The sequence below is a fragment of the Pantherophis guttatus genome, chromosome 2 (genome assembly GCF_059756535.1).
Source record: "Pantherophis guttatus breed Tessera chromosome 2, ASM5975653v1, whole genome shotgun sequence".
Lineage (NCBI taxonomy): Eukaryota > Metazoa > Chordata > Lepidosauria > Squamata > Colubridae > Pantherophis > Pantherophis guttatus.
In genome coordinates this window covers 43,047,896-43,336,253 of record NC_142064.1, presented here as the reverse complement: position 1 = coordinate 43,336,253, position 288,358 = coordinate 43,047,896, and the positions used below count along the sequence as shown (strand labels likewise).

The following is a 288,358-nucleotide window of genomic DNA, read 5'->3' as shown; positions in this document are numbered from 1 at the left end:
CTTGAAAAATCATGGTGACAAGAATTATTACCAAGTCATTATACCAAGATGAAGGGCTTCTGGCAGAAGAGGTTTGACACTGTGATGGAGAAAATAAATGGAAGCTGCATACCTTTTCCTTCTTGTCTTTTGGACATGACCAGCTCATCTTGCCTAATACTATCAAACCCAAATTGACCCTCTCGGCTTCCAGACCAAGTACCGTGCAATCCTATCTAAATAAAAAAAATAGAAGCCTCACTCACCAGCTCACAGTACAGGCCAAAGGCAGCTCTAATAGGTGAATTAGAACATAAATAAGAAGGTAAGAAAACCCAACATTCCACCCACAAGCAGGAATGTTCTCCTGATTACCCTTTGTAATATCAGAGTTCTGTTTATCTTTCAGCAAGGCAATTCCCTCAAAACTGAATGGGTCAAACTTGGCAGAATAGAAGCGGCTCACAAAAGAAACAAGGAATTTGAAAATGGGTTAGATCCATCTGAGAATCATGGAGAAAAATATCCAAGAAAAAAAGTCTGCAGTACATCCATATGGATAGGTATAGTAGCTGGGTAGTGGCTTAAAATGTTATTTCTATCCTAAGCCCCAGTGGTTGGAAAGAATAAAAGCTAGCAGTTTTCAAGAAAAGGTAGTCTAAAATTATTGGATCAATAAAGCTAAAGCTCAGAATGAGCTAAGCTTGGTAAAGGATGTTAAAAAGTTATTCAAAGAAGAAGAAAATAATACCAGCTACTCAACAATGCTGGCAAAATTCTAAATGGATAACAAAAAATATTGGTCCATATTGATTCAGTGTTCTCCAACATGAAGGTAAATGTTCTAGATAAACCAGGAAATCTGGAAGAAAGGAACAAAGAGATGGGATTTAAACGTGAGCTTGATATATTATAATCAAGAAATCCTTATTTACTTAAAATATTTAGGCTTTCTAGGTTGAATGAATTATATTTAGAGCACTGAAGTAACTAGCTAATGGCCTTGCTAAACTTTTATACATTATATGTGAAAAATCTTAATAATTGATACTGTGCTAACAAACTGCCTAAAGGAGAGTCATTTTTTTTCCTTAACTTCTTATTTGACCCACCATAACTCAGCAATTTACATATCTCTATAAAAATTATAATAAAGTACATATGCTATCAATACAGAAAACAATCAAACATAAATCAACCAATCAGTAATTGATAATGTCAGTTACCACTTCTAAAGGCTTTCTAAAATAATTTAGTTTTTTAAAACTTACATAAAATCATCAGCATGGAAGGTAATCAAATAGAAATAGGCTATTCCAAATTAGAAGCATACCAACATTTAAAAAGTACCTAAAAACTTCCATCCTCCTTATCTCATGAAAGCATGAGACCACAAGCAGATTCTTCCAAAACATTTGAGTTGGAGAGTTAATTAAATGTGAACAGTTTTATTCTCAGTTGGACTAAGGTATTGAGTGGATTTCCATAACGTTCAGCTCCTCTCTAATATTTTAGTTAATTGGATGAAGAGATGGAAGCAATGTTTATCAAATTTACCAATAACACAAAATTAGATGGAATAGCTAATGCTTTAGAACAGGGGTCTCCAGCCTTGGCAACTTTAAGACTTGTGGACTTCAACTTCCAGGGAGTTGAAGTCTTATTGGAGACCCCTGCTTTAGAAAACAGAAATAAAATGCAAAATATTTTCAGTAAGTTAGAGAAATAGGCTGAAAAGTCCATTTAAAAGATAGAGATAAAATGTATTTGGTTATATAATAGTGCTTACAAGAAAGGATAGTAGATTTATTACAAAATGACTTTCTTGGTAGTGTAATATAAATAAAATAAATCCATTTCATGTAATACTGGGATTAATATTTCTTTTTTGTGTGCATTTGTCCGATCCTACTTCTTTGTTTGCACATCACATCATTAGACAGATTCAGGCAAAGTGGAACAGGCTTAAGAAGGACAGCAAGGTTCATTAGAGTTCTGGAAACTAAATCCTATGAAGAGAGATTGAAATATCTATATATATTTAACCTTGTAGGGAAAAACACTGAAGGTGTATATGGTAGTACAATTCAAAGATACAAAAGGTTGTCAAAAGACTATCAAAACTAGTTTTCTTTTGTTCCAAAATATACAGTACTGGAATACTGGGCATAAGTTAGAAGAAGGAAGAATCTAATTGAATTTTTTAAAATATATATATCTCGAGGCAAATAAATAGTAGATCCAAATGTCCAGATAAATGGTAGGTCCCTTTCATTATATGTGTTCAAGCAGAGACTAGCCAGCCATCTGCTGAAGATGCTTTGTTTTGGATGAGGAAGTAAATGGCCCCTTCCAACTCTGTGAATCTGACTTTTCAAAGTTTCTGTTAAAGAGGTTAGTTGTGAAGAGTCCTATTGAAGGAAGTTCATTACCACTTTTGTAAAGTCTGTGTAGAAGGCAAAGAGAGCAAAATTTTCTAGCACAGAAAGGATGCTAACCAACCTTTTAAAAATACTATTTGAGGGTTCCAAAAAACCATTTAAAGTAAAATCCTCCCTGTAGAATACAATAGCAATAGCACTTAGACTTATATACCGCTTTACCGCTTACAGCTCTCTCTAAGCATTTTACAGAATCAGCATATTGCCCCCAACAATTTGGGTCCTCATTTTACCCACCTTGGAAGGATGGAAGGCTGAGTCAACCTTGAGCCTGGTGAGATTTCAACTGCCAAATTGCAGTCAGCCGGCAGTCATCAGAAATAGCCTGCAGTACTGCTCTCTAACCACTGCGCCACCATGACTCATGCACCGTGGCTCATACAGAGATACTTATATTATTATGTACAATATACATGCTAAAGTTAGCCCAAAGTTCTAAATAAATGAAAGCATGAAAATTATTTCTGAATAACAATGTAATAGATATTGCTATACTGCATATATTGGTAATGTGGATTATTTTACAACCACCTACATTCTTGTTTCAAACTGGCTGTGACCAGCTTAATATCATTTACATTAGCATACATTAAATTAGGAATATCTTATAAGGTATTCTGTTTGTAGCTGCTTCAGTGTGATATTTCACACCCTCGTACCACTTGTCTCATCATGTAAATCCATATTTTGCAAACCTCTAAATTAAAAAAAAATGCAATGTAATTATGTATTAAAAAAGAGTATAAATCAATAAATATACAGGAAGGTCATCTTGATTCTGGGTCAACCTTAGAATGCCAATAAAGAAGAAGATATAATATATAATATAACAATTTGTTAAGCTGACAAAAATTCCCAGGTTCTGAATATTAGTATGTCAGAGAAAAGGAACTAGAGGATTTGAAAAAGAAACAAATTTGCACTCACAACCATTATTTTTCCCATTCTTGTTTTTTGTTCTTTTGTTTCTATTTCTGGTATATATTCCTATATTTGGGTTGTTCTGAATTTTGGATATTGTATTCAATAAAAAAAAAATTTTATAGCTTCATGGACAAGGTCAAGGTTATTATGTTTTTTTTATTCTGGGCCAAAAGCAAGGTCCTACTGATTGAAAACATATTAATAATGGTTTTGTCCATCTGAATTAGAATAGAATAGAATAACAGAGTTGGAAGGGACCTTGGAGGTCTTCTAGTCCAACCCCCTGCCCAGGCAGGAAACCCTACACCACTTCAGACAAAGGGTTATCCAACATCATCTTAAAAATTTCCAGTGTTGGGGCATTCACAACTTTTGCAGGCAAGTTGTTCCACTTATTAATTGTTCTAACTGTCAGGAAACTTCTCCTTAGTTCTAAATTGCTTCTCTCCTTGATTAGTTTCCACACATTGCTTCTTGTCCTACCCTCAGGTGCCCTGAAGAATAGTTTGACTCCTTCTTCTTTGTAGCAACGCCTGAGATATTGGAACACTGCTATCATGTCTCCCCTAGTCCTTCTCTTCATCAAACTAGACATACCCAGTTCCTGCAACCATTCTTCATATGTTTTAGCCTCCAGTCCCCTAATCATCTTTGTTGCTCTTCTCTGCGCTCTTTCTAGAGTCTCAACATCTTTTTTACATCGTGGCGACCAAAACTGAATGCAATATTCCAAGTGTGCCCTTACACTTAATCCAGTTCTGCTGAAAATAAACTGACGCAGAAATAGAATATTAAAGCTATACCAGAGGTGGGTTTCAGCAGATTCTGACCAGTTCTGGAGAACCGGTAGTATAAATTCTGACTGGCCCCACCCTCATCTATTCTCTGCCTCCCAAGTCCTAGCTGATTGGGAGGAAATGGGGATTTTGCAGTAACCTTCCCCTGGATTGGGGAGGGAATGGAGATTTTACAGTATCCTTCCCATGCCACACCCACCAAGCCACACCCACAGAACCGGTAGTAAAAAATTTTGAAACTCACTACTGAGCTATACCTTTTTTTAGCGGTACTAGTTGCTAGAGACTGTCTCAGAATAAACATGATCAATTTAATTATTCTAATTAATAATAATAATCTTCCATCAATTTGCTTAATGTTCTTAATAACTATTTAAACCTAGAGTTACACTTTTGAATTCAATTAATATTCTGTGAAAAAAATCTGCTTCATTATTTCTTGAATTTTCGACCTATTGGTTTAATGAATATGGTACATATATGTGTGAAAAAGAATTCATTTCTAACAAGCTCATCATCACCAATGGCATGTTTATAACTCTTTAGCTGTACTTTTTAAAATCTCAAGTGGCACAGACTTTTATTCAAGAAAAGGTGTTAGGAAATAGACTTCAGACTCGGTGTTTCTTTTTCTGTATCATGTCCTGTATATTATTCCAAAACTGTACTTATGTGGCTGCAACACTGATATTGATAGAAAATTGATTGTGATACTTGTAATTTTCAGTTCTTTTTCTAATATTTATTTGTTTTTCTTCCTCTCCCCCCTTAATTAGTACACATACCAAGCCAATATTTCATTTTTGTTTTTGACTATGTCTAGGATCTCTTTCCTGGAATCAAATGAGCTCCTTCAGCATATACATAAAATACAGGATACATACGTATATATGTGTAATATACAAGATATACTAAAAGTAACAAGATAAAAGAATATCAGGTCCACAGAACAAGGAAGGAATACTTAAAGGCCTATTATCTTTCTTACTCAGTTTTTCAGTGTATACAAATACTAGTTTTAGAGAGGGCTGTAAAGCACTGTGAAGTGGTATATGAGTCTTAAGTGTTATTGCTATTTATGATTGTACCTGTGCGGGAACTGAGAAATATTTTCTTTAGTTAATGTAACTATAAATACCATAATTGGTCAAAACTCTCATTGAACACAATGTGACTTTCCTTCTCATAAACACAACATAAGATAATGCTATTACTGGAATGCTAATTCCAATTACTCTTTTCAATTCTAATATTGAATTGAAATAATAGCAGCAGGAACATTATTTTATTACAGCCATTGACCAATCAAAATTCTAATATACCTTTAGGTCTGCTTCATATTTTTGGCAGTTAGAGTTTTAAAAGGTTTGTGTTGGATTGGTGTCAGTCAGAAACTATGCAAATGATACATTACTTCTGAATATGCATTGATTTAATTCAGTGTGAAAAAGCTACAAGGTCTCTAGTTATGGATATATTAACACTGAAGCTTTAATAAATTTCTGATTCATTAAAAATTGCACATAGAGTGTTTTAAACTTCTCAAAAATGTATTTGAAAGGATGAACATTGGTTTTTCCTTTGTGGAAGAAGTAAAAATTTAAAATGGACCTATGAATTTCTGAAATAATATTTTGACGTACATTAGTAAGTATACGGATAAATCTTTAAATGTTAGAGATGTTAATGTAATGTTGAATTATATTCCAAAGCCTTGGAATCTCTGTGTGAAAATCGTGGTTTACTGTGCATTGTGCGATTGGATAAGCTAAAAAAAAAACCAATACTGAGACATTGGAAATGCGATATTATTTTAGATATTAAGGGCTGGTGTTTGGAAAAGTATAATTTATCCATCTGGAAAAGGCAGTATATTTACTAATCAAAAAATTAAACAATATATTTTTCTTTGGCATAGATTTTGGTATTTTACAATAATATTATGTATCTAATTATATATTTACCTTTTTTTCCTTTTTGTTTTTTTTTTTTTGTTTTTTATCCTTTTTACTTTCATGGGTTGCTTTGCTTTTGATTGTGTGTGTCTATGTCTGTCTATGTGCATTTTGCTTATATTTTATATGCCTTAAAATGTTAATACCTATTTCATTAGGGAGGTGTTACTACAGTTCAGGGGTAAAATGCTACCGGTTTGGACCGGTTCTTCCAAACCAGTAGTAAAAAATGCTACCGGTTCAGGCGAACCGGTATTTCCAACAATCAGCTGGGCAACGATCAGCTGTGATACACAATTTATATTAGCTAGAATCATTGGATTTCCTGCTTTCTAGCTAATCTAAATCGCGTGGCACAGTGGATTCCCTCCCTCACTGTTCTACTTAACTTTGCAGACTCAGAAGGCTTCAAAATGTTCCTTTTTTAGCACTGCGTGGGCGCGCCTCAGGCACACATGCACACACACTCGGTAGCACATTCACAGAACCGGTAGCAGACTTCAGAGGATTTCACCGCTGCTAAAGTTCCTAAACTGTAACCAGACTCGAAAGAAATTAGTTTTATATATATCTTATACAAAAGACTTATATTTCTTATATTTTTGTTTGTTTGTTTGCTTGCTTGCTTGCTTAAATTTTCTACAGCTGCCAAACTTCAATGGTCTCTGGGCAGTGTACAAAAACAAAACAAAAATCAATAAAAAACAAAAAATAAAAAATAAAATGATACAGAAGGTTCAGACTAAAACAACATACAATATAACATTAACTCTGATTATTTTATATTGTCCTGGTAAATGGAAGCAAATATGTTTTCAAAACTTGTTGTAATATGGCAAATTACAGGAAAAATATGTAAAATTGTATTGGGATATGAAAAGCCTATTTTATATTGCTATCTGAAGTAATTTTTAGGATCCTGACTCTTTTGATATTAAAATAAAAGATATCTTACTTCTATAATATCGACTGTACAGTAACAAGTTGATATTTGATATTTGCTACTGTGAATACAAATATGTTTTATATCTATTATTATGGTATTTAGTGTAAAAATATATATCCTTTTAGCATATTAAAAACACTTTGTGGCAAATTTCTTGCAAATATCTTTTATACATCTGTGAAAAGAGATACATGAAATAATTATATGACAAAGTAAAAATACCATAGGTAACTAGCAGATTTGTTTATATACAAAACTTTATTCACCGTGATAATTGCACTCAAATGTATGTGATTATTTATAGGCTACACTTCTCTATCTTTTAGCTCTAAATTTCAGAATCTTAAGAGTATAATCCCTTGTAAATACTGATCCAATAGTAAATTCTATTGAATTAAATAAGAATTATTTGAAGATATAGTGGATAGGTACTTTAAAATATCTTGATTTCTAAAACAAAAAGAGCAACAATGCTAGACTGAATATATTATCACCATAATATTTCATAGTGATCATAATAGCTAAAAAGCATTTTGAAATTTGTAAACTTCATAAGCCATGGAATACAGATCTATTTTTCCAAGTAATATTTCCAAATCCTTTGTGTCTCTGACATGCTATTGGGGCTATGTGTGAATACCATTAGTACAAGATAGAATAGCCAGTACGGATTTTACAAACATAAGCTGATCTGAAAGCAAATGTCTGGTTTAAACTGCAATCTTATACTTACTTATTAGTGAGTAAGCCCTATTGAACACAGTGACACTGTTGAGGAAGCATGCATAATCTCCCTACTTTGACTTTAAAATATATTAATTAAATTAAATATCTTGAAATGTATCTTAAAGTATTTTTCTTTAAGGTCTCCGTTGAAGCATACACTTTTACATTGAAGTACTTCTCCTGATCATTTTCTTTCAAGAATAAATAATCCTGGAATGATCTGTAGTCAGGGAAAAGCATCCTCACCCAACAGTATTGGCAGCTGCCAGAGGCACAGCATGGATGCTACAATTTGGTCCCCTTTTAAAACAAGTTATTATTTCAAAACTGGAGCAGCATTTTCCCTAATGCCTCCTTCCAGCATATCAAACTATATTATTTAGGACATTGTATCAATTCAAAATGATGCTATTTCAACAGTTGGCACCAAGTAAGCATGCTATGACCCAAGTAAGTATGCTATTACACCAATTATGCCATCATCTAACAGTACTGAAAGGAGATTTTCCTAAAGCACATTCAAACCATCTTCAAGCTACCTAAATGTTTGCTAGAACTGCAAGAGCCAGACAATTGTATTCTTTTTCTGTTCTTGGCACAGAAGAAAAAGTACTACATGTAGTCCTCACTTAACAACCATCCATTCATTGACTGTTGAAAGTTATGATGGTGCTGAATGAATGCTAGTTATGGCCAATCTTCAAAGTTATGGCTGTGATCAAATTTCAGGCATTTGGCAACCTGCCATATTTATTATTGCAATGCGAGCTTCAATTCCCCTGCCTTTCCCCTCCCCCACAATACCTTTTTGGCTCCCTTGCACACTGCATTGCTGGCCAAATGACCGTTGGCATCTTCTTCCCCCCATTGCTGATGCAGCATACCTGGCTATGGCAGCAGCTGATCTTGTGCAAAGCTGTGTGAGACCTATGTAAAGGCCTCCATAATACCATGCAAGGCCTCCCCAAGGACCCACATGGCCATGGGGAGGCAGTACAAAGGCCTTACAAAGAGCCAGCAACTGCCTTGGCTAGGTACACCTTATTGGCAGCGGAAAAAAGCTTATAGCAGTGGAGAGCGGCCAAATAGAAACAGATGGGGGAAGAATTAAACCAAAGGCAAGCACAGCAGGACAGGAGAAGTGTGAGATCCACACTTAACAATAGCAGTCCTTGTCTAATGACCATAACTGGGACTTCCATAACGGTATCAATAAGCAGTGCAGTCATATGATATTTCGCCTTAACAAACATTTCACTTAGCAGTGGAAATTCTGGTCCCAGTTAGGGTAAATTAAGCAAGAACCACATATAAGTGGAGAAGCCTTAGTCACCAATTCATTGTCCTCATTAGTCATAATGTAACATATACCATAACATAATTCAGCTCTGATAGAATAGAAAAGTAATTTACTTTAAAATAATACAAGGTGGCAATTCTAGCCAGCTATTTTAGTGCAGCATCATTTCTGTTATGGCATACCACATGATCCAAATCAAGCAATGCTGCTGTTCAGGTCCAATAACAATCTGTTTTTATGTCTCATTAAAATCAAATTTAATTTTCAGATTTTTATGATATGTAGCTAGAATAAAAAGTAAATCACAACATATGGTATGTAATATTTAATGTTCATGTAGCATATAGTCAATGAGCAATCAAAAATAAGAACTATCATATCTCACTGTAAAGCATCTTAATCATTTTAACCAAAAAAAATCAAGTATTGTTATTCAGAAACATGAAGATAAATGGGAACTCTTTGATCCTTCTCTTAGTCATTAGCTTTTTTTTCCAGACTTGAAAGTGATAATTGGAAAACCAAATGTTCCAAATCTAACACATTATGATTATAGCATTTAACTAAGACATAGTGCATGTTTCTGTTGAAGATTTTAACTGGTTATACTTATACAGATATAAAAGAAATATGAATAAATATAAATTGTTTACGTTTTTCTCCCTCATTCCATTATTACATGCTGGAAATGGGATGATATAATGATTATTTTTCACAAAGGAATTACATTGATAGATACTATTAGTTTCAATTTCCTTGTGTTACTGTTGTGTTTTGTTTGATAGACTAGTATTGGTTTCCATTATTTCTCATTTGCACAGCACTATTTTTTTTTAAAAAAAAGATAACTAAGAAAAAAACATTAAGTAGTGTACATTGTGAATATGGAGAGAAATGTAAATTTGTCATATTAGAATATGCTAAATAACTTGTTATCCATTGGATGACCCGCCCAAAGATATTTCCTTGCCTAAATAGAGAAACAAAATGACCATCAGTGGATTGGTATTTTTTTTATTTTAAAATTAAAGGAGAAAATATCATTTTAGTAAAGAAGAAAGATTTGTAGCAAGACAAAAAAAAAAAAGAGCCTTGATAGTACAGTGGTTTAGTGCACCCTGTTATTAACACAGCTGCCTGCAATTTCTGCTGGTTCGAATCTCTCCAAGGCTCAAGGTTGACTCAGCCTTCCATCCTTTCTAAGGTAGGTGAAATGAGGACCCAGTTTGTGGGGGCAATAAGCTGACTTTGTATAAAATATACAAAAGAATGAAGGCTATTGCTTAACGCATTGTAAGCCGCCCTGAGTCTCCGGAGAAGGGCGGCATATAAATCAAATTAAATAGATAGATAGATAGATAGATAGATAGATAGATAGATAGATAGATAGATAGATAGATAGATAGATGCTTTTTGTTTAATAAAGTTTTGTTTTTGATGGCAACAGTTGCAGTTGATCCATGTAGCATTGACTATCAGTGCAATGAATATTTTCCCTCACGTCTTAATTTTCATATTAGTTGTATTTGAAACAACTTCTATTTGAAATTTATTTTTGAAATAGGAAATATTTTTAGTTACGTTTTAAATTGAAACAAAAAAGGTAGACTGCAATCTATGAAAAAAAACACCATGTTGTGAGATTAATTTATGTTATATGAAACTGCTGTAATTTTAGATAATAATTTCTCTGCCTTTTTGCACATAAAATGTATGCTACTTGTTCATTTGTTGAACTACAATTTCTACCCAGAATTTGCTCTTGACATGCTGAATTATAATAGACAGAGGTTTATTGATTAAGTTATATGGGAAATCCCTCTTTATATTACCTACAAATTATAAATAATATATTTCAAAAGGCTCTAAATTAGGAGAAGCAATATTTTTATGAGAAACACTCATGTAAATTTCTTAAAGTAAAGGTTATTAGCTTTATGATTACACTATTGGTGTTCTTGACCCATAGGAATGATCACTATTCATAAAATAATAGACTAGATAATTATTACTTACCTTTTCTAGTAATGTTGATTAGCCAGATCACCAAAGATCTTTCCAATAGAGGATCTATATTCTTAATATTCACTGTATTGATATAAATCATCTGATATACAATAAAGTTATCCTCTTCTATAACTAAAAGCAAAAGGCCAACCTAGCAGTTTGAAAGCATGTAAATGCGAGTAGATAAATAAGTATCACTTTGGTGGAAATATAACAATGCTTCATGATGTCATGCTGGCCACATGACTGTAGAAATGTCTTTGGAAAGCGCTGGCTCAATGAAACAGAGCCGAGCATCGCCCCTTACAGTCAGCAATGACCAGCAAAGTAAAATCTGCAGGGACTCCTTTACCTTTTATTTTGTTAGAATAATTAGTTTAATTTTATTTCTGAAAGTGTGACAGCTTTCAATAAAATAAAATAGAATTTACATATTATATATGTATATGTATATGTATATGTATATGTATATGTATATGTATGTACTGTATGCTTCCTAGCAACTCACATGTTATATTATCTGTAATTTTAGCTTTATTCATAAATATCTGACTTTATTATTTATTTATCTATAAAATTTCTAGACCACCTGACTTCAGAATGACTCGGAATTGAAAACAAATAGAAAACAATAACATATAAGAAAAGGACAGCAGTTGCTCATAGGGGCAAATAAAAAATATAACTTACACTTATATATTCCTCTTTTAAAGGATCCCAATGACACTCAGCCCAAGACTGAGGAAAGATCCAGGTTTTGAAGGCTTGTTTAAAGTGAATAGGGTGGAGAGGATGTTCTATAGGGCAGGTACAGTAACAGAGAAGACTTGCTTCCTGGATTTTGCTAGATGACATTGTTTAATTAAGTTTACTTTGTCAGATCATGCAAAAAGGGCAGATACTATTGGAGTCAGATAGTTTCTGAGATAAGTAAACTCTATACCATTTCTGGACCATTTAGGACAGGGGTGTCAAACTCATGGCCCATGGGCCTGATGCATCAGGTGTTGGCCACGCCCAGCCCCAGTTTACCAAAGGGGAGAAATGTTGCAATACGTCACGTGATGATCTGTCCTCACAGTTTGACACCCCTGATTTAGGGCTTTGGAATTAATAAGCAACAATTTTAATTCCACCCAGAAGCTTATTGGTAACCAATGTTGCTCATGGAATAATGATATCACATGGGCATAATAAGGCATCACATCACTATTTGTGCCATTACATTCTGGACCAGCTGCACCTTCTCAGTAGTTTTCAAAGCAGCCTCAGGTAGAGCACATTGCAGGAGTCCACCTTTAGTCTAGACTGCTGTTTTCCCCTTTTTTTTCTTCTCCGCTTGACCTGACTGGCCTTTCTGACCTGACTTTGGACAATGGTTAGAACTGCTCCTTTTTCATATCATTAACTGCTTGTTTATAGGCCTACATTTATAAAACAGTAAATAGCATTTTCCCACAGGAGGATTTTTTTAATTCTCTATCTAGCAGTCCAATTTATACTGATGGAGAATATATTTCCTTCCTTGGTAACAATTGTAATAGCTTTACTGACACTTGGCCGGTTTGTAATGTTTAGTCTCAAATATAAAATACATATTTAGATCAGTTAAAAGTTTATCACCTTTAACTATTGATAGTCAAAGTTACATTGCATTGAATTTTTCATAACTTTTATTCTAAATGTACTTTCTTCACAGTGTACAGTATGTAGGTTTGGTACAGAATGACTTTCTTAAATCTAAAACTGAACTGTAGTCACCTAGGTCAGATAGGTAGCACAGAAATTTAATAATAAATAGATAAATAAACTATAGTGCTATAGAGACAAAGTTCAGTCTTGATCAACATCCCCTGAAAGCTTTTCAAGGTAGGCCTAGTCAGGAATCAGAACTGAAGGATTATAAGAACCCTATTTTATTGTTGTAGGGCTAAAAATAATATAGATGGAATATAAAATTTAAAAAATCTGAGTCTTAAATACCTATCAAAGTGCCTTCTCTCCTTAATGCCAAACAGAATCAAAGCATAATTACCTTATTGACATTTTTTTGCATTCCATCTTTGACTTATTTCTTTATACCTCTACATCTCTATCCTCTATTCTAATTTCATTATGACTTTGAAAAGATAAACATTTTTGCTTCTGTTTTTAACTGAATAAGTTCAGTATGTATCTGAAACTAGGATTTATATAATAATTTATATTAACAGTAGTTTAAATTCAGGTGTTACACAAAATATTGATTAATTTACAACAAAAGTACATGCTGAATCACTGTATTTATAAGCCCTCAGAAGAATTTATTCGATAGTTTTACATAGTGTTTCCTACTACATTCATAGAAGTCCCATTGATTTCTTGACAAGATTTCAGAAGTGGTTTTGCCTTCCTTCCTTTCTATTGCTGAGACAAAGTGACCGGCCCAAGGTCACCCAGCTGGCTTTGTGTCTAAGACAAGACTAGAATTCAACTGTCTCCCAGTTTCTAGCCTAATATCTTGGCACTACACCAAACTATCTCTGCCTCTGTTTGTCTATCTATGTATGTGGTTAGTCAACTAATGACAGAAAACATATTTAATACTCCTGACTCCCATTTTCCCTACAATAATCACCTTATAAGGTGAATTGGGCTGAGAAGGAATGACTAGCCCAAAGTCACACAGCTGGCTTTCATTCTTAAGGAAAGCCTAGAACTCACAGCCTCCTGTTTTCTAGGCCAGCAATTTAACAGTTACTTCAAATTGGATCTTTAGTAGCATCATCTATGGCACTCTGGTAATCTTAAGAGAAAGTATAATAAAGGAACATGAAATTAAAAACATATTTTGCTATGTATGATGTTCACATCAAGAAAGAAAACAATAAAGGAAAATGAAAAAATAATGTGCTTTAAAACTTTACATAAGCCTCTGCAGAAAACTAGTGTTTCATCATATTCTAACAAGGAATATACTTTTAAAAACTATACATGAATGAACTGTTTACTTCTCACACACTTCTCAAATATACAGTCTATGCACTGATCCTTTGTAATTCCACAAAAGGCAATATATCCTGAGTATCCTTGTCATTCATACTGGCATTGTTAAAGAGAATTCTGTTCTCAAATTCAAATATTGGCATGGAGGAAAAGAAAAAAACCCTGTTTCCAACTGTACATAATGTTTACTGTGCCTCAGATCTGTCCTTGATCTGTAAATTGCTTATGACCTTAATATTTATCACTATATTTATCTTTCAAATGATCCCCTGTGACAGGCAACATTGTGTGATGTCAAACATTCTCATTTCTGATTTATTTTATTCAGTGGTTACAATTCTGATGCTGCCTTTGATGCTATCAATTTTTATTCTGAATGGCCCCCAAGGTATCAATAGTTAATACTAGGGCGGTGGCTTTATCTATATCTCTGATACACATTCCATAATTCCATTTTATTGGTGAACTTTCCAAGTAAGATAACATCTTGTCTATCTAATGTAAAAGGAACTTGAGGCACTAATTGCTGTGTAATTCAGTTCTAATTATAACTATATGGACATATGAAACCATAAAATGTTTTACCAAAAATTAGACATAATGTTTGAAGACTGAATAGCTTTAGAACCAGCTGCTGCAGCTAAGCATGTCAGCTTAAAAAAAATCATTGGGTTAATTGTATCTTTTAACATTTGCACAGAAGAGGAAAGTATGTTAGTTACTATTCTCAATTAAAGAATTAGTGTAATATTATCCAAAAAGGTGCTGAATTTTCCCTACTTTACGAGAAATAGATATCTGTTCAGAAGACTCACTATGCTTAAATCTGTACCATTGTTAATATTCTGGTTAACTATAACATTTAGATTCAGAAATAGATATAATCCTTATACAAACGTGATTCAACTAAGGCAGATTAGATTATAATATTCCTATCTCACTTGATAGCCTGCTGGTATTACAAGTATTTTAAGGATCCAAGCTATATCAGTAGTAAATACAAGTCTATGAGGTATTAAAATATAAATCCTTCTCCAGTTATAATCTAATTCTTTATAGTGGCAACTCTTGTCAATTTGCATTATACAATGCATGCATTCAATCTCATGTCGTAGATTACAGAAGGCATAACTGTACAGTATAATATAAGAAATAGCCGTAAGACTTTGCTGCTATGTAAAGTGCACACAGGCATTTAGTTGAACAAGTAAACTTGATATTTCAAGAAACTATCTCGGTAATAATTGTGGAATCTAGTTTATTCATTATTTTAAAATTAGGGAGAGAGTGATATAGACATGTTTTTATTAAATGTGCAGCTAATATTGAGCTAGGAAGCATTGTCAGTGCAGGGATGGATCAGAAAATTATACAGAATGAAACAGATGAGCTTGTGAACTGAAATAATAAAAGTAAAAGAAAATTCAATGTGTGTTAGGTCATCATACATTTGGAACTGAGGGCTAATCAGGCAGAAACTGAAGGGGGAAAAGTGATACCTAGATACTAGTTAGTCATCAGATGAATATAAGCTACCAATGTGATGCAAGTACAAAGAAGGAAAAGTCAATTCTATACACTGAGGAGGCAAAGTCAGTTTTTGGATTTATTAAGCAAGATATTTATAGTTGGAATTGGGGACATGTCAATAACTTTATAACAGTCACTGAAGAACTCATCTAGAAGGATGTCTAATGTTGGCTCCATATCAAAAGGATAAATTTAAAGTAGAGTAAACATAAGATCAAATATATTAATTGTTGAAATGAATTTATGAAGAGATGAATTGAAAGCTTTATTTTTTTAGTTGGAGGAGTCTGAGAGCGACAGTAATAGCACTCTATGGATATTATTAAAGGGAATAATATAAAAAAAGGTTGCATTTTTAAAATAGTAAATAAATAAATAATCCTAAACCATTAGATCTGAAATATGAGACAATGCCTGCCTAGTATGGGAATAACTATATGATATATGAAATGCTAAATAGATCTACAGTTGACATAACTAATACTTACCTATGCATACACTACTAGCATCTTAATTTTACGCCTTACTCACCTTTTCTCTGAAAAGGCTAACATTCCTTAAATTGCCACATACAATATATATTATTCTTTTCACCAAGCAACTCTGCCAGCACTGTTTTTCATGCTATTTTATCTACTTAACAGTAGTCGTAAAATTGGGTGCACATTGTCAGTTGCCACAAAATTGTAATGATGAGATCTTGAAAAAAATAATTAAGTTTCTAAATGTTGAGGGGGGGGGATCCCTTCATCAAATCTGCTTTGCAATTCATCAGGCAATCGTAGCTTTCATATAACTTCTGCAGTCATCAAATGAATACCATAATATTTTAAAGACGGGGCTTAAAAATAAAAGGTTTCAGGAAGGAAAAGGATAGGAACATTACAGGATACAACATAATCTACCTCTCTGCAAATTGCCAATATCTTTACCTCTGTAACACTCTCCAAATCTTCTTCAGCAATTTATCAGCTTCTTCACATCCAAGCTGTGGGTGCTTTCAAATTTGCAAATAGTCCTTCTACAAGCTCTGACATCAAGTAATAATTTGTTTTTCTCTTGATGATTATTACTCATCAAGTAATAATGTTTATCTTGCAACATTTTCTGCATCTATATCAAATATAATATTTATTGGTAACAAGTATCTTAAAATTGAAATGAATTTCATTGACTTGGCAGAGCCTGACGTTACTGAGAATTTGTATCTACAATTATCTGTAGATTCCTATTTATTGATAATGCTTACTATTTGCAAATAGCAAAACTGATATGTATCAGTCTAAAAATGTTTTTGTGTATTTGAATTTCTATAGAAAAGTGAGGTTTTCGTACATTTTGTAATCTGAAACAAGGGTTCAATGATTACTATTATTTGTTATACTTGTATGCTGCCTGCTTCCTAACAACTCTGGGTGGCTCACAACAATCAAACAAAAAAATTACAATAAAATCAGTAAAAGATAATTTATGAAAAGAGATCTTAGGCAAAGTAGATAAAGTTCTTTAGAAAGAATCTTTTCTGCAGAGTGTCTGCAATTATAGGGGCCTTATTCCTACTCCTCACAGTAAAAGATATTTTAGTACTAAAAGAAATACTGAGAATACTATTGGAGAAAGAAAGGGAGATTTTGTAGAACAAATTATCTTTTAAGTTTATTAAAGAATAATCTTTAAAATATATGGAATTTATATAATATTAAATATAAAAATCATATATAATTTTACCTTGATACAATAACTACTTGGCAATTTCATACAAGACTGTTTCTACAGCTACATAGGACAAACTCTATTCGTCAGTATCACTTTTCTTTATGTTAAACATAGTAGATCCATTTGTTATGTATTCCTTTTTGATAAAAAATTAATTTCTTTAATTTAAATGAAATCCATTTTGAATCAATTTAGAATAAAATCCAGTGATCCAGTGCTGCACATGGTCAGCGTGGGATTTTCCTCAGGAGAAACAGGAGTCATATTCTTTTTCCCATATCACTTCTTTGCTTAATAGTAAAACATTTCCCTTGAATTAGTTTAATTAATAAGAAGCCATTTTCTTTTCACTTAATTTTTTTCTACAGACTTTAACTATTTTTACCATTATATTTTGCTTGTAATACTGCTTTATAAATCAGTATCAGCTTTTGCATTAATAGCCAGTGTCGATAGCATTGCAGGTTGGTTTGGCATTCTCCTGTACATTCATTTAAAGTACCCCTCATTGCAGCACATTTCACAGAACATTTATATTGGTTTTACACCACTATCCCATGGACTGCTCAGTGTGCACTGAAATATTTTTATCCATTTGATAGCAATATTTCATATTGCCTTTTTTCTCTAAACAATTGCTTCTAGTAAAACTCATATTAATGTATGCTTTTTCTGAAGAATACATTTTAAGCCATTTCGGAATGCAATAATTTTTGTCAAAATAGTTAAAATAGCACAATGATAAATAAGGCTTCAGTAATGAAGGGCTTCTAAATTATGCCCAAAACTGTACAGTTCACGTCTAATGAGTTGGATGCTGAAACTTAAACAGGAAGGAATTCATACTACATGAATCTTCTTTTTTATAGGATAAAAAGAGAAAGAAAACACAGTAGAATATTGTACTCTATGTTCCACTTCCACCTTCTTTCCTCCGAGAAAGTTTTTTTGCATTCTCCATACAAAGTCTGGTATCATCAGACAAAAATAGCAAAGCAGGATTCTTGCATAAAATCACAAAGTTACTTTATGGATTTATGTTTTCTGGACAAATATCTAATTTAATACACTAGCATAGTATTCCATTTTTAATATTTATTATAACAATTTCTAATTTCATTGAAATGAAATTATGGAATCCTACTGCTGCTTAGAGTTAGACTTTTGCCTGCAGCATAGTTCATTTGAATTCTTATCACATATTTTTTAAAAAAATATAATGGTATATTATATAGCTATTGAGTTCCACGGAGTTGTGAAGACTTTCCAATGCTTTGAGCCAGAATTTGAACCCACTGTATGAAGAAGACAGTGATGGTTATTCCTAGCTTTGGCTGTGTATAGATGCTGTTTGGGTTATTATGTTGGATTAATTTTTATACTGAATACAATAATAATTTAGAATAAATTATTATTCCAAATATTATTTCCCAGAACAATAATGTATGAGTCAAGCAGTCTTATAAAAGTAATTGAATTAATAAACAGACAGATACCATGCGCTTTGTAATGTAGTCTTATGAATATATGAGTCCTTTATTTCGTGAGAGTTTTCTGTGTACATCTTTGAGCAAAATACCGTTCCAAAATAATGTAAAGGACTAGCACTTATATACTTGACGAGAGGACTAAAATTTTACAGCAATCCTAGTCAAGTAACAGAGCATTACAATTATAGAAACTAAAAAAACCACTGTAGTGATTTTTCCACAAGGGAAATTGTTCATCCATCAGTAAGATTGTTACAAGATAAGAGACAATGAGGAGAGAGTTAAAATTGCTTTAGCCTATTGAATCATTGGTTCCCTCTAGATTCAAAAGCCTGAATTGGTTTTGGAGAGATAGCGTAAGAAGTTCCTAGTAAAAACCTTAATGGGTTGATCATAGTTTCAGTCACACTAGCAAGCATAAGTAATGTATGATATTTTCTGAGGAAAGGCGGAGCTTATATATTAAGAGGAAGGAATGGGCCCACTATCAGTACAAAGATTTTTCCCATTATTTTCCTGTCATACATGCATTTGCAAAGGAAGATGGATGCAACGAATATAATATCCAAATACACCTGCAAGTAATTTCATGTAAATAAAAGCTTGCATTTACAAATGAATGTACAGAAAGATAAGAGAAAAATTAAGAGAGCTATAGCTCTCTTGTGGAGAAGGGTGGTGTGTATTATTGAAGGATAGAAAAAGTGTTGAAAATGTTTTCCATAACCAAGAACTCCCTTCAATGCTAACATATATAATGGAAGAGATCTCTGATTGGAAGCATTGATTGGCTATGTGTTCTGTTTAAATAATTAGAATGGAGCATAAAATGGGGTGGGGAGGACAGGATGCTGATAGGACAACCTGCTTTAAAAGGAGTCAAAGTGGTTACTTATCTTTATACTGACAGAATCTATTTACTGAAATCACAAGATATAATTGTGGCCGATGGACAAGTGACGTTATCTTTACACAAGCATTATCTATATTTTATTTGGGTGACAAATAATTGTCTGGGTTCTTAAATAAGATCTCCAAGGTTGCTACGTGACACTAGTTCTTTGTCTAAAAAAAAAGCCTGTCTGCAATTGTGCCTTTTATAAAAGATATCTGTGAAGGAATTATCCTCATTTGAAGTGACCTGCCTTAAGTGTTAAAAGGATGTAGCGGAAAAGCAGACCTTTGCTGGGGTTGGTCGGGAGTACCTGCATTATTGAAGGGTCTTTGTAGTGATGCCTCTAGAGAGGGTTTGCCTTTATAATTATATGCAAGTATCACACCAGTGGTGTGATCCAGGTAGGGACTCAAGATCTATTTTTATGTATCACATCTATTCCAGAGACTCCAAGCTCTTCTCTCCCCCGCCCCTCCCGCTAGCTCTCCTTCAGGGTAGGCCAGGGTGATCATGTCCTTTATTGTTGTAACTCCCAGATTGTGATACTCTCACAAAACTGTTGCTAGGCAACAAATGTGGTTACCAGGTCTCAGCGAATAGCTGAAGGGAAAGCAAAGTGTTGCACCATTGTAGAGTAACCATAGCAATGACCTACTATTACAGAGTGGAGAATTATCATTAACAATGTTAAAGTATCATACAGAAGCCTGGGATCCTGAGACTTCCCAGCAGCATCTCTGCATAATTGCGTTATCCAGGAAGGACTCTCAACTCTTGCAGGGCACCTAGTGACTGGAGTGTTTTGCAGGAGGGCTTATGATTAGATGCTGATCTACCAAATCTCACCATTTCACTCTGAAAGCCATTTCAGAGTAGGCTTCTTGCCCTACTATGTTAGTTTTATCTAGGAGAGAGCAACAGTGCAGGAGTATTATACATACAAGGGCAAGCAAAGAGGCACATTAGAAAGCCCCTTCCATTCAAGACATAGAAAAATAACAGCAACGCCACTGGGAAAGATTTGGATGTTTTTGTAGAGTAACAAGCAGCCAGCCAGTATATGTATCCTCACTAAAGAGGAAAATTTCTGTTCATAACCTGTGGTGCTGAATTTTTGTCTCCATTCTCTGCCTTGGCACAACCTAGGAGCGAGAGGACACAGCTTTGGAAACTGGCTTGAGATGAAGTCATGAATTTGAGGGGGGGGGGATTAACAAATCTTGCCATACTCTTTCCTGCCCTCTCTGCTCATAATTCACCCAATCGCCTAGGGAAGACTATGACGTCTGCCTTCCCCGCCGCCGCGAAGGCACTTGGCTGGCAAAGAGCGCGTGTCTTCTGCACGTGTGTACGCGGGCGGGTGCGCGCTCTGAGGCTTGGTGGTGCTGCTGGCGCCCGCGCGTAGCTCCCGCTTCCCAGCTTGACCCTTTCCCAGTTTGCTGCCGAGGGCGGGGGATGCTTCTTCTCCACCCCAAGCCCCGCCGGTCTCCCGGGTTTCCCCTCAGGTAGTGACGCGGTGCTCTTTTTTCTGTGTTGCAGGGACGGAGCGGCACGAGCTGACCTCCTGGAAGAGCTACCCGTCGATCTTTCGGTTCTTCCACGAGGCGATGGAGGCGAAAACCAGCTCGGGCAAAGCGGCTCCCACGCGACGGTCGCAGCGGATCCGCTACGAGGAGCTGTAAAAAGCGGGCGGAAGCGGCTCCCGCTCGTCTCTGTGCAGGCGGCGCGCTGCGTTCCCAGCCCCTCATTAGATTGTTTTCTTCCTAGAGCACAGGGTCGCCGCCTATACATCTAAGTAGTGTTTTGCATTATTTCTAGATGAGTGCAACTGTCAAAGCAATATGGGTTCACTGCTTATGCTTCCTGTGGGCTGCGGCTTGGATTTCGGGCTGCCCATCAGTGCGCAGATTAAGGCTGACAGCAGCGCTGCACGGCGCAGTCTGGCGCAGCTCTAATTGCCCCGGACGCAGCCCTGCCCTGAGTTGATGGCGGGCTGCTGCCGTCGTCGCCGCCGCCGCCGCCGCGGCTCTTTCCTGGTCCTAACGCCCGCCTTTTGCCGGGGCCGCTTTCTGGCTTCCCGCCCGCCTGCCCCTGTCTCTCTCTTTCTCTCACTCCCACCCCCAGCCGTCAGTCCTCGTTTTAGAGACACGTTTTAAACAAAGAATTTGTTTCTGTTTCGGAATGTAGGCCTGTACGTGCTAGACGTTTTAAAGTAATTTCCCGCAACGTTATTTGGAGATTTTTGTTTTTAAAAGGTCCCGCGTTTTTTTTATTTTTTTTTTTTTTAAATCCACATGAGGGGATAAACCGCAGTGTCCCTGTGCTAGTGATCTCCAGTGATGCTTTTCTCTGTGATTGGAGTATAAATGCTTAGACTCTCACGCAGCCACAACATATTTTTGTTTTCTTTTATGCTGAAGAAAGCGTCTGCGCTGAACTTGAAAATGCATTTAATCGATACCTATTTTATATATATATGGAAGATTTAAACGATTCCAAGTGGGACTGCTGTAAATCTCAATTGTGGGACCGAACTCAAACGCACCCAGTTTTAGTGCTTGAGGAATGCACTTTCCAACTGTTTTCTTGTTTTGGAATACTTTAGGGTTTTCAGGGAAAATTGCTGGATCCTTTTAAAAAAGTAGAACTAGCAGCAGTAGTATTTTAAGGTGTTTCTTCTGATGCTTGGTTGGCATCTTTATTTTTTATTCAAATAGATTATCTATTTTATGACAGATCAAATAGCTAATAACTTTTTTAAAATGCTGGATGGTACCAGAATTCCACAAATCTAGCCTTTTCTGAGTGCAAGGCAAAGGGAGAAGCAGCAACATTTTCAGTTTGGCAAAACAGGGTCAGCATTAGAAAGGAGCAGTCCTCTCTTGTTGCTGAAGGACATCACCCATCAGTGCCCTCTCACATGGTTGAACTCCTCACGTGGAGATTCATTTTTCCTTAGTCATTTGGCTATCACTGTGAAATATTGATGGACAAAAAAAAGTCATTTAATGACTACTTGTTCAATGACTTTGAACTTATGACAGCACTGAGCAAATGATACAACCAGTCCTCATACTTATGGCTGGAGCAGTATCCCCATAGTCACATGATCACCTCTGGGACTTTCCCTGCCAGCTTCCCACAAGCAAAGACATTGGGAAAAATGGCAGGAAGTCAGAAGTCACAATCACATGAGGTCCTCACTTAATGACCTGCACAGTCCTCACTTAAAAACTGGAGACTGCGAGACCTGCCATCACTAAGCAGCACAGCCACATGACATCATGTTTTATGACAGCATTGCTTAGTGATGGTAGCTCCAGTCCCAATTACTGTTGTTGGACTAGTTTTACTGATGCTACTATAACTAGCATTATTATCAAAACGGTCCTAATCACTTTTAATGACTTGGGCTTAAAAAGAAGTCCATGCAGGCATGAATCCACATTTTGTCAACAGATCTATGATGTGTCATAGCCTCATCTTTGGGCTATGATACTGCGTGCTCTAAATATCCATAGGTGTGGCCTATATCAAAATTATATGGGACATGGTGGCTCAATGCCTAAGACACTGAGCTTGTCAATCAAAAGATCGGCAGTTCAGTGGTTCGAATCCCTAGTGCCATGTAACGGGGTGAGTTCCCGTTACTTGTTCCACCTTCTGCCAACCTAGCAGTTCGAAAGCACGTAAAAAATGCAAGTAGAAAAATAGGGACCACCTTTAGTGGGAAGGTAACAGCGCTCTGTGCGCCTTTGGCATTTAGTCATACAGGCCACATGAGCATGGAGACGTCTTCAGACAGTGCTGGCTCTTCAGATTTGAAACGGAGATGAGCACCATCCCCTAGAGTCAGGAATGATTAGCACATATGTGCGAGGGGAACCTTTACTTTTACCTTATATCAAAATTGAGAAGCCAGACATTTTTGCTTCTTCGGGAAGTTTCTGCTAACAGCTGCCGCCTGATGCGAGAATTCAACACACTTAGCAGTTGATCTAAAACTGTCAGAAAGTGGACAGTGCCAAGCAACCAAATTGCTCTGGTTGTCTTGAATGAGCCGGGTGTGAGAACTGTGACTTTAGCCTCTTTGGAAGCACTAATTGTCATGGGCTGTAGGATGGGTGCCAAGCATATAGCAGTTGAACAGCACACAATGCAGTCATTTTATTCTCTCGTATGGCTTCACTTCTGATGACACTAAAACAGAATATTGATCGCCTTTCTTTCATTGTATTTATTTGACAGTCTTGAAATTGGAACCACTCTTCTTTCTACAAACACACATTTATAGTGAAGCTTTATGATTTCAGTAGACTCCGGGAAGAATCTGAAGGGCTTTTTTTTTTGCCCTTATGTACGCTTATGATTAAATGGCTGTCTTACTTATCTGAAAATGTATTCTCTGATATATGCCTCCCACTCAGGGCAAAAACTAGATCACTGGATTGTTCCCTTTGCTGGAAATCCACCAAAGTGATGCCCCAGGTAAAGGCCAGGACCAAGTGGCTCCCAAGGCTATCTACTTCTATTAACTAGGGTCTCCATGGGTGTAGATGCCTTTGTGCAGCTGTCTACATGCTGTTGCTTCCTCACCTGCATTTTTAAAAAGATTCCCTCACATATCAATGGATATCCTTTGAGTCCTGGAAGCCATAAAAATGTGGAACTGAGATTTTTCTTATTTTTTTATTTATTTATTTGCAGCAGAAGGTCGATTGTTCCTCAGTTGTACCAACATCCAATCCAGTGGGCTGCTTATGGTTGGTTTATTTAATTATTTAATTTAGCTTATCATTTCTTTGCCTGGTCATTTCAGTTTTTATCTCTTTGTCACATCAATGGTGGCTAGAAATCTTTTTTTTTTTCCTGCCCTCCCCATTTATGTAAATCCTGGTTAAATCCTGGATGTTTCTCCTCTTGTGTGCTGATTTGTTTGCTGTTTTGTATTCCTTATGAATTGTACTGTTAGGGTTTTTTTGACCATAATCATAGGAAAATAAAACACCATAACCTGCAGTCTCTCAGTCAGGAAGTCTTTTGAGGCTATCAAAGTGCCAAACCTGATCAAGCAATCTATCCCCACCTGTTTTTATTTTTTTAAAATATCAGTCATCAATTTCTACTCCACAGTGCAGACCCACAAGCCCTAAATAATGGGGCAAAATATCGTTGCCCAGTTAGCACTCTTGCTCTTTGTGGACCAAACTGTAAGCACAGGGAAATATTAAAGATTGTCTCTTTCTATTTACACTAGAAACAATAATAAAAATAAAGATGGTTTTCTCTTCTAATATTCCGAGTGTGTTTGACTTGTGTTGAGCCTTATTGAATAATCTGGGGAAATGCAATAATCAAGATTGATTGTTTACTATCTGGGACCAATTAGAAGGCAGGATAAAGGAAACAGACACTTTTTCTAAGGATCACTTGAGCCATTTGATCAGAAGCAATTGTAGAAATAATCCAATCATCTTTGTGTTGGCATAGTAGTACTATAATAAGGATATGCTTTATATTGCCATAATGTTGTATGAGCAAGCAATAATCAGAAAACCTCTCCTCTACCTGAAGGAAATCTGGATCGTCCAATCATATGTATATTATTATTTTGCACTGCACTGCAAGTTTTCAAATTCTGTATTAGCCATTCAGATCCACTGATATGAAATGCGCAACAAAGGGATGGATGGATGGATGGACATTTTTAATAACTAAGTCCTTGTTTAAAAAGACCATACCAGGCCTTATTCTTTTCAAAAGGGGTTGAAGGAATAGATTTACATTAACAAATTAAATAGTAACATTATACTGAATTAATGGATTTAACTAGAAGGCACACGGCTTTTATAAAGAAAAAAGAAAAAGAAAGCAATTGCTTTGTCTTGATGCTTATATCTCAAAGCTTGGTGAATTTAACAGGAATCCCAGAGCTCATTTTCATGTCCCCCTAACCATGGCACACACATGCCCTTATAACTGTTTTTATATCACATGCCTCATAATATTGCTTCAGTCTAATTCCCAGCCTACAGCTGAAGCTGTTGTTCTTCCAGTTTCAGAGCTCTGTTTCTCTATCTTCTCTCCACACAATTTGTGTCATGGACACAATTTAGCACTCCAAATGCTCCACTGAGTCATCACCCTGCATAATGCCTGGCCATTGCTTTTATGAGAAGCTTATCAGGTCTTCAAATTAATTCCTTATAGAAGCAGGAAGAGCCGCCTTTCGAAAGAACACTAGACCTGTGTTTAAAGCACAGTACTAGCACTGCACTTCGCAGCAGGCTGAGTTTAACCGGGAGAGACAGATTTTCCCAGTTTTAGATCTAGTTAGTAATCAGAAATAATAACACCATGAGATTTGCAGGCTTTCCATTTTTTATGACAAGGGATTTCGCTTGGGACAGCAGAATATAGTTGGTTCAAGGACTGATTGCACTTTAATCTGGACATCTGGCTTTGCCCCCAGAAAATACATAGAACAGCTTTATTCTGTAGTGGTAAAAATGAAAAAGTTCTATGGAACCAGAGTTGATTGAAAGGTGGGCGATATAAAAAAACTATGGCTTCCAGGACAATAGTTTTTAACCAAAGGGATATTATACCAAAGCTATGACATTTATGCCTAGACCCAACACCAGCTTTGCCTCTGGTCATCCAAGCTCTGATTTATACACTCTATTGTATATTGTATGTGGCCGTGTGGCAGAAATAAAAACACAAAATTCCCAATGTAGTCCTCTAACGTTTTGCCCAGTAAAATTTGATTTTCAAATAAGAATGGAAAGCAATAGGTGCTTTCATCATAGTGCTCAGCTGGCTTTGGGAAGGCAGATGATTGAGGAAGAATTGCAAGTGGGAGGTGCAACAGGTGGGAGTGATTCACTGCCAATATGATGCTTTCCCCCTTGGTGATTAGGATGAATCTCATAATCATGCAATTCTATACATGCGAGTCCCTTGAACTGCAAGGCAAGCAAACCAGTCAGTCCTGGAGGAGATCAACCCTGACTGCTCTTTAGAAGGGCAGATCCTGAAGATGGAACTCAAATACTTTGGCCATCTAATGAGAAGGAAGGATTCACTGGAGAAGAGCCTAATGCTGGGAACGATTGAGGGCAAAAGAAGAATGGGATGGCAGAGAATGAGGTGCCTGGATGGAGTCACTGAAGCGGGGGATGGTAGAGGATATGAAGACCTGGAAGAACGTTGTCCATGGGGTTGTGATTCGTGACTAACAACAACATACATGCTTACTCAGAAATGGCTCTGTTATAGTTTTCGTGTGATGTACTCCCAAATGTATATAAGCTTGCACTATACCTCCTTAAAGTTCATGTACCGCAGCCACAAATTCCTAGCAGTATTCTTACTTTCATCCAATTTCATTGCAAAAGAAGGGGAAAGGATGAAGGGACCCTGCTTTCAATTTGCAAAATATCTTCAAACAACATTGGAACTGGAGAGTAGCAACAGGGAAAAGTGGGCTTTATTAGGTGCCCCTCCCTTCTGCTTCTATCTAATCAAGCAGAGCTTCCAACATTTTCAGCAGGCAAAAGGGAGATTCTTTCATGAGGTCAGGAACTGGGAGGCTGCTTTCTGGTTGCAGATTCCTTCCTTGAGCTGCCACAGTGAATTTGAACCTGCCCATGACTCTGCTAAATTGGTCCAAAGCCTATAGATCTTTTGATCCACTCCTAGAAAAAGACTCAAAGAAAAGGCCACCAGTCCCTAGCCAAGCCCTAGAGTAAAAGAGAGAGAACGGCAGCTATTAGCTGTGATGAGAAAGAGGTGCCTCATTTTGGTTACTTCCCCTCAGCTTTTGCTGATACACACCAAGGAGGTTGTTCCAGGTCCAACCTTCATCACCAAGGGCAGTGCTAATTCCACACTCTTCCCCCCACAAACTGCAAAGCTTGAAAGGGGAACTCAATTGTACCCTACTCCAGTTCAATCCAGTTTGCTTTATTCCTCTCCATGAATTCAACTAATTAGGATTCTGTTTCTGACAGCAGAATCCTTTGGCAACATCCTTGGTATCTTCTGCTATTGTGTTCCTGGAAGTACCCTGGCAGCCCCATCCCTTCCAGCCTGCCATCAGTGCAGGAGGATGGGAGATGTGCAACTTTAGACCCTAGCAGTTTTCACAAACTCTGGAAAGTGATTCCGATGCTCCCTCCATCCTTTAGTTGTAATTGAGGACTATAAGATTCCCATCAAAGAGTTCCCGCTTTTATCTTCTTTGATTGCAAGATGTACAAAAGGCTTGAAGGGGGAGGGACAGGGGCATGGAAGAGAAAGAATTTTAAAGCACACTTGGAGGGAAAATGTTGGATTAATTATGTCACTTGGATCAGTAGTTTTAGTTTCACATTGCTGGCCTGTTTGGATCATGATATCTTCAAAAGTAGCTAAAAAATCTGGCACCTTCAGCTGAAAGAGTGCAAGAATCCCAAGGCTGCTGAAAACTCCTGTAGAAGGGGAGCAAATGGGGGGGTGGGAGAGGGTAGGAGTTTGAGTAAGCAGTTTTTGCCACTCTCTGGTACTTTTTAGTCGGGTGTAGAAATCAGTAATCAAGAACAGAAAGCATGTGCCCAATATCAATAGATCTTTCTGGGGCAAGAAGGGAGCTATTTTTAACTAGATCTTCCATTTGTCCTATATTTATTTTTTTTTACATCAGGTTCTTTATTGTCCAAACAGTAAGGAGATGGAAATGGAGACCTATCATCAATTTACCACCATTTTCTGCCAGTCAGTAGGTAAAATAAGAAGCAAATTTTACACTTATCCTAAACTTCAACCGACAAACATTTGAGAGAATGAAGTCAACCAAGTGGGCCCTAATTTATATTTTATTAAGTCCTCAGAACTGGTATCAGAATGTCTTGCTTTGTTTCTAACCGGCATAAACCATTTTTTTTAATCAGGTAACTATTCCGGGTAACCCTAAAACTTAACCCACTATTGTCTGTTCTCCCTTACTCCCTTATTTTTGTTAACAACTTGTGTGTGGGGCACAGAGAAGAGTAAAATGGCCTTGCTATTAATTAACTCAGTTATTTCTTAACTATTCCCATTTTTCAGGCAAACAGGAGAGATTCTGGCAGAAGCCACCTAGTCTCAATTTGCTCTGGTACAGAAAATTTTTGGTTCTGCAAAACTCCATTTTCTTTCTTTCTTTCTTTTTTGTTTATATTGTTCTCTATCATCATCTCATAAATATGTTGGAGTTGATTCCTAATCGACTACTTTAGGGTGTTTAAGCATTTTAATGTTTTATCGGAAGGACAGTATTCTCCTGCTGTTCTCTTTTTAGCAGTCAGGCTGTCATATAATTGAAAGCTATCATAAAACAACCGGGGTTACCCCATATACCTACAGTGAAGGTTATATCGCAACTGAAATGAAAGAAACTGTTAATATGGGATATCGCTCTATAGGTCCCTTACAGACAGATCACACGTTAATTGTTGATTTATTTGTCCAAAAGGAAGAGGGAGGGAGATTTCACCCAAACTTTCCAAACGCTGTCATTCCTCGTAATCCCTCGCATTTCCCACTTTTCTTTCCAGTTTCAGATTGCATGTATTTGTGAGCATTTCACCAGATCAGTGACAGCTCTTTATTTGCATAATTATATGCTCTGGTCTGAAGAGAAAACTAACCCCCAAATTTCATGGGTCACCAAACTACAACAACCAATGTTTTATCACGTATGCTAAGAAAAAGCGTGGAGGGGGGGGGGAGGCCAAGACGTATAAAGTTTCTTGGGGAGTTTTTACTCCTCAGAAAATTAAAGATGCGACGCCCTTGAATGGGTGGACATCTTTGCAAATTCTTTGTAACTGAATTCTGTTTTTTTTTTTTAAAGGAAAGTAGAGATTAGTAAAGTAGCTCGAAGAGAAAGGGGAGCGCAGACCCTCAAGCGTTATTTCAAAGGACATTTCCCAAATAAGCTCCGCTGTATTTCAACGGTTTTTTCCGATTCCACTGTTGTAAAACAGCGCCATCCTAGGAGCCCTATTGAGATCAGTAGGACTTGGCTCCCAGGCAGGTGGGGGGAAAGAAGGCCGTTCATTTAGTTCCGAGTAAGTCCCAGTAAACTCAAAGCCCTTGCTTCCAGGGAGACCGGGCCGCCCGGTGGCACCGCCGCCGAGTTTGTAGCAGCGGCGCGGAAGAAGCAAAACTTCGCTGAGACGAAGCGCTTAGTCGCTTTTCCCTGCTGGTCTCTTCTTCTGGATGCGCGCACAGACCTGAGCGCCTGTAATTTGGTCTTTCCTTCTCCGGGAGGTTTTGGTTTACGAAGTCAATTCGGCTTAGGACAAAACTGTCCTTTCTTCTTCAACTGCAGGTCTACAGTCTCAAAATACAAAGTGCCACTTGCTTCCCTTCCTGTCTCAGGATCTGGTTGTCCACCAAATGCCCGGGGATCCCTCCCTCTTCCAAGCCACCGAATGTGGGGTTGAAACATTCCGGAAGGTGATTTCTCCCCCCCCCCAGCCTGGTGACCGTGGCTTGATGTCAGGCTTCTCAAGGGTCTTCTTCAGACGGTCTTTTGCGGTTAGCCTTTCCCTCCCGCCTTCTGGGGTCGCTGCTGCTTGGACTCCAGCTGCCAGCAGGGTTGGGTTGAAATCTTCTGCGCCCCCTTTGCCCTTCTCTTCTGCGGGGGATCCTAAAGGAAGAGGCCGAACCATTTCCGGGGCTGGAGCAGCACAGGGCTTGCGAGAGGATGCCAGACATGGGAAGCCACCGCCACCGCCCGGAGCTCAAAAACGCCGAGCCCAGAAGGCTAAGAGCTTCCCGGCTGGGCCTTGGATATCAGCCTTACAATCTCAGGAAACCCAGCTGGTTCCTCCAAATTCTTTGTAAGTCAAGAGAAGGCAGGCGGTGCCTCTCACTCCTCTCCGAAGCCTTCAACCCGGTGAGGTCTGGAGGAGACACTGACTTTCTGGACCCAACCTGTAGCCCCTCAGTCATGCTTGGAGCAGCCTCGCTTTGAGGCAGGGAGTCATTTCTCCCAGGTACACACCGGTTTGGTTCTTTTCAGCCCACCCATTCCTGTCCTGAAAACTTCAGTTGAGGCTTTCAAATGAATGCTTGGGGCCACCGTGGCGTAATACCTCTGAATCATGAAAGGTAACTGAGCAGCTTGCCTAGATCTCCAAACTGCTGCAGAACTTTTTACGAACTCTCCAGCAAATTTTCTAGCGATCCCAAAAGAGATCGCTACTTTTTGCTCCAGTTCCGCTGCAACGTAGAGAACAAGAATATCAAATGATAAGGGCATGTCCCCACTTCTGGATATCTCCCTTTGCACAAATCCACTTTCGGATGATCCGTTTTGTTCCTTTGGGGGGGGGGAAGCATTTTTGTAATTAAGTTTCTCTGCTTTTAATTAGTTTCAGAAAGTACTGGCTGATTTTGGGCTCAAAAGCTAAAGAGGGTCAGGCCTCGCTAGTAGTTATGGGAAAACATCTGGGCTATATCTAAGTTTTAGGCAAGCCTAAGAAGAAAAGCACCCTTTAAAAGGCAGTGAGAATACTTCCACACTGCTGCTCACAACATTTCCATGGATGAGTCTACAAAATCAGCAAGAGCTGAGTTCAGTTTATTTGTACATTCCTTCAAGTTCATTACCTGAAAAAAATGTATGCACTTATTTTATTTTAATTAATCTAAAGAGAGGAAATTTGAGGGTTTAAAACCGGATAGTTAATAATAGAGAGAGTTCTATCCATAGTTCATATTTTCCTCCAGGGATCAACAGTTGCATGCTATCTCTCCCTCCCTCTTTAAGTATTTATTAGTTATAACATTTGGCATCCTTGCATCTTAACTTATCCTTTTCTCCAATTTCTTTTTTCTTAAATCTCAAGTTCCTAACAATGTACCATTCTTCAATGTTAGTTTTTTATAATAGCATTGTATCTATATGTCATATTCCTATGAGGTTAATTCAGTAAATGTAAAAAAAAACCCAACTAATTTAACCCTTCCCCTTTTGTCTCCAAAACAGAATGAATATTTATTATTTGGATATTTTTTGGAGTATTAACATTTGGAAATGTTTTTACAGCAAATAACCAAATAATAAATGTTCATTCTGTTTTGGAGACAAAAGGGGAAGGGTTAAATTAGTTGGGTTTTTTTCACATTTACTGAAACATCCAATCAACCTGTGAATGATTATCAGCTTTTATCATGGCTGGGGTGACGGTGTGTGCATGGGGAAGAAATACATGATATGTCCAAAAAAAAAAAAAAAAAAAAAAAAGAGTAGAGGAAATTCAGTGGGGCGAAGTGAGGAGAGGAAAAACTTATTTCTTCAGCTATCCCCTAGCACCATGGACAGCGCCTCGTCTGTTGCTTCCTGTTCTCCCACACCGCTTTCCTTCCCTCCAACTGCCCTCCAAGGAGTCCCTTCTGAAAGAAAATGTAGGAGATCACTTCCCAGGCTTCCTTTCTTACCACGCAAATACTTCTGCAGTGGAAGAGTAACACGTTAATTTAACTCCCCCCCACCCCCCACCCCCGCTCAATTGTTCATATTGTTCACACTGGTATGATTCAAATAATATTTTCCAGACCCGCTTTGCCTGGTTTTACCCTTCACTATTCGATCTGTTCACTGTCTTTCTCAAACACTTTCCCTGAAAAAAGAACCTAAGGCATCTCCCCCCCCCCAAAGCTCGGCCTTTACTGCCTGCCCCTCTCCTGGCCTCTGCGTCTCTCTTCTCTCTCTCTCAGGCTCTCATGGGTTGCACTGTGTCCTTGCCCTTCGCAAGTCTGTCCTCAGCCATAAGCTCTACTGGGGGAGCCAGGCTTCTCTTGAGGAGGTCATAACGTAGTTTCTCTCTTCTTTGATGCCCACCTACTCTGAGCACTCCAACTCCCAGACAGCTGGTTAATTACAGCCTCTGAAAGGCATCCCAGTGTTGCAACCCAAACGAAGAGCTGAAAAATTGACAGCAACTCACTTGACAGACTTCCCTTTATCTCCATACCCTTTCCCTCATCTCCCCTTCGCTAATGTCACCCACCCTCTGTTTCAGACCCCTAAGTTAACCTCCCTGCAAGTCTTCCTTCCCAGACCCACCCACCCACCCGCTGCGATCCTCAGATCCAGCAACATCCCCGCCCCTGATCCTCTGCCCAACCTTTCATTCCTTTCGGCTTAGGGGAAAGAGGGAAGGGCAAAGAACCTCTTCTTTTCTTTTGCTTTGATCACATCCTTGCCACTCCAGCAAACAACCTAGAGCCTGCAATAATAGTCAACCATACTATTTACGTGCTCACTGCTTTAAATCCAACAAGACGTTCATTGCTCATTAAAACCTTGCGCTCAGCCTTTCATTTTTTTTTTTTTTTTAGTGATGGGGTTCTTGCCATTTTGCCTCTCCGATCAAGTCAAATTTTAGAAATAGAGAACAGTTTGGGCAGTTGCAAGTTTCCGGATTTCTGTTGAATATCCCAGTTACCATATGAGCAACAAAGACACAAAGTTAGGAAGTCCTGAGGTAGGAAAAGAATTCCAAAGCAAGTCAGGAGTTTTCTTTTTAGAAATATAACCCTGAATTCTGCTACTTTGCTGTTTTGGGAATATGCTTTAAGAAATGGTTACTGAGTTCTCTGTATCATGCCCAGATTATTGTTGTTGTCATTAGGCTTTTACCGGGGAATAGAACTACTTTATAGAGGGTATTTGGTATTTTGCTTATGGAAATAATACTAATTGGGGGGAAAAAATCCAGGTAGTTTTCTTTCTTTTTTTAAGCAGCAGCTTTCTGGACACAATGGCAGGGGGGGGATCTAACTTCTTTTTCACTCATCATCTGCACACTTTTTAATGAATTAAATGGCTTGACTTATTTTTTCCCCCTTCATCTTTGGTGGGAGCAGACATAATACACTTTCTCTGTTACGTGAGGCAGCTTCCCAATGGAAGGTTTCCTCGTAACTTTTACACTTTCTCCTGTCCTTATAAAATGTTTGATAGAGCAGATTTGTTTAAAAAAAAATTCAACAAGCAGGTTGATACAGAAGAAAGAAGATACCTCCCTTTTTGCAAAACGAACTCCTGCTCTATGACACGATGGGCAATCTAAACCTGTTGCAATTTCCCCAAAGTTCTTAAAGACAGCGTCGATTTAGGAAACTTATTTTCAATGAATAGTCTAACTGATTTTCTTCTTACAATTGGGCCGTTCTGATAGACAATTGCTTGCTTGCTAGCTTGCTTTAAATAGAAAATGAATTGGCAGCATTATAAACCTTATACTCTGAAAATTAGGAAGCTGAAAATGTGTCTTAAAGAACTTCCAGCTTTCAAATGAAATATTTTGTTCATTCCTAGATCTGTCTTGGCTTTTTACATTTTTCCATAGCACTTCCCCATTACCTAAAAAAATAATTGCCTTTCTCCGTTTTACCCTACGACATAGCATGGTTGTTTTACTTTATGCCACTATTATCTAGGATGTGCCTCAGCATCTCCTAATTAACTAGTAAATCTCAAATTTGGTAATCTTAAAAATAACATTTAAGGGAAGGTGGGGGGGGGATGATGGACAAAGATGGTGGGGTATGTCGGACAAAATAGTTATGACTGTGTTCAACATCATGGCACTTTCTATTTTTTTTCTCCTCAATTACTATAACCAATTACGTTTTTTCTCCTGATAATTTTATTTTCCTCTTATTTGTGATATGTCTGTGTGTGGAGGGAGGGGGATCACCATTCGCTCCCTCTCTTACTCCCTGCAAACCTTCAAAGTCGCTTGAAGTTACTTTTTTTTTTGTCTTCAGGGCATTTGTCAATGTCAAAAATACCTGAGCTATTTAAAGAAACCAAGTGGTGTAGTGTACCTGACTATATACACATATTCACACTTCAGGGAGTTTTCTGAAAATCATTAGGCACCGATTAATATTTGAAAATGCCTATTGGACATTTCTGAAAAAAAAAAAACAACCAACCACAATAATAACCAAATCCAGATGTAATATTTTAGGATTAAGTTGCTAGTTAAGCATTATTTTCCTTCAAGGATAGCAGAATTTCTATCGAACATTTAAAAAGAGCAATTAATTCTAGAAAATATTCAGCAACCACCAGCACCTTCCACATCAATTTTTCAATAGAAACTCTGTAACATTTTTTTTTTTTGGTCATTTCTCTCTCGCTTCGTGTTGGAATGAATAGGATTCTCTGAAGAAGCCACGAAACTTACAGATTTTATAACATACACATAATTTACTTAGCATGGGCGAGACTTATTCCTCTTCTAAGAAAAAAGCACCTCTCCTTCCCTCTCAGTTTGGGCGAACCGTGGATGAGAAGGTAAACTCAGGAAGCAGATCACATTACAATCTGGATTCGTCTTATTTATTATTCTAATTTTGAGTAGTGCCGTTTGCAGGTCATTTGGGTATCTGACTTGCTAAAACGGAGCTCCTTAAAACGCCCTGCTCCTGATATGCAGAGCTTGAGCGATTATATTATATTGCTTAGTTTCGGTGGCGAACATCTAAGTGTTAATAGTGACACGTGCGACAATCCATTTATTCGTGGAATATTTTCCGCCTGCCCACGGAGAGCGGAAGAGAGTTGCCAGCTTCAGTCTCTGCTCCTCAACTAGCAGCTACCCAGGCTACTGAAGTCACTACCTGTGCACTTTGAACTGCTTAAGGCGGTGGGAGGGAGAGAATCCCAGGGAAAGGTCTGTCGGTGCTCCAGCCACAACTAGCGCAGCTAAAGGGGGGGGAAAAAACAGATGGAACTGGCAGAACGGAAAGGAATTTGCCGGTATGGGAGCCAGGAAACTGCAGCAAGAGCTACATGCTTTAACGTTTCAGCTTTCATTATCCATTTCATTTTTAACGTTGGGACACCTAAGCTTGATCCAGAGCGTATGTTTGCAATAGTAGCAACGTGTTCATCTTTGGTGGTTTGGAGCTGATCAGGTTGTAAAATGTCCGCGATCCCCCCCCACCCCCAAATTACAGCCTGAACACCTGAGATTGTACAAAGGTCCTCATTAAAAGGGGGAGAAAAAGAAATGGCAGCGCCATTTGTCAAATACTACCAATCATGCCAGACAGGGATCTTTTACCTTTGTAATATTAATCTTTTTAAAAAGCATACATTTCTGAAAAAGTGAACCTCTTTCCTTTGGGGGAGGTGGTGTATGTGAGGGGTGGGGAGGCTGTATTTCAGTTATTTTAAGAATGGTAAATAAACTTTTTCTATGTTTGTAAATCCAAAGGAAAACAACGTTTTAATAATTTTGCTGAAACTAATGCTTAGAAATAATTTACTGTGCATTATATATACATGTTGGTACTATAATTTGAGATTATTTTTTCTATGAATATTTCCATAATATGAATTGCTAATTACATAAGCAATATAAACAGGTTTTCTGCTTAACAACCCCCCCTCGTCTTAATAAATGAATTCATTTAGGATACAACATATAGCCCTTTAAGGATAAATTTAGCGTTGACACGGATCATGTGTTCTCTATTCCAAAGGCAGCATAAACCAAGAAATATATACATTTATATAAATATATAGTTGACTTGGGGGTATTTTCACTTTAAAATCCTCGTAATTATTTTTGACTGTTCACAAAAGGGAAAAAGACTAAAGTTAACACGACCATCACCTGTTTATATTGAGCTACACCTCTATGTCTCAATGTATATGATGCAACCCTGCAGCCAATAAATAATTTTACTTTTTTTTTTTTTTAGTGGGATCTTTTAAGAATAAAGCAGCCTTTAAAGGGGAAACAATTCATGACGAATTCCCAAGCGGAAAAATGCCAGAGCTCATATTTCGGTCAGAGGATGCTTTCTATTTTAATCTGGATTATTAATAGAGTTTGTCCATTGTTTTATGTTATTGCATAGCGTGCCTTCATTTATTTATTTTTATTGTGATAACGGAGATGAAAAATGTCCTTCTCAGAATGACGACTGGAAACTTTTCGGGGAACGTTATTGCAAGAGGCTCTCTTAGCGGTGAATCGGAACTAACGTCCTGAAAGTCACAGCGCCATCTAGCAAGCGAAACGGGAATCAAAGGCGAGGAATGTACGATGCCTCTCCAGCAAACCCAACGGGGGGCGGGGGGAGAGAGGGGGAAGAGAGAAAGAGGGGCGATGAAACTCCTACCTCAGTTTCACCTGTTCAGAACCCGCCCCCAGCCCCAAATAGCACCAGAGACTCGGCCTTTGCCTCCTGCTTTCCTGAAAGCAGCTCACCTCCTCAGCCGTGCCTAACTCACATCTGCTTCCCTTAGTGGCAACAACCAGTTCCCAGCATTTATTGACAGGGGGAAAAAAATCCACCTGGCTGGCTCTTAATTACCTTTCCTGCTCGTTATCTTCTCTCACCGAGGTTTTAAAAAGAGAAGAGAGTCACCTTGGTCCCGTTAGAGGATACGTACCAGAAATCCGTTTGCCTAGATAACATTGCATTTCTTTCTGTTGAGTAGCTAAACTAATTCGATGGATCTGAGGCAGGAGTTTAAACATTCTCGAAAATATGAATCTAGCCTTCCCTGACCCCTTACTTTTCAGATGAAACTTAATTTCAGGTAGATTGGGTTTTTTTTAAGGTCCCAGGGAAATATTCCTTCTTTCTTAAATTGACTGTCTTTCAAAAGGCAGCAAAAAAAACCTAAAACGATTCTTTACTTTCTTTGTTGTTCTATTGGGTACCGCTTTGGCCAAGGTAATGTTCGAATTTATTGGGCTACGGGACAGGACCCATCGTCCACACCCTGAGGGCCATGAAAGTTTCAACTTCGCTGGTCTGGAAGGTGCCGAGTTCGGAAAGCTTACATTAGAGCCTCCTGCCCTAGTAATGAACATTAGTAATCACGTTGGCCAGTATTATTAGTCCCCAAATACAGCGTTTTTATTAGGCCAAGAGAAGTTTGTAAACTGGAAGGTTTGGTGTGTGAGGAAGCAGAAGGAAAACAACACACACACCCGTACAGAGAGAGAGGAAGGAAGGAAAGAAGGAGCAAAGAGAAAATCCAATATTAACGGTGTTTGCAAGTCATGTTTCTATTAGCTCCATGCAATTAAACGAAGGCAGCAAATCCGTTTTCTCCAGAGAAATTATAGCGCTTCTCACAAACAAGGCCGACCTTGGACTTCCTGGCTGCCACCTGCCTGGCAATCGGGCCACCCCATGCCCGGCAGCCTTGCAGAGGAGGCCCAGGGCTGACCGGCCAACGGGCCTGGCTGGGCTCAGAGCGGCGTCTTCCGCGGCCCCTTCTTGGGCCGAGGTGATCTGGCAGCCGAACCGCGATTGCAAACGTCGGAGCTTCTTTTACGCAGCCAAGTTTTCGGGCCGGTCATCAGCCGCCCATATTTTAGCCCAATTCAGGGACTGAAACGCTCGCCTAAACCGCTGCCTGCCGAAGAGTTGAAAGAGCAGCTCCAAGTCATCTCTTTGCAGGCTGGGCAGCATCTCTAGTGAAATCTGGAAAGATCAGCCGGGGCTAACGGAGGATTCTTGGCCGAGGCATCGGTTTAAAATGTTGCTGAACTTCGGTGGAAAACTGGGCATCTCTGGGGGAGAAGGGGGGGGGGCAAGAGACGCTCTTTGGAGAGTCCTTTGATGTTGCCTCTCCTCCTCCTCCTCCTCCTCCTTCCTATTCCATTTTTTTTTCACCCAGGTAACCTGCTCCACCGTGGGGTTTCCAGCTGCTTAAATGAACATTGATTTATTGCGTTTAAAAGTAAATTTACACACACGCCAACGCCATTCTGTTTTGTTTCCCCCAGACCCGAAGATTTATTTTCTGCTTAGCGCCGGGCTGACAAAACAAGGTCTTTAACTTTATTACCCACCGATGAAGAAATCCGTCTTATTCCTCCTGACCCCCCCCCCTCTCCCCCCCTCCTTGCTTTGGAATTTCCTCGCTCTCGTTACCTGCTTTGCTGGGACTGGAAGGAGTTTGGGGTGGGGAGTGGACGGATAGGGAGAAGGCTAAGTGGGGAGGGGAGCATAGAAAAAAAACTGCAATGGGAGGAAAAGAAATTGAAATTATTGTTTGGAGAACAACTTCATCCGTCCTGGACTTTTTGAAACGGGGATCAGGGGGACAAAGAGAAAAGACAGCCAAAGAGAAGGGAAAGGAAAGGAGAAGGCTGGAGTAATTAATTTGTTTTATGAAGGGGAGGGTCTGTCTTCACTTGAGAGAACATCTGATGTCCTTTGCAAAGCCTCTCTGGAAACGGGTCGATGACTGAGAAGCAATCATAAAGCAACACAGTTTTTTTAAAAAAAGGGGGGGAAAAATCCGGTGTCCTCCCTACGACGCTGCCTTACCTCTGCGCAGTCACCCAGTCTAGGAGGTGGCTGATCTCAGGGGACTGCTGAAGCCGCCTTTACGGTACACTTCATCTACGTTTTTTGGTTGCCTTTGGTTCTCATTAAAAGGGCCTTTTCTTCTTTCTTTCTTTTTTTTTTCCCACTTGGTAGACTGTCACGGGGTCTTCATTTCACACTCCTGAAAACGCTCTTACATCTTATCGAAGAAGGCGCTGAATCGCTTTGGGTGGGTGGGGAGGTGGGGGAGGCGAAGCGGGGTGGGGGGTGCGGGGAGGGGGGGTGGGGTGGGAAGAGAGGGGAGGAAGAAACGGCCACCACCAGGCATTTTTGAACTAATACGTGACAAGGGAGGGGGGGACGGCGGGCGTGTGGGCGCCAGCGAGAGGTTTCCCCGGAGAGTCCTCGAGGAGGTGTGCGCTCTTTCGAGGGTCTTAGAGAAGCCTTGGAACGGGGCCACCCGAGGAGCGGGGTGCGGGTGTGAATGTGGCTTTTCTCCTTCCTTCCTCCCGCCCCCCCCCCCAATCCGGTTCTCATGGAGGAGCCTAGGAATCCCTGAGGGTGAAGACGCTCTCTTGGCTAGGCAGGAAGGGAAATACGACGGAGAGGGGGTGGGAGAGGGAGCTCACCACCCTCAACCTCCTTGTTCGGAGGGGACCCTGCCTGAAACGCTGCAGCTCTCAAGAAAGGCTCCCCCCCCACCGCTGGCCCCTCCAATGCGGCTCCACCGCTGCTCACCCAGCTTAGGCCTTGACACTTGTTGTCCAGACTGACCAAAACGAGGCTAAATTTAGCATCCCTCTGGAGGATCCTGCCTAGATCCTTTCCTCTGGCCTCTCCTCTAAAGGGAGATTACTTTCCAGGCGGGCCTGTCCGCGGATGCACTGACACACCGCCCCAAACGATCCCCAGGATCCTGTTTAAAATGGAGCAGGGGGAAAAAAAGCGGGGGGGAATTCTCTGAATAGCCCCCTATTCAAATTAGCAGAATTTCTTTCTGGCTGCCCTTTGACTGGGGCCTGTCACTCCAAGAGACGCCAGGGCCATTCCTTTCACCTCCTCCCTTCCCACGAGGGCCTTCAACCAACGGGGCTTCGAGGCTTTAGAGAGACCGCCAGAGATCAGAGCCAGAGCCGGACCTACGCGACCCTGGTCTCTAGGAGCCCCTCTCTGGCAGCAGGCAGACACGCCCCGAGATGAGCAAGGCTTCCTTCCCTCCACGGTCCTGCCCTCCCTGGAACTGCTGCAGCCTGAGTCCCGAGGCAACAGGGGAATTGGGCTCTCCAGGTTCACCCCCCGCCCCCCCCCCCAGGCGTGCCCTGCACAGGACTTGATGCTGAGTGGAGATCCAGGAAGGAGACTGTGAAACAGCAACTATACTTTGGGGGCAGATCAAATCAGGATCGGCTAGAAATCCGCTGTAACTTTTAGGGATGAATCCCGTGGGAACAAGCAACCCGATTCCAAAGGTTTGGGTTTAGAGCAGGTACCGCTTCTTTGCGACTAGCTTTGTTCCGGTTTTAACGGACTCTTCCCGCAACCAGCAGAGCTAGGAAGGGATGCTCAAAGGCCGAGCAGGCTAAACAATGGACGTAGTAGGCCCACAAGGGCAGCCTTTGGCCTTGTTTTGTGGTGTGTTTCCAAAGCCAGCAGCGCTCTGCATGCTCAATCCTTTACTCGCGAGGAAGTAACTTCCCAGTGTCCCCTGCGAGGCTCCCTCTCAAGGCCTTTGCGCTCAGGATTGACAAAGGAAACCCAGCTCTACTCTCTGATTGATGCCCCACGCAGCCCTGTCACGCGCGCAAACGCCCCCTCCCCAGGCCAGGCATTCCCACGTTTTCTCGGGGCGGAGTAGGGGGAAGAGCGAGCTGGGCCCAGTCCTGGTCCTCGCTTCCTTTACTTCCCCCGAGCTCTATCCAGAACGCTTTTTACAAAATCTTTGCCGAGCAAGATTCTCTCTGCTACGAAGTGACAGACCCTGCGCCACCCTCGCTCGCTCTTTGCCCGCCTTCGATTACAACCCTTGGAAGCCGAGTCCCACTCTCGATCGGCTTCGCTTTGACTGGAGGGTTGTTGCAGAGAGCTTGAGTAACGGGAGCTGGTTCGAGGCGCTGAACTTGGAGAGCGTCAGCCAGTTCAGCTGAAGAGTCCCCCGGAATCGGAGCTGGTGTTGGGCAGGTTGGGGAGGCTGACGGCCCTTGATATCCTGGGAGCAACAACAGCTTCCAATGGTCTTCTTGTACCCCGATGAGCGGTGGTGGGCAGCGCAAACCCGGCTCCCCACTCCAAACGGGGAGCAGACCCCTGTCGAGCCCTCGAGTCAAGCTCCGCGCCGGATGGCTCTTCCCGAAGAGAAACCGAACCGGTTGAAAAAAAGTGGCTGAATAAAATACCCGTTAAAATGCTATTAAGCCCAGCAGAAGAGCAAGACTCGCGCCTCGTTCCGCCTTAATATGCAATTAAATTAAAGCCAATTCCTCGTCAATAATATCGTCCAGAAGCCTCCCGCTAAGTTTCAGGGATCTCTGCAGTTAAGTAGCTTTCAACCACCGGTTCTAAATGGCTTAGGAGCTACCTTGAAATCCTGCCCTTCCGTTTATAGAAATAGGCTGCATGTGTGAGTGCCAGTTTACCGTGACATATTTCTTTTCCAACCGAGGAAAGCCTTCGCCACCATCGTGATAAAAATGCTCAGTGACATGTTTGAGTTTACGAAAGCAGTTAATTTCACTCGGCTCTCCCCGCCCCATATCTTATTTTGCGACCAACTTTGTTGTAAAAAGAGCCAACGGAATTCCTGTTCTTTGTGCAGGAAGGCTGGTTCTGGCTGGTTACGGCCTTGGCAGCATAGTTATAGGTAAGGTTCCTTGAGCCATAAAATAAACTCACCCTCTCTCTCTCTCTGTGTGTGTAAGAACAACAGGTTTCGCCATAAAAACGGAGCAGGGATTTTTTTGCAAGGAACTTGTAGTAAAGGAAGGATCCACCCGTACAGCGAAGGAGAAAACCGCCCACAGAAGGTTTTCAAGGGTGGCATGGGGTGGCAGAGGAGTTTGACCAAATTTGTTTTTATTAGCGATTATATGCCGGTCTATGACAGATAATAAGGATTTGATTAATGGATTATTTATTTGGAAAGGGAAAAAGAGACCATACAGGTGCCAAACTTTATTGGCCGACCTCTGGCCCACAATTCTGAGCATCCTCTCTTGGGGAATCCTTTCTTTTGCTTCAGAAAAGCAAAATAAAACAAAAAAAAAAAAACCCGCACTGGATCAGAAATGTTTTATTCCAGACTCAGAGCAACGTCTTCAGCAGATCTGAATGGATGCATTCACCACGCTTAACTTTCCCTCTGTGTGATCAAAGGTAAACGTTCCCACCGTTTTCTCTCCTTCCCCCTCCCTCCCTCGCTCTCTTCCCCCCTCCCTCTCTTTTCGCCCCATTAACTAATATGTTTGAGAAAGGTTCGTGTTTGCACTGAGTTACACGGGGACCAGAATACATGGGAGGGCTTAAAACACTAAGCAGAGCGTTCCCTGATATAACAATTAACTGTATGCAAGATTTATAGTTCTACAATGTTTGCCATCAGGAGAAACCAAACATAAAAACGGTAGAAGGGGAGAAACAGACATCCAGAGCCTGATCAAATAGAATGAATAAACATGCCCGATTCAGGCGCGCACCGGCGCTTCTGTGGCTCTTGGGTGGGAAGAAACGCCGACCGGCTCCTTCCTCGGGAGGCGCCTTTCTAACAAGGCTGCTTCCCTCCAACTCATCTTCATCCTCCCCCCTCCTTTTTTTTTTTTTTTTTAAATGCAAGGTCTTCCTGGCTGGCGTCACCAGGAGCCAACCTGAGGAGGCTTATAAGCGGTGTCCGCGTCGTGAAAAAGTACTTGCTTCTACCTTCCACCCTCATCCCTTCTTTCTTTCTTTCTTTCTTTCTTTCTTTCTTTCTTTCTTTCTTTCTTTCTTTCTTTCTTTCTTTCGTGCTTTTCATAATGAAAAATCAAATAGCTCAGCTCCAAGCCATCTGGTCTCCTGGAGCAAGGAGGCCCGACCCGACTTCCTCGAAGTGCCTCGGGGGCCTCGTCAGCTCCCCGCAGTTCGGGGGCCCAGAGATCGGGGGAAGGGGGGGGGCAAGGCAGGGCTCGGGGTCGTCCGGAGAAGCCGCGGGCAAAGCTCAGCTCGGCATCCCTTCGGCCCGAGAAAGTGCCGGGCGAAAAGGAGCGAAAGCCCCGCCTCTTCGTCGGGATAGGCTGGCCTACGGGTTGCATCACCGCGCCGGGGGAGGCCCGGGGTCTGGGGCTTGTTGGGGGGGGGGCAGAGGGGGGGGGAAAGCTTGTTTGTTTCAACAGTTAGGAAGTTTCGTTTGGAGCTGCCGCCGCGGGAACCCCAGCCCCCTAATCCTCACTACGCCTTTTGTGCTTCATTTTCCCCGGTCCTTTTAGTGGGGTGGGGGTGTTCACTGCCCTCTTGAAGACCTCCTTCCCTTCTCCGCCGTCTTCTCTCCGGGCTTCTGCGGGGAAGGCTCCGCGGCCAAGGAAAAGGCGCAGAAAATGACCCAGGCGGAGGCCGTGACCACTCGCCCCAGGGCCTCCTGCCCCGCAGGTCTCCTTGGGAGAAAAGCTGACCCGGGTCTACCTAACCCCGATATGGACCGTGGTGTCAATTCTCTTCCCTCTTTCCCGGCCCCTCTTCCCTCCCTTGCGAATGTGTGCGGGTATTATGGGTGGGGGTAGTCCGGTTGCAAGTCAGGACCCCCCACCCCGGCCTGAATAGCAGCCACTGGCTCCCCTCCCTCTCCCCAAGGAGCTCAGGTAAGCGCAGGCCTGGGAGCGGTCTGTCCCCAAATCACTCCTCCATCTCTCCCTGCCCCCACCTGGCTTCTCTCTCTTCATCAGTGGCCAGGAGGGTCTATTCAGGCTCTGAAGAGCCCAGGCGGTGGGGGAGGGGGGGGACGGGGTTCCTCTTTGGTCGGTCGGAGCGGCGGCGGGGCCAGAAAGGAGCCTTTGAGCGAGGCGCAGATTGAGACATATCAGGATCCGTATAAAAGGGTCATTTCAGGAAGGGGGGGGGCTGGACACAAAGTTTAGACTCGTGACTGGCATTCCGGAGAGGCTCGCATAGTTTAAAAGCAACAAAGCCAGCCCCAAAGAAAGGCTTAGGGAGGAGGGAAGGGGGAATTGGGGAGAAGCTAGTAAATTGACAAGCATCTGTCAACGGGGACTAATTTGCTCCCTTCCTGCAAGAAACTAACGTGTGTGTGTGTGTGTGTGTGTGTGTGTCCTCGCGCGCGCCTACTGTATTAGGATCTTTAACCTCTACCCTCTGGAGTGAACGCCTGGGTTTAATCCTAGTAGGTTTATAAATCGGGACCGAGAACCATCCAAGTAAGAAAGTTTCAATTCAAAGGTCTTTCTGGATTTCGGATTAGAGTCAAATCTTCTCTCTCCCCTCCCCCCACCGCCTTATCTCCCCTCTTCTTTGTAAAATCGTTTCAAAGGGAGGGGGCGAGACGAAGCGTTTTCCAACAGCAAAAGAAGAGAAGAGGAAAAAAAAAGCGGGGGGAAGAAAAGCCAAAGGGAAGGCAAGGGCGACCAAGAGCCAGCCTTCCCTCTCAGAGGTCTTTTGGTTTGTTTTTTCTTTCCTCCTCGAATGAAATCCCCTTAAAGCTCAGAGGAGGAAGGCAGCCCCCCCTGCGCGCGTCCTTCGGAGCTGTAAGCTCAGAAACGCAACAGAGAAAGCAAGTCAACTTTTTCCAGGGGATCTGAGAAGCCCACTCGGGGGAAAGGCCTGTAAAGGATGGAGAGAGGAGGAGGAAGAGGTTGGGGGGGGCGTCCGATGGGTAGGCCTGGCGGAGGAGTTGCGGAGGGATGGGGCAGCGGGGGCGTTCGCGGTGCAGAACCCGCGAAGAATCCCGATTCTCCTCTTAGACAGCCGGAGACAAAAGCAGAAGAGGCCTCGCGGTGGACTGGATATCTCTGTTAGTTGTCAGCTCAGGTCTGGGGCGGGCGAGGAATGCTAATCAGCCTCCGCCGAGCCGGGAGAAGCTGCAGATCACACAGTCACGTCATCCCTCCCCCTCGCAACCCCCTCCCCTCCCCTCCCCTCCCCGCGCCCAACCAGGCGGTCTCTCCTTCGTCTGTGATCCCAGCCAGGTTTCTCATGGGCACGCTCGGGTTTGCCTGCCCGCAGCCACCCTCCCAACTGCAGGTCCCTTTTCTTCCTGCCTTTCATCTAATCTACAAGTTCCTTACTCACCGACGGAAGACGCGCCCCAATACAAGAGGCCTGCCTTTCCTTCTCCCCGCTTCCGACTTAGAGACCGTTGATCTCCAGAAAGTTCCGATTGGAGTTTTTTTTTTTTTTAAATTTGATTTATATGCCGCCCTTCTCCGGAGACTCAGGGCGGCTTACAATGCGTTAAGCAATAGCCTTCATTCTTTTGTATATTTTATACAAAGTCAGATTATTACCCCCACAACTGGGTCCTCAATTTACCTACCTTAGAAAGGATGGAAGGCTGAGTCAACCTTGAGTTTCTTCCCTTCGCTCTCCGACTAAAGGACATTTATTTGGCTTCCAAGTTCCAGGGGCGCCCCAGCCTCATTTCATGCACCCCACCTTATATACACCGCCCGCTCATGCACGCCCTTCCACTAAGCCCAGAGAGGGAGGGAGGGAGGGAGGGAGGGAGAGAGAGAGAGAGAGAGAGAGAGAGATGGCTGACCTCCAGGTTTAGCCACTGCTTTAGTTCTCGGTCCAATATAAAGGTCACAGGAGGCAAACACCTCCCTAAACCTTTAGCAAGAGGGTTACTTCGCCCCCAGACTCTCTCTCCCTTGCGCCTCTCCTTTGAAGGCCACAGCCGCGGATTCGCGGGTGGAAGCAGGGCAGTGACCCAGGGAGGCCGCTGGCCTTGCAGACGGAGCCTTCCCTGCTTCCAGACCCGGTCAGCCTGGACTCCAGGGGGCTGTCCGTGGTTTCTCGAGAAGGAGATCCAGCTTCGGCCCTCTTCTCCCTGTCGGTGAATTTCGTTCTTCTCCTACCGATCGTATCTATAAACCGGTTTTGCTCTTTTCCGCCTTCATCAGGCAGGTGGGCGGCCTGAGGAAGAGCAGATCGACAGATCTTCACCTAACCTTCAACCCCTTGCCTTTGCCTTTGCCTTTCCCAGCCACGTGGAGGTAACGTCTGATCTCCTAGGCGCCTCGGTGGATCGCTGAGCTTAAGCCAGCTGCCTTTGAATTCAGCAGGGGTCAGGTTGGTGCTAGAGAGACCTTGGAGAAGGCCGCGTTTCTAGAGTTCAGAAGGACAGCCTCCCCCACCCCAACCCACCCCCGGCTGCACCAGGAGTAGCTACTCCGGCCTTCAAAGATCGCGAATTGTTTGACCTCCCTTTGAGATTAGGGAAGCCTCCTCCCGACCGCAGCGCCGTCCCTCACCTTTCCCCGAATTGCTCGGCTGTACCTGGTCGAAAAGGACCGAAGCAAATCCTTCCTTCCTTCCTTCCCTCCTACCTTCCGGCCATTCAACTCCTCTAATTGCTCTCGCTTTCTCAACGGCGGCGTTGGGCGGCCCAATTTTGGGGCGTAAATGACTGGCGAGGAGCTCCCACTGGGTTCAATTCCAAGAGAGGACCGGGAAGCCCTCAGCAGCCTCGCCCGGATTTACGTTTGAGTAAGCGGGCTTGGCACAAAGGCTCTTGGGCGGCCGATGCTGCTTTTCCCGGAGTCAGAGAAGAAGCCGGGCGGCCAGCGCAAAACTCGGAAGGTGCCCTGGCTGGGCGCCCCCTCGGCTCTTGCGGACCCCGCTTGATCTTCTGGTCTTCCCAGCTGGCCTCTTCTCTGCCCGGGAAGGCCCGGATCTGCAGGGGAGAATAACTGGGGAGGGGGAAACTGTTATTTGGGGGGAATACTTCATTCCACCGTGGGCAATCCTTTCCTTTTCTTCTTTTCTTCTTTCTTTCTTCTCCTCTTCCTTCCTTCCTTCTTCTTTTTTTTTTTTGCAAAGCCACATCCCACCTTTGAAAGTGGATCCGTTGACAAGTAAGGGTAATAAATGAGGGGCGCTTTCAGATAGATACCTCAGACGTGAAATTGCGCCCAGCTGGTTGTGTAAGCAAACAAATCGCCCCCATGTTCGAGGCTCTCGACTTGTGGCGGTGATGAATGGACGCCAGAGGTAAATGGCTCTTTAACTCATTTAGGAATAAAACTCTTTTGGCTTCCCAAGTCAAAGCGCGCGGGAACGGCCTGGATCCGGCGCAAGGTTTTTTGTTTTTTTGTTTTTAAACAAGAGTTTTATTGGCGTCTATTTGTGTTTTCCCCCCCTCCTTTCTTCTTTCTCCTGCCCCTCCCGTCCCCCTCCCAGCACCTCAGGGAGGTCTCGTCAAAACGCGGACTGGTTGGGAAGCCCCGGCAGGCCCGCGAAGCAGCCGCGCGCTCCCGGCAAGCTGGAAGACCTTGGCAAAGTCGTTAAGCTGACCGTTCGCCTTTTCCCTTGGAAACCCATTAGAAAAGATGAACCTGGTTTCTTTTTCCGCCTTGTTTTCCTAGCGGACGGTGTGTGTGTGTGTGTGTGTGTGTGTGTGTCTTCTTGGGGGTGGGGGTGGGGGGTGGGATGAGCTCAAATTGTTGACATGCAGGCTAATGACCCGGGTGGAGAGGGGAGATGCAGAATATATTTCATTCTTTTTAATCTCTTTGGGTTAAGGATGAAAATAAGATTTGAAGTCCATTGTCAGATAGAAGATGAAGGGGTTGGAGATATATATATATATTTCCTTCTCCTTTTTTGTGGAGAGTTAAGACTACCGTAAGAAGATCAAACATCCCATTCTGACCCTAAGACCGGACACAAAACAAACTTCAACCCAAATTCTGTTCCTGGACGAGAGTGGGTAAGGTAGGGCTCCCCCTCGCTGTCCAGGTTTGTTGTGTAAGCTACTCGGTTTATGGGTCAGTTCTTCTGGGATTCTTAAAACAGAAGGGGTGAACCTAACTCCCCAGGTACTGCAGCAAATTCGGATGAAGGGATACTTTTAAACTCTTATTTTTTAAAAAAATCCCAGAAGAGTTTAACTCTAAGTTTTTTCCAGTTAACTGCAGAGAAATGTAAAACTCTCATCCTCTGCAAACATTTTATCTGCCAAGAAAAATCATTTGACTTGAAGGTAAAATTCTATATTAAAAAAAAAATCATATGCTGACTAGAGTTACTTCATGATGATGGGACTTAAAAGGGAGCAGGCTAACTAAATTTAACAGCGTGAAGAAAAGTCTTTAGCTTGAACTTCTTATAGATGTTTTCTTTGGTATATTACTGCTACTTTTTACATGGAGGAGCCTGTCCAAAATACACTTGTTCATTGCCTCTTTTAAGCATGAGCCAATAGTCCCTTTTCTCTCTTCCTTTTATTCTTCAGTCTCTCTCCCCCCCTCCGCCCCCCCCAGTTTCTAGTCTCTTACAAAAATAATTCTGCTTTGTTTGGTTTATATATATATATAAAAGACCAAAGATAATTCTCATATAGCAATTATGGGAGCCCAGGCATGTTGCCTTAATTTAAAAAAAGCAGCAACAACTAAACCGGCTGTGGCTGAATTCCACTCATCATCCAAAGGCCTACAACCAAATTAAACCCAGTTGATGACCAAGTGTTTACCAATCTTGGTAGCATCCATTCCCCTATTTCCCCTTCCCCTCCCCCCCCAAAAAAATCAGTTTACCACTTCGTGGTTTCTTCTGATATCTTGGGTCAATATTCCCATTACCACAACTAACAAAGACCCCTGCTCCTGTTGACATGAGATGCTGGGATGTGTAGTCAATAAGATCCGTAGGGTACCAGGTTGAAAGAAGGGTGGTTCATTTACTTTAAGCACTTCCAGTGTTCAGCTGTCAACAAAATGCTGAGTCCCCCCCCCCCTTAGGAAGATGTAAGCCCTTTTCTCATGAAGGCGTGTAGGGACCTCTAAAGCTTGTTGTCTTGAATATGGCAACAAATGTACAAAAAAGAGCCTGTAGTGAGTGCGGGGCGTACAAAAAGTGCTATTTTAGAGACAGCTTTAAATTTCAGAGATTTGGGGAGAAAAATAGAGTTGTATGCTTAAAGCCATCATTTCACTTTGCAAAATGACACACAAGCACACACACACACACATAACATCCCTTATCAAAGTTCCTGAAATTCCCACGAGTCATTTCAGAACACCCCAAAGTTAAGTCTGTCTGGAAAAGGCTAGATTGAAATCAAAGAGCAGGAAGAGGCCAGGCCGTTTGGGAAGAAGAGACTCTGTCACTGCAGCAAAGATGGACTCAAGGTCATAGAACTGCAGCATAAGTGGCTCCCTGGCCTCGAATGCAAATCAAGGTTTATTTGGCAACCACACCCACTTCTACAGTGGGCAGGAGATACTTTGCGGATTTATTTATTTTGTTCATTGTTACTGCTAGTTTCAATACTGCCCACAGCATTTAGATAACCTTGGGAGATAGCTTTGGTTTCTAAAACCTTCCCCTTCCTTTTTTGGCATGGCTAAAGATATCATGCTGTATGACTAGAAGCAAAAGACTTTTTTTTTTTTTTGCTTTTTTTTTTTTACTAAGGCAGCTGGCTGAGATTCTGTGCACCTACTGGCCCAATGTTTCCAACAAGCATCCTTTGGTTTCTCCCTCCCTTCTTAAAACAAACTGGGAAGGCCACATTCCAAATATTACAGCTTTGGAAATGAAATAAAAAGAAAACCTCAGTCCTGTAAAACCAAGGCCTTTCCCCACACCTCATCTAGACTTTTTCCTTCCTTCCAGATTTAGAAGAGTTATTCGTATTATGGATCTTGAAAAATGAGTCAGGGTGGGAGGGGGGAAGAAAAAGAAAAATGATCTGAGAAATCATAGCCTGGTTTTATGAATTGGAATCTGTCTTATAATTCTGAGGATGCTTTGAGGTTTCTCAAGGACCTTCATGCCACCAAGGGCTAGATAATGGAAGGTCAATCAAAGACTAATACATAATAAATTAAAGTGTCTGATTCTAAAGGTAGGTTTCTCTGGTCCCACTCTGCAAAAATTAGAAGGACGTGGCCAGTTCAGTTTTAGGCAGCGCTGAAACAGATGAAAGCCAAGCTGCCCTCTGATTCCTGACAAGGGCTAGCCTTTCAGACTAGGGGCTGACAACAGTGATTATGCAGCTGTAAATGCTCTCCTCCTAGAAATTTGGGCTCATTCGCTGAATCTCCTAGGATCTCTTGTGTTTGGAATACTGAAGAAGGAAGGAAGGAAGGAAGGAAGGAAGGAAGGAAGGAAGGAAGGAAGGAAGGAAGGAAGGAAGGAAGGAAGGAAGGAAGTCAAGCGAGTCAGACTGGAAAAGCTTGTTAATGAAAAGAAAAAGGTGCAGGAATGCGGGCAGCCCATTAATTGAGGGAAAACCTGCCATCAATTTCTGTAACTGAAAATCCTGCCTTATCTCGAACCCTTCCTAGTTAGGAGGGCTAGGAAGAGAAGCTGAGCGAGAGGACGTGGGCGGGGGGGGGGAGGGAGAGTTGCACGAATGTTATTTTTAAAGATCCGGCTTTATTAATACGTTAAGAAAGAGCTCCCTTGGCAGCCTGGCTTCTTACAGCTCCATCTCAGATCCTATAAAACATTAATGCGCTGAAAGCTGTTACCGGGATTGGCAGAGACCAGCTCCAAGCCCTGGGAAAGTTGTTGCCTTCAAAAGGGGTTCCGCGCCCTGAGAATCTGTTGATGCACTTGAAAGAGGGGAGGGGGGAGAGAGGAAGAAGGTGTGTGTGTGTGGGGGGGGGAGAGATGGAGCTTTCACTCCTCGGTGTTCAAATGAAGGAGAAGCCTCAAGGAGACTCCTCAATGTTCCTCCCCGCCCCCATCCGTGGAAGGACACAGGTCTGTCCTTGGGTCTGAACGGAGCACCAGACATCTGTATCTCCAGCTCTCTTTTGCTCCCCTACACCCTCTGAAGACCAGATCACTTTCTCTGAAAGGACCTAGAAACCTGAAGCCACACTAACTGATATTGGGGTGTGAGGGAGCTTAAGACCCATTAAAAAAATTATTTAACCCCGACAAAGATAGTCCAAAGGCACTCTCCCTTCTCCCACCCCCACCATCACATAGAGCATCCCCATCGGTATTCCAGATCATGCACACAGAAGGCCACCAGCAGGCTGTTAAAGGGATTCTCCAACTTTTCCTGTTTCGTCAGCTTCAGTCACAAGCCTTGTAACATCAGACCAATTGGCGTGGGAACGCCTAGAGACAGAGGCACCTCGCTAGACACCAGGTTCAACCTGTTATCCCCCATTCCCGCCCCTTGAAACTCTTGGTGGAAGCTGCAAACCAAGGATTTGGTGTGGGGGAGGGAAAGCAGGACCCCCCCCCGAACTCCACAGACAACCAAGTGGGGAGGGGAGCTCCAAGGAGCACAGATTGGGGGAGGGCAGCGGGACTCCGGTGGTCCTTCAGGGTGTTCTTGCCTTTTGTTCTTTTTGCTAAATTCTTTTATTTTTGCTTAAATTCTCACTTCAATTTTTTTTAATTCTTGAAGAACAGCTTCGACAACATATATCGCACTCATTATAAGAAGCAAAGGGTTATATCAAAAATTATTAGTATAGAATCACAGGAAGCCTGGTTTGGAACCAGAAAAAAAAATACAAAACAGATATAGATACATACACACAGAACAATTCCTTGTTTTTTTTAATAATTATTTGGAAAAACGTTATTTCCCCCTCCCTAAATTTTTTTGTTTCTTGTGTTGGTTTTTCTTCTCTCCTTTATGCGCATAACCATGTTTTAAATTTTACAAAAAAAGTGAAAATAAAGACTAATATTTTACAAAATGAAGAACAATGTTCGTGGTCAGTGTGTCCCTGTGGATCCCCCCCCCATCCCGTTCCCCTTCCCCCTCGGTTCAGTTCGGCTTCAGTTTCGTTGCTTAAAACCGTGTTTGCTGTACAGTTGATCACCGTTTCGGTCCGTGACCAATCCAGGAAAATCCATCTAATCCTCTTCCTCCTCTTCCTCTTTCCTCTCTTTTTCGGAGGGGGGGGGCGGGCGGGCGGGCGGGCAGGCAGTACAATGAGAAAATCCCTTCGGTCTTTGCTATTGTTATTATTTTTTGTTTGTTTTGTTCCTTCGTTTTAAAAGTCTCCCACCTCGGGGTCGCCGTTGGTTCCACACAGGCGAGCTGCCCCCCCCCTTTTTGGCCACCGCCGCCGGGCCGGAGTTGCCAGCCTCCGCCAGTCTCTCCTTCAAGACGAGGTTTCCGGGCTCCCGGCCTTGGGGAAGTGGGGCGTCCGTGGGTCCCTTTCTTTTGCTCTTTCGCGCTCTCTCTCTCCTCGGGACCCCCACCCCCTCTGGCCGCCCAGCCGCGAGGCCCGTGGCGGGTCGCTAAGCGGGGGTGCCGGTGGGTGGGGGGCGGCCAAGGGCTGCTCTAGGAACACTGGATCGACATGTAAGGCCAGTTGAAGCTGCTGCCGGAGAGCAGCATGTCTCGGATGAGCGTCTCGATGGGGGTTTTACCTACCAAGCGGACGAAGAAGAGCTGCTCGATGACCGACGAGGAGACGGTGCGCAGGGAAGGCAGCCGGAGGAGCAGCTTGCCGAAGCGGCTGGGCTGGTTGGGGTACTGGCTGCGCACGTATTCCTCCAGGGCGCACTGCGATTTCTCCTGCAGGCTCTCGATGTGCGCCGCGTCCGACAGGCCACAGGCATCTGTCCGGCCATCCGGAGAAGCAGCGTGGGCGAAAGAGAGAGAGAGAGAGAGAGAGCAGGGCAAGAGGGTTAGCGAGGGCTGCCCATCCCGGCTAGCCGGCAGTTCGAGCCCCCATCCCACCCCATCCCACCCCATCCCATCCCACCCCATCCTCTCCCGACCGGAGACCCCCAGGGAGCCCTGACAGCCCTCCCCGGTGCCTTCTTCACCTGACTGCCGTCTCTTTAAAAAAAAAAAAAAAAAGAGGGGAAAAAAGGGAGGGAGGGAAGGAAAGGAGGAGTGGGGAACCGGAGCCACCCTTCCCGGCCCTGCAGCCACGCGGCTGCAGACGCCAGGAAGGGCCGAGGCCTCGCTTCCTTCGCTGAGAGTTGCATCCTATTGTTAGCCGGTGGACACGCGCACTTGCCCTCCCTTGCGTAGAGAGAGCGAAAGAGAGGGAGGGGAGGAGGGGAGGGAGGCCGCCAGGCCCCGCCAGCTGTGCGTGGAGGGGGGGGTGTCGGAGATGGGGGAGTGGGGAGGAAATCCTTCGTGGACAGTCACCCCAGGACGCTTCCGCGCCCCCCTCCACGCTCTCGGGAAAGGCTCCGGCCGGGGTGGGCTGAATGGGGGGGGATCAGGGGCTGCGCAGGCAGACGAGAGAACCGACCCAGGCTAGGCTAAGGATCCGAGCCCCGCTCGCACCAAAGGCGGCCGCCTCCATTTCCGGGAGAGGGAGAATGGGGGGGGGGGCGAAGCGGAGGAAGGCTGAGAGAGAAAGAGAGAGAAAGAGAGAGAGAGAGAAGGCGAGTTAGACTAGCGCTCGCTTTGTCTCCGGATCGAGAGACGGATCGAGAGCCGTTGAAATTTGGTGGCCTCTCTGGAAGCCGGATAATCAGCGCCGGGAAAATGGCTCAGCTCTCTGCCCTTCATCCCCCCCCCCCCGCTTCTCCTCACCCGCCTTGCGCTAAGAAGGCTCCTTCTCCCGCAGCTGCTCTCGCTCGCCTTCACAAAGCTGCGCCGCCTGCCTGGCCCGAGCTGGGAGGCTGCAGCTAGAGCCGGGAAAGGAGGCCTCCAGAGAGTGGGGAAAGTGCCTAGCTCCAGTTTCTCTTTCGGAGGGGAAGGATACGCGTTTCCCGGAGCCAGAAAACTGCATAAGAGAGACCCCCCCCCATATATATATATATACCTCAACCCCCTCCCTCCCTCCCTCCTTCCTCGTAGGGTTAAAAAAAGAGGGCCGAGGTAGCAAGCTATCCTTGCTAGTAGCTTTCCGACTGCTTCCCTATTATTATTATTACTGGTTAATCTTTAGTGAGATTCACAGCCTTTGAGGCTGGTTAATAGCTCAGCAGCTCGAGTCCTAACCAAGGACCTAGGAACTGTTAAGGTATCATCGGAGGATGTTATATTATTATTATTATTATTATTATTATTATTATTATTATTATTATTATTATTATTATTATTATTATTATTATTATTATTATTATTTATTCGGGTTTTAAAAACAGGAGAGAGAGAGAGAGAGAGAGAGAGAGAGAGAGAGAGAGAGAGAGAGAGAGAAAACAAGGGTCCAAGGAACAGAAGCGGGGGGGGGGGGGAGGGAAGAAGCCACCTGCGCATAAGCGGCGGGTGCTTCGGGCAGGGAAGCGGGGAGCCGCTGTCGTCTGCCTTGTTCAGATTCGCAACTTGTTTTCTTCTATCAATAATAAATATTTCAAAACATCATGATCACAAGGCAGCCGTCACCTAGCAGGGCGGTTTAGCGGAGATCAAAGTAGCTTTTGAGATGGATGTGCGTGCGTGAGAGTGGGCACGCGCGCGCGCGGCCGCGCGTGTGTGGGAATGGTGTGTGTGTGTGTATGTGCGCGTGTGTGTATGTATGTGTGTACGAATGTATTAATCTGGGGGAGGGTCCCCTAAACAGAGCTTAAAAATGTAACACCTTAGAAAAAGGCAAGGAAAAATTATTTGCACAATTCTTTCTGAGCTGTTGTTTTTAGCTGGGGTCGCGTATGTTAGTTTGGTGACAAGGGATCTCCCGTTTTCAGGCCGGGCCTTTCAAAAGATTGCCAGGTACCTTCATGCCCACGCTTCTGGCCTCAAGCGAAAATAGAAATAAACCAAGCCATAATTCAAACGCTTCTGAGGAAAAGACCTTCCTGACCCCAGCTACAGACTAAGGAGCGCTTAGATGTACAATTACGCACGCCCGACTGTTGTGCTAATCCATGCTTTTGCCTTAAATGCAGTGATCATTTGCAACATCTAAAATCAGGGGAGGAGGTGCGGGGAGAAAAAAGAGAGTGAGAATGTAGGTCTGAGAGAGAGAGAGAGAGAGAGAGAGAGGAAAGGAGGGAGGGAAGGAGGGAGATTGCAATGCACAGACGTCATGCAACAGAGACCTGCCCTTATTTGTGGTCCATTATAGTGAAGAGTCACTATCTTCTTTAGCTGTGACTAAGAGATCTTCCTCCCCTAAACCCTCTAGCTTCTACTCCCCCGTTTGCCACGTTGCCCTTTTCCACCAGGGTCTTCAGTTTCAGGCAACTTCTAAATAAGGCAGGATGAAAGGGTCTGGTTGCCTCAGCACATCTCTTTGGAGGCTCCCTGCCCTATTCTCTGGATTGGTGAAATATTTATTTCTGCTTCTGCTTTCTCCAGCTTGAGGCCACCACTGGGATTGTGAGAAAAGAGCATCGACAAAGCTCCCCTCCCCTTCTCCTTAATATATCCAACAGATGCTTAATAAAACATATCTTCTTCTGTTATTCCCCCTCCCTTCCTTCTTCTTCAAGCTGTACTCCTACCTAGTGCATGAGGGGTGGGCTTTGAATTTACTTGGCACTCCTCGCACTCAAGGTAATTCTCTCCTCCCCAGCAAACACGTCTGGATCGAGGGGATGTTTTTCGACCAGACAATCTGAAAATTAATTAAACAATCTGGGCTCTCTGATCGATCAGCTGATTGAGTTGAGATGAAATAGTAGACCAAAGAAGGAGAGTGATGATATTCGCCTCCTTCGCTTACTTCTTTGCTTACTTCTTTGCGAAGAGAGAAAAGAAAGGAGAGGAAGAGACTAGGAAGGCAGAAGGTGATGGACATAGAAACGGTGTTTCTCTCATTTTCTTAAGCGGTTATAATTTCCCCTGCAGTCATTATTTCTTTGTATTTTCCTTTCCAATCAATGGCAGAGAAACGATATAAGTAAATAAAAAATGACTACATACCACATGTCAACCAGCTTTTGTTATTAGGTGGTACATATTTTATCTAATGCACCTAGGAGCCTTAAGTGCTCCAAAAAAAAAAAAGAAAGAAAGAAAGAAAGAAAGAAAAGAAAAGAAAAGAAAGAAAAAAGAAAAAACACACCCCCGTTTGCAAAATAGGAAAATGAGAAATCAACATTTTGTTACTGCCTGGGAGATAGGTTTATACATCTGACCTGCTCTGATATTTCTGTGGGTAATATTACCAATATAATTCTAAGTTGTAGAGGGATGTGCACTCCCATGTGTTAATTAAAAATACATTTGCTAAGGAAATCAGCATATTGGTGTGAAAAGTAAACATGCTGGTTACTTTTAAGGTGCTGTTTAGCTTGAGGATAGTCTCCAAACTTTTTATGGCTGAACAAAAATATTCTGAAGTCCAAATGATGGTGATCAAATAAATAAATAAATAAAATATATAAGAAATACACAAATCTCCAAGCAGGCTTAAACACTGATCTCTCATCTAAAAAACCCAATGATTTTGAAGCAAGACTTATTTTACATTTAGGATCAGATTGCTGAGTTAAGCCTCTGGGACCAGGTGGCTAAAAATGTTTTTTCCATCCATCAAAGTTTGCTTAAAAAGTTGGATGGCTTGATGAAAGATTTGCCATCAATTACCTTCTGGCCAGCAATCAAAACAAGATTAGCCCAAGTGGAAATGAGTGTATATGAAAACTGAAAGGAGAGGGTGGTTGGAAGTGGGGGAATGTGGGGGTGGATGGGAAAGAACCATCAAAGGGGTCATGCTGGAAAATGCTATTCCAGTGTACCTATTGTTACTAAATGAATAATTATGAACAATTTAACATTGCTCTGAACTCCCCCGAAATATATAGCAATAATATCTGCTTTATTAAATCAGCCAGGTAAACCTGAGCCTTGAGGATAACGGAGGGGGGGGGAGGTGCCAGACCTTTTAATCTGGGGACCCTTTCAGTGAAGCCCTTTTAAGCAACCACCTTTCTTTACCTTTTTGGCTTAAAAGCTTCTGTTTTAAAACTCATCTGAATATTTCTGCCCTTTGTCCTGTCCCCCTTGTCTCCAAAGGAATAAATGGGTTAAGAAAAAGTATGTGAGGCTGCAGTTGAAATCACCCTGAAAAATGCCAGCAGGGTCCCTTTTTGTCAGTTGTGAAAAAACACAAGTTTCCGCCACAAAAAAACAAAAAACAAAACAAACAAACAACAACAACAAAACAAAAAAAACCCCACCAGGCCAAAGATAAATGGAGGCCCAAACCGTGTCTCTAAGGCTGCTTCGTAAATCTCCCCATTTGTTTTAAGATCTGCACTTGATCCTCTTGCAAAGGAAAGAGTCTTCACTCCCAGCCCTGCATTTGCAGCCAGAGGAACAAGGGGGGGCAGTCACAGTCCACCTCTCTGAGCACTGCGCATACCAATGAGTCCCCATCTAAATAAATTATCCACTGTTCAAATCGATATTAATACTACGTATGTTTGCTACATTACAGTTTTGCACAAATTTAAGAGTCGTTTGGCCACAATGTAAATACTACTTCTCAGGCACGTGAGGTTAGAAATATTGATAGATTCTTCCTCTCAATCAGAAATTTCAGCAAGTCCAGCCAATGAAATCTTTTGTGTATTGCAGATTTAAGGGGAAATGTATTAGTACTAAAGCAGGCAAAAATAATTAAAAAAAAAAAAGACAACAGCACAACTATTCCCATGAACTTTCAATCTCACACAATCCTACTTAGGAGTAAATTCTGTTGCATTCAGTGGCATTTATTTTTGAGCAGGTGATTGTCCTGTGTAGAGTGCAAATTTAACTCACAGACAGCCATACCTTTCCAGTAAGGCCCAAAGGCCATCTTGTATATCATATCCATAAATCTTTGATTTTGTTGATATATGGCTCAACCGGGTTTGCAATAATAAAAAGATGCCTGCATTTTTATAGATTTCAACCAGAGCACTTCAAACGTGAGGTTAATATCCTCTTTTGCAAAGTTAATTTGAGCCATCTATCATAAACAAAATTATGGACCAGCACATTATCCATCCCTGTTTCTAATTTAATTGGGTGGGGGTTGGGGGGGGGTTGCAACTAATCTGTTAGTATTGGTTATAGTGTGTTTTTATGTGTGTTTTTATGTATTTTTTTTTCTGTGAACCAGAGCTTGGAGATGAGAAAGTACAGAAACTAGAGAAAGAAGAAATGTTTGGAAATGGGGGAGAAAGAAAATAAAAAAATGGGACTGGAACCTTGAGAAAAAGACAAGAAAATATCTCCACAAATCTTGGGGCGAACACTTCTTTTTAAGCAGGAAAGGAGAGAGAGAGGGGGGAGGAGTTTGGGCCTTCAGGTCAATTTTTACCTGCTCCTCTGATCACAGCAATTGGAATTATGAATACTTCCGGTAAAGGGGAAGGGGGAACCACAGAGCAATACAGAGTAATATGGAAGATTTATTTGTATCTCAGCCTTCCTATTCAACAAGCTCTGGTGAAAAACCTTGCCTAAGGTTTTAAACCTCTCCCTCTTCCCTTTTCTCTCTTTCTCTCTTTTTCTCTTGCACATTTTAATTTACTCACTGCTTGGAAGCCAAACTCCAGCCAAGGCAGCCACAGGAGCATCCCTTAAGCCTTCCCTTTGCCAATTTCACGCAGAACCTAAGGAAGCTGCCCTGGCCCACCACCACCACCACCACCACCACCACCACCAATAAGCGAGGCCTGCTGGCTAGGCCCGAGCGATCTTTGGCTCTCAGCGAGTCGGCCCAAATCTCCGGGGAAAGGCCAGGGAGGGCCTGCTTCCCCTCCTCCAGCCCGCCCAGCCCAGCCCGGCCCCCTGACCTGAGGTGAAGAGGACGATGGCTTTGAGGCAGCTGTATTCGGCGGAGTCCACGTGCAGGGCCTTGAGCTTCTCCACCTGCTCCTGGAAGATGCGGATGTGGTCCATGAAGGCCACCACGCGGTCGGCAGACATGGGCGAGGCGTGGAGGCCGGCGGCGGCCAGGAGCGGGGCCACGTGCAGCGGCATGGAGCACTGGGCGGCGTTGAGGACGAAGAGCTCGCTCCAGGTGAGGCGCAGCAGGGCCACCTGGTCGGTGATCTGCAGGTCCGGGAAGAAGGGGATGTTGCGGGCCCACTCGACGGCGCTGAAGAGCAGCCGCGCCGCCAGCTCGCAGATGTTCTCGATGCCCATGATGTTGTTGGGCTGCATGCACTGGCTGCCGTAGCGCGACGTCGGGTAAGGCTCGGCTCGCAGCAGCAGCGAGATGTAGCCCGACAGGTAGCAGTGGCCGTTCAGCGGGTCGCCGTTGGTCAGCGCGTACTGGCCCGGGTTCGGCTGGCTCGGAGGCATCCTTCCTCGCTGAACCGCTGACGAAAAGAGGGAGAGAGAGAGAAAAGGAGAGGAAATGTGCATCCGGCAGCCTGGACAAACCCCAGCCCTCCAGGCAGCCCTCGCCCCGCGCTAAGGCGAAAGCAGCAGCAGCAGCAGCGGCGGCAGCCCAAGCAACGCGCGCGCCCGCGCACACACACACACACTCCCTCACTCCCAAGCGCGCTCCTTCTGGCGTACGCAAACACACACAAATCCGAAGGTATGCGTATGGGTGATAGGCAGACATACAGACACACACACACACACACCACACACACAATGTAAGCCCCCCCACTCTCCCGCAACCTTGCATTGTTGTGCAAATGGGGACGCCCAGATGCTCCTGCGAGGGAGGTTGCCTTGTCTCCCCCCTCCCCGCAAGAAGAAGATGAGGATGAGGATGATAAGAAGAAGAAGAAGATGAGGATGAGGATGGTGAAGAAGAAGGTGGTCCGGATAAAAGCACAAGCTTTTCAAAGCTGCCTCTGCCAACGCTTAAACAACAACAACAACAACAACAACCGTGTATCAGGTTCCCACCTGCAAAATGTTCCCGCTTCGTCTTTCCAGAGACCCAGTAAGACATTCTGAGTCTTCTTGAGCCCACTCGGTGCTCAAAGTTGCTGCGATTGCAAACTACCCTCCAGCCAAGCTTTCCCTTTATTTGCCAGTCCGGAATCGCACAATAAGGCTACCAAACTGGGAAGGGGGAGGGGGGAGGGGGGTGTCAGGGCTCTCCTTAGGCTTTGCTACTCTTGCCTAAACAATCAGGTCCCAGTCCCACCAAACACACACACACACACACACACACACATTTACTCACACAACCAGAGGCAAGCCTCTGCCCAATTTAAATGGAACGTCCTGTATTTAAAAGGATGGAGGGGTGGGGGGTGGGGAGTTTGTTACTGTTAAAAGAGATGGATTAAAATAAATTGTGAACTTACAGAAGCCAAACATGAGCGGCAAGGAGGGAAGGAGAACGCCAAGTCTTTAATTGTATGGTTCCAGAAAGCACCAACTTGCTACTGCTTTGGCCAGGGAAGACAAACATTTGCAACCGTGCAGCCTGCACAACACATACATACGTACACACACACACACGCCTGCACGTACTACTCGAATGCCATGGATGCAGCCACTGTCCCAAATGTAAGCGTGTTTGGATTTCTTTAAAGCTGAACAAAGTTTGTGTGTGTGTGTGTGTGTAAGTGCGTAAGTGTGTCGACCTACCACTAATCGAGGCCAAAAAATTCTAACTTGAGACTTATAAATATAAAGGTGACAAGGTGAAGAGAGAGCCTCTGGTGAATATTTTAACCCTCTCAATTAATACTTTCTGTTTCACACCATTGCATATTTTAATCATTTTCAATCAGGGTATTTCTGTCTTGCTGTCAGAACCTCACTTCGATTTCTGTTACTATAGTTTAGATTTCCAAAGCTGCAGCTGTGCATTTCAAACACAGTTCAAAAATAGTGGCGGATTTATCTCCTTCATATATTTTTGTACTGATTAATTTCTAGTTATGTTTCTTCAAGATGTCTTTCCTGACAAAAGCTGGCTGAAGCTACAAATGAAGTCATCAGTGGACAGTTTTTTTAAAAAAATAATCCTTTTTTGCTATGGCACAAGTGAGAAAGTATTTTAACATTTTTTTTTTCAAATTTTCACTGCAGAAAATGAATTATTTGATCTATTTGACACTTAGGACATTTTAAATCAGAGCTTGCATATATTGCAGTAAACCTGGGTAAAGGAAAAATAAAAAGTAGATGGAAACGTATTATAAAAGGATGGGGGAAGAATCTTTCTATTTGGGGTGGGGGAAGAACCTTGCTATTACAACACTGGAAGTATTTGTGTTTGTTTTCAAACATTGACCAGCACAATCCAGAAAGAAGCTATGCTTTATGGTAACAACAACAACAATAGCAACAACAGCAACAACAACAACAAACACAGCAATCATTGACTTGGGGTGGTTTGCAACTGGTAAGTAGTACTGTATTTAAGAGACAATGGGGAATGTCTTGTGGAAATGAAATGAAGAGCACACAGAAGGATGAGGTTGGTGAAATGACAAAAGTACAAAAAAGAAAAAAAGAAAACAGAACACATTCACAAACTTTCCTCCCAAAGCACGAGAGGAAAAAGGAATCTCGGCAAAGGCCAGATGTTGGAAAACGAGGAGTAGCTAGCAGGTGAGGAAGGCGGCAGAAAGAAGCAATACAAGCGGCACAATTCACACACACAGACAGACAGACGCACGCACAGCCTTGAAACACATTTCTTTGGGGGAGGCGAGGAAGTTTTGACTCGTCTGAAGTTAGGATTCCCATCCGCCGCCCTTCCCGATTTAACAGGAATTAGAAATAGCGAAACGAGGCAGGAGAAGCCAGGATGGAAAGGAAGGGCTGCTTATGTGTCCCTTTCCTCCTTCCTCAATTCCGAGTTATTGTTATTATTTAAAAAAAAAAAAAGGCAGGCGTGGGGAAGAGAAAGAGGCAGAGGCAGAGAGCGATAGGACTAGTCGACTCATACGCTCGGTAGCCTTGGGTGCTGATATTAATAATAATAATAATAATATTAATATTAATAATAGGAGTACTAATAATCTGCGGATGGAGCGGGGAGCTGCGATGTGGGGGCGAAGGGGACTGGGGGGGGCAGCAGGTCTCCCCCTCCCCTCTCCGGGACCCGCTCCTCCACACACCAATCTGGAGTAGAATAGGGAGGAAATCATATTCACCTTCCCTCCTCATGCCCACTTTGAGGCACTTCTTCAGGCGGCAGTATTGGCACTGGTTGCGGTGGTGCTGGTCGATGGGACAGTTCCGGTTGGCCCGGCAAGTGTACGTTAAGTTCCTGCGGACGCTCCGCTTGAAGAAACTTTTGCAGCCCTCGCAGGTGAACTGCCCGTAGTGCTTCCCGCTGGACTTGTCGCCGCAGACCACGCACTCGATGTGCTGCTGTTGCTGCTGGCTCTGGCCGGAGCTCTGCTGCTGCTGGCCCTTGTCGCCCGGCGTGGACGGAGCGCCCGGCTGGCTCGGCGTTTGCGGCGTGTGGGGGGCCGCCGAGGCCCCTTGCTGCGGATCCCGGCCCGGCTGAGCTGCTCCGGTGGGGCCGCCCCCGGCCACGTCCTCTTGCGCATCTCGCCAGCTGCTAACTACCATTGCCATATCTCGGGCCCGCGGAGGAAAAAAAAAAAACGGGGGGGGGGGGTCCGCCGGGGAAAAGGCCGGGAGAGGAGGGGGTCCGGGCTGGGTGGGGGAGGGGTGGGGTGGGGGAGAAAGCGGCTTCTCCGGCCGGAGTGCTTAGGGGGGGGGGAGGAGGAGAGCAGGAGCGAAGGCTCAGGACTCCTCTTGCTTGGCTGCTGCTGCTGCTGCTGCTACGGCCGCCGCTGCCTGCTCTCTCGGCTGGTTGCTTCCCGCTTCTCTCCCCTGCCCTGCCCCCCGCCTGCCCTCCTTCCTGCCTTCTTCCTCCTCTCCTCTCGTCTCCTGCCTCGCCTTCCCCGCTCCCGCGGTTTCCCTCTCCCCGCCTCGAATTCGGGGTGATTCCTCGGGAGAGGGGCGATGGGATTCCCGCGAGCTTTCAAGGCTTCTCGGCGGTCTCCCCCACCCCCCACCCCAAAGGCTCGGGGAGCGTTTCTGTGCCGCCCGGCCAGAGCCTTCCCTCCTCCTCCTCCTCCTCTTTCCTTCCCCCCAGAAAGGCGTCCTTCTTCAAGTTGCAAACCCGAGCGGGGCGAAGCGGGCTGTCGGGAAAGGCATTCAGGAGGGTCACCCTGGGGAGGAGAGGGAGAGGGAGGAGGAGGAGGAGGAGGAGGAAGAGGAAGGGAAGGAGGAAGAGGAGGCGATGGGCTCGCCCGACCCAGTCCGGGCCGGCCACAGCCCCGTACCGTCCGAGCGGGCGAGCAGCTGGCACCGCGGGCGGAGAGACGCAGGAAGCCGAGAGGGAGAAGACCGCCAGGAGGCTGCCTCCACCGCCGCCGCCGCCGCCGCCTCCGCCTCTGTCTCTGTCGCCGCCGCCGCTGCTAGGAAGGCTGCCGGTGCTGCTGCGGCCGCCTCCGCCGCCGCCGGGGCCCGCCGCTTGGATCGCGCTCGTCCCCGCCGCGAGCCTGGGAAGGGCGGGAGGCCGGCGAGGAAGCGGCCGAGGCGGAGCTGCCGCTCAGGGCTGGGCGCGGGTGTCCGGGGGCCAGGTCCAAGGCAGCGCCGCGGAGTCAGCCATTCAGCAGAGCCGCTTCGGGGAGCTCCGGGGACGCCGGAAAGCAGGCAGGCGCGGAGGCCGGCGCCGAGTTGAGGAGGCACTTTGGGGCTCTCTTGCCGCCGCCGCCGTTCTTTGCAGTCCCTCGGCTCCTGCTGCAGCCGCCGCCGCTTCTTTCTTCGCCCGGCTCTCTCCTTCGCCTTCTCCCTCTTCCTTCCTTCCTTCCTTCCTTCCTTTCTCTCTCCCTCCTTTTAATTTCGGGGAAAATCTACCAAGGCGAGGCCAGCAGCTTCGCTTTCGCCCGGCAGACGGAGGCTCCCCAGCCAAGTGCCAACGCCAAAAGCGAACATGGAGAGGAGCGAAGATTACACGCGCGCGGAGGGGAGGGCAAAAGCCAAAGCAGAGCGAGCGAGAAATCCAAAGTAGGTCGAATAAATAAACCCGCTTCTCCTGGCGCTTCCCTCGCCGCCTTTCTTCTTCCGTGCTGGTGGCAAATAATCACCGGAGATCGCCCGAGAAAACCGCTCCTCTCTCTCTCGCGCGCCCTCGCTCTTTTTTTCCTTCGTTCCTTGCCTCAATTCCTTCCTTCTTTCTTTCTTTCCTTTTTTTTCCTTTCTTTTTCTTTTTCTTCAGAAAAATAATCGGAGTGGGGGAAAAAAAAGAAGCAGGCAGGCACAAAAACCTTCAGCAGCCAAGGCTAAAGCCCTCCCCCAAATAGTAAAAAAAAAAAAAAAAAGTTAAAAACCGAACGATATGAAGATGTTAAAAAGGCGTCCCCTTTGCTCTTTGCTCTTTTCTTTTCTTTGTGGTCTTGTCTTTTTTCTTTTTTTCTCTCTCCTTTCCTTTTAAGTTTCCTCTCTCTCTAGTCTCGTGGAGAAGGAAGCGAAAGGCTCAAAGAAAAGAAGGGTGGAAAAAGAGAGAAGGAAGAAGCAGATAAAGAGGGGGGGGAGAGACATCAACTAATAGAATATGCAAGAAACGAGAGAGAGAGGTGGAGAGAGAGAGAGGTGGAGAGAGAGAGGCAGAGAGAGAGAGAGAGAGAGAGAGAGAGAGAACCAAAAAATGAATGCGTTTCAACGGGAAGACTAGCAGAGCAATGTTTCCGAAAGGGAGATCTGCGCGAATGTCTGTATATAGTGAACTTTGACACTACTATTGAAACTGACACGTTTCTATGGAGATCGCTGCCTTATATGGAGCTCATGTCAAGGAGCCAAGAGAGGGGCTGCTGGCAACTGATAATCAAAGGCGACTGACTGGTCAGAGCCCTGAATTGGGGGGAGAGAAAATGGGAGGCTAAGGTTAGCCAAGCCTCCTTCACTCCATTGGCTGCGTCTCCTCTCTCTCTTGTCTCTTTCCCTCTCGCTTTCTCGCTCCCCCCCCGCCTTTATTCTTTGCTACCTACTGCCTAAGATAGGGAGGGACGAGGGGGAGGGAGGAAGAGGGAGGGGGATTCTTCTGACAAGCACAATTTACACTGAGATCGCCCTGCTCGGCTATTTACTTTGAGACCTGATTAGTATGGGGCGTCTATGGTCACACACACAGACGCACACGCACGAGAAAAGAAAGGAAGAAAAAGGGGGGGGGGAGGGAGGGAAAGAGATGCAGTGGGGTAGGCAGAAAAGAGGAATTAAAAGGAAATTATTTTGGTTCATTCTAAAAAGTTTTTTTTTTTTAAATTAGTTTTCTCTCTGTCTCTTTGGTTTCCCTTCCTTTCCTCCCCAAGCACCCTGTTTAGGAATTACAGGGCTTGAATTGGATTCCATTGTTTAATGGCTGGAAGTAGATGGCTAAGGAGAATCCATGAGGGAAGTAAGTATTTAAAAATACATGTATGGTTCCATATGTTACAATCTGACACGTTTCTCCTTTTTCCCCCCTCTTCCACCACTCTGCCTTCTTCGCCTCGTTTTAAATGTGCCCCCCCTTCCCCCGTTTCGTTTTGTTCTGTTTCCTTGGCTGTTGCTGATGCCGAGATGAATTTCCTTAATCGGAAAGCAGCATCTCGTTTCATTTGGAGATCCCATCTCTCTCGCTTGTTTTATTTTTTTATTTTTACTGCTTAATTTATAATGGGTTGGTGTTTTACGTTACATTCTCCTTGCACCCATTTCCACCCCCCCCACTCCATTAATATTTTTCTGCTGTCTACCTGAGGACCAGTGTTGCAAAGGAAAGTTGAAGTGAGAGAGAGAGAGAGAGGGGGGGGGAGAGAGAGAGAGAGAGAGAGAGAGAGGAAAAATGTTTAGAGGAGTGTGTGCTGGGAACAGCTCTCTCTCTCTCTCTCTCTCTCTCTCTCTCTCTCTCTCTCTCTCTCTCTCTCTCTCTCTCTCTCTCTCTCTCTGTGTGTGTGTGTGTGTGTGTGTGTTGAGGCGGGTGGAGGACAGCTTCTCCTTCCCCATTGCTAATGGAATCGCTGAATCGTGCTGCCATCTAGCGGACAGGAAGAGAAAGAGAGGTCCAACTGCAGTCTATATCGCCCCCCCCCCTTTCTCCTGAGCTGAGGGGGAAAAGCCCCAGCGGCTTTATACAGGAGCAGGGTGGTTGTGAAGTATCTTATTTGTCCCTTTAAATTCCAGAGAGAAAGAAAGCCTGAAAGGCTAAATATTTATTTCATATAGATAGTGAATATATATATATATATATATAATTTTTATTAACTTCCAAGGCGTTACACTCTCAGTGTTTCCGATCGATACCTTTTCAGCATTTCCCCCCCATCTTCTCAACTTCTCTAAAACTTCTAAGGCCAGAAGGCAGCGATTCTTGAGATATTAAATACCGGTTTTTTTTGTTTGTTTGCCGAGAAGCAAAAAGTTGTATCGGGTGGGTTTCCCTTTCTAGTTTCGAAAGTTCAGGAGCTCAGATGCAAAGAGGCGCTTTCTGAAGCCGAAGAGACAGTTTGCAGTTTGCTGGTGGAATAATGAAGGGTGGCTTCCCCCACTCCACCAGTCCCCGTTGTCGTCCCCCCCCCCTCCCGCCGCAATCAGTTTTCCCTGCCAAGCCGTCCTTATTGTAGGTTGCATTGATAAAAAGGATGTTATTGAAAATGCAACAGTGGGGCTTTTTTTGTCTTCCCGCCTCTCTCCCTCTTTTTTCCAATAAAGTCTCGGTCCTGTATTCTGGTGGTCACTGAAAAGGTGAAACGAATAAGATTAAATCTCTCACACTCACACACGCACACACTCCCCCACCCTCGCCCACCCACCCACCCCCAGCTCTCTCTGTGTATCATCTAAGATTTGACTCCCCGGACTGCGGAGAGACGGAGGGGAAAAAAGAGGCAGAGCAAGAGAAAAGCGAAGAGGGAGGGAGAAAGGGACGAGAGCGGGAGAAAGAAGCAGCCGGAGGAAGCCTGCGAGAGGCACCAGCTCCTCGGCGAGGTTTCTTCGGAGTCCGGATCCCCTTCAGCTGGCCGGCACCAGCCCTGGCCCCGTCTAAAGGCAAGTAGATTTTGCTTTCTGCCTCCTGTATTTCTGACAAAAGTGAAGTCCTGGGAAGCAGCACCCAGCTGCTTTTGAGCTGAGGTCCTCTCCCTTTCCCTCCCCGCCCCGCTTCCTCCTTTGACAAGAGTTCAACTAAACCGGCAGCAACTTGGACGGGGGGCAACATTTTATAAAACCTCTCTCTCTCCTCTTCTCCGCCTTCCAACACACAGTTTCCGTGCCCGATCCGCTGCTCTTTCTCCCACCACTTTAGCTTCTGCCGGACGCTGAAAAAAGAAGCAGATCCGGCCTGGTTGGGATTTTCCAACCTCAAACAGGTTCGAAGCTCTCTCTCTCTCTCTCCCTCTCCCTCCCTCCCTCCCTCTCTCTCTCTCTCTCTCCCCCCCCCTCTCTCTCTGTGTGTGTGTGAGAGAGAGAGAGTCTCTCTCTTTCTCTCTCTCCCCCCTCTCTCTGTGTAGGTGGGGAGCATAGGACGGGGGCAGCTGTCTTGAGATAGGAAAATGGGAAAACTTGGGGGACAGGCGCTATGTGCAATAAATAACCTTCCTCGTTATCCCAATCTTAAAAGGCCAAATCTACGAATAGGTTTCCACGACATTAACCGAACTTTCTCCACAATCACCGAGCCCCTCCAAGTAGGAGCTAAGCGTGTATGTTTCGCCAGGTACGTGTGTGAGTTTTCTTAAGAAACACTCCCGGTGAGGAGCGGGCGCTTACTCACCTTCCGAGGGGAGTCCTTGGACCCTTTCGGCGGTGGCGGAGGTCTGCCTAGGCGGGGGCTGCGTTAAGCCCCTCGTCTTCTCGCCGGAGCTTTGCATCTGCCCGGCAGACAGAGAATGCCACGGGGGGCCTGCGGTGTCTGAGCTGAGCTTGCTCGCACTCTGATCTTTACCTGCTTGGCTTGTTACTTGATCACCTAATGAAAAGATCGATTGCAGATTGTTTATCTGAGGGAGGGAGACTGTCAACAGATTAGAGGGACAACGGGCGAGATCCACAGAATGAAAAAAGAGAGGCAGGGCAGCGAGGAAGGCCTCCCCCCCCCACTCCCGCCTCCAGCCTCCAGCCTTTATTACAAGGAAGGGACTACTACGGGGTTGCCTTGAAAAGAAGGACAAATAATCTCTCCATTATTGCTGGGGGTAAAAGCAACGTGGGGAGTTTGTCCTTGTCAGAAGGGTATCAGATAACACCCTGTGCAATATCTGCTTTAAAAAAAAAGAAAAAGAAAATATAGGGTGATTAGTGGCCACTTCAATAGGTTCTTCAAGAAACCTTACGTTCTGAGATTTGGTCCTAAGGAATATCAGTTCAAGTTGGGAAAAAGGAACCCTTCAACAGAAGAAATCCTTAAACGATCCACAGGCATTAATTTAGATAGCTCAGATCTAGAAATACTTTATAAATCCTTGTCTTCTTCTTTTCTCTTTTACAGAGCGATAATAATAATAATAATAATAATAATAATAATAATAATAATAATAATAATAATAATAATAATAATAATAATAATAATAATAATATAGTATCGTATTAAAGTTGCTGGAAAGCGTCTAGCTTTAGGCAAAAACACTGATCTGATCTGTTCTAAAAACCAGAGGAAAGGTCTAACTTGAAGTCCCAGGCTAGCTGTATTTACACTGAATTTGCTTTGGTTTCCGTGGTGTTTATTGGTATGGAGAGCCTCAGTTTTGCCAGAGATGGATAAATGGTTTAAACAGAAGGAGGTTGTATTTTGGGCACCCAGGGTGCCAGATGACATTTTCAGATGTGGAGTTTTTTTCTTTCTTTCTCTTCTTCTTCTTCTTCTTCTTCTTCTTCTTCTTCTTCTTCTTCTTCTTCTTCTTCTTCTTCTTCTTCTTCTTCTTCTTCTTCTTCTTCTTCTTCTTCTTCTTCTTCTTCTTCTTTTTTTTTTTAAGGGGAGAAGAGACATAGAAACTGAAATCAAAAGACATTTATGATATTTTCTGGACATAGGAGAGCAGGGCTGCCGATGCCATAAACCATATGGATGGTGTCCCCTGAAATTGTAATGTTTGGGAAATAAGGAGCCGAAGGCTAATTAAAGAAAAACCTGGGTTGCTTTCTTGATACTTTAGACGAGCCGTTTGCATATTTTGATGGGGTATTTTACGTGAAAGTAGAGATTCAGGCTGAGCGAACCCTTGCCACCTAAATCCTTTTCTATGGAAGCACTTAGATCAAGGGAAGGACCTGCGCCTCTTGAAGAGGTAGCCCCAAAGACCCCTTCCTGGGAACAGGGCCATGGAACTTAATTCTGAGTAGAAGAGCAAAGTTGATGGGTGTAGAAAAAAGAGAGCTTGCTCTCTCTTTAGGGCTGGTGTCTGAAGAGGAGAGATTTACACTCTGCCTGGACTACAGGGAAGGGCTGCTATACTTTAGGTATAAGTTGTCCAGTTATTTCTAAAAGGACAGGGAGGTAATTAGAAAACAAAGAAAAGAAACTAAAACTAAATTGGGGAATAAAAAAATATATCTATGTCCCGAAACCAGTTTCTTTTAAAGGCCCAATTTCCCTGAAAATTCATCTGCATTATTCTCGTCCTTTATCACAGATAGGACTGCTTGGCTTGTGCTGAGAATTCGCTTATCTTGTTAAATCATCCTTATAAGGAAAGCTATCGGGATCCTCGCTTTCCTGAGTGGAGAAAAATATGTTGCATTTTTTTTTTTTTTTTAGCAACGACGCTGAGCAGCTCACTCCCTATTCTGGTACAAGATCCAGCTGCATTTCGTTAGGACATGACATTTGGGAGCTGCTTTTTAAAGCACACATATGCCATTCCCGTTCTCCATAGATCAACTTAAAACAAACCCAGAAAGCAAGCCATACGGAAGGCGTGCTTGGAATTCTGTTCTCTTGCTTTCACAGACTTAGCAGCCGGCTGGGCCGTTTGAGACCCCCGCAAATCAGCTCTCAAAGACTTCGAGGGAGTCTCCCCCAAGGCCGGCTTCCTAGCTTTGGGCTGCACGGGGTCATCAGAGAGCAGATCGAGAGGCATTCTCCCTCCAGGGTTTGGTCCAGCACTTCCACTCTGCGGGCAAAAGATTAATGGTTGCCTAAACAATTCAGCTCCTCGTCCCCACCTCCTTTTAGGTCCGGCCAAGTGCAGAGCACCCAGCGATGGCCACGGTCCAGATGTTCGTTGCCCAGATCCATCAGTGCCTCTCAGAAGCCTGCGTTAGGCAGCGGAGCCTACCTAGCAAGGCTGTTCCCTCTACCAGCGAAAGTAGGCCTCGGTCACGGGTAAATCCTTTCCCCTCCCAGCCCTCCTCTGTTATCCATTTTTCAGTGAAACGGCATTCCGGCCCCGGTCCATTCGAAGATGATGCCGGCCTGCCTGTTTCTCTCCCATTACTCGCAGTCTGTATCAATCTAATTTTGCACATCGCAGATAGCTGAGGTCTGTGCGCGCCCTCCTGTCTGAGAACTGTTCTTCTCATTTGAGTCTTCCCTGGAAAAGTCTCCAGCGGGTTCTTGGCTCCTGTCTGTAAATAGCCAGGGGACACCTAGAATTTTCTTTTTCTTTTTTTAAAAAAAGAGGGGTATCTTCCCTTCTAGGGCGAACTTCTTCCTGAAATGCAACTGATCTGCCCGTTACTGTTTTTGCTTGAGGAGATCGGGTGTCTGATGACCGATTGGTTCTGCCTTAACAGCTGGATTTTGATTTTTTTTTTTTTAAAAAGAAGAAAATAAAGTCATCAATACAATCTTTTCCTGTTTTTTTTTTAAATGCTGAAATGAATAAAAAGGAACCTGCTTTCAGAAAGACTATGGTTATATTTAAGTGGGGGGTACCTGTTTGTATGCATGGTCTGTGTAAGGAAGGAGCGTCCTTGATCACATCCAATATCCATGTCAGATATATCTTTATTTAGTTCTTGGGTACCGGGTACTACAAAAGCCATTAGCAATTACTTTCAACCTACTTATTTGGAAGTAAGGAAGCTTGCCAAAATCAATAAGATTCTGTAAACATGGCGGAAAAAGATAGCAAGTTTAGAGAAAGTGCCTTTCCCCACCAAAGGAGAGGAAAAACCTGCCTGTTTATTCAAAGCCAATCCCGAGCTGGGGGAGAAGCCCGCCAGCCAGTGATACTGACAGGGTTTCACCATTTTGCTTTCCTTGAGACCATCTTCACCGGTATAGTTCAAGGTTGTTGGAAAAAGAAGCATGAAGTCTCAACTGCTGGCGGCCCCGTCCAGCAAGGAGCAGGATCCTTTCCACAAGTTTGTGGCCACCTGGCCCACCAACTCAGACCATTCCTGAGGTTTGCTGTGACCTTGGGGGGGGGGCAACAGGGAGCCAGGCACTGACTCAGAGAGAAGCAGCTGATAGGGGAAAACAAGGGGTGGCGGCCACACTGAGTTCAAAGGGGCACCAAGACCTTGTCTAGCGCAATCCCTGGGAATTCCCTGGGGCTTTTTCCCAGGAAAGGTTTTAGTGAGACCCTGCAGCCGTGCAAAATGATTTAGACTGAAGTCCACCCCTCACTCCACTCCACTCTACTCCCCCCTCCCCCTCCCTCCCTTTAAGGAAGAATGCCCCCCTCCCAATAAAGTTTGTGTAGGATAGCAGCCCCATGGACTTTCCATTAGTCAATGTTGGCCAATCCCTGAGAGAGAAATTTCTTTCTCAGCCCTCTGAAAAAGTTAAACCACTTTTAGGTGAACGAAAGGACGCGCAAGTTCACTTCCTTGTCCTCCGTATTAAACCAAGTCCCTCCCCCCCCTTGACTTCTCACCCTATAAAAATTTCGCAGCCTGATATTTACTGCAGTGTTGGTGCAAAGCTGTGGTGAGCTTTGAGTGTAAGGAGCAAAAAGGAAGGTGGGTGGGGGGGGGGAGAGTGGCCAGTTTGGAAAGCAAGATGGGAAAGAACTTCTTGTTCAGGAGACCACCTTAGGCCTGGTCGAAAGGCGGCTCCAGGCCTGTGACTGGAAAGGGAGGCCTTGGGGAACTGAAGCCAGGAACCAGGCCCTTTTGTGTCCCAGCCTGACTGTTGCCCCCAAACCATTTACCAAGAAAACTAAAGTGGCTGGTCCGTCTCTTAGACATTTTATCTGTTAAGTCGCTCAGGAGCCCGATTAAGGGACGCTTCCCTTTCGTAAGTCAAAGTGAAATTGAAGGGCAGGGAAAGGCGGGAGAAAAACCCACTTGGTGTGAAGTGAGAAACTTGGCGTTTTCTTTCTTTGCTGAAATGTGCAAGGTGGTGCAAGGTGGGGTTTGGAAAGGGAGGCGTCCTAGAAGCCCGGCTGGACTTTCTGGGTACGATTAGACTATACCCCCCCCCCCGTCAGCTCATCCTATGCTTGCTGGACGTAATAAATCCCGTTTTTTCCCCCTTAGACTGTCAGGGCCAAGATATGTTTATTACGGGGCGGGCTACCGAGAGGGAGGCTGAGGGAAAGAGTGGGGGGGGGGAGCGGGGGGGGGGAAGGGAGCACTGGCAGAAGTCAGTGAAACCAGCCACCCAAACAGACCATTAAGAATCGCACCGCACTGAAGGAGGCGAAGGGGAGCAGCGGTGGGTGTGTGACAGAAAGTATCCCAAAAGGCCTGGCGAATTGGGGGTGAGGAACAGAGGGCTCGGCTTTATTGTCCGCCCCTTGCAAAGAGGCTCCTAGAACTGAAAGGGCAAAAAAGAGGGAGGGGACTCCTTTGTCCCAGCCGATCCTCAGCTATTCTGGGGGCTCAGGTTGGTGTGAAAAGGACGAAGAGGTCACTTGAAGTCGCCTTTTATCTATTCCTCTTTTCTCCTTGGATCAGCAGCTTTGAATAGGCATCTCCTAATTGCTCTTCACAGAGGGAAAGGGACCAGGCCAGGCCAGGCAGGGAGAAACTGGGTTGCCCCAAGTGCTTCTAGGAGCCAAGAGGAAGCGTTGGGCTCCTGCAGAAGGTCCACCAGCCTTCCCCAGGTTCCTGGCCTGGCACTGCATTCGCCCTATGTTATTTATTATTTATTTATTTATTAGTCCAATTTATATGCCGCCCTTCTCCGTAGACTCAGGGCGGCTTACAATGCATTTTAGCAATAGCCTGCATACCTTTTTGTATATACCTGCTTATTAGGGCTTTGGGGGGGGGTAAGCGGTGTTGTTCTATACAAAGCTGGCTTATTGCCCCCACAATCTGGGTCCTCAATTTACCTACCTCGAAAGGATGGAAGGCTGAGTCAACCTTTGAGCCTGGTGAGATTCGAACTTGCACTAATTGCAGGCAGCTGGCAGCTAAGTGCTACCACTTAACAGCACTTTAGTCCACTGCACCACCTAGGCTCTGAATGTTGGCATTCAGAGATTGGATCTTAGTTAAATAAGGACCCTTGCAGCACCCTCTTTGGAAATAATCAAGGGAGAATCCTTACAGGGAGGCTTCTTGCCAGGCTCCCCATTCAGCCATTTGGAGGGGGAGGGAGGGGGGGCTGGACTGACGTCATGAGGCCTGGCCACTCGATGGGAGGAGCTGGTGGTGGCTGCAGAGCCTCTTGCTGACCTCTGCTCCCTTCCCCAAAGTGCTCAGACTAACCTAAAGTTGGGACAGGCCCTCCAGGACTTCCTTCAAGATTTCCTGGCTTGCTTGCTGCTTGGCCCTTGCCTACCTGTGTGAAACCAGTGTGTCTTTTATTGCTACAATGTTGAGATTGATAGGCGGAATCTTAACAAGGATTCCTGTGCCCCAGAAGGTGGCCCTTCCATCCTTACTAACGTAGCAGCCATAAGTTATAGGCTTTGGCTGCAAGAGGTAGTGCGGTCCCCCCTCTTTACTTAGCCATCAGGCAGATGGGTGGTCATACTGGAGGTATTTTCAAATAGTTCTCCTTGCAGAAGGCTTTGTTGATAAGGCCACCCATTTCTAACTCAACCCACGGTTCTGTCCTTCCTGACCTCCCCAGTTCAGCTGGACAGCAGTCGGGTTGAGTCAAGGCCCCGCCTCCATTCATCCATTTGGCGCATTCCTGCTGCAACGCCTCTGCATTTCCAAGAGCTGAGTGGCTGCCCTACCTTTCAACCCCAGCTTGGCTCTGGCCCAGGGTAGACAAAAGTCCCTTGGTTCATGCCACAGAAAGTGGCATTAAAGCCAGTGCAGGAGTCCAGTTAGTGCTCCTAAGCAGGCCTTGGTTATTCCTTCCAGCCTCTTTGCGTGCATTTGCATATGTGTGGACACACACACATACGTTTCCCTCAAAGAAGACCCTCTTCATATTTTGTATCTTCAGGAAAAATGGGTCAGATGCAGCTGCTACTTATTCTCTTTCTTTTTGATCCCATCTCCCATTACTAAAACAACTACCCTGTTTTCCCCCAAATAAGACATCCCCAGATAATAAGGCCAATCTGGCTTTTGAGCACATGGCAATAAGGCCAAGCACTTATTTCAGGGTTCAAAAAAAATAAATAAGACAAGGTCTTATTTTCGGGGAAACATGTTATGTTAACTGGTCCGAAATTCCTGGTTGAGGTTTTTTTTTTTTTTTTTCCCCTCAGCTCTCTTAATCACCTCATTTGTCACCAAGAAAATGACCTGCTACGTATTAACTAGAATACCTGATTTATTTTGATGTAGTGCTTTGGGCTAGAGCGAGGATCTTCTCAGTAATCCCCCAATTTGAAGTTAAACATTGAATAAGAGGGGGGGGGGTTCAAATTTTTTTTTGAAAGTTTGAGGGAAAGGTTAAATCTTGCCTATGTGACTAAACTGACCACATGGCTGAGGAAATGTAGCTTTTAACAAAAGCTGTAGCAAATGTGATGAATGTTTGGGAATTCCCAAGCCTTTCAGTTTTCTGAGGGAAATAAGCTCTGTCTCTTGAGTGTGTGAAGTGAATGGGAATCGCTACAGAGGGGGGCAGAAAGCAAGGAAAGAGACAAATCAAAATCCGGATTTTGCAAAAGTTTACACCTGATTCGATGAAAATGGAAATGAATAAATAAACCTCAAACTGGCTAGTTTGGGTGTAGTAGTTTAGCAAGACTAATTGCAGACAATGGAGCTGAAATGACTTTTCCAATTAGCTGCTGGTTGGAGTTTAGTTGGAGGAACTGTCAGCTTCACCGATGGGTAATTGCTTTATTGCTCACAAAACTATCATCTATTTAGAACATATGTGCTAATTACTATGGATGGGCGTTTGGGAGTGAGAGAGAGGGAAAAAGACAGTGTGGAGAGGGAGACCATAAATCTATTGGCACTCGGGGAAAAGTCCAGGGGGCTGCTGAGCAGTGAAACTCCCTTTCTCCGGAGGCATGAAGGCTCTTGGTGAGATGGTAGCCATCCTCTTTTTTTTTTTTTTTTCCCCAGGACCACACTGGGAATTGGTTCAAACAGATTGTCCCCACACTGGGAATCAAAGCAAACAGACCATCCAAGCAGTGTCACCCTAAGTGCTGCCTTTAAATCCTTTTAATTCTCTTGACGTGACAAAGCAGGCAGACTGATCTTCCAGTTTCAGCTTCATTGGGGTGTGCATGTGTGTGTCAACATTGAGGAGGACAGTTGTGCTGTAGGATAGAGGTCAATTTCAGCTGCAGGCACCCCGGCTTCCTGGAAGGAGTGGTGGGGACCAGACGTTCCTCCTCCTATTGCACCCCGTTGTCTTTTCCCCATCCTAAAATCTTCACTTAGAAATGAATTATTCTGGGAAATTAAATCTCTTTTCACCTGCTTAAACTTTGTTTATATCACAATATCACAAACTAAAACGGCTTCATTTGAAACGGTGTGTGGAGGGGGCAAGCTAAAGAAAGGGTCAACATTGACCCCCGTTTTGTAATCACTGTAAGTTTTTTTTTTTCAAAGGGTAAGGATGGGGACAAAAAAAAATACATGTCTTGGAAGTTGAAATGGGTGAGGAAGATGTCCAGGAAGCGGTAGACGTATGTAGTACTCCCAAGCATCACAATACTGTTTGGCAGATTTGGTTTGCTCAGGGAGTCCGCTGGAATAAAGGGTGCTGGATGCAGGGGAGGATCTGAGGTAGAAGAAATGATAAGAGAACTAAGATCGAGGTTTCCTTTATTTTCTTAATTGGCCAGCAGTGTTTGTTTAATTCATTTTTAAATAAGCTATTGGTTTACTCAGAAAGTGAAAAGAATGGGCACTCTCTTTTCAAGCACACTGATAATCCCCAGTTATTGTTTTTTTTTTAAAAAAAAATTCTGTGTATCTCTTCCATACTTTCTCTTACCTTTGGACAAGAAAAGGAAGGAAGATGTGGGAAAAAATAAATAAAATATACAAATAAAATAAAAAAGACGGGAACACAGAAAGATACATCTTTTCAAAAACTAAAATTTAAGACCATATTGGAAAGAAGTGAGCATGCATTAGAAGAATATACCTGTCTTTGGACCCCGGGTACATTAGGACTGATTTCCAGAGTCAAGTCAGTGCCAAAAGTGTGAGCTGATTTTGACCATTCCTTTTCCTTGTCAGTAAATGCTAGTTTGCAAAACAGCTTTCAAGAGAGAGAGAGAGAGAGAGAGAGAGAGAGAGAGAGAGAGAGAGAGAGAGAGGGAGAGAGAGAGAGAACAAAAGGGTTGCGGTGGGGAGGGAGAGATAAAATATCTGCCTAGGTTAGCATCTTGCCAGAACTTTTTATTTGGATTTATCTACCAGCTCTGGCTAGCATATTGCTCCTCACCCCAGCCCTTCACCTCTGAACTTTTCAAGTCTCGTAACTATTCCTGGTATACTAAATAATAGGATTCGCAAAGGATCTCTTCAGGGAGCGATCAAGATCCAGAGCTTTATTTTTGGCTGCCCTCTGGGCTCTTCGAGGCAAGATTGTGACACCTCTCTGAAATGGGACACCTCTCTTTTGAGCTCAGAGTGGCTGTTAACAGCAGCCCTGATTTCTCCGAGAGACTGAAACGACCCTGGAAGATATTTTCCAGAAGCCCACCCCCCTCCCGGTCGCAGTGCCAGGGCAATTGGGAGAAATGTCTTTTGGACAGAGAGTCTTCCCAGACAACAGGGGGTCACAGTGGCCCGGTGGGCGGTGTGTACAACGGGAGTGAGAAAATTTGATTCTGGTACTTGATGCGTTTGCCATCAACTGGGGGAAACTGGCTCCGGGGTGACCTTTATTTACAAAGCATCAAAGATGGAAAGGATAGACTTGGGGCGTGTGAGGCTTGCATTAGCCAACAACTAGGAATGGGACTGCTAACAGAGGAAAGCCATGAGAAACTTGGCGGAGGCTCTTAGAAATAATTCTTCCCCTGCAGCCAGGGTGGGATTGTCATCCTCTGAGCTCCACTGGAAGGAAAATAATAAAAATCAACCTTAAGGAGAGTAGTATTTATTTCTCCCTTTTCAAGTACCCCGATTCTTTTATTGTATTCACTTTTGCAGAAGTCCCTGGGAAACAGGGAAAGGCTTGTGGTGCCAAGTCCCTGCATCTGGAATTAGTTGATGATCTCGAACAGTGTTTCCCAAAAGTTGCCAAGGCTGAGAAACGCTGATCTAGAAGAATGAAATATTAATTTATAGACACCTAATTTGTTTGCAGTTGCAAAGCGGCCAGAAGCCCAAATTTCTGTGCAAATTACATATTATTTCCCTCTGCCTATATTTATAGTCCTCTCTGTTTAAATCAGTGGTACTCTCTTTCCTATAAAGCATATGACAGGTTTATTGGTTTACAACTGTGCATATTTCCAATGCTGATAGCATGTTTTGAACTGGCCGTGTATCTATTTTTCTGTTTCTCTGAGGGATCCTACTAGGTGTGCGGTTCTAAATATGCAAGAGCTTATTAAATAGTCAGACAGATATTCCTAAAAATCTCAAGTGCAAGATCTGCACATTTTTCTTTCAGTCAAATTAATTGCCCAGGCACACCCTTCCATGCAGGGGGATATGTAAAAGTACTTATCTCTAAATTTCATGCACAAAATAGGTGCGTATAAAATGATTGTCCATTCATGCGTATCTTGCTTATTTATTCAGCGGGTAAAACTGATGGAATAAAAGAAGGCAAAGGCCTTGGAATGTTATTCCCTAGATAAATTCTCTGCTTTTTTTTCCTGGTATCCCACAATTTAACATCTTCCCTTCCTTCCCCCGCTCCCCCCACTCTTGGTCAACGTTTCCCTTCTGTTCCAATCTATGTCTCCTTTCTTCCTTTCTCCGTCTGATGAATTAAAGTTGTTATTTAGACTCTTAAGCAACTCACCCATCCAGCCTTGTTAGTTAGAAAGAAAGACGGATCGACTCGGAGACGTTCCCTCCCGGTCCACCTGCCTGGCAGAGACAGATGCGGCAAGCCGTTTCTTGCCCTTCCGCCTCACCTGGGCGAAAGGGCGCTTCAAGCCGCGGAGTCCGACGGGTCCGACGGGAGAAGCCAAACCTTTCTAACCATTTGGTAGAGACGGTCCGCAAGCAGCGGGAGCAGGAGAGGTGGCGGCGGCGGAAAGGGAGGGAGGGCGGCTGCCGAAACAGAAAGTGGAACTTCATTGACTTTCGATTGTTTGTCTGTCTGTCTGCTTTGGCCCTGCTCCTCCTGATTTCTTTCTCCAACAATTCTCCAGGTTTGAGTCCTTCCTCAAAGGAAGTGGGGGGAGAGAATGAGAGAATGAGAGGGAGGGAGGGAGGGAGAGGGAGAGAGAGAGAGAGAGAGAGAGAGAGAGAGAGAGAGAGAGAGAGAGAGAGAGAGAGAGAGAGAGAGAGAGAGAGAGAGAGAGAGAGAGAGGAACTGATTCCCACTATTTTATCCAGAGCAGCAGATCGCAGATGTCCACCCTGAAGTTCTGGGCTTTTCAACTCTCTCCCGTAGCCAGATTTCCCCAACAACAACCACTTGTAACCACCAATGCCAGACAAACTTTCCTGATCCCAAGGGAAAGACCGGGGTGAGGGGTGGAGATGGCATTTTAGTCCAAGTATAGTTGGAATCTTACACACCTCTATGCTTGATTTAAAGCGTTATCTCACTTTTTAAAAATTTTTTGGCACAAAATAATACCAGCATAAAATTGGCTGTATGTATGAACTGTCTCACCATGCACTGTGTCGTCCCTTGTGACTGGATGCTGAATTGGATTAAATCTCCTTGGTGTTCATGGCAACGTGGCAGGGCAAAAAAAGCATCAGGCTTGGGCTGTGTATTCTAAATAAATTGGGATTTTTAATCTTGCCTTCAAACTTTCTTTAGACAAACTGCCACTGGTACAAAAATAACTTCGGTTGCTGATGGCATAGGAACTGCCAGCACCCAGTGATTTTAATTTAGAATAAAACTAAGCAGTGCTGGAGTTTTTTTAATTAGATGGGAGACCACAAGGGAATCCCAGGGCTGTTGTCTAGACTGGGAAATTGAAGAAAAATCTGGAGAAAGACAATGATAAACCACTTCCTTGTTTTTGCCTAGGTAATTAGGTGGATGCATCCAAATAGGCCCCAAGAACAATTGGATTCTAGAGCAGGGGTCTCCAACCTCGGCAACTTTACAACTTGTGGACTTCAACTCCCAGAATTCCTCAGCCAGTGCATGCGGTGGCTGAGGAATTCTGGGACTTGAAGTCCACAAGTCGTATAGTTGCCAGAGTTGGAGACCCCTGCCTGATCTAGAGGATTTTTACAGCTTGGGTTCCTCTAGGCCTGTGAGGGTGAACCTATGGCACGTGTGCCAGAGGTGGCACTCAGAGCCCTCTCTGCTGGCATGTGCGCCATTGCCACAGCTCAGCTCTCTGTGTTTCTTTTGTGAGCTTCTGTTTCTCTGACAAATGACGAAACAGAAGCCCATGAAAGAAAAAAATCTTACCTCTTGCCGTGCTGCCAGCTGGTCTTCGGGTCTCTGCTGCGCATGTGTGTGCGCATGTCCGTGGATGCACGAGTGCATGTTTGCTCGCTCGTGCACGTGTTTACTCATGCATACGCACCTTTCAGTTTGGGCATACGTGAGTGTGCCATTTGGGCACTTGGTGTCTAAAAGATTCACCATCACTGCTCTAGCCTCTCTATCCTCCCACTTATCTTTTGGTCACTTTGAAGTTAAAAATAACAGGCAATGTAGAATTCTAAGGGAAGACAGCTTCCGGACTTAAATGTAAAGTTATACATATTTATATATGAATACTCTAAAGTTAGTATTTAGGGCAGAAATACCAATGGAGGAGGGAGAAAATCCTTGCCATGATAATGCAGCTAGCTAGGTCTTGAATACTGTAGCAGGAGAACTGAAAACTGATTAACTGCTGGGCAAAACTGGTTTTACCTCACCAGGAGAAGAGATTGAAATCGAAAAGGACAAGGACGAGGAAACTGGCAAAGAATCCATATTAAAGTCAGTTTTATGTGGCTAATTATTTTCAGGATGCTGCAACGAGGAAAAATAAAGTATTAAATCCAAGACGAAGGCTCCCCACCAGCCTCACTTTGGAACTGTGCAAATATGGAGTTGCATAAGTATAACTTCTCTTCTTTCCTAAAAATAATACCCAAATTCTCTTTTCCTTTCCTGTGGGAAAGAAGCCTGGAGAGAAGATAATATCAGAAGTGCGAGCAAGAGGTATAAAAGGAAGTCTGAAATAATCCCAATAACCCTGAGAACAAATGCTGAGAAAGATAGGTGGTATTGGAAGTAAATTAATGACCTAAGGGCAATGCCTTGGGCCTTAGCCACTTGGTTGGCCTCACAACAGATTCCAAATCCATTTTAGTTCCACCTGTAACATATCCACTTATGTTGCCTCTAAGAATCAGAGGAGAGGAAGGCATGTTCTTACAAGAACCATGGACGGTAAGGTGGCTGTTACCCACCTGGAGCCTGGAGCTTTTATTCAGCTTCCAGAATTGATGACATAAGTCTGTGGTTTAAATCATAAGTTGAGGCTAGGTGAAACTAACTTTTGGAGTGAGCAACAGTCACACCCCAGAAGGCATTATGGAAAGGGGATCAAATGTGAACTCAGTTCAATGGGACTGCTCAAGTACAGGTAGTCCTCAACTTACGACAGTTCATTTAGTGACAACAGTTCAGTGACAATGGCACTGAAAAAAATGACTTATATGATCATTTTTTCACACACTTACGACTGTTATAGCATCCGCATGATCACATGATTTACATTCGTATGCTTGATAACTGACTTGCCTTTGTGACGGTTGCAGTGTCCCAGGGTCATGTGATCCCCTGTTGTGACCTTCTGACAAACGAAGTCCACGGGGAAGCCCATGGATTCACTTAAACAACCAGGTTACTCATTTAAGAACTGCCATGATTCGCTTAACGAATGAGGGGAAAAAGTCGTAAAATGGGGCAAACTCACTTACCAAATTTCTCTCTTAGCAACATACATTTGGGGCTCAACTGGGGTCGTAAGCAGTGGTGAAATGTAAAATTTGTTATTACCAGTTCTGTGGGCGTGGCTTGGTGTGTGTGGGGTAATATGACTGAGTGGGTGTGGCCAACTTTTTTAAAAAAAAACTTTTAAAAGCATTTTTTTCTACAACCTCTTCGGCTGAAGAGGTTGTAAAAAAAATGCTTTTAAAGCCTCTGACGATCAAAGTTGACTTGCCTGATTGGCAGAGGCTTTCTTTCTTTTTTTTTTTAAAGCCTCTGATGATCCCAGCTGAGCCACACGATCATCAGAGGCTTTTTTTTTTTTACTTTTAAAAGCATTTTTTCGGCCAAAGAGGTTGTAGAAAAAATGCTTTAAAAAAAAAAAAAGCCTCTGATGATTGTGCGTCTCAGCTGGGCAATGGTGGGGGGGCAGGGATTTTTGCTACCAGTTCTCCGAACCACCCGCCTCTATCGCTACCGGATCGGGCGATCCGGTCCCAACCGGGAGCATTTCATTTCCTCCTTGGTCGTAAGTTGAGGACTACCTGTATAAGATGGCAGCCTAGTTGCTGAAGTCCTTGAGTGTTTCTTGAGAAAAAGAGTGCATTTTTAACTGAACGCATTAGAGCTAACCTCTTATGAAAAACTAAACCAACCTGCACAAGGTATCCCAGAATTAGGGGAAAAGAGCTACTTTAATGCTCACATGAAATGATGGAAACCTCACGGGGGATATGCAGAAACTAGATGTGGCCTAGGCACATTCATATTTTAAATAAACTCAAGCAGGGAAAGAAAGTCTGGGAAAAAACCAACATGATATTAATTAATGGCTTCTCTCTCTTTTAAGCAAACCTACTTAGGAAGGGCAAGTTTTCATTTGAAGTAACCCTGGAAGTACTGAGAGGAGTTTTGAAACAAGTGGAGTTTTTTTTTTAAAGCTGCCAGTCTTTTTGGCAAAGGATTTCCAGGGTGCCTCTTTAGCAGTTGAACTTTTGGTAGCCTTTCCGAAGGCCAGCAGCCAAGAAGGGGGTCAGGAATGTCGTTTCACCCTGAACTTTCCCCTTGGGAATTTGACCAGCTTCATCACTTGAAAGTATAGGAAGTTGGGAGGAATCTTTGCTCTTGGGTAGAGAAACCAGTCATCTCCCCCACTTCCTCCATTCCATCTGTCTCTGACTTTCAGACTAAAAGCAGCTTGGACTGCTTTTACTTCTTTCTTCTCCTCCCCCCCCTACCCCCTTTCCCAGTTTATTTCACTGAGTAGATTAAGGAGCTGCTCTTTTATTTAAGTAAAATCCTTCTGATTAAGACAAAATTACTTTTGTAGCAACACCATGGGCTGTACAAGAGGGGTCATAGTTAGAATTCCTGCAGTCTAGGGATACTTAACTTTCTTTCAGGTTTGTGGAGGCTTCCCTATTTCTCCTCCATGTTCCCTACAGCCTGGGCTTAGGCCAAAGTGCACAGACCAGGGATCCTTCTTGGCTACAGGATGTGGATTGCATACAGATGTGGATCATCCCAGGAAACCAGTTTGACAGAAACCAGTTGGAACTATAAGACGGTTGACCTTGGTCTTGGTTCTGGGAACTATTCAGGAGGCTGCTCCAACCCTTTGCTTGGCTTGCTCAGCTTTTGAAGAGAGGCTATCTTGCTTTCATCTGAATCCCTCGGAGAGTCTGTTGGCAGATGGGATTTATTTTCAGCAAGCAAGAACAGCTTTGGGAAACTTTGGTTCTAGGGAAAGAAATCCCCCCCCCAATTCAGTTCAGACCTTTATTTATTGGTTCCATTTATATGCCGCCCTTTTCCGGAGGCTCAGGGCGGCTTACAATGCGTTAAGCAATAGCCTTCATACTTTTGTATATACCTGCTTAGTAGGGCTTTCGTCCCCCCCTCCCCAGCGGTGTTCTTTTTTATACAAAGTCAGCTTATTGCTCCCACAAACCGGGTCCTCATTTTACCTACCTCGAAAGGATGGAAGGCTGAGTCAACCTTGAGCCTGGTGAGATTGGAACTTGCAGTAATTGCAGGCAGCTGGTGTTACTTAACAGTGCTTTAGTCTGCTGCGCTACCAAGACCTTGATCCAAACACTCGCACATCTGGCACCTAGTTGTTAAGTTGCAGATTGCCAAATATAAGAGTGACAGGCAAAACTCATCCCCAAACCTTCTCTCTCTCCCCCCCCCCCATCTTCTTGCCCGAACCGAGATGAAGAACGGAGAGTAGGCTCCTCGGCAAAGGATTCGGCTTGCCGTCTCAAGTCACGTTAGCGGGCTGCGCTTCCTTTCTCGGCTGGTCGGGTGGGAGCTTGTAGAAGACGTTGCGGTACCAGGTGGAAAGCTGGCGAGCCTGGAGACCTTCAATGGAACCAACAGAGCAAATATTCCACATTGGGGGTGGGGTGGGGGCAGCAGATCCTTGGGTCCGGCAGCTGCGGAGGGAAAGATCAAGCCAGGACGAGCAAAAGCGCCTTTCGCTCCCCTCACCCCTTGCTGCTGGGGTATAAACCAAAGGCCTCTCTCTCCCAGCGGGGTCCCCCCCTCTTAGGTTAGCCCTGGGATGGGACGGAGTCCCGCTGGCTAAGCTCGGTGGCGGCGGAGACGCTGGAATCCGAAAGCTCAACTTTTGCAAGGCAGCGCCTCTTTTTTCCAGAGGTGATTTAGGTGGGCTGACTCTGAAGCCCTTTTCTCTGGGGGGTCGGCAGTTGTGTGGACCCGAGGGGTTGAGAGAGCAAGGGAGCTGCAAGGGTGGGTGCGCATTGTTGTGTGTGTGTGTGTATGTGTGTGTGTGTGTGTGTGTGTGAAGAGATCTTCCGCAGTTGCTTTAGAAGAGGGTAGTGCGAGCTATAGACAACCGGCTCAGATACTCTGGATGGGGCTTGTGCTGTGCAGCGAAGGGAGAAAACTCAGGCAAAGAAGTCGTCCTTCCCCAAAGAGTTTTTGAGCGGCCCCGATTAAATGCTTAACCCACCTTCCTCGACCAGCGAAGAAAGTCTCGGGTCCCTTTCAGTGGCTGCAACTCAGAAAGAGCAGCCTGTTTCCCCGAGTGGTTTTACTAGGCGCGGACGGGAAATGCTGATCCATTGGGAACAACGGACCCATTGCTTGTTATCAACGAGCCCCACGGTACGGATAAACGGGGTGCATCAGCTGCCTTTATTTCTGAGAATGGGATTGGAGAATTTGGGGTCTAGTTTCTCCTGCAAGAGGAACCACTGATCAAACCCAGTGGTGAAGTCCAAATTTTTTTTTTACTATCGGTTTTGTAGGCGTGGCTTGATGGGCGTGGCAGGGGAAGGATACTGCAAAATCTCCATTCTCACCCTACTCCAGGGGGAAGGATACTGTAAAATCCTCATTCCCTCTGCACTCCTGGGGGAAGGATATTGCAAACTCTCCATTCCCACCCCACTCTGGGGCCAGCCAGAGGTGGTATTTGCAGGTTCTCCGAACTGCTCAAAATTTCCGCTACCGGTTCTCTAGAACCTGTCAAAATCTGCTGGATTTCACCCCTGATCAAATCCCGAAGACACACCCTGAGGTTATTCCCTCCCGGAATAAGCAGTGCTATGTGAGAATGTGAGAAAGAGATTAAGCAACAACAAGCAAAGGAAGTTAGAGGCGTGAGATAGGAACAATAAAGGACGATATAATTAGATCCTGTGGACACCAACACAATGCATTTTATACCTTCCTATTTTGACAAATCATTTGCTTCCAACACATGCATACACTTCCATTTTTCCCCTTCTGTTCAATTGTGTCTGATTCTCAGAGAATGTCTGGACAAATCCCTGCAGTTTTTTTTAAGCAAGGTTTTTCTGAGTGGCTTGCCATTGCCTGCTTTGTTGGGCTGAGAGAGTGTGACTGGCTCAAGGTCACCCAACTGGCTTTGTGCTTAAGGCGGGACTAGAACTCACAGTCTCCTCCTTTTTAGCCTTTTTTTCCTAAACATTTCTCTTTCTCTTTTGGGGAGGGGGATCTCCTCAATTTATGGAAACAGACTTCTCAATTTTTCCATTCTATTCCACTTATTCACTTTTCCCTCAAGTATATTTGTTTGCAAATCATTCCCCATTCATTCTCTCCATAGCACTCACTTTAGAATTCAATCCACATTCCTTCAGGGCTCATTCATTTCTGTTCCTATTTCCCCTTGTTTTACCCCATTCACTCAAGGACCCCAGTCCCATTCCATTCAACTTATTTATGTAGTTTGACATAACATATCTCCCATATGACAAAGGGGGCAGAAGCTCACTCTTAGACACATCCAGTTTGCTTGTTTTGACAAACATTATTTGCAACAGACCATATAATATCCAGTATCATCCTTTTCATATGTGCATGTTTAAATTTGTCCAGCCATTTACCCATCTTCAGTTAACACTCTTATCAAGGGATACACATTCATCTACTTTTTTATTCGTCGTCCATCCGTCCATCCATCCGTCCATCCATCCAATCATCCATTCCCTTTTCCCTCTCAAAATAACTATCTTAATCTTAGTTAAATTTTAGATCCATATTCCTTATTGCACCATACAATTAGTGAAACCATTCAGGTTTTTGGCCAATAACATGGCATTCCCTGCATACAAAAGTATATGTATGCTCATGTTCCCAATACACCTCTAACATCACTACAAATATTCCTTGTAATCTTTTCTTCCATAAATAGATTAAACAACCAAGGAGACATCACACATTTTTGTCTACCTACTCAATGTTGAAGCATTTGCTAAACATGTAATTTGTTTTCATAGATGCTTCTGTCATATATCATTCTTATCACATTCAGCAATAGCCCATTCAGTTTATCATACATTTTTCTAAATCAACAAACAGCATATTTATTTCTCACTTTTATACATTTTTCAGTGACCTGTTGCAGAGCAAAAATCTCAGTGGAGCTCTTATCCAATGAAAAATGAACTGCAGAGGTTTGAGAAATAACAATCAGAATTTTGCCCAACCACGTTAGAGGTACACTCCATAATCTCCCATGTAGCTTTTGCAGTCAGTTTTACCACTTTTCTTTTTTGTACAGGGAAACAATAATATTCTACAAAACATTAGGCAAAGGTGTAGCCTTTGCACAAGCATTAAGCAAGTCTCATAGCCACTCTATAAGCAAGCCACATCCATATTTTATTAATCCATATTTCTTATATCATCTGCAACACTACTTTTTTTTTAAAAAAAACATTCCTATAGCACGCATTACTTATTTTTCATCATCTCACTCAATTAGTTACATTTACAGCATTTATTTCAATTTCACTTTTTGAGGTAGCTCTATAACTTTTCAGCAAATGTCTAATATTTTTCCTTACAGCATTTTCCCTTATTGATTTCTTCCCAAACCATTTCATCTCTGTGACTTTTAATTCCATTCATTCTGCAACAGATTCATTGTTTGGCCTTTTCCTCTGTTGCTTTTGATCTTAACAATTCCTTCCTTTCTTTTTTCTAAACACTAAATGATTTTTTTCTCTTCCTCTTTTGTCCAACACTCATTCCTGTATGTACATTTTTCTTTATCCATAGCCTCTTCCACTTCAACATTCTACTAAGTATCTTTTTTCATACTTCCATTAGCCTAACTCCATAAACTTCTGTGTTAATAAATGGCATATTCTATTTACTCCACATCTTCTTTCCTTACATTCATTACTTTCTATTCAGATCAGTCTAGCTTTCAATAGGTTTTCAAACAGGCTTCATATTTTCTCTTCCTGCAGTTGTTCTCCTTTCTGTCAAATTTCTTTTGCCTCTTTCCTTTTCTTCTATCTCCATTCTTCCCAAGATTCAGTCATGATGTTACCAACAGCCGCTCTGTATCACCTTCAGAATCTCTCAATCTCTTCTGTATGTCAATCAGTCTCTTAATTCATCACAAACACATAAATCAACCATGCTTTTATATATATATATATATATATATATATATATATATATATATATATATACACACACACACACACACACACACACACATACACATACACACACACACATACATATAAATTATATATAAATATATATAAATTATATATATATATATATATATATATATATATATATATATATATATATATATAATGATATATATATAATTATATATATATATATAATGATATAATATATATAATTTATTTTTATATGCCGCCCTTCTCCGGAGACTCAGGGCGGCTTACAATGCGTTAAGCAATAGCCTTCATACTTTTGTATATTTTATACAAAGTCAGCTTATTGCCTCCACAAACCGGGTCCTCATTTTACCCACCTTAGAAAGGATGGAAGGCTGAGTTGACCTTGAGCCTGGTGAGAATTGAACTCGCAGTAATTGCAGGCAGCTGGATGTTAAATGCTGCCTTAGTAGGAAGCATTAGCCTCCTATGCCACTCAGGCTCAAAGAATATATATTTATTCTTTTGCATATCCACATGTGAACATTTTCTGATTTTGATGTTGTCTACTGCTATAATGTCTTGTCTACCTAGGAACAGATGTGCATGCTTAAACCACCTATTTGAAACAGACCTTGATCTAAACAATATCCATTAATTAAAGTTCTCATTAATTCTTTGATTGCCAAATGGTCTAATTACTTTTATGACTGTCTCACCTGATTCTCAGCCATGTATTCATATCATCTAATAGAATACTTTTCTTCTTGGAATATATTCATTTAGAATGTTTGTACAATTTCTCCTAAACTCATCCCTGGTTCTTCCATTATCTGGATTCCTGGATTCCTACTTCCATTGTACCCATAGCAACCTAGATAACACCAAGGCATACTTTCTACCCAAGTAATAAAGATGCTCTCAAGTTTTACTCCTGATGACTGTATGTATGCAGGTTTTTTTTTAAAAAAGCAACATCACATAATTTGCCATCTTCCAGGGCATTTTTTAAACTTTCCAGTCTAGCCAACAGTCCTGGAATTCCCAGGTGTGCCCAACCCCCTATATAATAACTTAAGCAGGGTTGACCTTCCAGCCAAGAATGATTAATTACTACCACCTGCTGGGGGATCAAAAACTAGCTAACCACATTTTAGAACAAAATGTTGTTCGAGAGCAGCCGTCTGGTTAGTTTGTAGTTCAATATGTACCATACAGTTATTTTGAGTAAATCATGGTTAAATGTGAGTAACTTCATGGTGGAATCTCTACAGAGTTCCAAAGATCAGAACAAGCATTTGGATTCCTGCACAGTCACTATAACAGATACTCTTTGGAATACAAAGGAATGGGTTGAGCAAAGCTAAAACTTTTATCAGCACTTCAGACTTGGAAGAACATACGTACATACACAGAGACTTTGCTTCTTCTGAACCTGTGCAGAATGCATCTCATCATGAAGAGCATCAGTTTTTCTAATCTGGTGTCTTCTATGTTTGCATTATTAGATTGCACTCTGACTTAGAATGATTGGAATGATGTCCAAAACATCTAGAAGGGTGGAGCAAAATATAGTACCATAGTATGGGTTATGCCTTCAGCTTCCTGAATTAAGCAGGCCTCTTTTTCAATAACTATATTAATGTTCACCTCATTGGTGGCGCAGCAGACTAAAGTGCTATTAAGTAGCACCAGCTGCCTGCAATTACTGCAAGTTCAAATCTCACCAGGCTCAAGGTTGACTCAGCCTTCCATCCTTTCGAGGTAGGTAAAATAAGGACCCGGATTGTGGGGGCAATAAGCTGACTTTGTATAAAAAAGAACACCGCTTAGGGGGGGCCAAAAGCCCTGCTAAGCAGGTATATACAAAAGTATGAAGGCTATTGCTTAACGCATTGTAAGCCGCCCCGAGTCTCCGGAGAAGGGCAGCATATAAATCGAACCAATAAATAAATAAATAAATAAACCAGACTGTATTTAACAGCAAGGAACTAAATGTATTAGACTATCTAACATTATTCTTCTCCACCGTTCCCTTCTTCCCTTCTTATTCTGCTATCCCTCTTCCTTTTGAGATAGAATGGAGCTGAAGTACCAACCTGTTTTTTCCTTCTCTTCTTTTTATTTGTTTCTCTCTGGAATGTTCCCTCCCAAAATTTTATTGATTTTTTTATTAATTACATTTCTTAGTGTTTAATAAACATCGTGTTGCCTGGCTATTTAATTTGCTTAACAATTCTGATTATGTTCTTAATCTCCACCCCTTTTTTCCAACCACTGGTAAAATAGATTCCATGTTTGATAGTATTCTGTGTCTTCTTTCTGCTTAATTTTCAATGTCAATCTATCCATTTCTGCACAGTGTAGTATCTTCTTAATTATCTTTACATCTCACGGTGTTTCTTCATTTTTCCAATATTGTGCGAATATAATCCTCACTGTTACAGCAGTTGTAACCGCTGTTACAACATGTAATATTAAATAATACTTTTCTTATCTAATTTTTCTGATATTATACCCAATAAAAATAATTTAGGTTTAAAATCCACATGATTCCCTATCATCTTTTTTAGCCACCTGTATATCTTTGCCCAATTTTTTTTTTGTTTTAGTACAAGTCCACCACTTATAATATAATGTACTCATCTTTTGATTACATTTTCAACATTTGCTAGACATATTTTTAAACATTTTAGCTAACCTAGCAGGTGGTAAATGCCATCTATAAAACATTTTATATAGATTTCTTTATAAGAAGTTGCCATTGTTAATCTATAAGGAATGCTTATAGTTTTAACAACTATCTGAAGGTTAGGATTAGGTTAGGTTAGGTTAGGAATAGTTTTTCTGAAGACTGACTAGGGGAGATAGCATGGAAAGGCTCATATGTAACTATTTTGCATCTGGACAATTGTTAAAGAAACAGTGGCTCTGCTCTAACAATGGTTGGCAACTTACCTGGATTTCTAGAAGTATCGAAAATGTGGCCTCTTCTCCTGTCTTCTGATTCTTTCATTGGCTTAATACTCTGATTTCAACCTTTGTCTGCATTATATAACACTGGTGGATTGTAGGACTGAGACGGAAAGTATCTGAGTAAGGTTGGGAAAGGCAATCCTGGGAATTATTTGGAAATATTATTTATCAAAATTGAAGCGTTGTTCTAATCCATGTAAGACACTAAGAAATTCTATCCAGCTTCCAGGTAAGTATTTCAGTGTTGGGACATTTTTCCTGAATCTTCCTCAGGCAGAGATGAAGAAGAGGGTTGCTAGTTACCAATAGTAACCATCAGGATCAAAAAATACCATGAGTAATTGTTTAAAATAATGCTCAATGCACAATAGAGTGAATGAAAGTGCAACTTCACAGAGATTTATTTGGCAGCAGAGCTAACACTAGCCTACAGGCCAGTAACCAATGCCCTAGTCAGTACATGTAACTCCTACCACCACCCCTCAAGGGAACTGCAAATATTTATATTTCTTTTTAATTTTTTTAAAAATTAAATTTGTCATCTTACTTAGCTTGGTGCCCCAAGTCACTTTCTTGTTTAACTACATGGGCTGGTGAGTTTTGCCCGAGAGCAAGTCTTATTAACCTTAGTAACTCTCTCTTCTTTATAGGCTTGTGCTGCTCTTTATGTAGCACTTTAACAGCTGGATATTGCAGGGGGGAAACAGCCGTCAAAGTTTTGCATCAAAAGGTTATAAACCATATAACCTAGCAGGTCACCCTACGAGAGTGTCACAATGGCCCAATTCAACATTGTGCTAATCCACTATGTACGTTTGTTTAGGAGAACATGGGCAGAGAGCATGTTGTATGGGCCCAGCCAATTGAAGCTCAGTCAACCATCCATCATAAAAAGGAAGTATGGCTGAATGCTTACAGGACATTTTAATATGGAGTAGAAAGGAAGAAAATGAACCAACTCTGTGACCATTTGCTCATTGGGAAAAGAGTATTACGAGACTGCCCAGAAAGGAAATTATTTAAAGCAGGAAGGGGGTTTATTTTTATGTATTTATTGTGCTGTACTTGACAAAACCTTATTCAAATAGTCAGAGTTACAATCTAGAACAGGGTGATTTGAAAGCGTTTGGGCTGCTGTCATCCAAAATTCTCAGCCTATTCTTAGCAAGTCTTTTTCATCCTTCTAATTAACAAACTGGTGCTGTAATTTGATGGGAAGTAGCCTGAATTCACAGTATTAATTCAGCTACTTTTTAATCAATCTTAACTGCTTGAGCATAGCAACTAAAATGTAATCCTGGTTCAAAGATGCACTGGCTGGAAGGGTTTAGGACAAGATACGTCTTTTAGTACAAATTCCTACCATTGGTCAGGAAGTTGATTCTAGGGAACTGCCAGTGGAATTATCCTGCTTACTGAAAAAGGCACAATTGTCTTGCCCCAGAAATAATAAGCTAAAAAGAGGACCTGTTAGGCTGTATTCAAATGTCTTCCAAAAAGGGTCCTCAATAGCAGTACACAAGGGATGTGGTAAAGTTATTTTCAGAAAGAAAACCTAGCGGGGGCCTTTGAAAAAACAATGTCCTTCGGTTCTAAAGATCCATACCATCCTGAAATGTCTGAACATAGACAGGCCTCTTGACAATGTTCATGTGATACATGCACTCATACTTATATAATTGTTTATGCTATAACTCAGTCTTTTGAGCTGAAGCTGATAATTCCTCATCCAACCAAACCCAAATTGTCCAAGGTATAAATCAGGGGTGAAATCTACTTACCTTCCTTACCGATTTGGAAGACCTTCTGCACATGCGCAAAGCCTTCTGTATGCGCAGAAGGTAAAAATACATTACCAGAAAAACAGGAAGTAATGACATCCGGGCGGGTGGGTGGAGCTTTGCTCTGCCATCGCTACCGGATTGCCGAAGCACTGGCCAAGATCATTACCGGACTGGGCAATCTGGTCCAATTCGGGAGCATTTCACCCTTGGCATAAATCCTATACATATTTCCAATTAGTTTAGAACAGGGGTGTCAAACTCAAGGCCTGTGAGCTGGAGCCGGAGCCGGACAGCGGGGTGCTTAGATCTGGCCTGTGGGCCCCCCCTAGAAACAGCAAAGGACTGGCCCACGGTGCCTCTGCCAGTGAAAACAGAGCTCGGGAGGGCTGCATGCAGCCCTCCCAGGCTCTGTTTTCAGCCATGATGGCCTCCTGACACCCTCTGCCAGTGAAAACAGAGCTCAGGGGGGCCGCACACAGCCTCCCTGATTCCATTTTCACTGGCCGAGGGTGGCAGGAGGCTGTCGCAGCTGAAAACAGAGCTCGGGAGCCCGTTTTTGCTGCCAGAGCAATTGGGCCACCACAGACACCCCTGACACGAGTAAGATCAAGCTGGCCACGCCCACCCTGGCTACACCCACCCCTGCCCCTGAAGTCAAACACAACCCTGATGTGGCCTTCAATGAAATCGAGTTTGACACCCCTGGTTTGGAATGTCTTACGTTTGGAAAGACAAGTGTAAAGTGGAATACCCTAGTTTTGCCTAGATAGCTTAGGGAAGCAAACCTAAAACATTGGTTTATGGTAGCCAACCCTACGACAAAATTACACCTTCGAGCATTAAATTAGATTTCTGGCTAATAGATGTTCCTATTCTAAGTTGATGGTTTAATTATTCTTAAAATCTTATCCCATCACCCATTATTATGCCATTCCAGGTATATTTCAGAACAATATACCTAGAATGGCATAATTTAACCTGAAGTCAAATTATATCTGTGACATTGTTTAGTAGATTCTAGCTGTTTTACAAGTGGCCCAGAGAGAGGGTTTTTTTGGGGGGGGGATTTTACATTAGAATCATAACATTCCCCTTTGTTCTGAATTATTGGATGGCTTATTCCCTTCTCATTAAAATCAGAGTGCTGAAGAAGATATTGCAATAAGGGCAGTTGATGTGTATGCAGGTAATATAGGCAGGAATGACACTGTTAACAGAAAACATCTAATTAACAATGACTTCATTTGATTGGGAGGATGAAAAAACTTTCTTAAATCAATCCAGATTTACTGGCCTTGGCACAACCAATTTATAACTGGAGACTGAAGAGAGTCTGGTTTCCCTCCAGATGTCATCCATGGGGGATAAAGGGCTAGGTGAAGTCATTTTGTTAGACTGTGGAAACTCCAGGAGTTCCTTGATTTTGGGATTGAAGTCAGTGCTGCTTCTTCATTTTATTAGGAACAGGCCAAGACCATCAAGGCAGCTCCCCCCAGCTTCTTGAAACAATTAGCCCTTCCCAATTAGCATACTTCTTCTAACCTCAATAACTTCTCCAGGTCTTGGCATTAGGCAGCTCTTTCAAGAAAGGGAAAAATTTGAATACAGCAGGGACTTGGTGCAATGAGGCTATATCCAACCAAATCAATACCTGAGGGCAGGATAAAGAGTTAGAGTGAATTGTAGTTACAGCATCCCTGCTTTCTCTGTTCTGACAATAAAAGTTGGCAACATTTTGGTGGAACTAGAAGATTGGCAGTTCATATTTTTGCTGGGGTTGAGGGCTATAGCGAGTGAGGCAATACAAGTGAGTGAGGCCTGGATGGGGAGAAACAGGCTCCGACTCAACCCTTCCAAGACCGAGTGGCTGTGACTTCCGGCGTCCCGATATAGCCAGCTGGTGCCATTGCTGGTCATTGGGGGTGAATCATTGGCCCCCACGGAAAGGGCTCGCAACTTGGGCGTCCTCCTGGATACACGGCTGTCTTTAGAAGAGCATATGACGGCCGTGGCCGGGGGGGCTTTTTATCAGGTCCACCTGATATGCCAGTTACGTCCCTTTCTAGATCGGGACTCCCTACGCATGGTCACTCAGGCACTTGTCACTTCCTGCCTGGACTACTGCAATGCTCTCTACATGGGGCTCCCCTTAGGGTGCACCCGGAGGCTCCAGTTGGTCCAGAATGTGGCCGTGCGGGGGATTATGGGGCGCTCCCATGTGACACCTCTCCTGCACGAGCTGCACTGGCTTCCTGTGGTCTTCCGGGTGTGCTTCAAGGTGTTGGTGACCACCTTTAAAGCGCTCCATGGCTTAGGGCCAGGGTATCTACGAGACCGCCTTCTGCTGCCAATAGCCTCCCACCGGCCAGTTCCCTCGCCCAGAGAGGGCCTCCTCAGGGTGCCGTCGGCCAGACAATGTCAGCTGGCGACCCCCAGGGGGAAAGCCTTCTCTGTGGTGGCACCTGCCTCTGGAACGACCTACCTCCAGAGATATGCATGATACCAGACCTCCGGACTTTTCGTCGGGCCCTGAAAACACATCTATTTCATCTAGCCGGGCTGGCTTGATCCCATCCTTTCAGTTTTAATTTGTAATTGGTTTTAACTGGGTTGTTTTAAATTGATGGCCAAAATTATTTAATGTCTTTTAAACTGTTTTTAAATTTTATATGTTATGTTTTACCATGGCTGTTCACCACCCTGAGTCCTGCTGGAGAAGGGCGGTATACAAATTAAATAAATAAATAAATAAATAAAATAAAATTTACATTGCAGATAGGGCACATCAGTGGTGGATTTCTATCGGTTCGCCCCAGTTTGCGCGAACCAGTAGTGGTGGTAGCGGGAGGCTCTGCCCATCCACCCGGATGTCATCACAGATGCTCTGCACATGCCCAGAAGGTTCTGTGCATGCACAGAAGTGCCACATGTGAATGAAGCAATGCGTGCATGTGTATTCAAATTTTTCCCTCACCATAGAGGAACCCACTACTGGGGCACATTATTTCCTACTTTGCTCTTGTTTCTTTTTATTTTAGTGTTAGTTTTTTAAATGATAAACCTTATTTTGCGGGCTTCATTAAAGTTTTTATAAAATATTGAGTTTTATAAAATTCAATAGACCTCTATTGCTTATGAGAGCCAGGACAGGATTTTTAAGGAGAGACCCTACTGTGTAGGTTTATATATTTTGAAGCAAGCAAAATCTTCCATATCACCAGGAATGCTTTCCTCCTGAAAGATAATTAAGCATAGAATCTGTACTGATTTGTGTTCATCTCTGGCTACAGCCTTGTACATTCCTGACTAATAGCTGAATGGAGCAGCTTTCCTTAGCCTGGCATGCTCAGAAGGACTACGCAGCAACATATCCGGGAATAAAGAAGAAGGCTGAAGAACTGGAGCTGGCTTGTTTTGCTCATAATGGAATGCGTTAGCAACAACCCTAATAGCAACCATTCATAATTACGACAGTAATAAACAGTAGTAAGCAGTAGTAAAACATTTTTTCGGACCAATGTGCAAATTTACACCCAAATTTCTGTGCCTAACAACAATCTGTGTTAGAGTGAGAATAATTAGCATAGCTGCATGAGGGAACTTTATCTAAATGAGACATCAGGAACTAGCAATCTTCACAATCTCTCTCTCTCTCTCTCTCTCTCTCTCTCTCTCTCTTTCACACACACACACACACACACACACACACACAAATCTTGTCCTGTAATCAGTTCCCAATTTATGCCTTCTGTAACATAGAATGTCTGTCAATGGAGACTTGGTTACTTTTAATTTGCCTAATAATAGAGCTAGTCCTCAATTTATAAAGTTTTTTGCATATGTATCTTTGCACATGATATTAGAAATGGTTAAGGGCTACTTTTCAACATGCATCTCCTTGACCTGAGCGTACTTCAGATGTATAGACTTTAACGCCAGGATGCTCAGCAATGTCTGCTATTTGGTATATTCTAAAAATATGTTCACCTGGAGGTTGTCCATGCTGGAGATGGTTGTTGCAATGAACTTGGCCAAAAAACTAGAAACATATCATTTCAAGATTTCAATGCCAACATTGTACTTCTATCATACCCAAGACAAACTTTGACTTATTTTTACTTATAGATTGGAGTCCTATAATATTATACAGGGAAGTAACCATTTTATTATTTATTATTTTTTACAAAAAAAAAGAAACTTTCAGTGGACTAGAACTAATTAAAGTTACAAATTCAGAAAACCCTAAAAACAGTAATAAAGCAATAATAATACCACCCTCTCCTAGACACCAATAAAATTTAGATAGAGTTAAACGCCCAACTGTTTTTAAAGATCTTTTTTAAAAACCATAAGAGCAAGTTCTATAAACCTGTTGAAAACTTAAAAGATTTATTTCTGAACAGACATATATAAAATTATATCGTTAACATGCTAACTGCTCCAATATGCCACTCTAACATCTATGAAATCTTCTCTTAAACTGCAATTTATGTGGGCTTTCATCCAGTGAGAATCTTGCATCCATAGAAAACTTTCCAAAGAATCACTTTGGCTTCTCTTTCTAGGGAGATCGATCAAACTGTAGAGAACTTTATTTAGTCTGTGTTTGTTGCTGAACATTATGCTGGTTGAGGTTTTACTCTTTTTAAGTATTTATTTGATTGAAAATATTTATGTGAACATTTCTGCATAGTGCGAAATAATGATGTTGCATAGAGTTCACTGAACGGTAGAAAAGATGGAGGAGGTTGCTAAATAAATAAGAGCAAGACTAAGTTAGCAGCAATTTTATGCTACATTTAATCTTAAGCATTATCAGAATGTAACTATTGTCCTACTATGTTTTTCATGACAGATTAATAATTGAGCATTGTTGAGCTACCATAATTCTGATTCCTTCTTCATTTTGAGTTCCTATAAGGATGCCATCCTAAAGTATGTCTGTTATGAGGAAAGTCTCACCGAACTGAGTGGGACTAATATTTGAAAATATGTCTCAAATTATGCTGTCAACAATCTTTCTGTACAATTTTGGGATCTAGGAAGGTTTCTTCTACTAAATCAAACCATTGATCCATCTAGCCTACAATTGTCTGTCAATCTGATTAGTAGCAGATTGAACCTGAAACTTTTTTTCATATAAAGTATGTGCTCCGTGGGTAAATTAATGCTAATATACAATGGAATTATAATTCAGTTGTAAGTATACAATGTAGAATCATAGCTGGTTTTTTCAGTGGAGCTATGAGGCAGCCATGCAGCCAATTTTGAATTCCACAACTCAGCACTGCAACATGTGAAGCAATTAGTAAAGGAATGCCTTTGAACATATGCAGTGTTTTTTTTAAAAACTCACTAACAAAGATATATAAGAGCCACAGCATATCCCTGGTGTGAAAAAAAGTACTTTCAGAACAGATGTGTCACTTCTAGATAATTTTGAGCCCCATTGCATTTTCTCTCTCTCTCTCTTTTTTTAAAAAGGAATCTTTCCTTTGAAGCATTTTGGTCCATGAACTGAAGATGTGATAAGAGCCCCAACTGACAGAGGAAGTTCAGATAGAGGCATTACTTCTATGCCTTTTGACCCTTACATTTTTCCTCCTGTGTGGCCACAGAATGACCTTCCCTCATTTCCCAAGCTGGGACTGCTGCAAAGGAGGGGAGTCTCCTGAGGATTTTGACAGACTGGTTCAGATATTGAAGGGAGTGTTTTCATGCTTAGCATAGTGTGAAGTCCATTGCACACCCCTGCTCACACTGGAAAATGTGTTCTGTACTCTGTCCTCTCTAGGGAAATGGATATTCACACTAACTTTGCACCCAAACTGGTGAAACCTCCTAAGACAAAGTATCTGCTTAACCACAAGTGGATTTTCTTTTATTTCAGACTTTCAACTTCTGTAGAACTTATTGTGAAGCCCATTGCTTTAATTCAGGCCCCTGAAAGAGAGTGGCTTGTTTGCTTCACTTAAAACAACAACAACAACAACAACGGATGTGTGTGTGTGTGTGTGTGTGTGTGTAGGCTAACTGTAAACTCTGTGCATAAGAACAATTAAAAGTTTAATAGCATTATACAAAATATGTAAACTGAGCTAAAGTTTTAAAAGAAAAACATTCCTACACAAAGGACAATATGGAGGATGATCCTTTATTATAATAATATAAATTCTGGCTACAGTCACTTTTTTTATGGAGAAACCACCTAGGCATCAATCTGAAAACAATAGCAATGGGTAGGGGACTGGCTATTTTTCTGTGTGAGCAGTTAATTGTACTGGAGGCTATGGATTACCAGATAGCATCTTAATATGATTTAGCTAAAGTAGTGACTTCTAGAGGGAGTCTAACACTTGCTTTCATCACCATAACCATATTCTCTACATCTGGACATTCATCAGTGGTGGGTTTCAAATTTTTTTACTACCGGTTCTGTGGGCGTGGCTTGGTGGGCATGGCATGGCTTGGTGGGCGTGGCTTGGTGGGCGTGGCAGGGGAAGGATACTGCAAAATCCCCATTTCCTCCCCATCAGCTGGGACTCAGGAGGCAGAGAATAGATGGGGGTGGGACCAGTCAGAGGTGGTATTTACTGGTTCTCCAAACTACTCAAAATTTCCACTACCGGTTCTCCAGAACTGGTCAGAACCTGCTGAAACCCACCTCTGACATTCACCCTTCAAAATAGGAAGGGGGAGTTTGGTACCCCTGCATGTTTTGAACATCTTTTCCTGCTTGGCCAATTGTAAGAGACCATGCATGCTTCAACTGCAACATTTGTAAATTTAAAGGGCTTTGATTGTTATCTGCTCTGTCTCTCTTTTTTTGGAAATGATGATGATGGCTCATAGCAGTGAGACCAGCAATCTATTTCTTCAAACAGTTACAATATGATCAACTGAATGATGGAAGAAAAAAAAAAAGGTGTGTGTGCCTTGCAATTCTATTAGGCTATAAACAGCAAAGTTGAAAAGATTGTTAGTAAATCTATAAAGAGGAAAAGATCTCTGCCTCTTCAGTGGTGGAAAATTATTTACTCAGAGACAGCATGCATTCCTCAAGCTAATTTTAAATGTTTATGCAGTTCAGATCTTGTGGAAATGCTATCTGTTACCTCCTGGAGAGTGTTGCTTGGGAAAGAGAAAGAAGGAGGTGTCAGAAAGATTTAAAATCTTTAAAATATGGGGGTTCCCATCCATTTTTTTGGCTCTGGTCTCACTCCTCTAGCTTCCCACACAGATTGACTTTAAGGAATCAGATCATCAACCAAAAAAAGGAATGCCAACTATTGATCATCAATAGGGACAATAGAGAAATTGAGAGGTGGAGAAAAATGGCAATCTAAGAAGGATGTCAGAAAAAGAATCTAAGACATATCTTTTCAGTTCCTCTTTATCAAATAAAATCTTTATTATGGTCAGAGACCAGCATATACTATAGTTGGAAATAAGAATGTAGGTAAACTAGGATGAAAAATCCAAAACATATTAGGCATAAAAACTTCTGGGATTAACATGCACAACTTTTAAAACACCTAGTAGTTATTGTAGCAAAAGGATCCAATCTGCAGAAAAATGAGAAATAGGGTAATTCTTGCAGCCAATTAAGTGTTTGCTTTTTAAGTGGAATATTCAATTAGTCAGATGATCAGTCATATAATAGTGTATCCTAGACAGCATCGAGCTAAACAAGAAGGTAGGCACCTACACAGAAATTCTGGGGTGACAATAACAAGCTCCAAAAATAATTTCGTGTTGGAAACCTATTGTCTGGAATTAGAGGATACTGTGCCTCTTCTAATCAAAATGTTCAAGATCATCTTGACATGGGAATAAAATCATTGAAGCATTATATTCACTGTCACTCACATATATGATTTATATGTATGAAAGCCCAGTGCAGTCATATTTAAGGGAAAATACAGAGGGTCAAATCTCTCTAGAATGCTTGAAATTGATTCAAAACCACAACTGTGGAAGCTCAATTAGACTGTATAGCACAGATTAGGAAAAGTACCACCAAGTTCATGAACAGTCAAACTGCTTTTAGAGTTCAAAAATGTCATTGTGAAAAACAATAGACTATAAATGTTGGCAAAACGAATGCAAGCAATAATAAAAGCATTAGCCTTTTTACCAGCAGGTTACCAGCAATGGATCATTAGACAATACCACTTAAAGGAATACTAAAAGATAATACGAAGATTGCACAGAAGCTGAATGAATTCTTCCTATTTATTTTTACTATAAAAGAGAGGAAATTATCTGAAAAGCCATATAGATGAAGTGACTTTTCTAGGAAGAAAGTATGAAAGAGAAAGACAAGCAGAGATGATAATATATTAAATTCTAGGTCTAATACATGAATTAAAAATTATTACATTGCCTCAATGCAAAATTGCAAATATTCTAACAAAGTTACATAGGTTGCTCCTAAATGGAAACTCTGTACTTGAGATTTTTTTTTTTAAAAAAAAATCCTTTAAAATGTGTAGTTTAACAGGAGGAGATATAGGAAGTTATTGGGTAGTTAATTCACTATTTGTTCCAGATAAAATACCAAAAAGTATTGCAAAATATAAAAATATCAAGCTGTAATAAAATATGTCCTTGTTGAGGAGAACCAATCTTCCTTTTGTAGTCAAAAGTTCTGTCTAACAGTTTTATATTCTTCAAGAGTATCATCAAAAATATGGAGTGGGTGATTGTGTAGTTAGGCTATATAAAACATTCATAGGGTTCTTCACAAGTGAATCAAGAAGGTTTATATCATAATAAGCTTAACGAAATTTATGGCATGGCCATACTTTAAATAGGTTGTTATATTTCAAAAAGAATATTATCAAGCTGGAAAACTTCCAGAAAAAACAACTTAAATAAAGAATTCTTCAAAGGATTGTAACAATGGCCTTTTAAAATATTAGTATAAACATGGGAGAATACTGTAAAAGTATATTCATGATGCAGAGAAAGTAATTGGGTTTGTCCTTCACACATAATACTAGATTTCAAAGTCATTCAGTAATGCTGAATGGTAGATGATTTAATGTAAAAGGAAGCATTTTTTTTTAACATGACAGAGTTTTCTATTACAATACTCAGCAATGTCCACCAATGGGCTCTTTTTTAGAATAACAGAGTTGGAAGGGACCTTGGATGTCCAACCCCCTGCTCAAGCTTGAGAACCTATACCATTTTGGACAAGTGGCTGTCCAGTCTCTTCTTAAAAACCTCCAATGATGAAGCACCTACAACTTCTGAAGGCAAACTGTTCCACTGATTAATTGTTCTGTCAGGAAATTTCCCCTTATTTCTAGATAGGTTCTCTCCTTGATTAGCTTCTATCCACTACTTTTTGTCCTGCCTTCAGGTGCTTTGTAGAATAGGTTGACCCCTGTTTTTTTGACAGCCCCTCAAACATTGGAACACTGCTATCATGTCCCCAGTCCTTCACCCCAGTCACCCCAGTCCTTCTTTTCTCTAGACTAGCCATACCCAATTCCTATAATTGTTTTTCATGTTTTAGCCTCCAGTCCCCTAATCATCTTTATTGCTCTTCTCTGCACTCTTTCTAGAGTCCCAACATTTTTTTAAAAAAAATATTGTGGTGACCAAAATGGGACACAATATTCCAAGTGTGGTCTTACCAAGGTCTTCATCCTAGTTTTTCCTTCAAGTGCGGGGTCTGTCGTTTTTCAGATCAACCAAGTGTTGATCCATTAGCTGTGACCAGGAATTAACTGACCAACTGACGAACCAAATTTTTCAAGCATCAGTAGCAGAAAGAAGTGACTGGACCAAAGTCACCCAGTGGCCTTTCATGCCTAAGGCAAGATTAGAACTGATTTTATGGTTTTTAGCCTGGTGATTTAACTACTTGACCAAACAATCTTTAAAATGGGATCACTGTTATCATCCATCCTAAGTGATCCTCTGGACCAGTCATATCAATGGCTGTTTCCTACCTCCCAGTTGGCAATCTCTCTCTCCACTACAGTTGCTGAGAGCAACAGCAGGAAAGGTTTTTGTTCTTGAGTCTGGCTTGGAGGATTCATCACTAAGGATGCAAAACTAGCTAAGGTCATGGCTATCATGCATAGAATATTCTATCATGCACAGAATATCATTTCAGGATTTACTACCATTCCTTGTACAACAATTTAAACAATTATTTCATTACGACATACTTTTTCTGTAGCAGGGTTGCCCTATGAAAAATGATGGCTTCTGGATCCACACACTGGACCATGCAAAGAATAATTTTGTTCTTGAGGTTCCCTAAACCAGATTGATTACCTTGTACACCACTTTTCTACAATTCAGGACATGTGAGGTTTAATAATTTCTCAAGCCATAAAAAATTCCCTTTTGCATACAACCAAAAACCTGTTCTTGCAGTTATTGTGACTAGCAGTGGATCTAATCAACCCTCACACGATGTGGGGAAACTTTCAAACTAATTCATCAGGTGGGGAAGGAAGCTATATCCAGCAGTTTCCCCTACTTTAGCCTTTCCCTACACAGGGTTTCCCTTAAGCCTGAATCAGCATGACCAAAGCTTAAGCAAGCTATGGAATTACAGAGGTCGTAGTCTATCACACCTGGAGAAAATTGAGTTGGGAATGTTACCATATCATTTGAATGAGTTATTGCAATCTAAATACCCTACACAGGAGCACCAAATCTCAAATTTAGGTCATGAATGATTTATTTCATCTTAAATGACACCAGGCCATTGCTGTGGCAATATAAAGCCTGTCTTGTTATTGTTATAGCAACACGGCAATGATTGTACAATGCTATAAATCACTACTGAGGAAACAACTTAAGACTTTAGGCCTGGAAAAGCATTGAAGAAGTCTGTAGGGTTGTAGTTGACAATCCCGGATTTAATCACCTACTTGGCTGAAACCAAAGATAGTAAAAAGAACTCCATGTGTTCTTCAAACAAACCTAATTGAAAAAGCTCCTCTTCTAGTCTCCTGTTCCAAGAAAGATCCAGTTCTGTATGTCAGGAAATATAGCTGCGATTGTTTTGATAATCCTCGCTTGCAGCTCAAAGGAAACCTGTTGAGCATTTGTCAGTGGCTGGGAGAGATTGCTTTTCCTAACTTTGCAAGCATTCTTCCTGAGCTCTTCACAATCCCTTTTACACAAAGTGTGTAAAACAGCAAGGTACTGTGAGCTTAGGCACTTATCTTCTGAGGTAGGTTATTGGGCACAAGGTTTTGTTTTGTTTTTATAGCTGGAAGATAAGCCAGCTGCTACAAAGGACTGCTTTCAAAAATAAACTAAAAGCAGAGTTTGGTTTTAATTTCTTTCTTCTAAGGAGGATCCAATTGACTCAGAAATCATAAATTATCCTCCCAGAAGATTGCCTCTCCGAAAATGTTGTCACCCTTTATGCTATCATAAGATTCTTCTTGGGACTGGCTTGTCTTTGAACCTGTCCCCACTAGTGGTTTAATGCAATTCCCAAGCCTTTGCTGAATTGACAAAAAAGAACTGCCCCAATAACTGGACTGTCTGGACTGCAATCTCCATTTTGAATTCATAGTGCTTGGCTATGTACGGCTGGGTGGAATATCTTATTAGCCAGAAACCAAAAGGAAGAAGGCTAACTATACATTTCCATGGCTTAAAACGCATCCCACGTGACTATAGTTATGGATAATTCCACATTTTGTTGCCATAGTCAGACTCTGTCAGCACAGGCCAGAGAACACGTCTTCAGATATATGAAGGCTTGAAATTCAGAGTTAAAGGCCAACATATGGGTGAAAATGGAAGTTTGTAGAGTTGATGGTACCGATATAACCCGCAAATGAAGACAGGGCTTTTGGGGGTTAGAATTAGCCTGATGCCACTCCAAGGAATGTATGTGTGGGTGCCAGGTGCAAGGATATCTGCCATTAGTTTAAAGCAAATTAAACACACACACACACATACACACACACACACACACACACACACACACACACACACACACACACACACACAGAGTTCAGGAAGTTTTAATAAGAATGGGAGGAAGAAAATACTGGCACTCAGTAAATGTTATTCTGCATCCCGTTGATGGAGCCAGATGAGATAATGATTCTGGATGTGGAACATATCTTAACCTTCTCCAGCTTTTCACCTTTGATTTTTAAAAAATGTGCTAGGTTGTAACTGTATGCCTTCTTGTCTCCGAGTAAGCTTATGGGAATACTGTGCAATTAATTTCCAAAATTAAAAAACAAAACAAAACAAACAAAAACATAGCATTGACAGGAAGCTGAAATTCCATAACCATCCGTCTTGTTGTTAATTATACTGAGTGAAATTAGGATGGCAAATGCAAGGTTATTTCTCTTTTTCCTACATTCTTTAGCTATCCAACCCAAGTTACTAGATCTGGGCTGTAAAAACCCAGAATGGCAGTAAGTAAGTCACTTTTTTGTTTCATTTAAGTTATTCCAGATGCATGAAGGAGCAAAAATAAGACATAGATTTAATAGACAGAAAAAGTGAAAAGATCCCAATTCTGAGTATATCAGCTTAGAACAGGTAGGCAAGCTTTCTTAGAGATTTATTAGTAATTTTGATTACTAAGCTGCCCACTTGTACAGATGCCGTTTTGTACAGAGGTGCCCAATTTATAGCCCTTAAAACTCCAGGCCATAATAAACAAAAGACAACATACAGAGGCAAAGGAAATATTAGTCAGTGAGAGAGTGATTATTTTTAAAATAAAACAGGAAATTGCTTGAATTTGAGCCTTTCTTGCTATTGAGCCCCATCCCAAATTAGCCCATCTTAGGCTGCGCCTAAACTCCTTGATTTGTGATTACATCTCATTAAACTCGGAGGGAATTCTTGGTCTTGTCCCCAATTCATTGATACTGGTGTCTCCTACCAAATAGAGGAATCCTCACAACCCAGTGCCAGCTTCCAGCAGCAATGAATTTCAACCTCTGGAATGCGTGGGTATCTTGTATGAGAGATAACAATTCAACATATTTTGGGGACTTCTGAGATATCAACGAAAGAGGTCCAGCAAAGCAAATACCACTGAGAAGGTAAGGTCACCCAGTTCAATGGGTTTTACTCCCCAGGGAATGGGTCTAAGATTGCAGACTATATGTTTGTGGATGCAGAAGGGGGCAGGAGGAACAGTTATTCTAAAAAGATTAATGGAACGGAGGGCAGAAGGGTTGATCTTGTGTAGATGACATTGAAACCTCACTGATGCTTGGCCTCAGTTGGCAACGCCTCTGTCAGATTCTAAAAAGGGGAAAGTCCACAGGCTGGAATAAAGCAGAAAGGGATGAGCAGGGCTCTGAAAATATAGTCATTTCTTCATGGTTTCTCATCCAGGCCAGAAAGAAGAAAAGAAAGATGTTGATAGGATGAAACAGGCCATCAAGTGAAATCTATCCTTTTTAAATAAACGGATTCCTCTGTATTTTCCCAGGGTTGCTGTTAGTTGTTGTCTGCGATGTTCCCCTGGGCTTTTCTCTCTGCTCTCTGATTTGGTGTATAAAAGCAGTCCTGAATGATGGATTACAGTGTCATTGCAGCCTGCAAAGGATTAATTTGTTTCATTGATTTCTCTTTAGGCAGATTGCCAGAATCAGCCGCTTCCCACCTTTCTCCAGACTTCCAGCAGTAATAGACAGTAACAGCCTAAGACAAATAAGCCAGTATTTGTGTAAAAATAGAAAGGCAGAACTCCACTGTGCTTTAGGCAAGAACGATTCAGACTGAGGAAAGTAATAGGTCCGGGAATATTTTGAAGAGGGTCGTTAAATAAGTAAATAAACAATAAGAAAAATCAGCGAAAAGGAAACAAGAGGCCTGAATATTTCCTGTAGTGATTGAGAAGTATAAGAAAGACTCATTTCGGTGAGGATTTTCAAAGGCCTCCTTCCCTATCTTGAGCTGACAACTGAAATGAGAGTTCACAGGGAGCACCCGAGCATGTGCAGAATGCCTTTCTTTTTCCCCGCAGGAGAGCTAGAAACAGAGGTATTTGGCGAAGTCGCCTTCAGGGAAGGAAAAAAAGCTCTATCAACCCTGCCACGGTAATGAATGGGGCCAGCCCTGCGGTTCACCCAGGAGTTGGGCAAGGCCAGTCCCAACTAAAGCTCTCTCCCCTGGTTGATCTTGGCTTTAGAAAAACGATCAAAAGGCGCTCTGCAGAACTCCAGGGGGAAAAAAAAAAAAGGGAAAGAGGGAACTCGCTCTTTTTGTACTACGCGCCGGCCTAGAGCTAATCTATTGTCGATCTGTCTCCCCGTCGGTCCGCGACGGTATTGATAGGCTGCGTCAGGCTTCGGCTTTCCTTCCTGCGCGCGTCGCAGCCAGCGAGCCCGTCGGATCGATTTGTCTGGGAGCGTTAAGAGGAACCCGCGCCGGGGCGGGCCGAGAGCGTCTGGAGAGCTTATGTGGCGAATGTGCCCCGCGGGAGAGTCGTAAACGTTATGTAAGGAGATCGCTAAACTGATCATCGGCCTCAACTAGCCCATTCGCTCCACAGGCATCGGCAAAACGCTTTCCAGAAGCCGTGTGTTCCTAAGTTTTTGAACTGCGTCAATTTAACGGCTTCCGCATACTGTATGGCATTAGTAGGTTGTCAGCCTGTTTTTAAGAAGTTGAAAAGTTAGCTGCCTAGCTCTTAATTGACATATCAGTGAACTTTACTGCCTATATTTTGAAGGCAGTTAGCAGACAAGGAAAGTACATTTTGTGATTTGGAAAAAAAAAATCTCCAAGTTGATGGAATCAAGAATGTGTATTGGAGGGAACTAATCAAATAAATATTTTCTGAATAAAATATCAGGAAAACTCATGACCTCTTCAGATTGTAATTAATTGAGGGCTGTACCTACTGTGATTCACAGGTTGAATACTCCTGGTCTGTAATCTACTTCAGTGACCTAAGCATTTTTTAAAAAACCACACTGTTCCTTTGGCATAAATTGTGAATCAGTGTTGTCCTAATATATTTCAGACACAATTCCTGTAATGATGGCCCAAGTCAGTAAGACCATTTGGATCCATGGCTTGGATTTCATCCAAACAAGAAACCAGTTACAGCATCTCCACTCTGCCACATTTCAACCCTCAGACTTTTATAAGCAGCGTGGAGGCATCCCTGAATTTTATCAGTTCTGATGGCTTGAGATGCTGAAAGTTGTTCCTACCCCTAGCAGCTGCCACTTCACCCAAAGCAGGAAGAAAAGAAAATACTATATCCTAATAAACTGACTATTTTGCAGTCTCTCTGGGTGTTGAACAGGAAGGATAAACTTGTAAAACTTTTTCTCAATTTCATTCCTTTGCATTTTTCCTGAAATCAGGAAATAGAGGAAGGTTGAACCAAGAATTCCCAACAAGCAATGGGATTAAAAACAGCAATAGCACTCCCACACTGTGATAAATATGATTTGTAGTGGTTTCAACTGTGCTGCAGTTGAGCTGAAAACAAATGACCTAAGAAGTTCTGTAATGTTGTGGGTATCACAACACTATCACTATGGGAAAAAAGGTAACTAATCCAGGGAAAGGGACAAAATTGTCCCTTCCAAGCTTTCCTGTCTTCTCCAGCAGGGAGAGGAATGGCTGGTTGAAGGCCCAACAGGTGGAGACAACTATGATTGTGTTTATCTGTTTACACACATAAAAATGTGCACAGCATTGATTGCATTGTTGCTGCTGACATCTTGACTTTTTGAAGCACACCCTGAGGATAAATTTGGCAGAAGAGGAAAGATGTGATGGCGTCTTGATTTCAGGCAGGAAGGAATACTCATGGTGAACGTTTAAAGGGATGATGCTCATTTCAGAGTAGAGCAGTCATATCTAGCCTTATGGCTGTAATAAATTGATTTGATTTGATTTGAATAGAGCAGTGTTTTTCAACCATGGCATCTTCAAGATATGTGAACTATAACCCATGCTGGCTAGGGAGTCCTGGGAGTTGAAGTCCATATATTTTCAATAGATCGCTATTGTTAGAACAATACTGATGCAGGATCTTCTTTAGAACTTTGTATCAGGTTGCATATTGAGCAAGGAATGAGGCAGTGAGAATAATCTAAAAAGTCTGCAATTGTAATAATGAATGATAGTATTTTTGATTCTGGATGTTTGATTCAGAATTGTATATTTTAAACAATTATATTCTCATTATAAATCATTTTGATTCTGTACAATTGAAAGGGGTTTAAGAAAAAGGTTCCACATTTGGTGTTGCCAGAAAAAAAACTTAGAAAATAATTCAGTATTACCTGGAAGAATGCATGTTTTTAACATAAATATTTGAAGGCAAGACTTTTTGATAGGTATTTAGTAGACAAGGTTCAGTGTAATAGACAAGAATATTGATGAAATAAACCCATTTCTAAAATTGCTCAGTGCTCTTTATAGTTAACCTAATTCCTCATGTTTATCTTCCCCATCATGGTAAATCCAAGCCATGGATCCAAATTAAATATTTAATATATCTTCTGCACTCCATTTTTCTGCTACCTACAATAAATCAGTAAGATGAAGGTAATTGCAGTAGATTCCAAACTGGAAAATCTAATTGGTAGAGAAGAAAATTAGCAAATATTAATATGATATACAACCCTCATGAAATAAAATTTACTATACTTTTAAAATAGTCAGTTTAAAGAGTTGCTTATAAAAACACTTCCACCTATGTTAGGAAAAAGCTACCTGTTAGGTTACAATCTGCTTTCTATTAATTAGGAAACTTCTTCCCTATTTCATACAAAATGTACGTAACTTTAATATTTATCCCAAAGTCCAATAGAACACGAGACTGTACATATCACAATACCAGCTGTGATTTTATGATCAGCTTGTCTTTGGAAGAAATTGACCTTCTCTTTCCACATGTCTGTGCAGAGTCTGTACATTGTTTTTACTCGTATGGTGTCTTGAGATTGTATAGATTCCTTTATATTATACCAACAATAAGGCATCGGCTTTATTGTATGAGAAATTTACCTTTCATCTGGTAAGACTTTCTTAAGGATTCCCTCCTGAAAACACTGCCTTTGAAGTTACATATGTGAAACTCTCCAGTATTACAACAATGCAAAAATATTTTAAAAAACCCTCCTTTCTGTGACATAAAAGATATGCTCAATGTTCAAAACAAAAATCATATTATTTTGAGTCTGGTTAAATGAGTTAAAGCCAAGAGCAGCCCCACTGAGAATTTTTTAAAAGAAAGACAATTCTATTTATATTCATTTAAGTAAATGAATAAAAGCATTGCTTTACTTTTTTATGTGAACATAAAGAACCGTTTGAAAGGCCTGTTGATCTCTTGACCGCTAATAAAGACAGATCCATGATGTGCAGTGAAAATAGTGGCTTTATTGAACCAAACCAAGCAGTCTAACCCCAGGCATGGATGAGCTTGTTCAACAGACACAGACCAATGACCAGCATGTACTTGAATCAGACACGACTGTGGGAAATATATTGTGTTCAAAGCCAACCAGGGAGACTGATGATCAGGCTACTTCAATAGTTCTGCTGAGTATGATAAGCCCACAGGGGGTATCTTTGATAGGTTGTAGCTTTTCCTTGTGGACTTTGCTGTACTCTGGTATTATCCTTAACAGGTATTTGGAACTGTTTCCTCAGCCAATTCAATTGAAAAGAAAGGAACAATATATAAGCACAGATGTTCATTACTATCAGCTTGAAGAAGAAAAGTTCTTAGGAGCTTATGTCCTTGGCAAGACACAGCTTCTGATCTAGATTTATAAGAACCATGGATAAACTCTGACATCAATATTTTAAAATATTGTGTATCACTCATACTTTCCAAATACATGGAGAGTCCAAGTCTAGTACTCCAATTTTCAGCTCTGGAATCCTTTTGCAGGAATACTCTAGAACTCATTAAAAAAAGTAGGGATTGCCCATGAGAAGATTCACTATGGTTCTATGTCATTCCATATCATTTAAATGAGACTCACTGTTCCCAGTACAGAGAAAATGGCTTTTCAGAATGGGAATGGGGATTTCACCTTTAGCATTCTTCTTGGTTTCAAAAACTGAGCACTTGAGCCATGATAAGAATAGATTTAAGAATGTTGCTGCTATCTATAATTGGGAGAAACAGTGTATTCTGGAATTGTAAACTATCATAGCAGGCATTGAGTAACTCTCAACACACAATAGCATGATTTGCATGCAACACAAAGCCATAGAGTTTGTTTGTTTTGGTTTACAATTATGCACAAAACAGAGCAGTATTTATTTATTTATTTATTTATTTATTTATTTATTTATTTATTTATTTATTTATTTATTTATTTATTATTTGTATTTCTATGCCGCCCAACTCTCTGAGGACTCTGGGCAGCTTACAACAAAGACAATATGAACAATATACAATAAGAGACGTTAAAAAAAAACATGTTTTGACCCATTTTGTCGAAACAGTATGGCTTGTTTCGACAAAATAAGGCTTAAATCTTCCCCTATTATTTTGGGTGTGTGTGTATGTATAAATGCAGCTGAAATATAATTAAGAGTTTATGCTGATATAATTTGAGAACTATTATTAACAATTAGTAAGGGAGGAAGGGAACTATTGACCAACATAGAGCAATTTGTATGTGGAAAGTTACTTTGATGTGACAATGGTGAAACTCCTCCCATTTGTCCCAAACTCAACCATTGGCCAGAATCATTGTTAATTTGGTACTAAATATTCTCTGCATACCTTTACAGCTTCTTTTTGAATTGGCAGCTGGGGACCAACTAACATTTTCCGATAGGTTGCATTTGAGCCTTTAATCTCTTGATTTTAATCCTTATAAAAAGAAGGAACAGAATTTGGAAGTTTTTATTTAATGGGCTTAACTCATTCCAGTTACAGTATATTGTATGTCAATAGTCATGAAACCTAAATGTATATTTCAGCAGATATTTTCTCATTATAAACCAACCTGTAAAGACAAATAGCATTTGTAACATATACGTTTTATATGTAACATATATAATTTTTACTGCTTTCTGTTGCACAGAAACAGGAAAAAATACGGTTATGCTACTCATTTTGATAGGGCTGTGTCAATTTAATATAAGATGTTGGTATCACAAGTTATTTCCTCCCAATTTATCTGGATTTCAATTTACCTGCAATAATCTATAAGCCAAAACCACAAGAATGCTCTGATTAAAATGTATCTTGAAAATCTAATGCCTGATGGGTTTTTATTTTTAAGGGGATGGCGTAATATTTACCATTAACCCAGAACTTTAATGGATTTGATTTAGATAAATGAATGTTCATGTGGCCGATATGCAAACACTTTTGAATTATGCCTAGAGAGGATCTATGGTTTTGTGGCTGACTTTTAACCTCTGCCATTGCAATGCTTTTATGGTAATGGTAGAAAAATCCATTTTCCTGTTATGTAGGTTGCTCTAATACTACAAAGACTGAATTGTTGTAGTATGCCAAAGTGCATGATGGGCACATAATTCAGTCAATTTGTTTAGGTTCTGTTTGGAAAAAAATCCATCTTTAGTCTCTCTCTCTCTCTCTCTCTCTCTCTCTCTCTCTCTCTCTTTATATATATATATATATATATATATATATATATATATATATATATATATATATGTATATATATATATATATATATATATATATATGTATATATATATATATATACTGAATATATATTCAGATGTAAATTTCATTGCATATATTGGCTTTACTCTGATAGAAGAAGGTATAGAGTAGCAGCCATCTCAAACAATACATTTCTACTCATCCAAACCGAACATATGCCATGTACTGGGAGAGGGAGAGGAGGATGAGGAAATGTTTAGTTTTATTATAGGCATCTGTTTTATGAAAAATGCATTTGAGAGTGCTAAAAAGTTACTCTAGCAACACTTTGTTCTCCATGCTCCCTGTTGTTCAAGTGGTAGGATCTTGAAAATGTATATTTATATATTTGACCAAAATGAGAATTTGCTATATCCAATTGTATCTCTAACACTAACTTTAACTGCATTAAACATCTTAGCAGCTTTTAGTTTTACTGGATTTGAGGGTGCTGAGAAAATAGATACCATGAACAAAAATGGCTCTGAAGAGTCTAGGGCTGTCAGGAATCTTAATGTGTTGTAGAGACTTAAACATGTTAGTTTCAATTTGTTCCAGATTGATAGGAAAGTATCCCATCCTATTGCTGTTTGGTAACCTTTGTATGAGTTCATACATAGCATTTCTTAGAAGTCTTTTCATGTCTTTTTCCTTTTTTTTTCTTTAGTAAGATGGGGAACAGGCTGAGAGGCCTGGGATCCAGCTGGCAACTGAAATTTATATAAGCTTCCTCTATTGTGTCATACCTAAAGTTAAAGGAGAGAGCCTTCAAATATTATACTTCTAAGGACATTTATATAAAAGCCTAGTTCCACCGTTTTCTGCAGAATTTGCTTCAAGTGCTTAGGATCAGAGCTTCAATCATAGTGAACACTTTACGCTAAACTGTTTTTCTTGGAAGTACATCTCATTGATTTTGATGGGGTAGACTTGTAAGCAAATGGAATCAGGAAGGTACTTAAATAAATTTTTCATTTTATTCCTGTTTGGTAAAACACTTGAATGTGTCAATCAGACCTCAATGGGATGCAAGAGCATTTAGGAAACAAGCACCCAATAATACAGCCATTTAAATTCATAATACATCAAAACTCTCACTGTAATATACATACATTCCTTGCCAATGTGTGATGGCAGAGGGCTGCAGATCATTCTGGCTTTGTGTTTTGCCTGTCTTTCACACTCACTGTGTTTCAATTGTAAAACATCAAGATTATGATCAGGATGTATTGTAAAAATTTTTTAAATTTTTTTAAATTTTTATATGCTGCCCTTCTCCGGAGATTCAGGGCAGCTTACAATGCATTTATTATGGTTTATTTTTATTTATAACCAACAAATATCAGAATATTTGATAACCATTTATGTAACTAAAGCTAAATATCAGTTTCAGAGTAATAGACATCTATATTCAATAAATATTCCCTCAAAAACCAAATTAGTTTTTGTTACTTTCCTGTCATTTCCTTTTATTGAAAATACAGTATATTTTTCACTATCTGTTCATAATGTAGCTACTGTACTGATTTTTTAGCACAAAAGTCTCACTGGGAAAATGCATATTTCTAATAAAAATAAATTGAGTCACAAAAGTGCTTTTAAAGATGAAACTGTAAATTATTATTTTAAAAGTAATCGCAATTTTTTTGAAAAAAAAAAAGCAAAAATCTTGACAAGAATTGCAATCCATAAATGTCTATGAACAGAGAAAACAAAAGCCCAAAACATTTAATTAAAATAGAATGTAATTTATTTATATTCTAAGTATATATTTTAGAGAAAAACAATCATGTTCTGTTTTGAAATGTGATGCATTGTTTGTATAATGTTAATACTATATTTCACATATCATTGCTGGAGTTAACACTATTTCGGATCAATTTTTATGGAACCTGTACTTAATTTTAATAGAAAGTCTGGTTCACACATAGAGATAGCTGATAGCTGATAAGGCAATTGTAGAATTTATAATGCTTCTGTGTAAAAAGATCAGTGCTGCAATTATAAAATATATTATACTGACTATGTCAGCCATGTTATTTTAAAGGCTTTAAAAAAATAAAAGGAAAAATAAGATTTTGTAGATATGCTTGCAGAGAGCACACTGTAAACGATATTCACTCTGTATTTGATTATATTTAAATCAATTGCTTTTAGTCCAAACACGGGGAACCTAAATAATTTCAAAACTGTTAAACTAATAATTTCAAAAGAGGAATATTTTAAGATGCTACATAATGCTCGAGAAAATTGTAGGTAACAAATAATACTTAAATAATACTTTACTAAGATTTTCCTGTCAACTGTCAGAATAATAACTAACAAAATTTCTTACTCTTGTATGAAAAGAAACCAAATGAAACCAAAATGTTCTTGAAAATATATGAGGGGACAACATGTGGCAATGGAGTTAAGCTTTCTCTCTGTCTTTCTCCTAGTTGGAATATTGTTTTTACAGAAATTTGCATTTGGAGGATACATGCTGTATAGCATATTATAATAGAATTGTTGATTTTTAACTAAGAGAATAGGTTGATGATCTGTAAAGCTAAAGAGGCATGGGAAGGGATGCTGCTGTTAAACAGATGGCATGCTATACAAATTACCACATTTCTATACTTAAAACTTGAGAAAATGTACTGCAGCAATATGATATATGCTAAGATTTATTTCCTACAAAATACTTGCAGAGAAAAAAATGGAGCCGAGTTGAAGATAGTCTGCTTCTCTATCAGTTTTATATCATTAAAAGATTGCAGTTTTCATAAAGGAAAAATCTACCTTTGTGTCTTATCTTGAATGATCATTTTCTTTGAATATATGTTAAATATCCAGGTAGATTTATGCAAACAAACTTTTTGGTGCTTAGTTGGTTCTGCTGAAGTAGAGACAACTACCAGAAATAGCAGTAGAAGTCTCATAACGAAATAAAAATATTAGAAAATCCAAGGATTTTAGTATGGCCCATTATTCATTCAGTTCCTGGCAGCCTTTATGATTACAAATCACTTGATTGACTAACTAGACATTCTCAAAGTGAATTATGAATCAGGTTCATTTTTTCTGGTTGATAGTTGATACATGTTGTAACTCTTTCTCATGATATATCAAGTTCTTGTAACAGTAATAAGAGATATAATCAACTCTTTATTTCAGGACAAATAAATTGCCTTTTCAAAAAAAAAATGAAATGTGGTTGTTAACATTTTAACAGGGCAGCAATGTAATTCTTGCTTGCTATTCCATGGTGGAAGCTAATGCAACAAAATAGCTTTAAGTATTTTATCTGAATCATCTGAAATTATTTGGTGAATGTTATATTTTCAGTCCATATGTAGCACTGTCACAGAGATTTATGGAAATATTCAATATAGATAAAGAGAATAGGTGACTCTTTTCTGTTAAAAGATTAAAACAATCTTAAAAAAAAACCTGTGCTTTTTATAGGGAGGCATGTAGAAAGTCTTTGTATAACATATCTGAATGATAATGTCAATGTTGGGATAATGGCCCATGTTAAAATAACAATTTTAAATTAATTGCCCTACTAATCAGTCAATCTGTTATATATTTATCCTATAGATGGAATATATAGTTACAAAGAAAAATATGGAAATAGAGGTATTAATGCATATATACTTTGAATATAATTTTAAAAACTTACTATGTAATTTTTTATTTAACAATATTATCATTGTACTTTCACAAAGTCAGAGCTGATTCTGAGTGTTGCAGCATACGTTATTTCATAGCAGTCCTTTCGAAGTAAGGTTTATCAAACATGCTTGGCTGCTATTTAGCCAATATAAAGTTTCTTGGAGCAGAGAATGTATCTGCCTGACCCATTTTGTGAAAATATTCCAAGAAGTTTCAGTAAATTTCAGTGTAGTACGCTCATGTATTCAAGTCAATGTACCTTATATTAATATCTATCCATCATAATTTATGATTATTTAGAATGATTGAAGGTTACAATGTCAAGTAATATTGTATTTGCTCTCCAAGTACTGGGTTCTTAAAAAATGCAAGCAATTCTGCTGCTACAAGGCAACTAAAGGAAGGTAAACACAATTGTCAGAAATGAAATTGCAGAATTGTTTTTGCATTCTTGATAAATGAGGTGATCTCACAATTTTTGTACATCTGACCCTAAAATCTAAAATAGTGCAATATGCTTTGATCTGGACTAGTGACAATTGTTTGTAAGACACTCAAAAACGACAGGTGGGTCCTGCCGCAAAATAGTATAATGTAATGTAAATGTACTTCTGGGTTCTAACCAAGTGGTCAAGTTTTGTTCTCTACCAAGACATATTAGTTGTCTTATGCTGATTTCCTAGTTCTTCCTCAATAGTCATTCATTATTTTGTGGACACAGTATGATTTTTCCTTGATGTATTGTTTTGTTCCCCCTCCCATCTTTAATCTTTCCCCCTTAAATATTGTTTCTTTTAAGTAATTAAAAATTAACTGTTTTAGTTTTCTCCTGAGCTGACAGAAAACCATTTTATATAGATGGAGGGTAGCAGTTTTGTTACACCGTAGAAGGACTGGAAACACAGTATTCCTATAGAAATTTTTTTACTTCTCATATGGTGCATAGAAATATTTCATTTTCCTCTGATAAACTTGCAAGCACAATCTGTACAATTTCCTACAAGTACTTACTCCTTACTGTAAATTCTATATCAGCTCTATATCTTTACCTCTGACTACTATGGACACGAGAGCCAAACAAGTTACAATTGTGATCAAAACTGGAGCTCACTGGATTTGGGCAGCCAACATGTTTAAACCATAAACCATAAATAATGATAAATATCTTTTATAGGATCATGAGCCACGGTGATGCAGTGGTTAGAGTGCAGTACTGCAGCTACTTCTGCTGCCTGCCGCCTGTCTGCAATTTGGCAGTTCAAATCTCACCACGTTCAAGGTTGACTCAGCCTTCCATCCTTCTGAGGTGGGTAAAATGAGGACCCAAATTGTTGGGCCAATATGCTGACTCTGTAATTGTTCTGTCCCCATCTCACACACGCACACAAACAGACAGCCGGGGGTTAAATAAACTGGCAGACAACCAATTCTTCCAATAAGAAGCTTGGCAGCAACCCAGTAGCTGCTTGCCAAGAACTTTACTCATAAACCAAAATACACACAGTCAAGAATTGTCCAGTTCATAAAATAAATCCAAGACCGATAATGTTGTTTCCAAAGATGCAATGTGACTCGATAGTAGTTAGTTTTGTCCGTCACAGAGTCTGAATGGCCACCTCACCCCCTTTTATACCCTGTGGGTGTGGTCCAGTGACTCAGCTTAATCTCTGGCACGCCTTTTCTTCTGTTGCGCACGCTTATCTCTGCGACACTGCTGAGGATCCAGCCAAGACTCATTTCCCTCATCACTGTCCACCTGTGGCTGCATGGACGTGCTTGGTCCTGGCCCTATCTCTTGACCTTCGGCGGACACCGAAGGCATTGCCAGAGAGGAGGGTCCTGGAGAGGGAGGCCTTGCCAACTCCTCTCCTTCACTCTCGGAGACCTCTCCTGCCGATGACACAGGCTCAGGTAATGGAGCCACAACAGTAATCTGCTTAGAGAGGGCTGTAAAGCACTGTAAATTGGTATATAAGTTTAAGTGCTATTGCTGTTATGTAGGAAAAAAATATTCCAGATCAGATTCTTGAATTGAAATTTCAAATTATTATGTCAAGATAAAACTGTAGACTTATCTTTAGTATTCTAGGCTAGAATAACATTATTTAAAGAAAATAGAGAATACAGTAGGCAAGATCTGAAGTGAAAGAATAATGTCTTATTGGATCCAGATGTTCACTGTTCTTCTAGGCATCCATTCCTAATCATGAGGTCACCAAATGGCAAAACATGCATTGTGATATTATGACATAGGCTTTCTCCTTTTTTACTGATATTACAATTTTGCACATAAATATGCAAAAAGTGGACTGTGCATCACAATTTTGTAATGCATGTTTCATTACTTGTCCTGCCTTGACCGCCACCAAAGATACCTATGCAAGTTCTCCAGACCTTCTAAACCAAAACATAACACTTCTTGAAAATTTTCCCGAGAACTTAGAACAAGTGGCTTGTTCTATCTTTTTCTAAGAATGGAAACTAGTTTAGTACAATAATATTTGTGTTAATAAAACTGCACATAGTGAGCTTTTATGTTGTGTTTTATCTTGAAGAGAACTATTTTAATTATTAAATTGGGGTTATTTTGCTTCACCTATTTCATTTTTAAAAGACTCAGATATCAGAGCTTCAAAGTATTTTCTCCAGGCAGAAGAGAAGCAAAATGGCTGACTCAGACCACATATTTATAACACAATATTATATTAGCTTGCAGAAGTAGGCACACTGATTTCCATAGGACTTTCTCGTAGGTGAATAGAGTTTTAGTCTCAGACTGTGCTCTATACAGATCTGAGTGTAAGTCACATTAGAATCAATTGGCCTTCCTTCTGAGCAAACATATATAGGATTGTGTATTATAGCTACTTCTTAGCCTGCTGAACATGATGGCCTTTGTGCAGCTAGCTATCAGATTGTTGTCTAATTCCTGTCTCTCATAAGTTTTTAAAAATTATATTTCTAATTACTGCCATTGTAAAATTTTGATACTGGTAATGCTAATAACGCTGTAATGTATATGCCTGTTTTGGCAGCAGTTACGAAGTAAGTATTTCATGGAAGGATCTCCTTGTCATACTGTTAATCCTAATATAAAAAGGTAGATCTGCCATACAATTTTCTTTGTAAGTATTGATGTTGCATTTTTCAAAGATTTTATTATTATTTTTTACATTACTTGTCTTCAGGGGTGAAATGCAAAATTTGTTACTAACAGTTCTGTGGGCGTGGCTTGGTGGGGGTGTAATGTGACTGGGTGGGCGTGACCAACTTTTTTTTTTTAACTTTTCAAAGCATTTTTTCTACAACCTCTTCGGCCAAAGAGGTTGCAAAAAAATGCTTTGAAAAGCCTCTGTCGATCAGGCAACACAGCTGGGATTGTCAGAGGCTTTTCAAAGCATTTTTTCAGCGGAAGAGGTTGTAGAAAAAATGCTTTTAAAAGTAAAAAAAAAGCGTCTGATGATTGTGTGGCTCAGCTGGGCATGGTGGGGGGGGCACACAGGGATTTTTGCTACTGGTTCTCCGAACCACCCGCCGCCATCGCTACTGGATCGGGCAATCAGGTCCAAACCTCTTATATGTGGAGTGCCTCAGGGGTCGGTCCTCTCGCCCCTCCTGTTCAACATTTATGTGAAGCCGCTGGGCGAGATCATCCGTGGCTTTGGGGTGAGATACCATCAGTACGCTGATGATACTCAGCTGTACATCTCCACCCCAGGCCACCCCAATGATGCCCTTGAAGTGATGTCCCAGTGCCTGGAGGCTGTACGGATCTGGATGGGGAGGAACAGGCTCAGGCTCAACCCTTCCAAGACTGAGTGGCTGTGGTTCCCGGCATCCCGATATAGTCAGTTGACTCCATCACTGACTATTGGGGGCGAGTCTTTGGCCCCCACAGAGAGGGCTCGCAATCTGGGAGTCCTCCTGGATACACAGCTGTCCTTGGAGGAACATCTGACGGCTGTAACCAGGGGGACCTTTTATCAGGTTCGCCTGATCCGCCAGTTGCGGCCCTTTCTTGATCGGGATTCCCTGTGCACAGTCACTCATGCCCTCGTGACCTCTCGCCTTGATTACTGTAACGCTCTCTACATGGGGCTCCCCTTGAAGAGCACCCGGAGGCTCCAACTGGTCCAGAACGCAGCAGCGCGGGTAGTGACGGGAGCAGCATGGCGCTCCCATGTAACACCGCTCCTGCGCGAGCTGCACTGGCTCCCAGTGGTCTTCCGGGTGCGCTTCAAGGTGTTGGTTATCACCTTTAAAGCGCTCCATGGCATAGGGCCTAGCTATCTCCGAGACCGCCTGCTGCCACCGACGACCTCCCATCGACCCGTGCGCTCCCACAGAGAGGGCCTCCTCGGGGTGCCATCAGCCAAACAATGCAGGCTGGTGACCCCCAAGGGGAGGGCCTTCTCTGTGGGGGCTCCCACCCTCTGGAATCAGTTGCCCCCTGAGATAAGGAGAATCCATGACCTCAGTGCCTTCCGCCGTGCCCTTAAAACCTTCCTTTTCCAACAAGCCGGGCTGGCCTAATTCTTTTTACATGTTTTTTAATTGTTTGGTTTATTGTTTTAATTAATGGGGCCAAATTTATATATATTTTTTAACTGTATTTTAATATTTGTATTTGATGTTTTTATTTGGCTGTTCACCGCCCTGAGTCCTCAGGGAGAAGGGCGGTATACAAATTCAAAAATAAATAAATAAATAAATAAATAAACCGGGAGCATTTCACCCCACTTTTTCTTCCTATATTCCCTTGGGGTCTTCTGTCAAAACACCTACAATGAATGAAATAAACTATACATATCGGATGGAGTTTACACTAAGAAAAAACAAAAATATAATTATAATTTCATTAACTTTGCCCAGCTAGCATTTTAAAACTATATTACTGTTTAGAGAAAAAAAGCTCCCTATACTTTTGAAGCTATCATTTTATCAGAGAAGTAAACTTTGCCATGTGTAACAAACCTCACACATTAGAATACCATTGAGAGTATTAGATTAAAAATTGAAATCAAAGTAATTATACTTGTAAAAGTCAATCAATCAATAGTTTAATATTTGAATAACAAAAAATATACTTTATTGCAAAAAAGTAAATCTAATGGGAAATATTTGCACTTACATATTTTCTCAGATATGGCAAAAAAAAAAAAATCAGAATAGTGTGAACTTATGATGCACTGAATTGCTCTGTATTCTTTTTTAGTTCAAATCAAAAATTCGTATGAAAATTTTAGCTTCTCATAATGTTCAGAACTGAAGGTGTGTAATAGAATGACAAAAGTTACAATTCCAAGTGAGCAGAACAACACTTAGGGTACTTTTGGCTCAGTCATGAATTCAATTTAGCGCTTTATAATTTGCCTTTCTTCCCTTTGAACAGGGAAGAAAATATTTATTTATTTATTTATTTATTTATTTGATTTACAAGGCTATCTAATTCCAAAATAATTTTGGGGAGTTGTCAAAATTCAAATGAAAAGAGAAAAACAAGCAAAAAACAGAAAAACATATACCTAAATTTTCACACAAAACCTACTCAGGCTGACATATATTCTATCCCAGCCATGGGAGTAAATGCAAAAGTCTTTGCTTCTAATTTTCTAGGTTTGTAGAATTTAGCCAACCTGAGAAAGTCTTAAACTGTGATAAAATGGTATAACTTGCCTTCAAGAGTCACATAGATAACTTCTTTACGTTTCCAGTGGCCATTTTTAAAAAAGTTGGTGCTGGTGGTTTTGTTTCGCTTCAATAAATTGTTTTATTGGAAAAGTCTTGTTAGGATGGCAAAATGATGCTTTCTTAACTAACACTACTACCAATCTTTCAAGGATTGTCATAAACTTACATAGGATAAAAGTTTAAATAGCTAAATAGTTGTTCTGGAAGGAGAGGAGTTTGCATTGCTTCCTGGGCCAAGAGAGATATAGCAGGTAGATAGGAGATCAGGAAAGTCTAAATTTCTATTGTCTGAATCACTTAAGAGGGACATACCATATTTTTTGGAGTATAAGACGCTCAGGACTATAAGATGCACCTACCTTTTTTGGTGAGGAAAACAAGAAAAAGATATCTGCGTCTGTCTCTGCCTCCCAGCAATTTTGCCTCATTGCAGCAAACAGCAAACAGTCTGCTTTACTTTCATTTTCGTTTTCAGCATAGATTGATTAGCGCAAGGAAAAAAAATCTGCTCCCAGCAATTTACCTCCTTGCAGCAAGCAGCAGAGGCCCACGCAGCAATAGGCAATGACAATCCCTGCAGCCTGAAACAGCTGAGATTCAGGAGGCCGATCCAACAGACAATCAACTTGTGCTAATTAGGCTGTGCTGAAGCTGAAATGGGCTGTTTCTTCTTGCTGCTTGCTGCAAGGAGGTAAATTGCTGGGAGGCAGAGGCCATAGGGTGGGGGCCAGTGGGTGGGCGGGGCTACATTCAGTGTATAGGACACACCCAAATTTTAGAGGGAAAAAAGGTGAGTCTTATATTCTGAAAAATATGGTAGCTTTTACTTTGAGAACTTTTGAGTGTGAGCTTTTTGTGTATGTACATGTTTGTGTGTGTATGTGTGTGTGTGGGGTATGGCAATATGGCATATCTTCCTCTGGTAACTATTTCATTATACCTGTTTTACTTGTTCTTTTGAAATATTTTAGTATCTCAAATGCATCTGCAGTTGGTAAAACATTTATACATCACTTTTTAAACATATGTATATGTATTTCACTGAAGGGAGCATCTTAAGTTCACAGATTCACATGTATTAAAGAATAGTATGTTCTTTTCCCTATAGCATATTCCTTATTTTGTGTGATTTCTTTATTTTTTCATTCTGCTATGACTACATAGCCCTGTTTTTTTTTGACCCACAGTATTTGAAGTGTATATGGTATTACAAGAAACAATTCTGCGTGAGTTCAAGATTGTGGTTCTACAGAGAAATAGGTAATATTTGCAATAAATGAAGTAACTTGTGTCATACACAGCAGTCATTGACTTTCCTCTCAATAGTATAGATCTATTTCAAGCTGAATGAAAACTTGATTTTTATTATTCTGATATATAGTGAAGGATTCAATCCCATCCAGATATTTCAATTTTACAACATGAAATGTTCATTGTTAAAGCAAAATGATGTTACATCTAATGTACAAATGCCTTTTTCCTGAAGATCAGTATAGCTTGTAGTCTTAGTTTTTTACCTCACTGTTACTAGCACTAATTTTAGTACTTTATTAGCTCTAGGGCTTTCAAATTCAAAGGAAAAAATATTTTATCTGAAATTATATGATTTATATCATTTTCCTATAATGGAATTCTAGTCACCTAGCTATCATTGAGGAGATTTAAAGCCTATCCTCATCCTGCAGCTGGTTCAGGATTCTGTCTTTTGCTGTCTTTTGCTTGTTTTATTTGTTGCTTGTTCTGTCATTTTCTTACTTTAATGTCTTGTTTGTTCTAACAGAACAGCAAAGTTGGAAGGGACTTGGAGGTCTTGTAGTCTAAACTCAAGACTGAAAGAGGGTCAGGAAGAAATGGCACTAGTTTGCCTTTTGATAGAACATGTGCCTTGTATCTTGTGCCTGGCCATGGCCACCATGACACCCATTTTGTGGAAATGTCTATTACCTGCCAACAGAATTTCAAATATGTTCATTGATCAAGAAAGATTGGGGCTCTTGCTTTATAGATCTCCTATCCCTAAGGCTGGCCTCACTCACTAGCTAAGACATAATCTGATTTGTTTGGTCTTTGTTTACTATGGCAACTACATTTATTGTGGTTTATTGTGTGAATCCAACCAATAGTGGTAAATCCAGTGGGCATGTATTCTGCTCTCCTCAGACTTTATTTTATCCTTGGCCCAGATTGGAGGAGCTCAACTTTCTGGGGGAAAAAAATCCATACAGGGCCTGGTGCTGAAGTGTTTTTCCCTTCCACCATAATATTCATATGGCTTAATTATATCTCAGAGCTTGTGATCTGGATATGTCCCTCCAAGCTGTTTCTGAAGAATAAATAGGTTGTTCATAAACAGGACAACCCAATATTCTGTCAGACTTTCAAATAAGCATGAACCAAGAGGAGGATGAAATGTTAGAAATCAAAGGTCAGGCACCATCTTGGGCCTCTTCTTCTGAATCACTTCGTATTGCTGTTTATCCCAAAAACTTGGAAACGGACCACTGACAGGTTTCCTGCCAGGAGGTTTATTACTGGACAAATTCCGACTGCAACAGGATTTTATTACAAAAAATCTCTTTAGTCTTTTGATGAGTTGCAAAACATCCTGATACCCCAAATATATTTTAAATACTCTTTGGGGAAAGCACAAATTAATATATCCAGAAATATTTCATGAAATATTATTTTGATGTGCATGAATCATCTAAATCTAAATCTAAAATCATCTCAATCATCTCAATCTAAATCCAAAACGCTCCTAATATTTACTTTGTAGTTTGTAATATGAGCATTTCAGCCACTACCCAGCAGGAATAAATAGAAGTGCCTCTTCAAATGGTAAAAATGAAAGAAGTGCAGCTTTAATCAGCATTATTTATCTCCTACGCATTCCCATCCTCTTACATAGATCAGCATGACGTCAAAATATTATGGGAAGAAGGCATGGCTCTCTCCCTATTATTCCCTGCTACATTGTTACTGTAACTACTTTTTTAGAATCAGAACATTATTCCACAACTCTTTTATTTATTTGTTAAACATAATTAAGAATGCAGTCTTTTTCAAGGCTTTAAAAGGATTTTTTTGGCCTCCATTTAAAACATAAAAAACCTATTTTACTGTATATCCTACTTCTATTAGCACTGAAAACTGAAGGTGGACTTCCCAGTCTTAACTCCATTATCTTTTTCAGTCAAATAGAACAAACCCTGTACTTTACCTTCTACTCTTGCTGGGGGGAGGGGCTCAAAAAGTCAGCTTCAAACATGTTGTGGCTGCCATCTTGACTTTTTAATCCTTCTCCCCTGACAAGTATCCTTGTTACCCAGATATGCTGCTACAAAACTCCCAAAGACAGTATAATTATATATTCAATATACAATTGAGTATAATTACCTAATGATTGGACCTCAACTGACAGTTACTTTTGTAGATCTATAATGGATCTTTCTAACTTTTTAAAATCATATTCTTTCATCTTCTTCCTAGTTCTTTTCTATGCAATAATACTAAAATAATGATAAGGGTTTCAACCAGTTAAAATCCTCCAGCCACATCAAAGGTCAGTGCGTCACATATTACTGCATTCTTGTTTAACCTCTCAAGGTTGCTATAAATATTACATAAATGTGAAAAGTCAGAGTACCCTAAAAACATTTTTATCATATCAATTGATCATAATAGCTTTGTATCAAGGTTGAAAAGTTAGAAGTTTGGCATAACTATGTATCCCCCTGTCCTCTTTGTTCCAGCTGAACAATGGCCCTTCATTTTGATTTTCAGGCTGTGCTTTGCCAGTTTCCTGTTCCCACTGATCATTGGCTGGGAACCCATAAAAATGGCCAGCAGGAAATCACCTGCATCCTCCCTTTGGTTTATCAAAAAACACTGTGTAATATTAATTCAGGTAAGCCTGTTAATTATCTAAGCGGGATGAATGAATAAATAAATAACAAGGTGATCTGATTGTCATTCATGTTGGACTATTTACATATTTTATAAGCTACTCTTGAAAAAATACGTTGTTTTTACTACGTACAACTAACTGAACACAATAATGTTTAGATACTGTTTCTCATGAAATAAAACTCAGTTTTTCTACATAGAGAACAAAATGTTGTAGTAAATCTCCAAATTCTGCTGAATGTGTAGATAAAAAGGAAAAGGAAAGAAAAGCATCATCCCACCCACTCCCATCTGCAAAAGTTGCCATGTGCCAGTCTAAGTACAATTAAATACCATTTTTCTTAACTTTGAACTCTGCTTTTTAATTTTTAAAAATATTTATTTGAAAGTAAGTAAAAGTGAGTTCAGTGGGGCTTATTCCCAGGTGAAGTAAGCATAAGGTTCCAATTTTAATTTTTATTAACTTTATTAATTTATTAAAGTCAATTTTTAATTTTACTATATTAAATTTTGGTGTACAGTTTTTGAGACATCATGTGTGATCTTACTTGCTTAGAAGTATTTAGAGAAACATTCAAACTTTTGCTTCATATATATAATTTTACGCAGTGTCAATATATTGTTATGTTCCTTTTCTAACATACTCCTATCTCTATTGGTTTAAGAAAGAGAAAAGAATAGTTGCAGTGTAATTTTGATTGGCAGTATTAGGACCATCTTCCTAAAGTATTTTTTATCTTTTCTACATGTTCACATGTAAAATTTAAGAAATATATTGTATAATAAAAATGGGGTTTTTTTAAGCAATCAAACAGCTTCTGTACTGAGTGTAAAAAAGAATGACTGAAATGGACATACTAATTTACTTTCATGAAATATTTTCATATTTTCAGGCAGAAATATGCCAATTCTGTCTACTTACAATGGTTAAAACCCTATTTATCTCAAAAGATAATACTATACTAGAGTGTTTTGATAGCACAATAATGTTTAAAATTTCACTGAAATTCAGTTCTGAAAATAATACAAAGTGAACAGTACCTGTCCACATGCTTTGTATGTGCTTTTTTAATAATAAAAATAAAATGAAAGCAAATAATGATTCAACAGTAACTGTAACATTTGAAATGTATGTTGTAATCTATAATAACTTTGATTAAATATATTAGCATAAATGTGAAATTATTTGTTATGTTGTTATATAAAGCATGCAATTTATATGCCTAAAACTTGTGGAAATTTCCAAGGTTTATCAAAATGATGACAGTCATTTTTGGCTCTTATCAGCATAATACATTTGAAGTATGGTAATATAGACTCATCACTAAACACCTAAATGAACAAAAAGATAATATTAATCTAATGAAGATCTCCCCCTTCCTTCCTTCCTTCCTTCCTTCCTTCCTTCCTTCCTTCCTTCCTTCCTTCCTTCCTTCCTTCCTTCCTTCCTTCCTTCCTTCCTTTCTTTTCCCATCTCAACAAGTAACTATGACTGGTTAAATTAAAATACTATAAAAAACCAAGAATTTATAGAATACAAAATATAAAATAGATAGAAGATTGTGGAAATGGAAGTGTGCAATCAAACAAATGATAAGAACGTTTGGAATAGGATTGCAGGGCAGTAACAGGAGCTATTACTGGTGTGCTTTTTTACTTCATTGTTGTTTTTCTTTCAGTAGAAGTTCTATCAGCTGGGGAGAGTTGTTCTTGTCTTTGAAGCTAGCTCTTGTTTCTCTGAAGTCAGATTCCTTATTCCCAGGACTCCACTCTGCAGTGCCAGCACAAACATACATCAGCAGCTGCAGACCACTTTCAAAAGTTAGCAAGGAACTATCAAGCAATTACTTATTCTACTTTAGATCCAAGTCTGTGATTTTATGTTGCAGATCTAAGATTTAAGGAATAAAAAAAATCAAAGACAATAAGTAAAGTCAACAAATGCAGAAAGAAAATTCATACCTGCATTTAATTGGAAATATCATATTCTGTAGATGAGCAATGCTAGCAGGATAACATCAATTAAAAGCTTGGATTAGATGTTTGGATCTAATCTACAGCTGGATTGGATCCAAATTTCATTATGCTTCCAAAATAGACTGCCAGGATTTCAGATTCAATATCCAGCTTAACTCTTAAGTATGATTGAATTGAGATTCATCTCATTCTATCTTATAGGAATGCATTCTAACTATCTCAAGTTAATTCACAAATATCCCAAGTGCCATGGGCACTTTCACATCTATTAGTTTTTTAGTCTTCATTTTAGCTACTTATGCTAAGTGTGAAAGTTGTTAATATTTTCACCCACACCGCGGCTATACCAATGCAGAACTATGCATATCTGTTTGGGAAGAAATGCCTTGGAGTTTAATGGGTCTTATGCCCATTTATGTAATACTGGATTTCCCCCCTAAAATAAAACGGCATAGAATTGTAGCCTTAAAATCAAACACACATTCTGTTCAATTTAATTTTTATATTTGCATTACAGATAAGCTGAAGATCAGTCTATGATTCATGTGTGAAATCATCTTTAATGATAATGTGGGTTATCAATACAAGCTGAATATTCCACAGTGACATGTGAACTCAAGAAAAGAACACGAGCAGCCACTCATTCTTAATTATATGTACATGAAAGATGTTACAAGATTTTTTTTCATTAACTGTACATTCCTGGCTGCTTTACTAATTTATTTTAACAAGGGAAGTGAGACTTGAGGAATGCACATAAAAGTTCTGATAAATTGCAGGTGTTAATTATGGCTGCTGCAAGACGGAGATTATGGCAAAGTCTCCCTTAAATTGAGCTTCACTTTAACTTCATGGGGAAACTCATGTAGTTTTCTTGGCAACAAGAGCATGACCTTCTTTTGACATAGTTTCTGACTTTCTACTTTTGTTTAAAGTCCTGGGATTCAATGGTATTCTCTTTCCAAATATTAAGCAGGCCCAGTTCTGCTTATCTTTTGATCCCAGACAAACTTGGCCAGATGCTGCACCTGCTGAGAGTCCAGGAACAAAGGTGAATTAAAAATGTAAGATGTAAAGTACATAAATAATAGACTTGGGAAACTTTCCAGAAAAGCTTCCTTAAAACTAACTTCTTTTGTCATTTTGTCTCTTTAGTAGCAACATGGAAGATACTAAAAATGGCACTGCCGGGGTTTGGTTCAGAAAAAGGCAAAGGTCTCAAGCATCACAGACAGGATGCCTCAATGCTGCCATTGCTTAAGACTGTCCACTGTCTACTGTGATCTAAGAATAACTGAAGTTGTGAACTGAAATGTGTAAGTATGGAAGGTCTGAAAAAGTTCCAGAGGTGGTTGCTTAAGAATCCAATTTTAAGTACTAATATTACAAGTGAAAGTAAGGCAGAAGCATTATGTTAATTTTATTTTCTAAGTGACAGTTTCCCAATCTAAAGATGGCCTATATGATGCTTCATTTTTAAGGTATCAGAGTACATAATAGGACTGGTAGGATTTCAGATTCAATATCCAAAATGTGATCTGGAGCTTTAAAGTCCTCTGGAAATTCCTAGTGCAGATTAGAAGAAAAAAAAAAAGGAAAAGGTGAAAGGAAAAGCAAAGAGTTTTCTTCATTTAGTATTGATGTGTGCTTCATTTTTTTAAAAAAAAGTGGGTGTAGAACTTCCAAAATAGACTCAATACATTGCATGTCTGGTATATTTAAAGAATTGTGATGACTGTGATTATAAGAACAAAGCCTAATCTTTTTTTTAATGTGTCATATATTTATCACAGATAATAAGAGGCATGGCTTTGATTGTGTGGCCAAAGCAGGGGTGAAATGCTCCCGGTTCGGACCGGATCGCCCAATCTAGTAGCGATGGAGGCGGGTGGTTTGGAGAACGGGTAGCAAAAATCCCTGCCACCCCCCATGCCCAGCTGATCTGCGTGATCATCAGAGGCTTTTTAAAATTATTTTTAAAAGCATTTTTTCTACAACCCTGGCAGAAAAAATGCTTTTAAAAGTGAAAAAACCTCTTCAGTCGAAGAGGTTGTAGAAAAAATGCTTTTAAAAGCCTCTGACGATCCCAGCTGAGCTGCGTGATCATCAGAGGCTTTTTTCTTTTAAAAACATTTTTTCTACAACCTCTTCGGCCGAAGAGGTTGTTAAAAAAATGCTTTTAAAAGCCTCTGACAATCCCAGCTGAGTTGCCTGATCGGCAGAGACTTTTAAAAGAAAAAAAGCCTCTGCCGATCAGGCAACTCAGCTGGGATCGTCAGAGCCTTTTAAAACCATATTTTTACAACCTCTTCGCTGAAAAGGTTGTAGAAAAAATGGTTTTAAAAGAAAAAAAAGTTGGCCACGCCCACCCAGTAACATTACATTACCCCCCCCCCCCAAGCCATGCCACAGAACCGGTAGTAACAGATTTTAGATTTCACCACTGGGCCAAAGCCAGTATTGTATCTTGAGTGTTTTGGCTGTCCCCTCTTCAGATATTCCAATCCCCCTCCCCAAAAATAACAGTATCACAAAAAGAATCCTTCTCAGATCTCAGAACTATGTGAAAATCCTTGTACTGACTAAATTTATAAGGGCAATGTGTCACTGCATATCTAAGGCAGGGATGAAATCTACTTACAATCCCAACTTGTTTGGAAGTGCACGCGCTTGGACCCTCTGCGCATCTGCAAACCCTTCTGCGTATGCACAGAGGGTAAAAAACAGGTTTTTTACACATCACCTGACTGGGCGGGTAGGCGGAGCCTTGCACCTCTATTGCTACCGGTTCTCTGAACCACCGGCCGCCATTGCTACCGGTTCGGCCAAACCGCTCTGAACCGGGAGCATTTCACCCCTGATCTAAAGCCCCTTTTGGTTGCTGATAACATTTAATAAAAAGCAAGTAGGCTTTGGCTGTTGCAAAGTTGGCCACATCTGATTTAGTTGGGCATTTCTTCTGCTACTTCTTTTAAAACCTGCAAAAATACATAAGATGAAGATGGAGAATTCTTTTGTCTTGTGATGTGATTGATGGAAGTGCTGGAAGACTTTTTTTTTTTTAAAGAAACTAGTTTAAAGGGAAAAAAAATCCCAGGAAGGAATGATGTTATAACGTGAGCTTAATGCACTGCATGCTTGGTTCCAGACAGAATCATTCCCCCAATTCTTCTGACATTTTCGATTACCAAATCTTAAAAAATGCACATTGGAACCAACAGTAATCCTCTTCATTGGAGAGACTTTTTCAGCCAGTGAATTATAAGTGTTTGACTGAGTATATTTATTTGATGGGTTAAAAAAATTTGACAGAATGAAAAATTAAAAGTCCATATATTCAATTATTGTCACATATCACGGCCAGGTTGCTATACTTGGAAAAATGGCAAGATATTTGTTTGTCTGTCTGTCTATCATCTATCATTATCATCTATCTACAGTATCTAGATTTATTCTCTGAAAATTGGATCCATTTATTGCGCATTCTTTTATGGCTGTAAAAGCATATGTGCCGTAGAATACATCTGTATCTCTTTCTACATAATCAGGGTGGAAAATAATTGAAGGCTTATGAGAATCATGCAAAAATTGTGCCCATTTGCTGCCTATCAGATGCTTTTCAGTAAAATTACACTGCATTTCAAAACTGCAATATATATTATTCAGACACCAAAAATCAGAATGTGAACAAGCTTTATCATCCATTATGGAATAATTACTTATTATACCAATGTTCTGCCCATCTCATCAGCTTTGCTGGAGACAGGCAATGGTTCATCATAACTTGGCACTTCATTAAAAGCATTTTTACAGGGTCAGATAATTACTGTCTGAGCCTCATATCACGGGGATGCTAAATATTGATAAACACCTTGAATAACTGGGTAGCAATTAAAAATAGATAGAAAACTACAGATTATATGACATCAAAAAATCAAAATATAGAGTTGATTCACATATACTTTGACATTAGTTTCAGCAGTTAGATTGTAAACAGCTTCAGTTGATGCACTGGCTAGGGTCGCAAATTATTCTAGGCTGTAATATGATTTGTTTCACATTGGCTTTGTGTGATGTATTAACTCAGTCTCTGTACACTATAAATCATGGTTATATCATGTAAATATTTTGATAAAAAAAATATGACTAAAATAAGCCACAATTTAGCATGAGAATGTTGGAAGCTGAATTTATCCAAACCTAACTATCATGTTGGAAATGCTCAAGGTCTACCTGGGGTGGGTGATCTCTTTTTAGCCCAGAAGACAGTGTTTAATTATGCATGCCTCTTATTCCAAAGATTTGGGAGTGGACACATTCCTTAATTTAGTAGAAAAAAAATTGAAGTCCCTGTATATAATCCAAAATCCCATCTCTTATTTCTTCTGAATTAAATCAGATTGTGCCTCTTGTAACTTTCTAAACCAGTAACTAAAATTTATCATATAAGATAAAGTGCCAGATTACCCTTGTGAACAAAATAAATAAAATTAATAGACGTGTACATATAGCATGAGCAAACGAAACGGTACCAGGCACAAAGACCTCAATGGAATGCAATATTGGGCAGAGAGTTAATGTTATCGTGAAAGACCGAAGGCCAGTCTCCTGTAATTTTAGTAGTAATCTTTATTGTATTGTATTTATTAAAGTGACAATAACAGACATAGAACATAGAACTGTCAGTTCTCAGACATGACTGTCGTTATATCTGTACCAGATAGAACTGGAATGGGACTTTTCGCCTCCTACCCTTGACCGCGCCTGTCTCCCTTCTCTCTCTCTCTCTCTCTCTCTCCCTCCCTCCCTCCCTCCCTCTCTCTCTCTCTCTCTCTCTCTCTCTCTCTCTCTGTGTGTGTGTGTGTGTGTGTGTGTGTGTGTGTCTCTCTCTCTCCCTCTCCCCTCCTCCTTTCCTCTCTCTTTCTAAGGCTAGGATACCCAAAACAAAAAATCCTTTGGATGAAGCCAGCTTCTGGCTGCCAGCATTGGCAACTAGCTGATTGGCTGGTGGCTAACTGTCCCAGGAGGCGAAAAGCCCGGGACTAACAGTGTGGCATCAAATAGGCTATGTCAAAGCATGTGGGACGGAGAGGCCGTGGCCGACTGGCCGTGGTGAATGGGTGGGAGTGTCAGCTGAGGAGAAAAGCTAGAGGAGAATCCCCCTAGGTGGAAGCCTGGCAGAGAAGTAGGCATGGCAAAGGGTAGGAAGCAAAAAGTCTTAAACCCGACAGCTTCCTGTTTGACACGTTAGGATGAGCTTTGGAATCCAGAGTGTTACCAATAGAGAAAGCATTTCCTGAGTCTAATAGTGATACACCAGAGTCACTTGGTTAAGGAGGGCGGCTATAGAAATTGAATGAATGAATGAATGAATGTATTGCCATATTAAAATAGCCAATATAACATGAACAATAACTCACAAATCTTATAAGTTTACCCTTTCCCTTTTTTTGGGCTTTCCATATATCATTGCAACTAGCCCAAGTAGGGTGATTTTTGAACTGATTTTGAAGGATGACACCAGACAATAACTTTTCAGAATTGTGCTCTCTTTCTCTCTCCTGATATACTGTATATATATATTTTGGCTAGTTCTAATTCTACTTCATGAAAGAGATTTTGTTTTCAAAATTTGCTTCAGAGGAGAATTCAGGGAACTTTAACATGGGTGGACTTTCATATATTTGATTTACTGTCCAAGGCAGTGCAGGAATAATCTTTTAGCAGACCATCATCTGGCTAGCATTATGCAGCTTCCCTGACTTCACTTCCTGTAAGTCGAACTGTTGTGGCCCCGCCCTCTGAGCCTGTCCCATCGGAGGAAGAAAGCTCCGAGCATGAGGAAGAGGAGTCAGCCAGGCCTCCCTCTCCAGGCCCCTCCCCTCTGGCATTGTCTCAAGTGCCGGTCGAGGGAGAGGAGACAGCTGATTCCAGTCAAAGTGATAATGAGACATCATTCCTGGACGCACGCCTCCGAAGGCGTGATAAACGTTTGCAGCAGCTTAGGAGGCGTGCTAGGGATTAGCACTGAGTCACTGGACCACACCCCAGAGACCACACCCCAGAGACTATATAATAGAGAGTGGTGGTCAAGGATCTTTTGTGACGAACAAAGCAAAACCTTGGACAGTCACTAAAGCCTCGTCCGGAACTGCTGGGAGGAATATTATTTCTGTTTGGACTTTCTTGAACGTTCGTATCATATCTGTCTGTTTGTGAAAATAAAGTCCCTTGGCAGACGGTGTGTCTATCGCTGCCAAGTGGGGAGATAAGAACTGGGTGCGTTCCAAAGTGTTTCCTTAACCCTCGACTGGCTGTGTGTGTGTGTGTGGGTACGGGGACAGATCATCTTGTTCGTCACCCCATACTCCATCGTTAACCCACGATGGACCAACAGCTGCAGCAGCAGATACAGCAGATGCTGGAGGCCAATCAGCTTCTGCAACAGCAAGTAGCACAGCTAACTGCCCAACTTGCTTTGGGAAATGCTCCTGCAGCTCCACCTCCTCCCCCTCCCCGTCCGAGATGCCCAGTGAACGTGCCAGATAGGTTTTCTGGGCAGCAGGAGATGTTTCCGGCCTTCTTGGGACAATGCCAACTGTTTATGGCGATGAGGCCGGAGGATTTTCCGGATGACCGGGCTCGGGTGGCATTTGTTATCAGCTCCCTCTCTGGCACTGCCGCCCGATGGGCCACGCCCCTGTTGTTGCAAGATAGCCCCTTGCTCCTGGACTTTCAGGGCTTTTTACAACACCTGCGCACCATGTTTGAGGACCCCCTCCGGGTGCAGACGGCAGCGAGGCGCATCAAGGACCTCCGCCAAGGCAAGCGCCCCCTGCAGGACTATATTGCAGAGTTCCGACTGCTAGGCCAGGATTCGGCTTGGAATGAGGTGGCGCTGATGGACGCTTTCCAGGACGGCCTTTCCGACGAGATGCAGGACGAGCTGGTTCGTGTGGAGGCGCCACCGACCCTCGACGCGCTGGTGACCCAATGCCTGCGCATCGACGCCCGCCTGCAACGGCGACGGCCCCGTCGGGCTCTTCCGGAAGCACCGACAGCGTCGGCACCCCCGCGTTTCGCACCGACAGCGCTCCGGACCGCACAGCGTTTTGTGGCGACGGCTGAGGAGCCCATGGAGCTCGGAGCAGCCAGACCTCAACTGACGGCCCAGGAGCGGATGCGGAGACGTCAAGGGGGGTTGTGCCTCTATTGCGGCGAGGCGGGACATTTTGCCGCCTCGTGTCCCCGGAAGCGGAGTGGACCACTCAAGCCTGTTCCGGAGTCTCGACGCGACCAGCCGGGAAACGGGCCAGGCCTGGCCTAGGGGAAACTCTGGGTCAGGCACGTGACCATGCCCCGCCGGAGTCGGCGGCTGTGGACTGTGAGCCCCCTCGGCACCTGATTTTGAACACCCGGGTGTTGTTGGCTAACCGGTCGGAGGGGCTCCAGGCGCACGCGCTGGTGGACTCGGGGGCCACCACAAACTTTATGGACCAGGCCTTTGTGGCCCATTACAAAGTCCCCTTGGTTCCAGTGGACCCTCCGTTGAGGGTCGAAACTATAGATGGGCGGGAACTCGTGGCGGGACCCATCAAAACCGCTACCCAGCCCTTGCGCCTCGCCATTGGAAACCACGAGGAGGCGATCCAGTTTTACGTAACGGCGGATCTGCACTTTCCCTTGGTCCTGGGGATGGCCTGGCTTCGGGCGCACGACCCTCAGGTGGCGTGGTCGAGAAACGCCATCTCGTTTCCGAGACTGCAGTGTGTCGACCACCTTCGCCACACCTGCGCCGGCCAGGACGTCTCTGCCCCAAACGCCTCCTTGCCTCCAGAGCTGACGCCCTTCGCCGACGTGTTCAGCGAGAAGGAGGCGGACCGCTTGCCCCCGCACCGACCCTACGACTGTGCGGTGGACCTAATGCCCAATGCACCCCTGCCCTCGGGACGCCTGTACTCCATGTCGGAGCCCGAGCTGGCCGCCTTACGGGACTTTCTGGAAAAGAACCTGGCCCGTGGGTTCATCCGGCCTTCGACCTCCCCGCTCTCGGCCCCGGTCCTCTTCGTTAAAAAGAAGACGGGGGACTTGCGCCTGTGTTGCGACTACCGGCGCTTGAACGCCATCACAGTGCGAAATCGCTACCCCCTGCCGCTGATCCCAGAGCTTATGGAGAGGTTGCGGGAGGCCTCGATCTTCACTAAGCTCGATCTCCGAGGGGCCTACAACCTGGTGCGCGTGAGAGAGGGGGACGAGTGGAAGACGGCGTTCGGCACTCGGTACGGACACTTCGAGTATACCGTCATGCCGTTCGGATTGACCAACGCCCCCGCGGTCTTCCAGCACTTGATGAACGATGTGTTCCGGGACATGCTGGATCGGTTCGTGGTGATCTACTTGGATGACATTTTGATCTATTCCCGGACCCCGGAAAGTCACCTCCAGCATGTCCGCCAGGTCCTGCAACGCCTGCGGGAGCACCAGCTCTATGCGAAGTTGGAGAAATGCTACTTCTTCCAGACTTCCATAGAGTTCCTCGGGCACATCATCACCCCCGAGGGCATCGCGATGGACCCGCACAAGGTGGAGGCCTTGCGCAGTTGGGAACCCCCGCGTCGGGTGAAGGACGTCCAGCGTCTGTTGGGATTCGCCAACTACTATCGGACCTTCATCCCGGGCTTCGCCACCCTGACCTTGCCGTTGACCCAGCTCCTTCGGAAGAAGGTCCCGTTCCAGTGGGGGCCCCCACAGCAGCAGGCCTTCGAGGTCCTCAAGCAGGCCTTCCTCACGGAGCCAGTCCTGAGGCACCCCAATCCACACCGTCCGTTCGTGGTGGAGACGGACGCGTCCAACGTGGCGATTGGGGCGGTGCTACTACAGGCTCCGGTGGATGGCGGCACTCTTTTTCCCTGCGCATACTACTCCCGGAAACTCAACCCTTCCGAGCGCAACTACACCATCTGGGAAAAGGAGTTGCTGGCCATCAAGGCCGCGTTCGAGGCTTGGCGACATCACCTCGAGGGGGCCCGACACCAGGTGGAGGTGCGGACGGACCATCGGAACCTGGAGCACCTCACCACGGCCAGGAAGTTGAACCAGCGGCAGATCCGGTGGTCGTTGTTTTTCACCCGGTTCAACTTCCACGTCACATACATTCCGAGCAACCTCAACCAGAGGGCGGACGCGCTATCCCGTAAGCCGGAATACTTTTGCCCCAAGGACTCCCTTCCCCCCGGACGGTGCTGCCAGCGGACTCCTTGGCCGCGGTCCAGGAACCGGTGGACCTGCGGGCTCAGGTGCTGGAAGCGCAGCGACAGGATGACTGGTCGCAGCAGCGGAGAGCGGACGTCGGTCCCGCGTCCCCATGGACCGTGGAGGAGGGCTTGCTCAGACACCGGGGTCGGCTGTACGTGCCCACGAGTCCGCTCCGAGCCCTCGTCATGAACCAGTGCCATGACAACCCCGCGGCGGGGCACTTCGGCTTCTTTAAGACTTTGAACTTGGTGACGCGGACTTTTTGGTGGCCTCGGGTACGGCACGACGTGCACGCCTACGTGATGTCCTGTGTGACGTGCCGACAGGCCAAAGCCGCGTCCGGTCCCCCTCCCGGACTCCTCCAGCCGCTGCCGACACCGGAGAGACCGTGGGGAGCCATCTCCATGGACTTCCTGACAGACCTGCCCCTGTCCGCTACGTACACGACCGTCCTCGTGGTGGTGGATGCGCTCACGAAGATGGCACATTTCATCCCGTGCCGCGGCCTGCCCTCGGCCCGCACCACGGCTCGCTTGTTCCTGCAACATATCTTCCGCCTCCACGGCCTGCCGGACCGGGTGGTTTCGGACCGCGGGGCCCAGTTCACGGCCCGCTTCTGGAAAAGCCTGATGGCTGCGCTGGAGGTGCAGGTGTGCCTGTCGTCGTCACATCATCCGGAGACTGACGGGGGCACGGAGAAGGTCATCGGCATACTGGAGCAGTACCTCCGCTGTTTTGTCAACCAGCAGCAGGACAACTGGGCCGAGTACCTTCCCCTGGCGGAGTTCGCTTTTAATAACTCCCAACACACCTCCACCCAGATGACCCCATTCCATGCCAATGTCGGATACCATCCACGGCTTTTCCCGTTGACCATCATGGATTCCCCTGTTCCCGAGACCCGGGACTTCCTCTCAGAGCTGCAGGCGGTGCAGCAACTGGTGCGGCGGCAGCTGATCCGGGCGAAAGAGGATTATAAACGGTTCGCCGATCGCGCCCGCCGGGCGACACCACCGCTGGAAGTAGGAGATCGGGTGTGGTTGTCCACGAAACACCTCCCCACGGACCGGCCGGTACGGAAACTAGCCCAACGCTTTATCGGTCCCTTCCCTATCGAGGCGGTCATCAATCCGGTGGCCTACCGGTTGACTCTACCCCGCTCCATGCGGCTCCACCCTGTTTTTCATCGGTCCCTCCTGGTCCCTGAGGCCCCCGCGAGCCATCTCCGCCGCCCGCCGACGCCTGCCCCCCCAGCCGCAGCCGACGAGGACGACGCCTCGACGTACGAGGTGGACAGTATCCGGGACTCCCGTTGGCTGAAGGGGCGCTTCCAATACCTCATCGCCTGGAAGGGGTACGGGCCCGAGGATTTCACCTGGGTGGACGCGTCTGCCGTTCAGGCCCCTGACCTGGTGCGGGCTTTCCACGAACAGTTCCCGTCCCGACCCCATCCCGACCGTCAGACCCGGGGGAAGGGCCCTGCGGTGGGGGATAGTGTTGTGGCCCCGCCCTCTGAGCCTGTCCCATCGGAGGAAGAAAGCTCCGAGCATGAGGAAGAGGAGTCAGCCAGGCCTCCCTCTCCAGGCCCCTCCCCTCTGGCATTGTCTCAAGTGCCGGTCGAGGGAGAGGAGACAGCTGATTCCAGTCAAAGTGATAATGAGACATCATTCCTGGACGCACGCCTCCGAAGGCGTGATAAACGTTTGCAGCAGCTTAGGAGGCGTGCTAGGGATTAGCACTGAGTCACTGGACCACACCCCAGAGACCACACCCCAGAGACTATATAATAGAGAGTGGTGGTCAAGGATCTTTTGTGACGAACAAAGCAAAACCTTGGACAGTCACTAAAGCCTCGTCCGGAACTGCTGGGAGGAATATTATTTCTGTTTGGACTTTCTTGAACGTTCGTATCATATCTGTCTGTTTGTGAAAATAAAGTCCCTTGGCAGACGGTGTGTCTATCGCTGCCAAGTGGGGAGATAAGAACTGGGTGCGTTCCAAAGTGTTTCCTTAACCCTCGACTGGCTGTGTGTGTGTGTGTGGGTACGGGGACAGATCACGAACACATTGTGATGAACTCCTTCCATTGGACTTTTTCAGATCTGAAAGCAGTCAGCAGGAAGGTTTCGGAATGATAGAATAATGGGTGATAGAAAGCAGAAATGCCAGCAACAACAGGCCGTGATTCTCACAACAAATAAAAATTCAAAAAGTTTTGAGAAGTCAGAAGAAATGTGAAAGGAATTAGAGATCCTAAAAATATGTTAGAAAACCGGAAGCTTGATTTACAGAGGAATAAAAATATTGAGAAATTACAAGGTACACTTTGGCATAATATTTCTTGTGAATGCATGCTCCTAGTTGGGTGTACTTTCTATTTCTCCATAAAGGAGTGCATACCTTCAGCTTAACATTGCTTTAAATAATATACTTTAATGGGATGCATAGAGGTTATCTCTTTAAATATTATTACTTGTTGTGACTCTTGAATTTTAAAATAGCACCCCAACTATATTGTCTGGTGATGACTCCCTTTTTTCATTTATACTAGATTTATGTATTGTAGCAAATTTATAACAGAGGCAGCTCCATTTGTGGCCACTGGGCTTCTTGCCACCTAAAACTGTTGCTAGGTTCTTTTAATTAAAGAAGAAAAAACATTGGGAAATGGATAAGTTATTCATAGCAGCCCTTTTGTGTAGTGCCTTTGAGATGCTCTTAAAATTTCAAATATGTCCACTGGACAAGAGAAGTCCTAGGTCAGATTCAGGCAATGTTTGAAGAATTGGCGATTCAAACCCAGCCTTCTGATGTTTTGAAGGGTCACAGGAAGCCCTGTAGTGATATCACTCAATGAGGTGGGATAAAAAAAATGCTTGGTTGCTTTTGGGGGAAGTTTTAAGGCCCCTCAGAGGAATAGCTGCCCTCTTTTCTACTCTTGCAATTATCTAGCAATAAAAGCAATGGGATGAAATTATGTTGACAAAATCTAGGCACGTTGCGGAGGTCTTTGGTAGCGTGGTCTCAAGATGTTAGATGACCCAATATTCAGGGACTGTATTCTGAAACATAGATAGATCACTGTGTTCTTTTTAACATAGTTTGGAAAACATTACGATGTTCTGAAAAGTTAAGTTGGATTTTTAAAAAATGCTGATGAATCCATATGGTTAATATCTGTTCATTTTCTTCTTTTTGTTTACATTATAGCAGCAGTTACTAAAAGGAGTTCCATAATCTTTTCCCAGGCACTTGGATAAAGTTTTATGTTTACTATAACAACAACAACAACAACAATTAAAAAAAAATGAAGTTGGTACACACATTGGACCATGGAAAATACACGAGGGTCAGAATCAGCTGACCTAAGGTATGATATATTCAACTGAAAAACAAACAAGGGGGAAGGGAAGCAGGGTCTGGTGTATAAAGGAAGACTGCTTGAGGCCAAGACTCTGGATAGTAAAGTCAATAAGATATCCAAACCACCCAATAGGACTATATTCTATCTCCTGAACAAATAAATATTGAAAAAAATGTTTATCTGTTTTGTTTTAGCAGTGCAAAGAGTTTCCAGCATGTATACATTAAGAGAGGATGTATAGTTGTTTCACAGCACTTAGAGTAAGACAAATATGAATAAAGATGGGGGCAGATTTTGGAGGAGGGAAGATTTGGGACTGATACTTGAGCAAAAACATGCTTTAGTAACAGGGGGTCTTGCCTGGGCTATAACGTACCATGTCCCACATGCTGATTACTTGAACAGACTTGCTGCCAAAATAAATTTTCTTTGGACTCAAGAGTTTATGGGATCCGCTTGTCTTGCCAACACAGCAGTTTCTTCCCCACACAAACAGTTCTGTTTTTGTTAGCCAGGGTATAAACAGAGAGGATGCTTAGTTAATTATTTGCTTAAAGACAAAGATAGGTGGAATCTGGGCTGAACTTGTATAGTACTCATATGAGTTTGTATCACACTTGTAAACCATATAACATTATGCTATCTATACATCCATATACATTGACTTATGGAGAAATATGTCTTGCATATCCACATATATAAATCTACAAAGAAATCAGTGTTTCTTAGGCTTTAATTTGTCTTGAGCTGACCAGCTAGCCAGAATACGATACTCCAGGCAAAGTGAAAGTGAGGTCCAAGAAAAAGATGTTTTGCAGATGCACACCAGCTCTGTAAAGACAGAATGACAGGTAGATCTTCAGAACATGTTTAATGTTGATGGTGCTGTGCTGCCTGCAGGCAGGGTGATCCACCACCTGCATAATTGTATTCTTGGTTTGCATTCTTTCACTTTTATCTTAAATCATTTATAATTGGAGTATGAGGAATATTGCTCACAGCAGCAGCAACAATGTTGTGTGGGAAAATCTTGTGTTAGCAAACCAAGCAAACAATCCTTTCATGCAAAAATCCTTGTTATCTGTCAAACTTTCTTCGTTCAGCAGCATAATTAGGGGAATAAAGAAGATAGTTTCTGCTGCTCTTGTTGACAAATGGAAATCAGAAATCTTTCTTAATCTATTAAAAATCTTGCAGAGTTTTACTAGTTATATTTCAATGTACTTTCTGGCCACTTCTGTATAGATATTGTATTATATCTTCTTTTAAAAGTGAATTTATATATTGTAGATGGATGACAAATCAGGTCCTGTGAGATATCGGCTTCACCCAATATTCAACAGTTTCTTGTTATGTTCAGTTAAACGGTATGTTGCTGTATTTATTTCCAAATCTAACTTCATTCTAATTCTTAAAACCAGACTGAAACAAATTATATATGAGGAAATCACTTTAAATTACTTTAGCATAACATGTAAAGCAGATGCAACTGCTGCGTATATCACTGTGATATTACAGGTTGTTAATATTCCTTGCTGTGTCAGCAAAACTAGTAATATTAAAATGTTAGTATTAAACATTTGAATTAACCTTGTGGTTTGTAAACGGCTCTTCCATATTCCCACAGATAATAAAGGGGGTGACTTTCAGCTCTTACAAGGCAACTATCTTCTTCATGTTTCATATACAATGAAAATGACTTTTATGAGAAAAGAGAAACCCCATCTACCTGATAAATATAATAATAAAAAATACTGTTTGCTGTCTAGTCACATAGTTAATTGTTTATAGCAGGGCAAATCTTGAACCCAAGGCAACTACTTTCGTATCTATCAATATTATAGCCAGTTTGTTAAGAAGGTATTAGTTGTTATATTTCTCTTTAACAATCTTTGCATTTTGAACTTACACAAATTTGGTTTTCTCTTTGCTCAGTGTAGGACATAACATAGCTGGTTATTGCTCTTTTGGAATAAAAAGTCTTCACAGCCAAACAAGGGAAGATATATATCAGATGGCTCACCAGTAACATTCCGGCAGCTGATATATGGGATATTTAAGGCAGATTAAGTTGTTAATGTATATTAGTATATTCTTAATTTCCTTTTAATTGAAAAAGACATATTGACTTTAATTAGAACCATTTCACAGGAACTGTCAATTAGCACATGTCAAACAAGTTAATTCAGAACAGAATTCTTTTAATTAGGGTCTGCTTTCCTTTAACTATGGGGCCAATGAAATCAGCCTTTCCATATCAGGATTTTAAAAGTCTCTAAGATACAAATGCAATCTCTTAACTATTATTAGAAGCCATATGGACAGCATTGAAATGATGATGCAGGCATTGTTGTCAAGCACAAATTGGAGCTTTCTCAATGACAATGGGGAAAAGAAAGAAAGCTTCAAACAAAGCTTTGTTTAGGGTGGCCTTCTCTGGGTTGCAAGAATCCAGATGATCACCAGATGGCAGCAGAGAAATACAGAAATACAGAAAACTCTTTGTTGCCGTCTAATGGATACCCTGATTTTTGCTGCCCAGATCTTGTAGCCCTTCTGTTTTAAAGACAATAGTGAAATATATGATTATGCAGCAAGATTTTTCACAACAGTAATCATCACCTGTTATACTTTGAACATGTGAGGTGATGATTCTAGAGCTGAAGCACAAGATAGCTGAAGGACAAGACAGCTGAAGGAGATCAGGAAAAGATATATGACAAATAGGTTCATATTTATACTTGACATGAGTGCTGAAATAACCAAGTTCAGTCAAACTTGTTTTACATTCAAACAGCCTCAAAGGAGATTGTCCAGACACAGACTGAACTCCGATCAAGAAAGGAAACAGTCCTGACATCTTTTTTAAAGGCAAAAATGATAGTATCAGTAGAGTGTGAAATTGTAACAACTCATGCTATTATGCACTGCAGTCTGAAAATTCTGATAAAGTGATGTTGCATTTCCTGTCCCTTTGAGACTAGAAGTATCATTACAATGATGGTCTTGCAGTCAGGCTTTTCAAAACAGAAAGGCAGAGGGAGTTAGTAAAAGAGGAAATTGTTTTCACACACACTTCTATCCAGTTTCCAGGTTTCATCATCATCTGTATGCTTTTTACTGATTATCATCTGTATCCTGTTTACTGATGCAAACACAAGTATGTTCTGTGCAAAGTTAAACACTTGTCTCATTGATTTTTGCGGAAAACCATTAACAACTTTCTTTCTTCCATGGAAATAATGGGCCTTAAACATTTTAAAGTTTGTCTGGAATTCACCGAGCAGAATATCCAATTCCATCCACGTTCAGTGCAAAGGGTATTCCTAATTCTGTGCTACTATTATAATAATTCAGACTTTCTCTTTGCAAAATGTGTTTTCAGAATCATTCAATCTTACTCCTTTTTCCTATTTATTTAACTAACTGTCTCCTTTGGCTGCTATTCCGGGTTGGGCTTTTATCTTAATATTTTATTATCCCAATGAACTATTGCCCATTTCAACCTTCTGAATCTCTTTTTAAAAGTGCATTTAAAGCTTCCACTAAACAAGAAGTTTGATTGGTTCTTGAACTCTCAAATATAAATGGTTACAATATAAATTCTACTGATGGTGTGATGGAAGTTTTTTAATTTGTAACATTTATATTCCACTTTTCTTCTACAATAAGAGTCAAGTGGATGGTGTACTATTAAATAATTAATTGTAGCTCTTTATCATGAAAATGGTAAATTGTAATGCCCTGGTATATGCCAGTTATTTTCTATCCAAGTATTAAATCAATCTAAACTTGCTTAGTTTTTCAAGATTAGCCAGAGAGAGCTAGGTACTGATACTAGTCAAGAATCACTACTAGTAAATAGTACACTAAGTTATAATTCTCTTGTAACATAAACTCAATTTGTATACAAAAATTAGGTTTTTTTAAAAAAAGTTCATATTTCAGCTTAAATACATGTTTACATCTTTCCCCTATTTAAATGAAAGAAATGTAAATATGCAAAACTTTAATCAGGCTATTCCAAGAATATCCAAATATGTAGAAAAATGAATGAGTTTAGTTTTTAATCTCAAATTTGGCTACTATTTTAAGTGACTTTTATCAAACAAGAATTAGAGAGGAATACTTATTAGTTGATTCCAAAGGGGATTAGCACACTGTTCAACCTGATATGAAACCAATGACTGAATAAAGAATGCCTAGGCAGTTTAAGGAGAGCTCAGGATATCCAAGATTTATTTAGAAATAGTTAAATGCTGCACATGACTGTGACTTATCCTTTATCAAGAATGTAATAGAAATTCATAATGTTAATGTCTAAATGGATATTTGAATAGCTTACTCCACACTCTGTATTTGCTTCACTGACCAAGCATTTTGATATGACACTAGTTTTATATAGGCTGCTGTCTTTTACTAAATCAGATCCTTAGTTCAGCTAGCCAGGTATTGTTCCACAGCACTGGTTTCCAGGCTTTGAGAAGATGTTGACCCTGAGATTTGTATGTAATGCAGCAGTTCTCCCTCTGAACTATGGTTTCTGAATAACTGAGTCAGGTTAAAGCAACTTGTGAAAAGCCCAAATGATAAACTGAAATAAGATTTTAAGTATCACTAGAGATACTTATGCTTAATGGTACTACATTGTTTCGATGCTAGGGAAATATTAATTTAACTATGCTTAGATCAGGGGTGGGTTCTACTTACCTTTACTACCGGTTCGCAACGGGGCAGCGCGCGCACTCACTTCGCTCACTCTGCTTGCTCGCGCGTGAGCTCTTCTGCGCATGCACAGAAGCGTTCTGATGATGTCGGGGTTGGTGGGCGGAGTCTCCTGCTGGTTTTACTACCAGTTCTATAGAACCGGTGCAAACTGGGGGCAACCCACCACTGGCTTAGATGCTAATAAATATCCATTTGCTTGCAGTAAGAATTTTCCAAGTAAGTATACTTCAGACTGTAGATATTATTACATTAAGCATAATGTATATGTAATGTAAACATTAAACTGTCTAATGAGAGAACAAGCCCTTTGGGAGTTAAGGAAATTTATTCTGAATTTTGTGAAGTTTCCAGTGCAGTTTTAAAATATTACTTATTATTGCAAAATTAGAATAGAGTAATCATTCTGTTAACCTCCTTGTCAGTTGATATACTTGACATACTGTAACATTTTTGAGTATATTAATATGCTGAACCGCACAATTCAACATCTGTTATGCCTTAGTTAAACAATATTTTCATTCCTAAATATCTAAACTTGTGAAAACCGCATTAGTTTTTTAAAAAGTGATTAAAATATCCAAAACAGTAAATTAATATGATTTTAATAGATAACGTACATAGCAAGTAGGCATTGTGACCATTCATTTCATCCAATGGAAAGCTATCCACGAAGACAGTTTATGCATATTTCTTGGCCAATATATATAATCTCCAACAGGCCTTGGGGAATGTGTGTATCTTGATTGCACATTGTACATTCTCTGGTCATTATTCATAATGATAACACATCCCGAAAGCTATGCATCTCTCACCGATGTTTCATACATTCTCATATACCGGTAGTCTCCGAGGAGCAGTGGAAAATGTACTAGAAGTTGATTAGAGCATGATGAAATTAAGAGTGTCATCAACTGAATGCCCCACAGAGAAAACCAAAGCCATTTTCATATGTGGAACCAGTTTTTAAGTCTGGGTTGAAAATATGTCAGCATATAGACATATTAGCCTGAGATCTGAGAAAAATAGAAAAACGGCCATTTTTGATGGCTGGAGATAGAAACAGTGGGAGTTGAGTAATGAATAATTGGTTAAATATGACCAACTGGAGCCTTAGTTAGACTTAAGCAATTCGCTAATATAATAGTTAAGCATTGATATAGAACTTTCTCTAACTAAGTGCTCAGAAATTCATATACAGGTACCTTGCATGGGAGATCAATGAGATCATAAAAGGTATTTAAGCTTTGGCTATCACATCTTTTAATTACGTTAACTTTCACTTGTATTATAATTCCCCAAATTTTATAAGCTAATTCCAAATTTATACTTAGTAGCATACACAATTGATAGTAGTATCAATTGATATAATTGATATGCTTATATGGTCAATGTGGCAGTCTCAGTTTATCCAACAGAATAAGTGTGAAAATGACACACTGTGAAAAGCACTAGGTTGTATTTTTCTCATTGATTCTAAATATAAGTAAGGCACTGCCCATTAGATGTGTGCACTCTTATAACTATGCAATAAACATTGATTGTAGTAAAATCTGACATGCATTAATGGCTCCAAGTCATTATAGAACTTCAATTGCACTTCAATTGAAGCATAATTTTTACAATTATCCATGCAGTATCTTCCAGCGCTTTTTGGCTCCTTGATCTTCACTACCAATTCTAAGTTTTCTGCCAACTTTGGTTTGTGGAAAGTTTGACCCTTGAGGCATACCCATTTAAAAATTGTGCTGAAATGCTACAAGCGAAAATGGATTTTGCCCAAATTTATATCAGTACCTTGAAGAGGCTCTTAATAAAATTTGCATTTTTGCCAAGCGATTGGTGACATGAATCATGAACTGTTTATATATTGTTCATGAATCAGTTTGAAAGCCATTTAAAAATGACTAGACATTAGGGAAATCTAATAACTTTTTAACAGATTATTTAAATTACTGGCTCTATGATTTCCAATAATTTTTATCTAAACAACAGAGCTACAGAAAGCTTGGTGAAATTTTCTTTGAAAAGAATCTTCCTGATTAAATCTCTTTTTATTGCTGTATTTAGCTTTCCAGACCCCGTCCCCATATGAATTTTTCAGTTATATATTCATATTTGGCATCTGGAACTTAATAGTTTAGTAATTTAAGCAACCCAAATGAAAAAAATGGTACACATTTACAATCACTTTCTCATATATTCCTGATATAAATTTTATAATATAAATATGTGTTTTATATAATTATGAATTATTATGTTAATTACAAAATAATAATATACATTATTTTATATAGTTATGAATAAGATGAGGAAGACCATGCTGGCCTTCCTCATCCTACTCTTAGATAATTAAAGCTGGCACTGTCATAGCCAGCAGAACCACCTTGAAAGCTTCTTCAGTATGAAGCTAATGAATGTTTTTCAGGAGCACAAAGAGAATGAGAGCCAGTTATCACCATGATCACCCTCTCCTCTGTCCTTGAAAGAGGGAGCCATGTATACCAATACCATATTGGTAATGGAATGCAAGTTTCCAAAACCAGGAGGTGCTTGATAATTGAGAGGACAGTAGGTAATCTCTTCCAAGTCCCCCATCTTGCAGGTCTGCTAGTAAATTGCTATGAATATCTGAGGCTGTTGCATTGCTAATCCAGGTGCCATATGAATGGTTTAGCAGACAAAATCTATGCAAGTAGAATGTCAAGGCAATTCCACATGCCAAATTTCTCATGAAAGAGTGCACTTGTTTGAAAAATGCTCCTCTGCTATCAATTTGTGATGCTTGCCCAAAATATTGAAGAAGAAGGGAAATGTCTCATCATATTTGGGCGTCTACTGTCAGGGATTTGAGTTAAACATAAGCAATAGCCTGCAAAAAGCTTAGATGGAGTTCTCTATTGGACTGCAATATCTACTTATATATGATAGGCAATATAATATTCATGCTTTTCAAACATACATATGGATGCCAAGTGTATACGTATTTCTTTTTGTATAAATATTTTTGAAAATTGCACCCAGGTTTTGAAAAGTTGGTATTGAACTCTTGGATCACACAATTGTCTTTGTATAATTAGCGCTCAAAAATTTAGCACTGACTGTAAAGCAATGAAACAATCTTTCATGTATAGCTGGGTGATCTCATTTATACATGAAGTATGTATTTCAAGTTTACAGTTTGGCACATTATGATAAGGTCATAAAAATATGCAATAATTATAGCAACTGATGGGGAAATACTGTGCAAGTATTTGTCTACTTGCCTATTTTCTTTTAAATTGATTGCATACATTTTATTGAAATTTTATTGAAATGTCAATTTTACATAGAAAATATATATAACATATAACAAAGAAACATGTAACAAAAATATGTTTGCTGTTCCTGTAGCATGAGTGTCCTGTGGAAACCACCTCTGAAAAACCTGATATATAATTTTTGATTAACAGTTTCTAAACCATTGATGGAAATGTTTATCTTTAGCTGCTTTTAATAAAGAAAATGAGAGTGATTGGAATGGTATTTCTTTATGTGATGCAAAAGATAATTGAGGGGCTTTTTGGGAGACCTTTTTTTTTTTTGCTTTTGCTTTGAATCCTAAGTTCTATTTGAGTACATTCACTATATCCATTATTATTGTAGTTTTCTGAGAGCCTACTAATATGTCCTTTGTAAATACAAAGGACATTGGAAAGGAAAGAGGAAGTATAATTTTGGTTGACACTGAAATTTTCATGGTTTTTATGCACATTGGGTACCATTGCACTTTTACTCTCCTGTACTGATAAGAGTGTCATATACTATTAAGATTATACTAAATAAGTGAAAAAGAAGTAAAGAAAACAAATCTGATTTCTATTATTACAGTTATTGAATATGTTGTGTGTGTGTGTGTGTGTGTGTTTATAGCTAGCTAGCTAGCTAGCTAGATAGATAGATAGAAATGTTACACAATATCATATAGAGTTCAACTTTAGTTTAACAGAATAACAGAGTTGGAAGGGATCTTGGAAGTCTTCCATCCAATCTCCTACTCAGAGGGAAGCCCTATACCATTTTAGACAAATGGCTGTTCAATCTCTTCTTAAACTTCCAGTGTTGGAACATTCACAACTTCTGGAGGCAAGTTGTTCCAGTGATTAATTGTTCTAACTGTCAGGAAATTTCACCTTAGTTCTAGGTTTGTTCTCCTTGATTAGTTTCCATTCACTGCTTCTTGTCCTGCCTTCAAGTGCTTTGCAGAATAGGTGGACTCCCTCTTCTTCGTGGCAACCACTTTGATATTGGAACACTGATATCCTGTCACCCCAATCCTTATTTTCATTAAACTATGAAACCTGAAAAGGGGCAGAACACTCTTTGAATGCTATTTTCTGCACTCTTGACAGCTGGAGGGAGTGTTGATTGGCTCACAATTTCTTAGCTGCTACTAAGGAATTGAGGAGTAGGAATGTTGGCAATGTGGAAATGCCCTTTCTTAGAATTTTAAATCTTATTTTAATAATGACATTTATATCTTCAGTTTGCCTATAATTCAATAAGTATTCTTGTTAAAGCTGATGTTGCTTCATTTTTCATAGAAGCAAATTGCATGTTATACTTAATCACATCCACACCATAGAAGAAAGCATAAGAACGAGGGGAAGACTCTGAGTTGTTACCAATATATCAGTAGTGGTATTCACTTACCTTTGCTGCCAGTTCGCAAATATAAGCACGCACCCCACTTCTGCGCATGTGCAGAGCATCTGTGATGATATCCGGACGGGTGAGTGGAACCTCCCGCCTTCACCGCTACCGGTTCGCCACCACTGCAATATATGCCATCTACAACATGGTTCTAGGAGGAGGCAATAGTAAACATCTTCTGAAAATGTTGCCAGAAAACTACATGGATTCATCCAATACAATGCAGCCTTTTTACTCAGTATAAAAATAAACCCCCTTTTATAGTGAGTTTGTTGGTTTGCTTTTGCTTGTTCTTAGTGGGACTCAGTTTAGTGTAGTGATTAAGGCACCAGGCTAAAAACTGGAAGATTGTGAGCTCTAGATCAGCTTGGGCATGAAACTAATTTGGTAATTTGGTAATAATTTGGTAATTCAGTTGCTATTTCTCAGTCTTAAGGAGAAAGTGATAGCAAGTCTTTATTGAAAATCTTGACAAGAAAACTGCAGGAAACGTGTCCAGGAAGTCACCTGTAGTCAATACTGATAAGGGCACAAAATAAATAAATAAACAAATCAAATCAAAATGCTGTGCAGGATAATCATTCTTCCTTGTTGCATTGATGGCTTTTGTGGATCAGGATGAGAGATGCATGCCATGCTCTGCAGAAAAGATAGTGTATTTGGATAGCCATCAAAGTATATTTCGAAGAGGATTAGATACAGAGTTCAGGGCAGAGCTGGACAAGAAGTTTCCTGCAGGACTCAAAGATTTCTGAGAAAAGGCCTTGATATTTTACACTTCTTATGTAGCAGGATCTGACTATGAGCTTCCTTAAGATAGTACAAACCTTTGGGAACAAAAAGTGTTTTTGAAATCTATTCAATTCTGATAGTTTTGTGGGAAGCATTTATTTCAGTCCTGTTAAAAATCTTAAACTACTGCATGAACCTATGTTCAAAAAAGGTTTACTATTTTTTTATAGAAGTGTTTCATATGTGATGAGGTTTGATATATAGAATGCCACTGCCAATCGTTTTGAAAAGTCATGGATTTCAAACCTGCCTATACTATTTTGTAGAGAATATCAACAAAGTCTGATGCAGCATCTGCAGAGAAAGATATTTACTGGGAAACTTTTCTAAGTTCTAAAATGTCACTCATTGATCTCAGACAAATCATTGAAAATATGGCCTTTGCAAACGTTGTGGAGTTGGAAAGCTGGCAGCCTGCCTGGTTCCTACTTAAAAGCTTGTCATTCATGGGAAATAAATTTATCTAACTTGACAAAAGTCAAGGTTTTCATGTTTTACTGCAATCAGACTGATATCACAGATAATTTAAAATCCTGCCACATATAATATCTACAAATAATTAGTCATACATGTAAGACATTTTTAAAGTCTGTATAAATACCTTTAAAATATTTAATAGCTAAGATTTTGTCCTTCCCCCTTTAATATTTTATATTAAAATATATTTTATTGAGTAACAGAGAACTTTGATTTGCATGTATTAGTGGTTTCATTCAGAAATGACCTTTTTTACGAAATTACAAAAAGCCAGCATATAATCAGAACTGCAAACCTTGCTTTTAACATTCCCTTCTATTTTAATTTTGTAGATACCCTGTAGTCTGCTCGCCTGTCAAGGAGATGTGGAAATGTGCTGGCATTCCAGTTGAAGACATCATTATGAGTGAGAAAATGCTCAAGGCCTTTTTTCAAAGTGGGCGCTGAAAGAGATGCTTTCCTTCTTTAACTCCAGGGGATGCTAAGAGCTGCACCAGCAGACAGGTATCGTAAGGTCAATAATTGTGTGTGTGTGATTGTGTGTGTGCGTGCATGTGCCCAAGCATTTATAAAAACACTCAGGATTTTACTAGAATATGGGTAAAGATTAAAAAAAAAATTAATGAAGATGCAGAGACAGCACAAATGAAGGAATTGACAAGGAAGGATAATAAACTTGCCATGAAAGAGTTCTGGGCAGCACAATACTGGCGGAAGTGATTTTAATATCTGACAGGTTAAGTTCCCTAATCTTTGCTATTGATATTGATAGGAAGTTTCATCTGCTTTTAGAGATTGTATCGGTGAAGACATGCTGCACTGCACGCATAACATGGGAACAAGTTTGCTGGAGATCACTGCTCTTCTTCCTCTGTGATAAAAATTGATATGAACTGTTTTAAACTGCTGGCAGATAATTACTCTGAACACTCAATAAGGAAAGCTATATCTTTAGAGTCTTCCTTTATCTTTTTTAAAAAATCCACTTTTTCATCCTCTTTTGTTTCTTTGATTACTTTGAGCCTTGTAATCAAACTAAGCTTAGTTCCTGGACCCTGGGGGCAGTATCTCTTAGTTCCCTGTCAAGGAGCGTTGCAAAACAATCAATCTTGCTCTCGCGCTCTCTTGGTGGAAGTGCCACAACACGAAGAGTGCAATGCTTTGCTCTTGTGATGAAGCCTCAATGACAAAAGTTTTTATAAGCAGCTGACTGTATTTAGGGTTATGAATATGCAATGACACTCATTAGTATTGAAGCATAGGAGCAGGGGCTGACATCCTCCTCCCCCCCCGCTTAGAACTGCTGTAGAATTGTCTAATGAATTGTCTTGCTCGTTCACTTGCACAGCCCTTTTCTGTTGTTTCTCCCAGTTCCAAGGGGAGTTGCCCAGTTTAAGAATACTATTGACTGCAGAAATTAATTGCCAAGAACTGCTAAACAATCTCGAAATAGTGTTTAAACTGTCAAAACAGAAAACATGTAGCTCTACAGGAGATAAACGCAACACAACGGAGGAGACCTCTGGACAAGAACTTTGCTCACAATCAGCAAAGGAATTTGGAGACATCATCTTTTTTCCTCCATCCATGCTTTCCCAAGCATAAAATTGACAACAGGAGCTGAATTCAGGCTGCAGGTATCTGATTTCTAGTTTGATTTTTTTCATAGAAAAAAGATGATGAATCTGCATACAATAACTATTCATATCGTAGAATTTTTTGGTGACCCTTTCAAGACTCTGTCCAACCCTTTTAATGTAGATCATCCCAACTTTTTGTCGGGCCTCCATACATAGTCTAACATGCATGATGAAAATGTTTCCAGCAAACTAGTTAAGATATCCTCTTTGATATAAAGCTGTGATGGCGAACCTATGGCACACGTGCTGGAAGTGGCATGCAGAGCCATCTTTCCGGGCATGTGAGCCATTGTCATTGCTCTTCCGGGTTCTGGTGCGCCGGTCAGGTTGTCTTCATGTGCGTGGGAGCAGCAGAAACTGGAAGACCAGCCTCCCAGTGTGCATGTGGGTATCGGGTGGCTGCTCTTCTGGTTTCCAGCATGCACATGCACACTGGCCACCTGGTCTTTTGGCTTCTGGCCTGCATGCGCACGCAAAGACCAGCTGGCCAGTGTGCATGAGCACGCCGGAAACTGGAAGATCATCTTCCCTCGGTGCCGAAAAGGTTCGCCAACACTGATATAAAGCATATAAGAAGCTTCAAAATGCTCTCACAAATATGGCTCTGTGAGGTAAATTAAATTCTTCACTCTATCCTTTTTTTAAAAAAATCAACCTCATAAACTGACAGACTGCAATTATAAAATGATAAGTTCTAAGAAGGAACAAATAGGAGATCAAAAGTTTGAGAAGCTTCTTTATACATTTAATTTGTAATTAAAGGAGTCATATTTGTAGAAGGAATTGTTAATTTTGATTTATTTGTGGGATAGCAGACAGCAACTTATTTGCTTAGTTCTCAAACCACTTAATCATTGTATGTGCGTGTGTATGTGTGTGTGTGTGTGTGTGTGTGTGCTTTATACATGCATTTTAAGAATAAACACAGCTGTGACAAATATGTCATACATCAAATACTTGTTTCCTCTGTCTCTTGGCTTCAGTGATTGTACATGACTATGAACAAGTAAGTAATAAAATCTGGAGAAAGATGAAACCAATCAGGGCCTTTTTAAACTCCATCAATCATTCTGTGCAACCATGATATTATTAGCTCAAGTAAGCCTTGTTCTTACCATTTAATGGACATCAAAACCTCCCTCACCCCCAGTTTCATCCTGAGACCAAAATTACCATGGGAAATAATTTTTATGGGCATTATCTTAGTAAGGAACCAATCAGATTTAATCACATAACATGCTACTGAATAATTCAATATTCTTCCTAAATTTGCATTCTTTTTTTTGTGTGTATTAGCCCATACTTCTAAAACTATATGGATTAAAATATACACCGCATCCAGTGATAGTAAGGAGACAATAGCACGTGATTTTTCATAACCTATGTATCTTCTAATTATCATTGCTTTCCGCTGATGTCTAGCACATGTGAATATCCATGTAAAAATATTTGGTTCCTGGACTTTTTCTTTAATTATACTACTATGAAATCTTAACTACTCCCAGCTGTAAAAACAGCAAGCATAAGAAAACCAAAAGTGAAACAATTATTTTGAAACAAAATCGACTATGGTATGCAAATAACAACCAGCATGCCTGGTAGATATTGTAATGAACCCTAGAATTATATTATATGACAATATTTCAGTTTTAATTGCAAACTGAGTAAAGATGATTTGGGATCTGTAATTAGCACATACATTCCAGACCTCATGACTGCTATGAAAACCCATAGTATTTATGGAATGATTATCTGGATATAAGTTGGTGTTTCTTGTTTTCAAAGAATACTTGTAAAATCCGATTTAAAAAGAGAAAAATTATTAGTTCATATATTTCTAGTATTAAAGCACCAGTTTCTTTATCTGCTCTAGTATGGACTTTAATCATGTTGTTTTAAATAATGTGAAAAAGAAATAATATTTGTTACAGATAGCGATGTGTTAAAAAATATCTATGTGCAAAGCTGTAACTGTCCAAGGAATGGGTGCCTGTGATTCATAAAAGATACATTTAAAAGACACTCTTTTTCTGAGAATTTGGTCGAATTGGTACGGCTTCAAAATATGAAGTTCTAATTTTACTGCAATGTGAAACAGCTGTTTGTAAAAAGCAGGGATAGTAGCAACATACAGATGTAATTTGGAGCAAGCAGACTTTTCTGTCTCCTTTGGTATTTACTTACTATAAGTCTATCATATTTTTAAATAAAATTGGTCGTAATCTAGGGTTGGAAACCATTGTTTTTTCCTCATAAAACTTTTAATTATTTTGCACTGCAAAAAGGTGCAAAGGAAAGAAAAGGCAAGAAACTTTGAATATTCCTTGAAATGTATTAAAATTACTGTATTTAGTTCTGAACTTTTGAATATGACTACTTTGCTCAGAACTATGAGTTGGATGCAAATTAAGATTTTAGTCCTATAGCTCATAACATAAAAGTGAGTTCCATTTGCATGATTATGTCTTACTTTGAGCCAGCCAATATGAAATTGTGCTATCCATTGCTCAATCTATTCCAGAGGACACATTAATCCCCTACAGCAGATGTTTAGGGCGATTTAGAATACTTTGAAACTGAAGCAACCTACAAGCATAAGAAAATAAATTAGTAAATGGCATATATTTAAGGGAAAGAAGAAACTAATCCTTTCACTTCTGCTGATGAAAAAGTTTTATCAGCAAAATTCGACTCTTGATTTGGACTATGTTATGAAACATGCTAACAATCCTTACATAGTAAAATGACAAAATTTATGCTATCACATTGGTATTGGTTTGCATCCAGTAATGTCTATTTATATGTAGGAAAGATATAAAAGTGGAAAACACCTTCCTCCTTATGACCATGGAAATCCATAACTATAGTATTTGTACCACAGAGTCGGTGTTGGACTATGCTCTTAGTACAGAGATCTATTTTGTAGCATACTAATAGACAGTTGCATTCTCTATAGAGTTGAACAGCAGACTTATTGGATATATGAAAATATACCATTGCCCAGCATATTAGAAAGAAAGAAGCTCTGACAAGCAACTTTTCTATATGAGGACTTTTTTTTTAAAAAAAAATGTAAAGAATACTTTTACCGCTACATTTAGCCTAGACATGTATTTTAAACTTAAACAGGATATTTTGAGAAAAATTAACCTCTTGATTTTGTTGCCTTTTAACTGGATATTGGACCATGTTACACATTTCACACAGACAAACTTATGATTTAACATGCATAGAGTATATGTAACTTTATCTAATACATAGTTAAAATACAAAATGCAGTACATAACCATGTTCATTTTATGAGTACACATAATATTTGTTACATGGACATGTAGAAAAGGGTAACAATCTAGTAAATTACACTTTTTAATGGTGTCTGAGCACTGATTATTGTTCATTTTCAGAGGCAAAACCATATTTTGTGTCTAGAGTGGCACTATGTATCATCTGAATGTGGACTGAATACAAAAGTGAGCAACCAGTACATTGAGCTGGTTTAATCATGGAGAAAGAAAGATTTAATATCAAACTGCATAATACATTTATGCAGAAAGGGTGAATGTTTTGTACATGTTTTGTGTCAAACTCCCATCCTGCAGGCTGGATGAGTCATGTGCTGGCCATGCCCATGCCTGGTTTAACGAAGGGGAAAAAAGTTCCAATACATCACATGATGCTGCCATGACAACACGAGTTTGGCGCCCATGGTCTAAAGTAAAGAGCTTTGGTTACATAGCACTGTTGAGCCCTTGAAAAACAGAGGGATGAGAAGTTACAAACAAGTGATGTATGGATGAGTGATGTAAGGATATATGGATCAGGTGGAAACAAATATGGTTTGGGTGTAAACCTTTGTGCCTTTTGCAAATTAATTATTAATATCTTACTGGTGAAGTGATACATTATTGCATCTTAGTCAAATTAATATGGAGGAAACTTATGAATTGGATATCAGTGATGGAAAAATTTTATGTGAATGAATAAAAACATGTAGTTTTCCAAAATGGCCAAGACATGTGTACAAAATCCCATGTGTAATAAGGAATATAGGAGAGCTGCACTATTATTTTCCAGCATCTTCCATTATGAGATATCATGCAGGGGTGAAATTCAGCAGGTTCTGACAGATTCTGGAGAACTGGTAGTGGAAATTTTGAGTAGTTCAGAGAACTGGCAAATACCACCTCTGGTTGGTTCCAGAGGGGGGTGGGAATGGAGATTTTGCAATATCCTTCCCCCTGGAGTGGGGAGGGAATGGGGATTTTGCAGTATCCTTCCCCTGGAGTGGGGTGGGAATGGAGATTTTGCAGTATCTTTCCCCTGGAATGGGGTGGGAATGGGGATTTTGCAGTATCCTTCCCCTACCACGTCCACCAAGCCACGCCCACAGAACCGGTAGTAAAAAAAAAATTGAATTCCACCACTGATATCATGCCTCTGAAATTGGAATTAGGAGACCGTAGCTGGTAATCACAAGGAACTGTATACTCAATAAATTAAGCTAATGATGAATTAAAGTCAACTAACTAGTGCTATTAACCCATCTTGTGCAAGCTAAATTTCATAGGTTAACCATTCCAAAGCAAAATCTTTCCAGTCTGTTTTGAGGATCAGCATATAATAGTTTGCCTACCAGAACTGCTTTGAGAAGCAGGTGGCTACAGCTCTAGAAATGACAACCTTCTTTTAGTTTTTCTGATATTTGGTGACAGGGTACAAATCTTGCAAGGGCAATACCTTCCAGTCCTAGAGTTAATTTGGAATGTAGACATGGATTGTGATATCAATGTCATGGAGCACATGCTTTGAGAAAGTCATTATGACGAATAATAGAGAGATTCAGTGGGAAGCCACTGAAAGCTGTAATTTAGGGTTCCAGAAGACACAGTATTACGATTACCATTAAAATTTACAGTGACAGAAGCCCAATTACACATGGTTATTTTCTTTTCTTAAATCAAACTATATTTCTGCTGTACATGAAAGATTCATTTCCTCCCTCCAATCACTGTCACGGGAACCTATTTTTGTAGCTTCTGGTGTCAGAAGAGATGGGTTAGCCTTATCTCTATGACAATGAAAGGATCAATGAGGGTAGCAAAGCTGGGAGCCTCTTTGGAGCCGGCAGAGAAAACTCATTTGCATGATAATCAGCACCATGCAAGCCTCCACACTTAGCAAAGTACAGCTCAAGTATAACAGCAGTCATGAAACAGAACTGAAGTAGGAGCTTCCCACTAATTTTGGGAAAGCTGGTAGATAAAGCAACAAAGTCAAGCTTCAGTAGCAACAGCTATTTCCCAGACAAGATAAAAGAGACTGAAGTTTCAGTCTGAAAGGTTGGTTACTCATGTCCCTTTTGTTTATTGAATTCATCTGGATGAGACGAACTAACCGATTACTTTATTGAAATAATTTTTCTCTCTACTACCTATCTTTTTGGGCGATGCATTTAAACCCTCTTCTTCTGTTCAATTCTCATTACAAATTGTACATGAAATTGTCATCTTTTTGTGAGTTAGTCCAATGCTTCAATCACATATAAATATTGTATTCATTACATTTTTATTATTTCGTCTAAGGAGCACTAGGAATCAATAGTTTTCCCTTCCTCCTACCTCATTATATTCTCGGAACAATCTTTTGGGGTAGATGAACAGTTCAAATGACCCTACCTAGCAACTTTACCATTGAATAGGGACTTTATGTTGTTGTTTTTTCTGAACAATGGTTCAGAATGGTTTATTATTTATTTTAATTATCCATTTATATCATTAAAATTGTAAAAGGCAGACAGATAATTGTCCAGCAGCCTTGCATAGTTTCTTTGGACCCAGGCTTCCAAGAAAGAAAGTACAAAGAAGGAATCATTGTAAGATTTTTTGATAAATGGAGCTTAGGTAAAAGTTTTGGAAGAACAAAGCTTCTGTATACTTCTGTGTTTCTGTGCTGTTCAGTTAGGATATATATCCTGTTCTGAAAGTTTATCAGCAATTGCTGAAGAAAATAGATGAATGTAAAACATGTACCCCTCTTTTCTCAAAATGGAAACTGGAAGCTTAAATAACAACAGTAAGAATAAAATTAAATAATTTAAACCTGAAGCATATGAACAAAATCACAGTTAAGGTGAAATTAAACATATTTAATAAAAGACTGGCAATCCTCCCCAAACATTCCCCCAGACCAAGCAAGCAAATATGCAGAATGACTAGAGGACAATTAGGCCAGTGGCCCTTTCTAAATAATGATGTTTTAAAATCAGTCAATTCTCACATGCCTGCTCATTATTTATAACTGGGTTTCAAATGATGACATGTACCCATCATAGGTTTATCATCTCTGACAGAATAAGGACATCATCTAGTCCTGCCAATTGAAACACATGGCTTTTCTCAGTTATAGTTTTCATCTTCTGGTAGTTTTTAAATCTTGAGTAATCAAGTGATGAGTGATTAAGTCATGTGCATAAATATGTAAACTATTTATTCCAATGTAATTGAGTTATAATTGATTATGACATGCCTTGTAGAAGATGTACCATGTAATAGGTCTCCCTTGTATTTACCAGTTCTGAAAATGCTGAGCCTCAAATATACTTCAGTTTCCTTGAAGAAATGGCATAAAAAAGGCTACAATGAATACTGATGAGTCATAGAAATAGGCATGTTCCATCTCATCCTCAATGATTCTATCTGAAGAGATACTCTATGGTAAAACACTCATTAATCTAGGTTTCTATGTTCCAAAGAAAAGGCTACCATATAGCTGTTTACCTTACTATTACCATGCCTTGTGTATGATGATCTTTAGCTAAAGTAAGGTTTATCCTATTTGGTACATTTAGTCTGATAATGGAGAATCTGGGTTTTGATTATTTTGAAAGAGGGAAAATTCAACAATGAACAATTACTGAATCAACTTTCTGAGTTTTAATTTTTTAAAATCATGATTAAAGAGTGAAAACTTTCTATGGAGCAGCATTGCAAGTAATAATACTAACAACAAACAGCAACAAATAAACAGCACCTAAATTGTAACTAAGACTAAATTTAGGAATTTGAATAAAGTGAGTAATTAGACCAGGACTTATTAAATATTTCTTCCAAACTTTGTCACGTTATATTCATTCAGAGTCAGTAAGATTAGCGCCCACCATTGTTGTTGTTATAGTAGTAATTTTGGATGCTTTTCAATGGTAACTCTTCAAACAATCATATTACAGTGATCTTTTTGGTTTCTTCAGAATCTATAATATTCCAGTTTGAAATGAGATGCGATTAAAGCAGTACATAAACTGCTCTTCATTCCTTCTAGATTATGTCATCTCTGAAAAAACTGTAATTCCTTTAAACTTGATATGTTTATTATATGCTCATTTTAGTGTTGCATATTATTAAACATGCAGTATTTTTTTAAAGAAGCTGGTGAATAGAATATATATATCGTTCCTATCACCCATCTCCTTCCACTAATGACTGTATGACTGTAACTTTGTTGCTTGTAGCCTTACAATTTATATTGATGTTTCCTAATATGATTTGATTGCTTATTTGTACCCTATGACTATCATTAAGTGTTGTACCTTATGATTCTTGACGAACGTATCTTTTCTTTTACCGTGTTTTCTCGAAAATAAGACATGTCTGGATAATAAGCCCAATTGGGCTTTTCAACGCATGCAATAATACAAGCCACCCCCACAAAATAAGCCCCCCCACAAACTACTTACAAGCATGCGCAGCCGGTCCCACCATTTCCTCTGGTTGCTTGCCGCACAACCAAAATGAGTTAAGGAGGTGAGGCTGGAAGGGGGGGGGGAAGGAGGGACATGCCCTCCCCTCCCTGTTCTTCATGCCGGCTGAGCAGCTCAACACATCCCATCCCACTCCAATGGCAACAGCAGCCTGGCTGCTTCCCTTCCCTGCCGTCTCTTTATCAAGAGGAGTGACAGGTGGGGTGGGGGAGAAGCAAGATGCGTGGAGCGAGATGTGGCTCCCCTTGCCGTCTCTTCTCCCCCCCTTGCCGGGCATGGCAGGGCTTCTGCCCCTTGCTTAGCCACCCACTCCCTTTAGGGGTGCAATTTGGGGGTGGCAGGTGGGGCGGGCGAGAAGCGGGATGCAGGTCTTACCTTTCAAGCTCCGTCACTTTTCTCGCCATTATGTCCAGGGAAACAAGAAAACCTTCTCATGAGTTCAATCAAACTTCTCGAACTCTATATTTCAAATCAGTTAAATCCTGAGCTTTTAATTGAGGTCCTTTAAAAAGATCAAGTACTGTCTTTCATTGTTTTTATGTGGGCATTGTTTCCATATAGTTCTTTGTTTTTAAAAGTTGTAATGGTTGTAACCCAGAGTTGTTGGGAGTCAGGGAGCATATAACTTTAATACATTATTTTGAGTGGAAAATAGAAACAAAAATAGTATCTAACATTTCCTACACTCCTATTGCATATGACCTCACTCTAGTTGACATGTGATCTTTCTTTCATCAACTGTACACACATTTTTAAAATGCCTTTAAAATGCCTTTAAAAGATTACTTGATTAATGAAGCTGATTAATTGATGAAAGCTGGAGCTTCATTGCCACAACCATACAGGCTATATGAACTAATATGAAAAAGATCTGGGAGAAGAAATGCAATTTCTTTTCTCTTATTCGGCAAACTGATAATAACATGAAGAAAGTCAAGCAATTTTACACGCTTTTCAGCACTTCATATAGTCGCCATACCATTTGGCATGCTATTCTCATGTTGCATAATTGCTGAGAACATTCTTTCTAGTGAAAGTTGTCCTTTTTTCTTTTTCATAGATTGGATGATGTGGTACAACTGATGCGTAGGCAAAACTTGAAATGAGCATGTTTGAAATCCTGAAGCTGTGGGGTCTATGGTCCGCAGCTCCTCCTCCCAAGCACCATAGAAGAACTGAATTGATAGGGCTTGTCCTCTGCTACTGATAACCAAGATTTGATCCATAAAAGTTGGCAGCTTTGTGAGCATTAGGAAAGGAGCAGTTTTACTTTAACTCTAGCCATTGAATCTGAAGAGTAATTGCCAGCCTGGAAAGGTAATTACATATGCTATTGTTTATACACATAATAGGTCTGGAATGCATGTTCTGCAAATAGAAAAAAGAAAAAGAAAATCCTGCTTTCAGATTGGGGCGGTACACAATGTATAGTGACAGAATGCCACAAATAGCATTCATACCCCTGCATGTTAATAGGTGATTTCTCTTGGTGTGTGTGTTTAAGGCGGGGGGGAGGGAGGGATTTAGAGCATGAAAGGGGAGGGAAGGCAAAAAGGCTTTTTTTATAAAGTACCATGTAAATACAAGTGATTTCCCGCTCTCCCTCGCTGTTCCTAGTTCCCTTTCTCTTGCTGTCTCTTTCTTTTTAAAAGAATCAAGAGAAATGTTTTTGAAGCTTCAAAGGGATTGCACTCTTCTCTTACCCCATGGGAATATTAATTACTCCCAAACTTTTAAAATTTCTTGAACAATACCATATGTGTTTGTAAAAGAAATTACAGAGAAAGCTGTACTAAAGGGGTCTTGACTTGAATTGCCCTGAAATTGGACTAAACAGTTTGACAGAATATTGGATAGCAGTTTGAAGCATCCTGCTGTGCCTGGAGTGGGACACCACACACACACACACACACACACACACACACACACACACACACACACACACACACAGCACACACAGCACACACATGGGGGGAGGGAGAGAGAGAGAGAGAGAACACACACACAAACACACAGAATGTGTGTGTGTGTGTGTGTGTGTGTGTGTGAGAGAGAGAGAGAGAGAGAGAGAGAATTTTGATTACCAGAATGTCTCTTGCATCTATTATATTTTGGCTATTTAAAAGCATTTATTGGAAATAACATATAGACTGCCATGATACACACTTCCTGGATTATAAATATGCCTTTCTCAAGAACAAAATTATATTTACATTGCAAAGAATGTTTTAGAGTATTGTAGGAACAAGAATGGCACAAAGCCAAGAATTCTTTTGTATTTTAATATTGAACCAAGCATTGTTAGGGGCTGAAGCAAATCATCATGGGTTATGCTCTGTCGTGGGGTCCAGTAAATTGCATGACCAGCTTGTTAGGCTTGACAAGAGCCCTTTCCCTAACAAAGGCCTCGGCAACTCCTAGCAGCCACGGAATGTCAGAATGAACACATTTCACACACAGATGTGTGACCATAATGGCTGTTAGAAGAGATGCATGTGGTGGAGAAAAGGGGGGATTATGGGCTGGGGAGGTGAACAGTTAGCAGTAGGGACCCAGCCCTGTTGACCATTTTTAATCAGTTCTTCTGTAAACAATTCAACAATTTCATTGTTCTCCAAAAACTAATAAAGAGAAACAAGCACTTTTCATTCATCTTGAAGTAATTTTCTGTCAGGTTCAAGTCCCTTGTGGCCTACAGCTTGTGCACAGCTAGCTGTGTGATACCACTACTATTTCAATTTATTTTACAAACTCTGACCATTCAAATGTCAGCTAGTGTTCACCAAGCCGGCATCTGAAATTGTGCAGTTAACGAGTTTTACAACACTTCTATCAAGAGAAACTGTTTAGCATAACTGACTCTTAAGGAGTTATTATACCTCTAAAAATCCATTTTAAGGGGCATTATTTAAATAAAATAGAAAAACGGTTCACTGCCTTTTAAAGGGGCTACAAAAAAAGTCCATCAGATCCAGTGCAGTAATCCTCAGCTTAAAGCACTCTCAAGAGCCCTTCTGGGAATTATCAGCATAATGAAATGTTTTGTGAAATGTCCAGATAGATTCCTCTACTCCACAATTTTATGGCACCATATTTATTTTCCACCCATTTTTTTTAAAGTGAATTACTTTTCGACAGGATGACTTTACACTCGGCAGATTAACTGAACACATACTATTACCAAGGTTATAGAGTGGAAGGCAGAGTTCTGTTTGCAGCATTGTCTATATAAAACTCTAAGAAAAAGACGGGCCCTTTAAACCACCATAAGGCTTATGCTAATGTGGTGCTTCTTGTACATTATTTCCCATACCTTTTAACAATTCTGTTACACAGTTTGTAATCAATCTATCCTTTGGTTAAATGCCCCCCTGCCCCTGAAGATAAAATGAAATTGCACTTACTGAATAAAGAGATATTTCTAGTGATCTCAAAAGGAGTAGATGTTGTAAATTAATTATAGCTGCCAATGGCACCAAATTAGTTTAACTATAAAAGTCCATAATGGGTAGGGCACAAAATAACCTAAATATCTTGATAGGTGTAAAAACCACACTAGCAATATAAAAAGCTATAAGGAACTATTTTAAAAGTGTATTCCAGAAAGACAATATATCAATAAAAGCCTTTAGATTTTGGAATACAAGTTCTTGTTTTATTATCCTTTGACAAGATGACCTTTATTGGTCCTTTTCATAAATACAGAGTAGTTTTACACTGCAACTGTGCATTCCTTGGGGAGCATCCCAGAGTCCATAGATTTATTCAGATTTCCATCAATTTGTCATTTGGCAATTTTGAAATCAGAAAGAGGAAAAAGTATACTTGGCAGGGTTGCCATAGGAAATGTCAGGAGAGGTCAAAGATCTGTTAAAAGATTTCAAATTCAACTTGCTCACCAAGATGGCTTATATCAGCATTTAATCTATGCCAGCCCTGGAGCTGGTATAGATTTGTTCCATGTCATTGGTTTTAGCTGCTCCCTCTTTTTCTCAAAACAAAACAAAACAAACAAACAAACAAACAAATGCTGCAAAAACTGAGCAGGATCAGATATAGTTAAAATCAGTGCTGCACAATCACATGGATGGGAAGTTGCAAGACATCCCAGGATTGTAGGTTAAATTGAGAAATTGAAAAAATTGTCCTGGATGAAGGCAAAGTCAAATCATTTCTATAGTACTGCCAATAAAATCACACAAACACATTTGTGAAGGTATCAGGAGTTGCCTTAAGAAGACTTCAAGCCTTTGCTTCTAACAGCTCTGGCAAGATTTTATGCCCTCATCACCAGATGATTAGGCTATTGTAAAATGCTCTAAATGGATTACTTTTGAAGTCTATCTGGAAGCTGCAATTGGTAGTGGAACATATGCTGGGAAAATCAACTTCTAGGAGCACATTACACTGTGCTTAGACGCTGTGTTGATTACCAATAGACTTCTTCATGCAAGTCAAAATGCCGGTATTAATTAAACTATGATTTAACATTAGATACCTCCAGGCAGCAATTTCCAGATATAACTGGCCATTTAATACATACATCATGAGAAAATAGCTTGGGAAGATTAGAAGGACTGAAGTCATTTTTCTGTAATGTGTCCAACAATGGGCAATGGCTTCCCTCTGAATATCAGGCTTATCTCCATATAAACATTAAAACTGAATTGTTCCAGAGGTCTTTGGTGGTTGATATTTAATAGTATTGATTAATTTTGTTGTAAACTGTTATGAATCTGCATGGAGATGGTGGTATATAAGTAAACTAAAATAAAGATAACAGATTTTTCTAGAGACTCTAACTTTAGAATTAGGGCTAGAAATGCTCTGTCCAAAGCAAGATATTAGTAACAACATTTATTCTGAGTATTTAATAAGTAATATCCTTTACCATGAATAGCTTATGGTATATATTAGAGTCTTATTTTTTTCCCTAGTGTTTTCCTGCAAACGCAGGGTTTCCACTTTTTAAAAAAATGAACCGAATGTTGATCCATTGGTTGAGACAGAAATTGACTGACTGGCTTGTTACGTGGCCAAGATCATGGTTAATATTAGTAGGCAATGATTTATTGCTATTGGCATTGGGCATTGGGCAGCCTGAAGAAAAAAGAAAGAAAGAAAGAAAGAAAGAAAGAAAGAAAGAAAGAAAGAAAAGAAAGAAAGAAAGAAAGAAAGAAAGAAAGAAAGAAAGAAAGAAAGAAGCTTCTTTCACAAGTCAACTTTTGGTTAACATGAGATAGCTTAGAAATGATAAAAGCACTTACAGTTTATAAATCTTTGGACATATTATATAAATGAATTGAGCAATTGTTCTAGTCTCCAGACACTGACAAAGAAACATGATTTCAGCAGGGAATACACAAGTTCAGAGCTCCTTGACTGCTTGTTCACTTAATGCCAAACCATATTAATTTCCCCCCATTATCCATAGTTTATCATGACTTTGCTAGGTAGCCCTTCTTTTGTCCTTTCTTGATAAAATTAGCTGAAGCTTCATGTATCATAAGAGTTGACAAGACATCCTTTCCATGCTCTTATAGAATAACATGAGAAAGAAAAGGTTATGCCTTTTCCTGACCAAAAAATGGATGAGTTACCATCCCTGAGAGACCTGTTATAAGAAAAGTCATGGAATGAGCTCTCAATTCAGATGTTATACCAGAAACATGAAGTTTAAATTTTCAGGCTACTGTGTATTGTTTTCCATCTCCTTCCAATTATTTTATAATAACATATCCTGATAAAATAACCAGTGGCCATTGCTAACTAGGGATAATGAGCACTCCGTACGGAAAACACTAAGTTGAGGAATATTTTTTAGTTAGAACATAATATGTGTGTATGTGAAGTGGATTTTTATGTTTTAATTTCATTGTCATTTTGTTATCATTGCACTTCAAATGTCCAAATAATATCCTCCTTACATGGCTCCACAAGGAAACATTCTCTAATAGTGGTGCTGTGCTTTCCCCCCACAAAGGTAAAAATGTGATCCTCCATTATCTTATGAAGCTTTTTGGTGTAAACTGAAAAAAAACAACAACATCCAAACATTGATGGAAGCCAAATACATCATACACTAGCTTTTTGGGAAGAAAACAGCAACAATCATCGTTATGTGTTGTGATATAGAGTAGCTGGATAACAGGATTGTAAATTATAAAACTTTCCTGACATAACAGTCACTATGAATTCATTTATTTAATTGTTGGAAGAAGAGTTTTTCTACAACAGCATCAATTTCACCATAAGTAAAGCAGCAGTGAAATGCACTTACCTTCATTACCGGTTCAGGAATGTGAGCGCATGCACGTGCTTCCTCTGCGCATGCACAGAGGGTCATAAACAGGACATAATGACGTCCCGGTGCATGGGAGGAGCTTCCCGCTGCCGGTGCTACAGGTTCTGGATAGATCTGGCCGGATTTCACCGCTGAAGTAAAGAGAAGCAACCATAGTCAGGAGTCAATTTTGGAAAGATTGGCAGTGGTTCTAATTGTTTTGAGCAGTCACATTTGAAATTTTCAGAAAGAATCACATACACCACAACAAAGTTGATGCAGTTAACCCATTTGTACCTATAATTCTTTCTGCCTTTCAGGATTATTTTCTCAAAATTTGTCTCCTTGCTCCACATTTCCTGAAGTCTATATCCACTGGCCCAAATTCAGGAATTATTTTTGGGCTTAGTCCATGGAAACCTGTTATTAAAGTTTTGCACTTAGCAGAGCAGTTATGCCCAACAGACACATTTTTCCTGTTTGTCCAGGCAGTCAAAAGAAAAGCTCAGAGCATCTCTGATAGGGATTGGAGTTGGCAAGTAGTGGCAAAATTGAAGGATTGCACTTTCCCACAGCCAGCCTGTCCAAGAAAAAAAGGAAAAAGGAGACTGTTTTTGCTGCTATGGTATTGAAAATATTGGGATTTAAGCTTATAATGAAGAATGTAATTTCCATTGATTATTTTAATATTATTACCTCAAATAATAGTCTTGCCACATTTTTGCACGTGCATATGTATGTCTATGTAGATCATTGATCACAACAATGTATCATATCAATGAAGTTCCAAGCTGAAATTTGGCCAGTGAGTTAGGATTACAGCAGATGGTTCATACTAGTAAAGACTTTAAAATACCAGATTAGCAATATTAGTGGGGAATGAGAACTTTAAGCACTTGTACTTTCATCCCCCTCTCCGATACTCAAGCTATTCCTCCTTATGTCTTTGGTTCTCAGAGTAAAGCAACCAGGACTACGTTTTCTTACCTTTTATTATCGAAAAATGCCATCCAGCTCAAGGGAATTCTTTATATGGAAGATTTCCCCCCGTCCTATCTATCTTATATTTGAAAACAACTATATTTCTCAAGGGTTTCAGTTTAGCTTTAGTTAAACTATATTTTTAGAGCAGATTCTTGAAGTTGTGATAACAAGATGATAAGAAAGGTTAATCCTGTTTGAAAGTTTAGGGGTCGTGACATTGAAAAGTTTGACATCCCAGTTTTATACATGGTTCTGGATTCAGCTTTTTAAAAGTTGCCTTGATTAGTAAGTACTTTGCTATTTCTTATTTTCAAAAACCAGCATAACCATTTTTTGGGGGGAAATTGGTTATTGTCCAGTGTGGAGAACAACTCTGCCTAAAATACTTACTGCTTTCTCTTTCTTCTAGGCAGACATGTTCATACTCTTTTTTAAAAAAAACTTTCACATACACTTTCTGCCTTTTCTCCTCATCTTGCATTACTTCCTATCCCTTCCAATATTCTCACCTCAGTTCTACCCACCTCAGTTCTGGTTAACACACTGTAAACACTTTGAAGTGAAATTGATGAATTTAAGATCATGGGCCCAAATTCTTTTTTAATCACCTCGTTATAAAGTGAGAGATGGTTTTCTCAAAGTGAAAAAAAGAAAGGAAAAAGCAAAAGCAAAAAGTTAAACTTGTATATGAGTGCACACATACACATAAACACACACACACACACACACACACACACACACACACACACACACACAGAACTTTTAATAATTCGTTGGTTGTATACAAAGAGGTTAAACATGATAGTTAATTTCCTTACTGCAATCAAATCCAAGGATTAGCAACAATAGAGATTCTGTTTTATTTGCATTTAATTTGTACCTTCACACTATTATCTCCTATGTTTTACTTTCAGGAAATGTGGTCTCAGGCTATTATAACCACATTTCATGCTGCTGTTGCACTGTTATTTGAGCTCCAAGGCAGGAAACAATGTACTGAAAAATAAAGCTGGCATAGCTTATTGTAATTAGTATACGTTTGTGTCTGCATACACATACAGAAAAAAACCATACGTATGCTTGCAAATGTTTTCTACCCTGCTCAGATACTTGCAGACATAGCCTTCAGTGATCTGTAGTTATGCTGAACTACACAGAAGGGCCTGCTAGATGCACTGGGCTAGCCTAGAATCCCTTATAATACATAGTCAGCATAGCCAATTGGGCATCAATCTCAGGAGTTGTACCAGTTCATTTATACTGTACCTTGAGTACAGCTTGAGGAAAGCTGCCATTAAGTCAACTATTTTGAGATATATGATAAGATGATTATAATAGGATATTGTCATTTTTTACTGTGAGCACACTGGTAAACATTAAAAATGAAATTCTGTTGCCTGCTCTCAAAAGAAAGTATATATCTACCCATGCTCTATATATACACATGCTATATGAATAAATATATATACCTACATCCATAACACACACACACACACACACACACACACACACGTGTGTGTGTGTCAGGGGTGAAATGCTCCCGGTTCGGACCGGTTCAGGCGATTAGGTAGCGATGGCGGCAGGCAGTTCGGAGAACCGGTAGCAAAAATCCCTGCCCCTGCCCCCCATGCCCAGCTGAGCCGTGTGATCATCAGAGCCTTTTTTCTTTTTAAATGGCTCTGACGAGCCAAGCTCTGACGATCCCAGCTGAGTTGCCTGCTAACCGGTAGCAAAAATCCCTCCCCCCCCCAGCCTCCAGCTTGCTTACCTTAGCTGCTGGTCGCAACGCCTGCCTTGCTTCGCTTGCTGTAATACCTGCAATCCATTGCATCAGCAAGCAACTGAATCTCCCTGCCTGCAATCAGGCTCATCAGTGAACAGCTCTATCTACCTGCCTGCCTTCTTGCCTTGGCAACTTTAAGACTTGTGGACTTCAACTCCCAGCAAAGCTGGCTGAGGAATTCTGGGAGTTGAAGTCCACAAGTCTTAAAGTTGCCAAGGTTGGAGACCCCTGTTCTATTGGGTAAGTTTTTTTCCCCTTTGGGAGCTTTAAAAGAAATAGTTAATTGGGTTTTTTTTTAGTTGTTCTTTTTTCAGACCTAGCCATTTAAAGTTTAGGAAGTTTTAAATTTAGCTGTTTTTATATAAAAATAAAATAAAATTAAAATAAAATAATATTTGTGCAGCTTTCTGAGATTTAATCTCACAAAGCTATATGTGGAATTTTGTATGTGTAAAGTGTGAAAGTTGGTTTTTTGGGCTTTTTGTGGTTGTGTGAGGTTCCTGCTTGTTGCAGGGGCCATTTTGGGTTTAGCACAGCTGCTTTTACATTGTGGGTGAGCCAGTTGTGTTGTGTTGTGTTGTGTGTGTGTAAAGTGTGAAAGTTGTTTTTTTGGGCTTTTTGTGGCTGTGTGAGGTCCTGCTTGTTGCAGGGGCCATTTTGGGTCTAGCACAGCTGCTTTTACATTATGGGTGAGCCAGTTGTGTTATGTTGTGTTTTGTAGGTTAAAAAAGGGCAAAGAAATGACATTAACTTGGCCATGCCCACCCAGTCACCTTACCACCAAGCCACGCCCACCAATTAAGCCACGCCCACAGAACCGGTAGCAAATTTTTTTAGATTTCACCCCTGGTGTGTGTATGTGTGTGTCTTATCTTATCATCCTATCCTATCCTATCCTATCCTATCCTATCCTATCCTATCCTATCCTATCCTATCCTATCCTATCCTATCCTATCCTATCACTGTCCATTTTGGACAAACTTGAGAATTCACACGGTTGACATTTGACACTGTATGGAACAAAACTGTGACTGAATCTAGATGTTCTGCTTTGGATACCATGAAGCTCCTCCCAGAAGGTAACAAGGCAAACAGATCATGAAAAGGATATGTAATGTTCCTGACAATACTGCGGAACCTGCTCAAGCATTGCTTACATGCTATGTCCTGGATAAAAGAAAGTGAACTACCAATGATCTTTTCTGCTATCCTCACCATTTTCTGTACTACCTTCCTGTCCGAAGCATTATGCTTCGAAACCAGACACTATTAGCAATAGCACTTAGACTTATATACTGCTTCACAGTGCTTTACAGCCTTCTCTAAGTGGTTCACAGAGTCATCATATTGCCGCCAACAATCTGGGTCCTCATTTTACTAACCTCGGAAGGATGGAAGGCTGAGTCAACCTTGAGCCTGGTGAGTTTCGAACTGCCAAATTGCAGTCAGCCGGCAGTCAGAAGAAATAGCCTGAAGTACTGCATTCTAACCACTGCACCATATGAAAGGATACTCTCCATCATACCTCTATAGAAAGTGGTAAGGACCGGGAAAGGAAGATGTAGGCACTGTTGTGCCTGCTTCACCAGTGTCTCACTGTTGAGCGACCAAGCTCTATTATGTCTTTATAAAGAGTTATATCAACAAAAAATGGATGGGAAAAGTAAATCATACACTTTGCTTGGATTTTGGATTTTTGACACTACAGTTAGTCCTTGATTTATGACCACAGTTGAGCCCAACATTTCTATTGTTAACAGACATTTGTTAAGTGAGTTTTGCCCCATTTTATGACCTTTCTTGCCACAGTTGTTAAATGAATCATTGCAGTTGATAAGTTAGTGACCCGGTTGTTAACTGATTCTGGCTTCCCCATTGACTTTGTTTGTCAGAAGGTTGCAAAAGGTGACCTTGGGTCACAGCAACGGTCGTAAATATGAAACAGTTGCCAAGCATCTGAATTTTGTTCACATGATCATGGGGATGCTGCAAAGGTCATAACTGTGAAAAACAGTCATAAGTCACTATTTCAGTGCTGTTGTAAGTTTGAGCAATGACTAAATGAACTGTTGTAAGCAAAGGACTACTGTATAGACTATAATAGTGATGGCTAACCTTTTTGCCATCACGTGCCAAGAGCGTGCCCACACCCATAATTCTATGTGCCCTGTCCCCTCCATGCATGCACATGTGACCCCCCTGTGGTCGCTCCGCTTTTGGCACACAATATCATAGTGGGCCTGGTAGGCCCGTTTTTCGCCCTCCCCAGGCTCCAGAGCCTTTCTAGGAACCTGGGGTGGGTGAAAATGGCCTTCCCCACCCCACAGAGGCCCTCTGGCCTGTTTACTTCCGGTGGGCCCGGAAGGCCCCAAAATCAGCTGGCATGCACCGGAGCTGACCTCGTGTGCCCACTGATATGGCTCTGTGTGCTACCTGTGGCACACATGCCATAGGTTTGCCATCACAGGACTATAGTATCTTCCTGGATTGCTTGGTGAAACTTGGAGGGGACTTTTTAAAAGGGTACCAAAAAAATCTCTTAATGATCCCCAGATTCACGAGGTCCACTTGTGAAGCTCACTGAATAAGGTCTTCTCCTATGTTGCTCCCATCAAATACAACCCCTTGAGAAATGCAGCTAACCCTACAGTAATTCTTTCTGCTTTCAGAAAAGGAATCAAGACATTCCTATTCAGTCATACTTTCTCAATCGGTGTTCCATATGGAGTTTAATTGTATTATGAGTTTTTAAGTTTTATTTTTATCGTTAACACTTTGAAAATCCAATGGCTAGAAAAAAGAATGTACATATCCCCCACACAGATAATTAATAGGGATAATAATTGCTATATTTTTTTACTGAGATAGTTCAGAGTTCCTTTGTCCAAGAAGTCTCTTTTTCTGTTCACATTTTTCTTTTCCTGTTTGGTTTTTATCCAGCAAATCCCATCTGAGGAACAAGGCAACAAAAATGCAATTTCACTTCTGAAAAAGGTATCAATTTTCACATTTTCAGTAAGGGAAATATAACCTGCTTATTTTTTAAACATTTTGTCTTGAAAAAAAAAAAAAAGAAAACTGAAAAGAAAGGCTTGGTGAAGCAGCCGATGCTTCAACAGTTCTTTATTGCTATCTAGCTTTGCAGTATAGAGAAACAAAACAAGAATGTGTTTAATGCCAAATCATTTTTTTAAAAAACAGTTTCTGTGAATATTTCATTGCTTGCTAAGCAGGAACGAACTGGTAGGGAGATTTGGCTGGATTGAGAATAAAAGTCTGATCCAGTTTTTCCTTTAAAAAAGTTTGTGTACATTCATTCTTTTATAGCCTTTCATACATATTACTGTACACAAAAACAAAAACGAAACCCTGCAATTCATTTTGTACATTGCTGTGCTTTGTGGCACAGAATTTACAAACTTAAATCATTCTGAACCAGGCTGATTGGTAGAGAACTCAGCTCATTTCTAATACCTAGGTGTCCGCAGCTGAAGTCAGCATTGGAACAAGAAAGAAATCTATCAATGATTCTATTGTTCTTTAAAAAATTGTTGCTAGAAATGTCACCCTGGTGACACTGCTTGGTTGTTTTGCATAGCAGGACTGCTAAAAAAAAACAAACCACCCAGTTCTAGCTCTTCTCATTCCCAGTCCCCTGATAGGAGAGTTTATATATGGCATTGTTGACTCATAATTCTGATTTTCATAACATGATTTTATGAAGTTGCTCAAAATCAGAAACTCTTTTAAAGGAATCTTAGCTGCTTTGAAACAGCTAACGAACATATTGGTATATTTTAGGGAATGTACCATTTGATATAATTAGAGGTAAGCAGATCTGACTATATCCAGGGGAAAAAAAAATCTCAAGACAACTGCTTTGCAGGCTATTAGTGCTTAATTTTTGAGCATTCAGACCTAGCACATCTTAATTTCTAGAGAATAAATTCAATTGAACTTGCTCTCCAGTTATGCAAAAATTGCTCAGATAAAAACCAAGTGGACACCAATGTAATGAATGTGGTTATTAAATTGTTTCAATTGAAAGAACCCTTTTCTTACACCATCATAATGGGAACTATTTATCCCCACTGATCGGCCTGTCTTTTTCTACTGAGGACTCTTTGATCTTGAAGCATATTGCAGTAGTGTGTCCTATTGAAAAGCAAAACTGGGGCAATTTTAATGCTTTTGTACCTCACCAGTGCTCTATTTTTTCCACTGTTTAAAAATAGCTGTTAATTATAAGTGCAGTTTAAATGTCTCGAGTGACCCAGAAATACAGGTTGGGATGAGACAGATTGTATTTCTCATGGAAAACAAATGTACTTTTTCAGAAAATAGTCTGAAAATTTGAAAACGTGTTTTCCTTTCAGGTTGACGAATGGGCTACAGAACCAACTGTGTTGTGAACTGATAAATCTTGTTTATATGGATGAATGAAAAACCCCTTTATACCTTAAAATATGGGTGCATGTGATTGATCAGTTATGGGTTTTTGCCTTGTGAATTTAGATTTAAGGGATTAAAGTTTCAACCTTTCATGTCTCTTCATGATATAATAAGCTTTTGTGTTTTAGTATAGATTATTATTTGGTGATCAGAAAGAAGGCACTTCACTTTGGATTGATTTTGAGACTGTGATTTAGTTCAAATCTAAACTTGAATATCTATAACTCCTGCTGATTATAACAGGAAATCAGGAAATGAATATAACAATTTTTCTGTTTGACAAGATTTTGCACCATCAAGTTGATGTTGACTCTTACCCACCACATTGGGAATTCCCAGCCTGATCCTTCCAATGGTTGACCACTGCTTCTATAATTGAGCATATTCTTTTCCTGCCAATTTTTTTGGTCAAAGGTTATAATTACAATAGCAAAAATTCTAACTAAATAAGGATAGAAAAATAGAAAAGATAAATAATAATGGGAATATATATATATATATATATATATATATATATATATATATATATATATATATATATATATATATATATATATATATATATATAGAAGTGATTTCCAACCTTCATCACTACAGTATAAACAATTTTAGTATTTCACCTCCTTTTAAATTACAATAAATGATCTTTTATTTCCATACCCCTTCTCTTATCTGTAAACATATCCCTAAAGCATTGTCATTTCAGTGCTGGTATCAGCAAAAGTCCATTAAGGATTATCAGAATAGAATAACAAAGTTGGAAGGGACCTTGGAGGTCTTCTAGTCCAACCCCCTGCCCAGACAGGAAACCCTACACCACTTCAGACAAATGGTTATCCAACATCTTCTTAAAAATTTCCAGTGTTGGGGCATTCACAACTTCTGCAGGCAAGTTGTTCCACTTATTAACTGTTCTAACTGTAAGGAAATTTTTCCTTAGTTCTAAATTGCTTCTCTTCTTGATTAGTTTCCACCCATTGCTTCTTGTTCTACCCTCAGGTGCTTTGAAGAATAGTTTGACTCCCTCTTCTTTGTGGCAACCCCTGAGATATTGGAACACTGCTATCATGTCTACCCTAGTCCTTCTCTTCATTAAACTAGACATACCCAGTTCCTGCCACCGTTCTTCATATGTTTTAGCCTCCACTCCCCTAATCATCTTTGTTGTTCTTCTCTGCACTCTTTCTAGAGTCTCAACATCTTTTTTACATCGTGGTGACCAAAAGTGAATGTGTATTCCAAGTGTGGCCTTACAAGGCATTATAAGTGGTATTAACGCTTCATGTGATCTTGATTCTATCCCTCTGTTAATGCAGCCCAGAACTGTGTTGGCTTTTTTGGCAGCTGCTGCACACTGCTGGCTCATATCTAAATGGTTGTCCACTAGGACTCCGAGATCCCTCTCACAATTACTAGTATTGAGCAAGGTACCACATATACAGTACCTGTGCATTTTGTTTTTCTTCCCTAAATGTAGAACCTTGCTTTTTTCACTGTTGAATTTCATTTTGTTAGATAGCGCCCAATGTTCAAGTCTGTCAAGATCCTTCTGTATCTTGAGCCTATCTTCTGGAGTGTTGGATATTCCTGCCAGCTTGGTGACATCTGCAAATCTGATGAGTTCCCCATCTATCCCCTCGTCCAAGTCATTGATGAAGATGTTGAAGAGCACTGGGCCTAAAACAGAGCCCTGGAGTACTCCACTGCATACTTCCCTCCATGTAGATGCAGTTTTCCTTTTGTGTAAAGACAGATGCAAAAAATGAGTTAAGTAGTTCTGCTTCCTTCCTGTTGCTTGTCACCTTCTTGCCACTTTCTCCCAGCAAAGGGCCAATTGTTTCCTTGACTTTTTTCTTGTTTTTAATATGTTGGAAGAAGCTTTTTTTTTTTATTTTAGTCGCAAGCCTTTGTTCATTGTGAGCTTTAGCTTTCCTCACTTCATCTTTACAGGCTGGGGCTATTTGCTGATATTCTGCCTTAGTTATTTGCCCCTCTTTCCACTTTTTATACTTGTCCTTTTTGTCTTTCAATTTGTTAGAGAGTTCTTTATGCAGCCATGTTGGTTTCTTTTGAGATTTATTATTTTTCTTCTTCATTGGTATTGTGCTAGACTGGGCTTTTATAATCTCACTTTTCAAAATTTCCCAAGCTTCTTGAGTTGTTTTCCCATTGAGGATTCTCATCCATGGAATCCTTCTCAAGCTCTCTCTAAGTTTATTGAAATTAGCTCTCTTAAAGTCCAAGACTCTAGTTTGTTCTACTACTTGTGTTTGCATAATGTTGAATTCCAATATTGTGTGATCACTTGCCTACAAGGTTCCTGTAGCTTCAACACCTTCTATCATTTCATCTCTATTAGTGAGAATTAAGTCCAATATGGCTGATCCCCTTGTTCCCTTTTCTACTTTTTGTTGTCTTCTAGATTTGTTAGGAACCTGTTGGATCTTCCACTTGGTGCAGAGTTTGACTCCCAGTTGATGTCAGGATAGTTAATGGGATATTCTATTCAGTATGATTGTAAACTGATACCAGACTGCATTTAATGCAACCCAAAATTCAGCTAATGTGAGACTAGTGCATGCATAATTCAGGCTGGTGCATGCACAGTTGTGGTTTCAGATGCTGCTCATTCTTTGAGCAATCAATCGTTTGCTTAAGTAATCACTGGAACTTGTGACAGCATCGAAAATAAGTGATACTTATAACCACTTTTTATAGTTGTGGCCCTTGCAGTGTCCCTGAGGTTACATGAATACAATGCATGTGTTTGTTGATCGGCTCCCATTATGTCATCACTGCATCCCACATCATGTGATTGTCATTTGCTATCTCCACTGCCAGTTTGTGGCAGGATGTTGAGCACATGATGTCACACTTAAGGATATCATGGGATTCGCTTAATGATGGCAACTGGAAGTGTTGGAATTGCTGTGGCTATTTGGTCCTATTACTTGATATTGCGCTTTATGATTGCTACATAAGTTACAGTCCCAATTACTGTGGTTAAGTGAAGGCTACCTGAAGATCAAACTTTGATGAACTGAATGGCATAAAAGTGATCATAGCAATGTTGCAATAGGATTGGCTGTCTTTGCTGTTATAATTGATCTCTTTCAACTCTTTCTAGCAATAATATAGCAAATTTGATTCCTGTGTATCCATCTGGTGATAGCCATTTATACAACCATTATGCTGGTTGTTTGAAGCCTGTATTGCAATGAAAACATAATTGGATTGGCAGAAATTAATAGTTATTCTCTTGCTTCATTCAGTGTTCTAGGTCAGTGGTTCTCAACCTTTTCTTCACCATAGGCACCCTTTAAATACCTGTTGTTGCCACAGAACATGGCCACAGACCCCGAAGACTCAATTCACGATTTAAATAATAATATTTCTTCAAGCCTTTGGAGTCCCCCTGTGACATCGTGGTCCCCTAAGGGGCTGCTGACCACAGGTTGAGAACCACTGTCCTAGGCCAACTTTATTTTTATCCTTAAAATCTCTAATTTTGGCATTCCAATCTCTAACCACCAATAGCACAGTTTTGTTTGCATGTTCTGACAATTTCAAATTTAACTTGATCATAAAATTCATCAAATGCCTCTTGTTATGCATGAGTGGTTGGAACATAATCTTAGATAATCATCAAATCAAAGGGTTGTCTGCCTTTATTAACATAATTAATAACATAATTAATGTTATTTGATTATTGATTGCCTTATAGCCAAGTATTGTTCTTGCTTTACTCTTCCCTACTATGAAAGCAATGGTGTATCTTTTTTTTTTGTTTTTCATGTCCTGAATAGTAAATAATGTGATCTTTTGACTGAAAATGTCTAATTCCTGTTATCTCAATTTACTGATGTCAATGTTTAGTCAATTTATTTCATCTTTCCCGGTTAAGCTTTTCAATGTTTATGCTTCTTACATTCTATGTTCCCACTCTAATTATGTCTTAGCACCTTCAGATCCTTCTGTGCTTGCATGTCAACATCAGCAACTAGATATCCTGAAGGCATTAATTTAACCAGGTCATAAATGCCATTAGTATTCTGAAAGATTCTCAGCTCTTTCTCAGTAGCATATTGAGTGCTATCTGATCTGAAGGACCCATCATCTGGCACTATATCGTTAATCATTTTATATTTTCTATCCATGTGGGCTTTCAGTAAAAATACAAAAATGGTTTACCATTGTCTTCTTCCACACAATATGAAGGGATGCCTTTGAATTTGTCATTAAATTATAATTATAGCGACACCTCAAGAGGGCTAGGTAATTTTTATTGCAAACTTAGTGAGGCAAAGTAAGCCATACAGTACAATGTGACAGCTAAAGGGTCATCTCTAAAAGGGCACCTATGAGAGAGATAGGTTGAAATTCTATTACAGATAGTTGGGTTCTCTAAGGTACAAAGGGACATAAATATTCTGTAGCTTGGCTTGATATAAGGCTGAAAAGGCTGTGGAATGATCCTATATGTTGATAATTTTCTCATTAAGCTGCATAACTTAGCTACTTTGTAATATTTGCATGTAGTTATAATGTTGGAGACAGAATTGAATTGCTTAGGGTAATTTAGTAAGGCTGTTAGCTAGTGCGTACTTATTCAGGAGTAAACTTCACAGAACACAGCTGTATCTGTTTCTGTATAAGCAGGCAGAGGCTTAAAATGCATCTTTGTTTTACAATTCAATTGTCCACTTTCCCCACTAACTTAATTAGTTTTGTCATTTGATAAGAATGGTAAGTTATCATAGTTTCCAGACAACATTTAACCAGAGGTGGGTTGCTGCCAGTTCGGACTAGTTCGGGCAAACTGTATGCCCCGGCACTATCCCGTCCTATATTGCCGTGTTTTTGAAGCCATGCACATGCGTGGAAGGCCGCGTGCATTCACATTTTTGGTGCTGGGCGAACGAGTTGTTACAACTGGCAGCAGCCCACCCCTGCATTTAACCTTGTTAAAGACATGAAGACCATTCACCATAAAATAGCTAAAAATGTGTGATAGCTGAATAAAATATAATTGAATCAGCATTTTTGCTTGCTCCTCAGTAAGAACTTTTTATGCGTATGAAACAGAAAACGAAGATTTCACATTTTACTGAAACAGACATCTCATGAGTTAAAAGTAAGATCCATGGAACAATTGTGATTAAATTCTACCAACTATCTTAGCAATATCCAGGATTCTAGGATGCCTAATTAACTAGTCAACATGATTTATAGAGCTAGAACTACCCAAGATTCAGACCCAAATGCCAAGGCAAACATATCTGGAAAACTGCCCGTTGGCAATATAAGACTAGACTTGGCCAAAATTACTGTTAGAGCTTTTTGGGTACAGCTCCCAAACCATTAGCTAAGAGAGGAAATAAGAATGGCTTGGTATCTAAAAGGATGATAAAAAGAGAGGAGGTATTTGTGAAGGTGAAGATATGGTTGGCTAAGAGGTAACGTTCCATAGTGTTAATTGGGGAAGATTATGGTTGGAATAGGAAATATCACTAAGCTAATGAAGATAAAAAGAAAGAAGCTTCTTTGGAAGTTAAACATTTCAAGGTGGAATGTACTTCCTGGCCAAAAAATAACAATGTGCAGATAATTAAAGGAAAAAGCTAGCAGGCCTGTGAAGAAAAAACTACAAAACAGACTTTAAAAACCATAAGCACATAATGCAGCATATTGTAAATGACAGTGAACAGGAAAAGGAGGAGAAAAACTTCCACACAGTTTGCAGATAGCAAATCAGTTACCTTATCTCAGGAAACAGCTTGTTAATAATATCTTAAATAGATATTTTATTATAGTGTACAGGGCATAGAAGTATGCTTAAAATCTGAACCAAATGGCTTTGGTAGATTTACTTAAAACCTTGTTCTCCTCCCTTCCCCAAGCTCCAACAACACCACCATCATCTACCACTGCAAAAAAAACTTTCCTTCCTTCCTACTCACCTACCAGCCAATCTCCTTCCTTTCCTTCCTCTTTAAATTCTATTTAAACATACAGAGACTCTCTCTTTCTCTCTCTCAGTTAAAGGCACCATGTAAGAAAGTGCCAGACTGTTAAGTTCTACTTCTGCTTTAGGCAGCTTGTGAATTTGGGGTAATCACCTTCTCTGTCCTAGGAAGAAGGAAATATCAAACTACTTTTAAAAAATGTCCAGCAAAACTTCAAGGACTAGTTGTCAGGAATTAAGGCTGACTCAAAAACTATCTACATATATGCATTTTTCTGACAACGAAGAATAGGTTTTGCTTATTGCTCCAGTAAAAATGTACACTAGTTTTAGAACATTTCGTTAAAGCAAAGCTATCATCTTTCAAATGTGAAAGTATTCTGTGATTGTGTCCTGATTTTCTGGTAATCAAAACTTTGTTGTGAGAATAAGAGATCCTCTCACATATGGAAGTAAATCAGGCAGGGAATACAGTCCTAGTTACAACATTTCATTTAGTGACCCATTCAAAGTTACATCAGCACTGAAAAAAGTGATGTGACTGTTTTTCATACTTTTGACTCTTGCAGCATTCCCATAGTCACATGATCAAAATTCAGATGCTTGTCAACTGATTCATATTCATGATGGCTACAGTGCCCTATGGTCATGTGATCAGTTTTTTCAAGCTTCCCACAAGCAAAGTCAGTGGGGAAGCCAGATTCATTTATCAACTAATTTAACTGCAGTGATTTAGCAACTGTGGCAAGAAAGGTTGTAAAATGGGGCAAAACTCACTTAACAACTGTGCAGCAACAGAAATTTTGGGCAAAACTGGGGTCATAAATCAAGGTCTTTCCTCTAAACATAAAATAACTATTGGATTCCTAAGGATAATCTTGCAAGAAAACTAGAGAGATTAGGAGTAGATCAGACAGTCACTGGGAAACAAGAGTGACTCGAAGGCATCCTTCCCTCACCAAAAAGTTTAGGATTAATGTAAAAAATCAAAATTTTTAAAAATCTCCTATATGTTGGGAAATTCTTGTCCAACATATACAACACAGTGATAGAATACTGAGTACAGAAATGAGGATTCACTTTTAAAAAAAAACACACAACACAATTGCTCTTGGTATGCAGACTGTTTGTAAGCTGTGAAACGGCTAAAAAAATGTACATGCAGCTGCACAGAAGCCAGTTACATTATCCATCACACTGGGTACATAGGTACCATCCAAGAGGATTACCAGATGAATGGGAAGAAGGGCATCTGTGAAATGTGAATGTTCATCAAGTCCTGAATGGACCAGGAGCTCCCTCCCCCTCAAGAAATAAAAGGAATTTTAGCCTCAGCTGAGGAGCAAGAGGCAGTGTGAGCTCTGGGCTTTTGTGTGCCGCAGCTTGAACTGTGATTGAAGGTGACTCAGCAAGCACAAACATGGCAAATTGTTGTGTCAAAGATGAGCCACATGGAGTCTGAGGATTAGAGGCCACAAAGAGGCCAAACGGAGACAGAGGATTAGAGCGTGAAAGACTCAAAAACCAGGGCAGTCAGGCAGATTCAAGATCCAGAGGTGTTTTCATAAACAGTGAAATGGCAGACATGAGCAGTGGATTAGTCACCATGTGGCTCCAATTGTTGCATGCCTCTAGATCATTTTTAATTGTTCACCTCAGCAACTTTATGATGCGTGGACTGACTCCCAGAATTCCATAGTCTGCCAGCCAGCATGCTGGCTGGGAATTTGGGCAGTTGGTATCTACCCATTGCTGGGTAGATTTAATATTGCTGGGACACAAACACTATTCTAGATTGAGAAGATTTAGGCCATTCCATCTGAAGTTTGTTAAACCAGTGTCCATCAAAATGTTTATAATTTCTATAAAATCATTTATAATACAAATTTGCAAATTTACCATAATTTTGAGGTGATTAAAATAAGAGCCACACTCTCAATAAAAGAGTATGTACTGTACAGATAGCAACTCTGACAAGATTTTTCAATAATTTTCAGCTTTGAAGTTACTCAAGACTTGGTTAGAATTCACTTTCTGGACATACTACTGCTGAAAATATTGCAAAATATACTGAAAATATCACTAAGATTTAGGATTCAGCCTAGAGAGGTGTTTTGTGTCAGATGATACCTCAGAAATGATTGGCAAGCACAATGAAATTCTGAAGCTACTAAAGAAGAAATAAAATGAACAGAAAATATATGATGTTGGTTCCACATTTAGCATAGCTAGGAGCGAGATATAGGGCAAAGACTGTCTCTTTTGATCTACCAATTTTCTGTAGATCTCTATGAAATAAGTTCCAACAGTAAAGAATTTCTCAAAAAAAGCATTTCATTCTGACATACAGTTAGGAAAGTTCTTAGGTTTGCTGAAATTCAGTGATTAAGCATCACTGATCACACCTGAAAGGATCCTAAATATTTGACATGACCTTAAATGTCATTTTGTATGTCATTATGTTATATGCTGGCGGGTTCAAGAAAATTGATCCCTCTAAGACCAAAATATCTCTTTGCAATGGGTCTTTTATATTTTTTCTTATTATTATTCATTCCAGATTGGTCAATCTAATAAAAGATGCTGCAGATTGGTTGAACAACATACAGTATTAATTACACTTATCCTGATTTATAATTGGATAATTCCTCAGGCCATCCATACTTTTCTAAGAATGCTGTCTTGTGCATCCTGGTAAGTCCTTTAGGTCCATCTGTAAGAAGAAATTGGATGCTTCATATCTGTTGATTTTGGCAATTAGAAGTGAAACTCTGACATATTTAATTATTTCAGTGGATGAATCTTTTGAAATTGCCTAGTTGCATGCTGAAACAAGGAAATTTTTACCAGACTATCCTAATTTGTATGACGCAAAAATTGCCAATCATTCAATACTGTTGGCAATAACTGTATCTGAAAAAAAGAGCTATAAATTGAGATTCTTTAAAATAATTTCCTAATACATTATAACAGAGCTGCCAAAAAAATTAATTGTGTAAAGTTCATGTTCAGCTACTGTTTAACAGCTCTACCCAGTCTGGAGCTAAAAATGAAGATTGTCAGGTTGTCATCAGTTCAAACTGCCAGAACCAGCTGTTGGGTAACCAAAGATATAGTACTTTGTGTTTTCTTCTTTTGTGAAGTATTGCTTATTCTTTATTGTCAGGTTTCCTGGGAAGGTTAGACATTTCTTAGGGAAGAAAAGAAGGACACACTGGAGCATAATCAAAATACAGAGATATTAGAAACAGTTTCTATGTATGGTGGCACCCAAAGCCAGAACATTCAAGAAATAAAAGTGCACTGAATGATCATTGGCTCCTGAGGTATATCCTGAAATCTGTTACATATGCAATATTTCAGTAAGGGGACAAACTTGATTGTAAGTCGTCTTCTTCTTCTTCTTCTTCTTCTTCTTCTTCTTCTTCTTCTTCTTCTTCTTCTTCTTCTTCTTCTTCTTCTTCTTCTTCTTCTTCTTCTTCTTCTTCTTCTTTTGTCATCAGACATTGGCGATCCTGTTGCCGATCCTATTTTTATCAATAGCCGCACGAAAAAGTGCTGCTGAGTTTTGTCCAAACCAGTCCCTTAGATTTTGAAGCCATGATGTTCTTCTTTTGCTTGTACCTCGTTTGCCTTCAATCTTTCCCTGGAGGATTAAGTGAAGTATGCTGTATTTTTGCAGGTGTCGCATCACATGTCCAAAATATTCTAACTTTTGCTTTTTAATGGTTTTGATGATTTTCCTTGGCTTTTCCAGGTGGCTTATCACTTCCACATTTCTGATTTTGTCAACCCAGTTTATGTATATGTAACAGCCATCTGTAAACCCACATTTCAAATGCTTCTAGTCTCTTCAAGTGGTTTTCTGTCAGAGACCAACTCTCTAGTCCATAGAGAAGGATAGAAAAGATGTAACATCTGACAAGCCTCATTTTCAATTTTAGGCTTATATTGTGACTGCAGAAGACCTTTTTCATTTTGAAGAATGCTGTTCGAGCTTTCTCTATCCTTGTCTTTACTTCAGTGGTCGTGTCACAGCTTTCATGTAAATTAGAACTGAGGTACGTGATCCTTTCAACTTTTTCTGAAATTTATGGGTGGTAAATTAATGGTAAGGCTTAGTAGTTCTTACTTCTTATTTATTACTTGAATATACTTCTTGATTTGAAAACTACTCTCATAGTTATTTATTTATTGTTACATTTATATCCTGCTTTTTCTTTGGATCTCAGAGTCTCCTTTTGGTTCTTCTCCCCTCTATAATAACCTAGTGAGTTATACTGAGAAAGAATAGTTGGCCCCAAACTTTACTTTTACTTTAACTTGCTTGAATCTTGCTAATCACACCAACAGGAAAACCTAAGCCATTATAAACTGGTTGAACTATATTTGCACAGGGCTGATAATATGTTTGTTCTCCAGGTGAGTTTTTAGTCTGTTGGTAAGAGAGTCAGCGCCACTGATGGCATTCTATTTTTCATTTTTCAGTAAGGACTTTGGGCCCCCTATTCATGGTTCAAGAAAATAATTTTAATAGAGAAAAGAAGTTGAGCTGATGTTCTTCCCTTTCTTTTTATCAGCACTGGGCCCAGTCAAGTAAAATATACATGTGGCACATCATCACTTTTTTTCTGCTTGGAAAATCTGGATTTCCTAGGTTTTTGCTACTTAATCCTATTCATATTTAAGTATGATAGAACTCTGCTATCTTGTGACTCTCATACTTTTTATTCTAGATCAGGATGAATTAGAATTAGAAACACAGCAATTCTGAGAAACAGAGTCATTTAAAAAAAATTAATCTGTAAATATGTGCTGGCTGCAAGATTTACAAAGCCAGGAATTTCTTTTCTTATGATGCATCTGTTATAGGAATTACTGACAGAGCACTTGTTTTTACAGTGCCTTTTACATAGCTTCAGGTTTATTATACCAACCTGGCTATGCACATGAGAGCCACGTGAAAGCAATTCTTCTGGCATAACACAAGAAAGAAAACTAGTTCCTCTATATTTATTAATGACTTTATTACTTCTGTAAACCTATGCCATAGTTTGTAAGATATTACAGCTTGTGTCATTGAGTAATATCATATGCATGAATGATCCATCTGTTCTGTCCCCGTCTCACACACGCACACAAACAGATAGTCAGGGGTTAAATAAAACTGGCAGACAACAAATTCTTTCGATAAGAGACTTGGCAGCAACCCAGTAGCTGCTTGCCAAGAACTTTAGTCATAGAGGGAGGGGTTGTTCCTCCGACAGATAAACCCAAACAAGATACACACAGTTCAAGAATTGTCAAGTCCAGTCCATATTAAATCCAAGGCAGATAACGTTGTTTCAAAGATACAATGTGACTTGCTAGTAGTTTGTTTTGTCCGTCACAGAGTCTGAATGGCCACTTCACCCCCTTTTATCCCCTGTGGGGTGTGGTCCAGTGACTCAGTTTAATCTCTGGCACGCCTCCTCTTCTGCTGCGTGCGCCCGTCTCTCCGATGCTGGCGTGGATCCAGCCAAGACTTATCTCCGTCACTGTTCGACTGCGAGGAGATACCTGGCTCCTGGCCAATCTCTTCTCCTACGGGAGACACCTGAGGCATTGCCAGAGAGGAGGGTCTGGAGAGGGAGGCCTGGCCAACTCCTCTCCTTCATGTTTGGAGCCTTCTCCTTCCCGATAACACCGGCTCAGGTAATGGAGCCACAACATCATCAGACATCTGAAACAGAGATAGAACTTTTGTATTAGCTCATATTTATCCAAGACAATAATTTATAGTGAATTCAGTTTATATGTGACACCAATCATTGCTAGCAACCAAGTAATCATGACATTCATGTGAGTGTATCATTTCTTGTAGTATGATATCTAAAAAAAACATGGCTACTTATTTAAATCTCCTTTCACTGTATAAAGCAAAATGGATTATATATATATATATATATATATATATATATATATATATATATATATATATATATATATATATATATATATATATATATATATATATATATATCTCAAGAATGTTGGAAATGCTTGTTTGCAGTTCATAATCAGCAGACAAATTATTATACCAGGGCCTTGTTTTCTTTAGTGAAATTTCTGGTCTTTTAATGCAGATATCATCCTGTTTTGATACAGAAATAAATATGTTTCAGTTTGCAAATGAAGAACACGATTAATATGATGCTGAAACAAAACAGTGCACTATATGTAAGTTGAATGAGCTTTATATGTCTCCTCTTGGTTATTCTGGAAGGGAGAAGAATGCTGTTACTTTAGCAACTGCAATAAAATATGGTACTTGTGTTCACAGCTGCTTCTGCATCATTGCCCATTGCCCAATCTCTTTCTATTCACATCTAGAATGTCTCCCAGAAGAAATAAATATCATCCTGTAGAATTCCTTCAGGAGGACCAGACATCAGTTAAATAGAATCTTTTACATTTCCAGAAACAGAATCTTCATGTTGCTGTCATTTCATTTTTACTAAAATATCAAGAGAATGAGCAGTCTTACAGCGTTTTAATAGGGACTACGCAGAAAGGCAATTTCTTTCAGAATTTCAATGAGCTATAGGCCAACATAATCTGTAGAGGTTGGAGGGCTGAATATAAACAGAGTACATATTTTAAATACAATTTTGAAGAATATCCCCCATCTATTTCTATATTTTGCGAGTTCCATAAAGCAAATTCTAATTCTTTTCTCTGTTGGAGCCATACTAAGAATGTGTTTTGATCATGATATTCTGTCATGGTGAGATACCCCATTATTGTTGTATGTTTTATAGCCATCTTAATTTGTCTTAAAACCCAACAGATGTATTTGATAGAGATGGGAAATATAAAGCACCTATGATTAAAGGGCAGTTTAGCTTCATGGCCACAAATTAAACTCTCTGTGTAGGAAAATATTAGAAGCTGCCTTATGCCAAATCAGTTTGTTTCTTTTCTTCAGTATTGTCCATCTTGACTGGCACTAATTTTCTTGACTCGTCAACAGTATTTCTTCTCAACCCAAGACCTGCTCCAAAGAAAATTTCTGACTTAAAATGCAAAACTTCTTACAATCATAATTGTAACAGGTTTTGATAAACAGTCAAATTCCAAAACTTTGGCATATAGTTAACACATTACATAAACCTTTGAAGATTTTCCTATAAATGTAGTCATATATGCTAATACACTATCCCAAAAAGATACCAAATAATCACACAAACATTTCATTAACATATTTAATGTGATCTGCAACAATGTATAATATTATCAGTTTGGTGAACTACTGCTATTGCTTTCGTCAAGAGTTTCTGTCAAATCTACAAATAAAATCTGGGTAAAATGTATAGCTTGAAAGTCATGATGGCAGAATCTGCACACAAATACAGAATTATTATTCCTCAATGGCTTTTCTAGAAATGAAAAGGATGACAGTTATTAAAAATTGACTCCCAGTTTTTCTCAGAAGACAACTGTTGTTTGGCCTGCAATGGACAATTGAAATTATAAACTAGAAAAAACCATATAAACTATGTAAAAGATAAGGGATATTTTTTTAAATTTTTTAATTTTTTTTAAAATTTGATTTATATGCCGTCCTTCTCTGGAGACTCAGGGCGGCTTACAATGCGTTAAGCAATAGCCTTCATATGCCACCCTTCTCTGGAGACTCAGGGCGGCTTACAATGCGTTAAGCAATAGCCTTTGTATATTTATACAAAGTCAACCTATTGCCCCCACAAACTGGGTCCTCAATTTACCTATCTTAGAAAGGATGGAAGGCTGAGTCAACCTTGAGCCTGCGGAGGTTCGAACTAGCAGTAATTGCAGGAAGCTGAATGATAATAACAGGCTATTAGTCTGCTGCGCCACCAGGTTCTTTACACTTATATTATAAGTGTAAGCTCCATTATAATACTTTCCCCTCCCTCCTATTTATTTATACAATCAATTTTTGAGGCCTCAAATCTGGGCAACCTATACATAAGAAGAATACATGGAAAAGGATACACAATTTATTGGGAGCCAAGGACACTAACAATGAAGCTTTCAAAATGTAACAGAACTAGACAATCACCCCTCCCCAAAACTTGGAGAATTTTATTTTAAACTACTCAGATGAGGTAATATTATCGATCCCTTAGAATATGCTTAAGTAACCTACATTTTTAAAGCTACTGCCCTCAGAGCTTCTCCAAAATTTGCTGCTGAACAGTAGTCTTAATAGGAAAGATGACCCAAAATATTTCAATAAATGGGGGAAAAGAAAGAAAGAAAGAATGGAAATGGAGTTTAATTTTAGTTAAAGCTACATCAGATTTAAATTTTGGCCTGGTTCTGCTTGCCCCAGTAGATACAGCCAGTGGTGGGATTCAGCCAGTTTGCACCACTTCGGGAGAACCGGTTGTTAACTTTCTGAGCAGTTTGGTGAACTGGCTGTTGAAAGAAATCATTAGGGCAGAGAACTGGTTGCTAAATTACTTGAATCCCACCACTGGATACAGCACATGGTTAACTATCTCTGTACTTAAAAGTTAAGCAGGTCCAGTCATGCCTAGTAATTGGATGGAAGCCCTCAGGAAATACCAAGGTTATAAGTTTGACTGGGAAGGTTGAAAAACATTAACTAAAGAAGACAGTGTGCATGCTATTGCCAGGAAAACTATACTGATATATACATGAAGAGGCCAGGAGTTGAATTTGATTCAAAAGAGACTATTTTAACCGATTCTGTCTAAGTGCTTGTTGTCAAGAAATATACTTTTGGCGTTTGACTACCTAACTTTGACTCAAATGTTAAATTCAAAACTAAGTCAAAAGAAAGTTATATATTCCCATCATAAAACAGAGTGACATTTTTTTATGGTTTGAAACCTAATTTCAAAAATCCTAAGTATATCATCATATCAGATCTACTGAACTTAATTTAAGGTTAGTGACAAAACATCAGATTCAGCAAGTTTTTAATCTCATTCAGGACTCTGCTGTTCTGTAATTTTTCCAAGAAAATCTCTCTTAGATCCTAAATGCTCAAAATGCCATCATCGGTAGTACCATCATACCACCACCATCAACATGTGAATCATTTTCACAATTGTTTTGTTAATACTAAGAATGGAAAAGAATGGGTTCTGCAAGAATAAATAAAAATGAAATCCAGACAGCTACGAGGAAAGCTGAAATATTTATTCTCAAAAGCAAAGAAGTTTGCCTTGGGGCAGTTGCAGAGAAAATGGGTACAGAGATACTGTTTTATAGGGGAGCTTGTCTAGGGTGTGGTAATGTGTATGTGCCAGGGGTGGGTTCTACTTACCTTTACCACCGGTTCGCAATGGGAGTGGTTCGCTTCGATCATGTGCGCTTCAGTGCAGCACAGAAGCTTCTGCGCATGTGCAGAACATCCCTTATGATGTCCAGGTGGGTGGGCGGAGCCTCCCGTCACTTTTATTACCAGTTTGCAAGAACTGGACAGAACCGGGAGCAACCCACCATTGGTATATGCTGATTGCTGAGTTGGTATGTGAGGTGTGTATGTCTGTGTATGTAGGTACATGTCATCTATGATGTTTTTTCTTGTGAACATGCAGTTCCATTGGAAGACCATTTTAATTAATTCCATTTGTGTTTACAGACCTTTTCCTTTGATATGTTTGTCCTTTGATATACCTCTCAACTTTGGAGGTTTGAGGAAGTTGAGTAAAAGATTTTTCCCCATTTGTGCTTTTTATTTGATTAACTTAGTTTCAGCTTGACTGTATTATCTAGCAGAGATGCCCACTCTCAGTCTATTGTGGATTTTGTTAATATTTAAGGGAAGATGGATACCGATAAGGAATAAATATATTTTGATATAAAATTTTACACATACATTTCAGGTGTCCTTAGAATACAGCTCTTATTATATTCAACTTGCTATCCAGTGACATCATTGTTTTAAATGATTGGTATTATATTCAGGAAATAACAAATTGGAAGAGCTGAGGTAAAGTAATTATACAATACTTATATTTTGCTAAACTGGTAATATAAGTGAACATTTCATGTTTTAAGACTTAAAGACTTGTCTGGAAAAGAATTGCTCTAAAATTTACAGTTTAAAATATTGTAACAGTATTTTATTATCACTCAACCAAAATGTTTCTTCTACTATGGATTTTTTCTCATAGTAATATGCTTAGTCAATATCTGAGAATCCCGCATATGTAAAGTTTGAACTTCAATTTTAAGCATGCAAAAATGTACTTTTGTGTTGTTAGTGTGTGTTCCTCTCATTATTTGTCAATGGAAATGACAATATCAGATGATAATTGCCAAGGTAAATAGTAATAGGAACAACTGAAGCTCAGCGATTCCTATAAAAACATCAATAATATCTAACAGAGTACTGAGAAAGGTTTAATCTGCTGACTCAGAAACTACATTTCAAATGTTATGATGAGTTGTTAACAGTGAATAGTGTTGGATTTAAAATATGTTTTAAAATGTACTTTATTATTTAACCATAGTTTAGAAACAGATAAGCTGTAATTTCTCTGCCTCTAAACTTTCAGATTTATTGCTCCTGTATTCTAAAATAGGCATTAAGTAAAAATAATTTTCAAGAATAAATGATGCCTTTTTTTGTTTGCCGTAATTGTTGGCCATGACATATTTAAAGCTATTTAAATGTTTTCATGATCTGTCAGAATGCATTAGTAAAAAGGATCAGATTGTACTGAAGCTCTTTGGGAGAGATTGGTGGCCTAGAAATGTAACAGTAACAGAGTTACTGTTACTGTTATACTATCTTTGAGACCGCCTTCTACCATATAGCTCCCAGTGACCGGTAAGATCCCACAGAGTCGGTCTCCTCTGGGTCCCGTCAGCTAAACAATGTTGGCTGGCGGGCCTGCGGGGGAGGGCCTTCTCTGTGGATGCCCTGGCTCTCTGGAACCAATTACTTCCTGAGCTCCAGACCGCCCCCACCCTATTGGCCTTCCACAAAGTGGTGAAGACCTGGCTCTTCCAGCAGACCTGGGGCCGTTGATCTTGTTATAATGATCTTGCGAGACCCGGCCACGAATTGGAGTGCATGTGTTTTAACGTTTTTAAAGTTTTTAATGTTTTAATGTTTTTCTTTTTAACATTTTTTTATGGAATTGTTCGCATTGTTTTATTCTTTGTTCTAAGCCGCCCAGAGTCCCTTGGGAGTTGGGTGGCATAGAAATGCGACAAAATAATAAAATAATAAATAAGTTGGAAGGGACTTTGGAGGTCATCTAGTCCAACCACCTGCTCACCCAGGAGACCTATACTAGGAATTTGAACCACTGAATGGCCAACCTTTCTGATTGACAAGCTCAGTGTCTTAGCCACTGAGCCACCTAGTCAGGACTATATGTTATATATATGTTATAAGATTATATGTTTATATATATATATATATATATATATATATATATATATATATGTGTGTGTGTGTGTGTGTGTGTGTGTGTGTGTGTGTGTGTGTGTGTGTGTGTATAGTTAATATTTCGGGTTTCTTCCCGTGTAATTGTGGATATATCCATAATATATATATATATACATATATATATATATATTCTTACTTCTTCGTAGGGTTTATGTGTGTTTTTCTTCTAGCCAGGTTTTCCCTACGTAGGGAAAACCTGGCTAGAAGAAAAACATATATATATATATAAGCTGAGCACAACCAAGCCCCCACCCAAACAGAACACACCCCCAGCCAATCAGAGCACAACCACCCCCCCTCCAATCAGAGCACAGCCAAGCCCCTAACCAATCAGAACACACCTCCACCCAATCAGAACACAGCCAAGTTCCCACCCAATCAGCTCACACCCCCACTAGCAGTTAAAAGGAAGAGACAGCTGCGATCTCACATTGCTCCTGGAAGCACGAAGCCGAGAACACCTGAAGATGACGAATGAGACTTCGTCGAAACGTCGCCAAGACACTTCCAATTTTACGTGGGAGAAGACCCGAATAACCAAAGACCTACATATATATACATATACATATACATATACATATACATATATATATATATATATATATATATATATATATATATATATATATAAAAAATGTTATCTAATTCTGGGTTTTATTTAATTGACCAAACTAAGTAATAATTTTAATTAGCAATTTTATGATGTTTGTGTGTCTATATTTTTCTTGACTGTACAACGCCTTGAGTCCTACGGGAGAAAGGCGGTATAGAAATATAATAAATAAATAAATAAATAAATATGTGAACACATATATAAACAAATAAATATAGATAAAATAAATATTTAAGAGCAATAAATATCTAAGAATGTATCAATATCTTTAATTAAATTAAGATCACTTGAACCCTAGATGTTACTCTCGTGAATGGAACATATCTAGAACTGTAAACTCTTGAAAATAAAGAGAGAAAGCAAAAGGAACACCACTGATTTCTACCCCTCAAACAAATCTTGATAATTTTTCCCTAAATCTATATTTACTAAGTAATTATTATATTTCATTGTGTTCTTTGCATCTATTTAGTTATGCATGCTTGCTAAATTATTTATTTAATTCTGGGGAGTATAACTACTTTTATGTTACCCCACAGTCATATTTCCAGACTACTTTACAGCTACAGTAACACCTCTCTCCCCACAATATGGGAATATTTTCCACATGTGGGAAAACTAACAACTACATAATAAGAAAAGCACCAAAAGCCAGGATACAGAATTAAAATTGCTTCCAAAAACACTTGGGATTTTTTTTTATACCTTCTTTGTCAAGCAGAGAAAAGGAAAAGAAAAAGAAGTCAGGCAAAATTGGCTGGGAAAACATTCAGCAGCAGGATGCCACCATTGGAAACCCTTCAGCTTCCATTTCCAAAGGACATTATGAAATAAATTCTAACTTTTTGTATGTGCATTATGATATTGCACTTAGATAGATAAAGGGTGGAGTTCGCATTCCGACATTGGGACAGTTCGCTTGTTTTACTCACTTCCTGCAGATGCTTGTAGTAGCTATGTCTTTTTCCTGGTTACCATGGGAATTTGAAAAGAAATGTAGTTGCTTTACTATGAGCTGACTCATTAACTGTACAGCTATAGTGCAATGGAGTCTAACTAAGGTGATTGCACTTAGTGAATTTAGCAAAACAGGAAAACATGGGAAGTATGAATGGATGCTGAAAGATTACTGGCTGAATGTAAAAAGAGTAATATAATGAATAAAGAGTTATAATAAAACATACAATATATAAGAAGAAAGGGGTGGAAAATTAAAGAAGTGTTGTATATGTATACCGGTAGTTTATGAATATAGTTGGTGAAGTAAAAAAATAAAAGACAAAATATGATCAGTATATGGATGTGGCACCAAGAATTTATATGTGATGTTGGTGTCAGATAGTTTTAGCTAGGTTTCCTTTTTTATCTCATACTTTTAACTATTTTATTTTATTTTATTTTATTATTTTATTTTATTTAGTCAAGCATGTATTTTATGACAGATATAAGTGTAAACATAATTATAAATACATGAAAAGGATATGAATAAAAGAAAACATTAGGACAGGGACGGTAGGCACGCTGGTGCACTTATGCATGCCCCTTACAGACCTCTTAGGAATGGGGTGAGGTCTACAGTAGACAGTCTAAGGTTAAAGTTTGGGAATTTGGGGAAGAAACCACAGAGTCAGGTAGTGAATTCCAGGCATTGACAACTCTGTTACTGACATCGTATTTTCTGCAATCTAGTTTGGATTGGTTTACCATGAGTTTGTATCTATTGTGTGCTCTTGTATTGTTTTGGTTGAAGCTGAAGTATTCATTGGCTGGTAGAACATTGTAGCAGATGATTTTATGTACTGTGCTTAGGTCAAAATAATAATACTAAATAAATAATAATAATAAAAAAATAAAATAAAAAAATGATCAAAACTTCTTTTGATTATTCTTATTTTTTCATCTGTTATGCATAATGGGTAGTGATATATATATTTCTTTATCAGCGAAATATAAATTTGGTATAAAATGGTTTGTCCTGAATGCGACTGCTTGAGGGCTCCTGGATTGGAGCTGAAAGGCGAAAGGGATGCAGTATGCTCCCTCCCACATCACATGCTGGGGTAGACTAGGTGTCTCGATAGAAAAGCACTTAATCTCTCCCCTGGCTCAAGCTGATGAAGGGAGAACTTGTGATTCAGAGGTTAATACAACTGCCTAACATGCAGGCAGCCCAAGTTCGAATCCAAGTAAGGGTATGGCTAGCTGATGAGAGTTAAATAGCTTGAAATAGATCTATACTAGTCTCCCTTTATTTCTTTATCAGTGAAATATAAATACAAATATAAATACAGTGAAATATAAATAAATATAAATTTATGTATGTACAGTATGTATGTAGTCCCTTATCCTAGGGAGTTAGCGACATATCTTTCAGATCTAAGAAAAACTTTTAAATACAAGTTTCATTGGAATGAATAGTTACTGCCATGAAATTAAAAATATTACAAACTAATACAAAATAAGAAAAAGAAAATAAAAAGAAAAAAAGTGAAAGAGAAAAGTCCATGAAAGGAAAAAAGAGTAAAAGAAAAAAAAGAAAAGAAAAAAGATACAAAGAAATAGTTCTTATATTTTTGACAACAGTCATAATTATAAATCTGCATTTTATTCTATGATTACAGTTTAACTTTTTTCTTCTTATAATCTATCCTGCCTAGGCATCAAAACCATAAATCATAAGTTCATTTTTTTCATTTTTACACAAAAACTCCATAAGGGGTTTCCAGTCAGCAATAAATGTAGATATTGTCTTTTCTTAGATCAAAGAAGTCAATTTAACCATCCGCCATGGAATGTCTTTTAATTGTATTGATCATTTAAAAATCTTCATATTCATTTACTTATTTTTCAGTTTTTATCTGAAACACATCTAAGTCCCAACAATCCAAGTCACCAGCTCTCTGCAAGGAGTATAAATCCTTCCATTCCACACCATCCAGTCAGAGCTGAAGAAGCTTCTTGGATGAGAAGCGAAACTTCTTCAAAGAAAAACCAGAAAGTTGAATTGCGTCTTGAAAAAGCACCGTTGGGACAACCATGACCTGGATGACTGAGAATCTCCATAGACAAACACATCTAAGGAATTAAAATATTATAAGTATAAAACTATAAGAGGAATAACTCATAATAAATAGTTTTTATCCAAAATAAGTGTCAAACTTAAGTTGGGGTTGAAGGCCTTGTTAAATAGGGTTGCACATTGTGCTTTAGAACACTGCATTCTAGTATCCTTCCACACAGAGAACTGTCTATATATAAGTATATACAATGATTTGTTTTAAAAAAGATTAAAAGATTATTGCATGGCAAATGAAATTTTATGTTCTAGTTCCAAATCCAGTATTGACCTATCATTCTAATTCTGCCAGAAAAACAATAGTAAAATAGTAATTATTTATTCTATAGCTATAATTCAGGGAATGTAGACAAAGAAGCTTATTCATCATATTTTGTACAGTTGTCCCGATTTATGGAAAAAACTCCATTATACAGCATAGTGTGCTCCAATAACGTACAAGGCAGGAAAGGTGGGTGGACTCTACCCTTCAAATTAAAAAGTGAATTTCAGATGGTAAATCTAACAAGAATGCATGTAGTGGAAATACAACTGCTTGTTTTCTTATCTTTTTTAGTGTCTGGAATGAACTCAGATATAAACAGATGAACCCTTATATATAGTATGAACATCCTTTAAAATAAGGTTTTATTATTTTTAGCTTCCCCTACCTAGAAATTTCTTTATAATATTTACATAAAAAGGGAGTAGCTTTCCTTTCAAATCCAAATTTACCCTACATAAAATATTCTCATTTTCACACATACATTATATAAGCAAAAGGTCTTAGTTCTTTACATCCCACAAGATAATAAACTAATATCAAATGTGCAAACTCTTTCTGGGAGCAGATCTTATGTGTTGGGAATTACCACATATAATCAAATACCGGATGACTCATGTTTCCTGGCTTTAACTTAAGGAAAAAGCATACATTACTATATGTCAATCTGCTCAAGTAAATTTTATACAGATTAAGTTAAATTATGTGGCATAATTTGTTTTATGTAACTGTGGAGATATTTGAAATCAAGACATCTGTCAAAAAGATATTTTAAGGATACAATGACTTGGATAAGACAGCGTACAATTTTACATGACTACATTGTGGTCTCCCTTTTCATTCTGCCTTCTAGGTCACAAGTTCACCAAAAATAAAATGAAATATTTCAATTCAAATAGTGTTGCTGCTCAATTCTAATCAAGGACTTACAAGTAGTCCTCAACTTACAACAATTCATTTAGTGATGGTTCCAAGTTACAACTACACTGAAAAATGTGACGTATGACTGCTTTTCACAGTTACAATCTTTGCAGCATCCCCATGATCAAGTGATCAAAATTCAAATGCTTGGCAACTGATTCATATTTATGACCGTTGCTGGGTCCCAAAATCATGTGATCACCTTTTGGGACCTTCTGACAAGTAAAGTCAATAGGGAAGCCAGATTCACTTAACAACCAGGTTACTAATTTATGAACTGCAGTGATTCACTTAACAATGGTGGCAAAAAAGGCAAAAAGGTAAAAGGGGGCAAAACTCACTTAACAAATGTCTCACTTAACAACAGAAATTTTGGGCTCAATTGTGGTTGGAAGTCGAGGACTACCTGTAATTGTATTGTAAATTGTGTAACTTTTCCACTGTTCCTTTCTTAGGTTCCTAATATTTGCTTCATCTTGAGAGCAAAAGAAAGTTAAGCAAAAGAAAGTAAGAAAACCTGCCAAATCAAACCAAAGGATATCTAATCCAGAATTGTGTTTGGGGATTGTTATGTGTGTTGGACCTGGTCTTTGGGTGTTCAGTGAATTTCGTTGTATGGGTATACTGTGTATACCCATACAATGACAATAAAGTTATTATTTTTTATAATATAAAAATTCATATTTAAATAAAAAATCATTATTTATTCATTAATAAAAATTCATTATTATTTTTTATACTATAAAAATTCATCTTTAATTAAGATGAAAAGATTGTGCACTGTAGATCAAGCGATGAAAAGAAATAGTCAAATGCAAATGCTATTTTTATTTCACAAGATTTGCTTTCCCCCTCCCTCAACAGAGTTTTATATACAAAGAAAAATATAGTGCATTATACTATGTTTAATGATGCAAATGCAGTCCCGGTTAGAAGGAAACCCACTCTTTTCTCGGATGTGCTCAATTAGGTTTAGATAGCAGTGTCACAAGTATGTGAGCAAGGTAGATTGTATTGCTACATCAACAGAAATAAAATTTCCAACTGATTGGAACTAATTGTCCCCTTTCTTCATTAGATCGCACCTTATATCTACTTTTGAGCTTTACAACTTAAAGAGTTGTAAAGCAATTCAGAAAAAGAGAATAAGGATGATCAGGTTTCTAGAAATGCAGTCTTACAAAGACAGAATGAAGGAACTGCAAATGTTTAATTTTGGAACTAGAAGATTGAGTGTGCTGGGGCTGGGTGGGGAATATAATAATGTTTTTCAAATACCTGAAAAAAATCCCACACAGATGGCAAGATCTGTTCTCTATCATCACAGAGGGCAGGACCCTGAACAATGGTTTTATATTACAGGAGTGCAAATTCCAGATGAATGTTAAGAAAAATCTTCTAACAATAACAGTTTGACGATGGAACCAGTTACACAGAGGGGTGGTGGGACCCCCTTTTAAAAAAAAAAATTCAGCGATTGATCAATCATCTGTTTTGAATGCTGCAATTGCAATTGTTTGAGGAGTAGGAAGTTACATTTGATCCGAACAATCCCATCAAAGCCTATAATTCTTTCATTTCACTAAAAGACCTTGAAACTTTCCAATGAAACTCTCACATGAACATCTATGAGAGAAACACTATCCGAAAGGCATCTAATATTAGAGTGATAGGGTACATTTTTTCTATGAATAAGCTCCATGAATGCCTAAACATACTATACACCCAGGAAACATGTTTAGAATTGCCCAGTGAATGTTCAAGGCCACAGAAAAGGAAACATAATATACTGTTTTTTTCCCTTTATCGGTGTCTATTACATTGATAGTATCTGTATATAGTAAGATGGCATAATTGTCATTTTAGAACATCATAGCTCACAGCAAAATTGACAGAATGAGATATAGAAAAGAGCTGAAAATGTATCTTTAATCACCCTGTGTTGTAGATCCAGATATAAGGTACTAAATATTTTTTTTCCATAATTCAATTTATTTTGCTTCAGTGACTCTTTACATGACAGTCACATATTTTAAATATGTAGGGGAAACAAGGAAGATCAGTATATTTTATTGGACATATCTATGATGAAGTTTATTATTTCAAACTATGTGATGGGGAGGTCTGTTGCTCCTAATGGTGCCACTGAATACTGCCCGACTGCCAGGGGTGGTTCAACTTACCTTTACTACCGGTTCGCAATGGTATCACGCGCATGTGTTTATTTCAGTCTCGCCTTACTTCTGTGCATGTGCAGGTCGCCGATGATGACATCCGTGGTTGTGAGTGGGGCCTCCCGCCGGTTTTACTACCGGTTCTTGTGAACTGGTCCAAACTGGGGGCAACCCACCACTGCCATCTGCCATGGTGGTGCTGAGCTGAACACAGCCCAAAACGATGTCAGGCCCAGGCGATAAGCCAGTTTGGTCAATTTTTTTGATTGCAAGCTATGGATCTACAGCCGACTCCGTCAAAATGCAGACATGACCTGCATGCTGAGTTTGATCATGTAAAATGGTGTTTGTTGGTCAAAAAAGCAGACCCTGCTCCTGTGAGAAAAATGCTAGGAAGATGATTATGATGATTATTATTTCAGACTATGTATGGAGGTCAATTGTTCTTGCATATCAACAATCTTATTGCATGTAAAAAATTAGTGGATTTAGTCATAATAATTTAGCTATTATAGTTATATCTCTCTTTTTCTTTTTCCAGGCACTCAAGACAATGAGCACAATGCTCCACTCTTCCTCATTTTATCATCAAAATGACCTCCCCCTAAGATACTTTAAACTAAGAGAGATAAGTATTGCTATCATCTATGTCACCTAACAAGGTAGGTCCTTCTCCACAATCCTTAATCTTTTTGATAAAGTCAATAAATCAACACATTTTTTTTAAAAGAAAACCCTTATCTTTCTGCCTGTTATTTGATTCTCACTCCTTTAAAAAAAACCTGCTATTTCTCCCAATTCCCTCAAACAACTTAATATATTTTAAAAATAAAGATACACAGAGTTGAACAGTATCACGTTCAACCTCACCTAAAACCTCAACTACATTTTCCAAAAATATAGTTCACGTTTCCCTTTTCCGACTCTTTTCATATGTGTTCAAAACTTTTATTTGCAAAATTGATGTCATAACATTACAGTTGTTCATAGTAAGATTTTCCTCACCAATCTCAGTCCTGATATTTATTTTCTCTGGTTCACAGCATATTCTGTTGTCTCAACATTTCATTTAGTGGAATCAAACTTGAAGAACAAATAAAGATATCAGACATGAAGTATAGCTAAAAGGCAGTGATGAAAGAACAGCAAGACTATTGCATCTTTTCAGCTTTGGATTCAGTGAGACTATAAATGACAAGTGCTCTGCTCTGAACATTTATTTCTGTAATTTAAGATAACAGAATGTAAAAAAAAGTATGTCTGATTCAGTGGTCATATATATGCTTTCCAAAATGTATACACTCCATTGAATAAGATGTTATTGTTAGTTAATGTTGCTATTTAATGACTTGTCCAATTGCAAATGAAATACAGTTGTTTACAATATCAGGATCTTAATCTTGGCCAGTGAGGAATTAACAATGCATTACTTGAAATAGGAAATGAACTGGGAGTTTCTCAATGGAACACAGAATCATCCATGAACTATTGATATAAGTCAAATAAAACAAAAATAACAATATGAAAACGGTAATAAACATACATCATTTGGTCTTATATTATATTTCACTCCATTATACGGAATGCTGGATCTTGAATAAGATCTTGCCTGATTTGCAAATCAGATCTTGCCTGATTTGTAGACCAATACAAATCCACAAAAAAGCTGCTGAATATTTCAAATTCTTTTATAGTTATGATTTCATGTTTTTCTATTAAATAAGTTTTCATCACAAAAGATGAATAAATATGCCAAAAAACAAAGGAGCAAATATATTTATGTTTAAGAAAGTTTGCAGTACATTGCAGAAAGTTTTAAATGACATTGCTTTTATAATCTTACAATAAAAGCTGGGGAAACACTAGAATCCTTGAAAGATTTGCCAAATATATGAAAATTAAAATGACAAAAATAACAGTCAATTGTATTAAATATCAAGTGGTTATATGTTTATTTAAAAAAAAATCAGTTTTCAAGGCAATTCATTTGCAGTTCAGGCATGCATTTATGTATGTATATATGTATTGGGATGAAATTCAGCTGGTTCTATCTGAATTGGGTGAACTGGTAGCGGCGGCTGCGGGAGACTCTGCCTACCCATGCGGACATCATGACACTGCTTTTTTGCAATGATTTTAAGACTCTGCACATGCGCAGAAGGCTTTGAGCATGTGCAGATGATGGCAAGCACACATTTGCAAACCGGTAGAGAAGGTAAGTGAATTTCACTTTGTTTGAACTGCAAATGAAAATTCAAAAGCTATGTTTATCAGGACAATCAACGAAAGCAAATCAGAATCCACAGAAATACTTGTCACATAGTAAAGACTATTTTTGCATCACTTTCAGTAATCCTACAATACAGATATTGTATTGTATACAATATTTAACATGTCTTCTTCTGAATATGTTGGAGTATCATTTCTACAATTCCCAACCAACATGGAACGGTGTTGCCTGATTTACAATTTATCACAGTTTTAACAGCAATCGTTGAGATTTTTTTTGAAAGTACAAACTTCTTAACTATGCAAGTTTATGATCCCAGCAAAAGGTGGCATTTCTCATTAACACACATTTTTAGTAGTAAAACAATTTATTACTTAATAGATTGTAACTGAATTTTATTATTATTGTTTTAATTTACTTTCTTAATCTTATTGCTTTCTTAGCCATTTTGAGGGCACTTTTTATAGTTGCGAATAGGGATATAAATGATCACACAAAGCAAAAGCAAAAGTAAAAAACAAAAGCCAAGATATTGTACCACTTTTTCCTGACTAGACTTATTCCAACTGTTATCTTCAAAATGTTATCTTAGGGCATCGGTATACATTTCCTATTATTCTGTAGCAGAAGAGGAAGATCTGTTTTAAGTCTGATGAACTCTGTTTGGAGTTCCTGTCTTGAACTTGAAAGGGTTTGGATTTGAAATGTTTTATACACCATTACCACCTTGTCTTTCTAAGTGTTGGGTAAAAGGGAAAACGATCCTTGGTTTCTTTGCAGATATAATTACTTTAGAGCATGGTTTTCTGCAAAATTCTTGCTTAAAAACTGTAAAAGACTGTACACAAGCACACATGCTTTGCTTAGTTACAGAATAACTAACAGATGCAAGCCGAAATAAACTGTGGCCAAACATGCACAACTGACTCTGTGTTAACCCACAATCCACCTACACAGCCACAGCATCTCCTGCCAATTATTTGACTCAAGGTTTTAATAATCACTTTTCCCTTGAAATGAGCAGGATTTGCAGATAATTATGCAGCGCATGCATATTATCACATTCACTGTTGTACTTATATTTTGGGGCTCTCATAACATATGTGTGAGATTGCCAGTGTTTGCATATGAATGCTGATGTATTCTAAGTCTGGGATTTGTATTTTAATAAATAGTAACAAGAGTCTAAATTTACTCATCATAGAAAGAAAAAAAATCCTTCCCAATTAAAAAGTATTCCTATCTAAACCAATTTGTACGTGATAACATGTGTCTTTTTCAAAGTGTTGCTTATTAATCATACAAACTTTTTGTTTTGGCCATTTAACTGTTCTGGTAAAATAAGATTGTGTGAATGTTTATTTGAAGGAAATCATATTTTTACTTTATTCTGAATCAGAATTCTACATAATTGCATTCTGAGTCATAATTCTAACCTCACCATTATATACTTTAACACTACCACTAAGTACACAATAGGAATTAAAACTCATTTAAAAAGTAATCTGAGTTATGATAGCACTTATGATAACAGTTTCATTTTCAAGCTAGATATGACTTTTTTTAAACATAGGTAGTTGGATGTCTATTTTACATAGGTATGTCCATTTTACAATTTCTACAATGATACACATATCTTTTCATATCTTTTGTATATTAAATAGATATGCAAACATTTATTTAGAGCAAGTGAAAAAAGGTACCTCCAGAAGTTGTGGGTGTCTCATACTGGAGGTTTTTAACTCCTGCGCGAGCTGCACTGGCTCCCAGTGATCTTCCGGGTGCGATTCAAGGTGTTGGTCACCACCTTTAAAGCGCTCCATGGCATAGGACCCGGGTACCTTCGAGACCGACTTCTGCCACCAATAGCCTCCCACCGGCCAGTTCGCTCCCACAGAGAGGGTCTCCTCAGGGTGCCATCGGCCAAGTTATGTCGGTTGGCGACACCCAGGGGGAGGGCCTTCTCTGTGGGAGCCCCAGCCCTGTGGAATGAACTGCCCCCGGAAGTGCATAAGTTCTCCAACCTCCGGGCATTTTGCTGTGCACTCAAACCATGTTGTTCCACTAGGCCGGGCAACATAATAATTTTAAATTGGGTGTTTTAAATTTCTGGGGTTTTAAATTGAGCCGAATTATTTAATAATTTTAAATAATTTTAATTGATGTTTGTCTTGTGCTTTTAATAGGCTGTACAGCATCCTGAGTCCTTCAGGAGAAGGGCAGTATAGAAATAAAATTATTCTTATTCTTCTTATTCTTATTCTTGAGAAGATATTGGACAATCATTTGTCTGAAAAATGATATAGGGTCTCCTACTTGAGTTGAGGGTTTCTCCAAGATCCCTTCCAACTCTGTTATTCTGTTAATTATAATTGTTAAAGGAGAGCTTATACCATTTCTAGATTTCATATTAATTTTGTACTTTTATTACTCATTTCCTTTGTTTTTCTGCACATAATTGCTATATTGAGAAGAGAGAGTGTGTTATAAAAAATGAAATCATATGAAAGTTTGTGAGAATGAATTTTTATGAATGAAATGCCTCAAAATAGCAAAGCCTTTGTGTAAGGGAATGTAGGATCAGTCTAATTACACGTTTCTCTTCGTTCCTTATCTTTTTCAATACCTTGCCAGAGTAGTATAGAGTGGCATATTAGGGTGAAATCTAGTGGAACAAAATTATTTTCTTATGCAATATATGAAAAAAACATTTCAGTGAAAACATAATCAACATTAAAATTGATTTAATTAATTTTAAACATTAAAATCAACCTTTGTATTAAAATTAAATTCAGCTCCATCTGACAGTTAAATCTCAATATGAACTTTTAATGGCTAGTAAAGCAGTAAAAATAAAGCATTTTTATGGGGCTAACATATATTTTTGAGAACTAGTTTGGTGTAAAAATTAAAATACTGGACTAGAAACCAGTAGTTCATCCCACCTTAGGCACGAACCAACTTTGTGGCTTTAGGTATATTTGCCTTAGGAAGGAAGCAATGACAAATCTTACCAAGAAAACTACAGGGACCTATCAATGACTCGAAGGCTGGTGCTCTCCCTCTACCCTCTCTCTCCCCCCCTCTCCCTCTCTCCCTCTCTCTCTCTCCCTCTCTCTCCCTCTTCCTCCCTCTCTCCCCCTCCCCCTCTCTCTTCTCTCTCTTCTCTGTCACCTATGTATCATCAATATTTTTATCACCTATTCTAATAGCAAAGAATAAACTTTGCAAACTCAATAGCCAGTCTTAGAACATTCAATTAAAGCAGAGCTGCCATATTTCAGTGAATGTGTTTGATTTTCTGTTAATCAAAACTTTGCTGCTTTTGTGAGATCTTTACACACATTGGTGTACTACTTTAAACAATGGACAGACATTTTTTTTTTTTGCTTTAATTTATATGCTGCCCTTCTCCGGAGACTCAGGGCGGCTTACAATGCATTAAGCAATAGCCTCCATACTTTTGTATATTTATACAAAGTCAGCTTATTGCCCCCACAATCTGGGTCCTCATTTCACCTACCTTTGAAAGGATGGAAGGCTGAGTCAACCTGAGTCTTTCCTGTATTGCCAGTTAAACAATCCCAGGTTTAAAAGAGGTTGTGCTGAACTTATAGACTGAACTTATCTTTCTGGTAAAACCCAGATGTGAGATATTTTACTTACAAAGTAGTTTGTATAATGTTCCTGGGGCATAGTACACATGAATAAAAACCCTACATATGATTTACTTCTCCCCGGCATAATTTCATACAATTTTTAATCATTCTGCATACTATGAGGCGAAGATTTTAGGTATGATAGAATAACATTTTATTGCTTTAGGAGTAAACAAGGTATGAATTATGCCCAATTGTTTAACTCAAACTAAGTCTGCCTTGGCTAGTTTACAGTTTAACCTTAAACAAAGATCTACCACTTCTACAAACATATGTCTTTTTAACTGGTTCTTAAGTTAAATCCTTAGCTGATGAATCCTATATTCATAACCACTGACAGATTACATATAAAAGAACACAAAGACACTTTATTAACTGGAAGAGCAGACATCCAGAGATACCATATTTAAAACAAGCAAATAAAAAGCATGAGACTTTTAATAGTGTGTTTGTGTATACATGTCTATGTCTATGTATACCCATACACAGAGACATACTTTCACATTTCTCACTTTTTTGTAGATTCGCTCATATAATTATCCTGTATAAGACTCACAACCATAGTTGTGAATGCCTATGAATAAAGGTGAATTTCATAGATATTCCTATAAAAAAAGAGTATTTGCAAACCTTGGAAGTTTGGTTGCTCTTACCCAAATATTTCCACTTGTATTTCTTCATTAGTACATCTGTGGCGTATATCATACGTATCTGAAATATCATGAATTGCAGATAGTTTTGCAAAATAAATCTTTCCTGCTACATTTGCACAACATGTGCCTGTTTCTTTACTAATAGGGATCAAATCAGAGGTGGGTTTCAGCAGGTTCTGACCAGTTCTGGAGAACCGGTAGCAGAAATTTTTAGTAGTTCGGAGAACTGGTAGTAAAAATTCCGACCGCCCCGCCCCCATCTATTCTCTGCCTCCCAAGTCCCAGCTGAATGGGAGGAAATGGGGATTTTGCAGTAACCTTCCCCTGGATTGGGGAGGGAATGGGATTTTACAGTATCCTTCTGTAAAGTAGCCATGCCCACCAAGCCATGCCATGCCCACCAAGCCACGCCCACAGAACTGGTAGTAAAAATTTTTGAAATCTACCACTGGATTGAATACATTATTTCATTGAAGCACATATTGTTTACGATAGTTAATAGATTTGTAACTTATTTGTATAAACGTTAAAAAAAACTCTGAACCAAGCAATCTGGTTAAATCTGAGAGGTAGAGAATACAGTAAGTCATTTAAAGATAAATAGATTTTCAGGGTTAAGATTAGGGTTAGTTAGGGTTAGAGAAAACTGATTTCTCACCATAAACGTTGCTGTACACAAAATTGCATGGGACAGAGGATTTAGCCACATTCTGAATGACTGAATGCACTAAATACCATTTTAGATTTTTCCGGGTTAGGCACTAAATTAAACAACTATAGATATTGTGTTAGAAAAAACTATATCTTGTATTAAAATGAGGCTTGTGAAGGATGCTAGGAACAACAACAAAAGTTTGTTTTGACGTGTCCAGAATAAAAGGAACATGTTGGTATACCATTTTTTTCAGTGAAAATGGTGAAATGTTAACAAGTAACAAAGAAAATACAGCACTACAAGAAGTCCTATTTTGGCTCAGTATTCCCCAGCAAGAGGTATGTATCACACAATACATACAATTGTCAAAAGCAGAATGAAGGAGTAAGATGGAACCTTGAGAGTCACAGTAACATAGCAATTTTGAATGTGTTTAAACCTCCAGAGTTGGATAAATCTGCAGAGTTGGATGAACCTCCTAGGGTCTGGCTGAATGGTCTGGCTGAAATATTATGTATTATCTTTGAGACACCCTGGAGAATGACAAAGTGTGCTTCACACTCGAAGGAGGCCAAATATTGTCCCTGTCTTCAAAAAGGGGGAAAGGGAAGATCTAAGAGACTACAGACAAGTAATTTACTTGATCATTTACAGATCAATCAAAAAGAGATTAATCTGTAAAACCCCAGAAAATAATGCAGCTATTAACAGAAATCACCATGAATTTGTCAGAAACAAGTTTTACTAGATTAACCTTATCTCATCTTTTTTTAATTGGTTAACTTCCTTGGAAGAATGTCAAATAGTTTGCTGAAATCAAGATATATTATGTCTAAAGTACACCCACAAAGTACTCCATGACATTCTGATTAGATAGCTAATTAAGTGTGGCCTGGATGATATGACAAGAAATGGGATACATAGTTGGCTTAAAAACCATACCCAAATATTTATCCATCGGAGTGCATAGTTTAACACCATAATTCTATGATAAGCCCTTTCAATGTAATATTGAAATGAATTGCCTGTTTTCCTTTTTCTGCATTCTATTTTTACAATCTTAAGAACTTTTAATCTTGCTTGTGAAAACATGTCTAAATTGTCTAGTTATTATAAAAATATGAACTAAACAAAGTAATTACCCATCCCTAATCTGTCTCAGATCCCACTGAGGAATAATAGAAGGAACTACACAATTTTTAAGATACTTCCTGCATATTAGCAGGACTAAGCATCTCAAGAGCTTGACAAAACCCCTTCTATCTGGTATATAAAGTATATTAAGCAAAACCAAATAATCAAGGATTATTTTAGATATTTTAATATTTTAATATATGAGATATATATATATATATATATATATATATATATATATATAAATATAGGGATTCTATTTTTAGAATTTAATATAAATTGTACAAAGAATAAGAGTGATTGGGTTTTTAACACTTTCTCAATTATTATATAAAGGAAAGACAATTGAGTTACACATATATATATTTAAACATTATACCACTTTCTTTTCTCTTAAACGTTTTTATACATATATCAAATTTAGAAACCACTCATTTCCCTCTCAGACTAACTCTGGTGGTATACAAGTAAAATATAAAAATGTAAAAACTATAAACATTCTATGAGGAAGCAATTAAAACAAGATTAAAATAATAAAAATTCAAAGTTAAAAAGGTGGGAGAAGACCTTCAAGGCACCAACCAACCCCATAACTGTTTGCTCCTCTGAGATTCTCAAGCAAGTTGATAGAGCCAGATCTTCAAACATTTCTGAAATGCCAGGAGAGTGAGGGGTGGCTGCAGTGGTGGGTTCCTCCCGGTTAGGTCCGGTTTGGCCGAGCCAGTAGCGGTGACGATATCACGTCACCAAACCAGTTCTCCCCCCCGCCCTCCCACCCCCCCACCCACGTTATTCTTACCTTTTATTTGGTCCCATCCCCAATCTATTGGTGCCTCCTGAGTCCCAGCTGATGACTAGAGGGAAAAAACCTGTTTAAACTCTTGCCGCGGGGCTTCAAAGGGCCGTCCTACAGCTGATCAGTGTTAAAAGCAAACAAATGAGTCGGGTCGTAAGTGCGAGAACTGGTCGTAAGTGCGAGGACCTTCCAGAAATGACTGACCAGCTAGCCACGCCCACCTAGTCACATGACCTCAAGCCACACCCACAAAATAAGCCACGCCCACAGAACCGGTAGTAAAAAAATTTAGAACCCACCCCTGGGTGGCTGCCTCACCTCTAGGAGGAGCATGTTCCAAAGGGCAATGGCAATGGCAGAAAAGGCTCTGTTCCTGGACATTGCCAATTGAAATTCTTTAATTCCTGGGGTCAGCAACATATTCTCACTGCCTGACTAAATTGATGTAATGGGGTGAAGGTGGTTCTGTCAGTAACCTGGCCCCATGCTATGTAGGGCTTCGAACACTTTGAGCTGGACCTGGAAGCAAACTGGTATGTAATGCAGTTCATGCAGCAGAGGTATTACATCAGTAGTAAACATTGATTAACAGGACAACTCTTCTGCAATCAGTACCTGCATTTTCCTTCCCCACCCCCCTTTAAATGCTTTAAAGAAGATGTTAAAGAATTTTGGATCAAACCAATTTAGCCAATCCATAATTTCCAACATCTTTTGGGGGGGAGGCTCTCTAAGAGAAATTAAGAAATGTTAATAAATCATAAATTGCCATTTGTTGCTAAGCAGTCTAACCTGATCATTAATTAGGACTAGACAATCTGTTATCCATTGGGTCATCGTTTCAGCCTATTTCCTTACCTAAACAGAGAAACAGAATGACCAAGGACAAAATAGCAGTGGGACTGGAAGCAACTCCTGACTTCCTGCCAGCTTGATTGCAGCTGACTGCCCTCTGGAAACTAATGGCAGGGCCATTTTACTGAACCTCTAGGTGTGGCGCAGCAGCATAGTAGCAATGAAGCAACTACAATTTTGCCAAATTTCAATTTCTGGAAGTTATGGGTCCTGGATTTTGGACGCATTCTATAAATTAGCCCATTTTAAATGTTTTGGGTCAAAAATTGTTGCCCTATGATGCACAATTTCACTCAGTTAAAGGTTAGAGACACACAAGTTTTAGTAGTATATAGATCCAAAGCAATTTAACCTTTCAAATGCCACAATTACTTTATCCAAAATTTCAACGTTTCTAAAATGACTATACAATTGTATTGTGCCATTTAAATATATAGTTATGGATATATTTTTATTATAATATTGTATTGTACAAAATATTCATATTTACATTGTATATATGTCTGGATATTCATGCATGTATAGTTTTTATCTTGGGTGAAAATAAATATGGAGCAATTAAGTGCAGTGACATCCACAAATTGAGTTGCCTATTATTGCAATGTTTTATTCTATGTGAAATGTTGGATAATACTTTCTCTATGTTTATTTATACTGTATACATAGTATGTATATGTATATAGTGCTACAACGGGACTTAATGTGTTTTAGTATATTATCAGAAGCTGGTTTAAGATACAGTGCTAGTCTCTTGCTTTGTAATGTTTTCTTCTGTTAATCTAGAAAGTGATTTATGAACAAATGCAGTTTAAGTTTGTTTCCCTAAAATTAAATATATTCCAAGATATTACTATCTCCTTTGGTAAGAATTAAATTTGACAAAGAAGAATGTGGACTTAAATCAATTGAACTTCACATTTATTAAATAAATTGCTAATTTACCAGACATAGCAAGAATTGTTTTGCCATATAATTAAACAAAAACAATTTGTCTAAAGATCATGAAGTAATACAAATCTTTTGGGTATTTCCAGTAATAATACTTTGGACTAGTATAACCCCTGCTATCGGAGCATATAAAATGTAGGAAGGAATGACAGATTCAAGATTTTAACTGAAGTTACCCCTGGGAATTCAACAGGCACCATAAAAAGAGAAAAGAAAGAGCGAGAAGGTATTTTTCAGGGCTTCTTTTCCTCAGTGAAAGTTCTCTAGGGGGCTTCTCTGCAACTTCTCGAGTAGCTATGATTTAGTCATCCTAACCTAATGACAGCCATCAATGAAACCTGGTATCTTTCAGCTGTCAACATGAAGAAAGAGTCAAATGTGAAGGAAGGAAAGATTAAAAAATATTTCTAGTTTGTTGGTTTATGATTATTTGACAATTATTTTGCAGAAATTTAAACTAATGCCAAAAAGCTGCAATCCTGGTATACTTATTCTTAAAAGCTAGCGGGGGCAGGGTGACAGGGTGGAGTGGGGTGGGATAAATCTGTGTAACAATATAAAAACAGAATAATCATAGTTAAGATGTCAATTCCAAAAATAAGGGACATTTTTTAAATGCATGGGAAAAACTTGGCTTTATGGTTTTCCTCCACTGACAGTATTTGTAAACTTCAAAATTGTGGCTTAGTTTAGCTCCAATGAAAATATAGTGCTCTCTGTTCCCTTATATATAATTTTTATTGATTTTAATTATAGTAATAAGAATTAACTCAGAGAAAGAAAGTAAAGTAAAAAGCAAGTAAAAATCCCCTCCATAAGGAAGATGGGCAATTAAAAAGTTTGCTATACAAATAAATAAAAAAATAAAATATGCAAAGAAGGAAAAAGGAAAAATGGAAAAGAAAAAAGGAAAAGAAAAAAGGAAAAGGAAAGAGTGAGTTAAAGAAAATAAATATATAAAGAAATGACTTCCAATTTTCATCAAGAATAAAAAGACAAAAGTTGTCAGAACTTTATAAAAACATATCTTATTCTAACCTTGATAAAACAAACCTACTTTATATTCTTCCCTTTTACTTCTAACAGTTTTGATCTTTAATTCATTCAAATGTTGTCATAGGACAGTGATGGCTAACCTTTTTGCCATCGCGTGTCAGGTGGGGGACAGTGGGCAGGGGTGGGGGGTGCGCGTGTGCGCGTACCCACACTCATAGTTCTATGGGACCAGAAGTCATCAAATGGAGCGTTTTCGGCCTCCAGAGGACCTCCGGGGTGGGTGGGGGTGGGGGGGTGGGGAAGGCCATTTTTGCCCTTCCCAGACTCCTAGAGAGCCCCTGGAGGCTGGGGACAGCAAAAAACAGCCCTTCCAATCCCACCGGAAGTTGTTAAATGGGCCGTTTTTGGCCTCTGTAGGACCTCTGGGGGATGGGGAAGGCCATTTTCACCTCTCCAGACTCCTAGAGAGGCCCTGGAGCCAGGTGAGGAAGAAAAATGGGCCTTTCCAACCCCCCCCAGGCCCTTTGGAGGCAGGAAACAGCCTGTTTCCCTACTTCTGGTGGGCCAGAAGACCCGAAAATCAGCTGACAGAGCTGAGCTTGTGTGCCCACTAATATGGCTACATGTGCCACCTGTGGCACACATGCCATAGGTTCACCATCACAGTCATCGAATTTGGTCTTCCTTCAATTTTTCTTTTTTCACATCGCAAAGGTTTCTACAAGTCTTTAGCAAACCTCTCTTGTAAATCCTGTAAAAAGTCATTATTCAGATCATTCTCTTGGCTTATCATTTTTCCTTTAACTTTTAATACTTCAGCCAAATCTTAGCAGAATCATTTTCTTGGCCTGTTACTTGTATTTTCACTTTAAACGCCTTCTCTGTCTCATAATCCACACTCCCCCCTCCAGTATTTCTGTATCTACTATTTCTGCATCAAGCAAGATTTATTTCACATCTGTCATATATTCATTGACATCTATTGATCATAGTCTACCCATAGGAGCAGACCTCAGTAGTGATATTGTTGATATTGTGGCTACTAATTTTGGCCCCATTCTTTGAAGATTTCATTTAATAGTTCAAATATAACAATTTGTACATTTTGTAAATCCTGATACTGATCAAAACGAAAAGGTTTACATATTTTTTTCTTTTTGCCTGGAATCTTTAGTCCCCCTAGTGTTCAATTTAAATAATAAACCCTGTTATGATTTATAGTAGATAAAATAATTTTGGTTCTCATAAAGAGGTGTTTATTTTACTGTATATAGTTAATTCCAAAATCATAGGGTAAAACTTTCAATTTTCCAAAACTTCATGGACCCTTAATTTGTTTATAATTTCCTTAGTTCAAAATTTTATTTAGCTTTTTGCATTTATTTCAATTTTTTAATGTTCTTAAACCTATAGTTAATTTTTCTTTTGTCCAGGATTATAGCTCCCTAAGTTGCTTTTCAACTTTGTCAGTCCAAAGATCTCCAATAATTTTAAGATGTTTATATAAGCAATTTCTGAAAAAGATTAGCATTTGGTTAGCATACTTAGTGTCCTTTAAAATGTTCTGACCTGGTTGGGAGCTTGTGTCATGGATCCATCCCTGGACCCCTTTCCAGATGTAAGTTCAGAGGAGGACGGGGAGTTTGAGTCACTGGAGAAAGTATTTGAGTATTGGGCAGAATCGGAGCTCAGAGAAAGCTAGCCTGATGGAGCAGCCTCAGCTGGGTTGACTGTATGAGTTACAGGTAAGGCTGAGGGAGATGAGCCACAGCTGCAGCAAGTTGGCCAGGAGACTCCAGGCTAGGACGGGGAGCATCTGCACCCACTAGCAATGAGTCCATATCTCCTCCTTATCCAAGGGTACGTAGAGCAGAGAGGTGACAGGCACCATGTCAGTCAACTAGATTACTCATGAGGAGGCAACCTCGCTTCTCATGAAGAGTTGCATCGGCATTGCCTATGTAACCTCGCCCTGATGAGTTGAGTGTTACTGAAGCAATGTGCCCGATTTTGTGCCTTGTGTCCTGACCTGTTTGACTTTTGGATTGTTTTCCTATACTTTTGTATGAAAGCAACTGTCCAGGGCAGATGTGGATGATGTCCCATCCTCTCCTTATCCAGAGAGATATGAAGAAATGGTCTACTCATCAGTTCTTTGGTATTCTTTCTTTTCATGTTCTGTCAAAGGACATTTGGGATTAATTAACCATAAACCCTACATATATTTCTTTGAGAATATCTACTTTATTTTTATTTTCTTATAGTTCAATAACTTGTATAGATATTTTTTTTAAAAAATATGTATATTATGGGAAAGAACTGTCAGTGAAATACCTTCAGTAAAATTGTAAGTGACATGTTGTTTATGGCTATGTGTCTACTGATGGCTAATTTGTCAGGGTGCCAGGTTTTTAGAAATTTTTGGACTTGGCTTGGTCTAGGATGTTTACAGTATTTATGGACTTGGCTTGGTCTAGGATGATTACAGTTTCCCAGTTGAAACTATAGTTAAGTCTATCCACATGTTTGCTTCATGTCTTCTGACTGCTAGCTGATGTTCATGGATGCATTTTGCCAGTCTTCTGCAGGTTTGTCCTATGTAGTGGCTGTTGGAATCATTACACTATTTGTTGTAGATGATTCCTGTTTTTTCTTCATGGGCTGCTGGGTCTTTTGGTTTGCTTAGGATGTTTTGAAGGGCTTTAGTTGGCTTGTATGCTATGGCGATTCCCTGAGGTTGTAGTACCTGTTGGTGGTTTCTGAGATATTTTTGATGACAGTGTTTTTCTTTTTTATTTATTTATCATTTTTATTTTATTATATAAAATACAAAAAAGAGAAGAAAAAAATAGGAAATTAAAAGAAGGAAAGGAAGTGGGGAAAAGAGGTTGTGAGATACAAGGGGAAAGAGAAAAAGAAAGAAAAGGGAGTGTTGATTTTCAACTCTTCTTAGCACAGTACAAGATAAACACACTCCAAACACAACTTTTTGCTTTTACACATTAATATATACTGCAACTAGCCATTCCTATAGGACAGTGTTTTTCTTTTTAGGGCTTGTGTTAATTGTGCTGTATTGGGTTGAGTTCAGCACTTTTTGAGAACATTGAGCGGATATCCATTTTGTTGGAAGATGTTGTATAGATGCTCTGTTTACTTTTTCTGTAGTTCCGGGTTGCCGCAATAGGATTATATTAATCTAAATTGAGTTCTTACACAGCTTCTCTTGTGAGAGGTTAGGTTGTTGCTTTGGTAGTGGAGCACTTGGTTGGTGTGAGTAGTTTTTTTGGTACACTTGTGTCTCTAGCTGTCTCTAACTGCTCATCTGTTCAGGAAGGGTAGTGAATTTTTGTTTTTTTTCCTGTGGTAAACTGGATTTCTTTGAATATGTAGTTGATGGTTTTGTGAGTGTTCTGTAATTGGTCCTTTTTTTGGACCAACAGCCTGATGGTCTAGGTATTCAGGTACATATAAATCTAACACCACTAAGAAAATACAAAGAGCATACTATTCCTTAATGCTATATGCAGAGGTCTTTGGGGTTTCTGCAGTTATGCAAAAGGTCTAGCAGGCATTTAGAATCTGACACCAAAATAATGGCAGAAGCAAATAGAGAAACTGAAATTTCTATGGAATTCAGCTTAGTTCTATGTACTGAATTCTATCTATGTCCAGGCTGTTTAAATATCTTCCAATATTTTCAAAACTAACATTTTTGAATATTGGATAAAAATGATTCACAAGGCAAGCCTCTGTTTCATACATTTTTAAAATAGCTTATAGGAAAAGATAAAACAGTTAATGCATTTTAATATTGATGCATTCTTGCAAGTCTCCAATTAAAATTTATGCTATTCCTATTTCCTTTGTTTATAATTTATTTAATATCATTGCATTTAACAGATGTCACAATTCAGACAATTCCTATAAACAGGAATAATCAACCCATTTAAAATTGGTCTGTATTCTGGACCAGCTGGCTCTATCTACACATGTATTTTTCCTGGAATTACAACACACATTCTGTGGTACATAGAAACAAATGATTAACTTGAGCTCACGAATCACCCTTTATGTTTTTCAAATTAAAAGTGCCTATATCTTTATAATGAATATAAAATATAAAGATTGCATGAAAAGTTTTCAAAATGTGCACTAAAGAAATGAAAAAGTGGGTGCTAAGCTAGGCACAAATGGAAATTTGTTTGAATGAGAAGCTGTCATATGAAGAAATATTTGGATTTTAAATCTCTCTCTCTCTCACACACACACAAATATAAGCATAATATTAATCTGTTACTTTGTGTTTATTATATTACAGATATTTAAAAATATTTATTATATTTTGAAGTCTTTTTTTGAGAATAACATATCTTATTTGTTCCATTTTCCACAAGAAAACAGTGAGAAAGTCCACTATCAATATTCAATTACTGATTTAATTTTAGAAAAGTGTCCCTAATGAGTTTTTGGTGTGCAAAAATGGTTCATGGAACTTGACATATTATGATAGAAGGGATGTAGAACTTGCAGCAGCTAAAATTTCCAAGTCATTCAAAAATATATTGCCAAAAAGTACATTACAACCATCAATTTTGATATTCAAAATATTGCTCAGAATAGAATAATCTCCATCTAGAAATGTAGCCTGTGCAGCATAAGTACTTAACAGAAACATGTTCAAAGGAAAACAGCAACCTATTTTTCATCATTAAGTTGTAAACTGAAATAACAGCCATTCCATAGATGGTCAGCATAATTAAACAACCAGACAAGAAGATGATTTTGTTAGCCTAAATGGGACTTATTTGGAATAGGTGTTTTCTTACTGTAAGCTTTATTTTATATGTTAGAAGATGCAATGACAATCTGCTGTCACACTAGAGCACACAAGGAAGGAAGAATATGCAATATTAAAACTTTCTACTAATATTTTTGAAAAGTTCTGTCATGGGTATTCTACATTCAAAAAAATAAAAACATTGGCTAGCTTCAGATATCATGTTCTTTATATTAGTTTGTCGGTTTGCTCTTAGGATTTTCCATCCAAATATTTATCAGTATACTTTGCCATCTATTTGCAGGTGTCCTTTTTGTTTTTCTGTGCCTTCTACTCTTTAGTAATCATTGCTATTTAAATATTAGGCCTAGGACAGGTCAGAGGTCATTAAGGTCAAACAGAGTTGTAGAAAAGTTCTTTCCATATTCATACTAGCCAGCATGAGGGAACTCAGTTCAGACCAAGGTCTTTAATTACTATGACCTGGTTGTTGGCAGTGATTAGGCTCTTTCTACTTAGCTATTTGAAAAACTAAATATTTATGCATTTAATATGCATTAGTCCCCAAATCTTAGGAAAAATGTTGAAGAAGTGTTAGTGAATAGTTTCTAATCAATTTTTCCATGATCTATTTGACTATTTGCTGTAGCTTCTCTTTTACTTATCTGTACAATGTAAGAGTTTTGATATTTATTATTACAGTAATTTATATGATACCTCCTCTTACGAAATTTAGGCAGATGTCAGTTAAATAGTACTGATACTCTTTAACATTTTTGTACTGCTTATTAGACACACTATCAAATGAAAACAAGTGTACTTTGGTTGTAAACTCAATTTTGGTGGCTTTATTGTCCAAACATCTCCTAAATGTAGGATATAGAAATAACATCTTTAAACAATTAGATGTCAGAAACTTATAGTTTTTTTGATAAATCGAGTAGACCTAGCCATTAAGTTGTTCATGACTTTGAGAATATGGTAGCTGAAATGCATCACCAGGAAAGCTTCAATTTGGATTTCTGCGCTAAACAGGAGGTTGGAATCAGTGATTCCATACAGATGCAGTTTGGAGCAGTAGGATGTGTTTTTGAATGTATTGCTTGCTTGACACTAAAATATAGATAAAAATACCATCAGTTAAATAGACTTTGAATATAAAGAACCATCACCTTTTAAAAATTCCCTTTCTAAAAATAATGCTAAATGCAGTGGTGGGTTCCTCCCGGTTCGGTCTGGTTCGGCCGAGCCAGTAGCGGTGACGATATGACGTCACCGAACCGGTTCTCCCCCCCCTGCTCTCCCCCCACCCATGTTATTCTTACCTTTTATTTGGTCCCATCCCCAATCTATTGCTGCCTCCTGAGTCCCAGTTGATGACTAGAGGGAAAAAAACTGTTTAAACTCTTGCCGTGGGGCTTCAAAGGGCCATCCTACAGCTGATCAGTGTTAAAAGCAAACAAATGAGTCGGGTCATAAGTGCGAGGACTGGTCGTAAGTACGAGGACCTTCCAGAAATGACTCTGACCAGCTAGCCACGCCCACCTAGTCACATGACCTCCAAGCCACACCCACAAAATAAGCCACGCCCACAGAACCGGTAGTAAAAAAATTTAGAACCCACCCCTGGCTAAATGGATGAAAAACATGCTTATACAATTCTTGAAACTGTTAGAAAAATCCTACTTAAATTTTAGTAATGCTTTACAACAAGGAGTTGGACAAGTCTCCCTTATGAATTAAAATTATAAATAATAGAACTGCTTATCTGTTAGCATCGCAGACAATTTATCACAACTGCCCCCATCAGTTTTCTCTTCCAATTGATGCAACTGGTATATCCAGAATTTCTAGCACCTGTGAAGTTTCATCAGACTGGCTAGGAATCCTGAGAATTGCAAAGGGAGCCTGATTTAGGGAGCTGGATTTCTCAGGATACAAACCTTTGAAACCTGTTCGTAGAAAAGATCAACTGAAATGTACACATTGCTTTTCTGCAGCTCCTGTGCATTGCAATAGGACTTGTTCAGGAGAACTTCTCAATGGATACCTCATAAATCTATTGTTCCATTCTACATTGACTCAATACATCTCTCTTTCCTTTTTAAAAGGCAATTGTTCAAAAGTAACAAGTGCCCATCTTGTAATTCCCTATGTTGCTATCACAGCTTATTTAAGATGGTATGCTATAAATATAACCATAGTCAAAAGGAAGTTCCCTCACTCCCCATAGGGAAAATAGTAAAATGCACAGATTTCTCTCTCACTAGCCTCTTTTCTTTTCTTTTTTGTAAAGCTGGAAATGTCTATGACATGCAGGTCAGTGCTGGTGAAATTCTGAATAGCAAATGAACAGAGCTGCCTGGTTCCACAATTAAAGAATAACTGACCCCTGGTGAGATTTTTTTTTTTTAAATTGCAGTGTTTATGTCAAAGCTTCAGTAATCTATAAATTACTGCAAGATGCCAGATCACTTGTGATCTTGATACCACTCCATTTAGCCTTTTGAAGTATGGCGGCTTCTCCTGGAGACAGTGGTTGCAATCCCCAAAGCCCAGCTGCTACACAGCTTCTATTCATTCAGGGGGTTGTCATGTAAGCCTCACTGAAGTGCACAAGGATGTTAGGGCTGCAGGGTTTGGTGGTTTGCACCTGATGTGAACAGATCCTTCTGGAAAATAAATGTTTTCTTTTGCTTCTCCTTAAGGTGACCATTATCTACGGTTGGTTCTATAGACAGTAAGTCATTAATTAAAGGCAGTTTCTTTGTACATGGCTTACTTCAAGGCTGGGCTTATTTCTCCTTGTTCTCCTTCACCAAATGATTCTCCCCCCCTCCTTCCAGGAATCCAGCCTTTTAAGGATTTCTTTTTTAAGCATTTTTCTTCAATCTCCATTCTGCCACAAGTATTCATCTTAAGAGACAGGGAAGTGAAAGGCTAGGTTAAGAAAAACACAGCCACCTCCAAAGTGCTAAAACTGCAATAAACCCATCACCTCAAACAACAGCGAAGCATGAAAAGATAAAAAACAGCCTGCCAAGAATGTACTAACCACCCATTCACTTTTAAATGCTCTCCACACTTCAGTGCACAGACCTAATTACTTTTCTGCATTCCCAAATCCACTTTGCTGCACTGCAATCAGAAACCTGGCATTAAAATATTTTAGAGTCTAAGGATCAAGGCTAATTATGGGCCTAAGCAGCACCTTTTGGTTTTCTTTCTCCTTCCATCTCTTATTCTCTTCTTTGGGGCTACTTTAAAGCACGCTCCGTTGGAAGAAAGGCTGCCCGGTCCCAGTTGGGGGTGAAGTAAAGAGAGAATAAAACAAAAAAGCCACTCAGTTCAATTCAGTAAGCTTCAATGAAGCCGGTATATTTAATGTGAGCCTAGGGTTAGCCTACAGAATGCAATATTCTCAACAAAAAAAGAGGTGTTTAAGGTTGGGCAAGGCCCCATAAGGCGGTTGTTGGTGTTTAAGCAGTACACCAAGGTATTTAGCTCTAAGGGTTTCTAAACATTCCAGCTGAGAAGAACACCACCTCTTTACAGTAGCCGCTTAAAGTTTGGGGAGTGAGTGTTTGGGAACGTCCCTTCTCCCTTGTATTGAAAGTCAACAAACAGTAGGAAAGATCATGTCATAACAAAAATGGAGCCCTTTATTAGAGAGTATCATGACAGCTAATGGCATTATTAAGATAAACTGGAGATATGTATTAAACTGAGTAGTTGCTTAAACAATATCATACTCATTAGAAGATTCATATGAGAAACATTCTCATTTTGTCCAGCATCATTATCTTGGCCATGAAATCCAAACCACTACATGGTGGATAGAATAGGCAACCACCTCTCATTATATTATTTTCACATTGCATCACAAAGACAGTACATTTATACTATACAGAGTTTATATTTGAGAATATGTTTCCCCTCTAGAGTTGGCTTCTGGGAAAAAAAAAATCATACTTATATCCATGAAAACTATGGGCAACATTTTACCTTGAGAAAGTATTTTTCTTCCATGCATTTAATAATACAAAATAATAAGAAAATATATTTTCCCAAAGATAGTTCATACAACTAAAATTACCGAAAACTGACACAATGGCACCAGCTACTTTATGGAGCATGTGGATGTGACTGAATATTGCAAGCTTCCTATACTTAGATCCAATTAACCTAATATGGATATAAACTTTTTAAAGACATGTGCATGGGGCTTTAATGGGATATGAGTTCATTTTAATGACTAATAGTCACTGGTCAGCTTCTAATCAGAATATAAAATAAAATTATAGCAGCTTCAAAAGTAATAACTTGTAGGATTATCCTAGCCACTAGAAAGACAAACAAGCACATTAATGGATTCCTTCTTTTTTTCCACATAGACAATTTATTTATTTATTTATTTATACAAAGTGAAGAAAATGTCCCAACAGTTGATTAAAATTAACAGTACTAAGGCTGCAACTTTTACTAATGATAAAAACCAAAACATACATCTTGATATGGTGGTTCTGAAATAATAAGGGGTTATAGTATGGAGCACCAACACTGGCCCTGCAACTAACAATTAAAAGTCCTTGTTAGGCAGGTAATTTATTCTAGTCATCAGCATCAAATATCAGGCATAAAGGGGGCAAAAACAGTAATTAACTTCATAGAATTCAAAGACTTGAAAGCTAATAATTCTAAAGAAATAAAAACAGAGTGCTTTTAATAGAGTATGCTTCATTTTAAAGGTGGTAATAAGAAACGGGCCCTAACTGTGACCCTTTACACTTCAAGGTGAAAAACTAGGCGAAGAAACTAATCACAGGACTTTTCTACTGAAAACAGTTTGTGAGCTAAGGTCAAAGATCAAACATGCAGGGATATTACCTGTGTCATACAAAGACCTGATGCACAGTAGATATGCAAGGCTCAATTGACAAGATAGGACAGTTTATAAAGTATAAAATAATGCACTGGAGTATATTTTGACAAAGAAGTTTTGGCTAAGATAAAATTCTTCTTTGGGTCACAAACACTAAAATCTGGCCATTAATGCACGATGAGCTGAAAGTATTTAAAATACTTTCAGCTCATCGTGCATTTGCAATATTTTATATCATCTGAAAGGAGATATAGAGAATCTTTGGTTTTAGACTAACTACTTGTACATATCTTCACTTCTCATCACTGCCCCCCTTTTAAACTTTGTCTCATTCCTTTTGTAGCTGTAATTTCAATAGTAAGACATTTTAGTTTTGGTTATGTACTGTATGGCTATGTTTTCAGTATCAGAGATGGAACCTTGACCTCAGACATATGAGTATGTATGTGTTTTTATATATGTAGATAGGTATACTCTGGGTTTTTCAATTAAACAATGCCATCTATCAGAACCCTGTCTTCAGGAAGAAGTGTCTCTCTGAGACCTGAATGGACCCCACACTGCTGTTGTTTAGAAGAATTGTGAAGACTTGTTTCTTCTTCCCAGGCTATTGGCAAGAGAGATAAAATCCTGTCTTTGTTTCCATCTAGTCTGTCCTTCTCATTTTTTCCTCCCCTTTTATTACAGTCTCCTTGATTTGATCGTTTAAGTCGTCCAGAGTCAAGAGCTATACAAGCTTGATAAATAAATATAGTAGCACATAATAAGATTCTATGTTTAAAGAACAGCTTATAATATCACTCAAAAAGGTCAATATCAGTGGTGGGTTTCTACTGGTTTGCCCTGGTTCAGGTGAACCGGTAGCGGTGGCGGGAGGCTCCAGCCACCCGCCTGGACATCATCATGGATGCTCTGCACATGCGCAGAAGTGCCACACGTGAGTGAACCAAGTGCGTGCATGCAAGCGCTCACAGTCCCGAACCAGTAGCGAAGGTAAGTGAAACCCACTACTGGTCAATATCAATATATCAGATTTATGTATAACAATTATGTGCATAATTTTTTCATATTTTTGTTACACACTACAAAGGTATTTGCAAATTTGGAAAACACAACAGTGGCCACAGTATTGGAAAAGGTCAGTTTACATTCCAATTCCAAAGAAAGGAAAAGCCAAAGAATGTTCAAACTATTGCCCCATTGCATTCATTTCACATGCTAGTAAGATTATGCTTAAAATCCTACAAGCTAGGCTCCAGCAATATATGGATCGAGAACTACCAGAAGTACAGGCAGGATTTTGAAGAGGCAGAGGAACTAGAGATCAAATTGACAGCATATGCTGGATCATGGAGAAAGCTAGGGAGTTCCAGAAAAACATCTACTGTACTTCTGCTTCATTGACTATGCTAAAGCCTTTGATTGTGTGGATCCCAACAAATTGTGGCAAGTTCTTAAAGAGATGGGAGTACCAGACCATCTTGTTTGTCTCTTGAGAAACCTATATGTGGGTCAAGAAGCAACAGTGAGAACTGGACACGGAACCACTGATTGGTTCAAAATTGGGTTGTATACTGTAGCTCTGCCTATTTAACTTATATGCAGAGCACACCAGGAGAAAGGTGAGGCTAGATGAATCAAAAGTTGGAATTAAGATTGCTGGAAGAAATATCAACAACCTCAAATATGCAGATTATACCACTCTAATGGCAGAAAGCAAAAAGGAACTAAAGAGCCTCATGATGCGGATGAAGAAGGAGAGTGCAAAAGTTGGCTTGAAACTCAACATTAAGAAAACTAAGATCATGGCATATGGCCCTCTCAATTCCTGGCAAATAGATGGGGAAGAAATGGAGGTAGTGACAGATTTGATTTTCCTGGGCTCCAAGATCACTGCAGATGGGGACTACAGCCAAGGAATTAAAAGTTGCTTGCTCCTGGGGAGGAAAGCTATGGCAAATCTAGACAGCATACTAAAAAGCAAGGACATCACCCTGCCAACAAAAGTGTGTATAGTCAAGGCTATGGTTTTCCCAGTTGCAATGTATGGCTGTGAAAGTTGGAGCATAAGAAAGGCTGAGCGCCAAAGAATTGAGGCCTTTGAACTATGGTGCTGGGGAAGACTCCTGCGAGTCCCTTGGACTGCAAGTCAATCAAATGATCAGTCCTAGAAGAGATCAACCCTGACTTCTCTTTAAAAGGCCAGGTCCTGAAGATGAAACTCACTGGAAAAGAGCCTAATGTTGGGAAAGATTGAGGGCAAAAGAAGAAGGGGACGACAGAGAATGAGGTGGCTGGATGGGAGTCACTGAAACAGTAGGCGTGAGCTTAAATGGACTCCAGAGGCTGGTAGAGGATAGGAAGGCCTGGAGGAACGTTGTCCATGGGGTCATGATTGGTCGGACACGACTTCACAACTAACAACAACTACTACAAAGGTATATTATAAAAGTAAAGTGTATTAAATAAAGGCTGAGAAGAAGATATCTTTGTGTCCAACAATTTTGAGTAATAGTCAGGTATGAGTCCACCCTCCTCACCACATGCTACTGTGATTACTTAAAGGGGAATTCTACACAAAAGTAACATGAGTCCATACTGAATTAGATATTGAATCAATGAAATATTAACTTTTCCCCTATGGAACTTGCTTAAACGTAGTATTTTGTATTGAAATGATAAATAGGGAACTTAAAGAAAAGAAAGAAGTTCATCTCTGAACAAAAGTATTATACTTCTCTCCTGAAAGATAAATATTCTAAAAAGTGACTGTTTCCCAAAGGCTCATGAATGAAAATAGTAACACATTATAAATTTCAGTAAAACAACAGTATCTTCAGGAGCAGAAATTCTCTGACAAACTCTAAGGTATTATAGCCCCATATTCTGTGACAAATTAGTCCATGTTATAAGATTGAAATATTAACACATTCTTTTGACCATAGACCATGATTCAGTTTGTTTTCACTGCTAGCTAGCTGCTTTGTATAATTTATATTTTCCCATTCACTTTGAAAAATTGCAACATAAAACTGAGAAAAAAAACCCTGTCCTAATTAATGACATAAAGCATATATGTTTAATTTGTAGAAATTGGCTTACCGTATTTTCCGGCGTATAAGACGACTGGGCGTGTAAGACGACCCCTGACTTTTGAGAAGTCTTTCATGTGTTAAAAAGTCGTCTTATACACCAGAAAATACGGTATTTAAACAGCTATCGTACTTAGGCTACCAATATGGAATTCAGGTGACGTTGAGTAATAATAGAAGCAAGAGACCAAACGAAGAAGATGCTGAAAATTCAACATAGAGACTTTGAGCTGATTATCCATAGCCATCAGCAAAAACAAAATCAACAAATGAATGAACAAACAAGCAAATCAGTATGTGGTAACAACTAACAGTTCCCATGTTTGCCAAATACAACAACTTTCTATATAATTAAGAAAAGGAAAAAACACATGTAGTTTCTTATAATTAAAGTTAATGTTATGTATGATAGGGTTCTACAAATCATTTATCTCATGAAGGAATGCAACCCAAAAGCTTTTTGAGTCTTTACAGTAGAAATATCAAAAGTAGGGTCAATTTTTTTTGGCGGGGGGTTTGGCCTATTCCAATTCATTAACAAATCTTTACATTAAAGAGGGGTTATCATTTAATAATGGCAACTTTGATATTTTGGATGAATTTGTGGCATTTTCTTCATAATCTAAATATGTTCTCAAGCTTCCTTTGGGAAAGAAATAATGCACTCACAAATGTAAAAAGGTTTGACATATTTATCATAAAGCAATAACCTGTTAAGGCTTTTTTTGTATTTTGCATTGTATTTATATAGAAATATATCCTGCCTCATCAAAGAGTCTTGATTTTGAGAAAAGAAATATGAAACAGGAAACTTTGTTCATATGTTCTTGGGTTGGGCCTTTTTAAATTGCTTTTCCTCCCCACTTCCATCAACTCAATCTGTCGGGTTTTTGGTCCCCATCTCTCTGAACTCTGCCTACCGCCTTGTTCTCTCTCTCTCTCTCTCTCTCTCTCTAGTTTTATGCAGAGCTAAGAAGAATAAACAGAACTGTTGAGAAAAACCTGTCCAGTTGCATTCAGAACCTCTAAGGGCTGGTGCTGGTTACAGACTTCCTGTTCACCATCTGTAATGGTCAGAATAATGTTATATATAAGAAGGAAACTACTATTGTCTCTAAATTGCAGATTGCATTACCAGTTTCCCTGAGATCTGAACCCAGTTTGCTTAGACTACACAATTATACTGCAGCTTGATAGATAAAGACTTTGAATATTGCTTTGAACTATTTCGAATGGATTTTGGCTGTAATATTCTGCAAAGGTTTTTGGAAGAAAGTTTCATTAAAATGAAGGGAGATTGATTGCAAATTAATTATAATTCTCATTAAAGCATCATCATATCAGATAAATTTACAACCCAAATACTAACAGCATGGTATTTCCCCAACTAGAAAACTGTACACAGTTCAGCACTTAAAAAAGAAACAACCCACCAATATTATTCCATGCTGGATGTTCATATTACCTTGTACTTCTCAAGGTACAGTATATATACAGTATATAAATCCAATATACAATATATTGGAACCACAGTTCTCAGAACTGCAAGTCGGTGTGTTCTAGATCAGTCAGATGCTCTTCAAATCTTCTGCTTTAGCTAATGTAGTCAAAGACCCAGACCCAGACCGCTAATTACTCTTGCTTCAGGTGTTTTGACTTATTTGAAAAATACTGTTTTCTCAACTAAAAGACCAAGCAGGCATAAGAGTTTACTAACACGTATTACTTTCTGTTAATTTGAATATTGCATTTTAAATTAAACTTACCTTTATTATATACTTGATTCTGTTTTGTGTAGCCTCTGTTTTGATGTAAAAGCTTCAGAGCTTCTGATGAGGGAATGAATTAATCCAACCAATACAACTACACCTGCTTCACTCTGCTAACAAACTGGCATCTGAAGCCTAAAGAGTGCCTGACCTGACTTATTGTGTCTTTCCCCTCAGCAAAAGAGTCATATCATCACTGGGCCAAAGGTGAATTGCCTAGAGACACCATTGGAATGAATTTTTTGCAGACCCATTTTGTCAGATATTCAAACCACTTCATTTTGAAGAGTGGAGACCTTTAACAATGTCATGTTTGTATATGCTCAAAATACTGGGGTAGGATACTTGCTGTGGATCTGCTCAGATGAATGCAGCAAAATACACATTCCAGAATAAAAACAAATTCTATTGCATGTGTATTTTTTTTTTCTCCGATCAAATGTTTTGCTTGACAAGATTACTATTTCCAGAGGAAGGAAATAGGGAAGATGACACTTGTGCTGACACCTTTAACTTTACTCCTGAAATTGAATATACCCACTAATGCTTTCAAATGCATAGGGGTATCTATACATTGGAATGTTGATGTTCATATGAGTTAAGCAGAAGGACTGAAGTACAAAGTCAAAAACACAGACTGAGTTTCTGCTTCTTGAATCTGCCAAGAGGCTTCCTGTGGTTGCCAGTTTTCCATTGAAATGTTGCCCTATATTTATAGTTTTCTTAATCCCTACAGCAAAAGAGCCTAATATTCATTTAAAACCCAATAACAATTAAAACCCCCAATAACAATTAAAACCTGCAATGAGCAACTGCTCCAGCTTTGTTTATTGCAGACATAAATAATCATACTCCAATGAACATGTTAGCATCTATGATCTTTTCCTCGAATTAAGGTTGCCTGGAGACCGCTTGCTTTGGCTACTGTAAATATGACATGAATTATTTCCAGGAAATGGTGTTTTACATGCTGGGTTTGAAGTAAATTATTTTCTTCTAATATACCTACACAACTGTCACAAGGAATTACACTGCAGATTTAGTGATGTTAAGTGTCAATTGTAATTTGGTGACAGCCATTTTATTGGCTATGAATATTGCTCTGCCAGGACCTGCTTCTCAGTATGGAGGCCACCGTATCATTAAAAACCAGTGATCCTTCACTGATGACATAATTTGACTGGCAGGGAGAGGAGCAGTGAGGGGCTCACTTCCACCTGCACAGAATCTGCTGCGTGTCAGAGATGAATTTGCCTTCAAATTAAAAACAGCCCAGCAGACTAGTGGCGGTGATGTTGCTTGATTTCTTTTAAGGAGTTTCTCTGGAACGGTTACTGAGCAGCTGATAGGAGTCTGCTTTAATATGTCAAACATATATATTGTGCAGCCTGTAAACATTTCAAATATTTTTAGCCAGATAGCATAAAGTGAGTTATCTGTGAAATAGTTTTCAGCTGAATTGAGTCACATATCTTTTTTTTTCTCCCCTTTCCTGCATACTCATCTATCCGTCCTTTCTTTTGTCTGTAGTACTACCTCTGCAATAGGCTCAGGGTATTAAATTTAATCTGTTAAAATGGGAAAAAAACATAAAAACCAGTGTTTTAACAGATAAGATAAATCATGCAAGCAGCGTAAAAATTTACAGTAAGAGCAAACCCATAATCGTACATTCTGAAAATTTTATAAACTGACAATTCAAGTTATGTGTTTTATGCTAATATACAGAACAGCAAGATCTAATAAACTCTGTTATACTCATAAATAGTGGAAAATCTGAATAGTGGAAATCACACCGACACATACAACATGCACTTTGCCTGTGAAAAAGGAAATAGATTCTAAGACTTAGTAAATTTAAATCAATACAGCAGCATTCCATTTTCAGTATTTAAATTAAATATTTTGCTGCAAGGCATTGGAAGGAACAAAGCAAAGTACCTTAAAAGAAAGTGTTTCCCTGGTAATTTCACCTAATTTCACACCTATTTGGCAGCTTCTCTTAGCCAATTGGTTTAGTTGAATATGCTGACAACAATATCCCCTCAAGAATGATCTTGCTGCATAAGGTGTTTCCTACTTTGATTTACTCTTTAAATATAAGCATGGAAAATAAGTTTTCCTCCATTTTTACCACCATCTTACCATTTAAATGTGCTTTTACATTTTTGCCATTGCCATTCTACTTAAAACAAAACCAAACCACAGATCCCTTTTCTGAACAATAAATAGCATAAATTATTCAGCCAATTTCAGTCTGGTGATATAAATCATACTCTAGTCAACACACTACTTATGACAAATGCTTTGTCTAAAAGACACATACCATTGCAAGTTTAATCAGAAGCCTAAAACATTTCAGTCTTACTCACTTTTTTTTTTCTTGGCAAGAAATTAAGATATCTTTAAGAAAAAACATATATTCTTCCATCTTCCAAGAATTGAAGCAAAGGGGGATATTAAGGCCATCTTTATTTGCTTATGGATAAATGTCATTAAAAAAAGGTTTTCCTAATAAACTGGCAAAATCTTTTAACTTTCTGAAATATTATTTCAAGACATTAATCTGAAAGAATAAATTAGACTTTTGCCGCCATAGTTTCATTGGTAATCAAAAATATCCAGTTTAAAACAAAAATTCAGAAAAAATTTATAACAAATCTCTTTCTACGATTCTCTCTTTAGGGAACATAAATTAAAAAGCAGAAACGTAAATAGGAATCTCAAAATGTTTAGTTCAGTCCATGTAAGGGTACATATAAGGGGTAAAAAAGTCAATACAATAATGTATTGCAAGTAAAAAAAGGGCAAATCCTTGGTACTAATATTGACTCTTAACTTTTCATCTCCTTTCTGGTTACACCTACATGCCCAATTTCCTTGTGGTCCTCTTATTTTGAGATAAAGCCTGAATTCTGGAAAGCCACTGTGATATGAAATGTTATAAGTGGAAGATAATCAGGGTCAAGCCATTTAACTCTGAATCTTTCTTGATGAATTAAGGCCAGATATTATATCTCACTCTAATTTACCTCAAACAGTTGTAATGAAGGCAAACATTGGGAAAGTCATAAGTAGCAACATTGGCTCAAAATAACCAAGGGACTTGGGATTGATATAGGTGTAGGTCTAACATTAGCTCCTATTATACATCCATGAATGACATGAAAGGTTTGATTTTATACACAAAATGGAATTTCTTCCAGGTTGATACTATATAAACTAAACTCCTGATTTGATTATGCTGTAATTTTTAAATTATCCTCCATATTCCATACTTAAGGTCACAGGTGATGTGTGAAAATATTCATTAAATCAATATAAATACAACATAAAACATACATAAATGAAATTGAAATGTACTGTAATTGGAGCCATAGAAATAAAATGTTCACCCAAGGCTGGCAGAATCAACAGATTGCCTTTATTTTCTCTTCTCTTCTCTTCTCTTCTCTTCTCTTCTCTTCTCTTCTCTTCTCTTCTCTTCTCTTCTCTTCTCTTCTCTTCTCTTCTCTTCTCTTCTCTTCTCTTCTCTTCTCTTCTCTTCCCTCAGAATAGTAAGAAGGGCTTCTCAAAAAGAGGCACTGTATGTACAGAAAGTCATTCGTTTATTGTTCAAGAGTTCATTGCATGCAAAGGTTTAGGCATCCTTGGTCAAATAGCATATTTCAATGGATCCCTAAGTGATCTGCAATTGACACAGCTTTATTATTTACTCTTGGAAAGGAGTATATTGAGCAGTTTTATTACAGCGCTATAAAACAAGAATTCAATACCTAGTTCAAGTGCAAACGTTCTGACATTTTCTTCTCACTTGTATTGGTAAATTTTGTTCACACTGAAAAGCTTTTGTTCTTTTTTTAAAGATAGGATACCTACCTCTCAGCTTTTTGAAGAAATTTTCCTGCTATGGGAATTTCCTGCTATCAAGTATCTTTATGGCAACTTGCCACTTTTGTCAGAATGATGACAGTGGCATCACAACACTGTGGTGCCAGCTCTGTCTCTTTTGGATGTGTGTGATGCAGGGATTCATTTAGGACAGGGCAGAGCATGCATCAGGATGATACTACCTAGCTGACACCTGACTCCTATTGCCCTCTTTGTAGATGCTACCGATATCTGTTTTTTTTTTTAAAAAAAATCATAATATAAATTCATAATGTGCAGATATGCATGCAACATTTTTTAAAATTGTGAAAGGCTGTGAACAAAATATCAGAATGATACTTTGAAATTATTTCTGGAAGAACTGTAATAGATAATAAGACTATTTGAAAACTATTCAAAAGCCATTTTTGAGGGGACTTCCTGTTTGCTGCTGGCCGCCGCCAGACGTTCCTTTGGGATCGTCAGCTTCCACTGCCTGTCAGAGCCGCCTTCACAATGGAACGGCGGCTCGAAAAAACTCCGTTCCCATGAGGAAACGGAGATAGAGCCGGCAGGGGTGGGTAGAACTCTCTGCAGAGTCCCAAAAGTTTTTCTTTTACTTTTGGGATGGAGCGGATGAGATGCCCCATATCCCCAGCCGCTGCTCCGGGCTTTGGGAGACCTCTGCTAATGCAGAGCCAGGCGTCAAAAGCAAGCCTGCGAATTTGACAGATTACTCAAAGAAAATGTGAGCTGGACCTGTAATACTGAAGCGCAAGTATTTTACTTATCTTTTAAAAATTACTTAAGAGAATAGAGGAAGAGAAAGAGGAAAAAAGTTTTTTTTTTTTAAAATGGCGTCTGCCGCGGCTGGAGAAGAGTTTGAGAGGGAAAGTTCTTCCGTTTTTTATTATTACAATGTAGCGGAATAAATACCACTGGCTACATTTGTAGACAAAACTCCGCTCCTGTTTTTGTTTTTCTCTTTTTCCCCTGGAGGCCTGATTGTTGCTGGCTGGAAGTCTTTTGTCTTGTTTTTTTTTTTTTTTCTTCTAACAAAGCCTGTTTAGGCGGAAACATGGCACTGAGGCTTGTGAAGTCAGACAAACAAATAGGTGGGGGGGATTCCCCCACTAAGAATTTAAAGGAACAAGTTTTAACTCTTCAGTCCCAGAAACCTGATTTTAATATAATAGAATTTCTCTTAGAGGAGATTGAAAGAAGGGATGAGATTGTGAATCAGCAACTTGAAAAATTTAAGCAGGAAACTAAGGAATTGGTGAAATCCAAGTTTGACTTTTTGCAGCAAAAAATTTTAAAACTGTCAGAATTCATGATTCGGTTGGATACAAATACTAATTTACTAGAGTCAAAAATGGATGAAATTCAAGATAAATTGGACAATAGAATTCAAAAAATTGAAAATGATTTGTTAAATATTCAGGATTATAGTTCAGAAGAAAAATTTAAAATGGATGCTGACCAAAAGTCTGGTAATGTAGAAAATCTGCAACAGAGGATTGAAAAAGAGGTTCTAAAGATACAATATAATTTCACAGAATATGCAATAAGACTTAGAGGTTTGCAGGAAAATAACAGAGATGACTTAAGGAAAATATCTTCTGAATTTCTAGCTGGGATTTTAAAGATTCAACCTGAGGAAGTGTTTTGTAGGATTGACAGAGCTTATCGAATAAACTCCTGGACTGCCAAGCAAAGGCAATTGCCTAGAGATGTGGTAATCTATTTTTCAGATAAAGAAATTAGGAATAAAATTGTGCAAAATTCCTTCAATTCTAATTTGCAATTGTATGGAAGAAAGATTTGGATTTACAAGGAACTCCCACCTAAGATATTAATGGAAAGGAAGAAATTTGGCTTTCTGGTGTCTGAGTTAAAAAGGAGAAATATTCAATTCCGGTGGGACGTCCCAGTTGGTATTATATTGAGATATCAAGGAGAAAGATACCAGTTAAATACTGTTGAAAGAGCGGAAGAATTTTATCAAAATAGGTTGAAAATGAATTTAACGTCTTCAGATATAATACAGGACAAGCACAAGGAGCTGGAACTAAAGACAGAGACTGTACCAGATAAATTGCCTTTGGATTTATCGGATACCCCAGCTGGATTATTTACAAATTTGAGAGAAGTGCCATCTGATTTTAATGTGATGACTTATCAAGGCAAGGACAAGCATGGAAACCAATTAGAGGATATACAAGGGATAAAAAAGAAACGCGAGACACAAAAAATTAGGATGGAAGTCAAACCCACAAAAAGAAAACCAAAAAAGAAATAGGTTGTATAAAAATAGAAATTTCTAACCCAAGCAACAGTGAAGCCAGTGATTTTAAAATATGAATGATTATGTGAAAACATAGAGGAGGCGACATATTGGTCAATATCATCCTGAGGATAGTGGCAGATCTCTGCATTGCCGTAATTTTGGGACATGGAAAGAGCCTCAAATTGATGGTTTTGAATTATCTACTTTGAAACTTCTTTTTGTGTTGATAAATATATTATAATTATCTTGAATTATAAGGCAAGAGAATCACATTGGGACATGCAGAAGATCGGGTTGTTACCCAATACGATGATGGAAATTAATAATCCTGATGAAACCCACAATTATTATTATATGGAATATAATTATAATGTCACTCGGGTGGTTGTTTTTACTTTTATATATATAAGAAGATGTTTACTACTGATGGGGGCAGATATGATTGGAGATCTTGAATAAACTGTTGCATCAGCAAGCTATGTTACCCTATTATGGATGTTGGTTTTAACAATCCAGTGGAAAGACTTCAAGAAGATATTATATGGACTATAAATTTAAAGTTATTGTCTTTTCTTTTTTTATTTAGATATAATGGAATATATATATATATATATATTTAAGTAGTGTGGGCAGTGAATTAAAGATATCAAGAATTGTTGTGTATGGTAAATTTGTAAGACAGTGGGTGAATAAGCTAGCTACAGACTGATTAGTTTAAGAAAAGGGATTTTTAAGTGATACATTTAGGGGAGTGGAGGAAATGGATAGAGTGGAATAAATGTTAAATTAGATTTTATGGGGAGCCCGCTTTGAAATGTTATTAAAGTAGGACTTATCGTATAGTTTTAAAGTGGAAGGTGGTTTTGAATTGTTGCAATAATGTATAGATATAAAACACTATTATGCTAAATTAGAAGTTATTTTATAATAGTTATAGTATAATGTGTTTGTTTTTTTTTGTTTTTTTCTCTTCTTCTTTTCTGAAATGTATGGATAAAGGGGGATTTATAATACTTTTAGTAAGTAAAGGTCAGTATTTTGAGGAGGGAGTAAGTAATCTGTTATGAATTAGGGCTTTTTTTTGTTACGAAGAAGTCACAGGGGGGGAAGGGTGGGGAGGGGGGGTTAGGGAGGGGGGGGAGGGGGGGGAAAAAGGGGGAAAAATTTGTATTTGAAAACCTTTTCAATAAAAAAAAAAGCCATTTTTGAAATAAACAGGGTTAATTTAATTTGAATCTTAAAATTATAAATTTCCTCTCAACTAACACATTTTGCCTTTAAAAGTATTTTATATAAACACATCCAATGTATAGAACACAACAGTAGTATTTATTTATTTATTTATTTGTTAATGTTTTAAAACTGGGTGGTTTGTAATAAAACACATACTGTCTGAGTTTTAATAATGTGATAATATCAAACCAAATACAAAATAAAACACAATATAAACTAGGCAGCAACAAGTTGGTCATTCAAAAACTTAGAATTAAAATACAGTTAAATACAATTAAAAATGTGCCACAGTTCTTTTCCTCATAGAAGCCCATGTCACTTGATTTGGCAAAGGGACCTAGTGTGGCGGGGTGGGTCATTGGATGATCTTAAAGTTCTGGCAGTTATATATATATATATATATACACAGGGAAAAGGCATTCCGTCAGGTAACTTAGTCCTAGGCTGTTGAGGGTTTAAAGCTAAAAACCAGGACTTCGAATTTGGTTTGGAAATAGACTGGCAGCCAGGGTAGATAGTGAAGAAATGGCATATTGGTCTGTTGGGAGGCTGTCTCTTTCCAGGTGATATTGCAGGTGGTAAATCAGTCAAACCTGATAAAAGGCATTTTATGTCACTGAGGCCACTTGGGCTTCTGGTAACATCTAGAAGCACCTCCAAACTGTGAATCTACTTTTTTTAAAAAAAATTAAATTTATATGCCACCCCTCTCCGGAGACTCAGGGCGGCTCACAATACATTAAAAAAAAAAACCCATTCTAAAAACATTTAAAAGATTAAAAAACATTAAAAACCTTAGAACGCATTCACACCATTCATGGCCGGATCTCCTCGCCAGATCGCAAAGTGAGATCAATGGCCCCAGGCCTCCGGAAAAGCCAGGTCTTCACCGCTTTTCGGAAGGCCAGTAGGGTGGAGATGGTCCGGACCTCAGGAGGTAACTGTTTCCAGAGAGCTGGGGCAGCCACAGAGAAGGCCCTCTCCTGCGGGCTCGCCAGCCGGCATTGTTTAGCTGACGGGACCCGGAGGAGACCAACTCTGTGGGATCTTACCGGTCACTGGGAGCTATGAGGTAGAAGGCGGTCTCGAAAATAACCTGGCCCTGAGCCATGTAGGCCTTTAAAGGTAATAACCAACACCTTGAATTGTGCCCGGAGACCAATAGGGAGCCAGTGCAGCTCGCGGACAATTGGTGTAATGTGGGTGTATCTAGGTGCACCCACAACAGCTCGCGTGGCTGCGTTCTGGACCAGCTGCAGTCTCTGAACACTTTTCAAGGGTAGCCCCATGTAGAGCGTGTTGCAATAATCTAACTGTGAGGTGACAAGGGCATGAGTGACTGTGAAAGCGCCTCCTGATCCAAGTAGGGTCTCAATTGGTGCACCAGGCAAATATGTGCAAAGGTCCCCCTAGCCATAGCTTTAAGGACAATGTAGACCATTTCTGCACATGCACTGTACTACTCAGCTGGACAAATGTACCATCCCACTAAAAGTAGTATTAAGTTGTTGTTGTTGATTCTTAACAACAACATGGATAGATTTTCTCCATGATGATTTAGCCCCAACCTGGTTCTTCAAGTCTTGCAACAGACCACTCATTACCTGTAATGATATGTGACAGTAACTTTGAGGGTGGGGGGATGAGATGCTGCCTTGGGAATCATCAGATAAAAGGGGAAAGAGTCCACAACTGCTCAATAGGCAAAGAAAGAAACTGAAAGAGCATCTACCCTTAGGTATCAGATAGTTAAAAGTGATATCAGGGGATTTGTATTTTCAGACTTGCAAGATTCTATAAATTTAATCTTACAATAATGTAGAACTACTCATCTGGTTATGTCTCCTGTTTAGTTTACCTGGGAGGGCTGATATCAACCATGAAGAATGGCTATATGGTGTGTCACAGGAGGCCTTCTTCTGTATAGCACCTAACTGCCAGAATTATTTCTTCAGTATTTAGAAAAAAAGAAAAACTGCATCTCCTTTGCCAAGCTGTTAATGGTTAATTGATTTTAATGGTTCTGATTTTATAGAATCAGTAACATTAAAATCAATTAACTGTTAAAAGCTTGGCACAAGCTTTTATATTTGTATTTTTTTATTGCTGTAAGCCAATTTGAGTGCTTATAGACAACAAAACAATTATAATAACATTTTTTTGGCAGCAGTCCACCTCAGAATCAATGCAACCTACTTCTGAGTAAGCTTTTGTGAGATGACCTTAAGATATCAAACTGCTAGAGTCAAAATTAAATTTGTGAAGAAGGGAAAAATACTAAAATAAAATCAGACCAATGTATTCCTTAATTTCTACACTTGAAATTCATTTTCTGTTACTGAGGCAAAAGGCCATGCTATGTAAATTATTTCACTAGATTGAAAAGACCTGGTTGAATTTCCAACTCTGTCTCTAACTAAGTCAATTGCTATTTTTCATTATAATGTCTCTCAGATTGTGAGAAAAAATAAAGAATTTTTATTTTGGACTAATATGGTTAACTAATCATTAATCTTATGTATTATGGTTCCTTATATATTATATCACTACATTTTCTCTAGATATAATAATAATAATAATAATAATAATAATAATAATAATAATAATAATAATAATAATAATAATAATAATAATAACTACAACTTTTCCATAACTTTTACAGTAGTATTATAAACAACCAGTCAGATGCCTTATATGAATTGTATTATACTTTACTATATTAATATTTGTACCCCAAATTCTTAATTTTTTCCTTAAATTTTACAATTTTATTTATTATATGACTTTACAGATTGTTTTATTCTTAACAATTGTGACTCTTTTGTTTTGTTTTGTTAGTCAAAACAAGCTAAACTAAAATGACTGACTGCCTATGGTTAAGTTCACATTTTTAGCTATGCTACATGACAGCACCTGGTGGATGTCAAGAAGCTAAAAAAAAAGGATCTGGGCAGATCAGGTGACAGGCAGGTCATCCACAAAAAGCTAGACTGGAAAGTAAAAAAACCCCAAAACACCCCCCCCCCTCAATGTTGTCCCCAAAGAGTCCTACATGAACATACTCATAGAAACACCAGATATCAAGTTGACTCAAAGCTAATTCATCTTTTACCATTTGTGATGGGGGAGAAGACTGAACAATTAAAGACAATGATTTTCTTAAGCATATAGAATGAATTGTGCGGTAGTGAGGTTTCTAGTCCCCTATGCATTTCGCCGTACTTGTTATATGTACTATTTCTTCATTCTGGACTACATTGCTAATTTTTGCAGGTCAAGAAAGGTATCTTTTATGGATCAGTAGTTGCTTGTATATAAATGTTATTTAAGCAGTAGGTTCCTCCCCCCCTCTTTGCAAGAAGAGGATAAGAGAGACTAGAAAAAAACATGCTAGAGAGTAAAGGGGTGTTTTCAGTAACTGTTGACTCTGTCCCCCACCCACTGCTTGTTTCAGCCCACACAGGATGCAGTCTCCAACATATTAGTTCTGAGAGCATGGAGCATTTTGGCAGAAAATGCTATTGCTGAATTAAATATGAAATATAGTTTCATAAAGTTGGGGAACGGCGTATATAGTCTATAGCCATTGATTGCTGATCCAAATGCAAACAATGCTTCTCGTATTATTTTGCAGTTCATTTAAGGTTACATATAGACCCACAGATAATTTTCTAACTGTTTAGGAGTGGGACAATAAATTTGACTTAGCCTCCCACTTCTCTGACTTCAAACAGTTGATGGTCATGAACTTTATGATGCATGATGAACTCACAGCTGTAGCCTTTAATTGCAACAAGATCTCAGTATGTAAAGATATGTCCTAATAAGATGGAATTTGCAAAACTGTGTCTGCTTCAACTGAGAATGGTTTGGCACCGTCCCCATGCTTTAATACTCATTCACGGTGAATGTGCTGCTCTCTTTCCTGATGAGACTTGGAAGTTTTTCCCTTGAAAAATGATGTGTCTTATAGATTGTATAGACTAAGCAGTTTTAGCTATGGCAGGGCAATAAAAAAAAAGCATTCTTGCCATGGATTCATTCAAGGTGCAAGGACAGGTATTAACCTTGGTCTATTATACCATTTATTTTTTAAGCCAAGATAAAAAAGGGAAAAAGAAGGAAAGGGAGAGAGGAGAAACAGAGTAAATGCATTAGCATTTAAATACCCCATTGTCATTGGTGAAAAAACATATACTAAATCTTAAAACAGATAGGGAGTAATAATACAATATATTTGTGGTATTAATTATAAATTGCTGTTTTAAATTTTCCCAAAGGTGCTTTTTCAAGAGGCAACTGGACTTTCTGGTTTTTCTTTGAAGACGTTTCCCTTCTCATCCAAGAAGCTTCTTCAGCTTTGACTGGATGGTGTGGAATGGAAGGATTTATACTCCTTGCAGAGAGCTGGTCACTTGCATTCTTTTAGCGAGTTTTTAAGGTCACCTGGAGGTTTATCTGTGTCCTCAGAATCACCTGAGTGGTGCAAATGGGTGTGGAGCCTTCTTGGAACTGTTGAAAGGACTGTGTTGTAAACTGGAGATAGATGATGTCGTATCCTTCCCCCTCTGTTGACATAATTTTGACATAGATGGATGGTTTTTTTCACCCCTCTTTCAAGCCAGCAAAATTTTCTCTGTCCAAAATTTGCTGTCTTCAAAAGAGTGGCCTGTGTCTTTTTAAAGCCTTGTTTTGAAGGCCACTCTTTTGAAGACAGCAAAGTCCACATTTTGGAAGAAAGATTTATTTATGGGTTTTCTCATCTAATTGGGGATACATGTAAAAACACTTCTTTCTGCGCATTCATAGAAAAAGGTCTAAATCTTACTCATCTTGCATATTTTGCTGATGAAGATGAACATAATGCAGTGGTCTTGCTAGGTCATGCCCACGTATATAGAAATTCTAATTCCAGCAGAATTAGAATCTGCTGGATCTGCAGAAAACAATGGTGACAAACATTTAGAAATCATTCAAGCTTTGCCTCCATAGTTTACAATATTGAATTTAAATGCATATTATCACACATATATAAAACAATGTATGTGCACTAATATCTGCCCACAAGCATGAAAATGATTGGCAATTGCTTTTTTTTAGAACAGAAAAGTGATCAGCATTGCAGTAGGGCATTATCCAATGGCACAACGTGGTAGCCTTCAGTCTGGATCTTGCCACTTATCTTCAGTGGGTTTCAATCTCCATGTTTTTTTATATTGGCTTATATCTGAAGTACAGCACAGTACTTTAGTACAGTACTTTAGTACACACTATCTTAAGTACAGCATAGTAACAACTTAAATGGGAGGTTTAATGAGAGTTTTCTTGTTTACAGTTGGTCTGAAAAGTCTAAAATGTGGAAAAAGCATGTAACAGGTTGCCTGTATTAAATTATAATACACCCTATCTGCCATGGTCTTGCATCTTTCAAGTCAATAGCAATGTTCATTGTATTGGGCTAGTTACCCTCTCTCAACCCAGCTCATCTTACAGGGTTGTTGTTGTGAAAGGAAAATTAATGACGTGAAGAACTTAGTTGGAACATAATAATGCTTAGAATATGCTAAACTGAATAGTTTATAAATTCTCTTTTTCAGTGAATGCTATAATATAGCTAGACAACCTTATGAGTTATACCCTGAGCCTTTCCTATACCATCCTTCAGCCCTGTGGACCCTTCATAGTTTATTAACAAAGTTGATTGTCTAGCTTCTTGATAAAATTTGCTGATAAATTGCTTTTTGAGACTTAACAGTTTTCAAAAAAGTAATGCTTTTTCTATTCCATTTTTAAAGATTTAAAAAGTATATTAAAAAAAGAGAAAACATCTGCCATCAAGAAGCACAATTCTATTGCAAAAGGTAGGATTAGGCTCACTGATTTTAATCTTTTACTGGCAATTGCTTGCAACAACTACATTTTCTCTGTCTGACAATGTCACTGCTATCATGATCCTAAGACATTTATATGGCTGTCTTGTAATGGATTTCTATAGAACTTCCTTCCAAATACAACTGATTAGGACTGCATTCTAAAACCGAATGCTTTTCTTTCACACAAATCTCTTATGATCTGACTAAATTAATGAAACATGTTTTCTGTGAGGAGATAATGTAATTTCTATTCTCTCATGCTGCTACTCTTTTTAAAAAAAAACACAAAAAAAAACCATACTGAACATTTGTGTGTGCAAATGAGCAGGAACATTCACAAAAGAGATGTAATGGGCCAGTTTACTGCTATACCTAAGGATATCTCAGACTGCATTGAATTATAGGTTCATGAAGGAGATAATATTATCAGGTCACTGTAATGCTAAGCGGTATTACACTTTAGCAGATAATTTCTGGGGAAAGGCTCACATTTGAAATGAAACATAAAAGAACAAAATATATCTAGCCACAATGCTGTCTGAAAAAATATTTATATTTATATTCAACCCCCTCAGCTAGATTTTCAGACACATCTCTGCTTAAAAAGCAGTCACCTGACAAAAACAGTTCTAATTATTACCCCCTTGGGCTAACATTTTTCAGAGTGACTGGCTAAAATGCACTCCAGCTCATAATTTCTCTCTCTGACACTGGAAGACATAACCTAGTTTCCTCTAATGCAAAAGTCTCTAATCAAGAGGGCAGGACCTTGTTCAGTATAACACTGAAGGGAGAAAATACAATTTGAGCAGGAGGAAATTGCCGACATAGGTTGATAGTTGTACCATTCTCATATATGTTTCTTCAGGTTTAAATATCTAGTTTAAATATCTAGTTTTATTTTATACTAAATTACAATTGAGATAAATCCTGCATTTTTTTTCCTCCAGAAATTTTATATTATAATTATAAAGATAGCCATGCTCTAATATAACTTAGAAAAGCATGCATTTGCAGTTGGTTTATAAAGGCAATTTACAGGTCCAGGCTGAACATTTTATTGTGTTGGGAAGAACTGCTTCTTATAAGTGCACATAGGCATTAATAAACTTGATCTGTAAATTTGTAGTGACATTGATTACGAAAATAATACTGAATGATGTTTATTTTGAGAGTGAGTATGAAAATACTTTTATTGATTTAAAATATTCTTGACAAATTGCAATTTTAACAGCATCTCTGCAACTAGCAAACACTGGGAAAAATAGGGCTCAGAAGATAAAATAATAATTTTATGTTGGTTGGGAAGGCTTGGGTAATGTTAAGAATTTCATCATGAGGCAGGATCTCATTTATTTATTGGATCTTATACATTTCTGAAAAAAAAAAAACAAAAAAACAAATCCATACCAAAACAAAAAAACTAATGGAGTCTCTTCTCTGAAGCTGGGCTCATATAGTATACTAAATCAGAATGAGATTATTCGCTTTTGGGTTAGTGAAATGTGCAGTCTTGCCATAGGGGCTTGTAAACACTGTGAATGGCTTCAAAATTGTGAATGGCTTAATATTATGAATCCAGCCAATTCTGGTTTATAATGATGACTATACAAATAATCACTTAACATAGCATGTAAACATAGTCTCTAAGTGGGACAAATAGCAATCCATCTGTTCCTTGCAATTTACAGGATTATAAAGTTAGACTACTATGCATCTTGTTTGTGGCACTTGTGTAATTATCTTCTTAAAGAATGAAAAAATAATTAAGACAGGCAAACCTAAAGCACAGGCTGCTATCTTGGGAAACAAAAATCAAATGCACAGGTACAGGATGGGGGTTAACATGGCTTATTAAAAGTACTTATGAAATTGATTTTGGAATAAAAGTTAATTACAAACTGAATATGAATTAGCAAAATAATGTGCTTGCAGAAAAGGCAAATGAAATTTTAGTCTGCATCAATGAAGTTTAATTCCACTTTACTTTGCATTAGTGCATTTAATCTAATATTTAAACTGAATTTTAATGATATAAAATTTAATTTTTACTAGCCCCACTAATGATTTATTAATATTTTGTGGGAAGGTATGTCATCTCTAGCAATTTTTGGAAAAAGTTATATAGTCTTATATTTAAAAAAGTCAGGAAAGGCTGTTTTACTGTGAAATTTCAAGCTGCTTAATTAATGTAGAAAACATAATTTCACTTTGTTGTAGAAAGGTTTATAATTACACAGTATATAAAAAAAATTCTGGCTATTGAATATTCCTTCATATTGTTGATCCATATTTGTTAGACAAAATAAAATTATTTTAGGAGGTTTTTAACCTTATTCTGATTTTAGTTCCAGGTTTACTTGCTATTTAAGCAATATTTGATTAGTGTAAAACTTTAGAAAAAAGATGGTTCTTGCTTAAGTCTTATTGTTTTACAAAAGACTAACTGTATAATAGTTTTTTAAAGCCTCAAAATTGGTTGGAGGTTGGTTATTGTTTCTTTTAACATAGCATGAACCAGCCATTTATGATTTGTAATCAGTGGTGAACTTAACTGCTTTTCTTTATTCAGTTAACTATCACTATACAAACCATGCTTTAGCTTGCTGTGTGAACCCATCTAATGTGTCAGAGACAAAGGCTAGCAATTTATTTTATACAGCTGAGTTAAATGGAGGAGCCACATCAGTTACTCAAACACGGAACAGTCCTGTTAAAATTTATCTAGTTGTTTCATTTCAGCTAGCAAATTTTTAAAAAATTAAAAATTTTCATTTTTTATTGCTATTATTTCTTTTTACTTCAGTGTAAAAAGGCAGAGTATTTGTCTCAACAAACATAGACACTTTGGGCACTGAAATGAAAGGAGAGGCAACAACATATTCCATCTATTTACCCCGCTTGAGTTTAAAGTTACATATTAGTAAATGTAGGGACCAAATGGTTCAGGAAAAAGATTAACATGGGAGTGGAGAAACTGTGTTACTATAGGAAGCAAAGACTCCTAAAATGAAGGAAAGCTAGAATGTTCCTATGTGTAGCGTGCCTTTGAACCCCTGAGATTCCAGTGAGATGCTAAGACAAGGTGAATGGAGATGACATAGAAAAAGGGTGTCAAACTTGCATCATCATGGCAACGTCATGTGATGCATTGGGACTTTTTTTTCCTTCTCTAAACCGGGTGTGGGTGTGGCCAGCATGTAACGCATTGAGTTTGACAGCCCTGATATAGAAGAACCATGCAATGAATAGCTAGAGAGAAGTCAATGAAAGAACTGAAAATTGTGTAAGCATATTAGTGTAAGCATATTAGAATTGTCTATATTGGCCTTCTTTGTGGAAACTTTCAGTGAAAATAAACAGATGACAGTTGCCTACTTTAACGAAATATTTCCCTGCTTAAAAACTGGATAGATTATTAATGGCAATTTTGTCATTACAGTACTGAAAAATCTTGAGAATTGTATCTTTTGTATTCACATACAGCTTTTATTTTGAATTATGTCAAATTATTAGTTTTTAAGCTATAGGACATCTCAAGAGATTCATTACAAACCAAGAACAATGGAGAAAAAAACATTCTGAAACAAAGAGAGAATATCTTCCCACTGTCCTATAAGAAGATTTTATAGAATAACTTCATGACTGTATTTGTCAGATGGGCTCTGCTGGAAGATGTCAGTGTTCTCTTAATATTTCCAACTGCCTCTGCAAATAATGCCGTGCTATGTATAATACATTTATTTACATCAGCAAGCAGATAAATGCAAAGTCTGCCATTCCTGGTAAACTATTATGAAAGCCTGAAGGGAAATAGTCTTGGGGAGTTCTAGGCAGTATAAAACATTGAGGGCAATATTCAGTTACATTCTGGCTGCATATTCAAAACCGCAAATTTGCTGACGTTCCAGTATAACCACCAAGGGCATTTTTTCCTGAAAGTTGCATATATGAGCTCTTGAAAGCACATTTGCTTGAGAATCATCCCCCTTGACAAAATGGTGCTTCTATAAGCAACAAGCACTTGACTGTTTTCACCATTTTGAAAAACCACGTAGGAGTGACACACATTGTTTTTCCCAGCTATGCTAAATTAAAGTACTCTCCAGAGAATTGATCTCTTGATACTTTTGCAGCTTGAGTTTGTCTCAAATCACCATTCACTATATCTGGCCTTTATTAAAAATACTCCATCCTCCTGATTCATCCGAGCAGTAGGAATGCCTTGAGGTAGACAAAAAAAAAAGAGGTCTTCAAATCTGAGATTGGATTATTTTTAAGGCATTTATATTATCCATCACACAATTCTTTCCCAAATGAACCAAATAATAAAAATAGAAAAATATAGAGATACAAGGTGAACTTCTGTGATTTATGTAAAAAATACCATGAGGAGATTTAATGCTGTTATATTTTGCTTGCTGAGATATGAATCCAAAATTATAAACCAGATGAAAATTATTTTTTTCCCTCATGGCTTGCTATCAGATAAGGGCATCTTGTGAATGGATTCTAATATATGCTGTTCTTTTCACACTGAATCATAAAACATGCGTTCTGATTATTTATTTATTTATTGGTTCAATTTATATGCCGCCCTCCTCCGGAGACTCAGGGCGGCTTACAATCCGTTAAGCAACAGCCTTCATATTTTTGTATATACCTACTTAGTAGGGCTTTCGGTCCCCCCTAAGCTGTGTTCTTTTTTATACAAAGTCAGCTTATTGCTCCCACAATCTAGGTCCTCATTTTATCTATCTCGAAAGGATGGAATGCTGAGTCAACCTTGAGCCTGGTGAGATTTGAACTTGCAGTAATTGCAAGCAGCTGGTGCTACTTAACAGCACTTTAGTCTGCTGTGCCACCAAGGCTCATTATTAACTATGATCACATGAATCTTGTTTTAAGATAGGGATTGACCACTCAGTGCCTGTGTGGCTCCCCCCACTATCCTGGAGTCAACCAAACTTGCAGAAGTTGGTAATAAAACTGACTTTAAAAAAATTACGAACGTAGCCATTTTTGGAATTTGTAGATATAATTTAACTTGATCTCAGGAAAGATTTGTCAGACTATCCCATACCATTTTTTTATATGTAAGAATAGTTTAGATGGCATGGATATTATGTTAATGCCTAAATGTTTTGAAATCATGCACAAAAATGCTAATCAATCGTTCATTAAATTGGAGGGAGACAGTGAGTGGAGAATTTCAGGCATCAAGTCTGTTCTGTTCTCTTTATATTTTTATTAATGATTTGAATAATGAAGCAGTTTGACTTGGACATTTTTAAAAAGCAAAATTGGCAGATTAAACATATGAAAAGTTTACTGTGCTTATATCATCTCTCACCCCCCCCTTTTTAAAAAAGCACAAAATGTAAGCATTATAAATGTCAGATATTGCCTGCATATGATGCACCAGAGACTAGAAGGGGTTAAGTCTTTACAGACATCACACGTGACTATATCAGCCAATGAACTCTCTTATTGGACTCTTACCTAGAAACCACTTGGATATATTCCCCTTTTTTTTCTCTCTCTCATCTATTTCTCAGCGAGAAAACACGTGAACTTCTCTCTCCTCTCAACATCTGAGTCATACAGTTAGGGTAAAAATGCAACAGGACACCCTGTTCATTATCATATGCATGTATATATTTGTAAATAATAAAACAATCTTTTGAACCTGAAGCTGTATTGACCAAATAACTTCCTTATAGAACCAAATGAGCACGACCATCAATATATATCTGATAATAAATTGATGATGTACCATCCAAATTCTATTGGGGTGATTTTGGGGGTTTGGGAGAGTGTATACAAAGGGCCATTGGGCCACGGTTTATCCATCTCTGTCATAGTTTATGTTTTATAAATCACAAGAGCTATGTTTCCTATCACACTAAGCCAAAACCTAACAAATCACAGATAAATCAGCAAGTATTAAAATGTATGGAACGGAAGTATTTTTTGCACCTAAACTTTCTTAACCCCTTTTTACCATTGTATTTAAATTATTATTTTTTGTTGACAAAGCCTTAACAGAAGCAAAGTATTATCCACTTTTCCTGTGGATGACATCACCAAAAAATAATAACTAGACTCTTGCAAATATATAGAAATTATTAAACTAAAAGAGGAAAGTGCTGCTAAACTTGTAGATCTTTAAAAAAAAATAAACCAGCCATTTAATTTCTAAACTATAACCCTATTTGGTAATTTCCAAGTTGCCATTTTATGAAATTCACAGTTAGGAGTTTAGTATTCAAGAACTGAGCTATTTTGGATAGTGGCAATAGTAACTGTATGGAGATACAATATTGTAAAATTATCATATTTTTGCAATGAACTCTTTGATTTCACTATCTTCTTTTCAACTACAGCTCACCTATTTGAAAGTAATAGCAACCCTAAGCCAAGACATCTTTGTATATAAATTATTTTTAGATTACTTATCATAAAATCAGTTAAAAGAAACAATCAAAAATGTGTCTGCTGATGGAAAAAAATCCTGCTTCAGGTAAGATTCTCTCACTAGGTTAATAGAAAACATTAGAAGGTATTGCTTCAGCTCATGATTTATCCTTCTTTACTTATATTTCTTTTTGCATTTCCCATAACTTTTTGAATGACTTTACACCAGAGTCTGTATCCCATAATGGGCCAAAACACCCTGTCACAATCCAAATGAAAGAAAGAAATCCAGAAAGTACAGAATTCCAACACGTTCCCCAAAGAACAGAGTCCTGCTTCACATTCTTCCTCAATTCAAATAAACTAAACTCCACTTAGTATCCCGTCTCCTAATGGGCACCCCCACTGGGAACTCTGTGAGATTACCACTATGGAGTAGGCCTTTACTGCAGCTGGATATGTAAACAAGCCCATAATCCATTTGAAAGAACTCTCACAATTTGGCAGAGTTTGCAATGTTGTTAACATAGTGTGCCAAAAGAATAACAAAGCCATCATTTTAAGTTTATTCATGGACTTGTATTAATCAAGAAATTTTCCAGAAATCACTTGTAAATGAGGGACCTTCCAGAAATTCAGCATTTGGACAAGAATGTTTCCAGATGACTGTTTGCTTATCTGCAACATGTTCCTCAAAATAAATCACAGCTTTATCCAAGTTGAATGGAGACAGAAAACATATTGCTGCTGTAGAGCAGAAAGTAAGTTCTCCTTTGATCTCCATCCACTATTTGGACTCTCAGTTGCTACTTCCACTCCCAGTCAGAATTTAGGTCAGAGTTCTCATTTCACAGGAGGTGGCCAGAGATATTTCTGGCAGTAAATTTAAAGAAAACCAAGTGATGGATTCAAACTATAATCATATGTACAATAGATTTTATCTCCCTGTAGACACTAGTCAGAGAGGTTTTGTCTTTATGTATCAGTTTTTAATTTTAACCTCATTATAATGAATTCATGTGGAATTCTGCTTTCCTTGGTATGTCTGGCAGTAGAGAGCAGAATAATTCTCTTAACACTTACAGGTGGGATTTGGGAAAGTTGTTTTTGTACATCCAAGCTCTCATGTGATAAATACCTATTATCGGATAACTAAATGGTTGTATGAATTGCCCTTCGCAATTTGGGCTTCCCTGTGGATTAAAGACTCCATTTGTAGGCTGCTGAAATATGCTTTCACATAATGGAAAGCTGCAACTTTTGAAAATCTTTGATGGCATTCACTAGTCCCTAAACACAATGCATTTTTATACTATTAGCAGTTGCCATCAAGATCCCCCAAACAGCATGAGGCTTGCACATATTACAGTTATCTAATTACGACTTAGTCCATTTGAGAGTGTAGCATGGGACCATATATCTATACTCTATTTATAATGGACTTCTTGCTTTTTGCTCCAATCAGTCCATTTGAATCAATATCTAATACCCTTTTTATCACAACTCTTGTCATTGCTAGGTGATTTTGCACCAGGCACTGCTTTGTGTGAAATAAACAGCTAACTTAAACTACCAGAGTTCAGCAACACTTATTCTCCAAAGCATCTGAGAGCAGGGCAAGAAGCAATGGGTGGAAACTAATCAAGGAGAAAAGCAACTTAGAACTAAGGAGAAATTTCCTGACAGTTAGAACAATTAATCAGTGGAACAACTTGCTTCCAGAAGTTGTAAATGCTCCAATGCTGGATGTTTTAAGAAGAGATTAGATAACCATTTGTCTGAAATGGTGTAGGGTCTCCTGCCTAAGCAGGGGGTTGGACTAGAAGACCTCCACGGTCCCTTCCAACTCTGTTATTCTATTCTATTCTATTCTATTCTATTCTATTCTATTCTATTCTATTCTATTCTATTCTATTCTATTCTATTCTATTCTATTCTATTCTATTCTATTCTATTATCATGAAATTTAAGCTGCCACATCTTACATGGTCCATTTTGTTTACTACAAGACTTAATAAACAACTATGTAGCAACATAAATAATTTCATTAAATATTTCATCTAAAATATTTCATTAGTACAGCCAAAAGCAAGCAAGTTCTTTTTTGGAATGTTCTAATGGCTCCAAAACAAAGGAAAACATAAGCAAAAACTAATTACATTAACTTATATCCTTTTTGTTAAATAGAATGCTTCTCTAATAAACTGTATTTAATAAACTGTGTTTGTGGTGGGCTGGAAAATATAGACTATTAAAGAATATAGGGAAAAATGTGAAATTTTTGGCTTTTTCATAAACAAAAGACATTAAATTGTTCTGATTTTTTTCTTAGGTAATATACAAACCAAAACAGCTCTTGTGTTAGTAGTATTTTGAACATAAAATGATTTATCAAGTTAATTTCTTGTAAATTCTTGCTCTATAAATTTCGGCAAAGGAGTTTGTGCATTCATGATACACTATAAACAATAACTTGTGTGCATTCTCAATACATTTATTAAGTTATTCTTTCCATGATGCTTTTGAAATATCAAAAGTGAGACTTCATTGAAAAATATTAGCATACTGTTACAGAAATGGAATTAGAAACTCCAAACACCACACATGAAAATGCTTACAACAGATTGGAGAAAGTTCAGAAGAGGGCAACCCATATGGCCAAGGATACAACTTTCTACTTCTACGGAAGGATATGGTTGAAAGGTGAAAAACCATGATGTGGACAGAGAGAAGCCAAGGGACATAAAAAAAGCTAATTCAAAAAAGATTTAAAGCAGACAAAAGAAATCATTTTTCAAACAGTGCATAATTAATCTTGGATACCCGTAACCAGTGGTGGGTTCCTCCCGGTTCGGCCCGGTTCCGCCGAGCTGGTAGCGGTGACAATATGATGTCACCGAACCAGTTCTGCCCCCCTGCCCCCTGCCCCCCGTGTTATTCTTACCTTTTATTTGTCCCCACCCCCAATCTATTGCTGCCTCCTGAGTCCCAGCTGATCGGCTAGAAGGAAAAAAACTGTTTAAACTCTTGCCGTGGGGCTTCAAAGGGCCGCCCTACAGCTGATCAGTGTTAAAAGGCAGTGTAGTGGTAGACTGGTGCCTCCAAAAACAAATGAGTAGACCGGTGCCTCCAAAAACAAATGAGTAGACCGGTGCCTCCAAAAACAAATGGGTAGACCAGTGCCTCCAAAAATAAATGAGTAGACTGGTGCCTGCAAATACAAATGGGTAGACCAGTGTCTCCAAAAACAGATGAGTAGACCAGTTCAGTTCTGCAAGCAGTTAAAAGCCTGGTAGACCAGTACCTCTGCTAAATCCTAAAGAATTGTCACATGACCATCAAGCCACACCCACAAAATAAGCCACGCCCACAGAACCGGTAGTAAAATTTTTTAGAACCCACCCCTGCCCGTAACATTTTTTTTAAAAATTTGATTTATATGCCGCCCTTCTCCAAAGACTCAGGGCGGCTTACAATGTGCTCAGCAACATGACATGACATGACATAACAACATAACATAACATAACATAACATAACATAACATAACATAACATAACATAACATAACATAACATAACATAACATAACATAACATAACATAACAACATAACATAACATAACATAACATAACATAACATAACATAACATAACATAACATCATATCTCATATCAATCTGTATTATGGTCATAGACCAATACATCTATGGTAGGATCACAGTTCTATGTCTTGTCATCCTCTGAAGAGGTAGGATCCTGATCATTTCAAGGTTAATAATCATATTTAATACCTTTTAACTATTCTGTGAGGTGTGCAATGTATGGAGGCAGATCTTTGGGCGGTGGTAGAGCCTGTAGTGTTTTGCTGTCTCATTTTCCAGTTTTCATGGTGGAATCTGTTTTAGGTAATTCCAACTAACGTGGTCCTATGATTTTTCTCATCAATTCTTTGGTGGAGAATATTTCTTTTTAATATCTTATTGGTGCTGTTTAGCTACGGATTATTTCTCAAACTTTCCATCTCTAATTCCTAATTCCATTCCCTAAAGAAATTTTAACTAGGTATTAGCACATCCGTAACTAATATTCATCATGTGAAATTGACAACAATTTCAAAACTTCATCTAAACATGAATGATGGAAATGAAAACAATTTGGGACATGTGAAAAGGATCTAGGTCTTCTTGTTATCTATAGATAGAGATACAAATAGTACAGATATATCTGAAATCTTGTGTGGTACTACAGATCAGGTAACAACCCAGATACTATACAGTTATGGAATTTACATCCATGGCAAACAACCTATTTTAGACCAGAATGATGTAATCAACAAGTTCAGACCATAGTGATGATAGTAAATGAGTTGAATATAATATAATAATATATTATTAAACTTTCTCTTAGTCATTTCTCTTAGTCAGTGACCTACAAGATGGTGAATTGTCATAGAAAGTTCAGAATGTAGATCACAACACTAAGGAGAAGAATCATATTCATTGCAACAGTTGTTGAGTGTCTGATTTACAAGAAAGCGGGGTCCGGAAAAAAGAGAAAGTAATTTTTTAAATAGAAGTTGAAGCATACAATCAGTGATGAGTTTCTACTGGTTCGCCCCAGTTCGGACGAACCAGTAGTGGTGGCGGCAGGAGGCTCTGCCCACCCAACCGGATGTCATCACAGACACTCTGCAAATGCGCAGAAGGTTCTGTGCACCCTCGCGCTCCTGGTTCCAAACCGGTAGTGAAGGTAACTGGAATGCACTACTGCATACCAGGGGTGAAATGCTCCCGGTTCAGACCGGATCGCCCGATCCAGTAGCGATGGAGGCGGGTGGTTCAGAGAACCAGTAGCAAAAATCCTCACCCCCCCATGCCCAGCTGATCCGTGCGATCATCAGAGACTTTTTTTTTACTTTTAAAAGCATTTTTTCTACAACTTTGGCCAAAAAAATGCTTTTAAAAGTAAAAAAAAAAAAAAAGTCTCTGATGATTACATGGCTCATCAGGCATTTAAAAGAAAAAAAGGTTTTTTTTCTTTTAAATGTTCTGATGATCCCAGCTGAGTTGATCAGCAGATCATCAGAGCATTTAAAAGAAAAAACCCTTTTTTTTCTTTTAAATGCTCTGGCATCCTTGATCAGGGAACTCAGCTTGGATTGTCAGAGCCTTTTGAAAGCGTTTTTTTACAACCTCTTAGCCAAAGAGGTTGTAGAAAAAATGGTTTTAAAAGTAAAAAAAAAAAAAAGGCCATGCCCACATTCGCCCCCCCAAGCCACGCCCACAGAACCGATAGTAACAAATTTTAGATTTCATTCCTGCTGCATACAATGCAGGAAATGCTAGGGATCTTTTTTACTGAACAATTCTGAAGAAACTAGGCAGGTCCTTGTCCATGACCCTGGGGTATTTTTATTGTTAAGCAAAATGGCCCTTTAAGGAGGCCAGCAGAGCTAAGGAGGTTGATTGTTAAAGAAAATTGAATGTTGAGGGTGAGACTTCGGGGTTTCTTGCCTTGTTACAATGGTGCAATTCCTTTATTAGGGTTGTCTTTGGCCTATATTGTAAATTGAAGTGTGATGCTTCTATTCTTTTGGTTTTGATGGGACTGTAGGGGGTTTGGTCTGGAGGCAGAAAGGGTCAATTTGGGTCTGATAAGATTAGAAACTGATAAGCACAGAAGCTGAGTTTGATCGTGTTCATGTTCAAAAGACAGAGAAGGAAAAGAGTGCATCCTTCGCTTTATTTGCCGTATTTATTTTTCCCACCACAAAAATAAATGAATTGGAGCTGAATAAGTACACAAAATCCAAATGCACTCCCTTTCCTTGGCAATATGTAGCTACGTGTGGCAACAGCAGAATATAGTTCAAGCTCTGGTATAATGGCCTTTGCAATAATCTCCTAGAATATGGCCAGATGAAGTTATTGTTATAACTCTAGGGGATAATATTCTGCAGCTAAAAAATGATATCAAAACTTAAATCCCTTGATGTTCTTTTGCTCCTTTTCTAGAAACTGGAAAAAAGGCAAAATGAAAAGCTGAGATGAATCATTAAACCAAGTTTACAAAGAAGAATTAGACTGAAACTGGTCCAGTTGTTTTTCTTCATGTTTGTAGGTTTGGTTATGGCTATCCTACTGCTGTTAGGATAGCTAGATGGAATTTACCAAAGCTCGGTAGTATGCCATAGCTGAATCAGGGGCAACCTAAATATAAAAGTGTTACATAGGTATACTTTCAGATAAGTAGCGTTGCACTTATAGACAAATTTCTATACATAGGCATATCGTTTACACTGAGTTTCAGAATTAATTGCATTATGTTTAAATTTAAAATTGTGGCCCTTTCTTCACCCAAGGGGATCCTTGTTCTTTTAATCGAAGATGTGATTGGGAACAAAGCAAAGCCAATCCCACAACTTACTTATTGATATAAGGCCTTAATTTATTCTATTATTTCTAGTCTGATTTGGAAGATTATAACGACCTTATTGTGTACGAATAATCTGATATTAACATATGATGTTTTGGAATAAATGGCGCTTACTTGGAGATAAGAGTACCTAAGAGTGAAAGGCATTATGCTGAAAATGATTACTGTGCCTCTAAACAAAGAATAAAGATCAGAGGTAATTTAATTTCATTGAATCTCCATTCCTAACTCATGTTAGTTCTAACCCGTACAAATAATTGTGTGAATTAGCTCTCTTTCAGTGGTATATTTTGGCATGTCTTAATGATATTTGGTGTGTTTTCTGCTCAAAAGATTATTCATCCATCATTCTTCCAATTAGAGAGAAAAATGCAAGCCTCCCTCACCCCCTTTGCCACGAACTGGCAGTGTGAAGACTATATTGTGTCAAATGTCTGCAGTTATATTTATGTGACTGATGAATAAATTTAGCATTTTGGTTTTTATTATTATACAGACGTCTCAGAAATATTCACATGGGAAAGTATTAAGAATTTATAAGCATGAAGACAGCAAGTTGTTGTAATACATGCTATAGAGAGGTGCAAAGAAAGAGATTAACATAAGCTGCATACTGGTCTAGTAAATTAGCCCTGCACAGTGTATGAATCTGACAAGAGCTTTGAACATTTGCAATGGGATCACAACTGCTACTACTCTCTATGCAATCCCCATTGAAATGAAAGCGAATTAGACAAAAGCACTGATGTGTTCTGCAACTTCCATTCATTTCAAAGGGCTGAGATTGAAGTTGCTGGTGGATTGTGCCCATTATTTTTAATGTGATATCACCAACTAGTGACATTAAAGAATAATTCATCATCTTTGTGCAAAAGCAGTAATAACAAATGTAAACAATTTCCCATAACATTTTAGCTAGCCCGAAGATCTTTCTATTTCTGAACTAATGTACAGTCTCACAAATTTTGTCAATAAATCACAAACTGTAGCTTTTAATGACTTTTATTAAAAAAGTTCCTTGTTTCATATTACTTTACACTCAATAAATAGCTCTTAAATAAAATCTTTTTTTTTTATTTGCACAGAAGACAGCCTTAGATCACACATACTATATGTTCTTTCTGAATGTGGCTTGTACAGCTGTTTTGTTTTAAGATTTGTTTGAAATAATTGCTTATATGGGGTCTTTGTCTGTTCCAATTTGGGCAGGCATGTTCCTAATTTAGATAAATGTATCTTGATCAAAGGGAAGGAAGAGTAGAAAATGCTCTCTGCTTGGTAAACTGATACTGATTCTTAAGGGATGGAAAGATCCGAGGGCAAAAATACCAGAATAGATAAGGAGAAAATACATTTTGGGGAAAAAAGCGTTAAATCTTGCATGAAGCATATAAATATGTTAATTAGAAAGTATCTCTTTATTGAAAAAGAATGCTGAGGTGAGGAAAACATTCTGCTAATATATAGACAATCTTTTACCTCTCCTCCATGTAAAGATTATAGAAAATATTTCTTGACATATAAATAAGTAAATACAGCAACTTTCCATCTCTCTGGCCTCCTGCTGGATTATAGTAGAACTCTATCAACAATTATAAAGGGCCACAGAAGCAATTTCAATAAATATTTCATTATAGGAGCACACAACCATAAGTATTTCAAATAAATACATGTATTTACTTGGTGGACACTTGCTGTGAAATGTCTATAGTCTTCATTTATAGACCAACACTTTTTTTTAACATCTAAAGAACGATTTTCCCCTAGTGTTTTGGTTGATTATTTGCAAAAGTGAAACACTTTTATCTGTTCTACTGTTAAACAGAATATCAATTCATTGAAGTTGTTGCGTATCAGAGTGTGCCTGGATGGAACTTGAAGAGACGAGACAACATTTTTGGATTAAATTAGAACTCTTAAATGCTGATTAAAAGATGATAAATTTGAATTGGTTAATATCTAAATATTGACTCAAGTGGAAATATCTGTGATAGTATGCAGTCAGTTTGTCTCCATCATTCCATTTCTGTATCTGCACAACTTACTGAGTCCCAGAAACTCAAGAATAGCCCATACTGCCATTTTTTGATCTTTGCTGTTTACACATAAAATATTGTCAAGGAAGAATTGGTCAAATGCTCTTCCCAAAACCAAAAGATTTCAGATCTCTGATTAGTGAGAGGCAGTATCTGATACTATTTAGTGGCCTTGGGATATCTAGCATATCATATCCCAAGGATATATTTTTTAAACATGCCATATTTTAATTCACAATGATGTATTAAAATAATTTGTACTTTGGCTTTAAGGCAGTAAAAGGCACTATCCTGATAATGTAAACAATCTGATATCCCCTTTCCTATAGAAGGTTCAACCTGAGGGAAAAACCCCCATCCCATGGCAAAACCTGAGGGGCCATTAATAAATGCCAACATAACCAAAAACTATCTAAAGAGTTAAATCTAACAATCAAGTCAGAACCCACATTCCTGGCCTAAATGTGAAAAATTATTTGAAAAATTATTTTTTCACATTTTTTACTTCATATTTCACATCTAAAATATACACATAACAGACCATTATCCATCTACCCATGATTTGGGAAAAGAGGGAATGGAAATTAAGTTAATTACAATTTAGGCAGCTGAGTATTATGATATCAGTTCTTAAAATAAATGGAAAATACCATACACAGAAATGAATATATACACGTTTTTTTGTTGTTACAAAAATATTCTGTGCACTAAGAGACAGCTCTTGAGAGAGCTATTGACCTGAAATTGCATGTTAAAATCATCAACATTTGCTTCCCATTAGAACATTTAGTGAAAATTCAGAATTTCCTTATGCATTTTATTAATAATAGAGTGATTAAAAACTCAAATCAAATAGAGGCACTGCCTTTCATATAGAAAATTACCTAAGGAATGATACTTTCTCATTCATAATCAAGGTATAAAAATGTAGTTTAAGTTTCAATTTTACAATGTTCAAGGGCCAAGATACTGTTTCTCTGTGATTCATGCAATTCTTTGCTTTTGGGGAAATACTATAAATATTATAATTAAATAGATGAATCCACTCAGCTGGGTTTTTCCAAACTGATCAGCATCAATCTTTAGTGAGGAGCAGATTAGTTGAAAGAGACCAAGTGATTGTCTCCTGGGTTGTGGATAAGCTGCAAGCAAAGATCTTCTCAATGGCTTATTTGTGAATAGAGATATTAGAAATAACCTTTTGCTGATTTTTTTCCCCAGGAGGAGGCAAAATCTCATTCACATTATTAAAGATGGAAGTTCATGTTTGCAATGGCAATAGCATGGATTCTATCATAGTTATTTTGAAAGTAATAATAATTGTGGATAGTTTTTTTTTTTTTTTTGTGATACCTTGAGCCTAGAATAGCTGTGGGAAAAATAGGTGATTAACACAAAATTATGGAGGAGATGCTTGCTACATTCTATCTCACCTCTTAGTCAAGATATTAATCTACATTTCCAAGTGGCGTGGAATTATCAAACACATTTAAACCTTTAACCCAAACCATGCTTCCTGATTTGAAGGGAAGTATAGACATATTTAACTTTATTCATGCAGCAGGAATTTTGCTTTATTCAAAATGTTATGAACTTACTGTTACATTGACCTCCTTATCTTTTTGGCAAACTAATCTCTTTGGTAGAAGTTCCTTGTACTTTTTTTGGGACCACTGCCAGAAGAACATTTGGAGGATTGGGTTGTAAATCAACTTACAAGGCTGGGAAATGTTGGCATTGGACCAAGGTATAATTTTCCCTGAACAAGAAAAACACAAACCAATTTCTGTCTTTTGCAAAGACCAATAAAACAATATTTTCTCTTCCTTTTTAGCTCTCAAGAATAATAATTCTGATCAGCTGTTGCTTTTTACCAGGGTTTTAAATGGCATTGAGTGGAAGCACCAGGTCAGCATATCAGCTTACTAGAAAGGATCTTCAGGCAAATCATTGGGATCAGCGCTAAACCCTTTGCTGTTTGCTTCAGGAAGTTTTAATTTTTTTTTACAAAATGCTATGTAAAATAGGACAAAACATCTACAGGGAACTTGATACTTAGCAAGGTATGCAAAAATTAATCTGGGCGATTTTTTATTGTCAGCATTATTGAAGTCTGTGTTAAAATGGCAGAGGCAACTGATATCAAAGTAATGCTAACTTGTGAAAACTTTCTCTCATGGCAACAGCAATTCCAACATGTGCCTTGCTGGATGAACATATGCCTATAAATCCAACCCAATAAATTATGGCAACTGTATGACTGGGGAGTTAAGTAGAATAACAGTGACTAAAGAAGTAGACTGGGAATCAAACTCCAAATCTATGTTCAGAAATGACTTCTGGATCATAGACCAACCTTTCTCAACTGGGTCTCTGTAGAACACTATGTTTCCATGAGAGTTTGGCATGGGTTCTGTGATAAATTATGATTGAAAAAAAGTGTTTTGAACTTTGTACATTACACAGTGCTTAGTTCTATGACTAAGATCTGGCTTGCCATTCTACTTCTATAAATGATGTATTATTGTACATCTATAATTTTCTGATTATGCTGAAGTACCATGAGCTGTAGTTATAATATAATTTTTATTCAGGGGTTACCTATGACCTGTCAAAGGTTTGGCTGTTCCAGGATGAAAAGACTGAGAAATGCTACTCTAGGTAGTAGTTCATGCAAAATAGCAATAGCAATAGCACTTAGTTTTATAAGCACTTAGACTTATAGCACTTAGACTTTACAGTGTTTTACAGCCCTCTCTAAGTGGTTTACAGAGTCAGCATATTGTCCCCAACAATTTGGGTCCTCGTTTTACCCACCTTGGAAGGATGGAAGGCTGAGTCAACCTTGAGCCTGGTGAGATTTCAGCTGCCAAATTGCAGTCAGCCAGGAGTCAGCAGAAGTAGCCTGCAGTACTGCACTCTAACCACTGTGCCACTGTGGCTCATAAAAAAAAAAAAAGAATATTAATTCAAGTCTTTTCAACTTCTAAATGTTTATTTTTAAATAAATGTCATGCGGGGGGGGGGGAATGGAAGTCATAATTTTTTTTTGATTTTTTTTCCTTACTATAAATTGAAATTATAGGAGGGCCTGTGCAAGAAAAAAAAATGAGAGACAGTTTGAATGCAGTATATTTCTTTCAACTTCATCTTGAACTGCCATACATTATTATCCGAAACTGTTATATGTAGATACAGCTTTTTTCTTTTAAAAAAATCTTCAGCTCTAAAATGTTATTAATGTGTTGCGGTCAAATAGACTTGTCATTCCATAGGACTGATTTTGTGATATTCAAATCCATTTCCTTCAGCCCATTCAAAACCTCTTTTCAAAATGAATCACATTTCTATAAGACCCCCTCCCATTTCTGGTTTAAGTTATTTTCTTCTTTATTGCTAAGTCTCTTGATGCTACTTAAATTCCAGGAGGCAAAATCTCTCCCAACTATTTCTCTGAAGAGTAGCTTGCCTAGCCTTCTACCTAAAAATAGCTCTCTGGTTGAATATAATGGTATGAGTTCTAGTTGGCATGAGAACTGATTCTTTGCTGGCAACAGTTTTCTCATTTCACTGATATACCTTAGAATCTGGCAGGACACTTTCTAAAAAAAGAATCACATGATTGCTTCATAAGCTACTTTTTTCTCTTCCAAATAATTATATTTATAAATCAATGTATATTTTTAGGGATGGGCAAGTCACTAGAATTGTGTCAGTCCATTATATTATTCTTTTGGGAGAAAAAAACAACAACAGTAACCACTCAGCTTATTTTATCTGCCTGCCTGCTTGCCTACTTACTAAATTTATATTTTTTCCTATCTCACAAAAGTGAGTCTGGACAGTGTACAATACTAGAAGCTGTGGTAGCATAGTGCTTAGAATGCAGTATTGCAGGCTAACTCTTAACCAGTTTGATCTTAACTAGCTCAAGGTCAACCTTCCATTCTTTCAAAGTCAGTAAAATGAGGACCCAGATTATTTTTTTTTGGGGGGGGAGGCAGCCAATATACTAACATTTGTAATTTTTTCAGACAATGCTGTAAAGCAATGTGGAGTGGTATGTAAATCTGACTTCTATTGCTACTGCTATAAAACCAATAATTAAAAACATTCTACAAAAATCATTAAAAACAATTTTTAAAGAAAAACAAGATCACAAAAGGGACTACTTCAGAATATAGCTAGTGCATGAGCTTCCTATTGTCAAAGGATCCCCAGGTCTGTTGAAAACAACACCAACACATGGTGTTTCTAGAAGATCAGAAGGGTTGGGTTAGTCTCACTGGGGAAGGGATGTGCAGGTGCCGTGGCAGAAAAGGTTCATCTCCTTGATCTGATTAGATGGAACTCCTTAGCAAAACTACCAACAACATGCATCTCTGCCAGATAGAGGGATGAGACGAGTAGATGTAGTCAGGGAGATACAGTACGTAAAAAATCCTGGCCAAATGCCATGTAGACTGTGGATACCTTACTCCATGGCACAAATGATCTCCCCCAGTGGTTTCATGATGTGATGGAATCTGCAGGTGAAGTGAGAGAGGGTAGGAGTCAAGAGTCTGTCTAGCCTAGAATCCCTAAATGTGTGGAAGTGACAGAGAACTAATTCTCCCTAAACCCCCTAAACCCTGCAGTGTTTATCAGCGCCTCCGGGTGCCGTCAGCCAAACAATGTCGACTGGCGGCCCCCAGGGGGAGAGCCTTCTCTGTGGGGGCACCTACGATCTGGAGCGAGCTCCCCCCAGAGATACGGAGGATCCCGGATCTGCGCACCTTCCGTCACGCGCTTAAGACTTTTTTATTTCATCAAGCTGGCCTGGCCTAAATCTTCTCCCTTTTAAATATAAATTTTAATTTGTTTTAAATTATGGGGTATTTTAAATTCAGCCAAATTATTTAATTCATTTTTAATCTATTTTAAATTTTTTGTATTTATGTGTTTTATCTTGTGGCTGTTCACTGCCCTGAGTCCTTCAGGAGAAGGGCGGTATAGAAATTTAATAAAATAAAGTGTTCTGTAGAGAGTCTGGCAAGTTTCCTGTAAAAATACAAGTAACAATAAATGTACTGCTCTGATCAACTTTCAGTATTGTTTTGGTTCCTTGCCCCAACACATGTAGATGTTAAACAGAGTTAGCAAGACCATTGAATCCTGTGTGTCCCCCCCTCCCATAGCAGGGGCAGATCAACACTAACAAATATTAGGCCCCATGGGAATGAAGAGTGCTATACACTACCAATTCCTGGAGTTGATTCAGAAAAATACCATGGTTAATGGTATGGAAAGCTGCTGAGAAGTCAGGTAGAGCCAGGAGGAATGCATTTCTTCATTCTGCTTATACCTGTTGAGAAATGCCCATCTAGGCAAGGAGGAGAAATCAAGTGAGGCCTGAAATCATTGCACAATTGCAAGATATCAAGATCAACCTCCCCCCCCAAAGTTCTACCTGTTTACAAGGGATGGCAAGCAGTTGGGGGAATTTTTTGTATTATAGGTAGAATTGCAATAAAGTAGTCAACTTGAATTATTCAGGTATCAATCTATTGCTTGGCCTGAAACTACTAGAGATCATCCAAAATTGCATCAATATAAATCAGAAAACAATCCAGGTAATTTGCTTCATTTAAACTCTGCTGAAGATGCTCCTCGACCAACTTTTTGACAACCTATTCTTTCTAAATAATCTGATATTGACATCTTGGTTTTAGATATTTGCATATTGTTTTCTATGTGCTGGTTAATGACCACAACAATTAAAAAAAAACAAAAAAACCTCTCATGCTATTAGTAGAAAGAACTCTCTCATGTTTTAGTAGTGAGATTAAATTTGTTGCCAAAACCAGTTATTCTACCGATCGTATATTTTCTTCTTTGTTAGCCTAGAAGCAAGAAATGCTTTATCTGATATGCATAGCCTAGTGGACATTAATTTTTTTACTAGTCTTCATGACTCTCTATAGCCAAATGAAGTGAAATAAGGCTTAATTTTTGGATTTACTTTACCTAACCCTCTAAAGATTTCTGTCATTATTCAACTGATATTTGTTATCATGATTTCTATAGGAAAGTTCTTATAATAGCTTACAATAATATTGGTTAGAAACAAATAAACAAAAGAACCCCCAAACACTAATATCTAATGGAAAATTGATTTAGGGATCTCAGAAGTGACATACAAATCAAAAGCTTGGTAAAATTAAAAATAATGGCACTAGCTCTTGAACAAGAGATCTTGGGAAACAAATTCAAGAAATATGTTACAGAAACTGAGTTGAATACTATAGTAAGATAATCAATACTATGATTTGGATCATCAACTATTTAATTAGAAAACCTTTATCTTTTGTGCCTTCTTAGACAGTGAATTTAATTGGTATACATATCTGAAAAAAATCTGAAAAGAATAATATAGATACTATAATTGACTTTATTTTTCAGATTTTTAAAAATAAAGTAATACCTAGTAATAGGTTCCTATTCCTCTTCCAATTTCCCATGTTTCTAACAAATGTTTTTCATTAATAGAAAAATAATTATAACTTTAAAATATATTACAGCTATTGAGGCTCCTTATAATACAACACCGGGCAAGGTTAGAATTTGTCTATTGGGGATGTGTGGTTTTTTTCAATACCACATTATATTTTGGAAAAGTTATTTTCATGGAAAATTAGTTCTCTCATAGCTTAAGAAAATGATCACAGAAGAGATAAAATTAATGGAAACGATATAATTCTATGAGATAATAAACAGGACAAAAACAAAAGAGAAATGAAGAGTCTGCTCTTCATTTTTAAGTAATATGGCATATATCACTAGAGTATAAAGTGTGGAATTCAAGATGCTTTATTATAACCATGGAAGATTGTTGCAACTTACTGAGAATCCTACTATTCATTTAATAGCAATTTTCCAGTTCTTATTCTGGCAGAAATATCCAGTATAATTTTCAGTAGCAACATTGAGATATATCTATGGCAACCAACTATTATAATTATAATTATTATATAATTAGGACCCCCTCCTTGTTGTTTTTTTTAAAAACAAAAATAATGTTATTTTATTACATTATTCAACAGGAGGAAAATATGTTCATAATATGATGGAGCAATCCTTTAGGACTGAAGTAACCAACTATTGTAATAAATAGTTGTCAGAATTACTGCTATACCCCAATGCCACTGAATCTGATATACATCAGACTGTACTTTATAACTGTACATCAGTTATAAACTGATGGCAATATACACAACAATATATCAATGAATAAGACAAGGGATAATATACATATATAATTTATCTCTGAAAATGTTGTAGAATTGGTCTGCCTCTCTGCTACAATTCCATTAATACTTTCAGAAAAAGTATATCAGGGGCCCTACCTTATTTGGGTTCAGGCTGAATAACAGTATTGAGGCAGCATTGATCACAATTGTGAATGATTTCTGAGGGCTTGAAATGGAGATGGGACAACCTCCTGAGCCTCCTGGACCTCTTGGTAGCTTTTAATTCCATTCATCATGCTATCCTTCTGGACCAGCTCTGGGGACTGGGAATGATAGCAGTGGTGGGCATGGCATGGCTTGGTAGGCATGGCTTGGTGGGCATGGCAGGGGAAGGATACTATAAAATCTCCATTCCCACCCGAATCTAGGGGAAGGTTACAGCAAAATCCCCATTTCCTTCTCATCAGCTGGGACTTGAGAGGCAGAGAATAGATGGGGGTGAGGCCAGTCAGAATTTTTACTACCAGTTCTCCAAACTACTCAAAATTTCCGCTACCCATTTTCCAGAACTGGTCAGAACCTGCTGAAACCCACCTCTGAATGATAGGTATTGTTTTACAGTGTTCTCCTCCTTCCTTGGTGGCTGGTTCCAGGCCGTGTTGGGAAGGGAGAGAAGAGACGTTTAGCCCTACATTCTATGGATGCCTCAGGACTTGGGTCTCCCATCATTCTTCTCTAAGATGCAAATGAAACTATTGGTTGAGATAATTTCATAGCATAGGTTGTGATATCATCAGCATGTTGATGATACCCATTTGCACATCAACTTGCCAGAGAGGTGATGTTGTTGTGATGCTGCTCTAGAGCCTAAAGGCTGTGACGGTCTAGATGAGTACAAACCATCTCCAAGTCAACCCTAGCAAGAGCTTTGAGTTTGTGGGCTCCTGGGATTTGGAAAACTGTTTTCTCTTATTCTTGACAAAATAGAATTTGTGGCATGAGCTTATAGACATTTTGGACTTTGGAGGTTCTCCTGGACTTGCAGCTCATTCTTGTGGAGAAAGTGACAACTATAACCAGAGGATGGGGAGATTTTCCACAGTGTTTCTTGGTAGAAAGTTAGGTTATTTGTGGGACTACCTCCCCTTGAAGGTATCTGTATTCTACCACACTAAAAGTTCCCAACTTTGTGCCTATGTGTGATATCATGGCACATAAAGAAAGGGGATAGGCTTGTATCACAATGCCACAATACTACTTTCATCAGTCTGATACATTTTTCTTTCCTGTGGTTGCTGACATTGAACTTATGTCACTGTATGCACACTTAAGATTGTATCTTAACCAGCATAAATATGTTTATACTCTGATCACAGTCACTAGTATTAGAAGAAAGAAAAGACTAATAGCTGCAGAAATACAATACAATCAAATTTACTAGTTCTGTGTATGAATAATGTGTTATATATAACATATACACTTGAACTATCAGCAAGATAAATTGTTCAGTGGATCATATGCTTCAGGCAAGGCTTATGATGAAAATATACAGTACTGTATTTAAATTCAATGGATCAAGTTTAGTGCGTCAGGTAATAAAGCACTGAATTGCTCAGCTTTTCTGGAATTGTCTCTTAATGTGTTATGGCATTTGATCTGAAAAAATGTATGTAAGTCTCAAACAGAGATTATTTTCAGCATGTAAACATTGGCTTTAAGTCTTTCAAATTACTTCATGTCCAGTTCTTTGTGTTGTTTGTATTTCAAGCAGTTATCATTTTTGCAATAGATTTCCTGGAGTTAATTCAGATATATAGCTATAACAACTTTTAAGATGTCTGTGATTGTTTTAGGGAACTCAATAAAAAATCTTTGAAAGTACTGCAAATGCTAAATATCACAAGAAATTATGCACATCTCACATAATAAGCAATTGCATGATTTGCTCTAACTTATGTAGATGACATTCTCCTGAGCAAATTCATTTCAAATGAATGAAAGTTGGTTATTTGTTCATAACATTGCTTGTGTTGTTCACCAATAATCTGAACCAATTGAAGGAGACTTTATTTCTACCTTTTGTATTAAATAGCAGTTTCTGAAAGACCTCATCTTATTTATGTTTATTTTTGTGGTGCTGAAAGTGAACACACAGAATGCTTAATCTCCTTGGAAGGTCTGTATAAATCAGCTGTATGGAATCTAGCAAATGCCAAACCAATCACCTTTAAAATTATTTTGAGAAGTCTTAGCTGTTTGAACCTTATAGGATCCCAGTGTCCTGTTTGATAGAAATCTTACGATTATGACAGTCAGTTATTAGACATACATTTAAAGAGCTAATCTGAGAACAAGGCCTTTGTCTTTACTTTTCCTGGGCTTCTAACCTTTAAAGGTGAGCTAGACAGCTGCAGAAAACTGATCTCATTTCCTGCCCATGGCAAGATTTTTCAAGTTCATCTTCTTTTTCCATTCTCACAAAATCTGATGAAAAAATGAAATGTCATGAAAACAAGCTCTCGGGCTAAAAAAACAGTGTCTGTCTCTGTGACAGATGTCAATTTGAAAGGCTTCAGGTCACCTGTCAGAAGTATGTCAGTGTGATCTGTATAAACTTTAATTCAACCTCTAATACCAACATTTAACTCCTGCTTTTTAGAATATACCTTGTAAAGGACTCAAATAAAATGAAGTCACCTACTCTTCTTTCACTTTTAACTCTGATTAATGAACCAAACTCTTAGGTACCAAAGCAATAACAACAAAACCAAACAACAACAACAACTTCCAATTTAAAAGGACAGTTTGACCTTTATGTGCCCCTGGTAATAAACCAATCAGTGTTCTTGTAATCTAAACACTGATACTGGGAGATAAAAAAATTCTGTAGTTGTGAATAAGAATTTTGTTTACTGACCAAATACAATGATAAGCAGTCCTGGACAGTTTTTAAAACAAAATATTCTAAATTACAGTTAGTTAAGATGATCTTGATTAATAAGTGTAGCAATCTAACTTTACATATAAGAATAATCCAGATATCTACATGTATCTTCTGGTCTCTATTTTAAGAAAATGGGTTGTATGTGAAAATATTTCTCTCTCATCACACACACATGAAAACACATACACACAGTCATACACACCACATGCACACATCCATGTACATACTTGATAAAATATCCTGATTACCAGAGATAGATATCATATAGTTCTCTCCATCTCCATTTTTATCTCCTTTGGGAGTATCTTTTTAAAAAATCAGTGGGGCACTCTTATCTTGCCTGACCAAAGTCGTCTTCTCTTCCTATTATTTTATTGTTTGAACAGTTAAAACATATAAATGAATAATTCATTGTAACTTTGCTGCCTCTAGTTAGTCTTGATTTGCACAAAGTTGGCCACATAGCAACAGCTTTGAGGATCTGATCAATTAATTCCGTCCTTAAATAATGTCTTTCACTAATTTCCTTTACTCTCTGTTGCCATTTTCATTTGATCAGTTAAGTCAGCTCTGGAAATGCATTATTAAAGGTTATGAGAAGCAACATTGAATGATTATTTCATTCAATTGAATGTCATTTTGAACTAGTACTGTAATATTGCCACAAACTAGATTTCCTTTGTAAGAATAATGCTTTTTATGGTCTGATCCCTATCATGAGTGTTGAAATCTTAAAAGGGGCTTAAAGAATAGTAGTAGAAAGGATGAATTTTCCAGCTGAAAGTAATATTTCTGAGCAGCAGGAAAATTAATTACTCTGTAACTGTACACAGGCAATGCGTTTATGTTATATGACAGAATGTTTGCAAATTTTCCTGACTACTCTATTAGAGATCGCACCAAGTAGGGGCATCAACCAAGCATGCATTATTTAAGTGGTTGGTATGTAGTGACAATCTGGAAACTACATTGTTGTGGCTGCCTGTAGGAAAGTTCGCACTTTCTGAAGGAAATTCTTTCACCTTTGTGTGCCTATAGCATAGATCTCTCTTCGCAGCAGCTGTAAGATGCACAGGAACTCTGTGACCTGGAAAATGTGGGACAACTGACACAAGGTGACCTTTGAATGCTGGGGAAGGCCCAATTAATTTAAAATTTTGCTTGGCCTTGTCTCTTCCAATTTTCTAAATCCTCCAGAAAAATGATTAATGCAGCCACTGCCAATGCGAAAATATTTTTGACCCTATTAAAGTCGACCAAGGGTAAACCAAGTGTAGGCTGGCATTGTATCAAACTAGCTTTATTAGATTTGATTGGAGGATTGTATGAGGAAGGGACAGACAAGGACATGATTTTCTGCTGCAACTCCTTTTGAAATGAAAATATTGGGAAGACTACAAAATGCCAGTGTTGTCTGGTGAGGAGTTGTAGGATTTTAGGAGTAATTGAATCTTACTTTCTTCTCTCCCCATCCTTATTTTTGTTAAATGCCTTGGATTTTAATAGGGGGGAAATCTGTTATGTCACTGTGGCTGATTTACTTTATTTATAATGGCATGGCTTCTTTCTTTTTTCCTAAATTTTTATTGTCCTGTCTCTTTACAAAAATTTTCCAGCTGCCAAATTTCACATCCTGTGTTTCAACTATCTCCAAAAGGATAACGCCATATATCCAATGGCATCATTGCACTGAATGAAACTAACTTGTTTCAAGGTATTTAGAAGATTGCTGCTTGGAGACATGGAAGGACAAATCTATGGGGATTCTCAATGATCCAGATCATGGTTGTATCAAAGGTACTTTTTCAAAAGACAAGGCAATCCTTCCATTCTCCACCGTTCAGTCAGAACTGAAGAAACTTCTTGGATAAGAAGTGAAACGTGAAAGGTGAAAGAGAAGCAGTATGCTCCTTCCCATATTTGGGTAGATCTGGTTGTCCTGACAGAAAAAACACTTAATTCATCCAAATCTAGCAAATGACCCCCCAATACTATCATGTTAAATATTAAATAACACGGGAAAAGCAGTAATATCTAAGGAACCTCAGATTGGTGTTCCAAAGAACTCAAATTCTGTCTCCAGATGACACTGACTTGAATACACATTGAAGCAGAATCAGAACCACCATAAAATTCTGTCCCTAACTCATACTGTGATCAATGGTATTTAATTCTGCTAGTAATTCAATAACCCTAAGCCTAGCCCTATTAGAACCAAAAAGGACACATTTCCCTGATTGACATCCCAATTTTGGCCAGAGCAATCTATGCCATTTCTGAATTTCAACTGAAAATTATCTGGATAACATTTCATCTAGAGTCTTCTGTAATTGTTCTTTTCTATTTCTCCTTGAAACATATCGGATTCAAAATCTGGTCACAAGTTTTGGAGAGTCTCCAAGGAGTGCATTCTGTTTTTTTAAAAAGTCTCCAACTGAATACTGTTAAATTTATCCCTCCACTTAGAGGAGGAAAAACTCCACAATTTACTTATGAACCCATATATCACTATTCAGTTAGGAACATATGGCTAGGAAAGCAGGCTGATGAGTGTATATTTTAGGAAATAAGGAATTGCATGATTTTTTCCCCCTCTCACAATCTAACCAGAAGGATAAATTAATCCAGTTTGGATAACAGAAATCTGCTCTTGTGGCATTGAAGCTAGTTGGTAAAATATATACAGAGGTCACTTAGAAAACTGGAAGCTGAACTGATATTTATTCTGGAAAGAATAGAGGCTAGATTCAATAGCCATACCCATTCATCTTATGAATTTCATCTTTATCTTAGCAAAAAAGCTGTTCATTACAAAAAGGGTTATTAGTATTTCTTTTTTCTTTGATTCATTCATATAGGTACTTGGGACTACCCTATATATAATGGTACCATTGGAAAACTAAATAAAAAAAGAAAAAAGGAAAAATAATGAGCATTTCAATCCCAGTAGCAACTTTAAAATATTTTCAGATTTATAATAAGTTATACTTTAAAAATAAGTAAGAAATGAAAAAGTACAAAATTAAGATGTTTTATTTATGTAAGGCTATCTCAAGAAGTACAACTGTAAGTACCAGACCTACAAGTTGATTTAAATATAGAATAGTGAAAATCTGTGTTTTTATAGCATGATTTCAGCTTGCATCCAAAGCTGTATCATTGCTGTTTGGTCCAACAGAGACACACTTGCTTATGTGCATATTAACTGTGTGTGTGTGGCCTCAACTCAGTATTGACTCCTGGCATCTGCCTGAACTAATCCTTGTAGTTTTCTTGGTGTCAGAGTATAGCCCTTGTGTTATTACAGTTAAAATTAAAGAACTCATTTACAGGTAGGACATTTTGGTAAATAATTTTATGAACTAAGCATAGGTTGGAACTAAACAGCGTAGTTCAAGGCTATCCAGATCTAAAATTTCAAGCCTGGTGGTATAGGGAATTTTTGCTTGTAACTGTTGAAGAAGAATCTATATTGGTATTGTACATTTATCTTCATGTATTATATGTATTTAAAGAAGTTAATGAATCCTGCTGAATCAGTTTACCTGTGTGTGCTTTCTGGATTTAATTTCTGCAACAAACTCTGACACTTGGCAATATTTTCAAAAGTAGGTTGCCATTGCCTTCTTCTATGGCTGAGAGAGAATGGCCCAGACAAACCAGCTAGCTTTATGCCTAAAATAGGACTAGAATTCTGCTGATTTCTAGCCTGATGCCTTAACCAATATTTCAAATTGGCTCTCTTTAATAAGAGAGCCAATTATAAGAAATTGAACTAAAAGGATTTCACAGTCCTTTTATGCATTAATCTACACCAGGAATGCATCGTCTTTCTTCATTTCAGCATCATAATGTAGAGATGAATAATTCTGAAGTTGATATGAACAAAATTGTGAAAATTGTAAATCCTTGCCAATTGATTGAAGAATTGATGCAAACCTAGAGATCTATTATAGCCACCTTTGTTTTATGTTATGTCGGATATTTATAATAATTCTCCCTCACTGTTAATGATTTGAGTCCATTATGTGCCTTAAATTGAACAACTACAACAATCTCTCTTCCTGAAAAGTACTTGGTCTAATTTAAGTTTCTGAAGAACAAAATTTTCCAGAAAATAAAGATTAATCTGAAGACCAATTTAATGTTAGTAGGCAGTATTATTATCTCTGAATTTGTTTTTAACTATAATAGAATATCATGTGAAAAGAAAAGGAAAAAATACATTATTTGCATGATTCTGACTTACTTTTCAATACATGAAGCTTCAAAGAAAAGTTCAGTAAAGGTGAATGGTTTTAAATTCTGCTAATTTCACTTGCTATGGAAATATCTGACAATTTCAAAAGTGGCTATTTTTTATTTTTTTGCTTTTGTGTTTATCCTTTAAGCTGGAGGATATTCAAAGAGTACGCTGCCATTAGGCTACACCCTAAGTACATTAATCAAGTGCTCATTCTTTGTTTAAAAGGAGGGGAATTCCTATGTAACTTTTGCAATAAAACAACTGATCTCGGTATGAGGCAGTTTCACAAATTAGCTATAATTTTGGGATCACAGATCTTTTTAAGAAAAAGTATTTATATTAGGTTCTGATAGAAAGATTTGCCTGTATATTCAAATATTAGATAATTCGAAAATGAAGGAAGTGTTGTATTATATCCAGTAAGTTTCTAATGTTAATGGAATGTCTTCTGTTTGTGATATGGAAAGGGAAGGATATGATCCCTGAACACTAACAATCTACCCCTCAGACTGGACCAATTCTGGAATGAAAATCCAATGTACAGCCTTCAGTTTTTCTCATAACTCAAACAATACCTATAAACATTCTTCCTGATCTTTCTTTGATATCTAATTCTGTTGCTCTTCAATTTCTTTGGGTTGAGACTTCGTGGCCGAGATGGCATTTCAAGCACTATGATTCTCTAATATTTTCATGTTTAATGAATTACTGAATGTAAAGGTAAAGGTAAATGAGTCCCTGTGGGTTTTACTGTTCTAGATGTAGCTGACTTTAGGGGGCAATACTCATCTCCGTTTCTTTTAGCAATTGAGCTAGCACTGTCCAAAGACACATGATGTCATGTGGCCAGCATGACATCATGTGGCAGCATAAAGCAAATGGCGAAACATGTACTTCCCACCGAAGTGGTATGTATTTATCTACTTGCATTTCATGCTTTTGAACTGCTAGGTTGGCAAGAACTGAGACAAGTGAAGGGAGTTCACTCCGTTATGGAGTGTTAAGTCTCGAACTGCCAGAACACAGACCTTCTCCAGCACTGAATGTAAAATGCCTTTTAAAATGCCATCCAGTCTGTATCCATCCCCGTCCCATGGCAGTTTCTTAAATATTTACAAATGTATTACAGGCATATTTGACTTAAACAAGATCAGTGGCAACCTATGTAATCTTCTAAGATCAAATTTAATGTTTGGAAAGCAAAGGAGTAAGTACCAGGATAACTTGGGGCAGGAATTTAGTTTAGTATTAAGCAACTCTGATATTCAAACCTATTTGTGAAAAGAAATTCAGATGAAACTCCTCAGTTATTCTAGTGGAAGCAAATTTGATTCCTACCTAAACTATAAATGGCACATACCTCTTCATGAAAAAGGTTTATTTACTGTCATCATATTCAATTTATGTCAGAGATTCCATATAAAAAAGTATCTTAATGTAAATCTGATTAACTATCATGAAAGCTATGCAGGAAAGAGGCTATACTAGTATTTATTTATATTTATTTAAATTATTTCTATGATCCATCTCACAGCACATAAAAAAGGTGCAAATTTTTTTTTAGCAGACTACAACTTCAAAGACTTTTCAGCATTCACACATAAACATTTGTTTTGTTTTGTGCAAGTGTTGCGTTTGTTCATTGAATTTTTATGTTAGTCTTTTGTTATGTTATAACTGAAATCTTAGGCCATTTCCATTTTGGAACTAAAAAGGATATTCAGATATTTTTTTTTTTAAAAAAAGATTTCCCTGTATTTATAACATCCTAATTTTTCTGTAAACCTATCTGAGATTTTTATTACATTACTAGCAAAAGTTAAATTTAAAAATTAAGCATTTTATCACAGCATAACATTTTTGCTCAAGCTTATCTATAAAAATTTCTTAGTCATTATTAATCTTCCTTTTAATTTATGCACTAGCAAATATTTTGGTTGATTGATTACTTATGCATTTTTATATGCATAAAAATCCACCAATGGTTTTGAACAAATTCAAGCAGTCCAAAAGATCTACATTGGCATTAGTTATTCACCCATATTACAGTTTTGTTCGTTCAGCCTGATCACGTGGAGATAACTTAAAATATCAGAACACTGCGATATGCTAAAACTTCTCTAATGTCACATTTTGTTATATAGAGTTACAATGAGAAGAAATTTAACACGATGTGACATGGTGTAAGTGATGCACTGACATGTATAATTTAAAAACTACACTCTTGTTGGAAGCAGACACCTGCAATTAATTTTGATATTGGGAATTCAAAATGAAACTGATGATTAAAGCCAGAAGGGACTTGGAAAACACATTAAGCTCATGAAGTAGGGCAGCCCCTCTGTTTAGTAAACAGTATATTTGTTTACTCAAATGATGTTACATGTGAAGTCAAGATGTAACCTTCCGATTTACTGATATGCTCATACCACATTTTAGAAAAATCAATTATATTTTATAATAACATATAGTGTAAGGAATGCTTTTTGTTCTTTTTTTTTTCCTTCTGTTTCTGATTTTTAATTACAATTCTATTCTCTTTCAGGAAAATTGAATTATGTCAACACAGGAAGGGACTCAGCTTTTACAGAATTATGCAAACCTTTTATAAGCCTGAAGAAATTTGTGTCATTCTCTTTCCTGCTCACTTTCTCCAGATGAAGAACATATATACATTTTTAACAGAATTAGTGTCATATCTTATTTACCCTTTGCCATGAAATTTTGTATTTGCAAGGCAATTCACACTGGTCATTTTTCTTGTTGTAGAAAACAAGTAGATCAAAGCTTTTCTGTTTCAGCATGCAGGAATTAGAACAGAGCACAAGTCACTTCTGAAGTCCCTCTGCCTTGTGGATTGGACTTGGAACCCTGGATCTGCCACTTGAGTTTAACCAGAGAGATCTGCCAGTTCTCACGGCCCCCTCAGAGCCCGGTTCAGAGGAGGAGTTGGAACTGGGATCCTCTGACAGGGAAGGCATGCCAGGGGCTGAGGACGATTCTGTCCTGGGGTCCTCAGACATTGGAGGAGATGGTCAACCAGATGGAGGATCAGCTGCTGATTGCAGTGGTGCTGATAGGCAGTTGATCTTTCTGATGAGGAACAGCTGTCTACTCCACTCGATCCAAGGGCAAGGAAAGTGGAATGTAGGCAAGCCCAGAGAAGGGCTGCAAGGCTACTCAGCAGAAGGTCACCCCATCCCTCCTCACGAGAAACACCTAGAGGGGAGTAATTTAAAGAGAAGCCATGTGGAATTTGTCTTTGCCAGGAACAATTGTTTGCTTCGGCTTACACTCTCCTGGCTTTGACTCATACCAGTTGCTATTTGCCTTGCCTCGCTTGGAATATTGCTCTTTGCATTTTGTTTTGGACCTAGCCCTTCTCTTGTGGCCTGCATTTGCTTCACTGTGCCTTTGGAACTGCTTCTTGTCTGGAACCTGTTTCTTGTCCTGAGGACTGCCCTTGTCTTGTACCTGGATGCTGTCTTGTGAATTAGACTTGGAAACCTGGACCTGGACCTCTTACTCTGTGGGCTTTCTTTGTACTACCGGGGCTGTATCTGGGAGTCTGAGAGTGGCTGCTTGCAGGGTAGAGTAGGGATGGAGACTTACTGGTTGTTGGAGGGTCGTTGGCTGGAACATTGGTTAAGAGAAATAAAGAACTCTAGAGACCTGCCTTGCCTTGACCACCTGGGTCATAACACCAGTAAATTAAAGAAATATATAGGCTCGTGATGGCAAACCTATGGCACATGTGCCAGTGGTGGCATGCAGTGCCCTCTCTGATGGCACATGAGCCATCACCCCAGTTCAGCTCTGCTGTGCATGTGCCTCCCACCAGCCAATTGGTCTTTGGATCTCTGCCACATATGCACGGGGGGGTGGGTGGGATATGTGCAGGGCTGAACACATATGTACAGGGGGCATGGTGTGGGCAGTGGGGCATGTGTACATGTGCGGGGGTGGGGCGTATGCACGGGGCTGTACACACATTGCATTTTGGAAGTTTGGGCACGCTCGCATTTGCGTGTGCACACACATGCTTTGGGCACTCGGTTCGGAAAAGGTTAGCCACTGATATAGACTGAAGACCTAAATAAGAGCTCAATAGGACAAGGGATGAAGGCAAATTATATCACATCATATCCTCAAACAGATTAGAAACCTATATACCAGGACAGCCAAAAGGATAATCCTAAATAGTTTATATGAGAACCACTTTGGCAGTGTGGCTAGAAACCAGGAGGCTGTGAGTTCTAGTTCTAATGTAAACACAAAGCCATTTGGTTGACCTTGTGCCAGTCATTCTCTCTCAGGCCTTGGAAGAAAGCAATGGCAGACAATCCTGACTCAAAGATATAATAAAAATAACATAACATAACATAACATAACATAACATAACATAACATAACATAACATAACATAACATAACATAACATAACATAACATAACATAAAAGTTTATACTTATTTAAGTAGGGAGTAGAAACAAAGTAAAGAAAATGATGTATCTTTCTTTCTGTACTGGACATGGCTGTATTTAACACATCATCTCAGAAGGGCCTTAGCTCTTTTGGATCTGAGGCCTGGAATCATGTGGCCCTTTATGGACTGCCCCAACCACAGCACAGTGTACCCTGTACACTGAGGCTGAAGAGAGGCAGTTGTCCTAAAGAGTCGCATCTGAGCAGAAGCCCTCTGCTATGTCTTTCTGATATCAGTTTATCATGTTTATGTAGAGAAATGGTCATGAATCCTCTGCCCCTTATGCTTCCAACTGGAATGGAATATATGCCAGTCCTGGGGTTGCTAATGATAATGATTTCCAATTGCTTTTATTTTTTAAAAGTAGAATATATTCAGAGGATTGGTATTGTTGGAGAGTCTAATCCTGGAATTTATGTTTATCTAGGTAGATACATCTATAGAGCAATATCAAATGAGGATTTAACATTGATTACTGTTGTTTCCTTTTCAATAAGACAAATATTTCTTAAATTTGTAAATAGCATTTGTAAATGATTGCATATTTTTATATGTTTACGTGTTCCACAGAATATTGCCAAGCATTTGAAACTATATCATATAAAATCTAGCATCATAAAATGTTTCTGATATATTGATAGGGAATAGGATTATAGTTAATATCACTTCTTTTACTTGGTTATAAAAGCCTAAAGTTTGAATACTTTGATATTGAAAGTCATGTAATTGTGACAAAATAAAAATTGCAGCATTGAAAACTGACTTCTTTAGCTATTAAATCCTGTCTCTGTTAAGATACAATCAAATAATGGAGGCATAGAATCATGAAATCTTATAATTAGAATTCTGAGGCCATTCCCACAGAGATGTTCTAAATTTCTGTTTCAAATGTTTTGCATGGATCAAACACACAACACAGAAATTGGGGCCTTCTTCTTCATATAGCAATACATATATAGCAATCATTCAGAAAGTCTGAGGGGGGAAAATAGAAACCTTTCTGGGAAGGTTCCTAAACGCATTTTATTTCATGTCTCCTACCTTGCTAATTAGCTGCTTTTCACACCCTGCAAATTCTGGAGATTATTGTAGAATGTAATTTTTTTTTTAAAGTTTTCAACATAGATCAGATCTCAGAAGCTACTAAAGTTTGGAATAATATACTCAAAGCTTAATTTTTCCCTTCCGTTTTGAAGGACGTACAGAAAAGGAACAAATCAAAATGTCATCAGGAAGCATGCTGTCCTATTAACTATAAAAAAGATGCAGTAACTCCTGTGGACTTTTATCTATTAAAGCACTTAATACTATATCACTCAATTACATGATAGACATCTTTTGCCCATGTATTTCTGCAGCAGGTCCCTTCATCTTTAATAGAAGCCTTATAATGGGACCATATGGCTTTATAGCAATGTAAGAATGTTAATCTATCGTCTAGAGCTGCCTGAAGCATTACATGAGTCCTAATATGTATTCAAGATTGAGAGCATCCTATTTTAAACACAGGCAAAAGAAGAGACGCCTGATCAGGTGGCAAAATGATTACTGTACAATGAGCGGCTGGGAAACCAGTAAAGCATCAGGTGTCCTCTCAAATGTAATTGGTCTCTAGGGAAAATGTAGTCCACTCTTTTTAAAGCCCTTTACACCTTCTTAGCCAGAGGACGATTGCAAGGAGAATCAGAAAACAAAACAAAACTCCAAAATAAAACTTGGGACAGCGATATAGTATATTAGGAAGTCAAATTTTGCACCTAGGAAAAATAATATACCCATCACAGTGAACAAAAGGGTGATATTTCCTTCAAAATATATTGTCCAAGAATAGTATGAAGATGAAACAAAAAGACTTGTGAGATGTATACACGAAATTCTAATATTTGGAGAAGATTCTTCTATGATCAAAAGTTCAGTTCTTCTGCCATGCAGACAATCTCTCAGGTACCTTGACTCTGTAATTTCCATTTTATGTGGTAAGTTAGATCTAGCTAGGACAAGAAAGCAGCAGACACAGTGTGCTTATCCTGCACTGACCTAGATCACAAGACTTATTGTCACTGTATGCCAAGACTTCTCCCTTTCAGTCAGACAAATTGGCTGTCCTTGAAGTGAGAGGAAAATGTATAAACATGAATTGTGCTGCTCCACAATCACCCTTTTTGGTGCTTTGGCAGCGAGGTTGAACCATTTGTCCTTCCACAATTTGATGCACGATAGTTTGAGAGCATTGAATAGTGGATTCCATGCTATCCTTTCCCTCCCCTTATAAGTGGGAAAGTCAAACACAATCATGGTCCTTAATGCACAGTGGTTGAGATTAGGGGTTCCCACCATAAGTTTATTTTTTATATTTATATAGACTCTATTTATTTATTTTATGTATTTATTGACCACATTTATACTCTATTGCAATTCAGAGACTTTCAGGGGTATTGTTGTGGCTCCGTTACCTGAACCTGTGTCATCGGCAGGAGAGGACTCCGAGAGTGAAGGAGAGGAGTTGGCAAGGCCTCCCTCTCCAGGACCCTCCTCTTTGGCAATGCCTTTGGTGTCCGCCGAAGGGGAAGAGATAGGGCCGGGGCCAAGCACGTCCACGCAGCCACAGGTGGACAGTGATGAGAGTAATGAGTCTTGGCTGGATCTTCGACAGCGTTGCAGAGATAAGCGCGTGCAACAGAAGAAAAGGCATGCCCGAGATTAGGCTGAGTCATTGGACCACACCCCACAGGGTATAAAAGGGAGCGTGGTGGCCAGTCAAGCCTTGTGACGAACAAAGCTGAAAGCTTCCACGCCATTCTGCATTGCCGGACTTTTGCTATAGACTTTGCTGGATTATCTTTGGACTTAAGTTACTCTGTAATTATTGAACATTTTACTTTGATGTACCAGAAGCGGAGAGAAGTTATCTCTTCCCTTCGTGAATAATAAACTCTTGGCAGGCAGCCACTAGGTTGCTGCCAAGTTCTGTTATCATAAGGAAAAGGATTTTGTCGGCTGGTTTGGTTTTTAACTCTTGGACGTCTGTTGGTGTGTGTGTGTGTGGGACGGGGATAGAACAGGTATGTACAAAATTTGCTATACTTTATTGTGTATAAAGTATATCAAAAATTTATTCTAACCTGTACTATTCCAGTTGATCTCTAGATGACAGCATCTATGAAACTGTTATCTGGAAAATCAATACAGGTAGTCCTTGGGTTACAAACATTCATTTAGCAACCATTCCAAGTTTATGAGTGGTTCATAATTTGCACTGAAAAAAGTACTTATGATCAGTCCTTGTACTTAATACCATTGCAGCATCCCCATGGTCATGTGATTGTAATTCGGGCATTTGGTAACCAGCATGTATTTCTGATGGTTATATATTGTTCTGGAGTCACATGATTGCCATTTACAATATTCCCAGCTGGTGTCTGACAAACAAAGCCAATGGGGGAAGCTGTATTTGCTTAAGTGTTTTTCCCTTCAGAACCATGGTGGAAAAGGTTGTAAAATCAGGTGCAACTCACTTAATGACAACCTCATTTAGCAACAAATCTTGAAGTCTCAAATGTGATCATAAGTTGAAGGCAGTGGTTGGTTGCCTCCGATTCGGGCCGGTTCTATAGAACCGGTAGTAAAACCGGAGGGAGGCTCCGCCCACTGACCCCAACATCATCAGAACGCTTCTGTGCATTCGCGGCCCTGTTGCGAACTGGTAGTAAAGGTAAGTAGAACCCACCCCTGGTTGAGGGTTACCTGTAATTCTGTCAGAGAATTAGAATTTTTTATGTCAAACACCTTACTCTACTCCAAAATACAGTGCTGTTGTCTCTTTGTCTTCCTCCTTTTTTCCCTCTTGAGACTTATTACTACTATCAACTGTTTGGATCAGGGGAAAAAAACATTTCTTCTCATAGACAGCTTTCCACATCTCCCTCAGAGCCAAAATGGCCATGGAGAATCAGTACCCAGCAACCAGATAGAGAAGGGGATATTTTCACAAGATATTTGCTAGGCAAGTTGGAATCAAGCAGCATTGTTTGTTTGTTTGTTTGTTTATTTGTTTATTTATTTATTTATTTTATTTTTTAGATTTCTATACCGCCCTTCTCCTTTTGGACTCAGGGTGGTGAACAGCCAAAGTAAAACATTTGTACAGAAAAGTTAAAATAGATTTAAAATAATTAAATAAAGTTTGGCCCATAATTTAAAACATTTCAATTCAAAACCAATTTCAAATTTTAAAAACCCACCATAAAATCAGGACAGCCTGGCTAACTGAAAAAAATAGGTTTTAAGGGCCCGACGAAAAGTCCGGAGGTTTGGGATCACTCGTATCTCTGGGGGTAGATTGTTCCAGAGGGTAGGTGCCACCACAGAGAAGGCTCTCCCCCTCGGGGTTGCCAGCTGACATTGTCTGGCCAACGGGACCCTGAGGAGGCCCACTCTGTGGGAGTGAACTGGCCAGTGGGAGGCAATTGATGGCAGAAGACGGTCCCGTAAGTACCCCGGCCCTAAGCTATGGAGCGCTTTAAAGGTGATCACCAACACCTTGAAGCGCACCTGGAAGTCCACCGGAAGCCAATGTAGCTCGCGCAGGAGAGGAGTCACATGGGAGCGTCCAGTCACTCCCAAAATCCCCCGTGTGGCCGCATTCTGCACCAGTTGGAGCCTCTGGGTGCACCCCAAGGGGAGCCCCATGTAGAGAGCGTTACAATAGTCCAGTTTCAGTTTGGAACAATGAAAAATGCTCTACAAACAGGTTACTCACCGACAGGTTCAGGATATTTGAACCTCTTCCTCAGTCAAATATGAGGAAGAAATGTCTTTGCGGCACAGCAAGCAGGATGTGAGAAATAGTCCAAAAATATTATAGGGCAAAACTACTAGATTCCTAATGCAATTAAATCATCCAGAGTCCCAATTAAAAAAAATCTAGGCAGAAATTCTAGAAAACGTATTGATAAATTTTGTGCTGGCCAAGTTGGGAAGAGGAGCCAAGAAAGTCAAGGTATTGTTGACCAACTTTCTCTAGCAGACTTCCTCGTCATAGATGCTAAAGGAAAGAGAAAACTTTCCTGCCAACTTACCCAATCTCCTGATTGGGTAAGTTGCATCTTCCCATTAAGGAGAAGGAGGTATTACTCATAAAAGTAATACTTTTATGGAGCTGGATGTTATCTAATTTAGATAACCCAGCTAAACAAGTTTTGTTGAAACCAAGGCTTGGGGGAAAAAAATTCTTGGAGGTGTAGTGAATTGACTGCTCAGATGACTAAAAATTTGCTCCTCACTCAGCAGGACAACCCTTTCCTTTTGCCACTCCAATTCATGCAAGGTAAATATATTTTTTGGAGTATAAGACGCACCTTTCCCCCCCACCAAAAGGAGGGTGAAAATCTATGTGTGTCTTATACTTCGAATGCAGCCCCGCCCAGCCTCTCAAACAGAGGTTTCAGATGCTGAAAAAAGCCTCTGAAAGAAGCTTCAGAAAAAAAAGCCTCCAAACAGAGCTTCAGAAAAAAAGCCTTTGAAAGGAGCTTCAGAAAAAAAGCTCTGTTTCGGAGGCTTTCAGAGGCAGAAAAAAAAGTTTTTTTCTGAAACAGAGTTTCAGAAGTTTCAGAGGCAGAAAAAAAAAGCAAGGCACAGAGCTCCCAACCAACAAATCTGTTGCTAAAATTTACCTCTGGGAACAGCTGATTGGGGGTGTTCCAGGAGGCCGATCCACCTGCCAATCAGCTTTTTTCTTATTTTCCTCCACAAAAGCTAAGGTGCGTCTTATATTCCGGTGCATCTTATACCAGTTGTGTCTTATATTCCAAAAAATACGGTACACATTTCCTGTTTGGATTTAAAGCTGCCAATGATAAGGAAAAAGGAGAATATCAGTTTACCATTTTGATTTGTCATCTAATCCTTTTTCTGAACTATTTGTAGACAACCAACAACATTTCATGGGTGAAGGAATCTGTAGTTAATAAACTCTATTCTCCAGTATATTTTTTTGCTATTTCTAGCTTTTTGGCATATACTTCCTGAAGTTTTATTCTATCTGATGGAACAGTTGCCTGCAAATCTACTTTAATTGCCAGTGCCTTTATGACCTCTCAGGCAATTTTTTTAAAAAAATCAGAATCTAAGAATCTAATAACTGAAGCTGGGATCTTTTACTATTTAAAATCTAAATTCTACCAATGACCTAAATTTAGATTATAATCAGTAATGTAGAAGCATATTCTTATAAACTCTGGAGTAATAGCTTACCCCATTTACACAAATGCTATGTTAAAGGATTCTTTGTTGAATAAAAAACTATGAATAATAAATTGCTGTTAGAATGCCCATTAAGCCATATTATGTGAATTAGCTTACTATTTGTTATTCATTCTAGGATTCTGTTTTTTTAAGGCTTCAGTTGCTAGAAGAATTAATATCTCTTACAGTGTTTTATATCAGAAAACAAACAAAAAAATAATGATCCTGAATGGTTTTTTTCTGTTAAGGAGCCAACAGTATAAAAGCTTTTTTTAAAAAAAGTTGTACAAAGTTATTGGATGCACAAAGAATTTACTGGTTCACTCACTATATGCTAAGGATAGTTCCATTATCTGTTTCTTGATTTCAACAATGTTAGTATACTTGCAGGAAGGATAACATTTAATTTGTGGCATTACTGAAGAACTGCAATGGTTGGGAAATGACTATTATGCCAACTGGTAGCGGTTTGTAATGAGAAGTAAGGATAGTAACAAGTGCTGGGTATATGGATGCCAAGGTAGTATAGTTAGTACTCATATTTTAACCAGCAGCTTATTGATTCTTAGAAGTTCTGTCAGACTTGAAAAAAGGTACTTACAGTCTATCTTCAAAGTTAGGACTGCAATATCATCCTTGCAGTCATCTCATTTAAGATGCTGGACAACTGATTTGCATTTGCAGTTAGTTGCAACATTGTGTGATTGCATTTTTCTGATGGTTTTTGCTGTTTTCCAGCAAAAATTGGCAAAACCTGCCCATTGAATAAGCTGGATTTCAATTTATGACCATGTGACTCATTTAGTGATTGCAATAAATAGTCATAAAATTGAATAATGCAACCACAACAACTTAAAACCAAAATTCTTGGCTAAATTGTGGTTGTAAGTTGAAAACTACTTATAATTGGAAAGAATCAGAAGTAAAAAAACTCAGGGTTCTCAGATGTCAAGGTAAACAAGAGGAAAAAGAAGTGAATCGATAGTCTGGTTGATGTAGACCAGTAATGGCTAACCTTTTTTCTGTCGCGTGCCAAAAGCGGGGGGAGTGCAGGTGTGTGTGTGTCACACGCATGCCCATACCCATAATTCAATGCGCCCTGTCCCCCATGCATGCGAGTGCACACACCCCTCTTTTGACACGTAATGGCACTGTGGGCCCGGTAGGCCAATTTTTCGTTCTCCCAAGGCTCCAGAGGCTTTCTTGGAGCCAGGGGAGGGTGAAAACGGCCTTCCCCACCCCCCAATGCTCTCCAAAGGCTGGAACTGCCCATTTGCTGACTTCTGGTGGGACCAAAAGGCCCGTTTTTCGTTCTTTCCAGGCTCCAGAGCCTTTCTAGGAGTCTGGGGAGGGTGAAACGGCCTCCCCCACCCCCCTGAGGCCTTCTGGAGGCTGGAAATGGCCCATTTGTTGATTTCCTGTGGGACCGGAAGGCCTGTTTTTTGCCCTCCCCAGGCAAAAACGGCCTTCCCTACCCCCCTGGAGGCTCTCCGGAGGCCAGAAATGGCCTGTTTCCCGACTTCTGGTGGGTCCAGAAGGCCTGAAAATTAGCTGGCCGGTGCCCACATGCACAGCAGAGCTGAGCTAGGGCAATGCTCATGTGCCCACCGATATGGCTCTGTGTGCCACTTGTGGCACGCATGCCATAGGTTCACCATCATGGATGTAGACACTAGATTAAGAACTGAAAAATTGTGAGTTCTACTTCTGCTTTAGGTACAAAGCTAGCTGGTTGACTTTGGCCCAATCACTATGTCTTAGATACTGAGAGCCACTTGCAAAGAAAATTACAGTATATGGACTTGTTCCTGCAATAAGCAGAAGTCAGGGTGGACTATATGAACCATAACAGAAGTAAATATATTGTGACAAAGAAGATAGGAGCAAGCAGTGTAGAACTTAGAAAGAAATCAAAGTTGGGTATTTTCCAGCGAGAAAGGAGAAGAATGTCTCAAGAACTGAGAGGAAATATAACCTTGACATTTGGAGGAGGGTATATAAGGGTGTACTATGTGTGGATGCAGGATTACTCTCTAGGCTTTGTAATTATACTTTAAAAAACATTCCCAACTGTCAGAGACAAAGAGACTGCTATCTCCAAGTTAGCCACTCAGGTATAAAGGATTCTTTCTTACTCAGTTCAAATATTTAAAGTCATTTTTGTATCTTTCTGCTAGTGACTATAGAGCTATATGATTACTATTTTTCAGTGCAAAGATAAAGCTGTTTTGATCTGTTCATAACCAGAAATTTATATATTTTTTTATTGGATACAGAGAAGGAGGGAGGCCATTGATTAACATATGGACATAGAACCATGTGGTGGATAAAATAAATTCTATAAGGATTTGAAATACTGTAGATCAGAGGTGGGTTTCAGCAGGTTCTGACCAGTTCTGGAGAACTGGTAGCAGAAATTTTGAGTAGTTCGGAGAACCGGTAAATATCACCTCTGACTGGCCATGTCCCCATCTATTCTCTGCCTCCTGAGTCCCAGCTGATCGGGAGGAAATGGGGATTTTGGAGTAATCTTCCCCTGGAGTGGGGAGGGAATGGAGATTTTACAGTATCCTTCCCCTGCCATGCCCACCAAGCCACGCCCACAGAACCGATAGTAAAAATTTTTGAAACCCACCACTACTGTAGATCCTATATATTTAGGGGAGAATCAAGTCAGAATTCAAAATTAGTTCCTGTATTAAAAACATGAGCTATCCAGAAATTATATTCGTTTGCTGGTTTCTTTTTTGTAGGTAAAGGACTTTTAGACAGACCTCAGAATATTTGGGAACCACTACCTGTGACAGCAAGCAATTCTTGGCTCTTCAGATGAATAGATGCAAGAACAAGTTTATGCAGCTCGCTCAATGGACAGAAATCCTCTCACAGAGTCAGGCCGGCTATTAGAGACAAAAAAAACAAAAACAAAACAAAAACAAAACCTCAGAGTTAATCGTTACATTCCCTGTCAATGGAAAAGCAACACTGTTTTAGAACACCTTGGTTTCAAACCTCAGCCTTAATACAAACTTGAAATACATAGCACAAATTCTTTGTCTAATAACATTGAGTCCAAATTAGAGGAAGGATAGGGATTAACTATGCAGCAAAGCAATGAAATGAATTTCGTCACTTGAGACAGTAATGAAGGACACCTGCAATGTGCACACAGCAAGCAATCTTTTGTCCCCTTTTAGACAACCAGGTTTGCTGTCAGTGGAAATATTTCTTTTAATTCCAGAAGTGTGGCAACCCTTGATTATACTTTTACCTGCTTTAGAGAACACACTGTTGGACTGATAGCGTGTGCTCTTGAAAAGGCGACTAATTTTCACTTTCAATCAGCATCACCACAAGACTTTTCACACAGGCCATCCTCACACCAGTAATTTCTCTTTAGACCTGGCATCATATCACACATTCCTTTCCCTGCTGTGCTAACATGTTTTCACATGCTTATCTTTTATTAACATAAGAGAGGAAACATTCTGAGCCACACACCTCTTAATTTAACAAGGACTCCAACATGGGAATCTTACTGAAGAAGAAAGCAATAATGGAAAGAACTATGCAGAATAAATTACCAAAGCAGAACATGTTGAATTAAGTGTAAATAAAAACATTAGCATAAGCAACGTTTGGGGCAACCTTCCTCTCCCAATTTGGATAGCACTAATGCAAAGTATTATTTTTTTTTAAAGCTGTGACTATATCTGGACCCACATGATTTCATACTAAAAATAAGACACTGTTTCTATTACAGATGTGAGCAGGAAACTCTTGAGATGCATTTTAAAGAAAACAAAATATATGTGACTATGTCTGGAAGCTGTTGTTAAACTTTAACATTTAAATTTCAAGCTGCACCAGGACACTTGGCCTATGTTATTTTTTATTTAGCTTTAAAAATGTTTGAATGTTCTGTACCCAGAACAATTGCACATGTAGTTTTTGCAATCTTTTAACTTTCACAGGGGCAACCTTGTGAAGTGGCTGTAGGCTATGTTTTCCCAATGTCATTTGGAAGAATGAGGATTTAACCCTCCTATGATAGCCTCTGCACTATATCTATAGTGTTGTCTTAACTTTGAGTAGTACTTTCCGTGTCCAAAGCATTTAACATTTTTTCAACAACTGCTTAAAATCAAAGAAACTGGTCAGGGAGGGAGTGATCGGTCCGTGGCCACTTGGTAAATTCAGGGCGGTATGGGCAGGCAATTGTTCATCAGTCACAATATACAGTATGTTCTGGCTCATCACGCAACATTAACTTTCCTGAAACTTTATATGTTCCATGATTTTATATCTTTGCTGAACATTTACAGTATGGAAAGATTTTCTCAATAGTGTCACTTTCCATATACATGGATTTCAACCTCCAGCATTCTCAGCATCGGTCATCAGAGATAGGATTCAAATTGGGCTCTACCAGTTTGCTATTGGTAGTGTGCGGGAACGCTGGCTTGCTTTGTGCATGTGCAGAGCATTTTTGATGACATCTGGGTGGGTGGGTGGAGCTTCCCACTGCCGCTACCGGTTCTCCTGAATCGGAGCGAATCGATAGAAACCCATCCCTGTTGGTCATGCTGGCTGTGGATTTTTTTGACATCCATAGATATGGAGAATTCTTACTTTGAGGAAAACTTGGTTTAACTCATGGACTGAACGTATAACAAGTGGATTGTAGTGAGAAATTAGTTGTAGTCTATGTGGACATAGCCAGCAAACAAATAACCCCTCACTTCAAGTGTGCAATGTGAAGGCTGGCTGCTATTTTCTTTTTGCAAATTTTATTCATTAATGCCACTATGAATGACATTGTGTTTGAAAAATTTGCTTTATAAGTTTTCTTTGGTATAGTTGGAATCCTATTTAATAGGTTTAATAAAATAAATTATTTCTTAATAACTTTCTCAATGACTTTTAAGATAATGATAACACAAATAAATAGCAAACAAAACAAAATAAAGAAAAATGTGGATAAAACTTGTTCAATATTATTGTTACGTGTGTTTGTCAGTTTTCAAATGTAAAACATATCAGGGCTCTATGTTGTCTCACTTAGTGTGGGTTTCTTTGAAATGAGGTTAATGTAGGTTTATGGTTTGTGCTTACTTGCATATATGTAGGAAGGTAAGGAAAGTGTAAATAGTAAGTCCAAGTCCCTGGAGAAATTGCTTTTGATTCCCTCTTCTTAGGAGTGGAAGTTTAGAAGCAGACTTTCTTCATGGCCAATCTAACCCTCTGGAATAGTTTCCTTCCAAGTTTAAAATTGCCTCCTTTTTTCAGAATGAGATTAAAGCAATCATTTTTCAAGTCTTTGGAATGAAGGGTGTTAATTCTGTAGCTATTTTCTTTATGCAGCATTTATATTTTTATTAAGTCTAGTTTTGAATGGTTTTATGCATATGTGACTTTAATCTGTCCAGAGTCTATAACTGATGCAGAATGTCCATAAACAAGCAAACAAACAAACAAATAGTGGAAGAAGTGCCAAATATTAGATTTTATACTCAAGGTAAGGAATATATAGCATATATTTTAAGGTGGGCGGGGGAATCAGAGCATATCATGAAAACCAATCTAATAGGCTGAGAGAAATACAAGAACAAATAGAATCTTCTTAAGCCTCTTCCCCTTGAAAACATACACAAACACTTGAGAAAGGTTGTAGTAAACAAATTACATCAGTTAAAGTCAAGCACATTATGAACAGATAAAAAAGTAGGATTGCTGAAATGTTATCAGTAGTTTTGAAATAATGATGAAATTAACATAATGAAAGTTCTATCATAGCTAAAGAATACACCAACCTTATTTTTTTCAGCTTTTGAGTTTAGAGTTGAAAATCTCTTGGGTCTAACTAGCTTTCTAAGCTAAAACAAAATTAATACAGAAGGAGATGGGGAGAATGGATAGAAGTATTTTTAAAGTTTTGTTGTTAATTAAGAAAACAATTAGGGTGGATTTCTAATTATTTTACAAATGCACTATTGCCTATACCTGCTCCTCAGAAAATTAGCAAGATAATACTTGAGACATCTTATTAAACATGACTGCTTCATTTTCATTCACACTTGAGCCTAATAGTCTTCTTGTGTAACACCTCTGTGAAACATTAGTATCTATTATGCTATCTTGCTGTTATTAGCATTGTGCATTAGTTACAAAATGTTTGCTTTTGAAGAGATGATGCATGAATAGGAACCCGTCAGGAAAAGGTAGGATATAAAACAACAATCAACTCAAATTCAGGTGCTTGCTGTCGCAAATGTAGACTAATGTTGAGGTCTCATTCACCATGGCTTACTCTGTTTTATTTATTTACTGATTCCTTTTCCACCTTTCTATGTAAGCCAATATTCAAAAAATATAAAAAACAGGAAAATTTAAAAACATTTAAATTTAAATCAAGAAATTAATTAACAAATAATGGCTTGAGAGAGCCCATGCATCAAGAAAAGGAAGGATAGAAGGAAGGAAGGATAGAAGGAAGGATGGAAAGAAAGAAAGAAAGAAAGAAAGGAAGGAAGGAAGGAAGGAAGGAAGGAAGGAAGGAAGGAAGGAAGGAAGGAAGGAAGGAAGGAAGGGGCAACTGAGCCTGGAAACAAACTTATCCAAGTTACATATCCTCAACATTTGAGGAATTTCCCTCCAAGTATTCTTAGCAGTTGCCATGCTGACTGAGGAATTCTAGTTTTCACATCTGCAAAGCATCCCATTTGTGGAAGTCTGATGTAGATGATGTATTAGAATTAAGAAGACCTAGGATCTACATTTTTTGGATGCCAATGGAATGGCATTTTTCTTTTTAAAAAAATAATTAAAAGAAGGCTCCAGCAGTTTCACATAATCATTTTTAGCTTTTCATGTACAAAAGGGGGTAATTTTTTCTGGAAACCAATAACCAAAAATGGTTATAGATCCAGAATGTGAACTTCACCAGCTATAACAAAGTGTGAGGTGGAGAAAAAGCCACCAACATGTTACTCTACTTTTCTATAGCTAACATGAAGCAGGAAAAAAAAAAGTTAAGATACAAAAATATATTTTCCAGAAGACTTATTTAGAATGATGAATTCAAACTTATAGAAAAAGAAGGTATAGTTTTTTTAGTGGCATTCAATAACTTAAACAGGTTTTTGTGGGATGCAAGGAGCAAAATCTAAATTATTCAGACATAGCACATTAGGATTTGTGATTGCTAAATGTCAGAATGAAAACTACTTTTCATAACGATTTAGGATATATAACTTTAACAGTCAGATATGTGTATGCTATCTTATGCTAAATTGATGTAATGACCTATGACTATTATATACACTTAATAAACAAGATCGGGCAATCTTTTTGTATAAGAAATTGATACAGTAGAACAGATGTGTCAAACTCAATTTCATTGAGGGATGCATCAGGGTTGTGTTTGATGTTGGGAGAGGCGGGTCATGGGGAGTGGCCATTCATGTCAGGGGCACCTTTGGCGGCCCAAGCAGTCTGCCAGTGAAAACGGGCTCCTGTTTCTGGCTGAGATGGGAAAATGGAGACCGGGAAAGCCGCATGTGGCCCTCCCGAGCTTCATTTTTGCTGGCAGAGGCACCACAGGCTGGTCCTTCACTGTTTCCAGAACAGCACCATGGATCCGGCCCCGGGCCTTGAGTTCGACACCCCTGCAGTAGAAGATGACACAGAATCTTAGCATTACAAATTGGAATGGAAAGGGATGAGTTAGGCCTTTGAATCCAGACATCAGTGCAGTAAGGATAAAGGAAAAGGTAGTCTATGCTTGGGCCATTGATTGTTAACTGCATGACGTTGGACCTGCAGTTTTGGCTGCCATCTAGTGATAATCCTGATTTTTGCAGATTTGATCTGATAGCCCCCAGTACATATGTTGTTTCAAACCTGAAACATGATCACCTTGAAGTTTGTCAGAACCATTTTAGAACCATTGCATTTTATTCGAAACAAAACCTGGATCATTTGGCTAAAAGAAAATCTAGGGACAGCCTCATGGCAGCTGTATGTCTGTCTGGTCATATTGCCACCCATCTGGCAAAGTGACTCTGAATAATTAACAAAATTTTTAAAAGTTATAATATTAAATGGTAGCAAAAGCACACAAAACATATGTATTTAACATCTATATCTCATGGTATTACTGTTGCTCTTATTTTGTATATATCTCAGAATACCTCTGTATCAAAGCAGTATATACATTCAATAAGGAAAAACTGAATAAATAAATGAACAACCAAATATGCATGTTTTAATTTAGGCACAGACATCTCCAAAACAGCTGTTTCTTTCATGGAATGATTTGTTCATGGACCTTTTGCACATCCTTAGAAATTTAATCAGGGATGATATATCTAGCTTCACACAAATGAACAATGCATGTCACTTTTACTAAAACTGCACCGATAAAATTTATAGTAATATCTTATGCTCTATTCAGGAAGATACTTACAGTATTTAACTGTACAAATTATTACGAGCAAAAGACACACAGACAATGTGAATGAATGACTCAGGGGCCAGAGCCCCCAGATCAGGAAAATAAATCATATTGAATTTTAAAGAAGCACTTATATATTCAACAACAGCCTATCCAATTCCTTGCCCCAAATGACACATGTCCAGAGAACATATTGTATATGGGTAAATGTATATTTGAGTTGCAGCCCCCACACATTGCACTTGATCATGCTGAAGCAGTGCTCATCGTCAATTTTAAAAGAATACTATTTATTATTTCTTTTCTTTTTCTTTTCTTTTTCTTTTTTGATGAACTGAGCCTATTCAGCACAAGGATATTGAAAGATTTGGTTTTGAGATTAGATAAATGTCAGGACTATGCAAGAAATGTTTTGAAACATAAAAACACAAGTACATTCTTTTAGTAGAAAGTAAATAATGAATAAATTATTTAATAAAAAATACAAACTATCTTTAGGCTAGTGTGTGTAAGACCCCTCTAGCATTAAATTCCCTCTACTGACAAAGAAGTTGAAGCTGAAGGAATAATGAAAGAAATAAGTTGTCAAAGTTGGCCCCCGAGCTCAGTCAAGATGTGCTGAGGTTATGAACCTTCACCATAAAGACATGTGAGTGTTGACCACAAGCACTACGTACCTTAACCTTTCAGGCCTATGGGCTGCCAATCATAAAGGATAAAAGAAAACAGAACTTTTACTGATCCTTAAATCTAAATCAAAACGGGAGCAGAGAAAACAGATGTATGTAAATCCCCAAAGAACAAAGGCTACACTTTTTAATAGGACAGCAAAAGTCAGGGGACAAGGAATTGCTCACCTTGAAGAAAAAAAAGGGAATAAACAGAAATGACAGAGCATTAAGTTTGAAATAGATCCGAATGCAAAGAAAGTTTTTTTTCAGAGCTGTATCTGAACTATGTCACCAGCAGGGGTGAAATGCTCCCAGTTTAGACCGGATCGCCCAATCATGTAGCGATGGAGGTGGGTGGTTCAGAGAACCGGTAGCAAAAATCCCTGCCCCCCCCACTCCTCATACCCAGCTGAGCTGCACAATCATCAGAAGCTTTTTTTAACTTTTAAAAGCATTTTTTCTACAACCTCTTTGGCCGAAAAAATGCTTTTAAAAGAAAAAAAAAAGCCTCTGATGATCGCGCAGCTCAGCTTGGATCGTCAGAGGCTTTTGAAAGCATTTTTTCTACAACCTCTTCACCGAAGAGGTTGTAGAAAAAATGGTTTTAAAAATTAAAAAAAAAATTGGCCACACCCACCCAGTCACATTACCCCCCCCCCCACCAAGCCACGCCCACAGAACCGGTAGTAACAAATTTTAGATTTCACCACTGGTCACCAGGAATAGGTGTAAAAAGACCAGAGTCAAGACAAGCGAACACAGTCATGCTCATCAAAAAAGTGAATAATAACCCAGGTACCTATTCCAGAGGTTTCTAACATGAGGGCTTGATAAGAGATTTGGACATTTCCTAAGTAAGCCTTGAGGTATGACAGCAGTGCCTCTGATGTTGATAACAGAATTTATAGTTTAAATTATGTGACTGTTTATCTACTTTAGTTTTTGTTGTGCCCAAGCAAATCCAGACTGGAAGACATATATTTGGCAAGCAGTTCATTTCTAAATTCTTGTATGATCTTTCTCTAAAGCATGGGTGTCAAACACAAGCCCAGGGGTCAGATTTGGCCCACAGGGTGCTTAGATCTGGCCTGTGGGGCTGGCCTAGAAACAGTGAACGACCGGCCTGCGGTGCCTCTGCCAGCAAAAATGGAGCATGGGAGGGCTGTGTTCGGCCCCCCTTAGCTCCGTTTTTACTGGCAGAGGGTTGCAGGAGGCCGTCACACCTGAAAATGGACCTTGGGAGTCCGTTTTCGCTGGCAGAGCACTTGGGCCACCGCAGGTGCCCCCGATACAAGTGACATCAAGCTGGTCACCCACCCTGGCCACCGACCCTGGCCCCCCTGAGGTCAAACACAATCCTGATGCAGCCTTCAATGAAATTGAGTTTACACCCCTGCTCTAGCAAAAGGATTAAATAATAAAGACAAAAATCATACACTGCACAGTATTCCAAGGTATACATGAATTAATTGCAGCCTAGGCATCATCATGTTTCCGAAGGAATAGGATCAAGAACCAATATTAATATTCAGAACAAAGAAGACCATATTTGTTTGGTAGTTATTATTACAGCCTTAAGAGGAAGAAGTAAATTAAGTCACAGGGGATATAGCTACACTAAAGGCTGACTGAACCCAGGATATTATCTATCCTCTTTGTGCCAGATGTGATGAGCTTGCAAGGCCTTAACTAGATGTCCTTGAATACAATAAAATGAGTCATCATACTTAAGGTAAAGGATACATTTATCTTAAAAAATAAATGCAATAGACAGTTATTATTTTTCTCCTCTTTCTTTCTTTATTTCCCATCGAATCGTGTGTCTTTGCTTATTATATGGAGAGGGAGAGATTTTGAATGCTACGGGAATATTCAGATCCTTTGAAATCTCAGAATTCAGCTCAAT

The 288,358-nt window shown here is 39.1% G+C and overlaps 3 protein-coding genes and 1 long non-coding RNA gene across 19 annotated transcripts in view; 2 read left to right on the top strand and 2 right to left on the bottom strand.

Annotated features, from left to right (window-relative positions):
• The window catches only part of ARB2A (ARB2 cotranscriptional regulator A), a 231,421-nt gene extending 194,829 nt beyond the window's left edge, over positions 1–36,592 (top strand). For 2 of the 3 annotated variants that reach the window (XM_087885891.1, XM_060690615.2), the window contains exon 11: positions 21,231–24,985. In XM_087885891.1, the coding sequence (XP_087742017.1) occupies positions 21,231–21,373 (143 nt within the window). In that variant the 3' untranslated portion in view covers positions 21,374–24,985. Of the gene's footprint in view, positions 1–21,230; positions 24,986–36,452 lie in introns of those variants that run through there. The other variant, XM_087885890.1, reaches the window with a different exon arrangement.
• Positions 36,593–51,759: 15,167 nt separating this feature from the next.
• NR2F1 (nuclear receptor subfamily 2 group F member 1) lies at positions 51,760–63,278 on the bottom strand. 2 transcript variants are annotated; one of them, XM_034440668.3, is made up of 3 exons: positions 62,157–63,278; positions 58,872–59,399; positions 51,760–52,793 (listed from the first exon to the last, which is right to left on the bottom strand). In XM_034440668.3, exons 1-3 carry the CDS (start codon positions 62,584–62,586, stop codon positions 52,513–52,515), a joined length of 1,239 nt encoding a protein of 412 aa, XP_034296559.1. In that variant the 5' UTR covers positions 62,587–63,278; the 3' UTR covers positions 51,760–52,512. The 2 variants fall into 2 exon arrangements, with proteins under 2 accessions (XP_034296559.1, XP_034296564.1); XM_034440673.3 differs by lacking the exon at positions 62,157–63,278 and adding an exon at positions 60,351–61,238.
• A 1,827-nt stretch (positions 63,279–65,105) lies between these two features.
• LOC117679058 (uncharacterized) lies at positions 65,106–201,063 on the top strand. Of its 12 annotated transcripts, XR_015732153.1 has the most exons (15): positions 116,510–116,641; positions 122,214–122,286; positions 124,810–124,933; positions 128,065–128,225; positions 138,265–138,483; positions 139,375–139,534; positions 140,819–140,895; positions 150,547–150,718; positions 151,586–151,851; positions 160,671–160,927; positions 181,638–181,771; positions 182,244–182,403; positions 183,022–183,138; positions 198,123–198,243; positions 198,625–201,063. XR_015732153.1 is itself a non-coding variant. In XM_087885888.1 (5 exons), exons 1-4 carry the CDS (start codon positions 65,383–65,385, stop codon positions 128,190–128,192), a joined length of 495 nt encoding a protein of 164 aa, XP_087742014.1. In that variant the 5' UTR covers positions 65,106–65,382; the 3' UTR covers positions 128,193–128,225; positions 139,375–139,461. The 12 variants fall into 12 exon arrangements, 1 of the variants encoding a protein (XP_087742014.1); XR_015732146.1 differs by lacking the exons at positions 116,510–116,641; positions 122,214–122,286; positions 160,671–160,927 and adding exons at positions 65,106–65,422; positions 66,851–67,053; XR_015732154.1 differs by lacking the exon at positions 160,671–160,927 and having other exon boundaries at positions 116,520–116,641; positions 124,779–124,933.
• On the bottom strand, positions 66,595–78,393 carry LOC148115092 (uncharacterized). Of its 2 annotated transcripts, XR_015732155.1 has the most exons (3): positions 78,257–78,343; positions 67,778–67,972; positions 66,595–66,742 (listed from the first exon to the last, which is right to left on the bottom strand). It is a non-coding gene; the product is annotated as an uncharacterized LOC148115092 (long non-coding RNA). The 2 variants fall into 2 exon arrangements; XR_015732156.1 differs by lacking the exons at positions 66,595–66,742; positions 67,778–67,972 and adding an exon at positions 77,419–77,544 and having other exon boundaries at positions 78,257–78,393.
• Positions 201,064–288,358: the final 87,295 nt, after the last annotated feature.

What these genes read in the sequence shown, in the direction of transcription:
- NR2F1 (XM_034440668.3), bottom strand. Translation starts at nt 62,586, where the DNA reads ATGGCAATGGTAGTTAGCAGCTGGCGAGATGCGCAAGAGGACGTGGCC. An exon ending in AGTGGGCATGAGGAGGGAAG is followed by an intron (nt 59,400 to 62,156) that starts GTGAATATGATT and finishes TCTTTTCGTCAG; the next exon opens with CGGTTCAGCGAGGAAGGATG. An exon ending in CATCGTCCTCTTCACCTCAG is followed by an intron (nt 52,794 to 58,871) that starts GTCAGGGGGCCG and finishes ATGGCCGGACAG; the next exon opens with ATGCCTGTGGCCTGTCGGAC.
- LOC117679058 (XM_087885888.1), top strand. Translation starts at nt 65,383, where the DNA reads ATGGCTGGAAGTAGATGGCTAAGGAGAATCCATGAGGGAA. An exon ending in AAGGAGAATCCATGAGGGAA is followed by an intron (nt 65,423 to 66,850) that starts GTAAGTATTTAA and finishes GTATCATCTAAG; the next exon opens with ATTTGACTCCCCGGACTGCG. An exon ending in AGCCCTGGCCCCGTCTAAAG is followed by an intron (nt 67,054 to 124,809) that starts GCAAGTAGATTT and finishes TTTGATTTTCAG; the next exon opens with GCTGTGCTTTGCCAGTTTCC.